This window comes from Chiroxiphia lanceolata, chromosome 3 (assembly GCF_009829145.1).
Source record: "Chiroxiphia lanceolata isolate bChiLan1 chromosome 3, bChiLan1.pri, whole genome shotgun sequence".
In the NCBI taxonomy this organism is placed as follows: Eukaryota; Metazoa; Chordata; class Aves; order Passeriformes; family Pipridae; genus Chiroxiphia; species Chiroxiphia lanceolata.
The window spans coordinates 20,250,009-20,538,366 of record NC_045639.1 but is presented as its reverse complement, the minus strand read 5'-3'; the positions used below and the strand labels follow the sequence as shown (position 1 = coordinate 20,538,366).

At 36.9% G+C, this 288,358-nt stretch overlaps 2 protein-coding genes across 3 annotated transcripts; one reads left to right on the top strand and one right to left on the bottom strand.

Annotated features, from left to right (window-relative positions):
* Window positions 1-64,077: 64,077 nt before the first annotated feature.
* On the bottom strand, window positions 64,078-188,477 carry GPATCH2 (G-patch domain containing 2). Its single transcript, XM_032683511.1, has 10 exons — window positions 188,146-188,477; window positions 178,506-179,219; window positions 173,220-173,281; window positions 165,269-165,451; window positions 164,075-164,154; window positions 101,836-101,900; window positions 99,493-99,532; window positions 96,276-96,346; window positions 79,911-79,993; window positions 64,078-67,729 (listed from the first exon to the last, which is right to left on the bottom strand). Exons 1-10 carry the CDS (start codon window positions 188,199-188,201, stop codon window positions 67,560-67,562), a joined length of 1,524 nt encoding a protein of 507 aa, XP_032539402.1. The 5' UTR covers window positions 188,202-188,477; the 3' UTR covers window positions 64,078-67,559.
* Window positions 188,478-188,564: 87 nt separating this feature from the next.
* Window positions 188,565-276,067, top strand: SPATA17 (spermatogenesis associated 17). Of its 2 annotated transcripts, XM_032683512.1 has the most exons (10): window positions 188,565-188,697; window positions 193,085-193,174; window positions 194,247-194,328; window positions 200,823-200,873; window positions 206,440-206,543; window positions 223,584-223,707; window positions 240,256-240,459; window positions 245,238-245,389; window positions 254,191-254,332; window positions 275,923-276,067. In XM_032683512.1, the coding sequence occupies exons 1-10, from the start codon at window positions 188,591-188,593 to the stop codon at window positions 276,001-276,003; spliced, it is 1,137 nt and encodes a 378-aa protein (XP_032539403.1). In that variant the 5' UTR covers window positions 188,565-188,590; the 3' UTR covers window positions 276,004-276,067. The 2 variants fall into 2 exon arrangements, with proteins under 2 accessions (XP_032539403.1, XP_032539404.1); XM_032683513.1 differs by lacking the exon at window positions 200,823-200,873.
* Window positions 276,068-288,358: the final 12,291 nt, after the last annotated feature.

Here is a 288,358-nt window from a genome sequence, read left to right as displayed (position 1 = left end):
AATGGGCTGTTTAGGAATGCACCACCACAAACCACAGAAATGACCACGCTAGGCACAAAGTATAAATATATCTTGATTGGAGGCATAGTGGAGTCACAATATTAGGGCAAAGGGAGAGAGAAGTTAATGAATCCTCAGAAATTTGAAAAAAAACCCAAACCCCAAAAATAAATAATAAAAATAAAAGCAAAACTTCTGTATAAACTAACAATGTGCTGTAAAAAGCTAAGAAAAAGAAAAAAAAGCAACCACCAAACCATGCTGCTTACAAATGCCTCTATGAATGTAAACTCATTACTCATTTATTTATGAAGTGAAAAATATTAAGATAAATGATGCTATTTACTGGCATGATGCACCTAACATCAAAACAGATGTGTATTTTCAATGTTGGGAGCATTAAACACATTATCCAACTTTCAAAACACAATAAGTGATTTATGTTAGAGGTTGAATATGACCAAGCAGCAACTAAAAATATAATAGGGAAAAAAAAAATCAAACAGCACAGAGCAGATCAACACAAGTAAGACACAAAGCCAGTCAGAAAGCTCAGAATTAACCAGAAAACTAGAAACTAAAAATTAAATAAATCATTGGTTTCGGGTATCTTAGGCAAAATATTTTTTTTTCAGCAATTATTTGCAATGTTTCCCATGATTTAATATGTGGTCCTGCTACTCAGAGATGCAAACATATTTGCCAACCAAGAAAAAAAACATTTACAGTGTATGTATTTTTTCAGAGGATCCAGCACAAAAGTATATTTTCTGAAAAATGCATAAGCCAAGATTTCTGAAGTTGAACAGAGTGTTTTCCAGCCTTGGATTTTCCATATTAAAACCAAAACAAAATATCAATCTCCTCACAACATCCAAAAGGGGGCACACATAAATATGGAGAACAAAGAAGACAAAGTTTTTTAAATAGGTTTCCTCAAATTTGACTACAAGATAAAGAGAAAAAATCTCCAGCCATTCAGCTTACCTTAATAACCTTGTTGAAATAAAAGCTTGTCCCAACTCAGTTAAGACAGCCTAGGCACAAGTGGTTGGCCTTGGTGCAATGGCTCACTCCGAGGAGACTGGAAGAGTGACTTCATCAGAAACTTTACCTGCTGGCAGCAGGGCAGTTCCACCCTGGATTGCTCAGTTTGATCAGCAGGGCTTTGCTTCCTCGTTAAACAGTCATTTTAGTCCTGATTTACAGCCACCTGTCAGCCAGAGCAGTTAGCTGGTGCTCACACCATATGATAAAAAATACAGATGGCCAGAGCTTGCATTTAATGTATGGGCAGTGAGTAACCTTAAGGGTGAGCTCCCTTATGAGGAGCAGGCTGGGAGCAGGACTCTGCCATGGGGTTACTACTGCTTGATGTGGGGATAATGGCTGCAGGGTGGGAGGTCTCCACGCCTGCCTTCTGAAAACTGGGTAGGGAAAGGAATTAGCTCAGAAAGGCTTAGTCACTGTTTATATACTCTGTTAAGGGCATTGAGAAAAAAAGAAGGAGTTTTAAAACAAACTCAGAACTCAGTATATTGTGGGGATTTAGGGAAAACTCACTGTGGAATACAGTGGTAGTACTATCATCTTTGACATGCAGGAGTTTTCCTGAGTTTACAAACTCTGTGCTCAGTGATATTAAAAGTCTGGGTTTGTTTTTAAGATGTGAAGGAATAAGGTTGCCAATATTCAGGAAATAGTTCCAAGAAAAATTTGCTTCATTAGCCATGGGTCTGAGGCCCCTTCTTAGAACATATCGTCACCTCGGGGGTAAGGAGAGGCAGATCAAGTGAAAGCCTAGGAATGTTCACCAGCTGGACCACCAAAACAGGCAGCAGGTGGTTGGGAAGCAGCTTGCTGAAGGTGCAGCTGCTTGGCTCTGCCAAATGGGAAGAGCTGTCCCAGGAAGGCATGCTGGAAAAGAGCTCCTGCAGGAGGACAATGCTGTGTGAGAGAGAGCTTATAAGAGCTCGACAGGCCTGGGCGGTGAGGACAGGCTGTCCAACTCTTCCCAGAGCCACTGAGGGGCTGTGCAGTAACCCAGGAGGTGCAGTAACCTGGCAGGTGTTCTCTGAAAATGCCTCCTTGTCTTGCTTCTGGTGGGGCGTAAACAAATTACTTCATTTCCGTATGGTGCAATATCCTTCCCACTAAGTGTTCGATCACTGGCACCCTGTTGGAGGCAGGGTGTGAGCTCTCTCCCCTCACACTCTTGCTCTGCCTTGGTGGCAGGACAGTGCCTGCCAGTGAAGCTGTGCTTTGTCCAGCACTGCCTAGCACTGCAGGAGCACTACCCTTGTGCAGCTGAAGCAGCTCTTAAAAAGTTGCAGTGGTGCATTACATTGCTGCACTCTCTGGTGCCAGAGGCTGTCGGACACTTGAGACTTTGGAAAACCTGAAAATGCAAGTGATGTCTCTCTAACCTGGATCAGATACAGACATTCGCCACACTGCTCCTTCAGAGCAGAAATTCCTCTTCTCCTCATGTTATGCCTAATGCTGGAGCACACAGAACATTTTTGTCTCATAGATTGAGAAACAAATTCAGTTTTATTTGTTCTTTTGGGAAACATGGAAGCAACCGTAAATTGGAGAGGTCTGCTGTTCCTGAGGCTGCTCTTGGCTGAAAGAAAGCGTCTCAGCCATTGCTTTCACAAACCTAATTCCAGGACCCAGAATTAGAGCTGGACTGATGAAAGACTGCTCAATAAGTTTGAGCACAACTTTTGTACAATTTCAAAAAAAAGAGATTGCTTCCTCATGACCATGTTTATGCATGTTCCCAGCTGCCCCCTGCAGCTCATTTCTCACACAAAAGCATGAGGGAAAAAACCAAACCAAAATTATTCTAGCTACTCTCCTTTTAAATTCTGAAAGGAGGATTTATGAATGTCCTTTCTAATTGTAAACACCTCGAGGGCAATCAGATGGTGGAGTGTTGCAGACCACATTAAATATTTGATGGCTATATAGGATTAAGGAAGTCTGAGATAAATGTACAAGAGACAAGACTAGCTAGAGATAAGACTAGCTAGTGTTATTTTTGGGTAGAGTTAGTTGAATAGAATCACAGAATAATGTAGGTTGGAAAAGACAATTAAGAGCATCGTGTTCAACTGTTAACTCAGCATGGCCAAGCCCACCAATAAACCATGTCCCTAAATACCACATCTACACATCTTTCAAATACCTCTAGCATTGGTGACCTAACCACTTCCCTGGGCAGTCTGTTGTAGTGCTTGAGAACCCTTTCCATGAAGAAACTTTTCTGATAGCTGTAGAAAAACATACCCCATCTCTATGGCCAGCTTTTAACAGCTGTTGTTCACTCTGCTGGGCAGCTGAAGCCCTGAAGTATTCACTTTCCATTCAGGAAGATTTGTCGGACTTCTGAGCCAAATCCTTTACACTGAGAAGCACAGTGAGCCAGGTCATGCAGAAACCTGTAGTGGATGAGCTAAATGTAACACATGTTTTACAAAATTTTGTGGTACAACTGGCTTTTGACTCGTTCTGTGCTAGGAAATTTCATTCTCCTGCAATTTTACAACTGGTAGGAATAATATTTTAAAACTTATTCACTCTCCCATTTTTCCCCATAATGTTCACAAACAAGTTTTCCTCATTTCAGATTTCGCATTTTATTTCACCCTCAATCCCACAAACAAGACTATAGACACTAGACTAATGGAATAAAACCCAGCTCTATCCTTACCAACATTTAAACAGCATTAGCTGAGTGTGCAAGTTCACACCTCAGTGAGGAATAGGGTGAAACATGGAAAATTGCCATATTTGCAGCTGCTACTAGCTGACAAGGCAATAAAGCAGATTGCTGTGAGGACAGTGGTACATCTGCTGCCCTGCTTATGGCAACGAACCAGGGTCTCTCCATAGTTCCAGCTTCCTTGTGCTGCTCATGTAATGCAAAGGGATGCCAATAAGGCCACAAATACCTCATAAAGAATTAACATTTTGAAGGAAAAAAGAAATGGCACTCACCTAAGCCTGCCAGACTTGAGTTTTTTTCATGTGGGTCCTTATCTTGTTCCTATTACATGATGAAGGGTAAAATTTGGGAGTAGTAGTGTAGTGTTACAGCCATCCACTAATGGTCTATTCTGACATTACAGTTTTACACAACTTGGTAATTACTGTTGTCCACAGGGAGGGAGTGAAATGCCTTTAAAACAGCTCCTAAGAACATATTGAAGGGAATCCTCACACAGGAAAGAATTTAACCCCAAAGCTTTGAAAAGAAAAAAGACAAAACCTTTGATCTTGATCATTTGCTATGGCCTGAGTGCACAGCTCAGGGCAGAAACATTGGCCTCTGCTATCTTCAGAGCCTGGGATGGCTGCATGCCAAGCAAGACCTCTGGATCCAAGCATAAGGGCAGCTCTAAATAACACCGGCTACCAACAGCCCAGAGGGCAGGAGTGCAAGAGCTGAGGGTGAAGTGGGGCAAGCAGTACCATTGCCATGCATCCTATTTTGGCAGCAAAGTGAGGTGTTGATTTTGAGAATGCCATCTCTAAGTTGTCTCTCGAAATAATATAATCCTCTTATTTCCTGCTTCACCAGTTTTAAGGTCGCTTTGGTCTTCTGGGGCAGTGTAAAGCTGCTGTAGCTGCACAGGGGAAAATCTTGGCTATTTCTCTCAGAGCAAAGCTTGACTGTCTGAGATGTTGTGGAAAGGAACGTGAACCTCAGTAACCCTCTGAAAGTGCAGTATACACAAATAATCTTTCTGCCTGCAATTCTCTCCTGGCCTGGATGCTAAGGCAGTTTTTAATGAGGATTTGGCTCTGAGGGTATGTTTCCATGAAATGCTTACAATCTTATTTTCCACCCCCCACAATAATACCTATGTGCACAAAAATAATAAAGTCCCGTGTACAAACATGCAGAACCACGTGTCAGTTCTTCAGCTTTCCAGCCCTTTCAAGAGCTTCAACAGGGTGGCATTAGAGAGGGGGCAGGAGTAGAGCTAAGATGTTGACACCCAGAACAAGGAGCAAAACACATATTGCACCAGTTTTGTCAGGTCATATCCTTAATCTGTCATGGAAGACACAGCTATAGACTGACAGAAAGTGTTTATTATCCAGGCAGCAAGAAGACAACAGTGAAAGGATCAAGGCCTGTTAAACCGGGATACAGCTGTCCTCAGAGAACCTGGTCCTGGCCAATGGGCTTTGGCAAGGAACATTTCACATGCAATAGCTGTGTTTTGCTGTGGATGATTGCCTAAATGCCAGCTTAAAGTAGTTAAGTGCTCTACTCCCCTTCACATGAAATCTCAGTCTGATAAGTCTAGGAGAGAAGGATGCAAAAATAAGCAAAAATTAGGTTTTATCTGTTTTTTTAAATATCTATTCTATTCTGTTTTCATTATGAAAAGAAATATATAGGGAAGGGATGAACATCACCTTGTTGCTTCCTTAAAGTTAAACAAAGTTATGGGAGATGGTGGGAAGAGAAGGCTGCATACTGGAATGAGAAGAAGAGGAAAACTGCAAAATCTGGATCATTCATCGTAAAATTAAGAAGTCCAATGATAATCAGAGAATACCAGGAGATCACACAACACAGAATCATAAAATCTTCTGAGTTGGAAGGGACTCATCAGGATAATCAGGTCCAACTCCTGGTCCTGCACAGGACATCCCAAGAATTACATCATATGCCTGAGAGTGTTGTCCAAATGCTTCTCGAATTCAGACGGACTTTGAGCTGTGACCACTTCTGTGGGGATCCTGTTCCTGTGCCCAACCTTCCTCTGAGTGAAAACTCTTTTCCTGATATCTGACCTAAACCTCCCCTGACACAGCTTCATGCTGTTAAGAAATAAATAACTGCCATTCACTGACTTCTCAAATATTGGCATTATCCTTAAGAAGAAATGGGTAGTAACAAACCATTAAGGTAATGCTACAAGGTTTTTCTGTACTTACAAAAAAATAAAATAATTGAATGTTTCTATGCAGGAAAATACAACCTTGAAAAATGAGCATTTGTATTTTAAGGAGACGCAAAACATGAATAAACAGGATCAGGAAGTGAAAATCTCCACATCAACAGAATGGACCATCACAGGGATAAAGCTACCTGGAAGAGTCCAAAAGGTGGCTGTCTGTGCAGCTCAGTAACTTATTGGTGCAAAGTCTATGACCAGAAAGCCCTTTGACATTAACAGTTCTACTGGGCAGTGACAGTGACATCAAGTGGATATATTAGTGAATTAAACAACTAAGTTACTCTGATACAGGAGACACTGTATTTTAATAATGATTCATCTGAAAAGTGCTTCTATCATAAGACAGGTTAAAAAGTGACTTGCCCTTTGAGAGACTTTGTGGTCATCTGTACACCATCCCCTCCCTGCATCTTCATATCTCAGGGGGTAACTTCCACTTTATTTATTTGAACAGGGAAAATGGGGACATTTTCCAAAGAGGCTGAGAAAAGAGTAAAAAATTAGGAGCTTCATGCTTCCAGATAATAATGGCAATTGTTCATGAATGCAGAATTAGTCTGGGAAAACTCAGACGCATAAAATAGGGCTGCCCCAGGCTGTTTTAACTTCTTCACAACAATGCTGTAGTAGCTGTTTAGTTATCCAGTAATGCCAAGCAACCACTGATGACTTCATTAGCCACAAAGTATGCATGCATGCACCCCAAACGAGTTCACTGCAAATGTACTCGCACCATTAAATTTAGAGTAAGGTACCAAAGCATTTTTAAAACACTTTGGGACTCTTTAATGAAAAGACTTTTTCTTCTCTATGTGGGTAAAAATATTCAAATATAAAACCTTTGACATAGCTTTATTCTAAGATAAAACCCACACCATTTTCACCATGAAAGTGGTGGCAGTGCCTCTTTTATCTTCATCTACCAGCATCCCTGTTTCAACCATATACTCCCATGTGACCAATACTCCCATTTCAGCCTAAGTGCCTGCCACTCACTGGAACTTTTCTTTATTAGAACGTTTTATTAGAGGGTTTGTACTGCTTACTCAGCACTGCTGGAGTAGCATCTTGCAAATGAAATCAACAATGATGGTCAAGTGTGCAGTGGACTTTGTGGAACACCCACACTCTCTTTTGGTAGTTAAAAACAGGCTTGCATTTTGTCTTGATTTTTGTCAGTGTCAGCCTGCTCACTAGAAGGAAAGACTAAGTATTTTAAACCTAAATTAGCTGCTGACACAACCTTTGATGGCATGGCCCAATAAAAGGCAGTACAGGTGTCAGCAAAATTTCTTTCAGACCACCTCTGCTGCCTACAGCTTACCGTCACATGGACTGTGCGCAACCGTGTGCAAATATCACTTTGATCTGTGGATCAAAGTCTACAGAAAAGCGAAGTCTTGCATTAGAGCAAGGCATCCTCATGTTTCCCCCAGGGAAGGTCTGGCAGTCAGGAGCTGCACTGCTGGGCACCAGCATCCTCCACCGTTAAGCATATATCTCCAGAGGCTCTTGCCTTGCCCAGTTTTACAGATGTACCAGGGTGATTTCCGCTGTCTCCATCTAATACCTACTAGAGTCATTACCAGGACAAGGTTAGTTTTTTGGCCCATGTGAAGTTTAGGGCTTACCATTATGATGAATCTATTCTCCCTGGTCTTCTCCAAGGTACAAATCAAGGTTCCCTGGGAGACTCACTGAAGAAGAGGTTTTCTCCACTTGTTCAGGTTGCCCTGTGCAGCCACGGTGGCTCCCAACTTTGATCCCTTTTTGGATGCAGGTACATGAAAAAGTAGATGAGAATACCGACAAAGAGAGGCTTTTTTTGTTTTGACTAGAGCCACGATGGTCCTTTCATTCAGCTTTCATCCTTAGAAACAGCATTCCCTTAGACTGTACATCTGCTGTAAAAGGACAAATGTCTTTGTCCACTTCTGTATGTACATCTCTTTTCTCCTCAGAGGCCTGTATTGCTCTCCACAGAGGTGCCCAGCCTTTACTGGAGCAAAGTGACTATACTGAAAATCAATAGTACAGCTAAGCATAGTAATACTCTCTGTGTGCTTCAGCTTCCAAGACCAATTATCTTCTACTCCCAAAGAAATGTCGAGAGGAAATTAGAAATATTTTTAACCCCCCCACACCCTTATAACTTATTGTAACTTTGTCTTTGCTGCAGATGCATAAGTGAAAGTGGGAGTCAATATTGTCTTCAGAAAAAACTTTAGAGAAGTGTACAGTAGCTCTTATCTTACTGTTCATGAGTACCTTGCAAAGGTACTTCACTATTTTTGAAAGGGTATGGAGGAAAATAGAATGCAAATACTGCTGTAAGTAAACCTGAGATTACTTCCTGTAGGAACACTTTAGGCTTCTGGGGGAAAAAAAAAAGAAAGAGGAGAAACTATTCTCTATTGTAGAACTGCAAACAATTTCTTTGAATGCTTTAAAGATCACTGCTAATGTTTCCCTATTCAAATCTAGATGAACAAGATTTTTTCCCTATAAAACCATTGTAATGTCCTTAGGCCATGAAAACATTGAAAAACCAAGACATTTGTACAACTTCAGCATTAGTACGTAGGTAAATAATAATTCTAAAGAGTGTGCTAATGCAATGGAAACCTGCATGATATCTGTGTTTTGTAGTACAGATTTCATGTCAATGTCAAAGAAAGAATAATGCCTAACAATTAGAGTTTGTGATGCTGTCACTGGAGGAAAGGATTTCATTGCATGTCTATAGGGATTGTCTTATCAGGCCATTTGGATGCAAGATTGTGATGGTAAAACTATTCCACTGTATGCCTAGACCCTATGACTATTGCATTGCAATGCTGTTAAGGTGCTGGAGCATAAAGATTTTACTACAATCATTCTGAAGCTAATATGTCCAAATATGACATTCTCAGCGTAGCTTGTTTTCCCAATAATTTTTTTAAAAATGGATAAAACCCCTGAAAATCCAAGAACAATACTGAAGGTTGTTAAGGTTTGTGAAGAGCACTCCAATTAAGTAAGGCACATAAGCTCAGACACTTCCATGTTATTATAGCACCAGTTGGTTCATGAAACCGTGGGATTTGATGCATACGGTTGGAATAGAGGACCCTAATTTGCAAGATATTCTACAGTTTCTAGTTTTGAGATATTTTGGCATTTGAACATAGGCAGCTCTAGTATTCCTAGAGCTGCTGAAGGGACACCAGACGTAGTCTTGAAATCCTTCTCAGATGTAAAATGTTTAATTGTTTCTATTAGCCACTTTAATGCTCTGTTCCTACAGGGTTAAAATCAACGGATGGAGTTGCAGACCCTTTCAGAATATCCAATACCTCTGTATTTACACTTTTAAAGATAAAAAATGTGAAGTGAAAGTATGTATCCTCCCTACCTTAAAGCCTTGACTCTGCCCGCAGACTTAAGAGCAGCAGGGCTAATGGGAATGTGTATGCACGCTGCAGCCACGGCACGTGTCTGACATACCATCCCCCTGGCAACCCCTTGTCTCATTTATCTTCTTGAATGCTCGGCTAACCTTCTCTATCTTATAGGCAGCTGCTCTGATTGGCACAGATGTTAATTAAACTAGGTAGTAACAGTGCACACACTGGAAAGGCGGCCCTCAGAGCTAAAAGAGATCCTAGTCCGCACTACCACCCCACTGCCATGCTCAGTTATGTGCTTTGTGGAAGGAGTGAAACAAAATAACCTTATCCATGTTCCTGAGATTTGTAATAGTCTATAAGGTGCCTGGTGTTGGCAGAAGTAGGGACAGGGCAAGCACCAACTGGTAGCAACAGGTAGCACATGGAGGGTTCTGGTGAGCTGGAGATGTGGACGAAACACTGTTAAATCACTAACACTGACCTAAATTACATTTCTGTTTTCTGTGCCCATGGGGAGCAATTTTATTTTTCCTCATTTGAGCACTTCAATGGAACTGCGATGTTCCATGTTGCCAAGTTGGTTGAGTATTCTCTTAGGGTGAAATATGGCATGAGGATATAAAAGAGAATTAAAATTACAAGAAACAGGCTAAGGTATCCTTCAGCTCTATTCGCTTTTCTTAAATTGTTCATCTAGTATTCTGGAAATTTCTCTCCTAGAAATTTTCACAGTGACTTTCCTTGTTATTAAAGAAAATCAGATCTATAAGGTGGTCTTAACTGTGAGACAAATCAGGAAGTTTTCCCCAAAAATCCCATTGCCTCTATACTGTAGCACTAATTCACAGAATACTGAAAAGGGCAGGATGAACTCCCAAGACATGCTGATACATGAACCTCGTTGGACATAGAACATTTTAAGGCCATATGCTTACTTCAACCTTAATAAATCCCTACCCAATTCTCTGATCTGTGGCAGAGCACTGTCTTCCTGCACCTGTTTACCTTGCATCAAGCTGTGATGCAGATAAAACCTGAACCCTAAATTTGGAAAGTTCAGCTGCCCCAAAAATGATGAAAATTATGTACAGGATAGGAGCGATTGAAAACAGGTGAATTACTCTTGGATTGGATCCATCACCGAACTTTTGTGCAAAGTGAAAAAAAAAAAAATTCTTGAGTGTCACCTATGTCTTTGAAGATGCCATGAGAATTCCTTCCTCAAATGGATCTGGAGCAAAAAGATTTTTGAGAGCTGAGAAAAAAATGTGGATTGTGCATTTCAATAAAAATGATTTGCTATGAGAGTGGGAATATATTTGATATCATTTTTACTAACTACACGTAAGATTAAACTTAAGATCAGAAACTAGCCTATTGTTGGTGTTTAAACAGATACTCCAAGATTGAGAGTGTCTGTACCAGACCACTCTGCAGTCAGAGCTGTGAGCAATGAGCAAAGATTCTCTGTACTCTTAGGTAAGAAATTACCTGCTGACAACTGCAGCCGCCGGTCAGTCTTCCCTCTCATCAGTTCTCTCGCTCCGTTCTGTGGGGCACCGCAGCTCCAAAAGTGTTCTTTTTCCCATGGTGTTCAGCCTGAATAGTTAAGGCTCTTAAAGGTCTCAGAGGATGTTACCAGGCTCAAGTCATTACCCCTCTCCCCAGCCAACATGCTGCTTAAGAACTTTATGCTCTGTTTGCCTTAATCCTCCTTGCTGGTGCACTTAGATGTGTTGTGCTTCCCCTTGCCTTCTCCTACCAGTCATGATATAAAATACATCAGAATATGATGCAGTTTTATTGTAATGGTGGATTCTTTACTGCACACAGAGGAGGTAGGAAGCTTCTCTAAGCTCCCCTTCTTTTCGAATCAAAAAATCTTACAGTTAGTCTCACACATCCTGTGCCAAGCTCATACAAACTAAACTTCTGTCAAAGTAGAGAAACATTGCTGCCCTTACAGTGTTAAAAGTACAATTCTTGGCTTTGTGTGCCCATCAGAGAACCTGCTCTTGAAGAGCAGACATTATATATCACTGAATATCAGTTGCTTTTTTGTCCAAAAATTAATTAATTAATAATAAAAAAAATCCTTTTATCCACCTAAAACTGCTTCTTTTCCAAGACATTTCTGATCAATAACCATACTTCTATACTATTACTCTCTTTAGTGCTATAACCATACAGTTTCTGTAGCTTGTTAAACTGTTCAGTTTAATTTTGTGCTTTCACATGTTTCAAACAGAATGCAAAAGAAAAAAGGAAGACACAGTCTAGGAGCTGAAATAAACTCCAAAGCCCCATCAGTATGTATCAGAACTTTGTAATTAATAGGTTTCAGCTCCCCTGTAAAGGGTTTAAATCACTTATCCCTATTTCATTGCCAGAAAAATCTCAATGTTCTTGTATTAAATATAATATATTGTCATATATATTTTTTTCCTGAGTGTGTTCCAAAAACAGGCCATCAGCTTAAGAAGTACTTGTTAATACCTCCATCATATGACAGCATTTGTTTGAAATATTTGCATGCCATATAGTTTAGAGTACCTTCTTTTTTTTCCGGGCAACAGCTAAAAATTTTACTACAGTATTAAGAAATTTTAATGACTGTTAAAAGGTTCTCTAATGACTATAATAAAGGACAATATTTTATTGGTGTCAGCAACTAGCAGTTGACTTACGCAGTACTACTTTTTAATCTTCTGGTTTGCTATGTTCTTATATACCTTTGCTTCAATTCTTAGAGCAAAACCTTCTGATGCATCTCAGCTGTTACTTAATAGGTTTACTAACAGTGCTAAAGAAGTCAATATTGAAGTTACTTAATGAATTAGGTGCTGTCTCTCCAGTGCATATTCAATTTTTCATGCTCTTTTCGTGCTCATCTTCATTTACATTTGGACAGCTGTCTATGAATCTGTCCAGTGGCTCCTCTAGGCTTGAAATCCAAAGCCTCATTGTTTATGCCACACTTAGTCTTCCAAGACATCAGCAGAAGGTCCAGAACATGATTCTCAGGTAAAAAAGACATTCCAGGTTTGGATGCCCAGTCCCTTTGATGGCCATCTACTTTGATGACAGAAATTTAAGCATCGCTTTGTTAACCACCTGGTGCTCTTTCCTTAGTGTCTATAGAAGTGCCTGTGATGATCTATCAGGACATCCTGGAAGCCTACAAAGAGAAAGGCAGAAAGACTTTGACAAACTGCAAAAGGATCATAGAATCAAGTAAGCTATTTTTCCTGAATGTACCCACACCATGCAGAAATGAAATGTGACTGGGGTCCTGCTATATTTACACTTCTGATTTACCATATGACCTTGGGCAAGTCACTCCTCCTTTTTGTGCCTTTGTTTTTGTATCTAAAATAATAATTACATTTTCTGCTTCACACAGTTCTTCTGAGGCTTATTTAGTGTTATCAATACACAATGTTTCACAAAATAGTGGAATTATTATAACAAATATGTCGATCTAGAATGACCATTGAGAACAGCAAATTCAGAACCACTTCTTATAGGAGCACTAATTCTGCCCCCACGATCCCGGCCATCTATCTGAGGAAAAAAAGCACTTAAAGAGTTGCATTATCTGTGAAAGGTAGTAGTATCAAAGTCCCAGGGCTGCTCTGGCCTCTAAATGCTAGTGTAGGAATATAAAGGTGAAGCAGATGCATGGCTGGAGCAACCCCCGTTAACCATGTGAGAGGGAATTAACAGGGAGAAAGTCTACCGCACTGACCTGGCTGAGCTGGTGGTTGCACAGCAGAGCACAGCCCATTTAAATCACACTGCCCTCTCATGTTAATCCTTGCAGAATGCTGGAATCATGTTACTTTTGATCACTTCATTCGATTACTTCAACTGGTCAAAACCAGGTTTGGAGCCCTACCTTGCACATGGAAGATGAAAGACGGAAAGAATGTAGGCACAAAGGTTTCCTGCACAGAAGTCTGGCAGTTACTTGCGACTCATTAGTGGACCTCCCTGGTCCTTGCAGAGACTAGGAGACCACAAATTAACAGAAGCAATTAATTAATCATACGTAAGCTGCTGGACTCAATCCGGGGGAATGGAGAGGACGAGCATCCATGAGGTCAGAACGGAGCCTTAATGAGCCCTTCTGGCCTCAGACCCTGTGACTATTCAATTAGGCACGAGACCTTGCTGTGTGCCAAAAGGCCTTTCGCCTCAGCCTCTGGTGCTGCAGCTCGGCGTTGCTCCGTGCAGCACCTTGTGCCAAGCCACAGACCTTGCCCTGGAAGTCTGGGCCGTTGTTAAATGCCGGGTAGTCGGACTGCTCTGGATCTCAGCCCTGAAATGAGGGCAAGCGAGTGACAGCCCAGCACAACTGCAGCAGTTCTTCACTTCAGTCTTGCCTTTAAGGGCATTTTGTTTTGTCGTCTTAAATTACAGTAAAATTGCAGTCAGCTGGGTAAACCCAAAGGCCCACGTTGTTCTTTGCTGGTTTCCGCCATTCACAGAATTTTCACTCATTGAATCTCGTGCACACCTATAGTTATTCAAAAATGCTTAAACACTATAATGTTCAACTGAAGGTGGGGAATTTTGTGTTTAAAAAAAACCCCAACAAACAGCAGACAACTGATTTTTTTTTACATCTATTTGCTCTTTAACCCACCTCACAAATCTCCTTCAAAATGATCCCTTTCTAAGTGATTAATTTTCCATGAGAAGATGCTAGCACCAGGACAGTGCAAAAATAAATATCAGAAAAGAGCAAGCAAAAGGGAATGTGTCACATACTGACTACAGGGAAACAGTGCAAAACATCTAATCACGGCAGTGCCAGGAAACTTGAACCTGTCCAAAAGGATCCAGTACTCTCAATGTTTAATTGCTGTTGATGGCTGCTGGTCAGTCATGCATGACAATGTGTGTGTCACGCTGCTTCCTGCCTATGTTCATTCCTGTCAGCCTTCACTCCAGGTGATGAGTACAGCTTCTCTGACCAGGGGAGAGAGAGAAAGAGGGGGTGTAAAAAAAAGAGCCCTCACAGACACAAAGCAACGTGTACCCAAATAACCCAAGCCACGGGAGCAGAGCACCAAAAATGGACAGCAAAGGCCAGCTTTTATCAACCTCTCTACCCCTCCTTATTTATGCTTAAAAAAAAAAAAAAGTGTGGCATCTGCGACTGACAGTATTCCAACTGGCAAGACTCCTGTTTGCTTGATTATATGTTTGAACACATGCTTGGGGCTGCACGGAACAATTTGAATTACAGTCCGGTAGCAACGAACATTATGATTTTTGGGGAACTGGAGCTTTAAAAACCTCCTCGTTGAGCTAATAAGAAAGAGATGGGGGGAAATGTAGGAGAAGTAACTTAAAAGATCTAGAAATTGTATAACAGCTTTCCATCGCTTTCTTAAAGTGACTGTTTAATGGTTTATGTATCTGGGCCCAGATTCAGCAAAGCACTTAAGCATACATTTAACTTTAAGTATGTGAATGATCTCATCCTTATTCAGCAAAACCCTTAAATAAATGCTTAATTTTAAGCCTATGCTTAGCTGCATTGCTGTAGCAGTGCCTCATCACACACTTCTACATCCTGTTATGCCTGTCACATAATTAGAAAGAATGCTCCTCTTTTACCCATTGGTATCTTTTCAAAACAACAATCATTATTCCACCATTGTTTAACTTCATTTTGCTTTGTGCAAAACCAATGCCTCAGAGTCAATACATTTCTTAAACATCCAGGACATATCTGCTCATTCACATTCCACTTTAGATCCACCTCCAGTTGAAGGCAGGGGGTGCCCTGCCATGGTCTCCAGTGGGAGCCAGGTTGGGCTATCTGTTGCAGTAATACATGAACTGAGTTGTGTAAGAATGGGAAAGGCAGTGCAATGGGGAGGTTTTTCTGCAACAAAAGCACAGGAACAAGGTTTTTGCTGATTCAAAATTGATCTGACTTTAGCTGCACTCAGGATACTCTGAGGAAGGAACTAAAGCATCATTTCTGGACCACCACATTTCAAGCAATTAGGACATAGAATATGACGTTAGTTTTGATGATGTAATTGTTTTATGATCATTTTGTTATTCTGTCTGTGTACTGCCTTCATTCATCTCTCCAATAAGTGGGAGATGAAGATAGAATACAAAGCAGGGAAAAGAACTTGTTTCCCACAACATTTCTGGCTCATTTGAAGATGTTCCTATTGCAATTGCCATCCTTTCCCCTCTCCATATCCACCAGTGAGAATTGGGAAGGCAGTTCAATTTCACTGATGTTAAGGATGATGATGAGAATCATGTTTAAGTGGTAACACACAGATACTAATGGACAAATACTGTCTGGGGAGGTCAGTCCACTTTATCTTTCCTGAATCGGCTTTTGTTAGCTTTAATATTTGGAACAACTTGACTTCTACTTACATCACTGAGGAGAGTCTATGGGTTTTTAAATTATTATTACTACCACTACTACTACGAAAGAGGTGATATGGACTAGGAGAGTAATAGGTGCACAAGGAAGAATAACTCTATTTCATTTATGTTATTTAACATATGTTCTCATTCTTTCTTACGACAGATTGAAAAAAGGTAGCAAACTAACTCTATAAAGACGTGTCACATTTTCTATGTTCAGAAGTGCCATGGAAGGAAAATAAAAACATAAATAAGTAGTTTTGCAAGAACAGAACTAATGAAGCTCTGTTTCCTACTGCTTTGTGCCTCATAATTAATTGTGAGCTACAGTTGAAGCTTTTCCCATGGGTGGGGCACATATGGTCCATCTCTCACACTCTCTGAGAAATATATAGATAGATATACTGTGTGGACTCTTTATGGTTAATAATGCATGAACTCACTCTGCAGTCTTGTTGTTAGGCAGGGTTCTTATTGGGTGTCTTTTCTTCACCATCCTCCTCCTTCCATCCTTTCACAATTCATCTAAAATCACCAAATAGATTAAAACCTGAATAGGTTAAAATACACACATGCATATACCTGAACACGCCAACTATGTGATTGAATAAGCCTTACATCTTTATGAAAGGTGGCTCCGAATTGTATATGGCACCAGTAGGCATTTATTTTCATAATATTTAAAAGCAAAGGGAAAATACTATTATTTAATCCTTGCCCTTTTTAGGCATCCTCTGTGATAACAGAGAAGTCACCAACACTCAAGAGAACTGCAATATAGACAAGCCAAATGGGCTCAATGAGGTCTGACAGACTCACTGCCAGTGTGGGAACATGCCATGAACTTCAGTCTGTGAGGTTCAGGTTTTGAATGCATTATGGATTCTGAGGAAAAGCTCACACTACAGTGATGTACATGCTGGGACTGAAGAACTTTGTTGCACATGGCCCTTTCTATTCTGCAGGTATATTAGTGATTTGAAGCATTAAAAGGCATTGTTCCTAGTTATGGTGATTTTTAGAAAATGGGGACTGTGAAAACAGGATTATCATACCATTGGAAACTTAGAACCAGTTTTGAAGTTCAGGCCATGTAATGACTGTGTACAGAGATGGATGCAGCAAATCGCTTGGAGCTTGGCCCCGAATAAGATAGCCAAAAAAGCTCATGTAAAATTAATAAGCAGCCTTCCTTTTAATTTTAAATGCAACCAAAGCCCAAATGCTGGAATAAATACATTCAGTATACAGACAGAATTTTCATAAATCAACCATGCTTATCTATATCCTTTGTGCTTTGTAACCATTAGCCATACATTCTATTGAACATAATGTTTCCTAAGATCCCTGGTGGCTTCCGTATTAATCTGAATTCTGTGATTCTACTGTCAAGTTTAAATTACAGATCTGACCACAAACTCATTAGAAAATGTACTTTTCTATTCTGTGCTTGGTCTTTCCTGATTTCATATTTTTACAAAAAAAATTGCTGTTTGCTCCTGCAAAAGACTGATCTCTATGATGTGGCAATGTGCCAAATTTATTTTAGGAAGTGTTGAAAAAGCAAAGATATATCTTCATCTAGTCCATAACTCTAACATAAATTGGATCTTTGATGTTATATATTTATAACAATTACATACCACATTTATTTATTTATACTTTATGTAAAGAATGAAAGCTTAATTCTCTTAACTACCAGGGGGCAAGTATAATCTGTCCAGAGGAAAGCATAGTATGGCCAGACAAAATGATAGCTCTCTCACACTGCTCTGTCATTGCAACTAAGCCCTGACATGAAAGCCTTAAGGGTGTGGTAAAAAGGACTGCCCTCCAGTGTGCTGAAAGGAAACTTCAGCATCCTTGCTCATTCGTTTTTTGTATAAAAACTGACAGATGTGTCAAAGGTGTGATAGTTTTGTGAATAAGTAATAAGTCCTGACAAGTTGGACCTTATCATTCCCTTCAGCCTAAGGTGAGGAAGGAGCCTGGGGTAATAGTGAGGGCAACTGAAAAGCCCTGGATGGGACTTGCGGGATGGCTCGCCTCATTCATCTGTGCTCCTGCTGGTACAAAATGGATTTGATGACAAATCTGATCAAATTCATGCCTGGTGTAATTTCAGAGGGGTCAGTGGTGTTACACCAGGGAAAGCATCAGTCCTTAGTGTTTATTTAGGGAAGATGGCAGAGGCTTTGGATAAGAGCAGTGCACTGAGCCATAAGCTTCCTTCCCCTCAGCAGAACGGTGCAGATACTTTACGTGAAGGGCAGTGGTTATCAGAATAATGTACAAATATTTCGTCAAAACCTGTGTTTCAGCATGGCTCACAGAGGCAGGAAGATGCAATCAGTGCACTCAGCCAGTGTGACCTTAAGATGCTTTACCCAACACTGTCAGATCCACCCGAAATCTCTTTCCAAACAAAACCAAACCACGACTCTTCTCTTTGCAATATCTAGGTTGTATTACAGGAGATTTACATTCAAGTGGAGGAAAAAAAAGATTGTGATATATTTATTTGTGAAGTAAAAGGTTTGCCTTTCTACAAGGATAGCAAAGCTCATGCTTAAAATGCATAGACTTGCAAAGATCACTAGTGCAATGAGAAACATGCATGAGATATTTTGGAAAGCAGGAATTCCAGATTGAAGAGAGCATATCCGAATGGGAACGCAAAAATATTTTTACCAGTAAATACTCATGGTCTAAGTATACGATTTTCATAAAAAGCTTTCATCAGAAGGAAATAAACCAATATGGAAATGTCAGCAGCTGAGATACTTAAGGACATGATTATCTCTCAAACTTGAAAAAAAAAGTGTTTTGGAAATTATAATGCTACTTGATAAATTCACTCATCTATATATTTTTCCACTCAGGTGTGCAATAAATCAGGAAAATCGAATATAACATTCCAGATAATAGGAAAAGGAAAAAAATCAGATCAGGTTAACCTATTGTTATTATACATGCAACCTATATAGGCCAAATAGACAAAGGATGAGAGAATAGGATACAGTGTAAGTGTGCTGTGCAATGGCATTGACTTTGCAGGTGATGGATAGAAGTAAGACACGCAACTTCAGGGACAGAGGGAAACTGGAACATCTGCAAAACAAAATTGCAGAAGCATGAGAGAGGACTGCAGGAATGGCATGGCATTGAAGAACATTTCTGGAGGAAGTCGGTAGAAGGTCAGAGGCACATGCCAGACATCATAGGGAAAAACAGAGCCCATTTTCCTGAATGCAGTGCAACTGGAAATGGGGCCTAAAAAGGGTGAGTGGTATCAAATAGATGCAGCGGGACAGAGAGATCCAAAATACTGCTCAGTGAGACCAGACAAGTGCTGGCACACAGGTTTGGACTAGGGGTAACAATCTGTTCCACATTTCACAGACTTGTTCTAACTGCTGCCCACCCCTCCCCTTCTTTATTTTTAAAATTGCTTCAGTGCTGTCTTTCCTCATTTTTTTTTTTCTCCTAAGGCCTGAAATGCGATGCCTGCAATGAAGACTGTCTTCTTTTGACATTTTCACTCCCTGATAATGCTGCAAGCTAGCCTTGAATTTTAAAGAGTGGCACGCATGCACACACTCAAGCACTCCCACTCTGAGGCTGTCATTCTCATCAAACATCTGGAAGTCTGTTTGCCAGAGTGCTGCCGCCAAATGCTCCTGCCTCATCCAGGCAGAATTGTGCTTCCCCTACAGGGTAAGCAAGAAGAGCTTGAGAGCAGATTTACAGCTGTTGATGTGGCAGCACTGAAGTCTTGTGCGGCAGCTCAGAGCTCCTTATTTATGGTTTTAACACTCAGAGGATTTTGGTTAGAGAACGGATTGGATGAGGAAGTCCAAAGCCTTCTTACAGCCTGAAGAACCCTTCCTTTTCCTTTCATTTCTAACATCTTTACTGTCCAGCGCTTCATAACTATGGCCAAACACAGATGGCTGTAATTCCCTCAGACTCTGAAGACAGCATCAGCCTTGGTACTAAAACCTCGCTATACGAAGTGCCACAAGATTTCATCTTTTCAGCCCAGGGGAAGAAGAAATGGAGGATCAGATTTCAAGGCATCTAAGTGCCTAAATCACACCCCCTCTCTAAAGCACTCCCTGACCTGAAGAAAATTCTATTTCAGGCAGGATACATGAAACTGATAATAAATATTGTCTTATCTTAGTTCAGGTTGTAAGAATAAGTCCTGTTGCCCTGCCCTTCTGCACTGCCAAAAAATTCACCAGGAAAATGGAAGGGGGGGGGAAGGAGAGAAAGAGGTACAGGGAGGGAGTGTTTAAGTCTCTGAGGTAAAAGAGTTGGAAAGATATGTATGGAAAAATGAGAGAAATGGACTTTATTCAGTTCAAAAAGATGTTTTTATTTGGTTCTAGATGGTGAGTGGAAAAACACAGGAAGAACAATGGGAAATGAACAGAACCAAGGCAAGATAACAACAAGCCACATGCAGAGGCATAGTAGAAAAGCAAGCAAAAATAAAAAAGCCTTTCTTGAACCTCTCATAACATTAGGGTTAGCATTCAGGCTTCCCAGTGCAACCCTACACACAGCTGTTTCCTTCCTAGCTTAAATAACTTAATAGAAAATGTACATCCTGGCTAGAACATTCAGCATGCTGGTGTGCACACCAGAAATACTTGATTTCTAAAGGATTTTCCTCAAAAGGAGCAAAGCTTGCACACCAGGACATGGTGAGGCATTTGATAGCACAGCACGGAAGAGGGAACTGACTATTCTGTCCCTATTAGGACAGCTGGAAGTTACGGTAAATGGGCTATTGAGAACAATGGGTTGGAGCCAATGGAAAGGCAACTTCCAAACATTTCAATTTAAAGCTCTCTCAGCTATGGAAAATGATTGCCATGGGGCTTTGTTTCAGGTCGAGGCACCAGGGAAAGTGCATTTAGAAAGCATGACAGTCCATTTAGCAAGCATCCCTCAGCCATTGGCACAGATTCCCTCAACAAACGTTTGGTTGTGTGTGCGCGTAATCTTCATCCAGCTTGCAGGAAAAACACTACTAAAAGGCAAGGAGTTTTTAGTGAAGTTTCAATGGAAAAGGTCCACACAGGTATCTTCTTGTATGAAAAAAAATTCTGAATAAGGAGGAGCTATTAGTTACTGCTGTGCTGTTTAATGGCAGTCCAACCATTCTGAAACACGATGGAGAGCTACAGTGCCTTCAGTCTTGCTGATGGAAAGAATGAAACACAGTACATACTAACAGTATTATCTTAACTGCTGAACAGCTAGAATAAAATGAAGGCATTTAGACCCTTTTTTCCTCCAAGAATTTATAAACTGCTTTAGTGCTCCAGTTATGCTTTTATCTTTCAGAAAAAGCATGAACAAAAACAGCCACCCAAATAACCCTATAGATGTTGAAAAAGCGTAGAATACATCAATATGTTGTTTGAATTTGGACAGTCCCCTGGTCTGACATAGGAATCAACATCTAAACAAAAGGAGGCTAAAGCTATGATTTCTGTTAGGCCCAAGGAAAGATGTAGCCCTGACGACTGTTCACTGTGGTTCATTTGAACGGAGACACTGTGTCAAGGCATTGTCTCATTGCAGGCACAGAGAACCACTGGCATAGAGAAAGGGCACCCATGTGCTCATGACATACTTCATGTATTTGAAAGGGTCCAAAGTAAAACTCAAGAAAAAGAGACAAAGGGAAATGTTGCCACATTTTGATTTTTCAACCTTACCTATCCCTGCTTATTTGAGCCCTTGCAAAGAGGATGAGTAAAGCTGAGAAATAGTGAGTTAAGAGTTAATGGGCAGATTTAGCACTCATTGAGTTTACATTTGTTGTCCAGCATGATCCAGCCTTTTATGTCTTACTTTCTATGATCACACGTATCCTGTCATGTATGTCCTGCCTCAAGTTTCACACATGTGTGTCTTTGTATCTGGAGATTCAGGGTAGCAGCCCAGGTGACAAAATGCCCTCTCCTTTTAAGCTCTATAATGAATCACTTTGGATACTTGACTACCCAAGAGCAGAGAGACTTATATGGGAATTAGTTGCCGTCAGCAGACGATCGGCTTATTCTATGAGTCTTATAATTTTATCTTGCTTGGGAAGAATAGGATTTAGGGGAAGTCTGAGTCATTCTAATAGAACAGACAATTGTGCCTGTTTTATAATTGTGAGAGTAGGCTTGTTCCATTCATTAGTTATCTCAGTTGGCAGGAGCACTGTTTATAAAGAACTTTGAAGACTACCTGAGGCAGATTAAGCTTCTGAACACAAAAGAACGGCAGTTTTGAGGTACAGAATTAGTGGTTTATTTCTCAGTCTTCTTTCCATGTATCAAATGTATCCTATTGTAATGTGTGAATGTAGCATGTATGAAGTATAGCACTCCTGGGAAGAGAGGTGATGAAGACTTACCAGCATACTGGTTCAGAGGTACAGCAGTCAGGGATGTAGAAGAAAGTTTGGTCGAGTGTAATAAATCAAATCTGCAAATATATGAAAGAGTCAACAGAGGTTTTAAGCAAAAAAATACCACTTATGTCCCCAAATTAGTCTTTGCAGAGTAAATAAAATAGGATGATGAATGGCTTCTTTCCTAAATTGAAGCGAATATGCATTAACCCATCTTTTAGACACTCTTTTTGGGCAAAGATCTACTACAAATACATGAGTAGTAGATGAGAAAGATTTTTATTGCATCTTTCAGTGCTTCTATTGCAAACTATTCCGTTTTTTCTGTGTAATCTGGGGTACATAAAAGTCTCATTCATTCCTTATGAAAAAGATTTCACATAGTCTTCAGACAGATTTGGGTCTCTTGCTTCTTACATGGACAGATATCTCCTGCCTTTTGTTTGGGAATCCTCCAACGTAATCATAAAATGATTTGTGTGCCAAAACTTGCATCAGCACAAGAGTAGAGATTCACATCTTACGTGTTCAAATCCTCTGTCCCTCTTCTCTTTTGCCAACTTTTTTTCCCCCTAGAACGACATTTTAAGAGCATTCAACCATTTGTTACCTCTATTTTTTCCCTATCTATTCAGTTTCATTATTTTTATGTGCTTGTGTGCGCAGGTGGTGACAGCTGATCTGGTTTTTATTATATTTGTTTTTCTTGTGTTACATGTCCTTAACCTACTTTGACAGAAATAAGACACCCACGAAAAAAATTATCTAAAGAGTAACAAAAAGAAGGAAAAGTTTGAATGCAAGAAATTTTTACTTTTAATCAGCTTTGTTCTAATTTCAGCTTGCCTAAAAGTTTTTGATATGCAAAAGAAGTGTTCTTCATATTGATTTAATGAAAATGGTCATTTTGCTGAGGGTGTGCTGTGTATCATCCAGTCAAGATGTGAATATGCTCAACTGAGTTGTTTTTTTTGAGCTCAGTATGCCCTCTGGTTTGTTTCCCACTTTTTAAAAGATTATAGCAACAAAATCTGCTGCTTTTCCCAATTCAAACATTATTAATTTTTTTCTCATAACCACGTAATTTGTTTCAGCTCTAAGTTACTTCTCTGCAAGCATTTGTCTGAAGTTACTTCTTTTTCTCTCTCTTCAGCCTGTACCCACACCTATTCTTCCAATATATCATACAAACTAGTCTGCTTCGAACTGCCCCTTTCATCAGCCACAATACTGTGGAAGGGGGTGATTTGTGGGCTTGGAGCAGCGAAGACAATATATGCCTGAGTCACTAGTAATTAAGGAATGTCAGTGGTCAAGAAGGAGAAAATTCAACTCAAGCCAAACTGAAGCATTTAGATATTTTACTGCTGCATTCTTTTAGGCCTCTCTCAGCTTATAAATATTAATTTAAAGACTACCAACAAGGACAGTAAACGGATTTAGGCATAAAACTTCCTGTCTGCAGTGATTTGTGCCCAATAAAAGAAGAGCTGGATAGAGAAAGCCTGCTTCACTAAGTTTATGATAGACAGTGAAAGGCTGCCATCAAAATAAAAAGGCTTTCACTATGTCATCTGTTGTATTGCCACCTTCTATCCTGAGGAGGATCACGCTGGCGCTGCCTTGTTTCCTTTCACATGCACATTTAACTCAAGAAGGGAAAGGTCTGGGGCAGGACCAATGCTGGCAGTGGGCTCTGCACAATCAACAGAATGGAAAGGGAACTTTTACATCAGTGGTACCTCGTAGTGAACTCTGAGATGGAAAAAGTTGACAAAACGCCATTTCTTTCCCTCCTAATGACCAACCTGAAAGCAGAAAAGAAGTCAGCAGGCCCTGCATAGTCTGTGAGAGTGTGCCTTTAAAATATGACTATATTAATTATCTTCCCCTGATCTAATTTCTGTAACAGCACAGGATATACTCACTCTAAACTATAATCTCGTTCATTTTTTTGGATAGAAAATAGCATACATTTTATTTCTTTTCTCTGTTTCTCTGAACTGCCTGGTTTCTTTTTCTTTGGCTGGTAAGCCATGCTGTTGCTGAGCAGCATGATCACAAGAAGCTGAATACCAGCTAAATATCAACTAAACATAACACTTTAATTAATCTTAACACTTTATCCATACTTAAGTGATTAAGCCCAGATACAGCAGTTCACGCTTTCCATATGTTTAGGCTTGGTCTCTGCAATACACACTTGGCTCATGCTCTGTCTCTGTAGCTAGATCTACAAGCAAACATGCACCTTGTATTTGACAACTGTATATAATGTTTGGCTGGTTTATTTATCCCCACACTGTTTACTGCTAGAACTGCACTGGATGTTGTTATATGGTACCGCATCCTTTTTAGTTTGCCTTGCTCAGGCTTGCAGCTTTATTGTTTTAGGGAGGCCAATTAAAAGATACCAACTTCTCCATGAATTTTTAAATCTCTAGGGGTTTCAGTAAGTCACAATGATTATTTCCTTGCCTGGAGACTGTGGGCAGAAGTCATGTACAAGATGGATGGCCCCATTTTGGATTAATGGTCATTCGCTGTGGGACCTTCCTCTTACAGAAGCTGCTATCCATGGCTCTTCAGTTTGTTGTCAAGGCTCGACCCATGGAAGATCATTGGGGAGAAAGAGCTGCTTGTGAAAACCTTCTCAGTGGAGGGCAGTGGGAGGAGGAAAAGGGAACATACATGTGGGGAAATACCCTTATGAAAAAAGCTGAAAGACAGAGCTACACTTTGTCGATGGAATTAACATGAAGCAGAGGCCCTTAGAGAAGATCATTCTGAAAAGAAATGAAAAATACATAAAACTTTGTTTAATTTATGGAATTTATAGGCTGCTGACCAGTAAGTATAAAGTTCTGTTCCCATGGTCCTCACTATCACTCATGTATTACTTGTCAGTAAATGTGGTGCACTCAGAACATAACAGCTACGGTAATATTTCTGTTCCCACTGCAGCTTTACTACACCCATGAAACTCTGTAATCTTTAAATTCCCTCACTGTTAACATCTGCTGAAACATTATTGGTCCCAGCATAGCCAAGCTGCTCTGAAATTACATTTAGCAGAGTAGTTAATGCTAACAGTATAATTCTAGAAGCAACCATGTTTTAAAAAGGCTTTAACTGGTGCAATGACTGTGCTTCCCTTTGCTTTCTCTCCTTTCCCACTTCCCTTCTTTTTTTTTGCCATTATCTCACCTGCAGGCCAGAATTCATGTTTAAACAGCATTTTGATTTTTGCTTTGAATAACATTGTCATTTTGTTTCTCAGCCTTAGACTGCCAAAACAAACTTCTGAAAACACCTTTTTCTGTCCTAGTTACAGCATCAAATTTTAAGAGTCTGAAGGGCTGATGTCAGAAATTTCTAAAGCTTTAATAAAATTAATATCTTCTGTCATCCATATAAGACGTTTTAATGACCTAACATATAAGCACAATAAACTGGTTGCCATTATTAATGATGATACCTCAATATATTAATTTGCAGCTCATGAAGAACTTTGCTTTTATAAGGAAACTGAATCACTGAATCCTGTAAATATGTAATCATTCCTAAAAAAAGTAAAATGCAACCATATTAGAGTATTTGAAATTATGTGACGGATTTTTTTAGTGCTACATAATGTAATATATTTTATAATCATATGTATGGTTACATAATGCCATATATAAAGCTTTATTCACAGATACTTGGAAAAATCACCACATTTCATAGAAAAAAATATTTTACATATTTTTCTAAAAAATTAAGCTGAGAAGTTTTACCTTTAATACAGCTCAATCAAAACTCCCACCATTCAACAGTTACACCTTCAGCCAGCAATCCTGACAGCTCTCTTTCAAAAAGCAGCCTAGAGCTGGAAGATTGTTACTCTTAAATGTTTATGGTGCTATTAGATTTTGTATGTTGTGCATTTAGAATATTACTCTAAATCTAAAAACTATGCTAATTAAAAAAATTCTCACAAAATAATGAACTGTATAGTTTGCAAGTTCAAAGAATAATTATTGTATTACCTGGCATTGCATAAGGATAGATAGACTGCTAAATCGGTTAAATTTAACTGGTCTTTGATTCATGAACAGCAGTAAATGACATCTGTGCCAGATGGCAGTCAGCATTTGTGCATCGATACTCTGATTTTCTCTTCTCATGACCCATCTAGTCCCAGTTAGAATTTGCTGTTTAAGTGGTAGTGTCCATCATGAGATCATTTAATGTAGGTTAAAGCCATGACAGTGAAGGAACTTCCCAGGAACACCTTGCAGGCTTTTAATGCTATTCCAATAACAGTGTTACATTCAAGGCAATTTATTAAATACTCTGCAGTCTAGTTTTATACTTCTCCCCCACATCTCTCTTCTAGAGGTCCATTTTTTAAGAACAATAACTTTTGTTTCTGTCTTTTTGTTTAAAATGTGATAGCATGTGTTTTCAGCAAATGAGTAAACTAATTTCTTCATGACTATGTAAGCAAGTATATCACAGTAGGATGCTATTTCAAGCAATGTGATATGATTTCTTTTGGAACTTTGCATCAGAGTGATATTCAGGGCAATCTTGTTTGAGGTGTGGATCCCTTCCTTTCAGCTTGTCTTGTCCATGTCTGAAGTAGCTGCTACTACTTCTTGCCAGGAGAGACTCCAAACTCTATCAATGACATAGTTTTCCCAGTAAGAGGCAATCACAGCGCCTGTGAAAGAAAAAGTTAGGAGCTGTTTTATGCATCATTATCGTTGTACATCAATCTCAGAGAAGATCACAGGGCTTTATTTTAGAAAAATTGTAAAAAATACATTATTTGAATACTTGCTTCAGTCTCAAAACTGAGTTGCAATTAGTCTGGGACCATTTTAGAGGAAGCCATATGGCTTGTGTGTCAAATACCAGCTGAATGAATAGCACAGTATCTATAAGGGCAGAGGTCTCTTCTGTATCATACTATATAATAGGTCTCTCTTTCCTGATGGGCCTAAAAAACCCTACAAAAGTAATTCTGAAACAACTGTAGAGATAATTGGCACTTGCTAAGGGATGTCATATCTGCATCATTTATCATAATACTAAACCTAGTACTTAGCTGTACAGAGCACTTTCATGCTTCTTGATTTTTTTTAAACTGCTGTACAAATATTTGTTAATTCCATTACGTACTGATTATAATAATTATGATCTGACTTTAACGATCAATAAATGCACAATATTCTCATCTGTTTTATCTATAACTCCCAATATCTTAAAAGCTGACACTCGCATGAGCTACCTTTCAGGAAGGGAGATAGCAGTCTCCTTAAAGTAACTCAGCCTTTGGCCACTTTTCCCACTAGACAGACCCCTTCAGATTTGTTTTCTCTCTGGTTGTGTTACTCCACCACAGCACGGCCTTCACGGGGGACAGGCAGCTCCCCAGCTCATAATTATCTAGACCACATAGTGCCTGAGATAAATCAAATTAACTTTTATATATTTATCTATATCTATCTATCTATCTCTATCTCTATATCTCTATCTATATCTATATCTCTATCTATATCTATCTATATCTATATCATCCATATCTATATCTATATATCAAGGAGCATTACAGTGCTAGCTATAGTGAAATCACATTGTATCCACTTTTCTGCCTGTAAGGAGTAAATTAAGGTTGTATAAGCAGTAAATCACAGATGGATCTTGGAGTCCTGACCATAAATAGTAATGTCACTCTTTTAAGTAACGCATGAGATTAAAATAATAATCGAATATAAAATGGTACAATAAATACACAATTCAATAAATATACAATTAAATATATAACTATGTAAGATGTAAAACAAATAAAAATATAAAATAGAAGTTAAAAATCCAGGCCCTTGTGGGCAGAGGAGGAAAGCAGAGGAGGAAAGATCCATGCTTCTGCATGTTTGCCCCAACCTTGACAATCTCAGCCTCTTCTCCTACTGACTGTTGTTTTCCCTATCCTCCTCCTCTCTGTTTATATTCCTTCTCTCAGTCCCATTCTCCTCACATCATCAGGTCCAGTATTACATCCTAGTCCTTCCTTCACACCCCTGAAGAGCCCTGAAGCAAATGTGTCATGAATTCAGAGACAGATCTTTGCTTACTGATTAGATCTACGGGATTTCCCACTCCAGGTTCTCACTTTTACGGTAACAGTTTAAGTATGATCTAAAATATCAAGGAAAATGAGGTGTTTAACTGCTGAATTAGATTAAATTCTGGCAGTCATAGGCTTCAAAGCTAAACACTGCAGTGCCTAACTAGCACGGTATCTATCTCCTGGTCCAAACCATATATTTTCCTCTAATTGGATTAAGTAATTTGAAGACATTTGGAGATTATATAATGTCCTGGTTAGAACAGCTGGGACCGATTCATCACTGAATGGGTATAGCCCAAACTGTGTATTCTATAGCCCTCCATGCCATTTCCCAGAAACTGTTGTCAGTAGAGGCCTGCGAGGTGTGTGGGGGGGGATGTTCCTGAGCACCCTCATATCCTTTTATGGAATGAGCACCCTCATACCCTTTTATGGAACTCCCCGCTCTGAGGGAAGGACTAAACACCCTTTTATGGAATTCCCCGCTCTGAGGGGAGGACTGAACATTCCCACCTGAACTGGAGAGTATATAAACCTGGAGTTTCGGAACCTTTTTACCACTCGTGGGATCCAGAGGAGGACCGCAGCTCATCCCTCTCAACCAGGCATCAGCTCATCGCTCTCAACCAGGCATCAGCTCATCGCTCTCAACCAGGCATCAGCTCATCGCTCTCAACCAGACTGCAGTTCACCACCACCCTCGGACGGACTACAATTACCACTTTTGGCTGGACTGCAGCAGCTCTCCCACCCGCAGGTTTTTCCCCTCTCCCTTTGCTTTGGACTCAAGGGGGGACCCAGGTAGCATCGCTTCGTTTGTGCCCCGGGGTGCTGGGTTGTACATTTGGGCTTTGTGGGTTAGTGCCTGTTGCTTGTCTGTGTGGTCGTACTTATTGTATTATTTTATTAAATTGTTATTCTGACTTGTAATCTCTCTTTGAGTTGACTCGGTTTCCTCTGCTGGTTAACTTTCAAACCAGCACAATTTTGGCGCCCAACGTGGGGCAGAGGGAGAGAAGTCAGAATCACAATTTCATTTTAAGCATTTGTCTATTTGGATATAGAAACTCCCTGATCACCATGTTGTTTGATGCATTCACGTGGATGTTGTATCTGAGCATGTTCATATTTCCACATATGGGGAACTATTTGCCTGTTTTGATGCTTTTTTTAAAACCAGGCAGAGGGATCCAAATTGCTTTATTAGTTTACTATATTTATGTGATCATAACATCAGAAGCAATGAGTTTCATTGTAAATGTGTATTCAGTCCTGTTTGCCTGTCCTGGTTTGGGTTGTTACCTCTGGGACCTCATTAAAAATCGCACCCAGCCCTTTGGGGAAACAGGGGGGAATGGTTGTTTCCAGCCTCTCACCTCTTTCTTCCCCTTCAGACCTGCTACAACAGTTTTTGAAAATATTGAGTTCCCTTTTGATGTTAAGGACAGCATAATGTTATTGTTAGTGTTGCTTTGTCTGCTCTGTACTGTCTACACCATGTTTAGGGTCAGAACAGGGCCTTCTAGGGAGGTTGTTTGGACGCCTGCCCTGGGAGCAGATAATGCTGAGTGGCATGGGAAGTGGGAGGACATTGGCCAGTATTTGGAGAAGTTTTCTCCTCCAATGATCTGGAAATTCACCCCTGAACAACTGCAGGATCCTGTTAGCATGATAAGACTGGTGAAGGGAAAATGCTCTGGCAGCTCCAGAGATGGCCAGCTCACAGCAACCTACTGGGCCCTGGCCACTGCCTACCGGACACTACTTGACATGGTACAGTGCTGTCAGGGGGAGGAGAGAAGGAGCAGATCCACAGGTACCACGTCCACCCAAACCACAGCTGAGTCAGAGGGAGAAAGAAATGAATCAACCGGCACCGTGTCCACACAAACCATCGAGGAGCCAGAAGAACAACCCAAACCAATAGCAGTCGCCCCTGTCCAGAAAAGGAAATCAAAGACTAAATCAGTCCGTATAGCAAATGATGATGAAGAGGCAGGACCTTCACATCCACCGGAGGAGACAGAGCCAGAAATAATCACTCGGTCCCTATCCCTGGGTGAGCTACGTGAGCTCCGGAGAGAGTTCACACGACAGGCGAATGAGTCCATTCTGACCTGGCTGCTCCGAATCTGGGATGCCGCAGCTAACGATACAATCCTAGATGGGAGTGAAGCCAGACAGCTGGGATCCCTGTCTCGAGATGTAGTCATTGACCAGGGGATTGGAAGGAGGCAGGAAACTCTCAGCCTCTGGCGGCGACTGTTGTCCAGTGTGAGGGAGAGATACCTTTGTAAGGAGGACCTCCACGTACAGCAAGGACAGTGGAACACAATGGAACAAGGTATCCGGTGTTTAAGAGAATTAGCTGTACTGGAGATAATCTTTTCAGAGGATGAAAGATTCCCTAAAAGTCCAGATGCTGTACAGTGCACATCCCAGATGTGGTTAAAGTTTGCACGACTCGGGCCAGAAATGTATTCCCGCTACTTAGCAACGCTGCAATGGAGGGAAGGAGAGGACAAGGTGGGCGCGTTGGTCAGTAAACTCAGGATTTATGAAGACACTGTCACCGCCCCACTACGAGCCCATGTCTCATCTGTGGAAACCAAACTGGCCGAACATGTCCGAAGCCTGGAAGAGAAGATTGAAGAGGGACACCAGAAGCTAAGAGAAGAAATTAAGGAAGGGATCTTCCATATCGCGCCAGGACAAACAAGAGTCTCTGCTATTAGGAGCCAGCGTCCCCCAGCTAAGGAGAGAGAGCACACTCCACGTGGCAATCTATGGTTTTACCTCCGTGAGCACGGAGAAGATATGAGGAAGTGGGATGGGAAACCCACCTCTTCCTTAGCAGCCCGGGTACGTGAACTGAAAAGAGGAACAAGTACCACAAGGAACTCTTCAAGGGTAAATGTTGCTCCAGTCTCTCGTGGGCAAGACTCCAGACGGTACAGGAATGATGATACGTCTGATCCTCTTGAAGGGACCTCCAGGTCATACTCACAAGAAGAGCACAACGAGTACCATGACCGGGATTAGGGGTGCCCTGCCTCTAGCCAGGTAGAGGAGAGGGACAATCGAGTCTATTGGACAGTGTGGATTCGGTGGCCTGGCACACCAGAGCCACAAAGATATAAGGCCTTAGTGGACACCGGCGCACAATGCACTTTAATGCCATCAAGATACGTAGGGGCAGAATCCATCTCTATTTCTGGGGTAACAGGGGGATCCCAACAGCTGACTGTACTGGAAGCTGAAGTGAGCCTGACTGGGAAGGAATGGCACAGACACCCCATCGTGACTGGCCCAGAGGCCCCGTGCATCCTTGGCATAGATTACCTGAGGAGTGGGTATTTCAAAGACCCAAAAGGACTTCGCTGGGCTTTTGGCATAGCTACTGTGGAGACAGAGGAAATTAGACAGTTGAACACCTTGCCTGGTCTCTCAGAGGACCCCTCTGCTGTGGGACTGCTGAAGGTTGAAGAACAGTTGGTACCGATAGCCACAGCAACAGTGCACCGTCGGCAATACCGCACCGACCGAGACTCTGTGACCCCTATACATAAGATGATCCGTGACCTGGAGACCCAGGGGGTGGTCAGCAAGACTCGCTCACCCTTTAATAGCCCTATATGGCCAGTGCGTAAATCCAGCGGAGAGTGGAGGCTGACAGTGGATTACCGTGGACTCAATGAAGTCACACCGCCCCTGAGTGCTGCTGTGCCGGACATGCTGGAGCTCCAGTACGAGCTGGAGTCCAAGGCAGCCAAGTGGTACGCCACCATTGACATTGCCAATGCCTTTTTCTCCATTCCTTTGGCAGCGGAGTGCAGACCACAATTTGCTTTCACTTGGAGAGGTGTGCAGTACACTTGGAATCGACTGCCTCAGGGGTGGAAACACAGTCCCAGCATTTGCCATGGACTGATCCAGACTGCACTGGAAAAGGGTGAGGCTCCAGAACATCTACAGTACATTGATGACATCATTGTATGGGGGAACACAGCGGGCGAAGTCTTCGAGAAAGGAGAGAAGATAATCCAGATCCTCCTAAGAGCTGGTTTTGCCATTAAACAGAGTAAGGTCAAGGGACCTGCTCAGGAAATTCAGTTCCTAGGAGTGAAGTGGCAAGATGGACGCCGCCTAATTCCAATGGAGGTGATTAACAAAATAGCAGCCATGTCCCCACCAACCAGCAAGAAGGAAACACAGGCTTTCCTAGGCGCTGTGGGCTTTTGGAGGATGCATATCCCCGAGTACAGCCAGATTGTAAGCCCTCTCTACCTTGTGACACGGAAGAAAAATGATTTCCAGTGGGGCCCTGAACAACAACAAGCCTTTGAACAAATTAAACAGGAGATTGCCCATGCGGTAGCCCTTGGGCCAGTAAGGACAGGACAGGATGTGAAGAACGTGCTCTACACTGCAGCCGGGAAGAATGGCCCTTCCTGGAGCCTCTGGCAGAAGGTGCCTGGGGAGACCCGCGGACGACCGCTGGGATTCTGGAGTCGGGGATACAAAGGATCTGAAACCAGCTATACACCAACTGAGAAAGAGATCCTGGCTGCTTATGAAGGAGTTCGAGCTGCCTCAGAAGTGATCGGCACCGAAGTGCAGCTCCTCCTGGCACCCCGACTACCAGTGCTGGGCTGGATGTTCAAGGGAAGAGTTCCTTCGACACATCACGCCACCGATGCCACATGGAGTAAATGGATCGCTCTGATCACGCAGCGAACCCGGATAGGGAATCCTAATCGCCCTGGGATTCTGGAAATTATCACCAATTGGCCCGAAGGTGAGAGTTTTGGACTATCCTCTGAAGAAGAAGAGGAGCAGGTGACACGGGCTGAGGAGGCCCCACCATATGACAAGCTACCAGCAGATGAAAGGCGATATGCACTCTTCACGGATGGCTCCTGTCGCATGGTAGGGACAAACCGAAAATGGAAGGCAGCCGTGTGGAGTCCCACACGGCGAGTTGCAGAAGCGACTGAAGGACAAGGTGGGTCAAGTCAGTTTGCAGAGCTTAGAGCCGTTCAGTTGGCTTTGGATATAGCTGAACGAGAGAAGTGGCCAAGACTCTATCTCTACACTGACTCATGGATGGTGGCCAATGCTCTGTGGGGATGGCTGGAGCGATGGAAAAAGGCCAACTGGCAGCGCCAAGGGAAACCCATCTGGGCGGCAGAGATGTGGCAGGACATCGCTGGCCGGGTAGAGAAGCTGAGTGTGAAGGTCGGTCACGTAGACGCTCATGTAGGCAAGAAACGGGCTACTGAGGAGCATCGTAACAACGAGCAGGCGGACCGAGCTGCCAGGATTAAAGTCTCTCAGGTAGATCTGGATTGGCAGCACAAAGGAGAATTATTTCTGGCTCGATGGGCCCATGATGCCTCCGGTCACCAGGGGAGAGATGCAACATACAGATGGGCTCGTGACCGAGGGGTGGACTTAACCAAGGACATTGTCTCACAGGTCATCCATGACTGTGAGACATGTGCTGCCATCAAGCAGGCCAAGCGGGTGAAACCTCTATGGTATGGTGGACGGTGGTCGAAGTACAGGTATGGGGAAGCCTGGCAAGTTGACTACATCACGCTCCCCAAAACCCGCCAAGGCAAGCACTATGTACTGACCATGGTAGAAGGAAGTACTGGATGGCTGGAGACATACCCTGTGCCTCATGCCACTGCCCGGAATACCATCCTGGGCCTTGAAAAACAAGTCCTGTGGCGACATGGCACCCCGGAGAGAATTGAGTCTGATAATGGGACCCATTTCAAGAATGGCCTCGTAGACACCTGGGCCAAAGAGCACGGCATTGAGTGGGTGTATCATATCCCCTACCATGCACCAGCGGCTGGAAAAGTTGAGCGGTGCAACGGACTGCTGAAAACCACCCTGAAGGCACTGTGTGGGAAGACTTTCAAACACTGGGAGCTGCATTTAGCAAAGGCCACCTGGTTGGTCAACACCCGAGGCTCCATCAATCGAGCTGGCCCTGCTCAATCAGAACTTTTGCATACTGTAGATGGAGATAAAGTCCCTGTGGTGCATATGAGAGGAATGTTAGGGAAGACTGTTTGGATTAGTCCCACCTCAAGCAAAGGCAAACCCATTCGAGGGATTGTTTTTGCTCAAGGACCTGGTTCCACCTGGTGGGTAATGCAAAAAGATGGGGAGACACGTTGTGTACCACAAGGGGACCTAATTTTGAGTGAGAATGGTCTGTAATGTTTCATTGTGTATATATATATATATATGTAAGTGTATATAGTTTTAAGGAGACATAGTTTTTAAGGGGGTTAATTTGGGCATGACATGGACGGCATAGAATAAGGGGTGGATAATGTCCTGGTTAGAACAGCTGGGACCGATTCATCACTGAATGGGTATAGCCCAAACTGTGTATTCTATAGCCCTCCATGCCATTTCCCAGAAACTGTTGTCAGTAGAGGCCTGCGAGGTGTGTGGGGGGGGATGTTCCTGAGCACCCTCATATCCTTTTATGGAATGAGCACCCTCATACCCTTTTATGGAACTCCCCGCTCTGAGGGAAGGACTAAACACCCTTTTATGGAATTCCCCGCTCTGAGGGGAGGACTGAACATTCCCACCTGAACTGGAGAGTATATAAACCTGGAGTTTCGGAACCTTTTTACCACTCGTGGGATCCAGAGGAGGACCGCAGCTCATCCCTCTCAACCAGGCATCAGCTCATCGCTCTCAACCAGGCATCAGCTCATCGCTCTCAACCAGGCATCAGCTCATCGCTCTCAACCAGACTGCAGTTCACCACCACCCTCGGACGGACTACAATTACCACTTTTGGCTGGACTGCAGCAGCTCTCCCACCCGCAGGTTTTTCCCCTCTCCCTTTGCTTTGGACTCAAGGGGGGACCCAGGTAGCACCGCTTTGTTTGTACCCCGGGGTGCTGGGTTGTACATTTGGGCTTTGTGGGTTAGTGCCTGTTGCTTGTCTGTGTGGTCGTACTTATTGTATTATTTTATTAAATTGTTATTCTGACTTGTAATCTCTCTTTGAGTTGACTCGGTTTCCTCTGCTGGTTAACTTTCAAACCAGCACATATGTATATATAATTTCAACCTTAAAGGAGATATGTGACATAATTCATTTCAGTACACATGTAATTTTGAGGGATTTCTTTACAAGTGGAAAATCTAATTACAAGGAAGGCTCCAAGTTCATCCTGGAAAGCAACAGTCAACAACACTGCCATAGCTACTGAACACGACTACAAGACAGCATTGACACTATCAACTTTGGTAAGGCCTAAATCATTATCACTGGTTTATGAATTTACAGTCTATGTTCATGAGTAGGGATATCAATAATAGCTTCCTTTCTTTGTGTTTGCAGATATGGGAACTCAGCTCTGCTTCCAGTCAAATCCCTCCAGTCCCCCAAAATCCAAACCCAAGTGCTCCCAAATCACTTTCTTCCTCCTTTCAAAAAAGCTTCTTAAAAAAAGCTTTTTCTTCCCCACAGTTGAAATCAGTGTGGGGAAAGAAGAACAGAGAAAAAGCTCTCAAATCCAAGCAGTTGTTATAATGCCCTAAATTATCATAGTATTCATATCAGACAGATCTTTCTACTCCGAGGCTGACAGGTACCATAGTTCTTACATGAAGACAGTGGGAAAGAAAGAGTCCCAGATCCAGCTATGTCCCACCAGCAATCCAGCCATGTATCCTTCTGGACCTTTTGCCTGTGCACTGATCATCAACACGGATTTATGGCTGAGGATCTGATGCTCTGAGGTGGTGATGCAGCAGATAAACCTGGCATTATTCTGTTGTTCCTCCTGTAGCACTGTGAATGAGAAGTGCAGCTCAAGCAGCACTGGTATTTACAAATTACAGCTCACTGTACCTTATAGACTTCAGAGGAGGAGTAATATGTAATAACAGTGTAATGCTATTATTATGATAATGATGATTAATACACAGCCCTAAGCGATGCTAGTCTAAATGTTGAGCTCCATTGCAATGTTTTCTATCAGAAAACTAATTCAGAAAGAGGTAAAGAATTTCCTTAAATAGTTTTTAGAAAGAAACACTAAAAAAAATAATGCTTTGATACCTAATTACAATATCTTTTGAACAATGTTCCATTTCAAAATGACTGCTGCCTTCAGCTACATGTAAGGGCACAGAGGAATCAATAGATAAATAAATAGAGGCAAAATGCAATTTTTTAATTAACCTGAGAAGTATTTAATTTTGAGGCGGATAGTAAATTTTTTGAAGGGTGGTCTATGGCCTTCTTTTAAAGCACTATAATTAAAGACATCTTCTCTGGTCAGGCTCAAGTACCTCCAAGATCTTTATGCTGCTCCTGACTTTTAAATAAGAGGGAGACAAAAAAGAATAAGTTTTCTTCCACAGCTTGCAGCATGTGCTCACACAAGATTTAGTATGAAATCATGGATGACTGTTCACTGTACTAGCATAGCAAAAATAATAATTTCTGTATTAATGGTATACATAAGTAATAAAATTACAGTACTGAATACTAACATTATTTTATAGAGTTAATTAAATTAAAATTTAGCTGTGAAACCGATGTGCTCAGTGACAACATTTTACTGAGGGTATAAGCAGCATGACCACCTGTGACAGATTTAATTTTTCCTTCCCTAGTTTTAGCTTTCTAACACAAAACTTCTTTGGTAAACTGCCTACATTTCTAGTTTTGCTTCTTCAACAAAAGTCTAAAGCTGCTTAAAAGTCTTACTCACCTAGAAACCTAGAAATGTCTGTGGAAATTAGCAACCAAGCTAAGTAGTCTGGGGGTGTGATTTACATTTATGGCACTTTAAGACTCCTTTACCCCTCCTGAGCAGTGGAAAGGTAGGTCAGCAAAAAAAGAGAATCGGGCCTTAGGACTATGCTATTTATAAAACAATATAAAACCAAAAGAGAATGTATTAAAATGGCAGAAAACAGTGGTATTTAAATCCACGTCTTGTTGTCTTCTTATTCTTATGTTACAAAAGCCCTTTCTTTTCTGAATAAGAAAGATTTTACATAGTAAAAATCATATTTTTGAAGAGAATTGTTTTATACAAAAATTGAATTTAAATTTGCAGAGCCATACTGTAATAGCATTAAGACACTCCTGGGCATGTTTTAATGGTCCATTAATACATACCTCCGGTGACTGAATGCACGAGGCTGCACATCTACAGTACGTATTAGTGGACCTCTGAAACATGTCCTGTCACCTGTTAATGTTACATTACAATGGTGTACTACCTGGAAGCCTCAGAAATAACTTCCATAAACCCAGGAGAATGTTTTTGAGCTTTGGAAAATTGCCTGTGTCTATTTTATTGTTCAGATATTCCATAAATAACAAAATGATATTAAAGCAAATAAACTCCATAAAATCCATCGAAAGCAATTTGGTTTTAAATATTAAATTGCACCCTGAACAACATTAGGCCTCTTGCACACAGGCAGAATGATGACTCCTCGCCTTAATGAGCTTACAGGTAAATACAGTATAGCTTAAGAAAGGTTACAAAGGAAGAAGTTCCCTAAGAGATGCCTACACATTTCTTGCTCTACTGTTTTCTTCCTCCATTTTTATCTTTCACTCTCACCTGTGCTTATTTTATCTCCTGTAACTCTTTTTTATTCTTTCATAATAAGGACTTTAAAATACAAGATGTTGTGAGCTGTGATTACCCTGAGCAGAATGCTATAGATCCTTATTAGAAAGCACTTCAGGTATTTTTAACTCAGAAGGGCCTTTCAAGAAGTCTTATGCATAGATAAGCCTCTTGAGAAAAATACTTGAGCATACACTAAAATGCACTCCCACTCAGCAAAGCATTACAGTTTCTCCATGTGCTTAAATTCCATTGAGCTCCAGTAGAACTTACATGTTCCTAAAGATAAGCACACGTGAGCTTCTTGCTGTAAGAAAATGTACTGGCACTGCAAAGCCAGAGTTGTCTGTAAGGCTGCCTTTTACATGATGCCACGTAATGCTACATGTTAAAGTGTGGGAAAAACAAGTTGGTGACAAGTAAAGAAGGAAGGTATTTTTAAAATACAGTTCACTTACCTTAATAGGAGCAAAAGATAGGAATGCTTCATATGCTTAAAATTTGTTTCTTTATTTGGTATCTCATTGTTTTACAACTAAAAATGTAATTGAGGAGAAAATGAACAATTACTGCACAGATTTATGTTCCCCCTCTCCCACCTTTTGTGACTATGGTATTTTATTTCACTAAGAGGCCTTTTAAATAACATATATTAAACAGTTGGATCAAAGTAATTGCTTATTAAAAGTAAATAAAATTCATCTTGTAAGAGATATGAGTAACCAATTACTAGGCAGATTTCTTTTTTAGTCTTTTACTGGCTGATCATACAATTCAAGCATCACAGCGAATTAGCATCAAATGGGGGTCTACATGTTTCTTCTGGATTTGTCATACTCTAGTTCTGCATGTTTGGCTGAAAAGTACACAATAGGTTTCAATATTAAAGAAAATGAGACAAAGCAAGGCCGGGTAACTTTGGGAAGTTGTGCTTTGCTCAAGTGGAACTCACCAGAAGAAGTGCAGGGGCAATTTAAAGTTGCATGTTCCACAGGTCTCACGCAGTCTCCTGGTAGAGAGTCAACTTCCTGGTTAGTAAGCAATATTTTTTCTTTCAATTCAGCAAAGGCAGGAGCTGTGGTGCTTTGCTACTAAGTATTCTCATGCTATTTGGTGGATGTCTGCCCACCACCTTTTCTAGCATTTGAATTGCCCAGCAGGTGAGAAGGAGCCTGGTTTGTCCATATTCATCTGAAGCTGTCTGGGCCCTGAAACATTTTGTGTCCAGCCTCTACAGTGAACATATCTCTTCTCAGTGCTACCTGGAATATCACTATGTCCGTCTGGGTTTCGGATGCTCTGGGAGAGATGATTTTCCAAACACGATTGCCTGCAAAATATGCATTTCATCTAGACTCCAAATGTTAAGAAAAAATGGACAGACAAAATTTCCAGGATCCATGTTCTGGCATTTATCTCACAGTTAATTAGACAAACAGAAATCCAGGTAGAGTTTTAATTTTTCAAGCGCTCTGATATGTCACAATCTGGACTGCATTTCCCCTTTTGCCATATTTGGAAGATGCAGGTCTATATTCACAAGGACTGTGGCAAAAAGCCTCTTACCTTTCCTGCCAGTGGTTTAATGGAAAGGCTCCAACTCTTGAGGAAATTAGCCCCACGAAATGGCCCTCAGCTATTTGTTGTGATCCCAGTTTATGAGACAGTGTACATCCAAACATCTACTAGTTGAAGAGCAGGAGGGCTGGTAGCCTCTCTGATTTCCTCAGTTGGTGGATGCACACTAGGTGTGATATAACGCTTTCAGAATGGGTCCACATATTTTTGCTGATGATTCAGGCAAATTTCCTTTTCTCCTTGACTATAAAATCCTCACAATCTTGAGGTAAATTGCTCATTTCTTTATCAGAGACCTTTGCTCATCTGATTTCTTCTGAAAAAACTTCTCCCTTTTGTCTTTAACCTCTTTTACTTTTTAGACAGTTTTACTCTCCACTATTTTTTTTCTCTGTATACTTGCAATTTTTCTCTTTGGAAGCCCTTTCCTGATTCTGAAACTAGTGCTGGCCCCATACCAAAAATAGCAGATGTCAGGGGCTTGTAATTTGGTTACCTGTTAAACTAAAAGAGCAGTGATATTGAGTCTGGCAATATGATAAGCTCTCTTGCTATATAATGGGATACAAACATTAAGAAAATTTTACCAATATGTTAAACTGTAAGCCAAGAATGAAAACAAAATGTGTAGCTGTAGTTTTTGTTGCAGGGTTATGAAATGGCAATGCAGAAAACTCCAAAACAGGACCAACCAGAACATTCAAAGGAATATAAGTAATTATAGGGATATCCCAAGACCAATAGGAAAAAATACAGATAGAAAAAATTAAAGTTGTCAAGAAAAACTTCCTGACATTGAAATGCACTAAGCTTTTAGCTCATTTCTCAGGGGAACAGAAAGGCTCATCACTTGAAATGTTTAACACTAGACTGGAGGAATCACTAGAAGAATATACTACAGGGAACAACTTGTTATTGGCAGAAAGATGGACTGAATGCTGTAAAAGGGATTTTCTATCTCTAATGTTTACTTTTTATGATAGTCATTTATGTTTTTCCTTCATCACAGATTGAGGAAAATCTATACAAGTTATTGGCTCTTGCACAGCATAGTTAATTTCTGCAGAGTCACGTATTTGGTGCACTCCAGCAAGCTTAATTTTACTTCTTGCTTTTCCTCGTGCATTTTTTCACATGTATTGTGAAGTTCTTTTGAGCAAAAAGGTAAAATCTTCACAGCATATTCCCAATACCAATGAAAAACGAAGTTAAACACTCCAGGTTTGGATTTAATCCAGGTGAGGGAGAAAATAATGTCAGATGTTTAAAGGAAAATAAACCGATGGAAGCAGAAATTAAACCTGCAGAACATGAGAAAGGAAAAGAGGAAGACACGGAAGGAGAAGGATTTTGAAAAGTGGGAATTGTGCACATCCATGGCCGGAGATGGCTTGCAGGTCTTTGGAAATCATGTAGAGCCATGAGGGCAGGAAGTGTTGCTGAGTGGCATTGGGTAAGGTGATTCTCTTCAGCAATTCCAACTCTTAAAGGACATAATTTCCCATATCCCTAAGTGATTGAGCTGCATTCAAGATGCCAACATCATCATTATGAGTACAGGAAATATCAAAGAGGGAAAAAGTAAGGGTTAAACTATATCTGATGATGGCTTCTTTTTGCCCAAGCATAGTGTAGCTGGTCAGGGTTAAAATGATTGGTGTTAAATGAAAGCAAACAAATAAAAATCCTTCTATTTTTGGATGCAAACCCCAGGTTCATTCATTAAACCTGAATTCTTTTCCTCAGAGCAGCAAAGTTAAAATAAAATACCAACTTCAAATTTTAAATAATATAATAACATTGAGTATGCTAAAGGTTATTTCTCCCCATCCCTCCCTGTCCCCTCACAATCCTCATTTTGAGGAGCACCAGGAACCTGGAGTGGCTTTAGTGCAGCAGTGCTACCTGAGGGATGGGAGGAGGACAGAGGTGATGCTGTGTCACCCCTCTGGGGACACTGCCACAACCCAGCCAAAAGGTATCTATTTTACCATGGAGAGAAGTGGGACAAGGAATGGTTTCCAAAGACACAGGTCTCTCATTTTTGCCAAGCAGCTTGAATCTCCCTGCCTGGCTGCTGAGCAAAGGGTATGACTAATGAAAAGATGTCAGGATGATAATCCTTACTATCAGGAAAGAGTGGACAGGATTTTTTTTCCCTTAGCAAATTAGGGGGTGGTGGGAAGAGTGAGAACAGAGTAAGAAAGCAAAAAGGGAAACAAGGAAAAGGGAGGGGGTGGTGGGAAGAGTGAGAACAGAGTAAGAAAGCAAAAAGGGAAACAAGGAAAAGGGAGGGGTTTTGAAGAGAGAAAACAGTAATACTACATATATATATATGTATATAAAATACAACCTCCCCTCTGCCCACCCCTTTTAATGTTTCTCTGGTGGAGTAATAAGATACCTTCAGAGTTATAAATAGCAGCACAGATGTTGACAGAAAAATGCTCCCTTAATTACCATACAAACTGCTTTACTTGAGTGAACCGTTTAAAGCGGCCTCCAAAGGAAGTTCACTCAAGCAATTCCACAGATTACAGCTAATGAACAATATTTCCTCGCTCCTATTTAGTGCTCATTAAAATGTAAAAGCCTTTCATTTTCAACAGGCACACAATAAATAATTCCTCTCTCCCTCTGCCTGGGAGCAGGCAGGATGGGAGCAGGGAGAGGAGGAGACCGGCAGAGGGAGAGGGGTGGGGGGGCTACAGGAGGGAAATAAGTGGATTGGAGAAAAGCGGCCAATTCATTAAAATCCCTGGAAGTGGCGGTGACTGCTGCTCTTTGGGAAAGGTGATGTCTATGTTTGGAGCTCGGCAGGCAGGTTTGGAGCCAAGCAGACAGCTCCCACCCATCCTGAATGAACAACACACCACCCTGCTCCCAGGAAGCAGCCCCTGACAGCCAGGGCAAGTGGGTGCTCAAAGTACCCCTGGGCTTCCATGAAAACAATGTGGATAATTGGGAAAGGATAAAAGATGAAAATGCTCTGATGAAAACTGACAGTCCAGCTCAGGCTGAGGTTTGTTTGGATCCAGTTTAAAATTTCTCCCTGGCTTCAAGCTTGTTACTACCCACTGCACACTATTCCACTTGTGCTCATTTGAAGTCCTACCAAAGTTGAACTGAATATTTGCAGTGCTGGAAGTTGGCTTCATTCCTTAGCTACTGAGATGGAGCAGGTAGAGGGCCAACTGCACAAACTGCACCTTGCCAAACACACAAGGTACTGGGAGGCTGAAGACTAGAGTGGTCTCTGTACCTTCAGGTATCATGAGATGAAGAAGCCCATAGGAGACTTTATAGCACCTTCCAGGACCTGAAAAGGGCTAGAGGAACACTGGAGAGGGACTTTTTACACAGGCATGTAATGACAGGACAAGGGAGAATTATTTTAAAGATGATGGGTTTAGATGAGATATTAGGAAGAAAGTCTTTACTGTGAGGGCGTAAAGTACCGGAACAGGTTGCCCAGAGAAGCTGTGGATGGTCCACCCCTGGAAGTGTTCAAGGCCAGGCTGGATGGGGTTCTGAGCAACCTGGTATCAGTCTAGTAGAAGGTGTCCCTGCCCACAGCAGGGGGGTTGGAACAAGATGGTCTTTAACATCCCCTGCAATCCAAACCATTCTAGGACTCTATGATTCTATGATTATCCATTTCCCTACCCCAACCTGTCTGCACAGAGAGATGGCACATAGAAACAATCTCCACTGGTTTACATAAGAATTGTTGAAGAAGCAAAAGATAAGAAACAAAAAATTAGCAAGCCATTGAGATGCTCTGCAGACACTGGTTTGAAAACTGCAGGAAAGAAAGCCTATTTCACCCTCTCTTAAGATGAATGGGTAAACCAGCACACTAATGCAACACATCACTGATGTTAAGCTGGGATACAGGCTGTAATTATAGATGAAAACATGAAAAAAACATGAATCCTGCTTCTCCCATCTGCCAAAAAACCCACAACACCCTTTCCACTGTTTTGGTTCATAGCTGCCATGTTTTTTAATTTACTTTTGATTTATTTTTTTTTAATTATTTTTACTCTGTTCTTCCATACTTCTAAGTGGCAGAGGGGCTTCACAATCCCTTCCTGCAACCCATCTTCTTTCTACCCCTACAGTTGGCACTGTGGTCCCCTCTGCCCCCGTGAGCCAAGCCACCCCTCTGCAGCCCTGCACAGGAAAGTGAATTAGCAGCAGAGGTAGCTGTTCTGTCAAAGGCAATGTATTCCTGGGGGGGTTGTGTATCTCAACCTTGGCAGGGACTGCCAGAACAAAATCCCTGATATTAGCCTCCCTGAACGGAGGGAACAATCTGAGTAGGATAAAAACCATCAGAGCTTTCTCCTGTCTTTAATTTCAAGGCTTAAAAAATTGACAAGTGTATTTCCTGCGGTGATGCTGGTATACCCTATACCTGAGCCATAAATAAGACTGTGGTGGTATTCAATCATCAGAAAAGAAAAAAGAAAGCAGAGAACTAAGATCTTATATTGACCTAAGCCTCAGACTTAGATAAACTTGTCAGCAGTATCACTTTGTGGTGACTTTATCTTTGCTAAACTTGTGCCTGGGGAAGAGGCATTCTCCCAGCTTGCAGGGGCCGCTGTGCCAGAGGAAACCCACTTGCTGCATTGCCAGCATGCCATCCTCTTGCAGTAAAATAAAGCCTTGGGTCAAGGATGCAATGAAATTTCCACATCAGGATAACTACTATAACAACGAGTTTTCTTTGAGAATGTATGTTTGCAAATAATAATAGCAAATGGAGTGCAGGAGAACTAGAAACCAGGTCCCCATCCTGCCCATGTCCCGTGTGCTGCCAGCAGAGGTGATGCTGCACTTACTGTGGTCCTGATGACCAAAAGGTGTTTGGGTTTGTGCAGTTGTGAACAGTGCAACTTAATATCTCACCCTGACATGCTTCCTGTAAGCAGGTAGCTCTGCTAAAGAAGGAAGTTTACCAGCAGTGCAGGATTATTGATGCTTTCAACGCTCTGTACTTGGTTTTTAACTAATGTCATTTGAAATCGGTCTTTAACACCCATCTCATTTGCTTTTTTATACTTGCCAATTTAGTGTTGTATTCATAGTAATTAATTAGTTTGTGGTGAAGGTTTATTAGGTAATCTTTCTGTCAATCAAAAATCACAGAGGTTTCTGAGCAAAGAACACCTTTATAAAGACAAGGAACGGATATTGTTACCTTTGTTGAAAAGCAGGAGCTTTGCCTCGACATGTGGCCATGTATGAAAGACTTCAAAACATGCTTTTTATTCGTGTTGAACCACAAAAGCAACTTAATTCCCTCAGATTTTATATATATTTTAAAAGAGAATCTAGAAATACCTTTACTTCCCCTGCCATGTTTACTGCCTGATGAACTTGTAGGGCTGTTTTAGAAGACCAAGCAGTAACTTCAACAAATTAAAAAATGTTGTAGCTCATCATTTGGGAAATCTGCTATGTAGTTCACTCATCCAAATATGACTGAATGTGAGATCATATTTAATGAATTTAAAAGCATCTTCACCTGGAAATTCTTTCCAATGTTCATATTTGAGAACGAAATTTGTATTACCAAAAAAAAGAACAGTTAAAAGATTTCTGATTTTACACATTTCTTTATGTGTGGAACAATAACTGAGATTCTTTTTAGGGATGGATGGAAGATTACATAAAATTAACTATTTCTAAAAATTAAGAATCAACAGCATACTGTGTAATAAATACAGACAGATTATTGTCTGCCTGCCTTCTTTATGCATGTTTTTACTGACCTTTTATATTGTTCCCTGCATTGTGTGAAAATTTACTGCAATCTATACTGCACTACTTTCTATTTACAAGATTTCTTGGTGATGGACATACCTAAAAAACAAAACAAAATAAAAGAGGCAGAAAATTGCAAGATTCTTCTTCTTCTTTTAGATAGGTCACTTTACTAATCTACACGAACTTGGTGTTTTCCAGAACTTGAACCTTACTGTGAAAAATACAGTGAAGGTAAATGGCTTTCCTGACCAGAAAAGGTATTATATTGAAGAGGCTGGGAGAGTGCTTGGAGATATTAGCTGATTAAATTACACACTACGTAAATGTATGTCACATTATGATTTTTACAGCATTAGGGTAACATGTAAAAAGATATAGATTAATACTAAGAATCTGACTAGCTTACCACTTTTCAGAGCCATTACTGTTTTAAATTACACCGGTGTCTATCTAAAAATGTAAAATGGTGTATACCACTGTGAGAATAAGTAGCAAGTTAACTGGACTCCTTCCTCTGTCACCTCCTTGAGAAAGCTGTGGGTTATTTCTATCACTCAGAGGTGATGAACAGGCAGCAGGAAAATCAGATTCTGATGAATTCAGATGAAACTATACAGATGTAGCAGTTTTCCCCCCCTAGCTAAATTCAGGAGCTCTTTTTGTGGGCTTTGGGATTACGGATCTGGAGCTGGAACAGGAGAAGGGCACACAGGGCCACAAATTGGGTAACTTTGACATAAGGACAGATAATACAAAACTATAATCTGTTGAATATATAATCAGCATATTTAAAAGCAGTTTTTCCAAATTAAAAAAGAAAAAGGCAAGCATAGGTCTGTGATAAAATTGTTACAGTACATGTTCTACAGCTGTGATAGGCACCCCTTCCCCACACCCCCTCTTATGCACAAACCCGATATAGATTGACTCCAACTGACTAATGTGAATATAGACAAACAGGTTTTAGCCCAGAGTTCACCCACAGACTATGCCTTACTATGAGAATGAAATAGTTCTGCAGTGTATTATTTAATGTTAAAAATCTAGTAGCTGTATGAAAATATGTTAAAAATTAGTCTGGAAACCAGAACAATGTAATTTCAGTGTATCTTTATTAATCACTATTTTTGGTTTTATTATTTCTGGTTTAGTTAGACTGCATTTTATTGAATTGGCTTTTGGAAAAGCTTTCATGGCTTTATCAAAAGTGGTAAGACCCCGTTCAGAGGTTTCCTTTCATGCCTGAGACATGAAATTGGAGCAACCAACAATTTGCACACATAATTCCAGCATACCAAATGAGGGAACAAAGAGAGAGGCAAAAATTTAATCCACTGCCTTCCCAGACTTATTGTAGGAGACCACTGCAAGAAAGAGAGAGAGAAAAAAGCAAATTAGCTGTTTTCTTGAGGTTCCCCCAGAAAGCTGTATCACCAGCATTTCGTCTGTGGGTATGCAGGAGACGCCAGCGCGCCTCACACGCCTGTGGTAGATGGATGATACTGATGGCAATCTAACTGGAACATCCTGCCTGAATATGAACAACAGATTTGTCAGTGTGTGACAGGCTGACAGCCCAGCTCCCAGCTGCTTGTCCACTGTTGTTAAATCAGTACCTTGTCTAAGTGTTCAGCAAAGAGGCAATCTGCTTCCTCCATTCGTACAGGCAGGTTGCCAGTTAAAAAACAAGCATTGGCTTTAGGCTGCAGTGCCATAATGCATTGAAAAGATGCAATCTAAACCTTTGTATACTCCTAAGGCAACAAAGAGCAGGACTTGGAAGTGCAGGCTCAGACTTGAGACTATCCTTTTCAAAACAACAAGGATAACTCCACAGGGGAATGGTGAAAGAAATGCATGAGGATTTGAAAATTGTGGATGACTTAATAGAACTCATTTAAGGAAGAAAATATGGTTTATTTTGGTACCAGGGAAGGAAGCTCATACTACTGTACTCAAGAATGTGCCAGAATTTCCTTTATAACCCTATTTTCAAGCAGTTTATAGTCTATCAACAGTAACAATTAGCTCTAGGCTGAAATTTCATATGCAAAGATGCAATGCTGAAACACTTAGGGGGAAAAATAGAAAAAAAAAAGAAGAAAAAACAGAAAAGAAAAAAAAACTGCTAGTGTACACAGCAATATTAAGTTACAGAACACAAAGAAACAGCTTACTAGTTTCAGAAGCTTTTTTCTTTCTGTGACAAAAAGCGTCCATTTTGTTTCAGTTCTTTCATTTGGTAGCTGTTGGTTGACCATATGAAAGAGAGGTTTAAAAAGTGTGATGACAGTGAAATTATCTAAGGAAATCACAAGTCTTAGCATTAATACTAATGTTTTCAGGTCTTGGGTGTGGTGTGCATGTGAGGCAGTCTCTGAGGTGATGCTCAGCTACTGGAGAAGAATTTACACCAACAACTGCAGCATCCCTTTTGAAGCAGTTTCAGTTTGTCAGGTGATTCACAAAGTTTATCTAAGAGTTTCTATTTCAAGATCTATACATCAGAGCTCTACCGGCTCAGAGTGAGCCATTATAGTCTATTAGATCAATAATGATCATAGCCTCATTCATGTCCCCCATGTAAGTGAGGCTTCCCAGTAGTGTCACTGGACACCCTCTTGTCCCTAGGCCAGCATCAAGGAGGTCTCATTCTAGGCTGGGAGCCTTGCCCAGCCCTTCCAACCACTGCTCCTACCTCGGGCAGAAATTGCACCGGTTGTTTCCTGCCCCACAGGGAGCCAGCTGCACCTTCCCGCCACAGCGTGCTCAGATGCCACTTACCTTGGGCCAAGGAGTCATATTCAAGTCCAAATACATATAATATTATTTATCCACCTGTATCTTCTTAAGCATCTTTTCCACATGGTCCTGGGTCCGATAAGTATTCCTGTTCAGAACAATGTTAATGAGCACACATTTTATCTGAAGTCACTGAGATTTAAACAAGCACTCGTTACCGTCTTTCCCAATGACAGCCCATCCCGTTTAAAAATTTCTCTAGAAATAAGGATAAGAAGAATTATATTCATGTACACATTTACATATACTCTTGAAAATTACCCATTCCAAAGTAATCATAGAGACTTCTAAAATACATTAGTTATCAATTTATCTTCTTCAAAACCCATAATATGGCCTTTAGAAAATAAGGCAAACTGGAGTATGAAGAGATGTAAAAAAAAAGCCAATGAAACAGAATAATTTGCTTGCAGAATAATATTTTGCAACCTGTGTGGTCCATGCGGAATACATAATGGTTCAGAAAAAAAGACATAGGTGGCAGGTTTAAGTCTGAATTCTTCTCTTGGTAAGAAAGCCATGTCTAATGAATGCTGAAAGAAACTTTAGGTCACATCACACGATGAAGCATGCTGATAGCTAATAAAACAACTACATCTTATGAATAAAATGAGAAAAAATTAAGCTAATATTCTATTATTGTGCCCTTCTCGATTCCCTTATAATTACCAAGTATCAAATCAATTTGTATGATGATGTTTTCCCCTTCTGTAGCAGATTTAGCAGAAGGGCAAGGTACTCAAACTACAAGGTTTAAAGTGAGAGCACAATCTGTTTGTGGCTTCCAAGTATGCTGTAGCTAGAGTTATTTTTACTGTTTGTCACAATCTAAAGGGAAAGGGGGAAAATATTTATGTAAGAAACGCCTGCTCTGCATCTCATGTCACTGTTATTAGAGTGTGTCATAAAATTCAAACATAATTCTGTGGCAATTAGCTTCATAATAATATATTCAGAAATACAATGCTGCATCCTATGCCAGAAACTATTTTCTGCTTCAGTGTCTTACTATGGCTGTATGTTTTAAAGGAGCCAACTATTTTAATTCAAAGTTGCTTTATTTTTTTCTTTCCCCATGGAAAAGTAGGACATCAATGCACTCAGTTGCTATCCACAACTATCTTCTCATTTGTGGAAAAATAGTTGAATCCCAAACAAGAATCATCAAAGCACTGCTAAAAAGTTCAGTCTCTTCATACATTTCATGTTGGGACATTTATAAAATAATTTACTTGTTTGTTTTACTGGTCTTCTTAATGATTAGTTTTAATTAAATCTGTAATTTAATTTTTTTTTTTTTGCATTTTGTCCAGTTTTCTAACCTGGCTAGTACTGGTGAACATCTAAACTGCACCTTTATTTACAGTTTCTTTCATGTTTGCTTCTCAAGCATAAGGAAATGAAGTGCCTTCAGCAGCTCGGCTTGCACAAGAGTTTTTGAAGACACTATAAAAATTATAATTAATATGATAATTAATATGGAGGCACTATCTTACTTCTTTATCATGATGCTGATGCTAATGAAAAATTCACTGAGATGTTACTCTCTTGGCCAAAAAATAACAATGGCAAAAATTTTTTCGGTGAATAATAACCTGATTCAACATTTAGGCAAATCAGTGGAAAACATCTTCTGAATCCAATGGGCTTTAGCTGTATTTTTAGGTAGCATGTAAGTAAAGAGCACAAAAAATACTTGCATTATTTTATGATATTTTTTCCCCCAATTGCTAATCAAAGTATTAATTTCAACAGCCTGGGATCTGGGGAAAGGGAGAGGAAGCCAGTGGGTCAGATCTGCGTATCCAGTAAACCTGTGGCTTTGACCCTGGAGTTTCCTCTCTCTTCACCACATCCATAATCAGGAATGGCAATGTAAACCCAGAGCAAACATTATGGCCTTCTCTCTTTTTTTTTAAATTCAGAGGGAAGAGGAGCTTTGTATGCAGGTAACTTTTTACATTCTTATTCCCCATTTCAAGATGATTTTCAGTCAGTATGATATTATGAATCCTGTTTAACTATGCTTAAGATCTCTCATTTAGAGTTAAGTGGAAGAAGAAAAGGCAAAATTGTCTTTGCAGATGTTAAGAAGAAATTCATTGCAAGCAATCACCATTTAATATCCAGTGCTGACTTTTTGAACAAGTGCTTGCTCTAAATAATAAATCAAATGAGTTGGCACTAACAATAATACCCTCGAATATGAATGAGGAAAACAAGAATATTAAAACAATAGAAACATTAACATACAAACCCCTGCTATTTACAGGAGGGAATGGCAGAGGACAGTGTGAAAAATAGCTGTTGCTTATACTCAGTTTTGTGATCTGTCACCAGCAGTGATGACTGCTGTTATGGAAAAAGAGCCCACTCCTTCCAGCTGCCAGGTCCCTTAAATCTGAGCCTGCAGCATTTATTCTTTAAATAGTAAGTGGTGATGCTGAACTGTCTCCATCCTGTCTCCATCAGCAAGTGCTCACCCATGTGGCAGGTGGGCTGACAGCACGGCCCCCACTACCAGCACCTTCTTCTCCTCTTGCCACAGGAGTCTCACCGAGCTGTGCCAGAGGTTCTCATGAGGATATCCCTCCAGCTGCACAGCAGTGCAGATAAAAATCTGAAACCTGCAACAGCTCCATGAGTGCATATGGACCCCAGGAGTGTTGCATGTTATTTTGTCACTAACACACGTCAGTGAGATCACCTGGCAAGTACTGGGACCTCGGAAGGTTTATTTTATCTTTGCCTTCTGTTGCTGAAGAGTATTAGGTCTCATACTTAACAGTAGGTTACACTATTAACCAAAAGGTGCCACATAAGGAAAAAGAGTAGCAGGCAGGTTAAGCAAACTAACCCAGGTTATGCATGCAAAGTCCTCAGCTTGGAGAAAAAAAGCTGTCTTCGTTCATAGCTGATGACAGTAGTTTTCAGGTGCCTGCATGTTTGTACAAGGCACGAAGGGCTTGGGAAGCAGGCAGCACATTGACCCACTGTATTTTAACAGTACTGCTATTTCTTTGACCTGTTTTGTATTTTACATGTATATTTTATATATTATGCTGGATTAACCATATAATTTATGAAAATGGATTTGCCTTAAAAGCTCTGCCATATTGCCTAGTCACATAAGTAAAATATCAGAGGAAACGATGAGTGAATTGGCAGGTCGAGGACATGTGTTCCAAAAAAAAAAATAATCGAGCAGTGACTTCAAGACTAGCCATTAACTCCTTGACTGATTGAAGTATCTGCTATGAACAATGTAGCCAATTACTTTAGATCACCATGCTCTCATATGCCTTGACTTTCACCACGATACCTGTTACATCTTCTCCTAAGCATCTGGATGTTGACAGATATAAAGGAAAATATTAAGGGGAGAATGGAAATCAGGATTGACCTAAAACCACTGACTGCTCTTGTGCTTGGGCTGGATTAAGGTTATACCTTAAAGCTGTCACAGAAAATGAGATACAAATGGATATGCAAACAAATAATGAAGAGGACTAACCTGGGTTTTCTCTGGAAGAACAGAACAGAGAGACTAAATGACTTCATTGAGGTGCCAGGGAAAGCCTGGTGTCACCTCTAATTAAATCTCCAAAACGATCCCTTAAACACAATGCTACTCATGCAAAAATGTGGTGGTTTTGAGAACAGGAATGCAAATCCTTATATGCCGTAAACTTGGCTACTTCTTGAGCACCATGAAGTGAGAAACTATACTGCAGACAAGTGCCTTTTAGCTGTACATATCCCTGACCTGCTCCAAGCATGTTGCTGCACGAAAAGGGCCGGAGGGCATAGCAGCATCCCTGCCCTGCTGCAGAGGTTGAGGAATGGCAGCAGCATCAGTGCTTGCCAGCTTTGGGACCTCTCTCTGCTGGAACTGGGACAGATGGGAAAGCTGCCTACTACCTAGTTTTAACTCCTGCTGTTGAACTGTATTTAAGTGGCCTTATACCAGTTCCCAGTAAAAGAGCTATTTTTTTTTTTTAAACAAGTGGTTTTAAGAAGCCTTGAGATAACTGCACTTCCTCTTAATTATATATGAAGTACATCCACACCCTTACTGTGCCTTCAGCTTTACTGGAATTTGGTACGACTTTCTCCCTGCTTTCTTGGGGTGTCACCTACACAATCCCACCTATTATGAATATGTCTAAGATATAAAAAAACCAGGGCTTTTGAATATACTGCAATGTCCTATATTTATTTCACATCAGACAACAAGGGAAGATGCTTTAGTAGCATATTCCTATGGACTGCTATTCCAGACACTACAATCAATGAAAGGCTGTGTTTGGAAGCAATTGTTCCAGATGGCTGCATATTATGGAAGGTTCAGGGCCACTAGAAAATCAGGATGATAATAATAATAATAAAACAGGGATTTCTTCATAATTTTGCTCATGGAAAAACTATTGTCTTTTTAAAGGTGATGACCAACTATTCAGGTTTTCAACAGCCACTTTGGATGCTTGTTTAAAGTCAGGATACAGCAGCATGCAGGTATATCCAACACTCTGCTTAGTGTGTAAAGTGGCAGGAAATCTTCAGTCTGAATGGAAGAGGGGAAAAACAAGGCAGGGATTCACCAAAGCTGAAATCTTCACTTTGTTTTATATTATTGTTCTGGGTGTGATATATCATCATACTGAGTAACTGCTGACGGCTCGAATGAAAAACTTTTCTAGATGGCATTCAGGTTAAAAGGCTGCTTTTCCCATATTTGCACACACACACAGAGGGAGAAAATATAGCAAGTCTATTTTTGGAACATCCCGTACATAATTTCAAGACAGCAGGGACAACAACAATTTTGTTGGTGAGTCACATTAGTTTGCTAAGGAGGGACACAGCAGCCCTGTCACAACGAACAGTGAGAGGAGGGGTCACTTGCCATTGGGCAGATGTTGCTGTAGTCACAGATGCGGACATGAGCGAGTGTGCAGAGGAGAGGGTGGTGGTGGAAGAATATGTTGTCACATAGGCTGTGGACACACTTTTCACTCTGTGAAATAGCAGGCACCAGCACTGGGATTTTCAAATCCTACTGTGTCCCTATGAGGGCAAATACATTTTGTTGAAGACTTCAAATACTGGCACAGGGGATGGATTTCAGGCTATCTTCCTTCAGTGGCAGAGGAATGAGTATTTCTATCTGTTGCTGTTCACAAGCAGTTTGTCACAATATTCAGAAAGGATTTAGAAGGTAAATTAACAAAAAAATTGCACATGCTTAATCCGAGATTGAATCTGAGCACTCAACACTATAGCAAAAGTACTTAGTGTACCTGAACCCCTTCAGCCAACTGCAGCAATTTATCTTACAGATGTGTCTCCCAAGATACATTTCTTGTAGCCATTTTGCATATTTACCACTACTCTACCCAGAAGCACATGACTCTTTTCCAACACTCCTGCTGTAAAGCCACAGAAGAATATAATTCAGATCCAGTTTCCTCTAAAATCTTGAACAATAGCTCTTCCGCTCATCACTCCACTTGAACTCATCACTCAACCCAGTGGCCACCTCCATACAGGGATTCCTAACAAAATTTTAACGTTCCCTTCAAACATCTGAAGTAACAGAGCATCTATTGCTGTGTCCCAGAGATTAGCCCTTTTATATATCCCCTCTCCCACCACCAGAAAGTCTGACCCACAATGAAGTTGCCTTTTGAAATATTTCATTGGTACTGGTCTTGTCAATAGCTGTATATAGTTTAAGGACTTGCCAAGAGGAAGGAAGAGAAAAGGCTGAGGAAGAGAACAATACTAGTAATTTAAGTAATACTTACCTGTGATAATATCAGGTTTATTTCAGTCATAAACTTAACTGTAACAACTGATCCCAAACTATAAACTTTTGAATGATTACATCGTGAAAAAATTCAGGCAGATAAAATTTAATCAGTTGAGACCAGATCCAAATGAGATCTGTTTCCTCAGATTGCTGGTACCTACTTGCACCTATATTTGAATAAAAACAGCTGAAAAAAATCAGGCTAGACTTTGCTACATGTAAACATTTAGCAGGAGCCTAATTACCTTCCTTTTGATTAACCATCTTCATTAACTCTCTGCTCCAGAACCTAAGTTTCTAACATGAAGAATGGCCTAGCATCACGTAGCACCGTACTTGGACATACCCAAACCTGAAGCTTTCCAATCTTTCTTCCCTTGGAAGCACATTCAGTCTGTAGTTAGCCATTTCTGCAAGTGAGCTATTCTTCTTGAAGCATTGGCAAACCCTCCCTGAAGTTGAGAAGACAGAATCTTATGAAGACAATTTGGAGACTAACAATTTATGAAGCAGGGAGCTTTACAGAGCAGTTTCTTTTCACTTCTTTAATGATTAGGAATCAACTGCAGAGATTTCTGCTAATCTATGCATGCATTTTCACAACATTTCTTTCCTCATGCCTTCTCACTGAGGAAAATTGAGCTTCCTATATTTTAGACAACAATTGATGTGGGAAAGCTACTGCTAAAACTGCAGCTACCTGGTGTTTTGTCAGAAGTTGCTTCTTAAATTCATCACTTGCCCTGAAACGTTGTTTAAAATGGTTAAGAAGGTCTAACAGTTGCAATTCCCTGTAAATATGCAATACTGAGCACTTCTGCTTTGTTGCACCAGATACCTGAGAAGCAAAGCTTCTTCCATTTGTCATAAATATGCAGCTTGCAACAGGGTACAGCTGTGAGATATCTTTTTCAGCAATACAGATGGGTTGATGCATTTTTACAAACAAGTACTTCAGAAAAGACTTAGCTGAATAGTGCCAAATTATTATATTTAAAATACAGGAATTATTGAACTATTTACTTCATATATTTTTATGAAAAGCCTGCTTATTTAAATACCCTGCACACACTGAATTTTCTGGTTATGAAAAACTGAAGAAAAATACTATTTGCTTTTAGGTAATCAGATTCTGTGGGATCTAATCCTATATCCTATTTATGGCTGTGCTAGCTATTCAAAATTAAAATGAACCTTTCATCCGTGTGTATCATAAATGGGCATTTATCAGGATTATATGATTTTGCAATCCATCTGAATATGTAACCAGAATTTGTTTTCTTTCCGTTTCACTATGTAATTACCATGCAACAATAACAAAAGTGACATGTTTGAAGAACAGATAAAATGCTGTAAATTGGCCAGTAATGGTGATATTTCCTCATCTTCTGAAAAACCCATTTATTCTCTCTCTCAACAAATCAAGGCATTGTCAGCCCATACTCATCTTGTGGCCAGAGGGGCCCTACCAATTTCTAGATGTAAGTGAATACTGGAATGCAGATGAGGGCTACTAACTAAGGCTTTCAACCCAGGCAGCTGGTCTTAGCTTGCCTCAATTTCTAAATCATCTATAATGGGGCCAAGACCTCCGAAGCACTAAAAAGAGCGAGCTGACATGCTGGACAAACTGTTAATTTTTTCCTGAAGAAGCTGCTATATTGCACATCTGTCACTGCTGTGCAGACAATTACTTGCGGAGTGGAAAAAAAATCTGCTGCTTGTTTCTCGTGTAGTTGTTAAAGGGTGTAATGGAGAAACACAAGAGCGTGAGAGCAGCAACAGGAAAGCTTCTCAGCCTTCTCCCCCCTTTTGTATAGATATATTTGGAAATTAAAACATTTGAAAATATCCATGGTCTGTGGTGTGCAGTCTGAACTGTGACAATTAAGCCCATATCTTAAGACATTCTATAGCTACACTACAGGTGCAAGTTGCAAAATTTGTGTATTTTAACTACTAACTGAAAATCTGTCTCTCTAAATTGCTCCATTGCTCTGTAACACACAGGGGTAAGGTTATCAGACACCATCATTGCAAGATGATAAACACAACATGCAAGACTGGTGAGAATAGAACTGCTGAAAGCATTACTTTTCATGCTACATTTCTCAAATATCTCTTAAAATGAATATGAAAAAATGTTTAATTGTAAAATATTCATAAATTTTAGACAGAGAGGTGATGCAACTATCATTAATAACTGTTCTGAGCCAAGCAGGTAAAATGATTGCCAGAGGTCCAAAGCAGAGGTGGCCAGCAAGTCTGCACTTGGTTCTGGAGGGAATGAGAAACAGGACATGGGACCACTTAATAGAAATATTAAAACTACCCAGGCAAGGCCTCATAATAAGACTAATCAAAGATGACAAAGCAATCCCTAAAGTCACGACCTTCAACCACACCCATTATTAAACATTTAAAGTAAGTTCATTGTATAAAGTAGTGACCAAACATAAGTTTACCTATGGAATGGGTTTAATATTTTAATCATTAAATCAGCACACAGAATGGTGAAAACATCAGCAAGTGCTGTTCCAAACATTTCTGTTGGCAGGAAAATCCTGGCACACTAATCTGCTGCTGGTTTACAAGCTTTTTCCCTGTGGTTTAGGACGTTACGTGACTCATGTGCCAACCAAAGGATGCAACCAAAGGCTCAATTCTGTAAAGCCTAAACTTTCAGAAGTCTTGACTCAAAACTTACGTTTCATCAATTAATAATTTCAATTTAAAGTAATTAAGTGAATTAATACAATAAAACATTACCTCCACTGTTCTTTTTCCTCTGGCACAGGAACACCAGACACAAACGGGTGATGTCTTCCAGGTAAAAACTTTGCAAAATAATACACAAACAGAAGCAGTGGCTTTCAGCAAAACATGTATTATACTCAAAGAAGATTATACAGGACATGATCACAAGGCCTTATCTGCGGTCTAAACCAACACAAAAATTTAAATCCATTTCTAAGGAAGATGTGTTGATACCAGTTTGCAGAATGTCAACTCAACAGTGAAAAAGCAGCGGTGGGCAGTCCTGGAGGAAAGGTCCATAGTGGGGAAGAACAGGTATCTGAGAGCAGGATGACAAAAAAATATCTCATGTTCTGCAGGAAAATTTAAGAATCATCAAGGAACACTCTTCTGCGGCACTGTGGGCAGTGCCTGGATGATTTATGCTATCTGACAACTCAAAGGCAGAAGACAACTCTAATTTGCTGACAAAAAGGTAAAAAAGTGGCAAGAGTAGACCACACTCTTGGCAGCTAGTGGCACTCTCTTGCTGGAGAAACTGCGATATACTTAAAAATGTCAGGTGTGTAATGTGTCTGTACTTAGTGAGACATCAGCAGGAACTTCTGTGATTCACTTGCCAGCTGATTACATTATGGGCTAAATAAAATAGCATTTAATGCCAGTTGGTTGAAAAATCACTATCGAACCTGAACACTTTCAGGAAAACTTCTGGTAAAAATAAAGATTTTGTCACTTTAAACTGACATCTTAAACACAAAAAAGGTTACAAAGTTGGGATAAATCAAGACACAGTAAGAACATATTCTATTTATCAAAATTAACAGTGACAAGAAAGTGACCACTTGCATCACTGCAGAACAGATTTTAATACTGACTTGGACTGGTTGTGAAAAATGGGTGAAAAATGCTGCAGAATGAAACAAAACCTCATCCACACAAGCAGCTCCTCCTACCTGATCACCAGGCAATGCCTGTGGCACCAGGCTGGCCACTTAAAAGGACACTGCCAATTCAATGCTACCTTTGAAAACTCCTGTTTCAGGTAACATCCCAATTGATAAAATCTGGAAGGAAGAATATCTTGATTTCTGGGGGACTGTGACCTCACACGCTGCATGCTGCCACACAGTGTCAGACTTTCAGTTTTCCTTTTTGTTTCTGCATTCCTTTACCACATATATGACCTAAAGACAGTTGTGAATTTTGTGCTCACTTGTAAGCATCTTCTCTCACAAAGGATCCAAATAATCTGAGCCCACCACAGGCTCAGGACCACATTGTATCTCCAGCAGCCAAAGAGAAGAATGGCTGACTAGGAGCAGCCAGGAAATTTTCACCAAGATCTTACATAATTTCCTCTTCCACCTGCCTTTGTGACCCTAAATTTCTCTTTCACTTCATCAGTATTTACAGGGAGAAACAGCTGCTGAATGCGGCCCCACACGAACAAAAGGAGAGCTTTCATTCATTGTGCACTTCAGAAAATGCCTTTTACCCAGGGAAATTTCTTCAGACTATTTATCTCTACAGGTATTTTTCAGAAACAATTAGGATCACAAAGGTAGTATATAAAATGTCACAGAATTTTTCTCTGGCTTGAAAAATAATTATCAGCTTATTTGCATTGTTAAACGTTAATTAGCTATGAATGGTAATTTTTTTTTAACACTGCAATACTTCAATTTCTCATTACAAAATAATTTCAGCTCTATTAATTAGTTCTAACAGTAACTCATAGTAATGGATGACACCTTAAGTGAGCTATTAAATGCACTTTACCACTGATTAGGAAGAAGACAACTAAAAAACCTGGTTGGGTTTACATAAAGACAGAAAATGAAACAATACATTGCAGATTTATCGACTTTCATGGAAGCAACACACCCCCTTTAAGTAAGGCAGGTTCAGTAGAACCAGAGGTTTGGTCACACTTCTATGAGGTTTATGAGGTGACCATTTAACAAATGGCCTAGTATTTAACTTTTGTTTTCATGATTTTATGTATGACCTTGTATAGATCTACATCCCTATGCATGCACATGTGTTTGTGTAGACACAACAGGCAAATAACTGAATTTCTCAACTGCACAGTAAACCTCATTTTTTTCTTTTCATCTCTTTTCTTTTTTTTTCTTTTCCTTTTTTTCATTTTTGTTTTAGGTTAGCCTTTTTGATTCACCAGGTCCAAAGACAGCACAGGGATGTGGTTGTGGTCAAAAATATCCAAAGATCACTATCCTGGATGGCGACAAAAATCACTACAGGATACTTCCCTTGCTATGACATTGTAACCTTTTTGTTGTGGTCCAGTACAATTAGTCTTGTTGTGATCTCTGTCTCAAACCACTGCCTAAAAATATGCATTTGTAACTTATCCTGCATGCCAAGTGTATGAACCTCACAGGTGAACCAGATGCTGTGTTCCAGAGTAAAATGGCAGCCTGTGTCAGGATCAAAACCCCATGGCACTGGGTACAAACTCCATGATCAGCATGTATGACCCTTCTGGGAAGTCCAAACCTGCACTTACCGGGACATTACTAATAAAGTTTCAGAAACTAAGATGTGTTGACCCTTCTTTAAACCTGAAGTGATGATCCCATGGGAGCCAATGTGCCACTGGTCTGCAGGGTGAGAGGTCACAGACTTCTCTGCAAAACAGCAGCTCGTGGGGCTGCAGCAGGTCAAGAACCATCACAACCCAAATGTCTCACGGCAAGGACAACCGATGCTTTTAACTTGCAGTGACAAGTAACACAGTTACTGTTGGGAGCAGAGAAAGTTGCTGCGGATGCTGTCCTTCATGGGACATTCCAACAGTTCCAAAAGGAGTTGAGGAGCAAGAATGTGTTGTTAAAAACCTTCTTTGTTGAGCTGGTGCTCCTTGCTGCATACCTGGAGTCTCTGGACCTGTCCAGCTTGCAGCTTGCAAGAAGCCTGGGCAGTCCTGCCTTCCCAGCCTCCCTCCTCCTGAACTGGAAGCATGGAAACTGCTGCTGCCAGGGCAGCCTCCAATGATTGACCTATACTAGAACTACAAAAGCCACAAAGTGATTTCAAGTTTTCTACTTGTTTGCTCTGCAATGGGGAACATGGAAGTTTGGAGAGACTTTGGGAGACCTTCTCTGCAGGGTCTGAAGCCAGAAGGTTTCAGGGGCCTCAAATTGCCAAGGCTTCCAGGTTCTTCAATTTTCCATGAAGGAGACTGACTGTGAGTAGTTGGCCTATGGAGGGGGACTGGTAAAGCCAGAACTGAAGACTGAGGTAATCTGGTCTCTCAATAACATGTGGAATGCACTCACTGTGTTTTGGCCACAGTTTATCAGAAAAGGCACAATTCCACAAACCACAAATTTTGCTGAATAAACATTATCTGACACAATTTTTTTTTACTTTTTGGATGAATATAGAGTCTAGATCTCATATGAGAATACCTTGATTCTAAGGAGTGGGTCTTTTCCCTTTGAAGTCATGAGTTTGGTTGACCGTAGTGCAAATTTGGAATTTATTCTATTAAAGGCAAGACAGACAGGGAGTCATCATCAGAGGCAGCCTATCCAGTGCAAAGTGCCTCTACCACCAGCTCTCCAGAAGTCCTGAGTAGCATTCATTCATGGCCCTGGATGTTTAAAAGGGAACCCAGCTGTGGGAGGAATACTTCTAATGTTACCAATAATCAAGTGTAACAGGTAAGCATCAGATCCTTAGACTACAGTTTGCAAGTCTGATCCCCTACACCGTTTCTCCTTGAACCTTTACTATGGAAGACTCTATGCCTACTGAGAAAACTGCAGGTAGGTACAATGTAGAGGTTGAAAGGTCATTTTCTCTATTCCAACACTTTTGCAAATGGCATCACTCCTGTCCAGATTTCTTGTTCTACTGAATTGCTGGCCAAGAGCTACTGTTTAGCAGCTGACCTATCTTTATGGGCAATGGGTAGAAATTGCCTAAATTTAGTTAGTAAGAACTGTAATTCACATGCTTACTGACAAAAGAAGATAAAAAATAAATCAACTTACACACTACAGTGAGTGTAAAGGCAACCAGGTCATTGTGTTACTTATTATTTACATCACATTAGGAAAACTCTTAAAATCATTACTGATTCACTCTCAAAATCTCTTATTTCAGTAATAAGGCATACCAGGGTACATAAAAAAGAAATCTGTAACAGATATTGTTCTTTCAGATAGTGAAAACTACTTGAGTTTAATCTAAATTAACAAAGTATCACTAGTATTCTTGTTCAACAACTTTTTACATCTTGTATTTAGATATGTATGATTTATGTTGTAGATTATATCTGTTACTACCAGAAATGTGAGTGCCAGCACCACATGTACTGAGAGTTTGGCATCTAGAAAATTTTAGATAAATACTGCACTTCCTTCACAAATGGCAGAACATCTAGATGCTTGAGGTAACCTGGAACCTTTTGAAAAAAATAAAACAACACGTGGAATTCAAACTCCATTCTTAGGACTTGAAAATAAAGGCACAAAACTGAAAATTTGCACAGCTGCAAAAGCAACTGGAAAAATTCTTGTGCCTTCTACCATAGTATTCTGTAAGAAAATGGCCAAGTTTGTTCAAGAGAGGAAGCAATGAGACTATGGTGAACAGCAGTAAGGGTCTTCAGAGAAATCAAGGAGATAAATGCAGAAACTTTTTATGGGAGGAAAACCTAGCACCTGTTTTTGTCCTGATTCTTCAAAGAAGAATTTGTCTCAATTCTTCAAAGAACCTCCTTGCACCACTTAAATTGACCTTACAGGATAATAAGTTGAAACAATATTATAGGTAATTTCCTAGAAAGGGAACGAAAAAAATCCCAACTCATTACAACAGAAAACAAAACTCATGGGAATGGAGAAGGAGGGAGCAATCTGAGGTCCAGCACCAACAATATAAGATGCTTGAGAAGAAGATGGAGAAAATCTGAGAGTGGCCAAGTGTAGAATAAGCTGACTCATGGAGAAAGTTTGAAGGATTCAAAGTGGCAGATGCATGGTAGATACTTACCTCAGGTATTAAAACTCCCAGTATTCTTCAAAGGTGGGTTGCCAAACACTGACACCTTTTTTGTAAATTAGAGACAATATTACTTGGAACATTTACATTTTCCACCTGTGCAATTCTGATGCATGCTTTGCCTTACCTCCAAATTTAAGATTTCAAATTTCTCATTATATCACAGCCTCAGAAGTTCCCTTCCATTATCTACAATCCTTACTATTCTGCTATATCCTTACTATTCTGCTATATCCTTTTTGATTTGGAAAGAGGTTAGTTTTCTCTTCTCTTTTTTCTTGTTACTTTGTGGGAATGAAAGACTACACAACACCTACAGAATCAACTACCCGATACTAAACTGAACCTGGTATAAATGGTGCCTTGTTTTGAACTGTGCAAAATCAAGACATTCCAGGCTGAAATGGCACCCTGACTCCCCCCACTGCTGGGATGCATCACGTTGGGTACTGGAAGGATAGACAGACTGACATTAACCTTGAGCTAACCTGTACATTACAGCAGCCAAAGAGGTGTTCTAAAAGCGTCAATGCTAAAGATGGGCCAGCACGATCCCGCAAAGGGGCAGCAGAAAGGACAAAGAAATTTCAGGTTTTCAGTGTCAAAATTTCTTACAATAACTGAGGAAGCCAACACTAGGCCATTCAGGAAACTGGTCTAGGAAGGTCCTGGAAAAGCAACTTCCATAGACTAGTAGAAATGACAGAAAATCTTGAGTGGCATCACTTAGCATCTAAGAGAGATTACACTTTAAGAGAGAAAACACTGGGTATTATCACTTAAAAACATATAGAGGGTTGGAGCTTTTCAGAAAAATGGACAAGTATTAAGGATGAAAGACAACACTATGGACAAGGCACAATTAAATTGAACATATCTATGATCAAATATTCTGAAAGATATTTTAATAAGCTCACATATTTAATCAGGGTAAATATATTACAATAACACATACATCCCTCAGAGACTAATGTCTTATATTCATAGTTTTAGAAGTTGAACTCCTCAATACTTAAATCACAGCAATGTTATAAACAGTCAGGCCAAAATCACAACTTTCTATAGATGCAATATCTCCTATTAATTTAAACCATTTTTCATAACTGGTAATAATAAACACAGTTCTCATTGGTGCAGGAGGTCAAGTTTACAGAATCTCAGTGATTTTCAGCCTTTTACTTAAAGAGTGAATATTCAAATACAAGCAACACAGCACCAAGGTCAAAATACCTCCAATATCTGTTTTATTGTAGGACAGAAGAGAATTGTAAGAAGCCCAAACATTTCCACTAGAGTTACCTACTACCAGTCAATCAGGAAACTTCCATTGCTTTTTTAAAGTTTTCCACAATAACTAAAAGCACACTTAAAATGTTTGTTGATAGTTCTACTCAACAAACTCTCTTACAGCTTAATAGATACATCTTTTATCAATTTATGCCGGTAAAGTTTCTACATAGGTTTTTTTTAAGCAAAAACCCCAAGAAGCAGAACATCCATGCTGAAATTGCTGCAACTCCTCCAAGACTTTTTGCAGTACAGAGAGGTCACTGAAGTAAAAAATAAACCCCCTCTCTCAAATACTGTAACTGCAAAAAACCCCACTTCACCACAACAAAACCTTTTCTAGGGAGAATTCAAAGCAAAAGCACATGACAATCTTTAAAAATGCCATTTTCTCATTTAACATTTCACATTAACTTTATAACTGGACAACTGGTTGATAAAGAAGTAATTCAGACTGTGTTTTTTTCAGAATGAACGCACAGGCTGCCCTTAGGAATGGGACTCTATGGTGGGCAACGTGGTTATGCAACTGCTGTGTGCTAAATACTACCCCACTGCTCCTAAAAACACTGCTAGGGATGGAAGTCTAATTAAAAGGTTTCTTGACTTTAAAGTTAGAGGGGAGGAATTCCCATTTCTGATAGGGTAAGGGAAAGTAAAACAAAGGATGTGTGAGTTTTCCTTGGAGGAACATTTTTTGAGAATTGTTCGAAGAGAAAGCACAAGGCCTTGTCACAGTTATCAAAGTATATACATACTTAAGGAGTGAGGAGAACTTCTGTTCAAATGTCTTAGAATACCATAAGAAAGATACTGCAAACATCTTAAATGAGGCATTTCCTGACATCGTGGTGTCACCTCTTCAGCTGGATAATAATAACCTAGAAAAGAAGTACTAGTGAAAAGGTATCTATAAGGTAGTGTAATAGCTTTAGCATAATATGCATCTGCTTGGTACATGATACTACCCACCTTAATTATATTTTCAGAAACAGCATGTTTTTGTACTCACCTGTGCAGTAACAACACAGTTTAAAGAAAAGAACATACAAAACTCATGAAGAATGGAGTCTATTTATTTTATTTCATCTTGCATTTGTGTTGTCAAAGCAAAGCATTCTATACATATTATTTAGCTATTTACTGCCACTCTACACCCATTATTGACCTAATTGCAGAAAGACAAATGCAGGGACAAACTTGTTAAAATGGGCATATTGATAATGCTTCTCTGATTTCAACGAATATTTATTTAGAAATAAGATACTGCTCATGGGTTTCTTTTATTAACAGTTAATGGTTCAATTCACAGAACTTTTGAGACACCATGGAACATGTAGCAAAATACAATGCAATAATAGGCAATGTCTCTTCTCTTCACTAAACATTCTTCAGAGGAAGAATATTATGGTAACAGCTGAGCTACTGATTCAAATACCTAAATGGAAAGAATCTGGCAAGTGATGGATGGTAACTTTTAGATACAAGATGATCCCATATTTATTTATGTAGGCAAAACCCCTTCAGTGTCACAGACATAAAAGAATTACTATCTGGAAGTACCTGTATGTATTTTAAAATAATGTGAGCCAGCTTTATAGCAGGTATCATAGTATGATTGCAAGTTAGACATAGGAAAGATCTGAAGAAAAAACCAGTAAATCCAAGTACTTTGACCTGTTTCAAAGCCAGCTAACATTGCAATGGCCATAAAAAAGGAAAAAAACCCCTACAATTAACTTTTGTTTTGTTTCTTAACACTAGTTTTAACTGTGCGAAATCACACTACTGGAGTATCTTTAAAACCACTCCTGTGAGATGTGGAAAAGTGAAAATGAAATGATAGTTTGAGTCAGAATGGAAATTTTACTGCAGAAAAAATATCTCAAAACACTACAATAAAATATTTTAATCACTTAGTTCTACAGCTTCTCACAGATAAAGTGTACTGTCAGCTGTGGCATCTATTGATAATACCTGAGGAAAACAAAGTGTATCTATCTCTATATCAAAACCAGTTTGACTAATCTTAATGTCTAATAGCTTCTCACTAATAGAGTGATTTAAAACAAAAAGTTGTAAGATTCAATCTGACTAAATAGTTCTTCCATTATGACTGTTTACTAGACTGGCTATATCTGTATGAACAGATGAAAAAAGAGTTGAATAGGCTCAACATATATCTATTATTTCCCTCTTATCTTTTAAAAACAGGAAACATTTACAAGTACTTTTGGAGCTGCAGACTTATTTCTTGAGGAACTACTGCTATGATAAATTGCACAGAAATACTTCGAAGTGTTATATGTGCCATACTCAGAACTTCCAGCCCAAGATATCCAGGTGTTGTAACCAAAGCAAAATAACTGAATTTTAACACGGAATGAGTATTTCTTTACAGTTTTGCAAACAGAACTACAACAAACAGATCTTAAAAGATTCACTTTCCCAATTCAAACGTTGAAAATTATTTTAATGGATTTTTGATTGTGGTGTACAATACAAAGAGGTCGTTAGAATTTGCTTGCTCTCGGTAGCACATGGCACTGACAGAACAGGTGCAGGCCACATAAATGCATTATTGGAAATAATACTTATACAAGTGGGCACTTCTGCCAGCTGCAGAATTCCAGACTGTCGGCCCTTTGTGGCCTTGAAATTCTTTGAATATGGAATGTATTTAACCCAGTTCAGTTGTGCAAGAAATATTTGAAGTGGTAAACTCACATAATATTGTGCCCCAAAGCCTTCCATTAAAAAGTGTATGTGTTGTTGTATAAATCCCAAATCTGTTTAAAATTTCTTTAAAAAGCCAAACCGCACAATCACAAAAAGTATTTAAACAGCAAAAAAGTCTTTCTAAAACTTAGAGAACATGTGTATTGTGCATTTAACTATCATAAAAACAATATCAGACACTAATCTTTCATTCTACACTATGGTGCATGGTAAAACAGTGTTCCCAAATTGACAGTTATCACAGTGGAAAGTATGAACATTTCTTTTAAGGAAATTAATTTCTATAATGCTGCTATTCGTAATTTTCTTGCTGCTATTTCCTGGAAAAATGGGCAAAGCTGAGAGAAAAAAAAAGTAATAAAAACATGTCTTAAAGTTAATCACTGTATTTCAGAGTCACATGACTGAAGTAGTGCTCTTTTTATCCTAAAGAAATATCTTTGCAAGCATCCAGAACTAACTATTTTTCTCTGCAGTTTGGGAGCTGAGGAAGGGAGAGATCCTCCTCTTGGAGCAAAAAAACAACTGGAGAATCAAATCCTGTTTCCTCCGCTGTCAGGGTAAATATTCCCAGCTACTACAGGCATGGGTGCTAAGAGGAGCAGGATTTTCTTCTTAGTCCATCACAACAAAAGTTTCCTTCAACCCTATCATTTAATTTTAAAGTGGAATTTGTTTTATCCTGCAGACTAATAAGTACCCTAGGAGCTTGATTGGTTGGTGCTTAATGAAATTGCTTCTGCTGACATTAGATACATTAGGATACTGATTAAAACACTTAATGATCCCTCTTGATTTTAAATTGCTAGCTTAGATTTGTGAGATGCCATCAAAGTATCTTTTTCCTTCCTTTCCTCCATCCTAATCCTGCTTCTCCTTGCCCTTTTTCTGTTCATGATCCTTAAAGGTTGTGGCTCATTGGCAACAGCATGGTCACAAACCAAACCATGTTGAACAATGCATTGTTTAAAATATGCCAAACCCCACAATACAGACACTGAAATACAATTGCTCAGACTATTCCTAAATGTGGTAACACTGAGAATTATTAATATAAAGGGAAATCCAAAGTCAGAGTAAACTTTTACTTTTCAAAATATTTTCCGAGAAAAGATAACCCTGTAAATGTAAAAACAAGTATAAAAGCATTACTTTTGAGCTTGAATGTGGAAGACAGTAATACATTGGCGGAAAATGATGCTGGAATGGTATTTCTTTGACAACAAAGCTGTTTTTCATGCTCTTATACAAAATTGCATACCATATCACCTTCCAGTGGGAAAAGTGTATATCTTACGGGCATAATGACAGCTTATCCTCAAATATTGTTAAACACTACAAATACCAGGTTTGGAAACTTTGCCTGAATAGGGGAAAACCACAATAGCTGTAAAAAGTTCCACTTCCCTTGACAAATGTTATCAAGGCTCTTGAGATGAAACTGTACTTACAAAACAAAACTAAAACCTGCTGTGTCAGAAGCTTCTAGGAAAAAAAGTGAATAAACTGAATTTTATGCTTAATATAAACCTTAAGACCACAGAAAATAAAAAAGTAGAAGTTTTTGTACATTTTAGCACCATTGTAAAGTTAGATTCGAATGCCGGTTCTGCCACTGTGGCTGTACCTTGCAGCTGGTGTAGCCAGTGTGAAGCTCATTGACTTCAGCGGTCTTTGAGAGAAAAATCACTGGATTTGCCCATCACAACAAATAATATATTTGCCATTTTTTTCCTTTTTCTTTTTTTTTTGTATTTTTAAAATAATTTTGAGCTTTATTTTTCTTGGGCAGCCAGAGTGTATTTCTGTCAGCTAAATCCAAGTCCGAGTCCTTTTGGTCTCTGGATGGCTCTTATGGGCTCTGCTATCCCTTTGCCGTCTGGTCCAAGGCCCGTGCCTGGGGTCCAGCCCATACTCTGAAGCATTCTGTTTCCAATGTTGTTTTCTGGGATTGGTTGGGTGTTTTCTCCTACAAACCCTGAGATTAAAGAAACACACAGCATTAATCAGCACTGCCTGCCATGAGGAGAAGAGCAGGATAATCTCCCATAAAGCTTTAAACCTTCTTATTCTCCTAATTCATCTAACAGGTTGCTAGAACAGGCTGTCTTTGCACATGTTGACCTCTTGACTGCATATGATTCTAAATAATAAAGTCTTATGCTTTATTTTTAATTTATGGAAGACTCATTCAGTTTTTAAGTATGACAAGTTTTGTCACAGATCTTTTATATTCCACTACGGTGGATGTTACATCAGCCTCAAAGAACGTAAATCACCTGCACAAGTCTACCAATACACTGGTAAAATTACCTGAATTTCTAGTCCTATACAGCTATTAAGGAGAAACACATCATACTAACACGACTATCATTCCATTCTTAGCAATATTTATTGATGCTTAAGATCTCCTTCAAGAAAACCCAATAAAGAAGTTCTGATTAAACCATTACAGCTGTTACAGAAACAGTACAGACAAGTGGTCACCTACTCTGAAATTCAGCTATATTTTTACTCAGTTTCTCTTTTAGTGAACATTGTGAGATTTGATACATCCAAGTCTACTTTTGGTATTTTCAATGTTTTTAAGTGCTGTTTACACACACTGCTCTCCACAGCATCGAGATATTTGAGAAAAGCTGCACACATACTGCAGAAAAGAGTGTCAGCAAGTGTTAGTGTAACTGATTTAATTTTTTAATAACAGGTTCTTTTTTTCTCCATAAAAAAAAAGTGAGGTGAACACAACAAAGCTGTTTCTTCCCCTTCATCCAAATCCTCAAACCAGGGTTTGGAGATGATGCGTGGAAAAGCCTTCCCATCTAAAACTATTTTGCAGGAGGGATACAAATGATACTTATTTCAAGAATCTGCATTAAAACTTATCAAGTTCCACCATGCAAACAGTTTTAAAAAGGGATGATGTTGTTGAGCTAACACAAACAGTTGCATGTAGGCAGCTGGATTTTGTTTTCAGCATTATTCAACATCTCCCTTCCTCTGACAACAGAACAAAAAACCCCTTCCGTGTCCTCAGCTTCCAAAACTACCTGTTTATTTATCTACCTATTTATTCTGGCCTGCTAATTTTTGAAAAATACTGTAGACTATGGTTTTGGGTTTTTGAAGACTATAATGTCTTCAGTCAAGAATTTACCATTGACAAGCACCTGGCTTTTCATTATATTAACTTACTAAACAAGAACACAAGAAAAGTTGAACATGAGCTTCTGAAAAGCCTAATTTATCAAACACTCACAGACAAAAAGTAAAGTCCCCCAGTGGAAACCGCATACACAGACAGAAATTAAAAACAAGAGGTGCACATTAAAAACCTCATGATGATTGTGATGATGAACTTTCAGTCCAGCATTATCCACTATCGATTTGTTCATATTCAGTAAAACACTGGCTACATAAAAGGCAGAGAGCTTTCCACTATCTCAGTTCCTGAGTCAAAGAAAAAAGGGAGTGCATTGAGGGAAGGTATCCTTTAATACTGGTTTGAAGCTATGCTTAATGCTAGGCTTAAAATAAAGGCTTTTAAGTCAGCAGCCTCAAGTCCCCGAGAGGGTTCCTCTTGAACTGACCAGCACAAAATTCAATGTCCAAGACTTCCTTTCTTTTCAGGCCCCCACAGGCAGAGACAATTTTTATACAGACGAGTCCCTGGCACTGCCTGGCATACACAACACAGGCTTTGCAACCTTCCTAGTTCCTTTGCAATTTTCCAACTCAGAGAAAAGGGAAAGAAAAAAGGGTACTGTTCAACAAAAGTTCTGGTAAGCCTCACAGGTAAAATCCTGGAAGTTTTGGTCCGGTTTTAGTGAGAAGGGATGATAGGAAATGAAGCATCATTCCAGTAAATGTCTGTGGAACAATTAAGGGGGAAACTTAAAGGGGAAGAAAGATCCAACAGATCCGCTAAGCAGGAAAGAGTGTATTTCATGACATCTAAAAATTGGAAACATTAAACCACTCATAATGCTGCCTAGGCAAAGGCAGCAATGCTGCTGGAACGGTATGCAAGGCATAGACTGACACAATGTAAACAGCTTTTTTGTTAGTCTATTAGGGGAAAAAACCTACAGACCTTTTCCTGTAACAGATGTACCTTTCTGTATGAATTTCAATTCACAAGACAGCCAGAGAGGAACCTCACAAAGAAGATATATGAAAGAACAATCTGTACCCTGACATGTTATTTAGTAAACTGCTGTTTCTATTTTTGATACCTTTTGAAGTAGTTCAATTTTTTTTTTTTGTGACAGGATAATTGGAATAATTTGTTTTTGAAGACATTTAAGTACTTCTAAAATGTACACTGTAACTATTTTCCCCTCCACTGTACATACTTTTCTATCTCCTGTTAAAAAGAGTTCTGTTTTACTCTTGTATGGCATCATATTAAAAAAAAAAAAAAAGAAAAAGAAAGAGAAGAGAAAAGAGAAGAGAAACCACAATAAACTTGGCTTCACAATCCCCTTTTGAGCAAACAGTCAAACAACATACACTGTCCAAAGAATAATGTGTTTGAAGGCTTTGTACTGTGGCAAGAATAAGGCAAAACCATACCCCCAACCATTTTGCCTATATTACTAATTGACTAATTACTCCTTCTTGTAAATGAGGTGAATATGGATAGCTCTTATTTGAATTGTGAAAAATATTTAATATATGCAGACCATTCTTTTGCAGTATAGTCAGCTGCTATACAGGTACTATCTATATCTGTCTTTGATATTCCTCCAATTTTCACACATCATTTGAAAAATTTATCTGTAATGCAACATATTTTACTTAAATCCAAAGAATATGGACAGTGGTATTGCCCCTTTCCTCCATTTCACGAGCAATCAGCAACTGGGGAAAAAAAAAACATTTGCATTGCTGATTGACTGCATGACGGGAGAGAGCTCTTAAAAATCATGCTACACTGTGTGCTATTCCCCTGACCCCCATTCCTGTGCTTTGGGCTTTTATTTTCTAATTAAAAGCAGTAATTGTCCTTGTAATATTCATCTTCAAGTTCAGTTTTTAATTCATGCCTATGGCACTTCTTGGACTAGCCAGTAGGGCCTGTTAGAGAGAACGGTCCAAGCACAGTGGCCTTGAAAACGGTTGTGCTACCTCTGGGACGTGTTCAGTCTTGACCCACCCAGGAGCAAGAGCAAAATCAACCCGCTGTGTCGTCCCACAAAAAATAACTATGCAAAATCAGATTAAAAAAAAAAACTTGGAGGGGCATTTTTCTAAGGTTATTGCTGTACGAGGTTTTCTGGGGTTCCAGGAGTTACAAGGAAGTCTCTGCACTAGTAATTTGCAGAAATCTGCTGTGCAGAGCCTTTTCTTTCTGTAGACTGAAAATGTTTTTAGCAACCGTAACAACTGGCTCCTGATCTATTAGATGAATGTTCTGCATGTAGAAGTGGTTGCCATTACACAAGCAAGGAGGAACAGTAACTTCTTTGAAAAGACAACACTGTGAAATACCCTCACTTATGCTCCTTCTTTTTGTAATACTGCCAATTGAAAGAAAAAAAGGCCATCCTCAAACCTTTGTGTATATGAATAGATACACTTCAAGGTCTACATGTATGATGCATATGACCTTACATACATGGGATATGAAACCTATGAGGAGTAAGTGACAAAACTGGGAAGGGGAAACCAAAAAACTCATCACATTTGTTTAATTTTGGTATGATATTTATGATGGCATTAAAGGCAGGTTTCAATGAAAAATAAAGGTATGTAATTTTTTCTTAACAGCTGTTGAGACAGGTATGTCCTGGTTAAACAGTACACTAGCATTCAGTGCCATACCCTTGATTTTACAGTGATTGCCATGAATTAATTTAATTCCATCTGTAAGCTAAAATCAGATCAGAGGTCTAATGCTGCTGCAGGCTTCACATCTGTTTAATCATTTTTGGATACAGCAGCTTGCAAAAGTTCAGCTTTTAAATTTGCTTCATGTTTAAGAAACAATGTTACACCAGTGTACAACATTCTCATCAGGAAACAAATGAGCCTATGAACAGTTTTCCTCTGACAGATCCATTTTATTTGCAAAATGCTTCTACAAATTAAAAGCTCAACATTTAAGTTATCGTGTATTATAGAACAATAAAGGAACTGTGACCCCATAAACCACTATTGTGACAATATTTATTTGTATGGTCCAATTGCTGGATAAGACAAACATCAAGCATGTTTGGTTTATATTGGTCTGAATAAAATCAGAATACAGATAGGTTCAATCTTCAGATAACCCTTTTAAGAAAATGTGGTTTGGTTCCTCCCTCCCCAGCTGGAAGAAACAAATGAAGGCATAGTGAAGGAATTTTGTCTCTGGCACTGAACTATTTTTGATGTTAAGAAAACGGGTTTTTAAACAGCTCTGAGAAAATGACACTGTACATAAATATAGTCTTGCCCTTTCATCTTTCTTTTATATGATTAAGACTTGTGAGCAGAACAGCAATGCCTTCGCAGAGCATACCACAACTATTATTTCCTCTTCTATCGCTCCCAGCAGCCTTAAATCCTTTAAATCCTTTCCTAGAAGGATCTCTTTTTTGCTTGGGTAATTTTTGCAATACATGGCCTGCTAACCCTTACCCCCTACCCTGGATCTCACTTATGTCTATCACAGCAGAGTCAGTCTTTCTACCTCAAATCTTCCAAGGAGCATTGTGGATGGTAATTCACTTGCGTAATTGGCTCAAGAGATGAAAATCTTGTATCTGCCTCTCTTAGCCACTAATCTATCCAGCTGACTGCAAGCCTAATTGGCAGCTTGTTTAGTAATTTGGCTCCTAAAGTGTTGTATTGATGTTGGATAAACAGCCAATGGAAGGCGAAACGATACATGCTGCTTCTCTTTAAAAGCCAGTGCACTTTCTCCCTCATTTTCTGAAAGCATTTAATATTTCATCTATTCTTTTTCTTTTCTGACTCCTATCAGACAGATGAGCTCAGAACAGTAGGGATTGATCCTGATACACAAGACAATTTTACAAGGAATGCAATCAGAATAATATATTGCTGTAGTTTATCTTTTTATGCCAGCTCTAACTAGCAAAATGGGAATCAGACTGCCTAGATGTTTATGTTTTTAAAATAGTTTTGGATAATTGTGCAGACAGCATCAGAAGCACAGCCAACACCCATACGGTAATTTTAAAAATCAGTACCTGGAGTGGTTTTCAAAATTCAGTATACTATGGCTGTATACGTAAAAAAGAACCCCCCCCCAAACTAAAACAACTCAGCTATGAAAATTTTTAGCTAATATTTGAGACTGCATTATTATACCAGACTTTTACACATCACTCACACTCAGCTATCTAAGACCGTCTGAAGAATAAGCCTAGAATGATTATAGTTCAGGTGAATCTGCTTGCATTGAATTTTATTCTAACAGAGAGATAAGAATAGCAGAGAGGACATAGCTATGATTTCACCAGGTGCTGGAAACCTCCACATTTACCCTGCATCCATTCATTAATATCTGCACTGCCACAGTTTCATTCCTACTGCCCCGTCACAAGGGGTATTAAAGGAACAGTCACATAATTGTGGCCTGGGTGAATGCACTCTTTCTTGCAGCATAGACTCCAGATTTAAACCCATTTTCAACGCTCCTGAATATATAAACATGAATTCACACACCCATGAAAACTGAGACAGTGAATTTTAGGTACAACTGGTTATCCAGTAACACAGATCACTTGGAATTGGAGTTGCAGGTGCTCTTCTCTTTCCATTCTTTATTGGACTACACTTTGTGTGGAGTTAAAACATCATGCCCATTCAGTCTTTACGACTACTAAAACTGGTTGGAAGAGTTGGTATCATTAGATTCCCATTTACCCCTCTGTAAGGGGAATCTCTTGAATACCCAATATTGACTTTTCACTTGGGTCCAAAGGAGGTCAGTTATCTATGATGACAAAAACACTGTCACTGGATGGCACTTTGAGAGAAGCATTCTCACTGAGGAACATTTCAAAGTTCTGTTCAAACCCCTCAAAATTCAGCAAAATTGATCCCGTCTCATGTGCATTCCATGACTTTTAGCGAAAGACTTGCAGCCTTACACTGAAACCCACAGGGAAAGGATTTAAATCACATTAATATTGTGGAGTAAGCTGGAGAGCACAGTTATTGTTAATTTCAGCAGAATGATGGAGGATTAAGCTGATTATTAGGACTATGCACATCACTGTAGCTCTATCTGACCCTAACTCAACTTGGGATGGATTGGCAGGATACTGGAGGTGAAGTTTCACTTCTATTTCCTGTTCTGTGTTTATGTGGTTGGAGCATTATCTTCAGTCAAATTATCTTAATTTAAAAATGAATATTGATTAATTAATCCTAGACAAATATATCTGCATATTTTTTACTATGGGCTAGGTAACCATTTGCCTATTTATTTATGCAAACAATGCTCACTGAGATCCCTCTGTCAGTAATGAAGGCATCAGAACATGAATCTTAGTTATTACATCAGCATTGGCAAGTGTCAATATATAAGCTGAAAGGTAAACTCTTATAATCAATAAATCCAAATTTCCTCTCATTTTAGTGGAAATCCAAAGCAAAAATTTTCTTTGTGAAATCCAAAGTATGACAAGTATGTACAACAGGTTTTATCTAAAACTTTTACACCAATTGCAAAGCTTTTACAGTATAGACGGAAAACAGAAATCCAAAACTTACCTGCACTGGAGACCTGATCAATGAATTTCATTTTCTGACATCCTAAACAGGTATTTTTATTTCTCTGAAGTGCCAGAAACCTTCTGCATAAAGCTTTGTTATTCAAAAAGTAAATTCTATGCTGAAAAACCTTCAAGAAAAGTGATTTTTGCACAAGCTATACCAGGGACTATCTGCAGGAGTGCTCCCTATTCTCTCAGGAGGAAGAAAAACTACTCACCATCGACTGAGAGGTTGTTGTGGAGAGCTAGGATAGGTAATTATGTTGACTGAGGAAAAACTACACATATTTCCCCCTTGCACATTTTAACTCCCAAACCACCTGTGGTTAGCAAAAGTCCTTTGGTATTACCAACCTAAAACAGACTGACAGAAATATCAGGTACTTCTTCCATTGGCTGAGTTCTAGGAAAACTGCATCAGCCCATCTAAAAGAAGTGATGGTTCTAAGAAACTGCAAATGAAACGGAGGTGGTTTGTCTCTGTGGGGAACCACTTTATGACGACACCTGGCAGAGAATGTGCAGAACTTGCAGAGCACATAAGTGCCCTTGAGAATGAGTCTCCCTACTGGCACCTCTCAGTTTCATTCAAAGCTATTCTCAAGGGTACAACTGTTTAATGAAACATACCTTTGGAAAGTGCAAAAAAATGCCTGGTTTAGCCTTTTTTTGCAGAAATTTCCTCTGCATTAAGGATGCTCTCATTGGTGATATTCTCTGTTAAGCTAGTTTATGATTCTTGAAAGTGAAGTAAAAAAAAATAAAAATCCATAAAATCATAGAATATCTCAAGTTGGAAGGGACCCAAGAGGATCATCAAGTTTAGCTCCCAGTGGAGGCAATTTGAACGCTTTCCACAACCAGAAACAGCTACCTTAGGAAAGACACCCAGAGTAATTTGGGGAATTATTTTTTAAGCTTTCACTTTTCAGAAGACAACAGCACTTAGAAAAGGCAGGTACAGTCATCTTCTATCAACCTGAACGTTTCTTCTTGACTTTATATGGCTGTGCGTACAGCCTGCAGAATACTGTCTTATCTCTAGATCACAAGAAAAACATCAGGAATTTTCCAGTATAAACTTGGTTCTTGTTGCATTGTGGGTCTTCTAAGGCTTATTACTGAACTTTCTTCATTATTCTGGTGTTGGTATGTAAGAGTCCCTGCCTGAACCAGTCACCTCAAGCTCAACACGAAAAGACGTTTGCTTTGAAGGGACGGCAGTTTCCAATACTGCATGGCATTCTGCGATCTTTTAATTTTGTAACTACTTTAGTCAGACAATATGGTAGAAGAAACAAACAGAGAGAAGTCCCTAAAGTTTAATCTCTTGCAGAAACCAACCAAAGAAAAATGAGTGTCCATAGGCTGGATAACCAAGCAGGCATGATGTGTATGCCAGAAAGGACTTCGGCAGTAAGGATAAGAAATGTCAAAATGCAATAAGGGAAAGTGTTCACAACATGTGCCAATGTTGTATTGACCTGTGACAAGGGATTTCTGCATATGGAGCTGTACATTTAGCAGACAGCAAAGCACTGAATCAAGCCAAAAAGAAAGTAGGCACATAATAGTTTATCTAGAGTTTCGGAAATTTACAGTCAGTTCATCCAAGTACCCAAAAATCTACCTTTCCTCTGCAACTATTTCGCTAAATTGACCTTCACCACAAACTTAGCCTCAGCCACCTCTGTTATCACACCGTAATCACAATCTTTTTCAAATCATCATTTTGGTACTGCAGATATTCAGGTCTGATTTTTAATCACTGACATATTAAGCATCAGCAAAATAGTTTGCTTAGCTGTTCCGCTGGCAATTTTTAAAAAGGAATGAAAACATGTACCCTTTTGATTACCTTGTTAAAGTGAGTCATGATGGCATTATAGCAGTGCTCAGTATTTCTGCTGTAATTAAGAATCTGTCATATTTTTCATTAAAACACATTCTTTAAAATGAGACTTTTAACTTGGTCATTTCAATCAGTACCAGCCTGAAGTGTAGCATGTGCATGCAACATGCCAACTAGATAAAGAAAATGACATCTGAAATTTGCTTTTGCAAAATGTAAATATTAAAGTGCCCATAACATTCACAGTAATTTATCTATTTTATATACACATTTTCTATATTTAAAGTACAAAATAGCTTTCTCTTTTTATAATTGGTTTTTGCAGGTTTTCAACACTGCTCCAAACTGTAAAGCACACAATGTGACATCAGAGTAAAAAGAATGTTTTGAAATAAAAATAAATGGTTATTGACAAGGCATACAAGTGAAACTTGACTTTTTTTGTTCTGAATCACACTTTCTACAAACTGTAAATTAAGTTACTAGCATCCCACAGATATAAAGCAGAATTTGATGATTTTTTCCAAAATTTAAGACTTAGAGGTTAGTTACTAAAAAAAAATAAATATCTAAAAGATATCAAAGATTTAACATGAGATGATAAAAAGAAAAGCTTGTACAGAAGAAGATAGTCAATTGGAAAGGAACTGGGGTAAATGCATATTCAGTGTATGGCATCTAAAATTCTGTAGCACCTACTGGTTTGATATGAGACTTAAACTAAATAATCTAAGACTGAAATTACTGTAAATTTTCCCAATAAATGTGTTTCAAGTAGTAACAATACTTTGCAAAGAATGTCCTTTGTCTTGCATAAAAATTTTGTTGTTGTTGTTGTTGCTGTTTTGTTATTACTGACATTAAACTGGACCCAGTTCTGGTAGGGCTATTTCTATGACAATGGATTAGTTTGTCTAAGAGGTTTTTATAAAAACTTGAGAGCGCTGTGTTGCTGCAGTGGAATACATCAGGGTGTCACATGAAACAGTTCTACCTCTGGGGTAGTTTGGAGGGTGCATAAGGTCATTGGGAATGACCTGGTCCCAGATGTGAACAGAATCACTGAAATAATATCTGTTTCATGGAAGAAGTTGTGCAAAAAAGTATTTAAGATGTCCAACACCTAATTCTTGAATTGCAGGAAGTAAACAATTTTTACTAGTATTGGGTTTTAGTTAATTAACTATGTAGGTTCAATAATACACAGATGGGATATATCAAACATCCACAAACCAGAAAATTTATCTTAGTTAAAAAAGACAGAATATGACACTACTGTCAGCTCCTAACCATCCATGCCTATATTGTCTCCCATTTTATTCAATGCTTTTAACATATATTTTTTTCACCTTTACAGATGACATTTTTGAAACTATAAAATGCTCTGTGCTGCTCAAACTTTCTTGCTTCAATAGTTTCTCAATGCTGTACAAGTAAAGTTACATCCTTTGTTACTAATATATAAAAACCTATTGGTATGTGACTTTGACTGCAGGCTGAGAACAGGCTATAAATTTAGAAATCAATATCTAACTCTATCAATATTCATTTTATTTTTTCAATACAAAATACAAAGGTGAAAGAGCAGTAAATAAGCTGGAGTACTGAAATAAATTGGGTGTTCTTGTCACAATTAATAAATGTTTAACCAATCACACTGCTTGCTACAAAAGTCTCTGGCTTTGTAAGGTGTCTGAAAGTAGCAGGTGCTACCCTTGTGAGACTCAAAACCAGGGAACGTTTCGATACCTCGTTAGGATCGCCAGTCATTCCCATCAGTACTACTGAAGCTAAATATATAAATGACCATTTTCAACACTGTGCATATCGCTACAACAATTAATTTACCAAAGTAATTTTTTTCAAATGCAGATGACAATTTCAAAAATACTGTTATCAACACATTGGCTTGTATTAGGGAAAACTTTGCTGATTTGCCACTCATATAGCTGAAGAAAACACTTGCAGTTAATGATTCATTTACAGATAGCCTTTCAGGTTTCACTACGGTGTTAAATATGGACAATTATTAGGAGAATGCTTTTTTCATTTCCAACTTCTGTTCATGTAAACAACTTTTGTTCTTTCTTTAAAAAAGTTAGTTCACAAATTCTTCTACATAAAATCTAGTCCTCCCATTCCTATACCTTAGCTAACTAAAACTACTGAAAGAAGAACAATCTCAATCCTTCTGCCCAGAACAAAATTGAAAAGATTACCTTGAACTTGAAAAAAAAAAACCACATTAGTTAAAAGTTACCTCATATGATACCTTTATCCACCATTATTCTCGGTTGCTCTTCACATAAAGGCAAACTTTGGGGCAAAACAATCTCTAAAATTGTGAATATATGGATTCACAACATTGAATGACCACATATTTGCCTTAGTATCAAAATATTGGCTTTGCAAAGTTACGCAGAGGAGCCAACTTGTAAAATAAAATCCTGAACGCTGAAAGCCCAAGGTAAAATGAATAATAAAATTAATTTCATGATACTTGATACCCTCTCAGTACAAAATGACATCCTCTAGTACTTGAAAGTTGTGAAGTGAAAATCACCTTGTAGAAATAATTATATTATTCTCTCTTCAGCCATTAAGTATTTTTCTTTCTCACTTCACATATGTTCAGAGTCTTAGAAGCTGACCCACAGATTCTCTTTTTTTCATACTGCTGCCACTAAGGTGCCTTTATAACATTTTTAATATTATTCCTGGTCTGTTTCTGCCACTGAGGTTTGAAGCGAAGAAGTTTCAGGAGAGAGAATTCAGTTGGAATACAAATATTAGGCTTCTCTAAAGACATCTACTTAAAATATATTTGAAGAATTCTATGTGTTGCAAATGTTGCTATAGTAATTTATACATGACTAGGACATGCAAACCAGATTTCCATACTAGAAATATATAAAAAATCTCACATGGGCAGACACACAAGCTAATCTTTCCAGTATGCACATACATAATTAACATAACAAACTGATGAGAGTCCTATAAATCACTGCTAAGTATTGAAAAAGTCATTTCGCAGCTGTGACATCAGCAAAATGCATCCAATGGTTGTGACCTTGCATCTGTAAAAATCTTTCACAAATGTGCTTGCAAGTGCTTCCTGTTTAATCTACAGCACTAATTTGAAAGCTGTGTTTCACAGACTTATGACCACATTTTCAATTGTTTGCCCAAGAATTCACATCCTATCTTTACTGTGCAGGGTATTTAGAGCATTCATATGCATTCCACACAGAAAAAAAATACCTTATGTCTCCTTCCTTGTAATGCTTGAAGAGACATAAGCAGTAATCTTTGCTGTCTCAGTACATGAAGAAAGACTTATTCTCTTTAAAGAAGTGCTGTGCTACAAAGGACTGGAAATTGGAAATGTTTGAGGGAGAATGAGGAGAGCCTATTTTTTTCTTAATCTCTATTAATAAATAAAGATAGAACATTTCTGAAGTTATACGGGAAGTTACTGAATTTATCAAGCATTTCCTCAGGTCACTGACCTGCTGCTTTGTATTTAGAGATTTAACATCTTGTGGTTTGTGCTCTGTCCCAGGGAAATTGGTTACCTGTGGGTCCTGGCAGGGGAGCAGCTTTCCTTCTCCGCTTGATGTCTCCCATGCACAATGATCCCAAATGTACACTGGTTTGCCTGGAAGTAATTATAGGAGAAAACTATTAACAAAGGAAGAAAACTGCCACATAAATACACAGCTTGTATAATCTGAACCTATATCAAAACATTCTCAACCAAGATGTAGCTGCACAGTCAAGCCACCAATCTTGTTTATATAGAAATATAATTATGTTTGTTGACAAGCACTCAGTATCTAAATGCAACATCATAAATTGTTACCGGAATGAATAAATATAAATATAAAGGGAATGCTTTTTAATTTTCAAAACTGGCAATCTTTCTAGCTCAACATAAAACAAAAACACTGTTGCTCCTGACAGGAAAATAGCTAAGATTAATTATCTAAAGAGATCACAATACTGTTTGTAGGTTATCAATTGGCTAGTAATGCTTGGCTGTCAGAGCAGCATTTATTACATGGAAAATATTATCAATTTTTTTTAAAGGTAAGATGAAGAATGAATGAGAAAACATGAAACAGTAAAGTCTTCAAATGTGCATGAAATAAACTTGTAGCACAGCAATTTATCCTATTCTAATCCACTGCCAAGTTGTGAGAATACTGTGGAAGCACTATCTGGAAGACTCCTTAAAAAATTATGAGCTTACACTTGGAGACTGGAAAATTGGTGGAGCTGCAGAGGATGGTAAACAAGCAAATCCTACACATTAAAGACAGCTGTTAGAAGTCAGGTACCACAGAAAAGGGCAAATGTGGAATTCTCAAATGATGAATTTTGGAACAGAATCTTGAAGGACAATTATAGTTAGTATTTTTCTTAAATAATGTACAGTGCCTGCAGAATTGAATATATGCAGCTGACATTTTTTTTTTGGTAAGAACTAGAACAGAGGGGGGGGAGATGTAGTGATTTCTGAACTGCACAATTTTAATATGTTTTCATAAATATTACTGAGAACGGTGTTTCTTACCACAGAAGTGTAGTGAATTTTGATAAAATTACACGGTGAAAATTGCATCTGACAATTTGCTGTAGCATAGTAACAATCTGTCACTCATGGGATCTGTTTTCAGTGTGGATATATGACGTACCCTTTACTGCATTTATAAACTTTTTAAAGCTGTGCTGCTTCTAAATGAATAACAAATGGTCATATAATGTTGAGAGACCTCAGATCTGCTCAATAATGTAAAAGAGTGACAACAATGCCTTGATGAATAAGATGACAACGTACAATCCTCTGCATATTTTTTCTAAAAAGTTACAATAAATTAACAAGTACCACAGTGCTAGTATTTAAGTAATAAAATATTCCAAGAAACTCAAGTTTCACAGAGAAGTGCACTCTAGCTTCACCTAGAGTGAACCCCTATTTCAACACTTATTTCTCACTGTTTTTAAGACAGATGTTTTCCTTGTAATTCTAAGCTGAAATTGTATCCTATTTTAACATTTGGAAACTGAACACAGTTGAAATAAGAAATCAATAAGTGTAACCCTTTCATAACTGCTTGTATGATAAAGAAAATTAATACTTAAATTCAAAATGGGGAAAAATTATTAGACAAAAAAACATTTCAGATGTCTGATTATCAATAAATCAGTATTTAACATTGGAATCAAACATGTAGGATAAGTTGTGTGATCAATTATATGTTCTACAGTGCGCAATTCTTGTTTTCTGAATGAAAAAGGGGGAAAGTCTTCAGAAATACAAGTAGGATGAAAGATAAAAATTAATAAAGTCAGGCAGTTGAACCTGAAGACCTGAGCCACAGCAGTAACAGTGAGCAGCGTTTGAGTTATTTTACCAGAATTGATTATCTGTTACACTACATTGAGATATCTAGATTATTGATCTGTAAGATTATGGTACTGGGGTCTCCCCACTTTTCCTCCAGGCACAGGGAATGGAGTTGCAACAAATAACACTAAGTAAGGACTACTTTGTTATTGTTGTCACCCTTCATGTAGAACATAGCAGTTACTTTTTAATTTAAAATCAATGAATGTCTGAAAGGCAGCCTTGTTCCTTCAGCATAAATGAATCATTCGCCTTTGCCGAGCACAACAACCCAATCACCAGCCAAGGTGAGAGTGGGTATTTCTTTGTTGTCGTTGAAAATTCTGTACACTAAAAATAAATAACAAAATGCTAGAGTATCAATTAAGCTTTGTCAGACCCAGTTTTATGGTCACTACCACCAAACGTTCAGCTAACTTGCAACTCTAAAGCGCCATTTGCCTTTGCCAGGGCTTAACATTTGATATGCTCTGCCAATGTAGATCACAGCAAAACAAAAAGCTCTTATTCATTCATTTATTTATTTATTTAAGAGGATCAGACAAGAACTATTACTGCTCTGGAACTGGCAGGTTAGACAAAAAGAAGCAGTATTCTGAAGCTGCACAGTACGTTTTGAAATGCCTGTAATGGGGGTATTATAAAGGAAGGAGAACTCTGACCCTCAATCAGGTTAAGTTCAGCATTATGTTTCTTAGCATTAAATCAGAAGAGCATGGATTACAGAAAGGAAGGAAGCTATTTGCCTGACTTCTCTCTACTTACCCCTAGCTTGCTTCCAGCTATCATTTATAAATAGTGCTCCGGAGGGAAGCTAGGCATTTTATTAGGGAAAAAATAAAACTTGTTAAGACCACCTTGCCTGAAAACCTGGCTTTTGACGTGCTGGTGACAGGGACTGGAGCAAGCAGTGTCAAATGGAATAATTTTTAAGGAAAGACAACAGGAACTTGTCGCCTCATTGTATGCATTTACAAATAGAGGCTTTTCAGAGTATTAGGCCTAGTTAAAGCTGCCCTCTGGATAAAAAGTGTTCCCAAGCAGCCTCAGACAAGCTTGGGAGACAAACAGATGTGACTATGGTCCCTGGCGTTTGGCAAGAACACTCACTGTCAATAAGAAAAATATGAGCATGGACAGGGCATCAGCTGCACCACGGCCGAGCAGGCCTGCAAGTGTCATAGCAGCGGCAAAGTTGTGGCAGAGGGAAAAAAGAGGGCTGCAAAAGCCAGGCTGGTGTGAACTTACACTAGCATGCCAAGAATTTTTGTTGTTGTTGTTGTTGTTGTTGTGTCATGCCTCAACGTATTAAACAAAACACTGGAAAAGCCGCTGTCAATTTTTATTCATTTTTCATCTTGCACACAGTGTTTAGAGTCTCCTTTCTACGTGGTAAATAAGAGCCTCAAAAATGAAGACAGACTGGGAAGGCAGCAATAACAACAAAGCTATTGAAATAATAAATAAACCCCACAAAATCAGATTTGAGACCGCAAACACTTTTATAGAAGCAATGACATGTAAAGCAATTCACAAGCATTTTCACTATGCATTTTTGTGAAACATTCACTCTGACAGAAATTTTGTTATTCCCTTCTTAAATAGTTGCAGTTTATCAGTTTTTTTCAAGGTAATTGCCCTTATTATGGTAACGTGCCTGGAATTGTCTCTTTAAGGTCCCCAACCATTTATATCTGCGTTTACACAACACAATCTCTTTTTCTGTAATTTTCATAGCTCATTAAGCAAATATTTTTGATGAGTACCTTTTCAGCAGTTACACATATTCACCTCTCCAAGACATTTGTAAGAGGCCACAGGTCAGATTTTTATCTACTCTGACCTTTGCAGTCCATGGACCATTTGGTTAAATTCTCCAAATAAACATCTTGTTCTGTGGGGGAACCTACAGCTGTGCTGATTTAAATGCAATCCACCTTCTGAGCTGAGAACCCAAAGTTGTTCTTCACCCTTTCACGAGTAGTTATCACCTTTGCCAGTTCAAAGTTCACCAGTCCAGTCATTGAGAAGAACAATACAGTAAAATGGCTGTAGGACAGTAGAAAGTCCTGAACATGTGCTCTAGCTCTCTGGTTTATTACGTGCTTCTGCAGTCACTATCATCCAGGTGTAAAAAACCAAAACAAAACCCCAACCCACCACCAAACCCAAAAAACCTCAATCCCTCTCCACCAAGATTAAAAGACCCTACTTAAATGCAGTAACTGTTCTACAGTCTCTTCAGAAAGGTGCAATGAAGACAACTTTAAACAGTGAGTACAGGCTTCATAGGCACTAACACAGTGGCCAAAACTAGCAAGACTGTCATCTCCTAGGGTGAATTCTGTGTGCTTGTGTATTAAACACAAAACATTTGCGCGCTTGTTTTCTATGTCTCATTGTAAAAACAAGTCTGTCGACCACTTTACTTTTTCTGTCTGCTGTTAGCAGCTGTCACTTGCCCTGCAAACTGCATTTCTTTATTTGATACCAATGCAGTTGCTATCATTGGTGCACTATAATTGTGCTGATGGTTACAACACTGAAGGCAACTTAATTTTGATTTTGTCCCTTAGTATATTTACTGTGAAACTGCTTACCAGATGACACTACAACATTGCTAAGATTAGTTGTAAGTGATGGAGGTGATGGTTTTACACTCTGTGTCTAAGATGCACGCAAGTATTGATTAATAACAAAGACCGGTGGGGAAGAGTGTGTTTTTTGTTTAATAGTATTTATCAAGTTTCTGTACTCCAACTTCGAAAATCCTATGTAGCATATTATTATGATGCAATGTTTTCAAGAACACTGATTTCTATTCCATAATTTGATGAATTGGTAATGATCAATACTTGCCTATCCATTATATTCCACTTAGCATCTCTCTCACCTGAGGAACAAACATTCAGCAAACAGTTACACCCCGTTCTGCCACAGTATCAATGCATTCCTGCAGATGGCTGTAGAACTCTGCAAGTTTATCACTGCTGAATGCTTCAGCTAATAGAGAGGCTTGATAAAAGTTTATATGTGAACTTCTTTCACAAGACATCACAATAATGCAAAAGTTGACTAGTTTGCATTTTAGAAGGGACTTGAGAGAATTATTTTGAAGGGGAAATCTAACTGAAACTGTCAGTTCTCAGTCTTAAAATATGGATAGAAAATAGATATTCATATGGATATGACTGAAGACAGAATGCAGTGAGGACCACGACTCCCCTTAAGCTTGAAATTACTGGACAATTTCTTATAAACTGAAATGGAAGTGATGTTCACAGCAGCAGTTAAAAATGAAAAAACAGAACTCAATTGTGGAGCAGAGAAGAAAGCCAATAAAATGATTACAAAAATCAGCATGTGTGGAACAGCTTAACTCTATAAAAATCAAAGAATAATCTGAGCAAATTTCCCACTATTTAAATACCTTTTACACAAAAATATCAGATAAATGATTCTCATGTCCATACACAGAATAGACCTGTAGCACAGTCTATCTCATTTTCTATGTGGCTTAAAATGCAACTTTGCTGTTATCTGGTCGCCAATGGAACTGCATCCATGAGCACTGCTTAAATAAGAGAGTTTATGTGAACTTTAGATGAACTTTAACTCTCACTGTATGTATCTAAATTACCACAAGTAGCAGACAATGGCTTCAAGAGCACTGGAATACATGGAAAAGTTTATGATAAGTTTAGAGGTAAACACCATTAAAGCCCTACTATATATGTCTTTCTAAACATCCTATAACACTTTTCGCTAATTAAATAAGATGAACATAAAATTCTGCACTTCCACTTGACTGAGTCTCCAGAAGTATGGACTTAATCAAAAGGTATCATGCCAAATACAAGTACTAGGCAAATGGTGCTGTAAATTTGGGAAGACTATTCTGTATTATCTAGGTATAACAAATACTAAATCTTTGTCTCTAGCATGTATATCAATATAACCAGAGAAAAGATGCATGGTAGTTTCATAATATTACACAGAAATATGCAAGGCATGTTTCTTTTTGAGGAAAAATATATGAAAAATAATGGCTAAGGAATTTTATAAGGAAAGATATTCTCTTTCCTTTGCGGTACAGAGCTTGGCCAGAACATGAATGCAGCCCCTGGTCTCTATTTGAATGCCCTGAGTAGGGCAACAGGCAGTAATGCATGTGCCCCATGGACAATCAGAGAGGGATGGTTCCTTGTCCATTCAAATGCAGAAGGCATTCTTTCACTCTCTTGCTTTCCTCTTTGTGTCACTTTTCTCAGACACCACTCAGGTGAAATCAGTTCCACGCTTGATTCCTCCTCATCCTTTACAAACAGTAAAGCTTTTCTTCAAACTTGTCTAAAGAATGACATCATCTATATAACAAATTGCTTCATCTACCTCTGCAAGTGCAAAAACCATTACATTAACCAGAAGAGCTATGCACTTTATTTTCCTTTTATTACATCTTAAACAGATGTGATAAACCCATGCAACTCTATCAAACTCCTTTCATACAATGCCAATCTGTTCACAACATAACTTCAAGCATAAGGGTGACATACCTGTATTACTGAAAGTCCCAGTGCAATTCTATTATGACTAGAATACAACCTTCCCCTGGCCCCACCAGATTACCTCATCACTTAATACTATATCCTAACACATTCCTTTCCGTTATGTTTCTCAGCACTTTTGTCATTCAGACACAGTAGTTGTTCCAAAATTTATCTGAACTCTACAAATCGACACATTCAACTCCACACTGGCATAATTTTAGCACACATGATGGAAAATAAAAACTTGTATCACTACCTATGTTTTGACACCCAATCTCAAGTCACTTATGCACTTTACTTGCAAAATGAGTTCCTAAAAAAACCAGTTCAGTAGTAGAGGCCTACTGCCCTCAGAAAGGATAATGCATTGTTTTTTCTTGGTTCTAATTAGTAATTTAAGCATATGTTCAGCATTTAACTCTAAATGTTTGCCTTTTCCCCAAGCTCTAAGACAGCTGTCCAAGATGTGAATGCCAGAAAACATTTAAATATCAACATCTGTTGAATTATGTTAATTTAGTGTAATATAATTGGGCATGAGTTGGAATTGATCAAAAGTATATGAATTACACAAAGGCAAATCCAAACCAATATCTTGGTGTACAAACAAGTCACCAAGGAAAACTGAGGAAATATACCCCAAAAATCCAATTCTGTCAAAAATTAAATAGCTAAAACCTTCAGTTTTCTTCAATGAATGACATGATTTCACATTTTCAAAAGAGGAAATTAATATTTATACTCATTAAGAATATAAATTTCATTTTCATTCAGAATATTTCTAAATATTTTTGGCAGTAAGTTCCACTACTGTTTAGTGTCAAGCAACACCTGATAAAAATAATGCTCATGTTCATGCAATGGTGAAATGTAGTTTGAAAATAGGTTGCACTAATAAAATACCATCCTGTTAGAGGACAATATTGTTTCACAAATTCTAAAGCAAATATTCTTTGGCTTCTTCTTCATCTTGCAACAACATTGTTGATATTGCAGAGATATGGGCTCCGATACAGCTCTGAAGTGACTTGGAAAATATCTTTATGACTTAAGCAGTAAACATGAACTTGAGCAGATACTTTAATGGAAGGACTCAATAGTTTATTCAGCTACACTATTTCTTCCAGATATTTCTGGATACATATTTGTTTACCAAGTGTGATACTCACTAAATAAACTCAGTATGGGATAAATGTATTTTGTTGAAAAGACTTTAAAAACCACATCTTAAAATTCTGGATTGCAGTCATATAGAGTTAGGTTAAATTATTGCAAACATTAGTGTTGTGTTCAAATTCCTTTACTTTTAAAACAGGTACGGGACAAGAAGCAACACTAAAACTCCAAATATGCAATACAGTAGCTCAAAAACGGAAGAAAGAAAATGCTTTATCAGTTTGGAAGCACTCAACACAACCTGGAAGCCAATTTCTTTATTCAGCTCTGTGCTGGGAAGGTGAGCAAGCACGGCCAACTGGGATTAATTTGGTCCACTATAAGAAACCGATACTTCAAGTAACATAGGTAAACAGTCAGCACAATGTAATGATTTTTAATAAGCCATTCAGACCTTGATCTAGACTAGTGATTCAGAAGCTTTTTGTCATATTACAACCATTGGTCAGTCCTTAACCTATTGCCTTCCAATTGGTTCCAAGAAAATAACAGCTCTGCAGCTGGACTCCAGCATCATTCTCCTCGTTAGTCCCTCTCACTTCTCTATTTTTAATACCGGGCTTAAGAAACAATTCGTCCAACAATCTCATTGTCTGGCCAAGACAGTACACTTATAATTCAGTCAATAATCTGATAAACAAATATGTAATTGTATGCAAGTCGGGATGAGACCCTAAAGCTAAGACAGAAAGTTAAGCAAATTATGCTTCCTAACACTCTGCACCCATTCACTTCAGTTACTGTCAAGCAACTCCATTGAGTACAAGAGATCTAAATGTGCAGGAGTGAATGAAAAATTTGACTTTCTAATAGCAAAGGAGAGCAGCTAATAGAAAGTTAAAAAACCACTGACTTTTTTTTTTGGTCCTTTTTAGTTTCTAAATTCTTTCACAGTAAAAGCTTCACTTCTGTCCGTCTGCTTTGTCTTAGTAGTTAGTAATATCAACACTTATAAAAATACATATATAAAGGAGCTGCAGAAAGGCAAAAATAAATCCGAAATTCAAAAATCAGTGTCCTTTGCTTCCTTTTGTCTATGACAGTTAGTGAGTGTTAGTTTCTAGACAGGCTAAAACGTATTGTTATAATAAATGATCACAATTTCAAAATATCAACAAAGAAAAACATTAAAATTTTACCTAATTTGAAACAAATTTTCTTCTCTTTCTATCCAAATTTTCTTCTAAACTCTTTGTTTACTTACAGAAAACCAGTCTGAATAGAACTCAGTGTGCCTACACCTCAGAATTTTAGTGCACCGGGGGATACTGGTTTGCATATATGAGATTCAGGGATCCTTTTGAGATTGGTAGGAACTCGACGTAAAAATTGCACGAACAGTTTAACGCACAATAAAACCAGAAAGAGGTAAACCCATCCTTCCTTCATGCATGGCTATTCATCCTTATGATAACCAGCTTTCACGTGCCTGTGTGGTGAAACACAGAGACAAACCCAAATTTCTCATGGTGGGGGAGATGATAGGATAAATGAGTCTGGAAAACCAGATTCCGTAACAACCTCCTTGGACTTCAGTGTTGCTTAACCACAGGTGAAACAGTCTGTGGAACTACAATGCTAGTCACTGTGCACAGCTCCTGCTCACACCTTACACAGCAGGAAGGGTCTTCAACTTAACTTTATCCTTATGCTGTTAGTATTTTGACAGGTAAGCTGAGATAAACAAAGTTTGAGCTGTGAAGCAAAAACAAAGCAAGAGAGAGGATCTAATGCAGATAAGTGTGAGAAACAAGCATAGCATGTGCTAAAATTTTGGTACTTGAAAGTGAGAAATTTGCTATCAGTTCATTCAGGGGAAAAAATCAATTCAGGTAGTACACTGGGATGATCCAGAGGTATATAATTTCTAGTAGTTATCTGATTTTTTATTATACATATTTTTTAAAATCAGGAAAAATTAACTTCCTCTGAGTTAACATATTCATGTGTACCTGGAATTGAATTTTGAATTACAAATTTTCATTATTTAGCAGCTTATTTATGTACATTATTATAAAGTATATTAGATTTTAGTGCAAGAACAACAAAATTCAGCTTGTGGTTTTGTACTTAATCAGTTTTGCATTAAAGATGCAAAGAAAATGCTCAGATCACATGGAAAAATGTATTTTCAAAACAGAGCACAGTTCCAAACTTCTGCTACTTTTGCAAAGGTCTCATTATGGAAGTTGAGTTAAAAAGTGATACTTTAAAAACATCTAGTAACTAGACTAAACTAGGTCACTTAGTCAATAGATACTTTAAATCTACTCATGAACCACTACTGAGGCTTTAAGATTTCCATTAAATCAAAGCATCAAATACTGGCTACATTTTGAAAAAACAATCAAACTATCATTGCCCTGTCCTCTCCCAAGTGCAAATCTTTTCAGGACCCTAAAAATAAGGCTACAGTATAGAAAACTCAATCAGGAATTGCCCTCTCCCAAAATGGCATCATCTTTTATCCTTCCCAGTGAAGAATAATACCAAACTGATGGAATAATGTTGTCCCTGAGGGTGACAGCAAGGGAGGAAAGCAATGTGTCCTCAAACATTCACATAATTTAATCTGGAACTGCAAATATTATTAAGCACCAATCATAACAGTACAGTTACTGCTTCACGGCACTCCAAAGAGGAGATAAAACTGCTTAGTTGTTAATTTCTAATGATGTAAACACATTTGGATTTTAATGTTATATCTGAATCTCCTGTATTATTAGCTCTGGGGTTACGAGACATTAACTTACTACCTTTAGTAATTTTACACTTGAATTAAAAAGCATGTTTAATTATTACTTTCTTTTAAAGTATTTTTTGTTGAGAACATGTGTTCATGTGATGGCAGAAGTGAATCACCTGGTAAAACAGCCATGCATTCCTCTGCTTTACTGCAGTGTGAGTGCACGTCTTCATGTATAATTTTCAAAAACTGTCTGAATTTACCTCCTCTGGTACTGTAATTTCATTCCGCAAAAGCCACATTAAACAATTACAGTTCTTGTAATTAACCAGTAGTCTAATGTACAGTTTTCTTATCCCAATCCATTAACAGCTGCTCAAAAAATGTAGTAATTAATGGTTTCATTTATTTTTGGCAAACCTGCAACTCGACAAATAGTTTTGTATCTGCTGCAAATTAGGACTCTTTCCCAAACAACAGATGACACGGTGGGAAAGAGGGAGCAGGCAGAATCCTTGCACATCTTTGTCTGTTTAGAAGATCAAATAAGGAGCAGCTGTAATGTTATTTGTTACATCTGTGTAAAAAAGTACCATGTTCCGTATCATCAGATGAAAATGAACAAGCGCAGCACAAATGTACAAATAGGGATTTTCCTTTGAAACTGGGAAAGACAGAAAATTTTAATTTTAACCAAAGCAATACTACACCTCTGAAAAGCTCTCATTAGGTTGGGCATCATTTTTCTCTTACAAGCTTTCTTTAAATACTAATTCACATAGAACACTTAGTTAGAAGTGAAAATATTTGAGTCATCCTCTTGTATTAGCACAAAGAATCTATTTAAACTGGATTGAGAACAACTAGGGAAAGGAGGGAAAGAGACAGTTGCAGAAATCATGGGGAAGTTATAACTAATGTTCTGGGGTTTTACTGACACATCATCATTTAGTAGCATTTACGTACTTCCTTTATGTAATCCTTCTTGTACTACTTCCAGAGTCTGCTTTCCTGAATGCCTCCTCCACACATGCAAAGACCTGTATTTCAGTCTGTGCTGTTCACCACAGCAGGAAGAGACTTCAAAGGTTTCTTGCCAGCTCAGAATAGAGCAGCAACAGGTGATCATTGGACGACAGGCACACAGTCCTCCTGTCACATTGTAGTAATGGCCAAGTAGGTAGCTCCTCCTGATTTTTAAAGAAATATCAAGCTATGGTCTACTTTGCAGCCACAAGAACTGGCTAACTAGTTCCTGCTAAGCTGCTGGTACATTGATTAAAGTGTTAACACAACATCAGTTACCTGTTTGAAACCTGACTTGTATAATTCTACTCCACCTTGAAATCACTTCCATGAGTATGACCTAGCCTTCTTTCAAGCCAGGAATGAACTGAATAGGAATAATAGCTTTATTTTTTAAATTCTTTTAGAGGTCTCTTGGGGAACATTTGCAAGTGGAAAGCCAATACAGAATAAGCAAGATTCGACAAAAAAAAAATCAGTAAGCGGTAAAAATTTGGGCACTATTTTCTTTTCAGTTTCTTAATTTATGCTTGTGTCAAATTACTTACCATACAGTAAGAAAAAATAAATATGTAGATGAAATAACTCATGATACTTAACAGGAACACACTAAAAAAGAAATATGACACGAGACCACTATGTAAAGAAAATAATTACACAAGTTCAATTTATTCAAAGTCTACTGTTTTCCAACCTGCAATTCTGTTGCTTCCAGATTACAGTACAAACTACCTAGTTATGGCATCAACTGTTATCACTGAAGGCAAAATATTAAGTTGTTTAAGTATTCTGGTTATTCTGTCAAATGAGGATAAAAGTACTGCCTTCATAAGGGTATTGTGAGGATAAGTTCATTATGTATTAAGAGGCAGGCAGACAGCTGTGTGATGGAGGTCCCCCATATATTTAACAATGCAATTACATGTTCAAAATCATGTTATAGCAGGTCAGCAAAATACTCTTCAATGCTGTCCCCAGTGCTCATCAAAGGAATGTCTTAGCCATAGGAAATCTCCTTTAGGTACAACTCCTTTGTAAAATTTTACAAAAGTGACTTAAGAAAACGTATTTTACCTCATGACGGGAGCCAGAAAATGGGCACATGATCAGCCGAGGCAGTTCGGCTGCCAAGCAGCAACTTGTTAACTCACCGTAACTCAATCATGTTCAATTGTTTGCCCACTGCCTCGGGCTACAGACAGACATTTGGTCTGCTAACAACTGCGCCAGATGAAGACATTACTATCCCAAGCTATTTGTTATCACACATCTGCTGGAGATTATCATCTCCACAGCTCTGCTGGAGGAAGAAATCATGTGAGCACACCCTAATATGGTTTGTACAAAACTAGCCAATTTAATTTAAATAGGTGAGTTGAGCTAACCAGGCTGACTTTGCCTGAAGCACATTAAAAATTCAGACAAAACCCTTCTTTACTGGCAAAAGAATAGAGGATGAAAACAAGCTGCTGGAAGAATTATCTATCACCTTTAAGTAGATTGGGGAGGAGACTGTTCTCATCCTAATGCAGAGAGATAATGTAAACAGAGAACTTTTTCAAGGCTCTAGAGGAGGAATAAATGCAGCTTCTAAAAGAGTATTTTTTAGTACCGTTAAAAATTTAAATAATGAATGAGAAAACTATATATTTGTAGATTAAATCTTATCTGTGAAGGTAGCATAAATAGGTATATTTAAATGTCTTGAATACAGAAGATCACATGTTGAACTGTATCACTGTTAATATAATCTATCCAGGTTCTACATGTTGTGGCTCAGGACAGTCCCCTTCCTTAACATCTTGTCCATCAGTAGCCATATCAACAGTTCCCTACAATCTGATTATCCTGCCACTAGAAAAAGTTCATGTTAGTTATATAGGATTAGATCACTTTTATTAATTTTGACAGAAGAAACCCACTACATAGCTCATCCCAGACAGTATTATTCCACCACAAAGAGACAGCTGCAGACCACTGCCATGCTTAGAGCTCCACACCTTTCTGATGTATTTACAGAGGAAATTATTCCACAAGTCACTGATCTAATGTAACATAGGTATTTACATATTGTCTACATGCTGACACAAGAACTGTGTTCAGTCATCCAAAAGGGGTAAGAAAAGTCAAGGTTAGCATAGAAAAATGTGTGTGTGCACGCATCTCATACACATATGAAAAACAGAAAAAATGTCTTCCAGAACAGCAAACAAACAAGAAATACAGTTACGTGAAAACTACACACTATACCTACAGAAATTCAGTCTTGCAATAGAAGCAGTTTAGACTGTATGCTGGACAAGTAAAATAATTTTATGGGATGTCCAACACTCATCCACTGCTGCTGTTTGCTCTCCACATTTAGTAACAAAGAGTAAGACAATAAAAAGGTCACAGCCACTACTTGCTAAGTGGGTTACTCATCTGAATTACCTTGAAGTGTCCTCTGTAATAGTTTAACATATGCAAGAACTACTTTAATGTCCATTAGGAAAACTTCAGACTTTGGTTTGTGAGTAAACACCTCTATTCAACAGAAGATTTAACTGCATATGCATGTAGTACACTGAAATAATCAAAGATTGACTACAATTTTACTTAATTCTGTAACTCAACCTTGTGATATTTGATTGGTATCATTGTACTTCAGTGGTTTTTCAAAGTACTTGGACACATGTAAAAAAATTAAACGACAGATTTCCACTTAAAGCTTTTACATGCAGTGTTGAAGATGCACATTTCCAGCTGAGGTGATGTTCACCATTTTATTAACTCTGTGAACATTATTTGTTACTAAACCAGTAATTTCTATAGGTACCTTAATGTTAAGTAGAAACATTTTTACTTCTCTACATTGGTTGGTGAAACTAAGATTAACCCTTTTGATAGAACTAACAATTTAAAACTAGGTCATAACAAAATCAGTCTTCAATATTAATGACTGACAAATCTGACATAAGTCACCAGGTAACAGGAATTTCATTAGTAAGGAACAGAATACCAGAGGAATTGTCTCAACTCAACTAAGGATCAGTACTCAACATGTGAGGAGATGAACCATGTATGTTGTGTTGTTTCTATATAACTGAAATTCAATCTCTATTTTGGTTGGAACAACTTCTGGTAAAAAGCAAAATATTACGTTACAGAACATTTGAACTACAGAAATAACGTAGTCCACAAGGTATGCTATTGGCCTGAGACGAAAGATGTTTGCACATTGTGCAAATTAAATTATTATTTTCAGCAGCTAAACCATAGAAAGAATGTTAAAATTTGTTTAATATACATCTTGTAAATAAGACTTATGCCTTGATATTCTAAGACAGGAGATGGCCTACTAAAAACATGATTTTCATAGCAGTTTGAATTTTTCAAGTCACTTCAAGTTTCTATGGTAGGATTTTCTGAAAAAGCAAAAATAATTATTTTGAAAAAACCTGATTTACCTGGAGGAAAAACGCCTTTGAAAACAGAGATGATGGTACCAAGAGATGTGAACAGGAGACCCTGCTGGTTTTAAGGGTAGTAAAGTATGCATCTGAACTGTGGCTTTACCTATGTTGTAATAATAGTTTATGGAAGCCTTACTTTAATATTACAGATATTTTTCAGAAAGTGCAAATCTTCAGTCTTGAGTTTGCCACCTATTATTTCTACACAACCCTGCCAGATGTTTATTGGGATAACAGTCTATTAAGGTACTGTTGACTGGACATGAAGAGAGGTTGAAGATCACTTCAGGTACTTAAGGCCATTTTAAAAATCTCTGTTCTAACTGCTTGTGCAGGCAGCAATCACCTCCCAAGAGCTTCACTTGTCAGGACAACAAACACCTAAGTTATGATTCTGAATTTCTTAAACTGTTTTATATTGCTACAGCATAAAAAAAGATCCTAAAATGACTTTGAATATTATCTGTTTCTTAGTTCTCACTTTATACACACTTTATACTCTCATGTAAGTAGTCTGATAGCCCATTTATGATGAAAATTCATATCTAATTTCAACTAATTCTAAAATTATGAGCCAAAATATCATTTAACAAGTGCACTTGCCAGAAAAGTTATGCAGAAGTTTTAAAAATTTTGTTTAATATAAAAGGTTTAATAGACAAAGATAACCACAATTTCTAAAGATGAATTACCAACACAGCATAACCAGTGTCTTAGAATATGTGACCAGAACTTGCATATGATGAAACGGATTCATATTTAATGTGCACATTTTTGAAAGATGTACTGGTCTCCCTTTCCAGGTATTCAGCAAGGGAAGTATTCAGCAATATTAAAAACTTAGGGTGATCACATATATACTAAAAGTCAACTGCCTGAAAGGAAACTGTCTCAAGCGGTACCACAGAATTACATGATGATATAAACTCATTACAACTTTTTCAAAAAAGTAACTCCATAGCACATTGTCATCTTTACAGAACAACATAAAAATAGTGTAAGGTGTTGTGCATAGCAAGGGAAGCACTGCTGTAGTTTCTCATTTGAAAAAATGATAGAATTAAAATAATTATTTGCTAGAATAGATTTAGCAGGTAGCCTGTACACAAAAAAAAAAATCCCTCCAGGAACAGGCTCCTAGATCAGTGTCTGCAAGTTCAGTGTTGACGTTTTGTCTTTTGAGAGAGAGGAAAGAAGCTGGAGGATAGAATTAGATTTGCTTTTATTAAGTCTTCACAATGAAATTTTTATAGTCAAAATACAGGAACAATTTAAGTGCTACAGTATTTATTTTCTTGATTTCACATATGCATAATAGTAATTTTATACATTTCCAGCATTTAACTTACATGCCAGAAGCACAGACCATACTTTGGCATACATTTAATTCTGATGTTCTAAAGAGATGAAGTTTAGTAAGTGTAGTTGGATATAGTCACCACAAAACTCTAATACTCACAGTTAAGGCAAAGATTATGCCAAACAAAAGAAATTCTTGAAAATAAAGCATGAAAGAACCCCAGAAGACCCAGTACAATACGCCAATGGATTGGTGCCACTTCTTATATAAAGATTTGAGAGTTGAGAAATCAACAACTTCCTGAACTGTATTAATGACAGCTGCCACATTAACTTACCTACTAGCTGTTTTTACAGAGCTGTTCTTCTTGTGTCCTCTCTCCGATCGGTTGTCTCGCAAGAGTTGAAGCTATCAAAAAAACCCAAACATGTTCAGAACAATCTCACAAGCAATGCTTTTATTTGCTTTTTAGAATAGTTATCCTGACAGTGCAACTCTTTCCTCTCTTGAGCAATCTCTCAATAGCTTTCACCCATGACTTTGAAATTAATGGAATTTTACAATGATAGCTAGTATGTAAATATATATCTACCAATTTAAAATGCCTAAATAATTGACAAAGTGAAATTAAAGCATTTTCAAAGCACATTAGAAAGCCATGCAATTCAAAATTTCACAATTAATTTATCTGTAAAATTTCACAATTTCAATTTAAATTTTCAAAGCTGTATAACTAAAAGTGTTGGAGGACATTTAATTTACAAAAAACTATTCAGGTTGGAACTTGCATCTAAGCAGTTATGAAACAGTTATAAACTCTTCTACTAAGCCCCAGGAGCTGTAGTAATTTGAAAGTTGCACAATCAACAAAAAGACAGTATTAAAGCTTCCCGTAATAGTGAGGAAGCAGGAATAATGAAGGATTTGTTTAACTGAAATGGTGACTCAGCTTCTGAAACAAGCTGTGATTTACTTTATTTATTTTTAGACAAATAAAGGAAGACTTTTCAGTCAGACTCTCTCCAGCGCCCAAAGAGTCTATTTCCAGCATCATGTTTGTCAGATGAGTCAAGTGGTAATAACAATAAAAAACAACTGTCAAAACGTTACACTAAAGAAATTAAAACTGGACAGTATAAAACCCCCACAAATGTTTCTTGAAACTTATCATATATTAAGGAAAGAATAGAATGAAAGACTGTTTACAAACAAAGTAGGGGCAAATGGACCTAATATTCACAGCAAATACACTTAAAAATCCTATGGAAATTACGAAATGATCAATTTTATGACTTGGCCAACCACACTTTAATATTGTACATGAGAAATGCCACCAGTCTATAAAATTGATTGATCAATTTTTCCCCAACTCTCTAACGCTTCCCTCTTGTATAAGGAATGAATGTTCTTCTTCATTTCAGCTATTTAGTTCTCAAATGCAGTGTGCTTTTAAAAGATAGGGGTATCTGAAAGGATACATAAGGTATATATTCTGATACATTTTTGCAAATCAATTTTTTTATTTTCTTAACATCAAAGAATTAGAGCACTTACAATTCATATTCAAATGTAGCCACAATGTTTATGAGTATAACAATAAGACAGTGTGCATCTATTTCATGGTCAAGACAAGGAGAATAGTTTTATTGTTATCAACATTCTCTGGTTGATAAATAAATTGTAGTTATAGCATATACAAATGAAGATCAACTGCCGAACTTCAAATGTGGTTAGTTGATTACTCATGTTCTAACATAATAATTTCAACTCCAAAAATTAATTAAAACAGAAAGCAGTAAACACATGCAAAGAACAGTTATACACTATGGATCTTCAGAATCTAGTGAGAATTTTAGTGGTTGTCAAAACTGTCATAATTACATTGCAATGTCATTCCCATTTCTTTTATTCTCCTGTCTTAAAAAAAAAAGCATCAATCATACATCTATAATTGATTACATTAGCTTTACTTCACAATTCCTTAATAATCTGTAAATTAAAAATTCAGTTGACTTCAGACAAGCTCTGGAAACACAGCTCTTAGGAAGGATGAAAAAAACATGTAAAATATAAAATTAATTCAAACCTACTATTATCTGAGAAAAATGGATTAATTTGTCACTATATACCAGTTAAGCAGACATTTCTCACCCTCTGTGCTGACTGGATAGTGCTGGTATGTATGGTGTGCATTAATGTATTTCTCATCATGGAAATTTCCATATTTTTCAGCTTAGAATCTTTTAAAGAAGTAAACAGTACAACTTCAGTTAACTAATCTGTTGAGACAATCAATATTTTAGAAACCCACATGAAAAAAAATTACTCAAACTCACAGTAACCTAGTTCTTTTTTATATGTTTGTTTCACTAGGAAATGTATTTCAAAATAATGAGAGTTAAATGTGAATTATGTAAACCTGTCAGTCAGCTGACATATTGCAACATGCTAGAAGTTCACAACCTACAGCTAAAACTAACATGTTTTATTGACTCTGGCACTTTTGGGTAAGTAATATGGCTTGCTCTGGAGTTCAGAAGAAGAGGGGGGAACAGGAAAGATTTAAACTATGACTTATTGGAACTACAAGTGTTCATGATGGATCATCCTAAGATGAACCTTCCAAAGACTGTTTAGATTTTATTTCCTTTTAAAATTTCAAATCTATTCACATTTGTAAATACAATAGCAAACTGGCACAGATCTTTTCCAACTTAGTTGATTCTGTGAAATCAACTGCGTGATATCAATTTTTTCCAAGTTAAAAAAATAGAACTTTTGTCTTAAATTTCAATGCATTAATGACATATTCAACTACTTTTACTGAATGGTTGAAGTTAACTACACATTTATGAAATGAAATCAGATTTATTTTCATATTTTATAGTCCTGGACAGTATGTTCTGTTTAGACCTTACTACCATCCATAAAGACAGGTATTCCTCCATGGCTGAAAACAAGCTGAAGTGTCATGTTGCTAATCAAATATTAAACATATCTTCACATTCCCTCAACCACATCTCTAGGCTTGGATCTCCTAAGTCTTACATTCTAGGGCCTCAGCAGATGAAGTAATTTTCACCAATATCTGCACCATGATGGAGATTTAACAGCTCCTTTTTTACTGCTGTGGTCATTGTAACCAATGAAATGCAGAAAAATGGAACTGAAGATCTTCCTGTAGAAGCCTGCCTATTCTTGTCAAAGTATTTCTTGATTTTGGGAGTGAAATGTTTTGCTTTCCAGCATTTTGAGAAATGCAATATTTGGAGATACTACGATTTGACAAAATAATTAAAAAAAATTCAGGATTTTCATTTAAACTTTAAAACCTCGAAGATACTTCACTGAAATTAAGTGACTAATTAAAGATTTTTAATTAAGAGAATTTTGGAAATGCACCGCTGTTAATATGTTTGCTTACAAGAAAATATGAAATTATACCTGCTTTGTTTATAATTTCTTAAAATATTAGCCCACTACCTCTGGAGTAGAGGTAGTTAAAGTTCTTTATACATCCCTAGTAAACTGTTCTTGATCAAAGCAGTTCTTACCTGGCTATGTTCCTTCCTAGCCCCAGGGCTAAACCAGTGACTGTGGGAGAAAAAGAAAAGACAGTTTAACAATATAACTAACAAAGCACATGCTGTCATATGACCAGTCTGTGCGTGCTTTTGGGTATTTTATTGCCTGCCAGGAAAATATAGCCTTTGGCTATGCTTTATTTTAATGGGATATTTTTATTGAACTCTCTAAGTCTGTTACAGTTCTGAAAGAATGCATCACAGATTTCACTTCTGAGAAGTTACTGGCTTTATAGGTAATTATATTTTGTCAAACAAGCTAAAATAATACATAAATGATGGTATTTTAATACTACTATGCACGTGCTATAAATAAAAGTAATTTATTATTTAGTACTGAAGTGGTAGTTATTAATGATTATAGCTGAAAAGACTTCAACATACTTTGGACTACCTGATAGTTGTTAACGTAGTATTTCACAAACTGAGGTCTGAGTTAGAATCTAAAGAGAAATTCCAAGTTTGTAAATTCAGTGGCTTCATATCTCCATACAACTACAGAATTTTGACTATCAGCAGCCTTATTTCAGAGATATAAAAATTTGGACTGAGATGTTGACATGCAGGGATGAGAACGTGCCTCTTCCCTCAACAGCAGTAAAAGCACAATAATACTGGTTCGCATACACACAGTGATCACACAGAACCGAATAACCATCTGAAGGGAGCTGTAGCAAGAATTATACAAACCTCCACACTTGCAAAATGAAAATGAAAAAACCCAAGGGGGATCTCAAGTTACATATAGTATCTACATATTATTCATGTAAGCAAGCAATAGGTTTTGGTTAAAGGATAAAATAATTTCATCCATTACAATATGCACAAAAAAGAATATCTGCTATTATACTTGTAACTTCCTCTAGAAGTACAACCAAAGATTATAAACTTAACCTAGTCATGCTTTTTTTGAAGTAGTGACATTCAATACAGTTTCATCCTATTCCCCCCCACCAGCAGCCACATAATGATGTTTAAACTTTAATTAGCATACTGAGAAGATGCAAATTCCATGGAACTGTTCTGTCTAAATCACTTTTATTTTTAAGTCACAAATCTGAAAGTCTTGTGGCTTTTTGTCACTCAGTTTTTCTGAGTTTGCTGATAAGCAGTCAACCTTCTCATTCTTGTATAAAAGACCAGCTGTCACCAAAACCTTCATACTGCTTACTCCTTTTTCTACTTTTAAGGTGATTAAGGAAAGGGAGTTGGAAATGAAAAAGGACTGGCAGCAATGAAGTTAAAAGTATACCTGAGATAAGGTAGACATCTATATATTTTGGACATGAAACATTCATCAACTGCACTGAATAGTTCAAAATCTGGCGAAAACAGGGAGATTTCATATACACACAACTTTGATGTTGGCAGGGGAATGAAAAGTACAAATTTGCAGATAATTCAAAACACAAGGTCACAAACATCCAGAAGCTGATGAAGATAAGAAATATAATGGCTTAGATCTAAATTCCACATAGATGAGTGTCTTGTCTCTGATCAGTGTCAACAGCAAACACTCAAGGAGGAGTGGCAAACTGGGGTATCCTCATCCACATAAACTCTTGTGGATTGTGGCAAATCAGTTGATTACAGACTAAATAATTAGTAACACATATCTCTACTGAAAAAGTACATCAAAGTAATTTGAATGCATCTCATATTTAGATATTAAAAATCTTTCATAAAGAATAAGACCTCTTGTAATGGGAAAGTAATATTCACGTCACACTGACTTTTACAATTTTGCCCATTCACTTAATCACAGTATTATTTATTTGCTTGTTTGTTTTATTAAAATAAACAAAAGTAAACCCCATAAAATATCAGTTGAATTACTTAAGGGTAGAAATAACTTATGAAATCAAAACGTCTTGAATTCACACAAACATTATCAAGTTATGGGGTGAAACAGAAGTGGATTAGTATCATAGAACAGTTGGTACTAAGGATCTGATGTTTGCAGTATCCTTGCCTTGGCAAGTTCTGTTTTAAACTCTGGATGCTTGGTCTAGTAGCGGTTAGAACATACAAACGCATCCCCAAATATACCATTTCCTCATCATGTATGTCTGTATTTTAAATTTCTGATTTGAAAAATAAAAGAAAATTTAATATTCTTATTCTAGTATTTGAAAGAGATAACAAATAAATAATGCTCTTAAATGTTGCCACCTGAAGAGAACAAGAGCATACAGTAATTACATACTAGAATAACTAAATAAACGGAATTACATTCCCTAGTTACTTATATTTAAACAATTAATTCAGTATCTTTTTTTTGAAATTATTGTAACTCCCATCACTGATACTCACTCATGGTGAAGAGAATCCTGGGCCAAATGAACCGTTTTCCTGCTACCGCCTGGTCCTGGTGTTATCTAATGGAAAAAACATAGGAAAAAAGAAGTCTTTGAATAATGGGGCAGCATATACACAAAATGATTGTTTATTAGGAATATATCACAAATATTAAATACAAAATAGAGACAGCATATAGATGCAGTAAATGCAATTAGCAAAATCTGCAATTTTTAAGTAAATTCTGAGTGCAGGAAGTGTTATACAAGATTTGGCAAAATCCTTTATGTGCAATTCTGATTGGATGTCAGGTATAAAAGACATTTACAAATGTCAAGGCCCTAACTTACTTTTTTTAAAAGTTCATGAATGCTTTATCTCCTAAAAATGAAAGTTAGATGTTTTGAAAATCATAGTCAATATACTGTCCTTATTTATGGCTAATACAGAAATAAATTTAGTAAAAAAACCACCTCCCAACCTTTGTATCCCAACACAAACCTTTTGAAATTCAAGTTGATGTGGGATAGAAAGCAAAGGTAAAATAATTTTTACCACACTTTACTGTAGTCAGATGTTCTGCCAGGCTCGAAAGGAGACCACAAAAACTCAATGATAATACATTTATATGGCTCAGGTTTGCCAACAGTACATAAGGAGGAGATTCACAGATAAAAGCGGTCTACTTGTTACTACAAGAACAGTGAGCTCAACTTTTAAAGAAAAATATCCCTATTAATCTGGCGTTGTAATGGAGAAAAGTCAGGATAGTTGAAGCTCCAAGTCTGGAAAACTTTCGAAGAATGCTCACTGGATAATTTGAAAGCTCCACGCGATTAAAGTATTTGAGTAAAATGTACTTCTTTGACCTGAAGAATGATGTCACTTGGGGCTGAACTGAGAAAAAAATGAAGTGCTGTCACTTTTCTGATGTGGATTAAAAAGAATTGGTAATATCTTAAATCTGAAATATCTATGCAAACATACAAATCTCTAGTAGAGGAAATCATGGCAGCTACATGGGAGAACAGCACCTACTGATTTACCCTCATTTTGTTGTTTTACTAGACTGATTGAGGCCTTACACAGCCATGTGATAATAATAAAACACCGACCAAACGTTACTTTTTAAATGTCATAGTTCATCTAATAATAAAAGTGAGATAGGGCCATTCACAAAGACAGGTCTGTAAATATGAGAAGGTATTTTAATATGAAATTTCTAAATTTTAAGATTAATAACTAAACTGTTACCTTAACACTATAGGTAAACATGCAGCTCAGCTCTTGAGAGTTATATCCTGCATTAATCTCAAAATGAGGTTTTCATGCTATTCCAGTGGGTATCCCTGGAATATAGTAATCCATTTTCTACACTGTGGCTATAAGAAAAGCCGACTGTGCCTATGTCATGCTTTGTTAGAGGTTCATGATCACATTATCTCATGGTGGACCTGACACTTTTATTCAGTTTACAGTATGTTCTGTGTACAGGCAACTTATTTCCTTTGCCAGGGCTGCTGACAACCTTTTCCACACTATATTAATCTTGTTTACAGACTTTATCTTGGTACAAATATCAGAAAACCGAACTTTTTATCTCAGGGAGAAAATAAACAACATGTTGACAGAAGCAAAAGCTATTTTCTGGACTAAAATTGGTTGTTTACCTACAGCCATACTTATGGAAACAAGTTTAAGTTTCCAGCTTACTCAAAATACATAATCTGAAATTTAATAAGCATGGAAATTTCAAGAAAATTCTCCTGATAAATTGCCAGTTTTAAAATAATACAGAAACCACAGAAGTATGTTTTTCCACTAATTTATATGAGAATATGAACTTGTTTGGAATTCAGTTACAACCGATGACAAAGTGCACTGCTCAGGTTTCTCCTGCACACCCCAGATAGCTTCAGTTACCAAGCAGACACAGAATATTTATAAAACTAAGCTCATAATGCATACATATACAGGCCTTTGCATAAAACTGACTGCTGATTATTGTAAGATTCACAATATGTTAGTCCAAATTAATTCCTATTTGCAAAACTTACCTAGGGTGTAAAAAGCTAAACCAAAGCCCATTGAGCCCACCTTCATCTGCTAACTCACTCTTACAAAAATCTCCAAAGATCTGCTGAATCTCCACAGAAGTAAGGGCCAAGTGCTCCAGAAAACGACAGTAAGTTGCAGGACACTACAATCAAAACCAATACCCTCTCAACTGTTGAGATTCTTTATCTATGCAAAACCCCAGTTGCTATCTATCTGTTCAATTGTTAAGCAACAAAATCCCAGTGCACAAGAAGAAACCGGGGGTAAAGCAGGTACTGTCTTTCCCTTGGGTTCTTACAAACAGCACTGAAAGCTTGCAAAACTAAGATTTTTTTTTTTTTCAATTGAATGTATGCTAGTGTGCACATATGTGTATGAGGGAACCAGAGCTGCTGTGATGAGAGTGTTAAGAACACTGACAGACTGGGCCTGCTTTAAATTTTAAACTCAGTTCATTAATTAACATTACTTCTTGGCAATGGGTCACTTCTCACACAGTAGTAAACATCCTCTGATACACAAGTGTTTTACTTTTTAACACTTGCATGCTAAATTAGCCATAAGTACACAATATCCTAGAACTGATACTGCAGAGTCAGCACAGGCAGGGATGGTCCCTGATGGTTTTGCCACGGGGGTCAAGGTGACCAGGACCGAGCCATCTGAGAAAAGACATTGGAATTTAAGTGGGTTTTTCCTTCTCATTGTTTTCTCCTAGCCTGTGTCTGATGTCTTTATGTTCTGAAGGAGTGGATACCTTCTCATTTTTCTGAGAAGGGGCAAGTTAAGGGCAAACCGAAAAAGCACAGTTTGATAATTTCCAACAAATGCTACAGGCTCCTTTTGCCACATATTTCATAGGAAAAAATGCAATAGATTTTAATTTCTCTAATAATATAAGTACAGTAAATTTTTTTTTTAAATCTTTTGATGGATCAACTTTTCGGAAAAAAGCCATTGCACACTTAAAAGTGTGCACACACAACAGGAACAGAATTCTGACTTCAAAAGTTCCTTTCTATAAGACATTAAAATCCCTACAAAATGCCCAATAATAGCTTTCAAGCTTTTTAGTAGATTTAACACTGTTTCTAGAAGTTGCAGTACCCCACAACCAAACATAATCACACCCATACTGGAACTCATATAACCATAACTAATATAAAAACTGAAAGTATTTCTAACTATTTTTTCTAATTAAGATTAGCAGCTTTTAAAAAACATACTAAATGTAGCAAACCACTAGGAATTATGTCCTAGGAGATAAGGAGCAATACTGACCTCCAAAAAGTACAAAAGTAGTACTGTAGGTCTTCACACAGACCAATTGTGTTGTATCTCTACTGTGGACTAGTTGCATAAAGCAGTAAAGTAAGTAGGACTATAAATGGAAACTAGGGAAACCTTTGAGTCTCCTTACTCATCATCTTCCTCCTAGGTAAAGTCTCTCCAGGAACATATTTCACAAGAGATACTTACAGTTAATATAACTATTTAATATGAATAAAGTTTAGGGCTAAGCTTAGCTTAGCCATCACAGTGTGTCACATCCACTGTATGAAAGCCCAGCAAAATTTTGCTGGACACAAAGTAAAGGTACAGAAATGACCTAACTGCTTTCCTAAATGAAAGAACACGTTCCTTTTGCTACTCATATAAATTAACTGCTATGATCAACTACAGATTAACATATCTAAAAACCAAGTAGATTAACCAAATCTTTTAAATTCCAGGAGAAGAAAAGTCACTTGTATCTGCATTCACATATTTATAGTATCTTTCCCTAAAAACACTCTATTCACAAAATTTGAAAAGTTCTGTAGTAAATTCCATTTTCTCAGGCAGGATTTACTACAAAAGAAGTCATTTTCCAAAATGAAATGCAACTAAAATCAAATCCTGGAGAAAGGATTTTGCACTGGAAATTACAGCATGACATTGTCACTTCCATAATTTACAGATCTGTAATTGTCAATTTATAGGAAATTAAATCAAACTATGACAAGGGAAGAAATAGAAAAAAATTGATTCTCTATATTTTATTGCACTGATTAAGTGCAATTTCTTATTATTTTCAGCATCAATTTATTATTACACATTTTATAACCCTTCCCCTCCACTAGAAGCACTGGAAAGCACATACACTAAGCAAAGTTCTGGATTTAAAATACATCTTTAAAGAAATATAGATACACATTTGACTTGGAGCAATATAGAAAACTATGAAAACAAAAATAGCTTTCACAGTATACATTACTGAAACATTGCCATAACCCTAGCTTGACATTACCATTACATTTTTATTCCCTCTGAAAGCACACTCTTGCTGAAGGGCCCAAACTGACCGTTCCAGAGAAGCATCTCTGTAATGTACAGATTACCTTTAAGTGATGCTCAGCCAAACTCTACAAAGTCTTCGTGAAGACATGGTTCACTGGCAGAATAGTTCTACGCCAGTTTCTTGCTACTCTAGTTACATTTCTTTAAAATTAACCTCCTTACTAACACAGTGTTGCAAAAAATCAATGATGATTGCCATTCTGCTTGCAAAGTACATGTAAGTGATATGGAAAGAGAAAAACTTTGAGAAAAATAGGTCAAAAGACATGGACTTTAATCCTAAAGCAAATACACATCTCCCTGTATATGTTTTATTATTTTTTCTTAATGTAGTAAAAAACAAAAGAGAGAAAATAAGAATCAGTAAGTTTCTTGGCATGAAAGAATACGTTTTAGCTCCCCAATCTCTCTAGTGATCTCAAACACTGTTAAGAGTTTTCTCTACATTTCTTTTCACACAACTGATCAAACTACCTCTATCTCTTTATATACAGTTTTCAATTGAATGATTAACAGATGAAAAAGAAAATCAAGATATCAGAAACTAAAAGAAGAAAAGTTCACTACTGAACATAGTTACTTCGGGGAAAGATGGAAAATTTAAATCCCACGTATAAAAGCAAAGCAAGGATTTTCTTAGTAAACTTTTGCCATTTCACAGTTTTTCTCAGCTACTTTTAAGATAAAACCTGAATTTGAAATTAAATAAATATAAATTTAAAACTAAAAAGGACTTTTTGAAAAGAAACTGGCTTGGGTGTAAGGTTTTTTTGTTTGTTTGTTTTAAATGGTAACATTAATAGAAAATAGAAAAACACCATGTTTTGTCCTAAGTTTCTGTCAAGGGGACAAGTTTTTGCAGATTATAGAACAGGTACAGTAAATCTATGATGCATTGTAATTATATATATTAGTGCATTTCTGCTGCCTTTAGCTCTGTAATACAATAACACTGGAGGAGCTGTTAGAGAAAATAAGTACTAGTGTATGATGTAATAAAAAAATAATTGGTCTATGGAGAAAGCATTAGGTAAACTAAAAATTGTAAGTGTCCCATCTGGAAGGAAGTCAGGGATTCTTCTGAGATTCCTAACATTTCATATGAGATAGTACTATGTGGCAACTATTTCTCCAACAGCAACTCACAGCACTGCAAAAAAATGTACTGATTTGTAAGTCTTAAGAAGAAAATATAAACCAGAAACTTTTACTTTTTATTTTTAAATTAAACTCACTCATTGTTAAAAGGCAAACATAAGATTTTCTGCACTGCAAAAACACACCAGACAGCACTACTATTTCAATTTTTTATACTAGGAAAGGGGAAATCTTCAGGGTAGCTGTCTGAAATATATTAGATATGGCAACAGAACAATGGTCAAAAGTTTGCTACACCATTATTCTCTAAATATTATAAATATTCTCTAAACAATATAAATATTATTTAACAAATTTTATTTATATAAAATCAAATTTCCCTCATTTGGGAAATAGAGCTACTAAATAAATGCTGCAATAATATGCTGCATGTATAAATAAAATCTTTATTAGCATATTTTAGCTGTCTGTTTAGATATAAAACTTATCCTAGGGTGAAATCTTCACTAAATCCCGGATTTTGATTCCATTAGTGCTGAGACTGTACCCTTATTAGTTAAGAATAATCTAAAATTCTGAAATAATGTTTTAACTTGTAAAACTATCATCAATAAGTAAAGTAACCCACACAGTAATACAGGCAGAAGGAAGGAGTAGAGCAGTGATTAGGCTACTAGCCTTGACCTGAGAGATGCAGGTTCAATTCCTTGCTCTGTCACAGGCTTGCTGTTTTGACCTCTGGTAAGTTGCTTTCTGCAGCTTAGTTCCATTTGGGGAAAACACATAAACAGGACTCTCCTTTCCCCTCCTCAAAGCAAACTGTAATAGTATTTCTTCAGTTCGTTAAAGTAATGTAATACAGTGACAGCAAAGAGTGTGCCAGCAACAAAGGATGTCACCCAAGCATTTGCTTAAACTCTGCTTGAAGTACTGAAGGTGATTTTTATTCCTGCTGCCATGGGACTTATCACAGGAAACAGAAAAACACCGATATTAAATGCATTTACATATAGAAGCAGAATTACTCAGAACTCTTTGCAGGTACGAGTCGCACAATGACAGCTCACGGCAGCGCAGCTCGGAGGGGACTGAAAAGCCAAGCACACAACAAAACCCCCAGTTCCAAATCGCTGCCCAGCTTCAGTCGCAAGCTGTGAGTGGCCTCTACTGGCTGACCAAAGGCTACAGGAGTCACTAAGCTTTTGCTATGAGTTACAACCGAGGTTATTAAGTGTGGGAAGAAATGAAACAGAAAGAATATGCTAGCCAGTGCTGAATAATTCACTTGTGCTATGACTAAAAATAAAAGGCAAACACAAGATGAGTGATACAACAGATAGCAGTAAAAATACCTTTAATACCAGTGCTTTTAGACTTGGCCAAATGCCTACTGTGAAAGTATACATGCATAAGTCCATTTTCCAAAATGACAATAGAATTCAGCAGGATATACTGTGTTAGCTCTGAAGGTGAAAACAAACCTGAAATTCAAGTAGTGCATAATCTGTTTATATAAGTTATGTATTTTGTATGAAGAGTGAATACTTCAATTGTGCTATCAATAGTTTGATTTAGATGCACAATTAGGAAGCTTGTTACACCATCTGAGAAGGTATGAAACCAGAGACTACATAACTATTCTTTTCATAGATGTGCAACAAATTCGGCCTTTTCCTTATTTACAAAATTAAAATCAGTAAAATACAGAGTAATAAAAAAACAGTGAAAAACCCTGAAATATGAAAGTGCATCTATTGCCACAAAGATGATATACAATTTCCTCCAAGTACATGAAAATAACATTTTATTAAGAAAAAAAGGAGAATAAACAATAAATATTAAAAAACCCCCACAATAATTGTAGACAGGACAGCATGGAGAAAAGTTGTCCAAAACATGAAAAAAATACTTATTATTGTGCAATGTCTGTATTAAAATTAAAAAAAAAAAATAATTAAAAACAATAGGGCCAGTAGCAAGAAAGTGATTTTTTTACTTCAATTTTCTTTTCTATAGGAAAAGAAAATTTCTTTTCTAGGAATATGTACCCGATTTGCCATTCTCTCACATTTTAATTGCACCTTATCAAGAAGGATTATTGTCAAACATAAGTGACTACTGATGGCAAAAGTCGATTGCCTTCATGAGCGGCTGTACAGTGCTCACACACAACACCGTACGCTGTGGTATTTCCAGCTCTCGTTCTGAATTCTGCCCCATTTCAGAGTTCTACCTCATTTCAGAATTCAGTCCCATTATCTCCACTGCTCAAAATTGTTCACAGGGTTATCTAGCTGACATAGAAGATAACCCTCCATCTCACTAGACACCACTGGGATATGACATGCTGACCCACAGTAAGCCCTGATTATTAGCTTGAAACATACACCATATAAATGGAGCTTTGAGCCAAATAATTTGTTTTAAAGTATTTTCATTTTACTTATACATTAAAACTCATTTTAAACATGCTGACACGAGTTCCATTAATCTATACAGTCATGAACATATTTAGACATGTTAATGTTAGAATCTGACTATTATCAGAAAACAGATAAAAAATACTGACTAAAATACAGCAAGTAATGTCTTTTTCTTTACAAAAAAAGACCAGAGATTTTAGTTTAATAAATTATAATTTAATGAAAAACAAATGACCATCCACTGTAATTAAATAGAATCCCAATTGTCTGCATTGCACTGAAGCCCACAGTCTTTTAGTTTCATCGAAAAAAGGCTCGTAGCAAACAGAAGAACAGTGAGATCTCATTCTTTCCCTCCCATCTTTTCCATACTACCAACTTTCAGTGACTGTGAAAGTGGTTAGGATTAGCAACCCCACACAGATCTGCTAGGATAACTCTCATCTAAGCCACTGAATGGTTTCCTATCGTAGCACCTACAGTTCTGTGTGATTTTACAGTCTTGAGCCAGTTAAGTTTCATTCGCATGAGAACCTCTTTGAAAACCCTTTGTTTTTTCAAAGGGGCACCCAATGAGCGATATCACAGCCTGGACAAGAAAAAACACACACAGTACCTAAACTATTTTCAGGAGAAGGAGATGGTAGGAAGACTGAGCACAAGAGAATGCTGATAGCGTTGTACCAAAAAATTTTCCATGTGAAGAAAATAGTTCAGGTATCAGAACATTGTGGTTTAAAAGGTTACACTTTGGTAAAATTTGGAATAAAACACCTTTCAAAATCCATACAGTTTGATCAATAGCAGACACTATGAAATTTACACATTTCTGCTAAAATAAAAGCATGACCTTTTGCCCTTTGGGTTCAATAACTAGTACCCACAAAACAATTTTTCTTCATTTCAACTGAAATTTGCACCAGAAGGGCTCACAACAGTGGTGAAACAGTGGGAAAAAGGCTATAGGGGAGTTTCATGCACAAACTTAACCAGTTTCACTACTGACAGTATTACATGTGGATGACACTTTCCATTATTTTGAACTTGCCTGTACATAAATATTTTACACAGCAAGCTTACATGACTAGTAGATTTTAGAAATCCTGTATTTGCCACTTTCTCTACCATCTGAACTTACTATACAACCATAAGCATTGTTTCAAATTGTAAATGCCAGTAGAGATGAAAAGGAGAAGCAAGCAGAAGCTCAGAAATCAACTTTTCACTGGGCATTTTTAAGGTCAAGCTAAATTCAGGCTTAAGATATATTTTCTACTTTTCTCCCTAAGCAAAATGATGTAGAAATAAAATGCATTTTGAAACACGTTACAATAAATATAATTTTTCTTAGTGAGACATTCTCAAGCTTTTCTATCACCTTCAAATATAAATAATTCATGACTTCTACTATAGAAGAAATGGAAACAAGTAGGTTCTAATAGAAAAAAAAATCAAAAGTGGGAATTCCACTCATACATTTTAAAAGAAACTGTCAAGCTTGTTAGGCTTAATAGCAGTGCCACACTGGGATATCACCTGGGTATGGCTGCATTGCATTTTGTAATTTCTAACATAATGCAGATACCAAAGATGTATCCTACTGAATGTTAAGCTCATGAATGGATTGTGCAAAGTCATCAGCAACTTTGATTTGAAGACTAAACTGTATTATCTAACTCTCAAATCCCTACTTATCAGTAAATGTGCTCCCAAGTTCTCTTTGTATGATATCAAGACCTACATGATGGAAAACATCACAGTATGCTCCTAAGAGAGCCTAGAGTTCCTTAAGGTAATTTAAACTTGTAATGCATTATAACGATATCTATTCCAAAACATTAATTCATAAAGAAAGGGACACCTGTGTTCCAGGAGCAGAATGCTGCTTCTATCTGTTACCCTCTCCTCCAGCAGGATGAAATAGCATTGCTTGTTTTGTACTGTCAAGTAAACTTAATTTTACAAACAATGCTTCTGTCAGAAAGCTGTGTTCAGTATGAGAAAAAATTTTGCTCTTAGAAAACTTAAAACAATGCACAGAAAACAGAGTTTAAGGTGTGTGTCTGTGTGACTGAGGGCAGGAAAACGTGTCCAACTCAGTGGCTTTCTCTATTGCAAGATGCACTGTACTCATTTACAGGCTCTTCTGTTCCTGGAAATTACATGGAGGAAGGACTATTCACTTTGCCCTGATGTCTCTGGTAGCACCAATTTTACTTTGCTGGCCAGATCTATGAGAATAGGTTTTGGTCACTATGGAACACATTAGTTGCCTTAGGCTTCTAAAATTCCTGATAAAACTATGCACAAGAAACTTTTGGCTACCAAAAGCATACCCTCTACTTAAAAAGCATCACTGTAGAAACAAGGACAAGAGGAGTAACTCGTTTTTTGGGTCCTGACCATACAGAGGGTCAAGTAAAGAATATTTTTTCTCTCTGCTGCAAGTGTTTAACATGTTGCAGGGCACAGAACAGACACAAAGTACTAAAGCACATTTGCTGGGTCCTGGAGAAGACTGACTTTCCACCCATCTCAGGGTAGACATCATACTTCACAGAATTCTGGCCTGTGGCTATCAGCACGCCTTGCAAAATGCCAAGTTGCCCTTGGGGAGTTAGAGCATTATTTTACCTATTATTACAGGATGAAAAAGAAAAGAAGCCAAAGAGAGGGTCTTTGACACAGAGAAGATCTTGAATCAATTACCAACATTCTACATTTATATGAGTATGCTATCTGAAAATACTTATAGCCAACTTAGACCCTAATAAAGACAAACTGCCCTTAAAACTTACACCTTGCGTAACAGTATGACATGACTCACCAAAACAATGTCCAAGACAGGGAGATGGAAGGAGGAGAATTCTGACGTGGAAATACAGCTATTTATGTATGTGTTCAGCTATTTATGAGTGACAGCCTTGGTGCTAAAAATTTATACATGCCCAGAAGCTTCCATAGACTATTTGGGTACATTCTGACAATCTCCACGATGCAAACTTCACTTTCAGTCAAGGGAAATATTTTTACTACCAGTACGAAAAATAAGCATTCTTCTGTGGGATGCTGGAATACATATTTGATTTTAGTTTGGGAAGGAAGGAATAGGAAAATGAGCCAGAATGAAAGCAGAAGGTACTGTGTGCAAATATTACCACAAAAAAATGAAAGTATTTGGAAAAGCACACCTTCACAGAAATCTACAGTAAGATAAAAACTAAGAGATGGTTGAAAGATAATAATAACTATCTCCTTAAAAAAATGGTGCTTGTGGAATTCTTTGAATCTCTCTGCTTTGTTCAAGGCTCAAAGATATCAGGTCAATATAACCAAATTTATGTTCTCTACCATCCCAAAGATGGTGGAGTAAATACCATCAACACAAAATCTTGCTGAACCCACTACTTGCCTTTCAATTTGGTTGTGGTACAATCTTAGCCAAAGTTTTTAAAGTGAGTTATTAAGTTTTCATTTCACTTGCTGCCAAAGCATATCTGTGATGTTTGCTTACTAAATGTAGCCTTCAGGATCAGTACCTTCTATTTAGCTACTCGAGCAATACTATGCTGATAAACTATTTCCTACCAAATATCTAAAAGTTTACACAGTACCAGAATGGAGACTAAATTGAGGGAACTCAGAACATTATTAAGGCTGATTTAGTGTGCAGGCAGGTTTAACACTAGAAAACATGGTAGGCTCCAAACTGTTGATAAGATGCTGGTCAAGATAAAGCTCATCTATTTACCTGTTAACTGGACACCAATAGCATAAATACAGCATTCCACAAAGTTAACTGGAAACTGTTACAGTTAAAGAGAGTTACAGAAACTATGAGTTTAAGAAGAATTGTAGAAAATAAACAGTTCAATTAATGGGGAAAAAAAAAAACAGTCACATGGGTAACTTTGGCTGAATCTCTTAAAAAATTGCATTTGATGGCAGCATGCAAGAAATTGTATATATTGGTAGAAAACAGTTTTGTATGTATCATACCCTCGATAGTGTTAAATTGTGAGAGTGGCCAAGAAGAAAAATTGAGGGAAACAGCCATTTTAATTTGGCATTACGACACACAAATATTTAAGTGGGAAAAACCAAAATAAATGTTGAGTTTTTATAAACTACTTTAAAAATAATAAGCATATAGTGATGTATTAATTAGATGGAATGCTGTTGGCAAGAAATAATGTTCACTGAAAAGGTGCCATAAGTGCCATGAAATATTTGGGAACATTTTCAAGTTCTTCCAGCATATAGCCATGTATTGAGGAAAATATTGAATGGAAAAAAGAAAACTTCCAGAAAATTCTGGAAAGTTTTCAAAGCAGTTCCTATTAATAAGGACTGATTCATCCTACTTTTAAATGAGAGGTCATCTACCCATCAAAGGCAGCGCCTACTGAGGGAATGTCCATTCCCTGGAGTGGGGGAAAATATGGCATTAGTTACGTGGCTCAAGACACCTTCTTGGAAAAGTAACAGACACCTATAATAATCTTTAGGAAAAAAAAATAAATCTTTCCAACTCTCAAACTAAGGGATGTGGACATACACCCTCTGCCTAGCTCATCATCCATAACAGCAAACAAACGAGGTTCAAACACAATCAATTGTCCTGAACACTGAAAATTTCATATTCATCTAACTTGATACACAAAGAAATGCTCTATTGTTTTTTTTTAAAGACACCGTTAAAAGTATGTGCCTCATCTCCTTCCACAGCTAAACAGTTTATCTCTGGTGCCAGGGTAAAAGCAGTGGGTAAACTCCTATTCCCATGAAACCCTTTCAGAAATATATTTGACTTCAGTCAACTACAGGAATTCACATTTATTTCCTCTTTATACTTGGAGATCTGTGAGATCAACTTTGGAAGTTTCTGCTTTAACCAAATTCCTACTTATTTCTATCATAAGGTATGGGGAAGGTACTACTGCTTTCATTGATTCAAAGTGAAAGCCCATCAGCTACAGAAGCTTTTATATCAAAATACTCAAGAGAGATTTTGTGGCTAAAATTAACAAGAGTATATTTTCCATTTGTACTTTAGCTCAAAGTCTCCAAAGTTATTTCCTATAATTTTGTATGATCCACCATTAGAGCACCATTTCACTGTGATAAACAATTCCTCTTTCCTATTGTGGGATTTTTCCAAATCCCTGGAATTCTCTGAATGGACTTCATTCGTCTTTAGATATCATTGTTTACTATGTGCAAAAACATTTCTAGTGAAAGGCAAAATAAGAAAACAACACAGTGCTCTGGATTGATTAAAGAATTAAGTAACATTATAGTTTGTTAATCTAAATATTTGTGCTATTTCTGCCATTTAAAAATATTTAAGAAGAATACTATCTCCAAGATTTAATTTTGGAAGTCAAATGATAAACATAAGAACAGAGAACAGCAGGGGAAAAAAACCTTGATACATGAAAACAGAGATGTGACATAGTTCCAGAATATCTTTAGGCAATTGGAGCATGTTTTCTTCATTATGCCAATAGGCTTAACATTTTAAAATTTACAAAACTTAGGATCAGGAGCAAGTGATAGGAGGACCAAGGGATGCTGTTTTGACTCTGTAGGTATATCTGTATTAATTTTTCAAAACATATTATGTTTAGAAATTACTGCAGTTTAAATAAGGGAGCTACTTTTAAAATCCAAATATTTCAGTGTCTGTTCTCTTTCCACCTGACATCAGAGTCAGTCTTCGTGCAAAAGAATAGACACTATTCTTCGTAGGAATAATAATTTTGTCCCAAAAGGGCTTCAGGATTCTGATCTACACAGAAGTGTTCACCCATTTTTGCATCCTCACAAAAGGCTATTTATGCTTTGGTTTCTATTAAAAGATACTTATGTTTTTTAAACCAGGTAAAATACTGCGATAGATCCATGGCAGAGTTACAGAATCACTACTGATGAAATTAAGTAAAACATTACAAATATGGGACCTCAGTAAGGAAACTGGAGACATAGGATGAGGTTTAGCTTCCCATTGCCCCTCTAGTTTAATACAATTCTGGAAAAGAAGTCCCTTAAAGTTTAAGTTTGCACAGTTTCTCAGGAATCTTCACTATGTACATGACTAACAACTTTTGAACGGAAAAAAGTTTTACGCCCAGTATATCAAGCTCTTTCCTTCCATCTTTGGATTACATTCCCTCACATAGCAAAAACATAAACCTGCAGACAATGGTGCAGATAACAAGCAGTGTGGTAGACTAAAAAGACCTAGTAAAAACCAAACAAAAACCCACTAATTCCCCCAAAGCTGAGCCGCTCATTTTAATGGAGCACTTAGGTTTTCACTAGGTGTCTAAAAAGGGAATAAACACCGGAGATGAGACAATATCCCTCACAATTGTTTTTAAAGTTTGCTGACTTCAGAACTCATAAAACTCTGGGCTGATTAGGACAGGATGTACTTACAACCCTTTGCATGCATTAAAACAGTCCTCATCTATTATTGAATCATCACTCAAATTCAGCTCATGGAAGTGAAAATCGTAGAGTTCAAAACATGAAGTTTTAAGGATGCCACGCAGTAACAGAATAATAGTGTGGGTAATCTTTAAAATACTTGAAAATGGAAAGCCCTAGGAACCCTAAAGGCAGCAGTGTCACTTTTACTTAATGTATGATATACATATCTTAAAAGCTGGATTTTTCCTAATACATAAAAAATGCATTTCAACTAAGAGTATTTCTCAGCCATATGACTCAGATCCATAAATAAAAATGTCTCGATTGAACTGTAATTTCCAAAAGCAGACTTTGTTAGGTGTCTCAAATAGATCTGTATGCACCATTTTAGGGGTGGAACAAATATCAACTTTATTTTCTAAAACCCACCCTTCCTGCTGGCTTTCTGGAGTGACTTTAGTCAAAGTGTTGCAACCCACATGTCAAGACAAGCCTTTTATCGTACCAGAAATGGTATTTCATCTCCACTTGTCTCTTCTTTATTTGAATTACTTGGGGATATAGTTGCAACATCAACACGTTCCCAACATACTGAAGTTTTAAGCAAAGCGTTTTCTGATGAAATAATTTGGTATAATACGTATTTTCCCTAACAGGAAATTAAAAAAGATCAAGTAAAACAGCAACAAACGTGCTGGGTGCATCGTCACTGTAGTGTTTGTGCATTTACCAGCCCTAGAGTAAAAACGCAAGCATGCAAACAACAAATGTCTTGTTTTTCATACAGCCTTATGAATCATGGCAGCCTATTTGTAGACCTGCTGTCACTACCTGACAAACAGATAAGGACTTACATTCTATCTGAATTTATTTACTTTAAGTTTACATTAAATATAACAAGTTTATTCCAAACCAGAGGAGAAATATCTTTAAGTAGTAAATTATGTGCCTCACACGTTGACACCTCAGAGTAAGCCCACAAAACTGCCAACTCCAACATTTTAAAGTGTAAGTTGCACTTATTTGACAAAATCCCCACCTTTAGCATTTCACAAGAAAGTGAACACTACCACAAAGATTCTGTATGGATACATTACTTCCAGTTCTGTTAGTTTCCATTTCTTTTACTCTTATTTACTTTCCTGAAGGGACTAGTCTTTCAGGTGGTATAAATATGCACATTAAATGTGATATTAATTGATAAATTAATTGATAAAGCTACCATCCTTCTACTAGCTGAGGAATCAGTTCTAAAATGTACACTCATAAATATTTATATTTTCAGGACAGTAAACTTCAGATAGACTTGAAAAGGGGAATGTTAAGATCCAGAATACCCCATGTCTTCTTCCACAATGCTAGATTACAATATTTGTATTTAGCAGTTCATTATTTCACCATGAGAAAACGCTCACTGGCTTCCATTTTTGAAGTAGTTAAATGTATTTAAACTATAAATATGTTTTGGCTCTTCAGCAAAAACAAACTGCTAGATATTTGAAAAGGGCAGCTGCCACATTGTTCCCTGGGTGCAACACAATGGCAGGTCAAACTTTTGTTCCTCTTGTCCTACAAACAATTTTCAAGCCCGTGCTCAATAAATAAATTTGGTCTCAGCACTCCCAATCAGGGCTGCACAATCCCCTCAGTAGCAGACCTATGATAAATGGACTTATTTTCCCAAATCAAACACTTGAATTTAAATTCAGATGAGTTAATGCAAAGGTCAACATTGTAATCAGTTCTTTTGATCTTTATAGAATTTCTAGAGTAATACATAATAAATCTGAAACAAGGCAATTTGCAGCTCTGTATGTGTGGCTGGTAATAAAAATCTTAACGATTAGAGCCTTTATGTACTTAGGGAACGTTTTATAGTAATAGCTATAGTGAGAGCCTCAATGCATGGGGAATGATGGCAATAGATAACACTGAAAGACATGATTGCTTGATTCTTTATATAGTTTATACAGTATGTATAGATTATACATTATAAATTAAAGCACAATGTATCTGAAGAGTCTCCCAATGTTTTTCTAACATTCTATTTCCGATTTGCCTCCTCCACAAAATATGGCCTCGATAAAAACTTGTGAATTTAACAACAATCTCATATATAGAGATTTTTATTGTTTCATATACTAGTACGTTACCTCAAAGAAAATAAGAAATTAAAATGTTTGTGCACAGTGTGTACATGTCTTGTTCTCTTTTTTTAAAAAAGGAAGATTGACTTTTTTGGAAGTATGTAATTAGATGTATAGTATGTCAAATTTCTTATGAACCAAAAATGATTATTAGACAAAAGGTATTTGAGTTGAAAACTGGACATGAAATCTTAGAAACAGACTGAAATGTCAGCAGTCAAATGAGGAAATACTTAAAAATAAAAGGGTAATTTGTTTTTTTAATAGTCCCTTTAAGGTTTCTTGATAATAATTAGATAACTACCTAACCATTAAAAACTGTAAAAACATCTTCCTTTCCAATATTCACAAAACAAGACATTTAAGAACTGGTGTCAGAGAACACCTTCCATAAACACACAATTATGTACTGTAGAGGCCATACTGATGAGAACACAGCTGCGATGGGCAGGGCACGTCTCAAGGATGAAGGACCACCGCCTCCCTAAGATCTTACTCTATGGTGAACTTGCCACTGGCTGTCGCAAGAGAGGAGCCCCGAAGAAAAGATTCAAGGACTCCCTGAAACAACATCTCAGCCTTGGCCATATTGATCACCATAATTGGTCTACTCTGGCCTCAAATCGGGAGGCCTGGAGACACAGCATCTATAACGCTGCGGATGCCTTTGAGAACACACGCAGGATCACTCTCGAGGAGAAAAGGCATCGCAGGAAGAACCGTGTCGTGCGGAATACACCATCTAAGGAGTCTTTTGTGCCTTTTGCAATCGGATATGTCTGTCACGTATTGGCCTCATAAGTCACCAACGTGCCTGTAACAAATGTGGATAAAGCCTTCCCAAATCTTCGTTCGCGAAGCTCAGCCATGATGTACTAGAGTAAAACCAGCCCATAGTTTAGGAACTGAAGAAAGAATATTTTTTCAGGAAAACGAAGACTAAGCAGCTGTTGGTGATGACTGCACTGTAAGGACCAAGAATTCATCCACGGGAACTGTGATTGAGATTCTCACTATCAGGACATATCAGTTGTCTACATCTATTCAGTCAAGTTGAGAGATAAATAAAATTGATCATTTGTTTACTTCCCCTATTCAGAAATCTCCTATTCTCACAGAAAACATACACATCTCTCTGGCAAAAATAAAACTCTTCTTTATCCGACTCCAAATTCTTTTAGGTGGTAATTACACAAATTAAGTATATACACCATCAGACAGACCATTACTGATATTGAATAGTGCTTGTGGGGGAAAAAACCATGAGGCTTATTGTTTGGTTTTGGTGCAAGACATCATTTCTTTCGCAACAAACAGAGCTGTGAGAGTGATCCACTTGACATGCTTGGAAGAATGTCTTAAGTCTCATCAATCGAGATAACGCAACTGTTTTAAGGTGACTACACTTGCTGCATCATATAGGGGTTATGAAGTACATCTAAGCCTAAAGAATTCTCTAAAGAATCTGACTTGATACTGCATGACAGGTCTATTAAAAGTTATCATTAGTCAAAAATCAATACACCACCTAGTATATATATAATGGATTAAAATCACAGCTGATCATCTTCAGAAATAATTACAGATGCGGAATCTTCCAATAGACATATTCCTAGCAGCACTCCAAAGAGGATGATTAAGATACTTAACCGCAAAAAGCTAAGAACACAAAACTGGGAAAAAATCCCAATATGTCAGAGTGACTTGCATGCAGGCAACCTAACTGTGGCAATTACAGACAAATCAAGCTTTCACAGCTCTAAAGCTGTCCTTTTGAAAGAGGTTGCTGGGTTTTGCTGACTGAATTATTTTGTTAAGACTCCCATCACCCCTCCTGGGAAAATATTGGTTTATCGAAACTCTGTTCAAAGGGATGGACTGACATTTGTAAAACTATCCCAGTGAGGACTTTCTCCAAGCCTTTCACTTTCTTATAAAACGCAGCAGAAGCTGCGTGCTACCAAACAACCGATAAACTCCTGAAGTGGACATCATTCCAGGATGACCCTGTTTGAGCAGGGAGGTTGGACCAGATGACCCACTGTGGTCCCTTCCAACCTGACCCATTCTGTGATCCTGTGATCTTGTGGGAACACACTGACTGAACAGTGGTGACAGGACTCTGGTTCCTCGTATCATAACTCACACACACACCATATTACTGTCTTAGCGTGAAGAGAATGGAGGGAAAGCATGACGTACAGGGCTTCAAAGATAGTAAGCTGCTACAAAGAAAAGCATGTAAATTTTAACCTCTGATTGTTAATGTAATAAATTCAAGATTGCAAGAAGGTAGATTTAGATTAGCAAAAAACAACTTTCCTAGGATAAGATCATGGATCATGAGGCAAAATGCATAGAGAGACTGCAACGATGGAGATTTTTCAGCTTTATAGAAAAATACCCAAGAACTGACTTTTTTGTTTTGAAACAGAAGGTAAGTGACAATACAAGAAAGTATGACTGATATATCATCACACTGGAGGAACTGTTTTTGCTTTTCGTGTTGTGTCAGTTTGACTACATTCATATTAGGGCTACCTGAAGAAAAAAAATGCAGCAAGATTATTATAATACATTATATTACATTATATTAGTACCTTATACACAGAGCTACATAGCACAACTAAAACCATCACCACCAAAAAAACCAAACCCACATATTAATGGCTCAAAAGCAATGTGTGAATCTCAAACTACATTTTAAACTTAGATACCTTGATGTAATGGATTGTTGCCTACAAAAAAAACAACTTGGAAGGATCTTATGAGAAAGAAAAGCACCTTAAATTTGGAAGAAAAGTTGGGAAAGGTAAGGCAGTGAAAGGATAATCCTGCTAAGACATTCAGCTCAAAAAACCATCTTTGTCACCACATTCTAAATGTGTATAAACAGGCAAGAATGATTTTGTCAAGGCTAGACAAGAAACTGTAACTGAAAATACAGAAAGATGGGAGCCTGAGCAAAAGATTAAAATTGTGTAGAAAGACAGAAAAAGAAAGGTTGTTTCTTAGCAAGAAAGCCAAATAACACGATTTAGAAAGAAAGCTAAGTCAAAGCTGACACACACTATTGACTGATATGACAAAGGCTGGGAACATTCTCCACAGAGATTAAAATGAGTGCCATATATATTAAAAAAAACGAAATAAAATAATGATAAGCCAAATGGGATACTGAAATATTAGAGGTGAGAGTGAAGAACTGTGTCAAGTGGGTACAAACAGTAGTTATGGACAATGGTTTCTTGTAAAAACTGGTTTTATTTTTCCTTCGCTAATAACAGAGCTGCATACTGAATTCTTTCTACTATTCCATCTGCTGTGTTGCCGTGGGATTTAGGTGCTGAAAAAATTAGGGGTGAGATAAGAAAGGGTTTATTTGCCAAGGCTAAGATGTTACAAGACGCGCGCCGGCCGTGCTTGAGAGGTTACATTTTATAATACCATCCATCCAATCCCAGATGTGTCCACCCTGTGGCCTTTACTCTGGTCCGCCCCGGGTCCACCCCCTTAAAATGGGTCTGGGGTGCATTTCGGGACCCCCCATTCATCCCATCTTCATCATCATCAGAGCACAAAGGGTACATAGTTACCTAATTCTTGACCGTATTCTGTGGTTTAGGTCTTGATATGCTGTTCTGCCAACAATCCAGGCCTTGCCTTGACAAGAGACTAAACATTTCTGCTGTATTCAGAAGTAGGATTGATATGGGGAGCACAGAATGGGGTAAGAGGGTTAAGGAATGTGTAAACAAGGGTGCTAGAGGGAAAAGGATAAGGGACAAGGGACAAAGGAGGGAGGTTGCTGCTTTTAAAACTTACTTAAACTTATAAGGCTTACCAATATTAGAAAAATAAAAAAACCATTAGGGGCTTAAGGCATCAGCTGGTATATCCCTATCCCGTCTTCAGCCATATAGTATATGGTATATATATAACCACAATAGTATACAATCATTTTAATGTTAAATATATTTATTTTTAAGAAAACTATGCTTGCAGAATACTAGCTACAAACTTGTTTTCAGTTGGCAGATTAGAGTCCCCCCATATGCAACTATAATTTAGTAATTAAACATTTTGGTAGTATAATTAGAGCAAATATATATAACTTGCTAAGCAAGAAATAAAATAATTAAGATGTGCAATTATACAATTACCCTGTAATTACACAGGCTTTCTAAAAACTTAGCTTGAAATGATGAACAACCATTTTAAGAGATTCCAGAATCTTTCAGAATTTATCTTGTGGAGTACATCCAAATAATCAGCTCATATCACAGATTTAAATGTTGGAATATTTTTCCTCTAGAATAAACTGTCTGCAAATGCAAACAGTAGAAATGACAGATCAGTCGTGTAATTAAAAATATCAGCAGTGATATCCATGCAAAGAGCCTGAGTTTTATAATGAAACTAATTTAGATTTTCAAGGCAGTTCCTGATGTAGAGATGCTCATATTATATAAGGTCCTTTTGCTCTACCATATTAAAGAAAAACTGAGTTGAGCCACAATACAACTGTAAAGAATGGGCCAAATGAGGCACTCCTATAACTGTTTCTATATATTCTTGGGTTAGAAACATTAGCTTTTTAAAGATGAACATTACCATAACAAAACAAACAAACAAGGCAGGATTACATCTGTTTGAAGATTCTTAGACTGGTTTAATGATTATCATGTTTCAAACCCCTGAGTTATTTTTTTCTTACAGTATGAAGATCAAGCAGAGAACAGTTGAAAAAAATGGAAGTAACTGCTACAAGCTTGACAGCATTTAAGTGTGTATCTTGTACTGCTGAAAACAGACTAAAAAGGTTTCTGCTTCCATTGTAGTTTTTGTTACACAACAGGTTTCTGTGAACAAAATTATGACTTCATAAGGTTTCCTTGCACTATTTCTTTACACACTAAAAGATCTGCTGTGAAAAAAGCCAGGAAACTGCAGCTATAGAAGAGAGAAAAACTTCATCATACCTGCTCACTACAACCAATGGTGAGCAGTTACATAAAGAACGGATGATGCTTCTGCCGCTGCCACCACCACCATCACTGCCCAGGACACCTGCGCAGCCTTAAGTACACCTCTCATGAGAAGGCTCTGAAATCTAAATTTTTTGTCAAGAAAGGAACTTGCCTACAGCCCTGCCTCAAATGTCTAAGTTCTGTAGGAAAGACTGGGTATCAGCCATACCTGTACATTTCCTATTTCTGTACATTCCTGCGTGTGACTTCTTTTTGGTCTCACGTTGAAATGCCCAATGCTCTACACATGCACTGAATATGACAGTAGGGAACAATAAAAATTGTTTTTTAAAAAGTACTATATCTATTTTTCTGTGGCCAGCAGAAGCCAGTAAAGTATTCACTAAAGTGTAGTTCATAGGGGTTTACATTTTGCCTCGATATTCTCTTAGTAAATGAGCCTGTCATTAGTCAACAGGAAAATAAATCCACCTTTTTGAGACACACTGCTGATAAAAAACCCCCCCATACTTCAACTTCTAATTAGTGCAATTAATATTTATTAGGTATAGAAAATGAAGACACTGATTAAAAAAATTAGGGAATTGAGAGGATTACCCTTCTGCAAAAGTAAGCTATTTTTAATCTCTCTCAGTCCTTCCATCTGGTTGGACACAGACTTTAAGAAGCACAGGTATATGGAGAAAGATTTTTTAACAATTTTTAATAAGTCAATATTAGACAACAATAATAAATATTACTTTACTATTAGTACTAATATAACTTCACAGTTCCCAGTTACTGTTGCAAAAGTCTTAATATCAGCTGCATATACCCTTTGTTATATCAGTTCTTACAGGAAAGAAAAACAAAAGTACTAAAAACTTCTCTTCTGTCTTTCCATTTATTTATATTATGTGACTTGTCTCCAAATTCTTCCCATTCTATTTTACTGTTCTTCCTTTTATTTTTCCTATACCAGTCTCTTGCTGTCTTCTCCTCCCTCAATTGATGCTCTCACGTCCAAAAGGCAATAGAAATAAAACACACCCATTACAAACACAACATTGTTTCAGTCACAAGGTATTGGCACTTATGAGATAATATTTTTGCTTCCTGCCTCTACTGCTCTACATATTTAAAACTGTAAAGCTCCCTAGGTCTAGGAATATTTTTGCTTTCTATTTCTGTATTGCCCAGCTCAATCAGAACCTGAAGCTTTGGGGGTCTCACGATGCTCGTGCTCATCAGGAGTTAGTTTATTTGCTAAAAATTTCCAAATTTAATTGACAATTTGCAGATAGAGTACACATAAGAAATATCTTACTACTGTTATAAAGAAAAAGCACAGAACAACCCTGACACTATGCTAGACACAGTGATGAATTCAGCTTACACAAAACTAAGTAGTACTCTAAAATACCTGCCTTGGGAGTTTGCGTATGAGGTTGCATCTATGTCCAACAGAGGATTTCAGCTGGACAATGATGAAAAGTCCATATGTTACAGTGCCACCATAAATTATGTTAGAACGTATGGTCAGGCCACAGAGGGGCTCCAAAAATAGGTTAGAAACAGCTCTCTGACTGAAAACAAATTGCCTAAATTCCAATATGAGAAAACAGTGTTCTTGACATATATTTTCATGTGGCTACCGCTGTTTCGAGCTAAGTCTACAGAGATGGAATACAATATGCCGCAACTACAAATTTGGAAGTTGTTATTCCATTAAGACACTAAAATGCAGAGAAATCTGCATGGTTCTAATGCCTTCAGGCTTCAAGATTTATTATGAAATAAAGAAAAAAATGAATGATGGTATGTCAGTTGGCCTGGACATCAGTTACTGAACCTGCATTATAGACTTTTAATCATCACAGACATTAAAATGCTTATAAAACAACTATTATCACACAGCTGAGGCTGTATAAAATGTAACACTTCTGAAATATAAACAAAAAACATACAAGCTCGAATAATACTTTCCCATTGCACTTAATACTTTTAAAATTAAAAGAACACCTGACTCCACATATCTATAATGCATCACTTCACAACTCTGAATCTTTTAAAGCCAGGATTAAGCTTTGTAAGAACTACCCTGAATGCAAAATAAGACAGCTTTACAGAACAAACTGCTGTTAAGCAGCTTGCAATCTAGATACTATAAAATTCTAACCTCTAGTAAAATCACCTTCATTTTAAAATTATGACATCTGATGGGATGTTTTTTCTTGCAACTAAGTATCTTAAAACAGAAGAACAAAACAAATTTACAAAGTGCAATTATATTAACTTCCTAAATTAATATTCAATAAACTGAATTGTCTGCTCTTGAAGATGTGCTGGACCTCTAAGGCAGGAGAAATCAATCTGGGATTCACTGATTAACACCTTATGTTGATTAATCCTATGATCTGATTGAAAAGTCTAAAGATCAAACGAATATTAAATAAGCTGCCACGTTAAAGTAAGCAGTATTCAGTTTTCACATTTTATTTCTTGTGTACAATATTTTTGGGAATAATCCTTCACGCTTGTCTGATAAAAACATTTGAAAGCTACACATGAGATGTAAACCCAGCAGAGTTGTACTCAGCAGAGAAAAGTATCAAGTTAAGATGCATTAAGACAATTAGGATTTATAGTAATTACAAGAAACTTGCCAGGGGCTAAGCAACCCTGCTACTTCAGTACAAGCACTTAAGACAATTTTGCATTTTCACCAGTTTCTGTGTTCTATTTTGATATTTTCAGGTGGTCTAAAGCATGCTACTGTGAAAACACAGACAAAAAAGTCCATTGTGCATGTATTTCTAAATCTTTTCGCTTACCACCTTAAAGTTTTTAGTAACTTGGCATTGACTAGTCTCACTTGACTTCCTGACTCTAAGAAATAAAAAGCTTTGCTAATGCAAAGATCACTTCTTAGGATCACCTTTGGGTAAGGTAAAACAGAAGCTTGAAATAAATGAAAAATTTAGTTATTTTAATTGCCATTACTGTACCAAACAGCACAAAGCCATATTGTCCCACAGCATGAAGTGATCAGATATCTGCCCAAAATGATGGACAGCTCTGGCCCAGTGAACAGGCAAAAAAATCCCATTTACTCTCTGCCAGATGGGACCTACTGGACGCTTCAGCGCAAACAACTCATCCTTCTTCAGACCTTCTTGTCCGACTCTTGAGCTAGCTCCAGCTGATAATGATGGATATCAAGGCTACAGTAAAGTGGGTGACAACAGCAGCCTTGTTATAACTGCCAGTCTTTCAGTCTTGTCATTATTACACATTGAAGATTTATTTGAGTTTATTGTTGTGCACTGGGTCTAGCCATTTACAATTCATCACCTACTACAGAAGGTTCAAGATAGTGGCCATAGCTATAATTGCCACCTCCACCTGCTTCTGGAAATTATGAGGTCACAGGCGAGGGCAGCCTAACATCCTCAGAGCTCTGCAAGTCCCCACGAGCACCTGCAGTGAATACCACCAATGTTACTCATGGCATATTTGGAACCATTATCTTGAATATTTTGGAATGTCAGACTTAGTCTGTAGTTACGGAATACACATGCTTCAGAGCATCCCTGAAGTTCTAATTCTTTAACAGCATATTAAAACTTTATGCCTGCTTCAGGATCCAGTGAGTCAGCGTTGTAACTTCTGTATTTGTAAACTAATATTTACTTTATGTATCTGTAAAGAAATAATTTTATCTTAAGTACAATGGAAGTGTACTTTTCTGAAAGGCTACAAAAGAATACAATCAACAATGTGCTAATGTTAAGCAAATAAGAAATAAGCAAGCTGAAGAAAATAATGCCATGCAAAGAATCATGTACTTTTACCACAGGCTTCTTATTGCAAAACATTTTAAAAGTGGAAACTGGTTACTCACTGCTGATGTTTTCCTCAGTATCGGTAAATATTCAAGTAGACAAATGCTGTCTAAATATTTCCTGGTTTTATTAGAATACTCTCAATACTCGCTTCTTTTTCCATTATTAAAACAATTACCTTTATCTAAAGTGAAAATCTTGTGAAGCATGGATTTATTTTCTATTAGCAGTCACAGATATATTATTAAGAAAACCTGACAATTTCTCTAATGTCCACAATATTTTAAAACCCCTAGAACTCAATATATGGAAACCAAGACTAATGCTTCTGCTGTTCATTACAGGCAGTCATTTAAGGCAGCAGGGAAAAAGTCAAGGCTTTAGTCAAGTCGCTTAATGAAGGAAAAAAAAATAAAAATTCTTTTCAGGCTTAAACTAGGCTGAAGGTCATCAGTAAAGAGAGTTAACTAGGGCCTCACAGTAAGTAGTACATAAATACAGCAGAAATGTTTCTACCTGGAAGTCATTCAAAAGGCACAACTTTCAAAAAAATAAAATGTAGGTCTGACCTGGTTAATGGTTACATATGCTGCTTAAACCCAATAAAACCCAAACTTTTGTGGTATTGTTAGATCAGCAGTATCCTTCAGTTTCTATGTTAGCTGTACTACATGAGAGAGAACTGTGTTATATTTATGAAGAATTTAATAAGTATAAACTTACTATACACTCTCAGATTTATAAAACTATCACATGAACATTGAGGTTATTAAAAAAATAGTTCAGGATTCAAGTCAGTCATTAAAAAGGTATTTTCCAACAAAGTCTCATACAGAAGTGCAAACATACATCAAATGATTAAATTATTCAGAACTCAACATGACCCAGCATTATTAAAATATCACTGATGGATTTGCACATTTCACTTTCAAGTAACTCCTTTCATCCAGGAGAAGCTCTCTGATTTTTTTTCCCCCCTTCCCCTGATGTCAGACAAGCAAGAGACAGAATTGTCTTGGAGTAATTTCCTTTTTTAAGCAGCATCATTTAATTTCCAAATGCAGAACGATCTAATAAAATAAAATGATTTAAGGTCTCAGTCATGAGGTTTCCAATAAAGAAGAGTATTTTTCCTGCACTACAAGATACAAATAGTCTGGAAAAGAGTATCAGTATAAGAAAATACTAAGGCACCTTTCAGGTTTTCATCTCAAAGCATAGTTTTATTATCTTACTGCCTAGTATAAAGTAAAATAGAAGACTGTATATTTAGACAATTTTGCATAATTATGTCACTTGTTTAAAAGCCAAGTCAGGGCTGAACTTCATCATGTCCAGTGAAGAAGTGTGTCTACTTATATGAAATATAAACCCACATATTTAAGTTTAATAAAAGATCTGAGAATGAAAGTGTATATTTGTTTTGAATCCTGCGTAAGTATAGGGGCTCAGCAAAGACGGTCTCACATTATTAAACTTCAATCAGTTAGAAGTTATGATGCTCTATTTTTGAGATGTATTTAATGAAACACAAACTGTCACAGCCTATTTTTACTTTTACAAATTAAGATATTTTTCTAATTTAAATTTGTTATAAAATACCATTTAGACTAGAATCACCTCCTGGTGGGAGTCTGACTGCTTGGAAGCACAAGACAGTCATTACAAGGGTATCAAACTTTCCAAGTTCCACTTCACTAAAAGTTGTATGTCCAAGGGGGAAGTGGAGCCAATATACTATGATTTCAGACTAGACTATTTGTCAAATGTATACTTTATAAACAGTATTCCTAAATAATGCAAGAAATTTATGAAGAGTTGTGAAAATTGTTTTTTTTTTTTTTTCCCCAGGAGTAGTGCCAGATTTTGATAGTTCTCCTTTTCCAAGCATGCTCTTAATGCTTGTATCACACATTGTTTCCATAGTTCAGCACTGTTGGGGAAGAACATGGAAATCCAGGTTGGCTCCTCGGGATGAGTGGAATGCAAAACAAACTGTTTCTATTTTAGTTCTCGAGAATGTAGCTAGAGTCAAAAAGCTTTAAGATCTTGGAAAGAGACTAAACAGACCAAGAAAAAGCATGAGGGCAAATTATGTTAGCCTTTAGTTTTGCACTGACAAAGTGAAGTGGCCCCTTGGTCATGGTGAAGCTTGACCACCTGATTGCCTTGTACGATAACACAGCTACTTGGATGGATGAGAAGAGAACAGTGGGCACTGTCTACCTCAACTTCAAAGCTTTTGACATTATCTCTCACATCATCCTCACTGGCAAACCCAGAAAGTGTTGACTGGATGAGCAGTAAGGTGGATTGAGAACTGGCTGAATGGCAGATCCCAGAGGGTGGCAATCAGTGGCACAGGGAGGTCTGTCACTAGTGATGCTCCCCAAGGTTCAGTACTTGGGCCAGTATTGTTTAACTAATCCACCAATGACTTGGATGAAGGGACAGATGCCTCCCCACAGGTTTGCTGATAACATAAAGCTGGGAGGAGTGGCTGATACCCCAGAGGGCTGTGCAGCCCTTCAGAGGGACCTCAACAGGTTAGAGAGATGGGCAGAGAGGAGCCTTCTGAAATTCAATAAAGGCAAATGAAGGGTCTTGCACCTGGGGGAGAAAAACCCCAGGCACCAGTATAGGCTGGGGCCGACCTGCTGGAAAGCAGCTTTGGGGAGAAGGAAGGACCTGGGGGATCTTGATGGACAGCAAGCTGTCTGTGAGCCAGCAGTGTGCTCTTGTGGACAAGAAGGCCAATGGTGTCCTGGGGTGCATTAGGACGAGCATTGCCTGCAGGTTGAGGGAGGTGATCCTGTCCCTCTACTCAGCCTAGTGAGGCACATCTGGAGTGCTGTGTCCAGTTCTGGGCTCCTCAGGACAAGAGAGACATGGAGCTCCTGGAGTGGGTCCAGAGGAGGGCAGTGATGATTAAGGGATTGAAACATCTCTCTTATGAGGAAAGGCTGATGGAGCTGGGCCTGTTCAGCCTTGAGAAGAGATGACTGAGAGGGGACCTCATCAATGTCTGTAAGTATCTGAAGGGAGGGTGCCAAGAGGATGGAGCCAGGCTCTTCTTGGTTGTGCCAAGCAACAGGACAAGAGGCAATGGGCAGAAACTGATGCACGGGAAGTTCCACCTGAATATGAGGAAGAACTTCTTTACTGTGGGAGTGACCATGCACTGGAACAGGTTGCCCAGAGAGGCTGTGGAGTCTCCCCCACTGGAGATATTAAAGAACCCTCTGGATGTAATTCTGTGCCATGTGCTCTAGAATGACCCTGCTTGAGCAGGGAGTTTGGACCAGATGACCCACTGTGGTCCCTTCCAACCTGACCCATTCTGTGATTTTGTAAATCACAGGTAAAGCTGTTATTATTTGACACAGTCTCATTGGGCTTCTTTGGGCATAAGGAAAAGGTTTAAATCCAGGTATTTGTTAAATCTGAAATTTATTAACAGAAATTATTCAGCAGCATTTCCAATAAACAAAAAACCCAACAGAAAAGTTAAAGAAAACTTAATACATTTGGGATTATGAAATGTCCTCTCATTCATAATGATCAAGAGGCATGAAAAAATTACTAGTACATAGGTCTCTGCGCTTTAAATATAGGGATGGTAAGTAAATGGACGTCAGGAATCTTTGAGGAAGAATTAATTAATACTGAAAAATAAAATGGTGACAGAAATGCAATGCTACAAATTACTAAAATAGCTTTAAAAAGTTTTTTTTAATGCCTTAATTTGACATGTGATAAAAATCGTCACTTAAAAAAGATAACATTATTTGCAAATTGAGCAAGAGGACCTGATGATAGCTATATATAATCAGTTGTCACCTTGCAGCTCAATTAGCCCTCATGTAAAAATGAGGCATGTAAGGAGAAATGAGGTTTTGACATTATCTCTGCCAGCAAGATAATTACACAGCCTTCATTTAACAGTAGGGCAACACTACTGTAGCAACAAATTAACTCAGCTCCATTTGCAATTCATGGTGTGTTTTCTCATTTAATACCATTTGTCTTACCCCAAGTGAATGTTTCCATTAGTTTTCTCCAGCATAGCAAAACACTCTTTGACTTCATACATTACATCACCAACTACTTTAGTTCCAGTAACTTTCAAAAAGCTGTATAAATTTGATTAAGTGATTTAGCCCCCCTCCCCAGCTTTAACTAAACCATTCTTTCTTTTGGTTTACAGCCAAATAATAATATAGCAGGTGCTTTTGAATTTAATGAGAAAGGACCTGATTCCATTCCATGTTCATTTCATTCCTGCAGCTGACACCAAGAGCCCCAATTTACTTTACTTTATGAAAAATATATGAATACACATATTTCTGTTAAGTCCAAGTGAAACTTCAACAGTGCTGGTAACTAAAATGTTACATACTGCTTATTGGAAGTGTTATTAAATATAACCAGTTTGTGCATAAACTGAGACCAAAACACTCCAACCCAGATTGTCATGTCTGTCTTTGGTTAATGTTCAGAAAACACTTACAAACAGGATTTTTTTACATGCAACTTCTTAAACGATATTTAACACTGGACTATGGGCCAGAACTAACTTCTCACAAACTTGGATGTATGCTAACTTAGAACTTCTAGTCTTACCTTAATTCTTGACAGCCTGTAGGAATAATTAGTGTTTAAATACAGCTCTGAAAAGCTCCTTAGTGCACCTACTAAACATTCATGCACAAAACCTACGAACACCCTTCCTGGCAGCAATCACTTAGCTCTACATGTGGTTTTTGTAAGTCTGGAGAACAACCAACAGTCACCTGCTGGTGGCTTTACTGCCAACTAAGCAGAAGGTAGCATAAATGTCTGAAAATTGCCATACTTTTTGGCCTAGGAAAGTGTTACATACTATTACATACTGTTTTGTAAATACTTAAATTCCTAGTCATCTTTATAATGGAGACAATTGCTAAACCCTTTTGTGAAAGCAACACGAATAGTTTAAAGTCTTCTGTAAATTTTTGAAAATCCCTATCTTCTAAAGAAAGGTCCAATCTGCATCGGAATGTCAATTACACTGGAACTAGAAAATGCACAAAGGACTGTCTGTCCTGTTACTCAGAAGGAAATGAAGAAGTTAATTACTGATTTCCAAAGCCGATTTCTCAGCATTTTCATTTTCTTCCTCATAACCATTCCTTCACTCTAATAGAAGAAGCTTTTTCATTAGTTATGCAAAAATCTAAGATGATTTATAACTTCTTGATCTTCTCAAGAATTCTTACTATAAAAGCCTAAAACCTAAAACCTACAACTACAATTGTACTGACAAATACATAGAGGAGGTAGTAGAGGATCGTCCATCACAGTGACAATCCATCACAAAAATAACCCACCCAGAACATATAGGCCTAAAAACTTGAAATGGTCACTGCAGCTAGTACAAATTGTGGCAGCTTGGAATGGCCAGGTTTCTCAAAAGTAAGGTCCTTCTTTGTCTAGTATTCCCCTCTGCATCAATAAACAAATTTTGAGAAGAAGATATGCACTGGTTTTAATCACATACTGTAAAAGATTAGATGTTTTTTGCACCAGTCATAGGTCTGTTATCATTCCCATCATTATTGAAAGCTTATCCAATAGATGCCCTCCTCTTACCCTCCAGTGGTTCTTTGTGCACTCAAGATTAACACACTAACACAATGTTTTTCTGTATTAACCAGCATGAGATATCTGGAGGAGTCTTTGTTGCCATAAAATAAGCAAAGTTGCATTAAAGGCATCCAAATTATGTTCACTTGCAGGGAACAAGAGCAAAATACGATGCCAGCACTTTGTGCAAAGTATTCCATGTAAAAACTAATTAAAGGGGTTGAAAAACGGTATTATAGGTAGTCTTTTGAAACTTCATTTAAAACTGGCAACCAATGATATGCTGAATGTCACCTTTTTCTAGTAAGAATGAACAACCTCTCTGATAATAATCTAAACCACTTCAAAAAGCATAACCACTTTTTTAAGTATTTAACAAACATGAACTCTCTGCTTGTCACAGGAAAGCAACAACTATTTTCCAAATTAATTAAATAGAATAACAGATAGAACTGACACACAGATGATTTATCTAACTAAAGTTCACAAGATATATTTAGCCTATAGTAAAAGAAAGGGTGTCACTTTTTGTTACATGATTCCAAGGTGACTGCTTATATTTTGAACTGCTAGGCTAATGCTAGCCTGAGCACAAATCTGTCTTTTATTTCATAATTAATTCTCAGTGTCAAAACCAGTAGATGTCTTTTTTTGTATCAACGTATTCTGTCTGTTAATTATACCACCACAAAAATCAGGCTTGAAATCAGAATAATGTTGTGACAGTATGAAAACACATACAAAATTTCTGAAGGAAATACCAAATTCAGGCTCAAGCAAGCAAATAAGTGAGTTCCTAAACTCACTTGATTAAAAGACCCAGCTTCACAGAAACTTAAGTTTCTTTTAATACAATAACTGAAAAAAAAAGTACATTCAAAGGGAAACTGGTCATGCTGGTATCCTAACATGCAAACGAAGCAGAATTGCTTTAAATATACAAAGGTTGTATTTTATATCATTACTAACTACTTGTAGACAGAATGTAGAACCTCTACCCACTGAGATAAGTTTGTCTGGAGCAAAATGGTGACGCAGAAACGAAATTGCTAAAACATTCAGTGCTGTGGGTCACTCGAGTCCCGCTGTCTACCAAGTGCTTAAGAGTTCAGGTTCAAAAGTTAAATTCTTAAGAGTTAGACTCTATGAAACAACTTTCCCAGAACCAGCTCCTTCACTGCTGTTAGTTACCATCTCCAATGCAGTTAATAAAGCATTGCTGAGCACATCATACAAGAACCTGGACTTCACTACGACATAGAGCTCTAAACACCCATTGTCCTTGAACTTTACTGAATGTAGAAATCCTTGGAGAAACTCTGTCTTCTTGTGTGTTCAGCAGGCTGGCCCTCTGCTTTGCCTGATTGAAATGGGAATTAATTTCAATGACATTGTCAAAATTCTCTCTGAACAGGGCAACTTTCTGTTGCAGCATAATCAAATGGAGGGGATCCTCCTTTGGCAAGTACTCAGATCACCCTAGAGGATATTTAGCTCTGCAACCTGAAAAACAGAGCTACCTGAAGTTCTGCAGCACAGAACATCCATCTTGATGGTTTTAAAATGTGCCTATCTTCCAGGTATTAGCTTCTATTTAACACAGATCCCAACTCCTTTCCTGAAACCTCACCCTGATATCTCAGGGTCAGTTTAACACTAATACAGTTCTAAAAGAACAAAACAAAACCCAAATGACCTGTTTCTTGTTCCTATTTGCAAAAGCTCTTAATAACCCTACAAAACTGAGACCAGCAGTGATTTTGGTGACCCGGTCTTTCTGCTTGCTTGCTACCCTCATCTTAGACAAAACTTCAGGTTTCAGATTCAAAGATTGCAGTATTATTTGAATTCTACCACTAGTATCAAGAAATCTAATTCAAGCTTTCAATCATTTTTCATGCCCCACACATATTTTACTGTTTTATTTCATGCCACCTCCTTCTCCCTCATTAGAGAACATATTCTGCATTTTTTTAATCTTTTTTTTTAATGCTCCTAGCATTCACAGTTCTCTGACTTATTCCTGTCTCTTGTGCACAGAACGTTTTTCACGAACTCATCTGTACAGCTTTCACCCTTCCTCCAGTTAATTCCCTTTGGAAGACCCTCATCTGCCATGCTGCCCATGGGAAATCCAGCTGATTTATACTGACAAGTTAATTAAAACCCCCAACAGAACAGCTTATTCTTATTTACCAGCCAACAGTCACATACCCTGCTATACTATTTCCCTCAATCTCCTCTGCATGTATGTTTTTATCTCCTTGTGGCAGGAACAGTGTTTTTTACTTTTGAAAATTACCTATAACTTTGTGAGAATAACAGGAAAAAAGTACATGACACTCAAGTCCACAAGGAACAAAAATCTCAAGTTGTAAACATGTTAAAGTGACTGCAATTAAAATAGTAAAAGTTAAATCTCCAATGTTTTTGCTTTCTTTCTTTCAATAGTTATCTTTTCTAGATTACGCTAGGTCTAGCTTTGCTCTGAAAATTTTAATTTTTTTATTTTAGTGAGCTGATTCAACCCACCCAAACGTTGAGAAGTGGGATGGTGCAAACAAGTGGAAAAATTCAAGTTGAGAAATTTCAGTGAAATACTGAACTACTTCACTAGGTGGGAAAGAGCAGGATCAACCAAGAATGTGCATCCTCTTACCCTCTCCTCCTTTAGGGACCACGAGCTGCTTTAAGCCAGTTCAGCTGTTCTATTTAACTTCTCCTTAAGTTACTGAATAAATTGTTAATCTTCAGGATGCTGGTAGGAGAAGATTACAACAGAAGATAGTTTCAAGTTCTTTATTGAAACAAAGACTATACTGCTGACTTTTAACCTATTCTACCTTGAACAAGAAAGATGGAAATAAAATCTAAAAGCCAACAAGCTTAACCACAAGAAAATCTAATAAATATTAGGGAAAAAAACCCCAAGAAAACGTTTCTCTTAAGAATAACATTACTAAATAAGTTCAGATGAATTACTATAGTGAAAGGTTTTGATTCTTTTACACTATTGGCATTACTAATTTGAAACTGTCTTTCACAATAATTTTTTAAAAACCTCTGCTTATTAAATAATTCATAGAATACACTGAGAGGAAGATGTGAATTTTATAAGAAAACAAAACCTAACCTTAAAAATATTAATTTCTTGACTTGCTTGTAATGAGGAAATAGAAATATATGTATATATATTATATATAATAGAAACATCTGTGGCCACTTTATTGAAACCCTAGTTACATTCTCTTGTCCATCTCACAACTGGTTGGATGAAATTAATTTAACAAGAGAACCAAATGTGTATTAAAAAGAAAACAGCTGTGATGTGGTACTTCCCAATAGTTCCAGAAAATTTTGAAGTTCCACTTGCTTATACATTAAGAATTAAGTGTTATAACACATACAACATTATCAAATGAAAATATTTCAATACAAGAATTTAGCATAACACAGTACCATATTACTATGAGTTTAGATATTTAGGTAGTTCACGTTTCTAAAACTACAGATTAACATCCTAAACTATTGGTTTTTGCTTCAGTTACAGATCAGGGGAAAACTTAAAATGTGTAGGTAAGTGCAGTGCTTTCTGGGCTTCTTTTACCAGAACTAGCAAATCAATATAATCAAATAATATGTATTTTTACCCACAGCAAAGCAGTTTCTGTTGTTTTTTAGACTAAAAGAATATTTCCATAAGCACATTTTATATATTAGACTCTTAGAAAGCATAGTAATTTTGGAACCTACCGTTACTTTAAACTGGAAGTCAAAGACCTGTGTGGCTTGGCAACAAGAAGATAACTTATTGAAGATAACTTCCCTGCTAAACAGGAAATGCTCCGGGTTTGGGGTTTTTCTTCTCTGCTCCTTTCTACTTTCTACCTGTCACTCACACATTAAGAGACCAAGCTAATACATTATACAGAGAAGGGTTAATGGCTGACTTCACTAAAATTGGTCAACAGCTTTACAAAGTGAAGGCTTTGGACAGAGGATAAAGAGAGAGAGCACTTTGATAAGGCAGTCAGCCAGGCTGTGGACTCTGTCTGGTTAATATTCCTTTCTGATTTAACAGTGGTAATTCCCAAGATAGGCATTGCTTCTGATGTAGGACTACCAAAGCACTTGAATTTAAATGTTTCCCTGTAAAATTTAAGCACTTGGTCAAGTGCATAAATCTCTATCAAGAGACTGCATGCACCCTTTCAATATTGAGTACTATTCAGTTAGCCAAAAGACTAAGTGAGATTAAGTCTCTGCCAAAACTGGTTCTTAACCACTCAATTAAGTCTGACATGCCTTAAGAGACAAAAGGTGTTTAATCAGTTGTTACAGGTTTTTCTGACAGCTTGAGCATATGCACTGTACTCTATTCTTACTCAAGTAAATCCCCAAAACTTCTGCAATGTTACTTCAAGCTCATGAAAGGCAACACAGCATACTTCCCATTTCCAGACTGGATACGCACTGGTACCAAAAATACATATGAAGCTTCAGATAATAGAAAAGGCAAAGCAAGTTGCATGGTGATGTGAAAGACTGTCATTAGTCCATGAAACTTAGACAGGTTTTCAAACAACTGATAGAGTCTTATTACTCAATTTTAATGTGCATAATCAAAAACTAAAGGTAAAATCCCACCAGGAAACAGTTTGTCCTAAATGACTCATTACTGCTAAAAGGATCTGTCCTGCATACCCTCCTTGCATCTTGCTGCCAGTTTCCCATTGATGTGTCAGAGGTGATGTTTCTCACCTTCTCCACATCACTTCCAGTTCACTAAGAAGATTGGAAAGCTAACCTCAAAAGGAAAATCTGTGGTTTTTTCCTCCTGTTTTGGTGGATTGAGACAGCTCAGAAATCAGTCTTAAAGTTCAGAGCTCTGTCAAACTGTAGGAGAGGAACCACATGGCCTTGAGGAGGTAGGTTAAGAACCAGGATAGAATTAAGGAAAGTAAGAAACAAGGAGGTAAGTCTTTCCTTTCCACTGGCAGGAAATCACTGGATCAACTCAGCTGTCCCAAGGACTTTACATTTCAAAATTTTCAGACATGTTTTCCTCAAATATTAGAAACCCACAATATCCATTGCAATTCTCATTAACCAAAAGACTGAAATAACTTTGAAAACCTCAGCAAACAAGCAATATTTTGTTTGCTTCGAGCTTCCAACATAATTCAGATAATGCATCACACCTGGAAAGAGGCTTACTGAGCTTGTGTGTGACCCACTACCATTCAGTAAACAATTCACATGCCTCCCTTTGCATCAAACAAATTGCGTTATAATGGAATGAGTGTGATACTTGAAAGAATTGCTTGCAATTGCACATACAAGAGAAAAAGATAGCTAAGTCTAAATTAAGATGTTGGCTATGAAGTTTCCAATAGGACCTTGACATGACTGTTGACCTACTCATGACATGATCACACCAGTAAGGATTTGGAATTCTATTAGTATTACCAGAGGAAAAAAGTCAAGGAGTCATCAGGAAAATAAATCTATATCTGCTACTCCATCAGCCAATTACTGTTGTTAAAGTGGAATTAGATGAGTATTGACAATGCGAAGGGGATAAGGATTAAGCAGATGACAGAGCATACAGCTAGCATTGCTGTTCTGGTTTTGTTTTTTTTTTTTCCTACAGAAAGCTTTAAAAAAACTCAGATGGGAAAGGAATATATGATACAGACTACAGTGTTATAACTCTGATCATGTCCTGAAGTAGCAGTTATATACATTAGCCTTCCAGCCAATCACAAAACCAGGCCAAATACTAAATACAGTTCGGAGTCCACTAAGGCAAGACTTTGACGTGAAATTAACTTGACAACTCACTTCAACCTCAATTATCTGAATGCCATGAAGTAATGCAATTAAATTATGTTAGAGGTATTTTTCTTAGTTCTTAAGAACTGTTTTAATGTAATAAATGAAACCATAAAAATTTCTCCGTTAAATGAAGCAGTCTTCACAAAGTCAGTGGACTTTTGACATTTAAGAAGTTAACTTCACAGCTCTTTTGTAAATCTTTTTAAGTATCCCAGGTAATGGGAAAAAGGGTAGACCTGAAATTCTTACTGATTATTTATTTTGGCTGATACACCTATTAGGCTGCAATCCGGCTTTATCATTGGCTACAATCACCATTAATTTCTTTTTAAACACAGACTCAACATGTAAAGAGTATATTTCTACCTGGAAAAATAATACACGAAAACTTAGCAGAAAATTTTCTCCTATGATCTAGATTCCCAGACATTCAGCTTCCTTAGTGTAATGTAAGAGACACAAGTCAATCAGTGTAAATGAGTGATACTGAAGTTGTGCTAAAGTAATATCAATTTTAATTGTTTTTAATTCTCACTGAAGATGCCAATAATACTGAAAAATATAGGAAAAAACTCTGGACAGATTTTGCCAAGTTCTATTTTGAATCAAACACTTATTATTTTTGAATAATGAAAACCATTTGTTTCCAGCAAAATTATTAAATTCCTGCAAAATTACACAGCTATAGCATGGGGTTTTCCTCCAGCATCAGAAATACTGACATGAACTCTGTCTGTGCAAATCCAAGGAAGAAACTTACCATATTCAAGCAACTTAGTAGCTTGTATTGATCAGTTTGCTTATGTGGTCCAAATAAACATCAAGAACAGAAGGTGACATAATACAATGTAAGAGGAAATTGGACAGAATGAAAATCACTGAACTTCTAGAAATTAAAATTCCAAGTGATGGATAAAAAAAGATAGCAGGAAGATGTATGTACAAAAATGATTACATTTTATTTAATACTTATTAGTGCTGATAGATGTAAATGTGCTTCATACACAGTTCAAAATCAAATAATTAGTATGCTGTCTTTTCTGTTCCATGCTTCACTTGACCAAACCTAGCAGAGATCCAATTCTTATTCTGGGCTACCAGAAAGCACATGTCTGCTTCCTCCTTGACCCATCATTCTTGGAACTCAAGGGACCTGCCCTTCTTGAACATTTGCCAAGAATTTTCTTGGTATTATCTTTTATCAGTACCCTAGGGAAATTTAACCTTAGACACTACTAAAAGAGGAAAACATGACATTTTTTGAATATTCAGACAAAACTCCAAAGACTTAGTGGTCACTAAAGGCACAGATCTAAACACATTAAAAAAAAAATCAGTATGGCTTCTGTTGGTAAAAAAGCTTCAGGTATAAATAACTGAAATATAAATAACATTGTCTAAAATAATTAACTATAACAAAGGATGCTAATTACTAAACATAAGTGAACTGGCCAGCAAATCAATACAATCAGTGCTTCTGAAGTTTCTACTCTAACTATATCTACCTGTTCATGATGCATTCTCAAGGGAGATTAAAGGAAGCTGGAAACAAAACAAGCAATTCTACCTGGTTTCATATAGCTCTACACCTGACATTTAACTGACTTTGAGGTCTAACAAAGGCACAAACACTGATCAAATGTTGAAGCATTTATAAGGTTACTCCCACATGGGTTTCTCTCATGCTAATAACTAAGTTTATGCCATAAGCCTCTCCTCAGGGGAGTTAATAAATTTGAGTTTGTCACTTCAGCTGGCTACTTCTTTTCACAAAACTTAAGGTATTTAATAATAATTTACATCTGAATGACTGTCAAATTTAAGTGGATTGTCAAATTAACTTGGAATTTCCTGAAGATACTGGAACAAGGCAAGAAGGAAGAACGAAAAGTGGTGACAGCTTACTTCACTTCCATAGAAAACCCAGGTATAAAAGGCAATAAAAAATTGGCTTTCCACTAGAGAGTGACAATGGATAACACACCCTTCTCCTTCTTCTTGACAAAACAGATTTATTACACTGGAAAAAATAGAGGTACAACCTCCATAGAATATATTGCCAACAAAAGAGGTTATACAAAGCTAGTTGTGCATTTCAATTATAGAAAATCTAAGATAAGATGCCTAGAAGTTCAAATTAATGTGATTTGGAGAGACAAAGAAAGTTCTTAAATTTATTTTTTTTCCTAAGCTATATTAACTCTACAGATACAAAGCAGCTCTGGATAAACATTTTTTCTTGCCTGTGTATAGAACAAGCACCACAGACTTCACATCATGCTTACACACTCCACTGTTATGAGGCTCTGGCAATCACTATCAGCTTATCCCCAAACACAGAAACTATATACCCAATTTCTAGAAGTTTCTCTATAACTTGGCTGTCAAACATCCCTTAAACAAAGATTTTTTTTTTAACAGCTCATGAAAATGTTTCTACAATTTTTTTTTCCCCTTAATCTACTATTTCCATTTACAAAAAGCACCTGCTACCATCATCCATTCTTACTGCTGTAAGTATTCAGATTACAAATTAGTAATGTATTAAAAGAGATATTTGCTTTTAGAATTAAGTAACATACATGTTTAATACCAATAGATACACACTAGCCAGACCACACAGGGAGAGAATTTTGATGTTTTAAAGTGAAAAGAAAATGACGATCAATTTCTTTTTCAACATCCATCAGTGCGAAAAAGAATCTATCAGTGACTTTCTAGAGTTTAAGCAATTGGAATGAAAGTGTTTGAAAACAAAAAACACCATAACAGTTTTGAGGGAACTGGTCAGCCCCCAGGTGGATCTACCTGGCATTTGGAAAGATTGTTATGAACTTAGTGTGACCTCAGTCTACAGATCAATAAAAAGGTTCAAATTCACCATATTTTCTTGATCTGCACCAGATTGATGATCTTCTAGCAATGTTATGCCCACTTAATGTTATGCCCAGTTTTAACTCTCAGCTGCTCTTCAAATCAGCAATCAGCAGAATAGGCTAAGCAGACAGAGATATGGGCAAAGCAGTTTTAATAAAGTGAGAGGATACCCCTGTAATCCATCAGCTATTACACACTTGGTTCATTTGCTTACTTAGGACAAACGAAGTAGTTGCAAGAGAACTGAAACAAGAGAGAAGCAGTAAGATTGTTTGCACTGGTAACTCTTGTACACATATTCTAAAAACAAATAGCTATTGCACTAGCAGCTGGCTCATGACAAGTGGACAAAAGAGATGATTATATTGCCATCTCAAAAAAGATACAGCTGTAACATTTCATTCAAGAGCACTTACAGTAAAAACAGTCATTTTGACAATTCACTACTATTACACCGCCATTAAGCTTAAGAGCTCTGAAGCCCATGTTAAGATCTAGTTATTAAAACAACCCTCTAGCCTTAGGCTTTGTATTTAAGCACTTGTTAGGAGTTGAAAACTCAGAACGAAAACCTAAGAAGGGTCACATTTGAATGACTGCAACTTTGTAAGAATTCACAGTGCATCTTTTCTCAGTGAAAGGGACATTACAAATACCTGTAACAGTGATTGAGAATAAAGGGCAAAAGAGCAAGAACACACAAACAAGTAACATGCAGAAATATAAACTTCAACCAATCCACTAAATGTAACCTGCCTTGCCAGATCTTTTTTAACTTATTGGAAAAGTTGCTCTACTTAAATATTGACAAAGAGATGTGTAAATCAATACATTTGGAACAAGCAATATATTTTAATTTAAAAATGTTCAAACTGCAGCAGTAAATCTATGCACTTAGCACACAAAAATCAGAGAGGTTTGCTTGTTGGATACTTTTGACAAGATAAGACAAGTCAGTATGCAAAGCTCAGATGGAAGTAACACACAAAAAATAAACTTTTCGAAAAATATATTAGCTAAAAATAGGAACATGCTGAAATGAACACGGCTTGAATTTACGTAATCTAGACAAGGAAAAGACACCATGGAAAACCTCCCAGTTTTCTGTTTTGCAATCTGCTCTAACTACTTGTTACTGTCATGAGGTTCATATTCAGGCAGCTCTCAGGAAAATGAATGTTAGGAGGAGAAAAGAAAAAGGAGGATTAAAAGAAAAAAAAGCTCTAAAAGTCTCAAGTGTAAGTAGACTCCTTATTTCTTTCTTGTGGTATAATACTGCCCCCACACATCCTCCCCATGCTACTTCAAAATTAACTTGCCACCTTCGTTATATAGTCTCTTGGATGTAATAAGTTTAAAAAAGTTTGAATAAAAATATACAGATCTCAAATCCATTCCCTCAATTTCACATACGGACTTTGGTACACCATACAGAGAAAAACACAACACCTTTTATTATAATTAAATAAAATAGGAGTAAAATAGGAGTCTCTTGTTAAGTCTGCAAAATATACTCTTAGCAAATTCCAAAAGAAAAGCCTGGTAGGAAATCATTGCTAAAAGGGGATGAGGGAGGATTCTATGAACTATGTATCAAAAGAGTAATTATTTGAGAAGTAGCAGGCAAGCTGGGACGACTCAAGTATCTCAAGTTAAAGAAATGTTAATGTATTCCATAACAGTTATTTGTAACTCTCATTTTGTGTTCATCACCACAGAAGGGTAATTGTGATAAAGGCAGATAAACCATTCTCAACAAAAGAAAAAACCTGTAGAGATTATTTCAGAAATTAAGTTATTAGTCCTAAATTCATAAAGTTCTAATTGCATACTTTAGAAACAATGATGTCACCGTCTTTGCAAACCACTTGTATAGACCAAATGTTATCTTGGCAGCGCTACTGCTCTTCTTTGTGTTTGCCCTACTTGCTATAGCCTAGAACATAATCAAAGTTTCTGCTGTTTCTGCAAATGAATTCATCAAGTTCATAGTAATTTGAAATTGGACTACAACTTTGATCATAACAAATTAGTGCTAATAAGGCCAACTGTTCATTCACCATGATGCTATGCTAGATTTATGAAGAATGGTAAAAAACTAATTATTATTTTACAGAGAACATTAGAAGCAAGAGCCAGTACAAAACTGGATTTCATCAATTCATCATTCAAACTGCATTTCAACAATTGGGTTCTTATAAAGACTGAGAAAATATTTCTCATTTTGCTTCTCCCCCATTTCCTATAAACACTGACCAGTAATATGTTCATGTCTAATAGCTAACCCCTGTCCAACACTGAAATCTAAATTCATAAATGGCTCCAGGGAAATGGTTATGGATAATAAAATGAAAAATTAAGAATGCCTCTAAGCTCCACTGGAATATGCAAACTCCAAAATATACTCATGGAATCATAGCATTTCAGATTGCTGTAACTGCCCAGCAAGCCAACCTGGTTTCCCTTAACAAGATAGTGGAAAGTGTATTTAATATATCATGATTGTTCTTTAGAAAGGTTTCTTGTGACATTCTAGGTTGAACAGAGGATTAAGTAATTAAGAAAAAACATTTATCATATTCTTGCCACTAAAAGTGAGAAAGGCAAAATATCAAAAGTATGTTAAAAACAACTGCACTGTCTTCCTGATTATTGGGATTCTGCCTTTAAAATCAGCTCGCTCTCTCTCAAGTTTACACACCCATCCCATAAAAAAGTTTTTGCTGTAATTTGAGTAGTAGAAAAAAATCTGACCTTTCCTGGTAAACTGCCAAGGATTTTTATCAAAGTCTTAAGAATTTTCCACTTTGAATGAAAGAGAGTTGCTGGTTACAATATTCCATCCCTTGCAATCCAACTAAATCCCTTCTGCTGGGATGACTGTCTTGAACCCCTCTCTGGAAGCCCAGAGCTCATAATGCTCCTAAGCAGCTGTGGTGTTGTTTTCTGCATCGATGCATTGCTAAGCAAGGCCTGGTGTCGCTTTTCAGTCTCTGCTGTCACCACTCTTTAATGAAAATGTGTGAGTAAGCATTAGGCTTACTGAGACAAATAAATTTATTGAAATTAGGACAAACAATGCTGGTAAGGAAGGAAATTATGACTGTAAAGAATACTGACAAAAAGACCCAAAGAAAAATCTCAAAGAAAAAAACACAGAAAAAATGCCATGAAACGTTCCTGGGAAATGAGAGTCCAGGGAACAATATATATATATATATGACAATACAGCAGGTGGTCTTCCCTCTGTGTCCTCTTCCAGACCTGTCTCTCCAGTAACACTAAGAGGTAGACAAGGCAGGACTGATGCAAGAGAGGAGGGACGTTCTGATTCATTTTTTGTCTTAAATAAGACAATTAAGCAAGAAATTTTTAGCTCCTACTTGGACAACACAGAACCCTTAACATTCTTATTAAACATATGAAGCTTAATATAAGGTCTGGGGTCACGTAATGCGTGCTGCTTGCAATGGGTTACAGGACAGGAGGAGGCTGCTGCCAGCAACCTGGTAGGTAGTTCATGGAGTGCCTCTCTGAACACTCACTTCTACTAACATGCATGGGTCCACTGAGTCCACAGGAATACTACACAGGTTTTCTATGGTATCTGGAACTCATATATCTAAATCAGATAGAGAGAGGCCTAACTGGCCAAGTCTGACAATTCAGACAGAATGCCAGGGATGGGAAGAAAGCACAGCACCTTGCCAGAAACACAGGTGATACTGATACCACAGCACAAGGAATCAGACTCCTAGAAGTGAAAGCCTCAAGCACTAAGATTTGACAAGGCTGCTCTCCTCATTGTTTTACAAGATAAATATTTTATTATTTTAATTTTTTTTAGTAAATCCAAATGATATTCCTTTAATACAATACTTAAGCACAGAGAAATACTTTGAATTTCTTTTTGACAACATTGACTATAATCTAAACACATCAGCAAGAACAACCTTTTCTTTTACCATATCCTCTTTTAAAAATTCCTTTATTTAATAAATATGCATCTTTCTGCTACATGCTCTATATCAAAGATCTTTCCTTGCTCTTCCTAAAGACCATGCACTATAAACCCTATTCTGCGCCACCGATTTTAAATTTCATCTATAAAAGTCATTTTACATATACTACAAATAACAATACATGCCCCAGTTTGAATATTAAAGCTGTAATTCAATTTCAAGGTTCTTCTGACAGTATTCCAGTATCACACTTTTTTTTCCAAGATGCTACTTGAATCCTTTTCAGTAAATTCAAAAACTATCACAAATCAATAGCTTAAAAAGCAGATATACTGCATCAAGAACTTCACTAGTGCTTGTTGCTACCCATGCAAATAACTAAGAAGTCGGTCCTTTAGTGTAATAATAGAAATCAACAGAAATAGTTAAAATTAACAAAAAATTACATTATTCCACGTTTATAATCCATACCATAATACACATTCTTTTCAACTTGCTATGTATTTTCTTCTTACATTTCTATCAAAAGGAACGGAGGGTATTATTAGCTACTAGGCAGAGATATGAAACTCCACATAGATATAAATCCAGATTTACAGAGTGTAAACTCACCCAAGTCTCTGTTCCTTAGATTTTATTAGCTTTAATCACTCAGAGATGCCTAACTAATAGGCAATACTAGGCATGGACTGGATAAAATACATGAAATTTAGCTTCTATGAATCTGGATAACAGTCTCAATAGAGACTTACTCTTTCCTCTGTAAAGCATAAGATTGTAACAATACAGTCACTGCTGGAAAATTACATAACATATAATCGCATGAGGTATAGTGAAAAGAAACCATACCTGTTTGAATAGCTAAACATTGTAATTGGAAATTTATTTACTTTATCCTTGTTAGGAAGCAAATTGGTACAATAGAAGTAATTTGCACTGCTTTATTAAAGTATGATCAGTATTAGTAAGCTACGTACATTACATATAGGTGCTATCCAGGTAAACAAGAGTTTTTGTACTGTTTATGTACTCAGTTTTCACTTCTAATTTCAACTTCTCCAAGGCAATTTATTGAAGAAAATAATTTCTGTAAATAACATTAGCAATAGACAACTGAAAAAAACCCCCAACAGAACCACTTTTGAACATAACTCTTCCCCCCCATTTTCTCAAGTTCCTCTTTGTACTGCTTGTAAGCATCTACATAAATAAAACCAGACCAAGTCTATCTACCCTGTCTTGAGCATAAATGGCAGGGTTTTTACAGCTGGAGGTGGGAAGCTGCAGGGGTGACCTGTGCAGGAGGTTGTCAGGGACTGCTCTGTGCCAGTCACGTTTGGTACCAGTTGGCTCTGTGATGGACAAAATCAACTCACCGTACACCAAAATGGAACTAGAGGAGTCCCTGGTGCTTCTATGAAAGAGTATTTAGAAATAGGAGACAAAAGTCAAAGGCAGACACACACAGGAGGATGCTGAAAGGAGATGCCAGAAGAGGACAAATGCTAAACAGAGGAGACGCAAGAGCCAATGTTGGGACTGGAGAGATGCATGAATGGGCACAAGTGAGAAACAAGACAGGCAGGGCAGACAGTACAGCAGCAGAAGTGCTGAATCAAACAAGCCACCTGAGCTATGGCTGGAGACAAGACTGAGGAGTAGGCACAACCCCAAAGGCACTACAGCTGGTGGGGCAATCTATGGTAGAGCAATCTGGTAAGAAACAAGCAGCAGCAAGAGAAAAAGAACTGCAATGCATTGACTCCCATCACTTGCTCCACCCATCATCCCACTGAACAGACTGAGTGTTAAGTGCAGCAAATGGACTGGAGAGCAAAAACTGGGGAGGAGAGGTGTCTGAAGAGAAGGTGAGGTGGGATTTTTTAAGTGTTTGATTGCTTTTATCGTTCAACACCAGGATCAGTAATTAAAAGGTTGTTCAATGGCAATAAATTAAAATGATTGGTATTCATAGAACCATAGAAGATTGGGGTTGGAAGGGACCTTAAAGATCAACTAGTTCCAACTTCCACGCCATGGGGAGGGATTCCATTCACTTGATCAAGTTGCTCAGGGCATCATTGAACCTGGCCTTGAACAATTCCAGGGATGGGCCATCCACAACATCTTTGGGCAACCTGTGCCAGTGCCTCACCACACTGAGTAAAGAGCTTCTGCTCACTATATAAAAAAGTCCCTTTCCCTCCTTTTTATAAGTCTCCTTAAGGTACTGGAAGGCAGCAGTTAGGTAACTCCAAAGCCTTCTCTTCTCCAGGCTGAACAACACCAGCTCTCTCAGCCTGTCTTCATAGAAGAGGTGCTCCAGCCTTCTGAGTACCTTTGTGGCCCCCTCTGGACCTGCTCCAACAGGTTCACATCTTTCGTGTGCTGAGGACCCCCAAGCTGGATGCAATACTCCAGGTGGGTTCTCATGAGGGCAGAGAAGAAAGGGATAATCACCGTCCTTGACCGGCTGGCCACAATTCTTTTGATGCAGTCCAGGATGTGGTTGGCCTTCCGAGCTGCAAGCACACAGTTGCTTTATGTCCAACTTTTTATCCTCCAAAACCCCTCAAGTCCTTCTCCACAAGGCTGTTCTTAGTGAGTTCTTCTCTTCCCTTCCTTGTGTTGTGTCAACTGCACCACTCTGCTTCTTGTCATCTGCAAACTTGCTGAGAATGCACTCGATCCCACACTCTCTATGTCACTGACGAAGATACTGAAGAGTGCTAGTGCCAAGACAGAGCCCTGAGGGACACCACTTGTCACTGGCCTCCACATAGACATCCAGCCAATTCCTTATCCACTGAATAGTCTATCCATCAAATCCCTGTGACCCCAATTTGGAGATTAGGATGTCATGTTGGACCGTATCGAAGGCCTTAAAGAAGTCTAGATAGATGACATCTGTAGGTCTTCCCTTGTTGACTGTTGCTGTTACTCCATCATAGAAGGTCACCAGATTGGTCAGGCACAATTTGCCCCTAGTAAAGCCATGCTGGCTACCTCAGATCACCTCCTTTTCTTTTATGTGCCTTAGCGTATCTTCTAGGAGGATCTTCTCCATGATCCTCCCAGGCACAGAGGTGAACTCACCAGTCTGTAATTCCCCAGATCTTCCTTTCTCCCCTTTTCAATAACAGCAATGATGTTTCCCTTTTTCCAGTCACAGGGGACTTGGCATTATAGCCATGACTTTTCAAATATGATGGAGAGTGGCTTGGCAACAACATCAGTCAGTTCTCTCTGGACCCTGGGATATATGTCATCAGGTCACATAGACTTGTGGCTATTCAGGTTCATCAAGTGATCCTGAACCTGATTGCTTATAGTTAGAGAGACTTCACTCCCCCTTAAATTCCTACAGGGGATCATGGATTTACCAGCTTTCTCCAGTTCTTCGTAGACAAGTTCTAAAGTGTATAAGTGCTACTGTTCAAACAACAAATGACAGTTTTTTGTCAGGTCACATGACATCCTAAACAATGTTGGACAGAAGGATCAAGAAGACTTGTCTTTAAAAAGCACACAGCCATGAAAACTTCAGGAAGAATGATGCACAAAACTAGACAAGCACCACCAGCTTCTTCCGAATGCTCAGTCAGAAGATGTGTGCGCTAAGGAAGTGCACAAAGCATTAAAAAGTCTGCTCTGAGAGAATTTGTGCCAGGCATTTTGCCAAAGGATAGATCATTAATGGTTTTGATGATCTCCCCTTGGAGAGGGGGCTGCCAAGACAAATCCTCTTAGTTATACTAGAAAGGCTAAGTGAGGTCAAAAAGTCCCACCTCTCCCCAGCTGTGGGTACTTCACCAGTTTGATAATTTTGATAAAGAAATAAATGAATGCTTTAGGTGTTTACATTTAATTAGTCTGATGCCAGCAGAGTTTCTAATAACCAGTATTATACTTGGGCTTGTGTCTGCTTTGATTAGCTCTCTTAACGGCCAACCAGCTCTGTCACCCTACTGGAATAATCTATTTTGCGCAAGTCAAGGCCATTTGCGACCTCTGGGCTACGTGTGGGCTGACAGCACGGCTGGCCACTTTCAGCTCCTCCAGCAAGACAGCAAAAATAAAGGGGACACCAGACGTACCTGAATCTCCAGGCAGTTTTCTGCCTCCCTTTAGGTTAGGGTAAACACAAGAGCCTGTTTATTTTCCTCTAAAGGCATAAGAAATAGTTGTGCTTGGTAACACACTTTGAAAGCCATAGACAGCGGACAATACCTCAAGGATACCATCTACCTTCCAAAGTAAGAGTGTCTAAACATTCACCTGTTCCCTAAACACTGCTATGTACAGGAGGCAAGAATTAATCTCCTTTCAAGAATAATACTCCTACAGTTGATCTTCATGGCGACAAAGGCAAAACAGAAAAGCAAATGGTATAAAAGCATTTAGTATAAATATAAATAGTTTGCTATGAGTACTGAGAGCTATTCATTCAAACACATTCTTCACATTGCAATGTTCCCATTTCAATTATTTCGAGATTAAGTTTCTTTGCTTTACTAATTTAATGGAAAAACTGTAGAAGAAACACACCCAAAAGAAATCCAAAGTTTCTCAACAGAAAACCCCACATAATAACATTAGCTGAAAGGTCAACAATTTCTCTCAAAGAACCAGTAACAGAGTTTTCAATAATCCTGGATAATTTTGCAATCCTGGATAATTCAGCATTTTACTGAAGGCTATCTTTAAAAATAGTTGCTACTGTAATCACCACTACATGGTAAACTAGCAGACTACAGACATAATGGATGCAATATAACACAATACAGCCGTTCCATATCTATTAACCTAACATTAAAAGATCACTAAGTAATTAAGGACCTATTTCTCCAAGGTCCCACAAGCTCTCAATATATCATCATAACTAAAAAGCAGGTAGTCATACTGATGTTTTCCATGTTCCTGAGGGATTTTGGGTCTGTTGCACTCTAAGATTGTTCAAGAACTCTGATCATACCGCCTGAAGTAGTATCTCCCTTGGAATAAGCATATGAGGTACAAACCTCCCTCCACAAAAAAAATCCCAAAATAATTCCCCTGACCAAAACCCTGAAAAAACACCCAAGCAGACTGCTTTTTAGAAAGTACAAGACTGTAAAGGAACATCTGAACAACACTGAAGTTTGTTACTAATGGGGTATATTGATTCTGCTTGTTTTGTCATTTTGTCTTGCTTTACAGTACACACTTTTTTTTTTTTTAGAAGTTGTCCTCACTGTTCTAATTTTGAAGAAAACACATTTCCACTGAACAGACATTTGTTCATGCAACAAATGCACTTCCTGAAAGAAATAAAGCATCCTGGCAACAGTAAAGTCTCAGAAAGCACAGTACAATGAAGTACTGAGAAAATTATGTTTTGAAGTTACAAAGAATTTATTTACACAAAGTTAAAATTATTACATTTTTCTAATATGACAATTGTTACATTTCTGAGTTAATTTACAGCCTTGCATCAGTTTACTCCATTAAATATTCATTACACACCAGCTACACTTACTGATGCTTTCTTTGCTACCTCCTTTCCTCATGCCCATCTTCCAAGCACAGAAGAATGTGGGAAAAACAGTTACTCTTTCTATGGATCATGCATCTTCAGGCTGTTGGTTGTAAATGCTCCTTCCAAAGGTAATGTCTTTCTGGATATTGTCAATTATTAGTACTAGTTAGGTCATCTCCACTGCCCCGTGACAGTGACAAATACATATTTAAAGCAATTAAAACAGACAACATTTACAGTGATTTGCTAAAAAGCACAAAACAAGCACACACAATACCTGTTAGGATGGTCCTCTAATACTATGGCAGCTTACTCTGCCTTTCTCATGAAGGCTGCAGTCCCACTGGCTATATATCTCAGAATAAGAGTCCTAAGGGGAGGCTACCCAGATTTATATCATTGCTGGAAACTCAGCTTCGTTGCAAATGGTTTTGACTATTTTTGCTATACATTATTACAACTAGAAATAGAGTAGCACTGGGTAGTACTGATTTTGACATTTTAAAGAGGTGATTTTTACCCAACTTACTCTTGAAAAATTTTCTAAATACATGCATTACGACTCCACAGTACTCATTAAGTGCTCTGAGTATCAGATTTGTATTTGTACATTATTAGAGTAAGGCTTAAAATGTGTAACAGAATTACACTTCCATACAAAAATTAGAAATTAACTTTGAGAGACATGAACATATTGACACTATTTTTAGATGAGCAGGTAAGACCTGTAATTAAAGCCTGATCTTTGACTAAGAAAACATCTGTTTTCTTCACTGTGTAATTAGTAAAATTAATGAATTCCGATCCATCCACACAAATGATTTTTTTAACTCTGAAATCAATCACTTTAAAGCCCAAGATGCTTTCAGCTACACAAATTTGCCAATATGTGATACTGTAGATCAAGTTCAAATTAAGAATGCAATTTTCTTTGTGGTTATGTTTGAAACATTTTCTAGCCCTCTTCCTCTATTCTGCCAATGTTGACATTTATATTATAAACAAAACACATTTTTGTCTTAAGAAGTTTGAAACCGCTGCAGACCAGATTAACCTTCTCATACATAATTCTTGTTGGGAAACTGACTAAGATCATATTTTTTAACTGGATCAGAACAGGAAATACCCTCAGTGGGAGATTTTTAAAAAAATAAGACTATCCCTCTCTGACATCTTTTATTATATACAGAACAGGAAACTGCTGAACAGTGAACACAATTTCACAACACAGATTAGAAGATCAATCATTAGAGAAAGTGATGAAAAATTTCTTCTAAAATATTTTCCTCTTAAAAAAGTGCTACTTCAAAGAATGTTACATGGCAGATGAGCCCACTTGAAGAGGTTAGCATTGGATAATTAGAGAAGCCACAAATAATGTGACATAGTATGCTTTGGTGATCATCAGTACTATCATTGTCTTGCTGCTAACAAAGGGACAACAAAAGGAGGCTTCTGTCATACTCCCTTTGGTCACCGTGGGGTTTTAATTCACAAGGGCAATCTTGACTGCCCATACTAAAAATCTTTGACCAAAACCTATGTATCTGTTCATCTGCTATAATTGTTTCAATCTTCCTCTTTGATTCAGGGAGATGTGCAGGAGAAAACCAGTTAACAATCTCATAAGTACTTGTTTCATGAATCTGGCCCTCAGTCAAGAAGTTGCAGTGAAAAGTCTTTTAATCACCTTCTGATCAGAATTTACTGGATTGTATCTAAGTTCAAGGGTATTAAAATGTGCAAAGGAGACTATGAAAAAATGGCTAGGTTATAGATTTTAACTTCTTAACTAGAAAATTGACTCAAAATAGATTTTCTAATTTACAATGAATCAAAAGAAAAAACATTAGACCATAGCAAAAGTGGCACAAATGTATCAAAAAGCAAATGAATAAACATTTGAAAAGATTTATTATTAGAAATTGTAATAAATTTTGGAAAGATGAATCGATTTTAGTTAAAAGGTATAACTGACAATTTATTGGGCGGGAAGATGCATTATTTTCCAATTGTTATCCACCTACAGTAAAACTGATTTGTGTCCTATTGTATTTTATGGAAAAGGAGAGAGCAACTTTCAGTGATTTAGATTAAATGTATTAATCATAACCAGACACTGTGAACTATATATCTACTATTAAAGAAGATTTTTGACATTTAATTCTGTAGCAATATTTTGGCTCTGTACCACTCTTCCTAAATCCAATTCCTGCTACAGTTGGCAGATTTCTCCCTTTTAATTTTATGGGGCCTAAAGTAGCATTTAACCACCCATGCGGTAAATAATGCAGGATTAGAAATATTTAGTGTTTTGTTTCCCTTTGAAGAGTACCAATCCATCAACCCCCAAATATTTTAAAAACATTTTCCACATTCTAGTAATATTTAATATAAGATTCACTAAAACATCCTATGTAAATGAAGTTGTTTTTGTGAAAGAAAAACCCCCCAAGTTAAACCTGAAAGAAAACATGCATATGCATCACTGATATAGGGAAAATAATTTTATAAAGATATCGCTTTGTGTTCAAAGAAAACCTCAATAAATGCTTCAGAGTTTTTAAACTTTGTAATAGTCAAATTATATGTAATATTTATTATTAATAACCCGACAAAATATAGTTAAATGTTCTGTCTGTTCTCCTGAACAAGGCAAAACAATGTATGTTATAATATTTATGCCTCCTCCCTCATTTTTATGCAGTAATTTCCTATCTTTTGCTTAAATGCTATATTTTACTGCATGGGGAAAGCGAGCTTAGGGTAACTTCTAACAGGCAATTTTCTTAAAGTTCTTTTAGGTACTGCAAATAGTCTTAAATTGCCTTAGACCTACACCAACAATTAGACTTCCAATTTTTACGAAACACAAACAAAAGAGAAAAGCAGTATGGCAACAAAACCTCAATGCTATACACATGCTTTCTTTTTCATAGCATAACAGTGTGACAGAAAACTGGAAAAAGTTTTTTTTCCTAGTTTGACCCTACTTTACAGAAAATATAAATGTGACCTATTGTAAACCTACTGTATCTGCTTAGGTCTCTGTAAAATTAGGCTTTAAACCTGAGCAATCCAATGGAAAGGGGTCAGGAAGAAAGGGAAACAGGATGCATTTTATGTAATGCTCTTTAAAGTGAAATTTCACAAGTGTCTGTAGCTGGAGAATTACAACAGAGTATTCCCATCAGGTGGCAGTAAGGAAAAATTACTGCCTAAATAAACAATTTTCACTTCTCTGAACTGAGGACAAGCTTCTTCCTGGACCTTTAAAATCAGTCTCATACTTGTGAATGCAGGTTTTAAAATCAGCTGTCAAACAAGGGGCTATCTAAAGTTAGTAGCAGGAAAAGGAAAAACTATCCACAGCAAAAATCTGGTCAGAAGCAAGTAAGAGTTTGGTGAGTCACATTGCAAGGGGCAGAGTGGAACAGATTTTGAGCAGCTATCAAAACTGTTGGAATTGAAGGGTTCACTTGATTAGTTACAATGGTTACACTCTGCTTTGAAAAGAAGCTAAAAAAGCAGCTGCCATGTCCCAGCTGAAGGGACAGTAACTAATAGGCAAGGACCAATACACTCCTGAACCACTCCACCTGGAAGTGCTGATGTTAATAAATCTTTTCTTGTAGTCCTCCTTATCCCTATATATGATGTGTAATATGGTAACTGCACAAATGGTTTAAGAACACGCAAAAGAAAGATCATTATGCTTTTGAAAACATCATACCAACATTTTATGTAGGGTTTTCCCAAAACATCAGGAGACCACTAAAGAGAGGAGCTTTAAGTTTTCCTCTGACTCACCTCATAACTCACAGCCTTATTAATTTTCTCTGATTATCTTCAGGGAATGACTTTTCCATTCTAGGATTGATTATTTCCATTTATTTAAAGTAAGCACTGCTGCCTCTGATACTGCATAAACATAATCAAGAAAGCATTCACTTCTAAGAGATCTTCAAAATGAATGACTTGCAGAAACACATTAAACAAAACTTACATTTCTGTAAAGAAAAGCTTCTGCATTCAGTTACGTGCTTCCTTGCTGTAAATACCACTATAAGAACTATCAGACAACTATCAGAAGAGGCAGTCCCTGAGAAGTTTTGAGTACCTTTTTTTCTTCTTTAAAGTACACTGTCAACACATGTTTGATTTTCTTATTTCAAGAAGCAAAATAGTAGCAAACAAGTAATTTTCCCGCTAAGTCACAAGTAGGTTAGACTACAAATGTGGTTTGCTCCACTCCTTTATGACTATATATTTAACAGCCTAAAGAACACTGTCTTTACATCTGACTTACTGAAGTCACAGCAATCAGAGAGAATGGCAAAGGAGGACCTCTCCATTCCCATATTCTTTCTCACTTTGGAAAAGAAGTAGAACAACTTCAACACAATGCGTCATGTATGTTTCCTACTTTATTTTCTGTCCTCTGTTTTGAAGTAATTTGATATATGTATTTCCATGATGAATTGCTGGAGAGAACAAAAAAGATCCAGTTTAATTCACTATTTTTACAGCTACCTCTAACTCTTGGATATGAGCCATATGAACTCGGATTGTATTTATAAAAAACTCACAACATATTAAATAGGAGTTTGCATTTTTGCTTTTGTTATAAATCAAACAAGATTAAAATATGTTGATTCCCTATCACTGCCTTACAGTAACGATTTGAAAAATAAGATGCTAAATTATATTGATCACTTTTCACTGATGCCTCAGAGCTTTTTGGATTTTTAGCTTTTGTAGTTTTCAGAAGTAGTCGGGTAGTGAATGTAGATTTTAACATAGTTGTATTATAACCCTTACCCTGTAGCATGTTTACACATACCCAACCTTATTATTCCATTCCATATCAATCCCTCTAAATTCCGTTAGTGTGTTTAGTCTTCTTTTCAAGGCAGAATTGTAGAAAAGCCCAGACCAGAAGATATCACACAGACAACAGTGACCTTCAAGCCCAGAACATTGGAGAAGCTCCAAGGACTGTGTGTGCTGTGAAGAAGATGAAGATGAGGAAGAACGGGTCCCAAAGACCTCCAAATCCAGTTCCCGAAAGGGCATGTCAGGGGGCAGAACTGGGGGTGGACAAATCTGGGATTGGATGGACCTTATTATAAAAATCATAAAACCATTGTCATGTGTATTCCTCTGGCCTCAGGCCTAATTAAAGGACCTGCTCTCTTTATCTTCTTATACACTAAATTGGCTTGGAGTCTTTCTCTCCGCACTCTCTTAAGGTAATATCACACAAGAATTTTTTCAATATGTATTACATAAAGTAATGCTACAACAGAACTAGTGAACAAAACAAAGAGCACATCTGACTATGAACAGTGATTCTATCTTCCAACAAATCTAGAAGGTCACTTAATAGATCAGTCTAGAGATAAGAGTACTCCTATTAGAATCTAAAGTGCCAGTTTTCCCTATACATGGTCACCATATGAAATGCAGCTGAAAAAAACAGAGAGACTATTTTCAAGTTGTTCTGTCTATCTGTAGCCCTCATTCTCCCATACCACCTATTAAAGGCAGAAAGACAGAAGTTTTCTATGGAGTGGAAAACCTATGTATGTGAATGAGTTACTATGCTTTGAATTAGCAAGAAACTTTCAACTGTTTAGGAGCTGTATCTGATCTTGTACTTGCTTTCAGTTAAAAAATGCTAAACAATGTGCCAGCTGAAATCACTGTCATGATTTACTTGACATTTATGATGTTGTTACAGCATAAATGAGATGTTGCTCATAAGGCAAGCCACAGTATCTCTGCAAGTGTTCCTTCCCTACTGCACGTGTTTTTCTGTCTGTTCTCAGCATTAAACGATCAACTCCCCCTTGTATTTCCTCAATACAAGGAAATACAACCCCTAACTTGACTCTGGATACAAGATGCTGTTCTTGTATTGCTCTTCATCAATTCTTCGAAACACTGCCATTGAGGCATTAAGAAATTTATAAAAGAGACATAACTGAGTGAAATTTTTGCAGAAAAGGTACTAAGAAAAGGTACATTTAAAGACAAATTCTGTTAGAATTGCACTGAAACATAAAACATCAAAGAACCAATAGGGACTTGGGAAGTCAAAAAAAGCAAATCCAAAATGTCAGTAGAAGAAACATTTCATTCAGTCACGCACTAGAAAGTGGGATTTTTTTTTGATAAGCAGCAGAACACAAGAGGAATAATTATGCTGCCTCATATTTTGAGGTCAGAGGTTTTAAAAATCATTATTATCTGTAAAGACTGCTATGAAACTGTATTAAATATGTTTTCAAGGCAGACACTAACTGAAAAATGAGAGATATCATAACATTATTTGTCCTCATTTAAAATCAACTTAAGTGAAATTGTAGATGACTATCACTTGAGCGGTTGGGTTGAGGTGAATTACAAGGAATACTGCTTAGACTAACAGTTCACAGCACTTGTCACCATGAATAAACCACAAGATGCATTTAAAAAACTAAGCAGCACATTTGGCATTTCTAAGACTAGTGCTGGAGGGAAACTATTTCGCTGAAGTGGGATGCTGGTTTTGACACTATACTTGAAAGCCCAAGAAGAGGCTAAGTCACCACATTCACTTTAGCTAGACAGAAGTTAATCTGCTATATTTTAAGGGTATGTTTTGATCGTCACAGCAGGCAAACTATCTCAAGAAAAACCACTGCAAGTTTTGTGGCACAGGGCCTCTCTTAGTCATTACACCTACAAGATATCTTCATTTTGCTGATAAAGTACAATTGTTATCTCTAAGAGATGTTAATCTCCTGATACATTCAAACTATTTTTTTCTTGATAGTCACAGATTTTGTAAGAATGAAACCAGGATTCTACACTCTAATTTACAAGATAGGTAGTACAGAAGAAAGAATAAAAACCACATATGCTCACCTTCACCAGTAAGTGCCTTTACAACTATTACAAACCAGTTGAAGATCTCTCTATTTTAATTACGGCAGAGGGTTTTTACACTTATGTAATGGAACCAATAACAAAACTGAGCAAACTTAGATTTCATGTAATCTAAACATCTATTATTCGAGTTACTTGTAACTCCTACTTGGCTAATGAACTGCAGCTTCAAATGAGACAGAAATGTTGTGGTATTATTTGTGCCTGTTTACTGGTTTGATGACCAAAGACTTTCATTAGACAATTTCAGGTGACACAAAAATCACTGCCAGTCAAAGCAAACACAGGTTGTAAGGCAGACTTTATTAAACCATTCGCATCTCATAAATGATGGGTAGAAATCAAACCCCTTCATAACAAAATGACATCTATACTGACAAATCTAATCTATTAATTCTAGTGCCCTGCCTTTAACAATCGCAATACAAACCAACTGTGCCTTATGTAGAGGTACCACCGTTGGTACTACTAGTGATGAGAACCCCTTTGAGAAATACTGACCTACCATGAAACGTGACACAGGTAAAATTATGATTTTTTTGATAAGTATGCTAAGTTATTTCAAAAGTCACTAAGCAGCTTCACTCTTCCATCAAGTGCTTGCCATTGCAGGTGGAAGTTATGTTAGGCTTGCATCAGTATAAGGGAAAGACTTACCAAAAATGCACTTGAAAATACTTTGTGGAAGAAAGAAGCTCTTACTATGCAGAATACATAGTGATGATTAAAAAGGTGTAAGAACAGTGAGTAGTTCCTCAAAAAGTACATGAAGTTAAGAACATCACAGATACTTCAACATCATCGCCAATATTTATATTTCATTTTTGAAACCTACATTGTTTATAATGGGGTTTTGAAATCCAACTGAAGCTTCTTTTTCCCCTTTTGTTCATAGAATGGTTTGGATTTGAAGGAACCTTAAAGTTTGTTAGTTCCCAGTCCCCTGCCACAGGAAGGGATACCTTCCACTAGTTGTGGAACCACTGTTTTCTCATAAAATATAATTATTTCTATGTACCCAAGTTTTGAAATCTAGAAGTGTGCCATTTGACTCATTCCTCAGGAAAATTGTAGCATTTCTGTCAATAGTAAATGAACACTGGAAGAATCAAAGGTGGGGCTTAAACTGCCATAGCAGGAGCATCTCCTCTGCTAACAACCTGAATTCTTCTGCCTGAAAAAACATATCTGCAGGAAGTACATGAGTGCAGAAAAACACCCACTCTCAAGGAATTTTTCTCTCTTCATGATGTAAAACTAAGGTACTGAGTTAACTAAGAAGACGATTAAAAGAGCACGACTTATTCACCACATTTTATATAAGCAGATATCAATTTAAAACAATTACAAACAAGAAAAAAAAGGAAAAGAACACTGAGAAATACTTTTAATAGTTGAAAATATTTCTGATGACAGGAAATCTTAAAAAAAACCCCATTACAAAAAAAAATTCCCCTACTTTTCTACTGCCTTAAAGGAAAATTCATCTGCAGGTTTAGCAGCATAAGGTTTCAAAATGTCACCACAGAAAAGTTCTTTCAGGCACTTTAGTGATACTGAATTGTTTTATCTGACTGTATATCACTCATCCAATGTAAAAAAATTCTTCACAACACCAAATACACTTTAACTTAAGAAGCAGTGTTTTTCTAAAAGTTGTAGAGCATCTATGAAGAGGCTTCTGACCAAAATTGTAAAAACAATGCCCAAAATACTCTTTAAGGAAACATTCCTTGGATCAATATTTTTTACATATTAACAGTTCACTCAATCTCCAAAATATTTTGACAAGAAAAAAGCTCCTGAACGTACCTGGCTCTTGGAAAGAACCTAGAAGCAGAAATGTTTGATTTGCTTTTACATTTTGGAAACAGTTTTAAAAAGCAAGAGTGTTTAATGCATCTTTTCTCCTCATGTCAATAGAGTAGTAATCTGTCAACAATTTTTTTTTTTGAGAAAAGCTCTTTTAACTTCGAACTTTTGAAAAGAGTCACAAGATTTGACAGAAATATCTAGATACCTTCAGATAACAGGTCTTGGAAATGCAGCTTTCTTTCTTTAAGCCCGTTTTGAATAATTATGACTATGTAGAGTTGAGTTCAATAGTACAACTGTGAAAAAAATAAATCAATCTAGGAGTGCAAGACTTACTACAGGCTGTCTTTAATATCATGAAACCAAGCCCCATGACAAAGGTGACGGATGGAAAAATTGACAGTCAAAAAGAAGTATCTTTTTTACTGGTCATGTTTTTTGCACTTTAGTCCAGTGAAATCTCTTACCAGCTGCCAGCCCAGACAAGGAACCAAGGCAGCAAGAGAGGACACATAAGAGTTCTCAAACAAAATGCTACAATATCTCTCCCTGTCTCAGGGAAAAGACTGTATCTAGAACCACGGAAGGAACAGCTGAGACAGCAGCACTGATTTTTAAAACTTTCACTTCTTTGTACGGAGGAGTCGTGAACAAAAGTGAAATTTTTCAGTCATTGAGTACTAAGTTGGGCAAACATTTTGAAGGAAAAAACAGTCATGTTCTATTTTCACTAACTATAATTATTAACTCTTATTTTCTTTCATTAAGGCTTTGTGCTCTCCCCAGGAATCCATCTGAGAAAAGCATGAAAACCTTAATCGTTTAAGGTAAAGAGTTCACTTAGTATTCTACATCATAGAAATGAACCTTCACAGTTCCAATGCATCCAAAATGTTATATTTCAGATTTTATTCTATGAAATATTGAAGTTTCACAAGCAATTGGCTGGAGAGAATAGAGATACAGTACTAGATAAGTGATATGCAAGTATATAAACATGCATAGAAAAAGACTGAAAAAAGCATTCCTTCTAAGAAATCAGTGTTTTACTCATAGAACATTACTTTTAAATTGTAGAACTTTTGCCTATGCCTAACATAAAACAATGTGGGGGTTGAGACTATTGATCAGGTCATATATAACTACAGAATTCAACCACGCAAAGTAAGATTTTATGCAATATACCCTATTAAAAGAGTATGTTAAATACTGGTATGGTATGAAAGCACATATATCATGTTCCTCATTTTAACTACAAAGCTACTACTATCAACGTGGCATGGTATTAGAAAAACCTCATTTTTCCACTTCTTTTCAAATAAAATTTAGTTACAAATGCTGCCACAAAACAAAGCAATGAAGACATGAAAAGCCAGCACTATAATTGCAACCCAAAACCTGACAAACCATTTAATTATGGATTCCGTAACAAACGTGCCTATCTTACATGAACTGGACAACCAAAAGGATATAAGCCAGTTGGGATGAATGTTTTCTTTTTTTTTTTTCATTTTCTTGCTCAGTTTTTTCAGTTGTCATCTGCTGTATGACAACTCACTCAACCTGCACATTGGATTAGGCAAGGATTTCCAAAGCATTTGCATGCTAGGTCGTATTTACTTCTCTCTTTCTTGTCCAGTGTTGTATGATCATTGAAAAAGTGTTTTGACTCAAGGGCAGTAATGCTTGATAAAAGAAAGACCCATGAGTTTACTCAAATTAAGCAACTCATCCATGAAACACAGGAAGAGCATCTGGACAGAATCTAAGCACCAGCCGTGGCTACTTGAAGTCCACTAACTGGTCCATAAAGAGCAGACTTCTTCCTCAGATCCTCAGCTCCCACTGTGGTGTGAAAATGACACACGCTGGCTGTTTCCCTGGTCTGTAACAAGTAATATTTACACTCTTAGCCTGACATTTCTCTTACAAGAACACACAGAGTCAGGCATTAAACACTTTTTGAAAGAGGAGGATGATATATCAAGGTATTGTCACAGCTATTCATTCTCCCTTCCCTAAACCTGCAATCTCTCTGAGGCTTCGCTAGCTGCTATAATTGTGAACATTCAACCAAACTTTTCAAAAATATTTAAGCACACACTGACTGTATGCAAAGAGCTAACTATATGCTCACATTCCCCAGACACAAACTAGGCATCCTTAGACTTAACACAAGATACAATGTGTGTCTTCCAGGCAGTGTATCCTAATAGGAAACTTCCTTTTTTTTACTTTGTCTCCCTTTCAAGCCTGTGAAAAGCAGCGATACAGACATCAGACTCCTCGCTGTTAGAATTAATTCACACCACAATTCTGTTCAATAAGTCGAGTCTGCAGTGTTCTTTCCGCAGGATATTAATCTTTCTAAAAGCATTCTTGCTCTTCCTCACTGTTACCATCTAATAGCAGTAATTACTTCTTGTTCTGTGTTATCAGATGTCACAGGTATTAAATGACTTTTTTTTTTTATCATTGGATTGAAGTATCTAAAGAAGATTTTCTTTAAGAAGCAATCACTGACAAAAGGAAGCACAAGAGCTCTGGTTTATATGGCTACATTTGCAAAGACGGATGCAGCAGATGTGCCCACAAACATAAATAGTCATTAAGGAGGTCAGAAAACTGCATCTGCAGAGCTAACTACACATCCATTCTTTATATGCACTCCTGCCTAAACATAGTGACTTAGAAGCTACATTCACATGCCAACCTTTTTCTACAATATTATGTAAATGATATATTTAATAATCAGTAATTTAGTAGATCAGCTTGGATTTTTGGTACATAGGGAACTACAATACCATCTTTATATATGGGAGATCATGACTGGAAGACAAAATGGGTTCCTAAGGACAATCTAGAAAGCATAGCAGAAAATAAACATTAGGATTTTTTATTATATATATGCATTCACAGTATATCTTCATCAATTGAAATTTAATCACCTTTTTACAATTTAGAGGAAAAGGCAGGTTTTGGGGTAGTTAAGCCATGTATCATCAATACCATGAAGCTAACCTATCAGTTATAATAGCTCCTATAAAATACCAGAGTGAAATTGCAATAAGCCTAGAAAATGGGCTACAAATCCCAGATATGCTCAAGCAAGCACTGAACCAAAAATAAAAATAGGTAGATAGGAAATCAAGAACTAGAGAGCATTCATCTAATTCACGACCACTAACACAGAGATCACAGGCCAAGGTTTTAAAGCATCTTATTCAGCTCCAAATGGCAATTACTGGACAGAGACTTCAATTATAAAAACCTTCCCTCTGCAAATTGAGTTAAATTTCAATAAGTTCCTTTCTATTCTCTCCACATATAATAACTCTTATATTTCTCAGAAGTACCTTATGCTGTTTAGGCAAACTAAAATTTGAAAACATGTAACATTCTCAAATAATAAAGAACATTCATGTTGTAGTATTTATTGTACTGGCCATGTTTATCACACCTGATAAAGAAACTCCCACATTCTTTCTTGTCCAAACACTATCCTGATAAGAAAGGAATAAACTGTGCTACAATTAATACATTTTAACATTTTAATTTAAAAAGTCAAATCTCGTTTCTCATGCCTTCCTCTAAAGGAAAAAACTGTAAAAATTCACTAGAAACTTATTTTAGAAAAAAAGCTATGGGAAAATACAATTACTGGATCGTACAAAAATGCAAGGAGAGCTGTAATTTTTTACTTCACTTATTGCTCCTAGAGTTGAAGGCAGTAAAAACCCCAAACATCTCATTTGTAGTTATAGCCTTAGAAGAGGCTCAGTCCAAAGAAATGTGTGAGGCCTATGACAGGTGCATCGCAAACTTGCTTTAAATTTTTTGAATAAACTCCCTTCCCTTGACCACACAGATGTCAACCAAACAAAAGAGAACAAGGACACATTTTTCAAAGCAGGTTTTAGGGAGAAAAAATGTAAAACAAATCTGATTTGTACCACAAAGCATCCTAGAAATTTTTTATTACCGGAAAATCTTTGGTTTGATTTTCATCGTAAGAGAAGAGAAACTTGTTTTCCTATAGACATAAAGTACATAATGAAACTGTTAAACACACACACATCTGCCTGAAAATCTTTTCCTTCACTCAGTTCAAAAGATGTACTGACAAACAGTATCCGACTCTTTCTGCCATTTGAGTACAGACAAATATTTTATTACAGAGAATTGCAGTGAAAAGAGTCAGGGTCTTTTTAAAAAGAGCAAACACACACTATCAGGCAGCAGTGGTACTGTAGTCTTACTGTTCCACTACCTATCTACAGTACTGGGGAACAAACATGAGAGGAACGTGTTTTTTTTAAAAAAACCTCTCAGAACAGTGCATGTTAGCTAACAATAATGAAAACACCTACCAGTGCATTCTGGTTTCCTGAAGCCTTTTTTATGTTTCTTGCTGGCATTCCATGAAGATGACTACATCTGCTCTGGAAACCTACAGAAAAAAAGTATGAACTGATTTAAGAATACTTCCTATACCACAGAACCAATAAAATTCACCATTACATACCAACCTATAAATATGAATCCAGTTAAATAAAACCAACTTATTATTGTCAAACATTTTACTGGTGGAAACAAGGAGCACAGAATGGGAAAAGCGAGAGAAATGACAAGTTGTAGTGAAAATCAACCTTTCTGCAGTTATTCATACTGCCATCCTGGGTTCCATGCACAGTTAGCTGCATAAGCAGAACATACTGAACTACAGGAGAAAAGTGATTTTTGCATCACTTACAACTTCATTAGTACTATAAAACATTAAATCTGGCAAATCTGCAGAGACCAAGTCCTCAAAAACAATTCCAATCATCTAAAAAGAAGTCTTACAAAAGAATTCAATACATTCAGTGTGCAGAGTAGTTTAAAAGTGATGTGACCACTGCTCACATAGAATTTGAATGTGGAAGGAGATCCTTGTGGCAGAGGGAAGGTATAACAACATTCTTTGGCAGCAAGCTGAGATCTGACAACTTCTTTAGACAAGAGTGGGTTTCTAGCTGTAAATGCAATCTAACGCTGGTAGGACTTACCATTGGTTACACTGGATCCACAGTTGTCTGAAGTGTTTTAAAGAAATAAAGAAAAAGGGTATTTTCTAAGTTAAAATCTCAATTCTTGCTCTAAAGGAATCCTTGCCTCTCTTCTACACACAATAAAGCAAGGTAAAGCAGATGGTCATAGTAGTCTTTCCAGCCTTTGAATTAATGAACTTCTATAGAATTCTATACATTATCACCGAAGTCAGGAACAAAATTGATTACCTAGATTCACTTTACATAACACTTAATAATTCTCAATGCAAACATCAGGACAACAAATAAAAGAGCAGGCTATCAAAATGAGCTACTTTACATTTTCTGACTTTTCTGATATTTGATGTTTTTTGAATTATTTCTCCCTATACCTTAAAAATTAAATAGTTCAAGGAAACAAATTGGTAACTCCAAGATCTTGTCCACATTTTATATATTTTATATAATCCATGGATATCTTTCTACTGTACCCAAGTGATTCTACAGCTTGCATTTGCTTGATTGGCTACTTACCTCTCCTCCCTGAACGGGACATAAGAGGGAAAGTACCAGTTAAGATACTTTCAAAGACTGGATCAGGCAATTCTCTCTCCAGTTCTGTGGAGTCTTCTTGTTCCCACCATGGAATCACTCCTGTAATTCCACATGCTCCACCAGATTCATTTTCATGAAACCAATCACTTTGCTCATCATCACCTGTGTGAGGGCAGTATCCCCAAGTCCCCCCAAAAAAGAGGGAGAAGCAGAGAAGATAAAAATTAGATGTTACCATCAATAAATACTCTGACAGGATTATTATTTCTTTTGCTTTATAGCTGTATGACAATTACTTCTATATAGCAGTTCTATTTGGCAAATGTTTCTCAACAGCATGACATGCATTGCCATCAATGAAACATCATAAAATGTAATGTTTTAAAACCAATTTACAATAGTGAAAACAATAATAAACTAGTTAATCCCTTTGGCAATAACTGTGGGGAAATCCATTTAAGTTACTGCACTTTACATATTAACAAAAAACAAGCCCTAATCTCCTGCAGGGAATTAAAAGGTATAAAACTGAAACTAGTTCTTTGCAGCTGATAATGGTATATAATTAGCTTAATTTCATGATTTGTATGGCTAGTAAAAAGGGAAAACAATCATGAACAGATGTGACTAAATGAAGTTAATCTGATTAAGTTCATTTAGAAATAAGTTTTGAAAAAGTTGATTTTAAATGAAAACTGACAGTATCATATGATTGAGAATTATCCTGCATTATACTACAAAGCTGGTCATTTTTACTGACAGTATTTGTAGATGTAGTATTTAAATACTTGGATTTAAAGAAAAAATTAAGACAAGACTGAAATCTGATCTTTAAATTAGCTCATAAACACACTGGGAACTAAAAATAAATTGTTACATTTATTTTAAAACATGTTCTTTCATACAAAAAGTTTCAGTAGTTTCAGAAGATCAGAAAATATCTTCAAAAGACATGGTAAATTTCCTTTCCTATGCCCAAAAATTAAATTTTAAGTATGTGATGTATATTTTAATTCTACTTCGAACTATCCAAACCATGCCTCAATATTTCCGCATATAAATTATTTGTCATTTAGATTTTTATTTGGGGAGGAACTAAACAACACACAAATGCAAGAATAATTAGAGCCAATTTTCCAGAATAAGAAAGCATCTGGGTGTAAAATTTCATTCCCACTCAACCCCAAATGGGAAAATACAAATAATGAAAACCCAAGCTAAAATTTGGGAAAAATAAAATTCAAAACAATTTCTCCAAATAAATTGTTGCAACATAAAGAATATTTGAGATCAAGCACAAGTGAAAAGTTCTGCGAACACTCAATCAGGACAAGTACTTCAAGAAAATATAAAATAATTAAGACCCTTTACTAGTCACTTGCAGGTGAAATGGGATCTTTATGTCTTTAATGATCACTACTAAAAGCAAAATTAGCAGAGGCTAAACAACAGGACCTTTTAGATGGAGGAAGGAAGAAACAGAGGTGAAGAGATATATAGGTCAAAATAAGATTTAAATTTCTTTGCATTCCTGGAGCATTTCAGATTACTCTCCCTATTCATTCTAATCCTCATTTATAGTTATGACAGTCACAAAGGTGTTCACCATTAATTTTATCCTCATTTTTTTACCAGTATGGGCTCTTTGGAGGACATCTGAGAATACTGAACAGGGACAGTGGTGGTGGTGATATAAAGAGAATTACACCTTTTCACTAGATTGATCTGTGGTTCAGAATTAAGCTTGAAATCCTTTGTTTTGATTTTCCAAACTTTTATGTAGATAAACTTTGTCTGAACATTTTGTCATGAGAGCTGTAGACACGTTGACTAATAAGAAATACTGTTAGGAACTCAAAAGTATTCTTGTTACACATAATTAATCTACAAAAGTAAGTACAGAATTCTGAAATGGCTCAAGGACAGAAGCCTGTAAGAGGTATGTTATGCAGTCTCAGAAGAAAGCTGGAACTTAAGACCATGTTGGTGGACTGCAGAATAAGACAAAGAGCAGCTATGGAAGAAAAACAGTATCTTCCCTGTTTGCCCAATAACAGTTCTTTGGGAAAAAAAATGATAAAATTACTTTTCCTTTTTTGTGCAATAGGAATATTAGGATATTAAGCAACAATCTTTTAAGATATCTTAATTGTTATGCTACTGTACACTTTCCCAAGCATTTCAGTTCATTACTGCCAAAGGCAGGCTTAAAATCTGAACCTCAGTCTTTTCCCACATGACAGAAGAACCCAGGTCTTTAGCTTCTTGCCTGTGCACTTTAAACAACTCTGAATTCTCTGACTATTTGAAATCATATTATCACCTTGAAGCAAGTACAAACCTATTAGTACTATTCTTATCCCGGTGAAAGCACTCACAGGCATTTTGCTTACCAGTTGTTCTACCTTGAAGGGTGACATTTTCAAAAGGAGTCAGGGAAGACCACTGCATTTAATCATATCCTCACCTCATATATATATATATACACACACATATATATGTATGTATATATATATAGGCAATAAAACACAGGGGGCTTCCAGCCCAAGAGTTTGGTAACCAAATACTTGGATTTTATCCTACTTAATTTGCAGTTCTCAAAAGGCAGCACAGTATCCATAGCAAATGTGATCTTACAAGAAGCAAAAATTCAAAGTAACACTTTTTACTTCAAAATATTCACTATACTGTCTTTTCCTCTCAGAGATGTTGATTTAGCACAGGACTACAATAAGTTATTACATTTTTCCAAGGTACAGGGAAGGTAAAAAGACCTCCAGATCTCCAGAACTTAAGCCCATACATTCTCCTAAACACATACATAAAGTACATCCAACTTGTTTGTTTATAATGCTAACGCTTAAAGGAATTACTTCAAAGTAATTTACATTCAATTATAACTGTACTGATCACAGAATCATACTATCATAGAATGTTAAGGAGTTAGAAAATCAATTTAAGGCTCAGAAATGTCAACTTCAATCCTAAAATTTCAAGGCCAGTTTCTGGTTTAATTTATTTAGTTATTTTTAAGCTTTCCCCTCCACCCAATTATTGTTTCCCTAATTTTCACTCTACATTATCGAGTCTACATATTTATGTAATTACTACTCCATGTTAAATTACTTGCTGCCTTCTTTAAGAAGGTTAGAAAATGATTTATGTGGGCTTCTGATGGTTTCTCTACGGACACAGACACCATTTGCACCACCATCGGTTTCATGTTCAGAAAAGCTTCAGCTCAATCTTATTTTAGCTAAAGCAGTACAGGATTATAACCAACCAACTTCCCACTGCACACAAATAGACAGTTTTATCCCTCTTTCCAGTTTTATTTCAAAATGTCCAGATCAACCTTAATAGCAGAGGCTACATGTGTTTGCCTATAACAACCACAACATACTCAGAGAGGCTACTGTGAAAAGAGTTTGGCATCAGTGTCCTACGAACACCACTTGATACTGTGCTGCTCCGTTATCCATCAACCCTCATACAAGGAGCAGGAGCATGTGGCCTGTGAATACCCTAGGATTCTAGTCTCATTTCCACAGCCAGTGTACCTCTTTCTAGGCAAAAAACCCCCACTGCTAACAGCTGTAATAATCATTTGGAGACTATAACACATATACAGAGAGTTTCAGCAAAGCAGAAGCTTAAGTTACCCGTTCACAGAGGCAAAACGCATCTTGCTCTTCATGTTCTACAGAGCTACCTTGACAAAAGGTATATATATTATATAAATATTTAGGATTTCAGCTATTCAGATCATATACAACACCTTCACATTATTTCCGGTACACTTGCAAAGACTGTAAACTTATTGGCCACAACAGTTCAAAACTGGTGTGATTACACTTCGCATTGCACACTCCATCTCTTTTATATATGGAGAACCACACCCTGTCACCTGCAGCTACTGACAAGCTGTACAAGGTCCAGATTTTTCCCACTAGAGTTCTCACAAGAATTCTTATACTGAACCTTTATAAAGGACACAGTAATAAATATTTGTTTAATCATAAAATAATCAAATGCTATCTTTAACTGCTTAGCCACATCCACAGCGGAACTCTGACATTCCCTGACCTTCTCCAATTTTAACTGTTTAACACTTTATTAACATAATATTCCTTCCTACTTGCTTAGATTTTAAAGGACATTTCAAATGCTTCATGCTGTGATTTAACAGGTCTTAAGTCAACTTTGAATTTCCCCAAGTGTACTGATAAGCGCAGATGAACGAGGAATGCAGACTGTTTTATTTGCTATACCCACACTGTAAAATTCATTGAAGAACATACTTGCAATTTGACTTTTTTCCCCCCCAAAACAGGGTATCATCCACTAGTGTCTGAATAATGATAAAGTTTTGTTAACGTTGTGTTGAAAGCCTAATTTGTAAAGTGCCTTTGTAAAGCAGACCTGTAAAATGCCTCAAAACTGCAAGTAATCCTACCAGTTGGGCCTATCATAGACTTGTATTTTATGTTGCAATGCAAGACTAGACCTTTTAGTTCAGAACTTTTCTTTTAAATTTTTTCTTCACCAGTTTTTAATAATTGCAAAACAGACAATAATGAAAATTCCTTTAGGAAAAAAAGGAGAGAAGAGGACAAAAAAGGAAAGTCATAAGGACTTTTCATACATAAGCTTCAGCTGTTGTTCAGGTCCTTCAATTACTCTGCTGTCAGGCTCTCCCATCTCCATAGTATTTTGAATTTTTTCCTAACTATATTAAATCTTACCCCAAAACTGCTGAATTTGAAAACCTCTGAAAAAAGATACAACCCATAAAAAGTCACTTGAGGTTTGTTAATAGTTCAGCAGCTATCTTCTTCACTGACTGTACCTGCACTAAGCATTTTCCATGATCTTTAAGCTTCTGCTGACTAACTGTTCAGGGTATGCAGTGTTTCACAGAATAAAAACATTTGCCACACTGACCCTGCAAATACTGAGTACCAATTACTTCTGCCAGAAGGTGATAGTGGGACAGGGCACAGCAAGAGAGCTGCTTTTGCCCTCTCACATGTAAGCACTTGGATAACTCAGAAAAGGAGGACAAACATGGCTAGGCTGAGATGAGGACTTGATGGGAATAAAACAAATGAAACAAAAAGCTGTGAGTACAGGAGCTTCTAAAAATGTTAGATGGCACACCACATATTAGAAGTCGAACAGAGAATTTTCAAGTCTCAGGATTTTCTGATCACAATTAAAATGGATGTAGCACTGCCCCCAATTACAGCTACACCTGTTTTTTTTTGAATCAAACTATAAAAGTTGAAATTCTTTCTCGAGTCTGTCCACAGAAGAGTACAGTTACTGTGGCGGAATTTATTTCCATATTATTTCTGAGAAAAATCAGAAAATATTAAAGGTTGCAAGGTCAGGCACTCCAGAGTTCAGAACTAAATACTCAACTATTTAATTGACTGGTCAAATGCTCCAAGAAACTGCTGCTTTAGTCACTTTCTTGCCTAGAATGTCTGTCCCACAGGAATAATATCCTTTGGAAATTAATTAGGGCTTTATAAGGAGTATTTGTCTGCAATAAATGAGATGTGGTTCCTGATCTCAGAGACACAAAATGAACAAATGTTGCCCTGGAGAACAGGAACCTCTTGTCCTCTGCTACCCAAACTTCCAAGTTATGGCAGGCACATCATTTAAACCAAGTATTTCACCAGGTGACATTAATCAATCTCTGGTTCTCCACTTGACTTAGCAGAAACCTGAAGTCAGAAGTGCAGAAAATTTGAACTACAAATGAGGTCAAGATGCTGATGTTCTGAACATATATCCTGGAAGAGGCAGACTGGGAACACAGGAATAAGAGTGTTGCTTTAAAAACAGAAATCAGAATCAGCCAGTTCTTCTCTTAATACATTTTCATCCTGTCCTCTTCCAGCTTTGTTTATCTCACCTAGGCTTTTTCTTTGCTTTTATCAGATTTGCTTTCTCCTTCTTTCATTCTTGTCAATTTTGTATGTGTCTCAGTTCAGCTATATATAAATTTACAGAAATAAAATAACCTCATCTTACTTAATAATGGGAGTACAAATTACTAGCATTTACTATGAGGGGGGAATAAGCATTATTTGAAAATAAACAGTTTTGGTTTTGCAGTAGGATCTCTGATAGTACCTTCATGGAAAAGTCTCACAAAACCAAAGCTATAATGCAGATCTAAAACTGTCTGAGCTTTAGTGTGAAGCTAATGGTCTTCTGATCATACAAAAAAAAAATAATTAGTTCAAAGTAGAGATTAAAAAAATAATGTTTTATCAGGGTAATATCCTTTTCAGGTTTAATTACTATTGTTATTTTTATTTATATTTCAGAATACTATTTCAGATCTGATGCTTTCTGCTTGAAAATTGCAATCAAACTGAATCAAGATTCAAAAACCATACAGATAAAATATAAGAACTACAGCTTTACAATAAAGAGCCCAACACTAAAAAAGGTAACATCACACCAGTGAAAAAACACTATTGGTCACTGATTCCTCCCATTTTATCTTCCCACAAAATACATAAGAAAACCACAAAGCAACTGAGATGTTTTCAACCATATTACTCAAAGATTCAAATAATTTAATTCTGGAAATATGATAGGTCATGTCACACACACAAATACAGATGCCAAACATTTTAAAAATGGCAAGTCAAAAGAGAAATTCCAACAGGGAAGCAAAAGCACATCTTTTTGACTTGTCTCATACCTAAAGACTTAAAGAATTGAAATACTGAAGTTACGAGATGGATTTAAACTTTCAAACAGAGCCTAAACTCTTAAAATTATGAGTTAGCACAATTGAAACCAGATACTCAGACTGGGAGGTACAGTTTGTGTAGCACAAGCTACGACTGAGCGAGGAAGGTAACACCCCTGTTTTAAGTCATCTCCTTACTGTAATGTTAAAATATAAGATTAAAAAAACTCAAAAAACAGAAGAGACTGAATTAGACATTAGAGAAAGAAAACAAACAAACAAACAAAAACCCCCAAACATTCCTTCAACCTACATTTGTGGAATGGGTCAGGATTTGTTTTCTTGCACCCATTCAAGTAGCCTTTGGCAAACCACATACGAAAATAACCTCCATCACCATTAACTTAAAATTTCCAACAGAAAAGCAAGTCTTAATAACTTGAGAGGTTATTTTTGTCTCATTTTTGTATACTGTCAAAGACAGTGAGTTGCTAGTCCATGAGCTGGGCACTAAGATGCATAATGCAGGTAAATGTGTTGTACCTAAAGATGGCAATAAAGGGTAAAGCTGATAAAAACACCCACCTTATACCTCCATCCTCAATTGTTTTATCATATAAAAATATGTGAGAACATTATGCATACTAAAGGAAAATTTTGAATCTTTACTGAATCTTAGATGAAAGAAAATTTTTTCAGATGGGAGATGTTACACAGCATCCGTCTTCTAGTCTAAATCTTAGACTGCTGAAAAAGTAGTTTGCTTGAAACTATTTTTCAAGCAAACTACTGAATGAAAAAGAAGTATAAAATCCTGCAATTCTGCCATATCAATTTGGAGGAAAAGAAAGAAAAAAAGCCACCTCAGAAATAGTATGATAAGCAGTACTACAGAGTCCTGTCAGATTATTGGAGGAACTGAGGAATTAAAACTTAGCATAGATGGATTTTTAGGGAGATGTTTAAGTTTTAAGTAAGTATATCATATTACAGAGACTACTGCTCAAGACAGCTTTTGACTGAGTCAGGCATTCAGGTCACCCTTTGATAACACGAAAAAAAAGCAAAACAGAAAACAAGCTATACTTCAACTCATTAAAACAGTAATAGCAACTGAAATATAGTAATTAACCTATGAAATAACTTGTAACGCTTACAGAATTTCAACTGATGTGGTTTGAGGGGTGGAGAAGGGAAAGATTGTTTCAATACCTTGTCTTCCCTCATCATTGGTAAACAAACCAGCATCACTGCTGCTCAGACTGCTGGATTCACTGCAATAAGAGAGAGAAAGAAACAGATCAAAAGAACAATTGATCTTTCAGTCGTAAAATTTTAAGGAGACAAGGCTGTGCTCAGATTGAACTTAAGCCCAGCAGAGATCGGAGAGAAAATAGGATGATTTTTTTTAATCAAACTGCAAATATCCTGGTTCCATTAACTACAAAGCGTATTATTTTTGGCACATAAAACCATGGGAATCTAATGGTACCCTGACAGTAAGCCAGATGTGACTGCAACGAGGTGCTGACACAATTGATGCATTTTATTATCTGCTTCCATCAAATGCTCACTGCTCCCTTCTTATGCTGTGCAATTCAGCTTGATCCTGGAACACCACTGCTCAATAAAATAGGAAAAGTCTCAATCAAAGGCAGACTAACCCTTCCTTCAGCACATGAAATATAAGAGTCTGAAAATGGAATTACCTTTCTGAACATCATTTGCAAATATTCTGGAAAAGACACTGCTTAAGGTTTCATGACATACTACTCTGACAAAATGAAAAAAGTTTATAACAAAGGTAGCCAATTAAATCAAAATAAAGGTCACCCTGAAGAAAATAAGTATGAGCCATGATCATAATATTAACAAAACAAAGCAAGGTGTAGTCTACTTTTCCATGACTTCCAGCATGGTCTTAAAATTAGAATATGTGTTTACAACATCAGGTATGCACATACATCTCTAAATTCAAAGACATGTATTTAGTTCTTTGCTGTATACACATTGTTACAAACAATATTCCACATCTCTAAACAGTAAAACAGACTGGACTTTTAATAACACAGATCACAGTTTGTTGAGTTTCACATGAAAAGATTTTTATGTAAACCTTTTATTTTGTTTTTTATCAAGAGAGTAGCTCTTTTAAACAAATAATATTCTTATCAAAATTTAATCACATTTTACTCACATTGAGATCTAGAAGAATTTGAAAAAAAACCCCAAATACTTCTGTTCAGCACACAAATTCAAGTACATGCTATAAGTGGTATGGCTAACCTTGATGTTTCATACAAGCTACTCACAAGAACTTTAGGTCTGTTTACCTTCCTACACTTAACTCATATTACAATATGCATGCAGTCCTACACTTGAAAGTCAACTGGTTCCAATTATTTTTAGCTACTTTCTAATGGTAAATTATTTTTATTTCTAAACAACTAGAACACCTCAGAAAATTATTGCCTTTTAAATTCTAATGTCTCAAAAGATAAGCCTCCTTTTTTTAAAGCTTGTAATATGAATTATATAAAATTAGTCTCATTTGTGTTTAATTATAAGCATATATTTGGTCTTTTCCTCTCTCTCTGGGAGGCATCCCAACAGGATTTGAAACACAATATGGTAGCAGGAGACACAAAGCAGTGATTATTTTTTAAAACACATATATATTATATAGACATAGTTCTGTGTTTGAAGATTAAGTTGTCCTAATCTTGGCTATACCTTAGGTTTACCCATATTGCATAAGCAATACTTATACTCTTTTTTAAACAAAATATAATCAGAACAGACTTAAGCACTTGCACAATTGCCCTATGCAGAGGAAAGATGACACACATGCAATGAGAATGGAACCACCTTTCATGAGGGAGACCCAAACTTGAACTTTCTAATGTTGTGAATCCTTGTAACTCCCTTCAAGCAAGCATCCCATCCTCACTTTAATTATAACAGATGGCTTTACTATCCTTAGATTTCATTGTGCACAATTTTACATCATACATCTACAAGAAAAAACATTCCTTTTTCACAGATTTTTCTTGTCCACTTACTGTTTAATTGTACTTTTTAAAATGAAAGTTCATAAATCCTTTCAACCCTGATATTTCAGCCATTTTCCTACCAAAACTTCCAATTTTGAGAACAGTCTCCTTCCTTTTTTTAAATAAGATATTTTAATTGTGCAATAGTTCTTACTGAAGGACTAATCAGTGCATGAAAACATAACCACTTGAAAATAAATTAAAAAGAAAGAATTAAAAAAAAAGGTTCAGAAAAAAAAACCCTCAAACTAACACTGTCATATCCATGGCAGCTACAGCTTTCACCCTCCTCAGGCCACAGTCACACAGGGCAAGGATTACAGTCAAGATAATTGCTACATGGCAGTCATTTCACTAAATAAATTCAAAACCTCTGGAATTAATACATTAATATCTAAGTAACATGAAAGCTGTTATGATGGAATTTATTTTCAGTTTTAATATCATTTTGCACTTTACACTGCTAATTCCTTTGCTTTGTAATGAGAATTCCGCTCCCAGCATGACTTCCATGGAAAAAAAAAAGCCACAGACTCCTTTTAGTCCTATAAAATAGTCTATGCAAGCAAAAACTTGGAAGGAACAGCTATGCTATCCAAAAAGCTTTCACAGCTTTATTTCTACACTTGTGGAAACAAAGAGGAAATGACTGTCATTTGCAGTTACTATTTACAAACAAGTTGTCTGGTACCTTGGCTTTATAGCAGACGTGGGCTTTGTCCTGTTCCCAGGAACTGCCCAGCTGCTGTGCTCCCACTGACCCCAGGCTGGTGGGTGGCTGTCTCTGAGTTTCACTGCTGCCTCTTTTCCAAAAGGGGCAATTGAGATTTCTCCTCTCTTTAGTCGCTCTAAACACAAACAAGTGCCAAAGCTTGCAGGGATTAAATATCACCCGGAACACCACACACTGCTGAATTTGGCTGAAACTGGCCAAAAGCTAAGCACCCAGGATATGTGAGGATGAGCAAAGGACAGGCTCTGATCACAAAAATCTAATTCTCAGTGCTTAAAAAAAATATCACAGGAATTCATCTCTAGGATCATTTAGATGCTGACATTTTAAGAGTTCGAAGATTCCTACTACTGCTCCTGAATCCTGCACTTAAAACCTTGTTATTGCTGTGTTTGGCTTTTGAACACTCACACAGACATAAAAGACTGCAAAAGAAGTGTCACTTAGCATTTTTAATGTGCACTTCAAATACGTATGTTATGTTATTTTCAAGTAATGTCATGTGTACACGTGTATACACTGAAAATTTCTCATCAATTTTAGAACCAAGCAATTTAAATTCATCTGGTTTTTTTAAAAACAAAAAAAAATTCTAAAAAAAATTTACCTTTTTTAAAAAAAAAAATTATTGAACTATATTATTGCACACATTATTGAGAACAAAACTAGAGCAGCTTTGTGTACTTTTTATTCTTCCTCTTCTAGCAAGCGTTGCTGAAGTGCAAATCTTATCCAAGATCCTTTGTTAGCTCTCTGTATCTTGTGCAATCCCATGCTCCCTTTTAAAACTTCAGCTTGCACTTTCAGAACATAGTCTTCTTAAGAGAGTTTGCTGGTTCTTTCCAGTTCTTCTGTCTAAATGATCTCAGACAATAAAGGCACTACTGTATTTAAGTAAAGTTAGATTAAAACGAGTTAAAATTATGCACATACAAAATATTCGGATACAGTATCACCTGAGAGGCTTAGATATGGTGGATTTCTAATCACATTACGAAATGTAACTTTTTTAATTCAGTAATTTCCAAACTTACTGGTCCAGATGACCACTGGAAGAAATTCCATCAAACAACAGACCATCACTCAACCACGTGCACAAGCAGAAAACAGTAGGAGGACGAGAATGGTTTTAAAGACCATTTACTGGGGCCATATACATGCATTTGAAGTATGATTTGAGAAACTGCATCATTCAGGGTAACAAAACATAAAGCATTTCGAAGAGGAAGATCAACTTTAAAAACAATAACATCTCTTTTGTGAAAAAAGATATTCAGTCTGACCTGAGAGCTGCTCAGTTTTTGAGATCCTTATTGATCACTCTCCTCTCCACCCAAAAATTAGCTTACAGAATTTGTGATCTGAATAACTGTTATCCTTGTAGCATAACAGAAGATCTATAAATAAAAAAGTGACAAGACTATGGACACATGATAAATTATGCAGTGGTTCCAAGCTTGAAGAAAATTTTTAAACACCTGTCTTTAGGTACCAAACTTGGAGTAACAGAATGCCAGTATCATCAAAGAAGAGAGTTTGCTAAAGGTTTCCTGACAACACACACTTCTGTGTTGCACGGATGAGTTCTGCTCCAGTCATTAAGATGCTGGGAACAATGTTTAAGGCTTGGGATTAATTCAGCTTTTTCAGCTGCTTATTGTTCACAGGTGAGGGACAAAGCTACTATGTAATAAAAAGACTTGGGACTTTTCTGTCAATAACTGGAGTTAGTCACTTATCAACACTGTTTTTATTACAGCAACCAATCTGTCTGCTCTGGTCAAAACCCCTGGATACTCTCTGTATCTCAGTTCTACCTGTCCAGTAAGGAAAAGTCTTAACAGTTCAGAGATAAAATGTCTACCAAAAAGAATAGGAACACTAGTGCTGTCAAGCAATTGATTAAAATTATATCTTCTAATGTGTGTCTTTCTTGTTGACACTTCTGCATTCAGAACCAGGCACATGGAATAAACATAATCAAGCTTACCAAGCCCTGCAGTTAACATCCCTTGTGTATGGTGGAAAAATGACTTACACCTTACTGTGTTGTCAAAATAGTACTTTGGAAACAATTACCATTGTAGTATGACTGCTGTCTGGAATGGATGGATGAGGTGTACTGCCAAAGGGTCATCGTTCCTCCATTTTTCTAATGGTAAGCTCAGGTGTTTCTGAACTGTAAATTGGTTTTTGCATTTCGTAAATGATGTATATCCTTGGCAACCTGCAGACTTTTTATGCCCATACCACATAAGAACATACTGTCTAAATGGTGACTCTAAACACTGACAACCTTTCTGACAAATAGAGATAACAATCAGAGCACCAATGTCTAGAAATTGGAAAATCACTTAATTCTTGTCTGAGAACTGTCGAACAGTTGAAATATCCAGAAAAGAACACATTAATCATATGTATACTTTGTCATTCTTAATCTTGAAGCAATTAGAATGTATTATTTCAAGAAACTATTTTCTTGGTTATTTCTCTGCCCCATGACTATTTTATGCTGAATTCCTTAACTTGAGCAACTCATATATATTAAAAATAGTACGTAAAAAATTAAGAATAATTTATTAAAACAGATACTATTGATGCTAGAATTTTAACTCTGGAATTAAGAAAAAATCCAAAGACTCCCAATACAAGCAACTGTAATAAAAGCAAATATTATCCAAAGTTTCTTTAAAAAGAAAAAGAAAGAATAACCTGTCACTCATGTTCTCATCTGAGCCTTTTTGTTCCTCATATTCCATTTTGTCCTTATTTGCTTGGTTCACTTCTTCATTTTCTATAACAACTCCTTCATCCAAGATTTCTGGTCCTTGACGAGCTGCAGATACTTTTCTTTTTTTCACTTTGCTCTTGGAAAACTCTTGGTGCTGGTATGATTTATTGTTATTGTCCATTTCTTGATCTCTGCTGTTATCCTGCTGCTGAGTTATTGTCAGTGCATTAGAGACTTCTGATGGTAGATCTATTGCCATCCGTTTTACCTTTCTTCTCCTGCGCAAAGTTCTGTTTCCCAAACTGTCAACAGCCAAATCTGGTTCATGCCACAGAGGTCTTTTGCCTCTAATGTTATTTAAGTTTGAGGAAGGCCTACGTTTAGCAACCAACAACTGGTCATCAGAGTCACTGTGGTCTTTCTTATTAGCATGATTCTCCCTGTAGTCTTTGTTTGATTCCTCTAAACTGGAATCGGAACCTTCACTTAAGCAGTGACCAGTCTCCCAGGGATGATGGGTGGTAAATGAACGTCTTTTCCGTCCCCTCCTTTTCCTTGCCTGTCGCTTTAGAAGACAAGACACACTTCTAGAATGATCTCCAGTATCAGCAAAACCTCCTCTGGCTTGCTCTGAACTTTCTTCCAGTGCTGAGACCAGATCATGAACCAGCTCCTCCATAGTCCTACTGAAATGCCTAAATATTTCAGGGAAAAGAAAATACACAAGAAAACAACAAATTAATCTGAAGTGTTAAGCATAAACTATAACAATTTTATTTGGCAAAATCATTTGGGTACTTTAGGTAAGGTAGTAAATGTCCATCCTATAAAGATTATTCCATTTCTTCCAGGAGACAAAAACTCACCAACCAGTTCTCTGCAATTTGCAACACATCAGCATACAGTCCTTTTAAAAGGTATCTTCTCAAACTTGGAAAGAAGAGGCAGGCAAGGTGTTTCCCCACTTGTTTCTGGCCTCACTATTATTGTTTGGTTTTAATTCACCTCATCACACTTTCATGATTTTCAGCGATTCCATGCGACAAGAGCATCAACAAAGACCATTCGCTCTAACTGCAGGTAAGGAGCATATTTTAAATTCATGAATGGGAAATGGAATATATCATATTCTTTCTTGATAGTACATTAAGGAGTCCTGTTTAAGAGTTGTCATTATTATAAAATATTTTTAAGGATAATTATCTCCTGATGCTGCCTAAATGCCAAAATGAAGTTAAGACAGCAACTCTGACAATATGACTTTGTTCTTAATTCTGTCTTTCCAAATGGCTGACTTCTGTTTGATTTAAAAAAAATACTGATTCAGTGAAGTTACATTAAATTGAGAGAATACTAGCTACAAATAATTCTAGAGTATTAAATGCAAAGTCTCCTACCACATGTAGGCACTTACATCCATAGAATCACGTGCTTGCATGAGGAAAAAAAATCCCTAAACACACACATTGTCTGATTAAGGCCTTATCCCTTTTGAATATTTTGCTCCTTCCACCTCAAATTTCACTAGCATTTAGCATGTGTTTAACTTCAGTAAGTTCACCCATGCATTACATGAACATAATCATGAAAAAAAAAACCATTAAATGATTGCTGCTGAACTCTAATCCTTCTCTGAAGGCTGTGAACCTTCTCTATAAACACACGACCAGACTCTCACATCGAAACATCAGAAGACCCCTTTTGCTGAGGTAAAGCAGAGAACATTGTTGATGCTCTCTACTACATTACACTGATATATATGGAAGATACTCAGAAAATTATGTAGAGGACATTTAAAAGCAAGACTTTTCACTTATTTTAAAGTGATGGTGGAATTAAAGTTTTCTCCCCATACCCAGTGGTGCTGTAGATTTGGAGAAAACCTTGACACATGGCTTCCCCCTGTCACTTACCACAAACTCCAATGTTAAAGGTACTTAATGGTGATGGTTGACTGGACAGTCATGACCACATGGTACAAAAATTTTAAATATTAATGGGAAAACCAAAGAACACGTTTACGAAGAAATCCAAGCTGCTCATGAAATATCTTACCTAAAGAAATCATATATTCTTCTTTTAAACGATTTTCAGACTTATTTTTAAACATTTCAATTGCAAGATCAATAAAAGCACAGAAAGTGGTAAAAGCACAAGCTTATTTTGAATTCTTGAAACTACTGTGTCACTTATTTCCCTCTTTTTCTGTCCTGCTGTAATCTCTAGTCATATTACTCCCTCCTTATTTTATGTTTTCTTTGGCTCTCAGTACAGCAGAGTTATCATATTGTCTTGTAAGTGGTGAGACAGCTCTGGAAGAATGCTACGCTTCTCCTTAATCTATTTGGTTCACAAGAATGAAAACATTCATAATCACACAAAATTACTTCTCAGAAGCAAAAGAAGCAACATAGGAGGAAAAGCATTCCAAACGAAGCAACAATTTTCTGAAAATTCAGAAAGAGAAAAGTGGAAAAGTGGAAGCCAATTAGTCTAGAAATTACTTTTAAATGTGTCAGCACAATGATGTAAAACTAATTCTTTCTTTGATTTTTCAAAGATTCAGCTACTGCAGAGGGTTTGGGGGGGGGGTGAGAGAGGTGTCTGGTTTTTGCTTAGGTTTTCTTGCTTGTGTGGTAGGAATACACACAGGATGCCTGAACATATCAGTCCTTGTTTCTCAGTAGCTATAACTGCAAAATGGGGAAGGCACTGGCCCCTTTAGCCTTACTATTAAACCCACAGGAAGAGATATATCCTCACCGGTGCTCATATCAGAAATGAGATACCATTAAGATTTAAGGGTCTTCCTAAGACTTTTGTACTAATACAACAGGAGCTGTAACACTCAAACAGACAAACTCCAGCACATTTGGGTTGAGACACTAATTCCCCTGCCTGCCCAGCCCTTCTGGCACAGACTTTTGCATTCACAGCTAACCGACAGAACTGGAGGTGCACCAAAAACTGAACCAGTAGGCTTAAACCTACATTTAGCTCCCAAAACGAACAGGTTTCTGCTAACCTGCCAGAATATGAACTAGCTTGCATGTTTCTTCCAGCCCATTCTGCCAGTGCCCCTGCAGCACAAAGCAAAAGGGAAAGACAGGGACACTAATGTCTTACACCATAGTTTATGATTAATTCCTTCAATTCAGCATCCCTAATCTGTATGGATAACTATATCACTAAAATCAATGTAGCTCCTAGTGCGGACATACCAATTTACTCCAGATAAGTAAGGTGGTAAAGTTGTCTTATTCCAAAAATACTTCAAGATCAAATACAATACATCCAGCTCTGATTTTTATACCTGAATTCTTGCCTTGAATTCTTGCCAAAATACTGTCAACACAGATTGTGCCAGATCAAAAGATGAAAGTCCAGAAGAGTGAACACCCTTAAGTGTTTTTGAAGTAAAGGGTTAACAAGATTCTTAAAAGGCCCTGAGCGGTAAAAGGACTTAATTTCCAGCAGCCTATGACTTTGAATATTATGCACTCCTGCAATTAATCTTTTCTACTGAATATCAAGTCTCTTCATTGCAACTCCTGAATTAAGATTTGTACAGGGCAGTGATCTTATTTACCCTAAAAATTGCAGTCATGGTTCAATGTATAATATAACTGTATCATGGCTGCATTACGTCTTAGGCAGATTGGACAAATCAATATTGTAATTATTTCAACATGTTTCCTTAGAAAGATTATGAAAATTACTTGATCAATTTGGGACAGCTCAAGCTCCTTTGCAACAGATTGAGAATACAATCACAAATCACTTCAGCTTTTTATTCACATCGCATTTTCAATATGCCAGTGGTCCATATTAAAATTCCTTCTCCTGAAAACTCAAAACATCTCTTTTGCTTCATTTTATTGTTGCTCTCATTTCTCCTGCTATAATTGAAGAATTAAAAAAAGGCAGCAGCAATCAGATAGAACAATTAATCTCAAACCTATCTTCAAAATTCAAGAGCATATTTCTATTATAGCATTATTTATCACACAAACTCAGTTTTGAAACTTTCTCCATAGTTCACAACCAGCTGTCAAGCTTGTATTCCAAACCTATGAAGCAATTTTAATCATCACTGCAGATGGTACTGTAACAAAAATATTTGCATTTGAAACAAGTTGAAAAATAACTATAAGAAGTATTAAAGACATTACCAGTGAGTATCAACCATATTCAGTAAGATAAGAAATTTCAAAGGTTGTAACAATGAATGTAGAACAACATAGTGAGGTACATAAAATATTAAGATGAGCCACAGTTTAGTATGACTCACATAAGGCTATAAAAATGCACTTACAGCAACAGCCCACAGCTAGCAATAAACTGTAATGTCCTCACTAGGAGAAGATTCTACTTTACTACAAGAAAATCTAGTTTGCCTACACTGACCTTTACATTTATCTGAAGCAATTTTAATGTAGTTCACCAAAGGCTGACTCTTTTCCTCTCAAACCCTTACCAAAACCGACCATATAAGTACTGTTTGCAGGAAACAGTGTTAACTGCTTTCACCTGCTCCAAAACAGACCACACAGCTTCTGTTCACTATTAATATTCAAACTGAAAATCCTCGGGGAAATAATGGGCACTTGCTTTTTCAGTGAAAATTAAGTATCATTTGTCTTCACCTCCCACCTAAAGCATGTAACAATGTAGAGCTTTGGCTGCTCGCAAAATATTTAACAAACAAACACTGATGGGAAAGTTAATTTAGTTGCACAGCTCTTAAGGAGAAGCATTATCTCTTACCAAACCAACAGCTGCATTTATATTTACTTTCTAGTTCTGTACCTTTTCCTGTTAAATAGATAAGGGGTTTCTTGCAGCTAAATTTATGCTGCATCCGTGCCTCATCAATTCCAAAAAAAACCATGAGTTTTGCTGTCTTCACAATCCAGCTTGATCACAAGCTAAAAGCACAAGAAAAATCAAAGAGTTCCTTGAACATCGGGATTATAAAACTCAAATTCTTATGATCTTTTCCCATATGGATTCTCTGATGTCTTGTAACACAGGTGTACTCACAATGTACCTTCATCTTCAGACAGCTACTAGTTTGAATCCCATTTCTCCACCTCAGAAACTATTTTCACAAAGCCTTAGACACATTAGTTTCGAGATCCCTGCTTTATTAATGAGTCTGACAGAAATTTGGATTGAACAGGTGCAAGTATTTGGGAGGTAGCAGAAAACGATAAATCTCACTGCCTTGCCTGAAGAATTTATGGATTCAAAAAAAAAGAACTATCATGCTCTTGGGACATATGAAGGGGGAAGCAAAATGAAGCAACACAGCTGAGTTAAAAAGCTAGCAAGAGACTATGGTAGATTAGGAAATAACTGATAAACCTATGTTCCGTAGAAGGCTCTTCTCTCAGGTAACAAATATCAGGACAAGAGGAAATGGCCTCAAGTTGCACCAGGGGAGGTTTAGATTAGATATTAAGGAAAAATTTCTTAACTGAAAGGATGATCAGGCATTGCCCAGGGAAGTGGTGGAACTGCCATACCTGAAAGTCTTCCAAAAAATGTGTGGATGTGGCACTTGGTATCATGGTTTAGTGGTGAACACGGCAGTGCTGAGTTAACAGTGGGACTTTATCTCAGAGGTCTTTTCCAAATTTAATGATTCTATGATCAGAAACTGAAGTTGTACCTAGACTATTTAAACTCACCTGTCATTAAAAAGTCATCTTTATGAGGAGGACAAAGCATCTGGTTCCACATCCACATCTATTTATGTCCTTAGGCACTGTCTGCTGGACAATCAGGTATGAAAAGCTCCACCCCTTCCACCCAGTATCAACCATTGCTACGGGGCACAGCAGCTTGTTACCAAGACTCCCTGCACTCTCCCACTTCTGAGGATCTGGCTTCCCCTAAAGTCTAAGAGCCAATGCACCGGCAACACATTCAAAGTAAATCTGACATGCAGACCAAAGAAACTTAATACAAATGTCATTTTCATACTATAAAATTTAAAAATGTGACTGTATCAGAACAGACACTTATAGAAATTAAACGGTTTTGAATTTTATATAAGATAATGTGAAGAGTTGTAAAAGCTGAGGACTCTCAAGACAAACCAGGATCATATACTGGAGCATATCTATATCTCAAAAGGGAAAACCAAACCCAAAATCCCAGGCTACTTTTCACCTTCGAGGTATGCCAACACTCCTTTGTTGCAGTCCATTATGTGTGTATATAAATCAGTTCCAGAAAATAACAAAGCATAGGAGGATTTTGAAAAAATTAAGATTTATGAAAGTCATTGTTCCTCAATTAAGACATAGTTAATACACTTGCTGGAAGTGTCTATGAACTTTTTCTCTATCATATATACAGCTCCCAGTAACTGCATACAATTACTACCGACATTTTATTCTCCAATCACACACTACACATGAATTCTTGGTACCAACTCTGCATTTGAGAAACTGCTTTAGACAATTGGAGTTTCCTTACATTTGTGCACCAGTACAGACTGGGGGTCGACCTGCTGGAAAACTGCTCCACAGAGTAGGATATAGGGGTCCTGGTAGATAACAAGCTGTCTGTGAGACAGCAGTGTGTCCTTGTGGACAAGGAGGCCAATGGTATCCTGGGGTGCATTAGGAAGAGCATTGCCAGCAGGTTGAGGGAAATGATCCCACCCCTCTACTCAGCCCTGCTGAGGCCACATCTGAGTGCTGTGTCCAGTTCTGGGCTCCTCAGGCAAGAGACAGAGATCCTGGAGAGGGTCCAGAGGAGGGCTACACAGATAATCAAGGGACTGGAACATACCTTATGAGGAAAGGCTGATGGAGCTGGGCCTGTTCAGCCTCGAGAAGAGACGGCTGAGAGGGAATCTCATCAATGTCTATAAGTATCTGAAGGAAGGGTGTCAAGAGGATGGAGCCAGGCTCTGCTCAGTGGTGCCAAGCAACAGGACAAGAGGTAAGGGGCAGAAACTGATGCACAGGAAGTTCCACCTGAACATGAGGAAGAACTTCTTTACTGTGGGAGTGACAGCACACTGGAACAGATTACCCAGGGACGTTGTGGAGTCTCCCTCATTGGGATATTCCAGAACTGCCTGGATGCAATCCTGTGCTGTGTGCTCTAGGATGACCCTACTCAAGTAGGGAGGTTGGACTGGATGACCCACTGTAGTCCCTTACAACCTGACCCATTCTGTGATTATGTGATTCTATTCCATACAATAAAAAGTATTTGAGCAATGATGGTATTTTATAACTGAGTATGCTGCTGATCCTCCTAAAAATTAGGGCCAGGCTAACTTGCAATAAGTATATCTGACTTTTCTACAACTGCTGCTTATCTAAGAAGACACAACAATAAATACTATCAGTCTACTTATATTTAACAGTGAAAAAGTGTTTAGTACAGAGCAGTGGCATACAGTCAGAAAGATGCTGACATGAACTACATTTAACAAGGCTCTAACACAAATGAATTGGTCAGCCAGAAATGAGATTTGGAGCAATTTATCATAAGAGGGAGCAATTCTTACAATCCCATTGCTGTCATTTACTGATATGCTTGCCCTTTTCAGAAGTATGAGTTCACTAATTAATTGTCAAGGTGCAGAATTACATGAACTGTCACATGGTGGTAATACACTACAGCACCATAGTCATTATCAGAGTGCCCAATAAGTATCCGAAATACAAACTATTCCTAAATTGCTACATGTGTTCACAATTTAAATGAAAAACATTCAGCTTCGGAGCAGCTTTACCATCCAAAGTGAACAGTTTTACCTTGTGGTTGTTCTGAATCTACTTAGCTCTTTAGGATCTCAATGCTGTTAAAAAAGTACAAGTTCTTAATTTTCTACATCAAGTATTAGACACTGAAAAAAGTATTTTCCTGCATCCCACTCAAATGGACTTCCTTTAATAGACAACTTCTGAAATAACTTATACATAGGAGAGCAGCTCTGAGGAGTAGACAGATTTTCAACAGACCTTCCTTAAGAACTGCTAAACTAAGAGTGCTATAGATAACATTTCGATATTTTTCTCTGTATTGAATTCCTCTGGGCAGTGTATTTGCACAAGCAAAATCACTACTGTCTGATGACAATTACAGAAGACTTCATGTTGCTGAAGACTATTACTTTATGTGGACACAAACCAGTAAAATTTAAAGATGAATGACAGGTATATTTAATGAAAAATTTCTCAGAGTACAGACACATGTTTGGAATGTTGTAGGCAATGTTTCTATTGTATGCAGCATTTCTACTCAAGTAAAAATACTTGTGCCACTGGAGTATACCTCGTTCTCTGAAACGTTCTGAATTACACCAACAGAAGTTATATTTACATCAGGCAAATTTGGATGCCTAGCAATACTGACAAGCTTCTTCTACCCAATACATTTATCAGAGCAAGTAAAATCCCTCTTTGAAAGTTTTCTCATTTAGAAAATTGTAAAGAAGCCATGACAATACCCACAGGAAAAAAACCAGATGGTATCGGCAAAAGTGGAGGACAAATGGAGTTTTCTATGCAAGAAAACACAGTGCAAAGCCTTTCCTTTCCTCTTCTTCCTCACCCCCAGAAAAGAAACAAAAAAAAAAAAAAAGATTAAAGAAAAACTATTTTAGATCTGAGAAATCTACCAGAAGCTATCTGTATATGTAATATAGCCTCTAAAAAAGCCTCAAGGACTCAAATTATTAAGAAAAAACCACAAAAAAATCCCACCACAATCCTCCTTGCTGACATTAATAAAAGTTAAACGAATGACAAGCTATATACACCAGTTGTTACTTAACATATCACAAGATATGTAACATTTCAGGAAGAAAACTAAAGGCTTCCCAGCTGTTTTTTTGGGACATCCTGTGTCTATCAAATCTCTCCACTACCAGTTTTTACACCTCCATGGTCTATTAACAATAGTGACTTTTTCTATTCTGTTACTTGGCTTCCCCTATTCACAGTGCTACAGTAAAAACAACATGGCCTTTTGCGGTCACTATGCTGGCACAAGGAATTACATAAAACAGTAAATCTGTGAACTTTATTGCAGGAGAACCGCCCACGCTTTCCCTGCTCGATGGCTACAGCAGCACTTGTTGATTCTTGGTTTGCAATAAAAAACCTCCAGAGCAGCAAACCTAAGTCCCTGGATGCTCAGCTGCACACGCTGCAAGGGCTTTAGGCCTTAGAGAGCCTACCGCTGTTAGAAAAACCCAAACACGCAGGGAAACCTAACTGAGCTCGGGACAAAAGTTTTGATTCATCGTTTGCCTGCCGTCCCTTTTCAGCAAGTCGTTGAAATTCCTCCCTTCGCCTATTGCTCGCTCATAAAGGCGTCGCGCCGCCGGGACGCGCCAGTGGCACCTCTCAGACCTCCGGCCGCGCATCCCCCGGGCCTGGCCGGGCACCATCACCACCATCACCACCATCCCCTCCTTCTTGTGCCAGCCGCAGCCCCGGGGAGGCCCGGCCAGGGCACCACCCGCCCCCACGTTTCCAAGCCCCACCTGTAGCGCGGAGACGCTGTTCCCGACCCGCTCCCGCCTCCAGCGGCCCCGCGGGCGGGCAGGGGGCGGCGGACACGTGTCCCCCCCGGGCCCGGGCTTACCAGCTCTTCCTCGCCGCCTGAGCTCGGGTCGGGGTAGGTTCAGCCACCCGGAACATGAACCCGGCACCTCGCCCGGCCGCTCCCCGGGGAGGCTGGCGCCGCTTCGCAGAGACTGTGCCGAGGGGAGGCGGGCGGGGGCCGGGGCCGGGCGGGCTCGGGCCGGGCGGGCGGGCGCGGGCGGCCGGCGCTGCTCCTCAGTCCCCCATGATGCGGGCCCGGAAGCGGCCGCGGCACCGGAGGAAGCCGGGCGCGACCACCTCGCCTCTTCCCAGCCCTCTCCCGGCCGCTACCCAGGGGCTCCGCGTTCCCTCCAGCACCCCCGTCTCAGCTCCGGTGCAGCCCCGCGCAACCCCCGCTGCCCCCGGAGCGGTGCCGGTCCCTGCCTGCGCGGCCGCCGGGGCAGCGCCACCCCCGCGCCCCAGCGCAGTGGGACGGTCCCGTTGCCATGGCGGCGGCGTCGGGAGGGCGGGAGGAGGGAGGGAGCATGGCCGCCCTGGCCCGGCTGCAGGAGAGGCTGTCGGAACTGCGAGAGGAGTATTTCCTTGCGAACAGGTACCCGGGCCGTGCCGGTGGTGGGGCGGGTCACACCTCCTCATGCTGGGCTGGGGCGGGCGGGCGACCCCCGCCTCTCCCCCGGCAACGCGATGGCGGCAGTCCCTCTGGAAATGGTCCAGTTCTGGGCTCCTCAGTACAAGAGAGACTTGGAGCTCCTGGAGAGGGTCCAGCGGAGGGCTACGAAGATCAAGGGACTGGAACATCTCTTACGAGGAAAGGCTGGAGGAGCTGGGCCTGTTCAGCCACGAGGAGACGAGTGAGAGGGGACCTCATCAATGTCTATAAGTATGTGAAGGGAGACTGTCGAGAATGGATCTAGGCTCTTCTTGGTGGTGCCAAGCAATAGGACAAGAAGCAACGAGCAGAAACCAATGCACAGGAAGTTCCACCTGAATATGAGGAAGAACTTCTTTACTATGGGAGTGGCAGCACGCTGGAACAGATTGATCAGAGAAGGTGCAGAGTCTCCCTGAATGAAGATATTCAAGAACCTTCTGGTCGCAATCCTGTGCCATGCGCTCTAGGATGAGCTTGCTTCAGCAGAGAGGTTGGACCAGATGACCCACTGCAGTCCCTTTCCAACCTTAACCATTCTGTGACTCTGTTTCACTTTAAAATCCCTCCCGAGAGCACCAGCTCACCTCCTTGGTCTCAAATACTACCAGTGCGATGTGAGGAGACCTGATGGCAGCAGCACAGCGTCTTTAAGGGGTCCATTTATACAATAAAAATACTTAATGTACCTCTCTTCCTCCGCCCACCCCCCCAACACCTCGCTAATTTTGAGGGGAAAGGAGCCTCTGGAGACTCCTAAAAGGCGTTGAGCCTGGCAATTTCAGCCCTCTCTCCCTGAGCCGACCCCTTTTCCCCAGTCACGCGCCAGGAGTCCCTAAATTAGATTGTGCAACTTTCTAAGTACCTGGGACGTGCTTTGTCTTTTTTTTACCAAGTTAAGGAGATGTTTATTCTACTTAAAGATCTAACATATCCCACATAGTGAGCAACAGGCTGACAGATCAGATCACGTGTTACCCTTCTCCTCACCAAGTGGGACAGTTTGCACTGCTGAGTTTTCTGGCTGCTAACATGGTGATGGTCAGCTTTTCCCAGATCAGATTTTAGGAAATAAAATGTTTTAAGACCAACTTTAATATTGCGTAGAGCTGTCCTGTAAACCCTTTTATTCAACTGCACTATTGCTGTTGCTGTATGTGCAATGCAAATACACACACACACAAAAAAAAAGCGTGTTTAGCATAGCTGTAGTTTAATTTTTCTTCACTAATTAATGAATAATTTATTTTTGAATCTAATTACAACATCATTAGCATGAATAACAAAGCTCCTGAACATTCCAAAAAGTTACACAGACATCAAGTCCTGCCTGCATGTAAAGTGTTGTGTTTTCTTGTTCTTCCCCTGAACTTTTGTTCATACTCCTGTGGCTGTACACACAGCAGTTCACTAAACAAACATCAGTTACAGGAAACTATGCTTGTATTTCACATATTTCAGGTTAGAAAGAGCAGTCTGAGCCAGACTTGGGAATCCATTGGAGGGCAGCATGCTTGATGTTTGGGGATTTGTTTTTTGGCATAGCTTTCCAAACATGAATTGTTTCCCTTTTAAGAATAGGCTATGATTCATCAGCTTCTGAAAATTCAGATTTGCAGCTGAGTATTTAAATGAGAAGATTCAAACAGTCCAGCTCAGCAACTAATCTTAATAATATTTTTCTGATCTTCATAACATTCCTGTCATGCTTTATGCAGAACTCTGTTTATGTGAGAGGTATGAGGTGTCTTAAGCCAGCTTTTTAGGGAAAACACCTTTCTAGGGAAGGACTTTTTTGTTTCAAGGCAAATACCTGCCTGAGAAACTTTCGCCTCAAACCACTTCTGCTGGCAAGGGCAGTTGAAAGGGTTTGTGGAACTATCTTGTTGCTGGTCTGCTTCAATAAACTTTACAAGGACTTGTAAACTGCCTTGGCCAGACAAGACAGAATGCCAGCTAAAAAAATCTAACAGGGAGTAAGAGAGGAGAAGGCTTCTGCTCTTCCAGAAACAGACTGTTGTCATTGCCAAGTGGGTAGGAATGGTTACCTCTGACATGGCCAGTCCCACATCTCCTTGATTTCCAGACTGTAATTGTGGCTGCCTGTCCAGGTCCAAATTGCTCAGTCAAAATTCTTTTAATCAAAATCATTTACCTCTAGGTAAAAGTATTGTGAAGGTATCTGCTTCCTATGAAAACTCAGAATCTACACAAGAAGGGAATAAGTAAGCTCCCTAGACAGCTTTGAAAAATTTTTATTCTGTGGTCTTAGATTAAAAAAGTCTGTTTCCCACAGTTTTCAGATATTGAGAAGGTCTGGTGATTGTCAGATGACAATGAAAATTTGTGCCTGTTTAACGTGATTTGAGAGCACATGCTGCACTAGATGATATAAAATGAGTGGAGCTAATGTTTCTTGATCTCTGATAGTAAATCTACATTTCATTTCACAAGAAATATGGTAAGGATAATCCTAACTTATCAGATAAAAAGTAGTCTTGTTGGTGTTTACTGATGCAATTAATGTTGACACAAAATTTTGTTAATCGAGCTCACTAATATCAGCTAATTTAGGAAACTAATAGTAACCTAATTGTTATTTTGTGTCAGGTGTAACAAATTAAAGTATTTGGTAAATATGTTCCTAATAAAAATGGGATAACAAAAAAAAAATCCATGAAAATTAAAATATAATTTTCAGTTCAAAGACTTGACAGTTACTGACGCTTTGAAACAAATAAAAAATAAATAAAAGCCAGAATTGATCTCATAGCTGAGTTTTACTTCTCAGCATTGAAACTCATAATGGTAATGATTTCTTCCTAAATTCTCTTAAAAGCCTCTTCCAGGTTAATATATTTCTTTAATCTCTTTTAGATTCATAGTTTTCCTTACATGACTTTTAGCTTTGTCACAAACACTATTCTCCTAGCAGACAGAGTCACAGAGAGAATGCAAGCAAGGGATATTTCTTGGAATTATTTTCTGATGAGGTCCTTTTACTTGTGCTTCTTGTGTTTCTTTCCCACTTGTGCACGTCTTTTCCTTGTACTGTGTCATTTGACACAAAGCTTTGACATCTAATAGTTCTTGAAAATCTTCTTGAAGTCATCAATTCTCCCCTATATCTACCTTGCATCTTCTGCTGCCTCACCAGTATCTCTTTCTAGATAACCTTTCTTCTTGTGTAACTTAAAGCCAAATCCTTCATCCTTCTCTGTATCCTCCCTTTTTCATTATTTCCTCTAGGATCTGTATTAATCAATGCTGCAACCCTAGCATATTTTGTAATTCTGTTTTTTCCTTTTATTCCCTCTTTTCCTATCTGTAACACATGTCAATATGCTGCCAGTTTCATATCTACATCATCTCCAAAATCCGTGTCTTTGAATTCCCATTTTGAAAAGTTCTGTCAGGACTCAATAAGCTGCTGCATTGACTACTGTATTTCCATGTAAAAGATTCCTATGGTCATCCCTTTGGTATCTGTTTAAATTACTAAGTTTCCAAGTTCTGACTTCCTTTTAAGCCACACTAAGTTTCCTGATGTTCCAGGCCATCTAAAGTTTGGAAATTCCCACACCTAGTTTCTTTCCTGTGCTTTCATGGTCGTAACAGTATAAACTTACATTTGTATCTCACTTCCCTTTGATCACCTCTTCTTTTTCATATTTCTCCTCTTGAAATTCCTTCCTAGGAAACTAGATAGAATGTCTAAATCCTCTGTTTCCATCCTGCTAAGGTCAACTCATATTCATTAAAAAAATCCTACAGACAAGGAGTGTATCTGTCACCATTATTGATGCTATCAATGTTCAAGTAATACATGACTAAAATATTTTTTAACAATCAAAAGATAGTGTCTTTAAACTAGATCTTACATTTAATATATGCTTCAGATTATAATATTGACCGCAGTGAATTTATTTAATATTCACATAGTATACAATATTATGCACAGTTACCTGATTTTTCTTATAATTCAGTCAGTCCTAATTTTAGTTAAAGCATTATCCACATATTTCACCTGCAATGGAAGAATTCCACGTGACATGCTGACATGTATATTCAGTATTGTGTGAGAATAAGAAATACACTCTCCCAAAAATTACATTCCCTATGAGTTGCAATACTCTTTATCCTTGTTACCTTCATACTATGCAACTAAAGTAAATTACGTTTTTCTACACTACCATTGAATTATGTAGAATTAAAAAATGAAAAACCTAGTGAAAAGGATCCCAAACTGCAACAATAAAACATATTTAGAATATTTTTCTTTGGTTCTACATTGCCATGCTGATAATTATTACTGCTTTTATATTTCCAGATCTATAGATGAAGACAGAAAAATAAAATACAGAGCTGCTGTCAAAATCCAGAGCTGGTTTCGAGGATGCAGGGTCCGAGCCTATCTCAGGTAGTATATTAAGCCTATCTAGCCTATCCTAATCTATGTTTCAGCCTTGAATTTTTCCTGAAAATTGCTCATGGTATTACTGGATTTTAATAAAATAGGAGCATTTAGGGAAAAAAAAGAGCGACAACTGTTATTCTGCTTTTCAACAGAAGGAAATATATGCTGTGGCACTGTAAAAAATAATTTTTGATTTTCAGAACTGCATACAGTTAAAAAGGCATGATGCTAATAGGTAGCATGGAAATAATCTATCTTCATAATAGATACACAGTGTTCTAAAGGACATCTTATCACGACTGGAAAAGAAATGAAACAACCAGATGTCCCTCAGATATGCTGATTCAGAGACTTTTCTTATAGAATGATAGAATATCCTGAGTTGGAAGGGATCATCCAAGTCCAACTCCTGGCCCTGCACAGGACACCTCTAGAGTCACACCATGTGCCTGAGAGCGCTGTCCAAACACTTCTTGAACTCTGTCGGGCTCGGTGCTGTGGCCACTTCCCTGGGGAGCCTATTCCAGTGCTCAACCCCTCTCTGGGTGAAAAACTTTTTCCTAATATCCAAGCTAAACCTGGCCTGACACAACTTCAAGCCACTCCCTCAGGTCCTGTCACTGGTCACAACAGAGAAGAGATCAGTGCCTGTCTCTCCTCTTCCCCTCAGGATTAAGCCGTGGACTGGGATGTCTCCCCTCAGTCTCCTCTTCTCCAGGCTGAACAGATCAAGTGACCTCAGCCACTCCTCATAACGGCCCTCCTGGCTGCCAGGGCACTGCTGACTCATATTCAACTTGCTGGCAACCAGGACCCCCAACTCCTTTTCTGTGGTGCTGCTCTCTCTTATTGTTGTTGTTACAGAAAAATTGCCTAGTGAGAGTATGGCAACTGGACTTTTTTTGTGTACATATGTATGTATGCATACAAGTATACATATAAAGTGTGTTTGTAGTGGTCATCTGTTTGGAATAAGTATGGATAATACACTATATGTTATTTTTAATATTGTGAAAAAAAGTTATACTAGGAAGTCTCAAAAAAATCCTTATTTTGTTAATATATTTCATTTTAGACATCTGAATGCAATGGTGATTTTGATACAGAAGTGGTGGAGAGGATATCGATGCAGAAAACACTTCAGAAAAATGCTGGAGGTAGAAAACTACTTTTAAAAGTTTTGTTTGGTTATTTGTAGAATACATAGAAATAATTCATTCTCTCACTGTGAAATTAAAAAGCTGAATCTTGATCCTTTATTCACACAGGCACGTACTTTACTATCATGAAAAGCACCATTAATTTCAGTAAGCCTACTCATAACAGTCCAGTTAAGTCAGTGTTTAAGTGTTTGCAGCTCTGGAATATTAGTCCCCAAAGCAGCAATGAGATCTGCTCATGCAGAAGCCTGCCCACATGATGCTAATTGCAGGATTGGAGCTTTAAAAGATGCTTTTTTTTTTTTTTTTCCTGGCAGAACTTCTAATTTTGAAAATAAAATAAGCCAATGTGTCCACACATTGCTGTTTTATGTTTTAGTGGTTTAAATTTCTTGCTTAATGAACCTTGAAGTATTTGAGGTTTTGCCTTAAGGCACACAGCAGATCACAGTCAATCTAATTCCCTTGACAGACCTCAAGATAGCAAAAGTGTATGATAGCACACAAGCTAAAACCTCTATTAACAGGTTTAGGAGATTAAGAAGAAACTAATTTACCTTTAACATAAAAAAATTAAGGTTTTAATATGTGGTTTACTTCACTGATTTATCAATTTATGTTAATGTTTTACAGTAGTTTTAAACTTGTTAGTCATTTATTCTAGATTAATTTTGTTAAATTGTTGTGTTTTAATCAAAACAGACAACTCGAGGAAAAGTAAAAAAAAGAACTGTAATAACTCATACATTACAGACCAAAGTTCATACCCTCTACTGAACTCTATTTGCAAGTAGCAGGAGTCATGTACCTGAAAGATTGTCTATTTTTCCCCCAAGTTTATCAGCAATCTATTTAAAGATTTTCTCTCTTCCAACTTACTAACTGGCTTAACTGATAAATTATGAGCCATCTTTCAGGCTGTGCTTTTCAGTCCTCTCTAATTCTTGAATATAGAGCAGATAGCTGCATGGTTGATTTGGGTTCTGTTTCAAAAAAAGAGAAGGAACGTCATCTGAATATTTTTCTTGAGCTTAAAGAAGGTTTGTTTAATCTAGAGGAGCTTCTGTAGAATGGAGACATGATAATGTATCTTAAATTTTTTAATGAAGAGAAAGGATCTATGCAGTCACTGGGAAAAGGGAGAGAAGAAATCAAATTCATGTGAAATATTGATGCATACTGCCAAAAGATGTTGTGGAACTCCCTCTAGTGCAGGTTGTTAAGAGGAGAATAGAAAAATTCTTATGGATGGCTTAGATACACTTCAGGCAATGTTTTAGATGAAGTCATCTCATAATGTTCCCTCGAGTTCTACATTTTTTCAGAGTTTAAGCATTGTAGAGGGATGAATTTCATTTCAAAACCAAGGTGATTCATGTGTTTCTGTGTTTTTCAAGAGGAGAATAAGGACCATGTCGGTTTTTGACATCTGATCATTAGGTTTTTAAGAGGGATTAATCAGGACTAAGATCTGATGGCCAATTTTCAATCCCTGCCCGATTGTAAGGAGCTTTCTTTCGGCCATTCATGTTCCAATGCTAGTTTCTTTGTTGACAGTAATCAGTTTCCTATTTTAAGTAGAATTATGTCACTTCAGAGACTTACCTTTATGTGTAGTGGTTGTAAGAACAGTGGTGCCCAGATAAGATACAAAGTGAACACATAACCACCATGCTTATTGTCCATTGCACTGTTCTGAGTGTTGTCCTGTAGGTGAGATGGCAAGATAACTCTTCCCAGAGAGCCAGCCTCAATGGCATTTGGAATTGGTGCCCAGGGACAGGATGAGAGGCAGTGAGCACAAACTGAAGCACAAGAAAGTCCACTTGAAGATAAGAAACAACTTTTTTTTACTGGGAGAATGCTCAGATATTGGAAGGGATTGCCCAGATTGAGCAAGATGTTCTTGTAAAGTTTCCACCCTTGGAGATACTCAAACCCCCATCGCATAAGGCCCTGCACAACTTTCTCTAATTGACCCTGTTTTGAGTAGTGGTTTGGAGCTTCAGAAGTCCTTGCCAACCTCAATTGTTCTGTGCATTCATGAAATCACAGGTCTTTTACCTCACCTCTTTGTTCTGTCTTCTTTTTCCCTGTCTTCTTAAAAAACGCTCTGACAATTACATTTTAAGACAGAGTCTTTCAAATTAGCACAGATTTCCTGTAATAATGAAGCTGAGAGAGCTGACATCATAAAACCCCCTAAGCTCTCCATTCTTGAAATATATTTCTGAAAAGAAAAATAAAAAAGTCTTTAATCAATAAAGCCTAGTTCATATTTAGCTCTTCAAATAGACATAACTGACAAGCTCTTGCCAAATCTGAAGTCTGTGAAATAATGTAGGACCAAAAATTCTTCAAGTCCACACTTAGTACACACATTCTAAATCAGACCATGAATTCATCCAGTTTCTGGATTTCAGTACTTGTCCAGTGCTAGCCAGGGCTCTAGAGAAAGAGAATCTCATCAGAAACCTTACAAATTTTTTACAGCAGTCAGCATAGAGAACCACTTTTTCCCTTCAAATACTTCATTTTGTACTTGCCATCTCTTTGACTGAAGAAGACTAAATAGGACAGCCTGATTGAAAGCCAACCTGAAAGCCATACAAGTAGCAGATACAGAGGCATCTTTTACTCCCTTTAGACTGCTATATTCAATATTGTGTGATTTGGGGTGGACTTAAATATGAAGTTCAAGTTAATGCCTTATGTTTGTTGTTATGCTGTCTTTACTCAATGGCTGAATTTGAAATATGTTAAAAAAAACCAAAATCTGCTCAACAGCTTAGCATAACTTTCAAGTTAAAAGGATCAGTTAATGTTTGCAATGAACTCTTGCTAATAACAGCTGTAATTTTCCTGACTATAAAACACAGTGATACATTTGACATGATAGTTCCTTAAATACACTGGTCACTTTAAAATTTGTCTGCTGATAATGATTGGATTGGTATCTGCTGCCAGCAAACAAGGCAAAGCATATGCACAAAATACCCATGATTGCTTGATAATAAATCATTTTAATGATTATATTCAAAATTGTGAAATGTGAGTGGTACCGATGCGGAAAATAACAAAGGCTGAGGCTCATCAGATTGGTTGTCCATATGTGCATCACTACTAGTATTTCATTTCCTACTCCTCTACTGCCTCTTCTTTTGACTGTTAAAACGCATTAGGTGAAAAAACCCTAACCTATTGATGCCATTCATATGATTAAGATTATGTGCCTTTCTATTCTAAACATAGGTTCTTTGGTATAAGGCTTTGTTTCCTAATTAATCTCAAGCTAAAATTAAGAACTGCTCTCCTACAATTTTCTTAATAACTTAGTTACATTGACTGTGTTGGATTCTGAAGTTTTGTGTGACGTGCAGAAAAGTATGAATTTTAAAACCAGGCAAGCACCAGAACATGAATCAAACTGTACATCACTGTTTCTTTATTATACTATTTCTCAAAGCCAAATAAACACTTGTTTAAGGAAGGGGAATTGTAACATTTAATTGTTATATGAAGTTGGCATGCATGATGGCTGTATTTTTAGCTTACTTTGAAAGGAGATGCAGTTGAGAAAAGTAAATATTTTGTGTGATATAGTTTGACACCACCCTAAATGGTTTAGTTTCAACTCAGCAACCAGTTTTAAATAATTCCAGTCCAACAGGAATTAATCAAATGCCTATTTGCTCTACAAAAACACCCAAACCATCACAAGAACATGCCAGTTTAGACAATGTGTTTCTTCCTTCTCTCAACCTTAATCAGATTTCTGGATCTCATTTGAATTTGTCATTTCATATTAACTGTTTAAAGCAAAAGAAAACACCAGTCAGAATCAGATCACATTTGTAGGTGGTCCCCAAACATGTTTTTACATACAAAAGGAGAAAATAGTACAACAGTTTATAAACAAAAGGCTTCAAATATATTTTGGAAACATACACTTGAAGTAAACTGGTAGGAAGACCTGTAGCATCAGAGAGATACAAAGACTTCATGATTCAGAAATAGAGGTGGTACATGTGAATAAGATGGCAAGATAATTTTCCCTAGAGAGTTAACCTGGCGGTGTCACCTGCAATTGGTACTCAATGAAAAAATGGCAAGCAATCCATTGGACAGAGGCTGAAATGCAGATAATTCGCCTTAAGCATAAGGAAAGAGTCTTCTGGACAAGCAGGCCCCAGTTCACAAGCAAATCTTTTGTTTAGTAGGAGAGCACATAAGTGTAGACTTGGGTTGAAGCACTAAATTATAACTTCTTTTGTGAATAGGGATGAACACATTTTCCATCACTTGTAATGGCAAAACTTTCTGATCAGGATTAGAAAACAGAGGGCAAATCCATTTGCAAAAGAACCTAGATGGTGACACAACCTTCAGCTTTTGGTGAAAGAATAAGGTTGTAAGACAGTTGTGTGAGCAATTCTGCATTTGGATGACTTGTGATTTAGAGCAACGGTTGAGTAAAAGCAGAAATGTGTAACTTCCTTTTTATTGTGAGTGACCATCTGAAGTGGTGGTAAAGGCCTGGATTTTCACACCTTAGTGAGGTGTGCAAATTAGGACCCTAGTTGCCGCTGACTGTCTCTGTAAATAGTAGACAAAGTTCTTCAATACTTTGCCAAGCTCAGAGACAGTGGTCCCTCTGTCTTCAAGTGTTGATGATAACAAGAGCATTAATGATGTTAGGTCTCCGATTTAGGTTCTTCAGTGAAATGGGCTGCATTCAGACCTAAGTGCTCACAGCCTTCAACTCTGAGAAGAATAAACAAAAAGATGTAAGATTTAGTTTAATAATCGATGGACAGAAATCTGATAAACATTTTTAAGCTTAGGAACTTCCATTAAAATGTACTTTATCTATTTGGTGGTGTGGCAACTCTTATGTTCCCTTGCAAAGAAAGAAAAGATGAGCTGCAAAACAAAATTTTATCAATTTAATCGAACAGTTTAGGAATATACTTAAATCTGGCAGACATTATTTCATTCCATTATTAGCTATCTACTATTAGTATCACTCAGTAAACATTTATGGAGATGAAGGGAGAGAGACAGTCCACTGTTTATTCTAATTTGTACCGTTGGGGTAGATTTCCCTCAAATATATATATATATATATATGTGTGTGTATGTATACATCTACACATACACGTGAAACTTTTTTGAAATTGAACAACCCTGCAATTTTCTTTCGCACAAGAAATATTTTTTTGTTCCGTTTCCATTATTAGTAGATTGGTATGATATTAAAGTGAGCATTTAAAATGCACCTTAATTAAACTGCAGGAATTATGCCTTGCTTAATGTAATGAAGAAAGAGAATTTAAAATGAAGTAGCATCATTGTGTTCATTTGTAAATAACATATTGCAGCCAACTGTTTCTTAATTGCCCAGACTGTTGATAAATAATCCAGTCCTGCTGCTCTCCACAGACAATTTGCTTTGGATCAGACTAGGCAATTCAAATAACACTAATTACAGTGAAACCCTTTTATAGTGGATTCCTGTTTGCCATGGGGGAGAAAATCACTATATCAGGGGAAAGCACTTTTGCCTTTGATTTGTGTCTAAAACATGAGAAACACATAAAAGCTGCATGTTGTGCTAAATAAAGGACATACTCTTGCATTCAAAGTACTTATATTTTACTTTTTATGATACAATTGTGAATTATGTTCATTTTGCATTTGTAATTAGAGGGCGGAACAGATGTGAAAGCTTAGTTTAAAGTGATGTATCCATTAAAATAACCTATGCTGCCAAGTGATTGCTTAGTATAATAGGGAATTCGTTCACTATGAGAGGAATTCTACTTTATTGGAAGGAAACCAGGACTTCAGGAAATGTTTTCTATATCAGGGGATTCACTGTAACATGGTATCATTGTATTTATGATTTTATGATGTTAAAATGAATATTAAATGAAACAAAATTCCCAACGATTACTCGGGAGGCAGCTAAGTACATAACATTTAGTACAGATGGTTGGAAGGCACAATTTTGCTCCATCACTGCATCCGTATCCTTGAACGATTTCGACTGAAGACAGCATTTCTTTGAATTTTTCATTAAACCAGACGTCTTGAAATATGAATTCCTTTTATGTTTCTGTGAGTTTTGGCTAAAAGAACCCCAGTGAATAAATCATACAATACTACGTGTCACCAGCACTTGTGAATATTTCTGCTTTGTTATTCTACTCTCAGTAGAGCACCATTGATTATCAAACTCAGCGGAGAGCATTTTATGATCATATATCTCCATTAGCTCCTAGTTTGACTACCATAGATTTTTCTGGTTAAGCCTGCATTATGTATTAGGAAGCCTATCTCTTCAATACAAAGTTTGATTTTATTCTCTGTAAGCCTAGAACTCTTATTATGTATTATGTATAAAGATTCTTATCTTTTATATGTAAAAATAGGAGGACTGTCTTTGTGTAACTGAAATATATGCCATCTTTTTTTTCCTTGGTTCACAGACAGCATATTTTATTATGAAGATGAATTTCTACAATGAAATGGCTGTCAGGGTAAATATTTCTTCCCTTGTTAAACAAATGAAAAGTCAATTGTGCTCCGAATTTGCTTTTAATAAAATGAGCAAACCAGAATAATATACACTTGATTGATATGCTGATGGCAACAGTGGGAAATAGTACATAGTTAAAAATTAAAGTTGCACTCAGTAGTTTGGGTTGTATTTGAAAACTGTAGCTGAATTTAAGGCACCTGCATGTGTCTTGCCCCATTTAAATGTTCATTGTACCTCACCTTATGTGATACTGCTAAAACCCCCAAACATTCTATTTGCCAATGTTCTTACAAATGTAGACATATATTTATAATTCTGACAAACTATAGGGCTTCTATGCTGATTTGCTGATGTAGCTGTGCTTTTTCTTTTGTTGGTACATGACATTTGATGTATTGAATCTCAAGAGTTACTCAGAGAGCACAGGACAATTTCATTGCCTAAACACAGAGGTGGGACTGCACTGATCTCATTGATGATACTATGAGTGAATTTTGCTAAATGAAGAAAAGTATAAACAGTCCATGAACTTTAGTAAATCTACAGTGGATGAAGCTTTTTACGGGGAAAACTGCAAAATATGTTTAACTAGAAATTAGGATTTTTATTCACTGAACTTCGGAACTGCACCTAAACAAATATGTAAAACAAACATGGGAAGGACATGAGATAATTAATTTGATGAAATCTTTTTATCTTACTTATTTTGTGATATAAAACTGTTTTACTTGAGAGGCCTGTATCTTTTTAGACAAGCTTTCTTACCCTTTGAATTCTGCCAAGTGTAGGAATATGGTGAGGATGAAGATTAACCCAAGGAAACTCCTGTAAAGTAGGAAGATTCTCAGAACGGATTTTAATTTTGTGGCCTTTCTGAGTCCAGAATAACTCAGAGTCAAGAGCTGCGTTCCCATCAGGTTTTTTACTTAGTCCTGGTTCTCTCAAAGGCACAAAGTTGAATCTTACATTTGGTGCAGGTTAGAGAACTGAAGGTGTTTAACAGCAGTCTAATTCCTCACAAATGTACTTTCTTGTTATTGTTTTAGTTTATTCCTTAGTTAGCTAGTTGGAAAGTATTCCACAGTGGATAAATGCCATTTACTCCTGCAGCTGAAATCAGTGAGAAAACATAAGATGTAAGCCAGCTCTTAAAAGTTGCCTGTGTACTTTTAGAAGACATTTGAAGACTAAATTTCAGAGGTAATTATGTATTCTAGTCAAATGGAGTTTTGCATTTGGTCTTTCATTTTTAAAAGAAATTGAATGTGTTCCCATTCATTTGTAATGGAAATATAATGTTGAATCATTAGGTGATATAAATCTTCAAAGTACCATTTTTTCAGTCATGTCCTTTTCTTTAATAGAAATTTAAATCAGTAGAAAACAGTAGAACAGATCTTTATTTCGTTGCAAATGTCAGAATCGGTTTCTCCTCTATCTAAATAGTCTTGTGTAGTCGTATCTGCAGAGTAGATTTAAAATGCTACCAATCTGAAACACTGCATGGTTTTAGTTTCTTTCTGTCATCAGTTTTCTGAAGAACTAACCAAGGTCCAGGACAATCGAGAATCAGGCCTGTTGAGCTTCTGCACAGTAGATGCATGCCCAGACTTTACTTTTCCTAAGCCAACAGTGCCTCATATTCATACATTGGGAGTTTGATTCATGACTAATATAGTTCAGTGTTCTAAAAATATAACAATAACTGTGTATGTCATTCTACATCTCTGTCTTTTGTAACCAGACCTATCAGTTTTACCTTCTAAAATTAAATCAGAGATCTTGTGTTGATCAGTTTCAGTAGTAGGTCAAAATATGATTCTCTCCCTTAAAAGATTTAAGGCTACTATAAATTTTCAGCAACAAAAGTAATCCTGTGGCAAAAAAAAAAAATTCCACGAGCAGATGGCTTTTGATATATCAAGGTTTTGCCATTTGTTTTAGTGCTTAAAATAAACATTATTTATAAGACCACTTACATTTTGATGTTACTTAATGAGGAATATGCATCATTGATTTGACTAGCTTAAGAGGTCATTTAGAACTTGCCCGTTAACAAGCTGTAATCTGCTGAGCACACAATGACTTTGTTTAAAATTATCTGTTCAGTGCTGATCAATGACAATAATTGTTTTGTACCAATCACTGTTGAAACTTGCTAATTACTTTGAAGGGCACACACAGTTGTCTCTTTCTTTTCCAAGAATTTTTTAAACATTCACCTTGGAATTAGAAAGAAATTCAGTTGCATCACATTATACTTCCTTATAAAAGGAAACATTTAAAACTTTCACATTGAAAACATGAGCATCCTCAGAAGGTGTGCAAAAAATGGTCTTTTCTAAAAAGACTAATCTTCAGTTTTGAGATCTTTGACATACAGTACTAGGGAAAACGAAATCTAGCATAAAATAATTTGAGACTGCAGTTTTTCTTACTTGTGTTTCGTCCAGTTGAAATCAGTGAGTTCATGCAGAACAGAAAGTGGTGTAAATAAAGATAGAATGCAGCATTTAATTGGTACACTGAGCCCATTGGAGGTAATTATAGCTTTATACAATTTGAGCCCTTTGTCTTTCGGTTTGAGTTTTGATCCTTTAACCCAGAAATATCCAGTTCCGCATTTATAACTGTGAGGTGAAGACTGTCAGAAAGAGTTTCAAAGGGACCATAATCCTGCATTAATGAGCACATGGCTATATGGCAGCCAAGTTGCTCTTGTTGAGAAATTTTTAAGCCAAACAGCAAAACAAAGCTAAGATCCTTATTCACATGCAAAGATTTTGCTTAATCCCAGATCTCTGAAGGCATACTCATTCTTTGCTCTTTCTCCATTCCTTTTTAACCCAATAAGCTTGTCTATGAGAAAGTGGAGTTGCAGAGTATGAAATTTACTATCACCTAGTGCAAAGCAGCATGTCTAGTGCTTAACCTTTCTTGTTCCCATAACAGTGATTTATTAATATTATAACGATATCTACAGGTCCAAACCCTTATTATTAAAAAAAATCCCAAACATACAACACATAGGTAAAAGAAAATACCAGCTTTTTAAATTAGTTTTGGGTCTTATTTGGAAAGAGAGGAAAATACATGCTGATGCACAAAGGGGAAATAGAAGAAAATATTAGCACTGGACGTTGATATCCTCTTATTCCTAATAACTCCAGCGCATAGTTTAGTTTTCTTCATGACACGTGACTCAAAGATTTAGGGAAAGCTTTTCTGTGATACTTTTTCTCTTTTAAATCCCATGTGAAAAGATAATCATAACTGTACCAGAAGGTGTCATTGATTGAGGCAAAATGCTAGTTTTTACTTTGAATAGTAGTGTTTTGGGTTTTGTGATAGAAAAATGGTATCAAAGTATGAAAATATTCAACCCTGCCTTGTTCTTCTTATAGGCAGCTCCAGTGTGTTACTGTTTTCTGCTCAGGAAAAGTTAGGAGATGGAGAAATTGCAGTCAGTAACTTGTGTCAGATACCACAGTGGTACAGAATTGGACTGCAGTGGAACTTGAAGGAGTTGAGAGAATATTACCTGTTACTGGAGAGCAGTTCCATGACTTGATGATGCAGACTCTGAAGTCTTTTGACTTTGAATAACCTTTTGAAGGTTATTGATGCTAGGGGCAATGGGCAAGTTTTTTTTTAATCTTACCTTCTTGCTGAATCAAACACAAAACCCATGACACTCTTTCCCTCCTTTTTTTACATGAGTATTTAGAATGATAAAGGGTACGAAAAAAAACCCTGATACCACAAACAGAGGGATTTCACTCCACTTGTCTAGTCATCCCTTGGTTCTGGAAAGAGAAGGGTTGATGTAAAGGGAAAAAAAAAGAAGAATGTTCCCTGTAGATGCACTGAAGAGTTTAAATTCTTGAAAAGTCTAGTAGCTAGAGGCCCACAGGGGTAGGATAACGCTTAGAAAATTAGAACATTCTTCTCTTCAATGCATTTAGTGAAGGGGAGTAACTTCACACTTGGATTTGCTTCTGGACAGTAAAACCTCAAACTTCTTGCTTTTTAAATGTAGATTCTTCTTTTCAACTGTTATGTCTTTTAAGATTTCAAAGCTGTAAAGCTCAAAGAGAAGGATGTTGGAGTAGTAATGAAGGTACTGCAGACTAGAAAATAGAAATTTGGAGATTAGTTTAGAAAAATATTGAGGAAAAAGGAGACAAATTGCAAAAAAGAAAGTAAAGAATATTTTTCAGGGAATTTAATAAGTTCAAGGACAGAAGAATGTAAAGATAGAGGAACTAGACATAAGGAACAAAGGAAAAGATCATTAATCTATCATCATTAATCTATAACTAATATAAAACTAATCTAAAAGATCATTAATCTATTCTTCAGATGTGTGTATCTAGAATACACTGACCTCTTATGGCAAAGAAAATGAGGAATGAGAGCAACCCTCAGCATGACTGAATAGTTACGTCTTCCTCCTGTACATGTCACAGGGATAACTGTGAAAGTACTGATAACTTTTTACCTAATTACATAATCACAGAATTACAGAATCATTTAGATTGGAAAAGGCTTTTAAGATCATTGAGTCCAACCTTTGTCCGATCACCACTAAGTGCCACATCCAGTCATTTCTTGAACACCTTCAGGGATGGTGACTCCACCTCCTCACTGGGCAGTCCATCCCAATGCTTAATTGTCCGTCCTTAATGCTTACTTTGCCTTCCAACAAAACAGATAGCCAGTAAACAGGTAGTAATTTCAGAAACATCATGATTAGGATTTTTAAGTATCAGAGAAGATTTTAATGTTTTTGTCAAAATCAATTCTTGGGGAAAGTCAGTTAGACTAAGTTTACTCCACCCCCTTTATTTTTTTTCTCCTCATTTTTTTTCAATTGATGCTTTTCAAAATGCACCAAAAAATAAATTCTTTCTGGTGGAGGATGCTACTTAATTTCTATTTGTAATACAGCTTTACAACTAGCTACAGAGAAAGAGGTTTCCTTTTCCAGGTTAGGCTTTCTCTGCTATGCAGGAGAATGGTTTTTTGTGAGAAGATTATTATTTATGTGCAACAAATAGATATGAATCATTTTACACTAGAGATGAAAGAACTGTGGTTTGTAAATTAGGTTTGCAGAAAGGCTGATTCACTGAATTACTGGGAAGGTTTTTATTCAGTCTACAATTTAACTAGAGCACAAAGGTGAAAGTGTAGTGTAAGATGTTGGTGAGGTGGTGACTGGTAGGGAATGCTTGTTGTACCTGGGACACCACTTCTGTTGTCTGCTTTTTTACTGTTCTTACATAGAGCAATGCCACTGATAGTAGCAGGCACTTTTTTTCATTGTCACATCCCAATATAAACAGTGGTTTAAGACTTGATACTATTTTTTTAATGTTTGCATTTAATAGTAAATTCATATTGCCATTTAACTACAATATGTTACATCCTACCCTATTTTTCTTCATTGAAACTTATTAGTGCTTCTACTTCATAACACTTTTAAGGAAACCATATTATTTGGGATAAACTACAGATACTTTTGATTTGAAATATACTAAGCAAATATTTATTTCCTCTAGATCCAGAAAAGGTGGCGAGGCTATTACGTTCGGAAATACATCCATAATTATTATGCCCTGAAGAAATACTTGCAAGCTGTTTCTGTGAATAACGCATTTGTCAGGTAAAAACAAAAGCTCCATGTGGTAAAGCATTCATTTCCTCTTCTTTTATTTGTAAAACGTTTATGGCACTAATTAAACTATTTCTTTGACTGTAGGTTCCCCTCCATTATCAAATATATATATCTATCAGTCATCGTTCTCTTTATCCTATGCCTATTCATGTTGCACCACATTCTGTTCTCATTTACACTGTTATGAAGTCAGAATAATTTCTTTGAATTAATTAGATGCACTCTGGGTTAGTACCATTTTAGTACCAAATGAATTTGGCTCTTCACCTATGCTCAGAGCTCATAGATAATTATGCCCTACATATGGTTTGTTGAACTAGATTATTTTTTCCCCACTATACTCAAGCTAAACAAAAATTTCTTTTTATAATTTGTTTTGAATATTGATTATTGACAATGAATGCAAGTGCAGATTTGGATTTAAGTTACATGTATGAGCCATACTATGAATGCTAGTTGTGGAAAATGCTGGTGTTTATACAGTGAAGCAGATTCTTTTCATAGTTGCAGAATAGAACCAGTAGCCAATCGTTAGATTTCTGGCTGGAACTGTGGTTGCTATATGTTCTTACTCTATTTCTCCTATCCACCCATTGTTTTTCCCTGTACTTAAGTTGAAACCTCTCTAAAACAGAGGTGCTTATTTCCCTCTAGTGCATTTGATGTACTGTTACATGACCATTACTCCATATGACAGTGGAAGCAAACAGACAAAATACTGGGTGACCATGATCATTACTTTCTCATTGTAAATGAAAGCTGTTGGACAAAATCTATCCAGTGTTTGCTGCTCAGAACATGTGAGATAAATCTTTGCTTTCTGAAATATAAGGGAGTCTAGTAAACAAATATTTCTGGAAACCTTGTCTAAATCACATGGCAAAGACTTATATAAAACAGCGTATGCAAGTTATATATGGAAAAAAGAAAATGATCAAATTTCTTTTGATGCTGCTTATTAATTTATATTATTTTTCCACAATATAGCTGATGCTACGTCCTCTGTGTCATAACATTATTATTTATGCATTGCAATGTTACCTATAGTGAAGCATATCAATAACCATCCATCTCTGATCTCTTATTATTATTCATTTAAATGTATTTTATGCATAAAGTTAGATCACAACTCAGCAAAAACAAACTTAAAAATTCTGTTATTTCTTCAACTGTACCTTCTTGATCTAAAATCCTTGAAAAGATATGTTCTTTCCTTGAAAAGTTAGAGTCCTATGACTAGACCAAATCCTGGAAAGTAGATGAAGCCATAACTTCTCTGGTTTAAAATCAATATAACTGCATGAACTTCAGAGACATAACCTGCTTCTCTGTTCATAATCATTCTATCACTTCTCCATTCCCTGCCTAAGCCTGGAACAGGGCTTATAAGTTGTTAGTTAGATTGACCTTTGGTGAGTGTGAACAAAGCAAGATAGCAAGTTCCTGCTCTACTATGAACATGGAATGATTGGAGCTTTGTATTTTATTTCCCACACCCACAATAGATCTCTACTGGGTACACCCAACTTTTGAGGACTACAAAAATATTTGTCTTTCAGTATTTTGACATATTGATCAAATTCCCTAATGTTTATTTCAGGTCATTAAAATCCGTAAAGGTAAGCAATCCATAAAGGTATTTTAACCAAGAAATATTTTTGTGCTCTTTTTCTTTAACAGGTAAGATGAACAGTATGACTTCAGGTATATCAAAATGTGTCGAAGTTGCTCTGTGTGAGCTCTTACCTGGCAACTGATGTATTGGTATTTTGCTAATTTGAGTTCTGCCTTCCAGAGTTCACAGAAGTAGATGTCTTTTGGGAGAAAAAATGCATCTTTTGGGTCAAAAAAAAGTTTAAAAATAAATTTTGAGCGAATTTGATCAAATGGATCTTACTGTTTCAGTTTTAAAAATGCATCAGTTCCCAAGTGCAATCAAGAATCACTGCAGTAATCCCTTTACTGGGGTACGTTTGAAAACTAATATGTATATTATCTTCGACATTCTTCTTATGATATCTAACAGATGTTTAGTGAAGATTAGGTGTAGGCCCTCAGCCAAGCAGATTTTTCCTGTCATTGGACTAAGTTGCTGCCAACTACTTTGGCCCCAAGGTGGCCCACTGTGTTTCTTATGTGAAATATTGCACCAGGTGGAAGAGAGATTCTCTGCATATTTTCATCAGCCATCACATCAGCTGTGGACAAGTATAACCTTGTTGTTTGTAAACATTTTTGCATAGAAAAATTATTGCAACTGTGCATTGCAAAAAACATGAGTAATTATCAGAAATTGAGTTTATGAAATGTGAATTTATGAAATGACTGGGTGTTATTTCAACATTAGCATAGTGGAAATTTACAGAGCCACTGATATACCTGTGCGCTCAGATTAGACTGCCTTTGAGTGTTTCACTTCTCTACAACACCATAAAACAACACAACATGGTATACATGATATAATGCACCTTTTCTTGTTTGTCTTATAGCTATATTCATCAGAATATATGCATATGTGCAGTGTCAGTGCTAGTAAAGAAACAAGTTTCTTCATAAATAATAGTAGAGCAAAAGTAAAACATAGGCTGATTTTAAGAACTCCGGAGTGGTAAAAACTTCTCCCCCCCCCCCAAAAAAAAAGCAAAAGATATTTATAATTTTAAAATTTTTTTTAAACCGTATTCTTTCTAGAATTATGATGTAATTCTAAACTGAACTACATTGTAGGGTTCTCTATCTTATCTCTCCTAGAATAACGCTGACGGAATTTTTAGTAGTCAACAACTTTCTAAAATCATATTACAAGTCCTTATATCTCTTGGACTCCAGAGCCAGGGTTTGTGCCTAGTTTTCTCCTCTTTTACTAAGGAGGAACCTATATCAAATTACCACTCACTCGTTTCTAAGAGAAGCTTCAGAGGAAGTTGCCATGAAACTTTGGACATTCTGTTGAGTTTCTTAAAGAGTATCTTACGAGAGTTATTGATCAAAGTTTGTTTCCTTCTCTATCCTCCACCCTGTTTTGTTTTTCGTTAAATACAAGATACTTGCCTTACTAAGAGGTTTTCTCAACCTGTGGCCACATCTTTACCATCCAGCTTTAATACAAGCCGTCCTTATTTAATAGCTGCCCTCATTTAGTAGCCAGACCTTTATCATTTGTCTTTACTGTGAAAATCCCAGGAGAAAGTAAACTTAATAGAAGCTGCCCCAGTTTAAAGCCATAGAGGGATATAATTAAGTTTAACAGAAATTGATTTAACAGAAATTGACCTAAAATACAATTAAATAATAATAGTCATATTATGTGTGAGTTTCCACTCACTTAACAGACTGCTTATGGCACTGTTGGACTTAACAGACTTAGGCCACTGTTTCTGTACAAACTGAAGGTAACTGTTGGCTTCAGCTCCCACACTGGCTGAAGAGTGCATGCGTTTTCCTCCAGCATTCCTATTACTTCCCACTGCTACAGAACCAATAGGTCTGATGGCTTCTGGTGTCCCCAGCAGAGTCCCTAGTAGTTAGTGATTCAAAGAATCCCTTGACAGATGCAAAAAGAACAAACTTGAACCTAAACTCAGTCTACATAAGGACATACTCATATTTTTCTTAACATTTGTGCAGCCTCAGTATAGTGATGAAATAGATTAATTAGTTAATCAGTTAATTAGTCCCAAATTCTCTTTTTCATACAAGATTTAGGAAGTTCTTAATCAATGTAGTAGGAAACTTGTTCTTAAATATTTATTTTATGAAATTTTATTATTTAGATTTTAGTAATAAGTCTTCATCTATAGCATCTGTTTGTATTTAAATAAGCACCAACACATACTTTATTCTATCTGAATATGGATTAGTTGTGTGGTTACATTAAAATAAATTTCATTACTTCTCAGTGCAGCTAGTGTATTTACTTTTAAGGAAAATACCTTGTTTTGAAACATTCCTAAAGAGGCATTTACCATCTCCAAGAGCTGGGTAAATGGTTACAAGGGGAAATATGCCAAAAGCAATTAGCATAGGCTATAACTCCATATGATGCATTAGAATTTTGTTTTATGTGAAACAGTTTCCAATTCATGATAAGCAAATGGACATCACTTCACATAAATTAGCATGCTGGTGCCATTATATCAGAACAATTTATGGATGATGTCAGTTGTCCAACTGTGTGATTAACTTGCAGTTCTTTGCCTAAGGTTATCTACACACTGGCCTTTAAACTACAGTAAAGCAACTTTGCTACATGTCAGGTGTGCAAGTAGAGATAAGATTTTGGGATGTAGTGCTACATTTACTGATGAATGGCACCATTTAAATTTTTCCCTAGGCACAGAACTCAGTAAAAATAGCAGTATCAGAAAACTACCAAAGCAGTGACCAAGTACTGGCATTGGGGGTCTTGTGTAATCAAGGCAGGTAGTTTAGCTTTCTTGCTACTGAATAAACATTGACTTAAATGTAGCAAACTAAGACATGAGTTTAGCTTCAGTAAGCAGCATAGTGTGAGTAAACACAGTTAAGACCATAAACTGTGAATTTCACACACTTAGAGGATCAACACAAAATGCTTTCACTTGTTGGCTTTAGTAGTGATGAAGTGTTGAGTGGCCCTCGAGAATGTGACTTTCATCCAAGTTTGACTAGCTGTTTTATCAGCAGATTCGGTTTCACAGTCATCATTAAAACTTCTAGGTCTTCGAGAAATGTCAGGGAAATAGATAATGCAAAGTGATAAAAATCACTTCCTCGGGCAATATGTATATTCACAAATCCTTTGTGCAGTTTGATTTTTTATAGTGTTAGTGAAAAGTGAAATAAATTACTGTTACATGCTGTTGGTGATCTAATCCAATGTTTATCTATTCCATAAATATACCTGAGCATGCAGTACCAAAAAACATAAGGATATCTATCTTACTCTTGATTACTTGAGCATTACTGAAGTCTATTTACTTTTAACATGGCAAGTACTTTCCTTCTTAAAACTTCTGAGGTATCACTATTTTCCATGAAGCAGGCTTGAAATAAATAATCTGTTGTCATAGTAATATGAGGAGAACTTACTCAGCCTCCACCTGTCTGTTCCTTTCTGATAAAGATAAGTCCAGTGTCTCAAGTGTCAAAGTGTTTTGAAGAATGTATATATTGTCTTATAATTCAATTAAAATGTTCCTCATCATTGACTGCAGAAGCAATTGATTCTGTAGTCTATTTTCAATTAGTGCCAGAGCCTTTCAGGCAGCTCCTTGGAATTCTTGCAACAATAAAACCCTCATTTTTGTAATTTTATCTTTCACTTGATGTTTAATTAACTACTTTATCATCAACCCATCTTTTTTTACTTGTCTTCAAGGGTATGTAGAGGAAATGCATTATGCTTTTTAACTTACTCACCTGTAATTTGAATTTTCCGGTTGTAAACTTATCCTGTCAACTTTCTTTGAGAGCCATAGAAATAGAGTCAGGTGGCAAGTATGCTTTCTTTTATTTAAATATTAATTTTGAGTGGTAGGGCATGTAATTTGAGATATCTATGCCTTTTCCAGAGGATTTTAGACATAACTGCTAAGCCCTGTAGGAATCTTAGAACTGTAATATACTGAGGATCTCACAGTACTTCCATAGCTACAAACCTGATGCTGTTAGGATAGATAAGATATAAAAAAATGAGATTTTTAGGTTGATCATGAAATTGAAATGAACTGTCTAAAGCTACAGAGCAGGCAATGTAATGCCTGTTTTAACTCCATAGGAAAACACTTTCTGAATGCAGTGAGTTTAAGGTAGGAACCATTATGTTTACATAGTAAGCTGAATTTCCAATGCAGATTGAGCTACACACCCCTCGTGAGCCTTATTCTGTTCATGTCTCTCTTGAGCAAGTGGTGAAAGCAGTGTTACCATGTTTTTAGCTAGTTCTGTGTAAATAGTTCAAGTTTTGCAGATAAACGTGAATAACATAAGTAACATAAGTCACTGGTTAGACTGTAGTCTTTAAAAACTTGAAGACAATATTTTCTCCTGTATTTAGGAGTAACAAATTAAACGTTGTATCCAAAGGAAAATTTTTTATCTGAATGTGTAGAAAAGATTTGAGATCCTTGTATACTCTCATTGGATCAAATAGTCTGGGGTGTAGATTATTAGTTTTGATGAAGGTATTATAAAACACATATGACAACATACTATTGTAGAATAACAATAGTTCTGTACCTGTGAGCTTTGAAGGCGCTGTAGTGTCTGGATAGAATTTTTATTTTGTAATAGGTCTGTTAGAATTAGTGACAGCCCATAAAACATTTTCTGTGGACAAAGACTGATTAATCTTAGCATTTTAAACTGTCTTATATAGGCAGACTTCACAGTCTTCTATTTTGTCTGAAGTAGGATCTTCACTGTAAAATAAGTGGAAAAGGGGAAGAGGTACAGTTTCATTAAGCTCTAACATATCATTGACTGTCAGGTAGGTCTTGTTATGCTGTCCATCCTCATTTAACTATCCCACAAGATCTCTTAATGAAGTTAAGCCCCAAGTTCACTCCAGTAATTCTGTGGCAAGAGTTTGTGCTATGTAACAATTCATCACTTGTCAGGAAGGCACTTTTAGTTTATACATTTAATAAGGGCATCCTCTAGCTTGGTTAATTAGAAGTGAACAGTTTGCATATTTACTAAATGCGGAGTGTCATTGCCACCACGGCCTATTGCCTACATGAATTATTTCTCTATCTGCAATAAACAGCTGGGTAATTATTACTGCCATAATCAGATAAATTCCCTCTGTAAGGCTTTTCTTACATGGCAATTCTTTGAACTCATCCAAAGCTGAACAAAATTTATGAACTCCAGCAGCTAGACCACTTTTTCATAGTGTAGTGTCCCTGTTCCCTATTTCAAGGACATGTAGAGTATCATAAATATTGTGTAAATTAGGAGGATAAATATGATTACCTAAAGATTACATATTAATAAACTTGATTTTCAAAATATAATTTTCAGGTTGTAACTGATTACATTATAGCAGTTCTGGTTTATCTAATTGTAGAGACATGACAGGCCATCTATATACAGGCTGAACTAGGTTATCAGGAAGGGCTCTACCACTTGAAGACTACAGACTCATGAAATAAATATTTTTCATGTGCCATAGTCATTTCAGCTGTTTAAGTCATTAGAAGTATGGCAAATTTTATGTGCCATTTACTGAGCTCACTTAAAGCAGTTCTTTTGTCATTAAAATAAGGTGATGGTTCTTTTTGTTGTGCAATTTTCAGCTTAATAACGTAGCATAAAATTTAGATGCATTCATTTATATGTTACATTAGAAAATTAGATATTTCTTTTATTTGTAGAAGCAGTTTGTATGCAATTATGTAACTAAGTTTCCTCCATGCTATCGAAGTATTCCAGCTTATATGTGGGTGTATCTGCAGATACATCAGTGAGTACTTAATTTGCAGATACGTCTGTTCCAGACTGTGCTAAGGTAGCTAATTTTTGAGAACTCCAAAGAAACAAAAGAAAATCAAAAGACATAAGTGTTATTTTTTAATTGGCATACAATGGTCTACCACCACAAGTTTTTTTTCATAATGTAGGATACTGTGTGAGAGTGCAGCAAAAAGGTTACCATTAACTACTCCCATACTTCCTAACTCCTTATTAAATAAGTAGCATTCCTCACAGTTTAGCAAAATGCACAGAGATAGTAGATGAAGGAAGACCAAACTAAATAAGGTGTTCTTTGGTATTGCCTTACCCAATGAAAGGTTTTTGACACTAGACTCCCTTTATCATTTCCCATGTATGTCATAGAAATAGAGACTGCAGTGGTGAAGACCTTTAAAATGAGCCACATCGTAGTTGTTTCTGTTATTAGAAATGTGGTGTCTACAGATCGCATTTTTGCAAGTGCGTGATTTGATTTTTGTGAAGGCTTAGTGGTCATTTGCTTTATATTGATATATCCTATCATATCATAGAATTGCATGACATGCAAAACAGTATACAGTGTCTCATGAGCAATTTTTTGTTGTTGTTGTTTTAAGATAAAAATGTCCAAAATGAAAAAAAATTTTAAAAAAAGAATTAATTGTCTTGGTAATTGGTTTTTGATTTTCTAGATCATTATAAATACAACCTTCAGTTATCTAAGGCGAGTAAAGCCTCTAAAGTGCTCACTCAGAGAAGAAAACAGAAAAACTTAATTATATTCTGTTTTTACAGTCTAGAACAGTAATGAGAAATTTAAAAAAAGTGTGTGGGTTTTTTTTGCTCTAGTAATACTATAAAATAATGTTATTCAGAATCAGATGGTCTAGTCTGACTTCAGATCTGTCACCAATGTGATGTCTATCAATAACAAATTTATCATAATATCTATTAAAAGGTCATTAAGCTTTGACTGAACAATCTGATCTTGATTTAATAACATTAAAAGATAGAAAATACCCTTTTTATTCTAATCCAGGAGTAAATTACCTTTGATGTTCAAAGTATGTCCCATATTTCCCCACTGAAATAGTTTCATTTTATCTTTGAACCATTGCTTCTTGTTATAATCCGATCTACTAGACTGAAAACTCTGTGTTAAACATAAACAATGTAGATCATTGTAAGATGTTATCTCTGATTAAAATAAGTTTTGTGACCATCAAGCATCCTTTAAAATACTATCAGCATTAGAACTCAACACATTATTATGCCTAGGAAATTAAAAAAGAAAAAATTCCTTCTTTTGTATTGTTAGCTTATGCATTCATTTGTATACCTCTTAATCACAGTATCATAAATTCACATTCTCCATCTCTGTGAATCCTACTTGTAATACCATCTTTAAAAACCATAGTTCTTCATACTGTGACCATGACTTTTTTTAAGCTGTGAGAAACTTTTACTTATTATTATACTCCTCTCAAATTCTTCAGACTCTTCACTTTATAAGGATAATTACAGGAATCCATTAAAAGGTTTATCCTTGACAGTGAAGCTAAATCCTAGTGTTTTACCTTGAACTTCACAGTTTCTGCTACCTTCAAACCAAATCAACACGACATAGTATTTCAAGAAAACAACATTTTTTCACCTCTTTTCACCAAGGAGGTTATTCTTGTCCAATTACCTACGTGATTGCTAAATATTTACAGCCTCATCTAAAAAAAATAAATTTGTTCTTTCAGCTTGCATGTCACCCAAAATGATGCAGCACTCATTTGCCTACTTATACTTGGCAGTGAGAGGCCTCATCACCATCTACCATTGTACTTGGCTACTCAAGAAAGAACCTAGTACTCTGACCAGAAGATTATGTGCTTAGGTATAGACAATAGAATATATTTGTTGGATGAGCTCTTTAGGCATGAATAATTGGATGTCTAAATCTATAATTAAATGTAGTCTGGCTTATATGGTAGAACCAAAATTTTAGAGAAGAAACTATAATTCTGAATGTTATTTCTTGCATGGCATAATAAAAATGCCTGATTTTTTTTGGTGTTGATTAATCCAAAGTTTTCAAGACAATAAGAGAGAAGATTTCCTAGCACTTTTGAAAAGTGGGATCTAGTTGATATTTTTAGTTTGGCAATGAGCCACTGCTGTGAAATCACATACTTACAAGTAGCACTGCAGTATTAAAAAAGTGTCAGATCTCTCCTAAAATAATTGCATTTGCTTTATATATATAAAAAAAATTATTCATTTGCTATATCTCTCATAGTATTTTATGTTTCATTAAAAATGACATCATAGATGCTCAAGCGGTAACACCGTTCCATGAATATGAAATTTGAGAAAACCACCAGGTACCGTGAAAATCAATATAAAGTTGTGATATTTGCCATTGCTGCTCTGCTATACAAAATGGGTCATTACATAAAAGCTCTCACTACCTTGCTGTTGTAAAAGCTGTTTAAAGTGGACAAAGTGTACCATTTTACTTTCAATCATATGCAGAATTTTATGACAAAGTAAGTGAAAGATGTGAGTTAGGGAGTAGACCTCAGTTGAATTGTTTCATCATACCCTGAGAAGGAAAATCAACTTAGCTGATGACCTTTAGAAGCTATAACGTCATGTTTCCTTTCTAAATCACATAATGTTGAATATTGTAAATGTTGCCAAGTACCATATATTAAAGTAAAAGAAATACAGATATGTCTACATTGTACTGCACTGCAGCAGAGAGATAACAGCTTAAATGAGTTCATTCTAGTACTGGGAACAGCTTAACTGTAGCGAAACATAGCAGTGGGCTTTCCTCTAGTTATTACTGTGCAGATGGTAGCATACACAGTCTTCTGGGAATTGTGGTGCCAGAAGATAACAGATACTTTCACATGACATTCACTAGAAAACTTTCAGTGGTATTTGGCTGTGGTTAGACATCCTCTTTCATATGTTGCAGGAAAAATTAAGAACATGACTGGTCTCTTCGCAGCTTAGCACTGACACTGTGCTAAAAATGACCACTGCTGCTAAACTGCTGTCAGAATAAATTGTGTTGCTGGGCCAGGTCAGCTTTGTTACCCCCAAATACTAATTTCACTGTTTAAGCTAATCAATCAGGCTGATTTTTTCGTGAAGGGGTCAATAGCAAACAGACATAGAGTGAAAACATTTTTCCTATTGTGGTTAGCTTTTTTAGTATAGACCAGAGTATAAATAACGTTGAACCATACTTGGATTTGGTTCCTCTGCCAACAGAGGCTTTGGTGTTGCAGTTATTCTTATGCCACATCCATGATGGATGGGTTTTACAGGTTAATTAAATCAAAATAATTAAGCTAAAAAATCATTATTTAGATTGGACATTTACAAAAATTATTTTTAACTTCACAGCATTTTTTGCTGCCAATGAGGTTGAATTTAAATTCACCTTAAGGATATATGCAAACGAGAAAAACATTTGGACCAATAAATTTGCACATTTCAAGAAAATTGAATAATTCTAAAAGATTATATATGACAAAAATTAGGTTTTTCTTGAGACCTTAATTATAAGATTCTGTATAATGGATTAGGAAAATACTCTGGTTTTAGTTGTAAGCTGCCTCTGCAATCAGTAGTTTGAAAAGCTGTTGCACTCTCTTGAGTAACTGTGCAGCAGTGGAAATTGGAAGGATAAGAAGGATACATCAGTCTGTTCTTCCCTATCGTCTGGTACATGCTGTGTCCTGATCTCCTGATCTGCACAAGGTATTCATTCACTGTGTACCCTTCACCACTATATTCATCACATTTCCTACGTAGTGTATTGATCACACTGTGGACCTTGACAATTGAACTGGTGTGTCACTTAATTCCATTGGCAGGGTACACTGTGTGATTAAGGAAAGATGGACAGAGTATGTTCTACTATGCACAAATTGTAATGGGATTCTAATGTGGTATGAATTTCATTCTATAAAATTAATGACAGTAGAAGCTACAGGGTGCTTTTGCTTGCCTACACATTGGCTTTATTTATTTTTTTTCATCCTAAGGAGTCGTATTTCCTGTTCACTGCACTGCACTGACAGAGCAATAACATTCCTCCAGATTTCAAAGAGATTGTCATGATTAATTTGTCAAATGGATTGATGTAAACATTCACATTTAAAATTAGTGAGAATTTTGGACATCTAATTGTGGTAGGTCTCCTAGGCAGTTAGGATACCTTGTACCACTAATAACTGACTGCCTCTTTGAGCATCTGTTTCACTGCAACTTGAGATCAAATATTTTGGTCAAGGAATTCTGTCAGGATACACACAGGACTATACGTCATGGTAGAGAGCTGACCTATTTTGCTTAACAAATCTGAACAGGTTCATTAAAAAAATCAGAACAAGTTTGAGGATAATCAAGCTGTTAGTCATAGCTATGGTGCATAGCTAACATAAGTATATAGTATGTGTGTTCTGTTAAAACTTTGCCTTTTAAGTATAGAGATCTCTAAACTATTTTTACATCCTAGGCTAGTCTATATATATATTTCATTTTTTCCCCAAATTTAATAGATTGAGTCAAATGATGTTATCGTGGCAGGTCATATGCTATCCTCACCCACACCAATATGATGTGAAATCAAGTGGCATGCAGTGGTGTACCAAAATTATTGTCTCGCTAATTTTATTTTGACTTCCATATTCTGTATTTGAGCAGGGAGAATGATATATAGTCAGGAAGATAAAATCAATTTAGATTATCTTCTCTTAGGCTAAGGTTGCCTACTGCCTCAATTGCTGGCATTTTATGATTTGTGGTCTGAACTGTTTAAAATCACAATAACTTAATACTTCTTCTGGGTACTCTAGGCAACTATACTAATTATTGATTTTTATCAAATGCCCTTTAGTTAATACTATAATTTTTAAAATATTATTTGGCCGAAGGACCACAGACTCTCAGTGAAAATGTGAGCAGAATGCAATAGTTTAATAAACTTCAAAAAATGTAGGTCAGTGTGAATTTGTAAAATGATGCAGTTCTATGCAGAATTCCTAAAATTTGTGTATTACTGAAATCATCACTCAAAGACCTTTTTAAAAGTGCCAGAAACAATATTATATGTGTATTTTTAACCTTTATCCAAACAGCAGGAGCACTGTCAACTGAATTTGCATCTCATAGCAGGAACCAACACCACTGCCTACTGCATAATGAAGTATCAGAATAACAATAAGTTACCTTGTCAGATGAAATTTTTAAATTTTTGAACTACATAAAGCAAATAATTTTATTATTAATAATTCAGCCGCTACTTCACAGATTTGTTACACGAGATCATTTTTAATTGTGTGGTTTGAGCACATATATTGGTAATCTTACGCCTATTTTCAATTACACAAAATATTCCCTATGACAAGGAACACACACTTTGTGTTAGCCAGTAGATTCATGTTTTTAATAAAAGAATGCATCCTAAACTTGCACTAATAAACATTGATATTCTTCTGATTTGTTTAGTAATTTTCAGATCGTGATAAGACATTACATTTGTTAAAACATCCACATATTTCCTCTTCAAAGGTATTCCATAAAAACCTGTGTGGGTAGAAAGTCTAATAGGACTAAGCTTATATGGAAGCCAGGTTTGTAGGAAGATGCAGTAGATGCTGTTAATATACTGAGATAAACTTTAAGATAATGAAAAGCTTATGTGCTAAAATAATTACCTGCTTTTTCAGTTATAACAGTTTAATGAGCAGTACTATTCCAGCTATGAGCCATGCAACAGACAGATCATTTATAAAAATAGAACAAGATTATTAATTAACCTAAAACATGTTTTGCATTTACAGAACTCTTTTTCTCCCTCAGAAATTGTTTTGAGCTTTAAAAACGCAGGCCAAACAATTTGCCTGTATTCAACCACCCCACTTCACAATGAACTAGGAAAAGTTTATCCTGAAGCAAATTGATCCAGAATCCACCAAGTATCATGCATCATAGCTAATATTCATGATGTCATATAGATGATACCCCTATATCCCAAGAAAAGATTGCTCAATGAACCCACAATACCTATGAACAAAGAGAAGGCTGGCAGTAAGTGTACAAATTTAATCCACAAATCATTTGATTTCAACCAATTTTCAATTTACTTTAATGGAATTTGGATTTATTTTCTCTGGGAAGGCATACATGTAGCAGGTCACAAGCATGAAACTTCTCAATGAACACATTTCCATGTAAGCTATCTGGACGTCTAACTCCATTTGGAAGATTAAGTTTATGTCTTTATCCCCACTTACACTTATACACATCATTCTGTGTGGGAACAGTGAAACCCCCTGCATAACGTGTGCATAACATGTTAGAATTAATCTGCTAATGTGTAAAATAGTATATTCATATCCAACTGCTTTTAGATTCTTTTGTTACTCCCTTTCAAATTCTTGAAAGTATGGTAAAAGAGATGAAAGCTCCAGGTTCAAATAGCTTTAAAATAAATCTATATTTATGCTAACACATCAGTGCTTTGCCCAAGCAATGTTTGGACTGCTACATACCCCTAATTTTGTACTGTGTCTCGGGATAGAATCATCTTGGGAGCTATTATCCCTGAGACAGAATTGTCTGCATGTTTGGTACAAATGTACAGGGCAATATAATGCCTGATAGAGATATTTTAGCACAACTGACAAAATGTGTAGGCTGCAAAAGTATGTTGAAAATTATTTGTAAATGCTTAAAAAAAAAATCAAACTTTTACATGGATTATGGTATAAATATTAGTGAGGATGTGTGATAATCAGGAATGATCATGATGATTTGGATGATAGCACTTTCTAAAGAGATCATGAATTACATTGAACTTCAACAAGTATTTTAGACTTCATCTAATTTCATCAAGTAAAGATTATTAATCATTCAAAGCAATCTGGTAAATTCAGATTGATGACAATGGGAAACATTTTGCATCCCATTATCATTATTTCTGTAATACAAAACTATATTTTTGACATTATTTGTGGGGTTTTATCACCAGTTCTGTTCTAAATAAAAGCACTTCCATATACACTGTTTGGAAGAAGTACCTGAGTATATAAGAACATGAATAGACTGTAGTGATATGTTGATAGTCATTTCATCCGTTATAGATAGTGGTAGTAAAGCTGAACAGAGGGCTCTGTAATCAAGAAGAAATAGTATTAAATACATAAACCATGGACCATACATTCTGATATTGAAGGTAAAGTGGCATAAAATAAAAGAACAAAGTTGATACTATATGCATTGTCGATTTATTCATTTGTTTATGATTGATGGATATAGAACAAAGAGTTTCCAAGTAAAAATGCTTATGTACCTACATGCAGTGACTCTGAAATCTGTACCTTAAGGACAAAGAAAGGTCGCCAATCTCTCCAACTCCTAGTTCTTTGTCAAAAATGGACACAGTTAATGAGGTTTGTTTGGTACAGCACAAATTCTCAGACACAGATAGAGATCCTTTCAATGGAAACAAATTTGTTTGGCTTTACCAGGTTACTTAGCGATTAATAATAGCCTTGAGATGCAGGTCAGAAAGGTCATCGTCCCCGCTTGCCAACACAATCTAAAATGTGCAGCTAGTCCAGCTCTGCAGGCTTTGAGGCCCCAGAATGCTATGCATAAAGTAAAACAGGCTATTTTCCAACTTCTTTTTTCATATTAATAAGCAATTTTCAAGAGAAGGGTGGCAAAATGGGGGCCATGCCACTCTAAGTAATTCATTTATTTTGCAATTTAATCTTATGTTGGAAAAAAATTACACTGCTGCAAAAGCATAGCATGGTGATTTTTAAACGTCAGTGTGCTTCATAAGTAACCTTGTATGAAATATTGTATTAGCAGCCTTTAACAGTAAACTGCAACAAAAAATATTTTCAGAGATTGAAACATACCTGTACATTTTTTCCAATCTTTATTTCCTTCTCATTCTATTTTTCTTTTACAGTGGAAATAAAATGTGTTTAATTACTTAATATTTTAGTTGTTTTAATTGATAAAAACTTGAAAGATAGCATGAAACAAATAAAAATTCTACACTGCAACTTGTACTTAAGAATGTGAATTCATAGTTTTCATATTTATAAAGCAATTATTATTCTTTCATATATTTTGATAAACTAATTTAATGATAACTAAAATATCAAGAGTAAGTCAGAGCCACAATCTTAAAAACACTTTCACGAGCAATATGGCTTTCCCATGGGATTATTCATATCAGCAAACTTATCCATGTGCATATTTTGACATAATTTGACCCCTGTCCTCACAGTGTCTTATTTGGTACTCATTGAAACAACTGAGGCTATAAATGTGGACCTCTCTAAATGATCTGTTTTGCAGGAATATTTGAATTATCTAGTTATGTGAATAATGTTTTTTCTTTTTATTTTATCGTAAACACACATGCTTAAAAAAATAAAGACTAGAATTTACTCACTTAATTAACATTTAAGCAATCTAAATGCTTGACTGAATATACTTGGTGTCTTTGGCACACAGGTTAATTTGAACTAGCCATTTTGTAATAACAAAAATAACAAATGTTAATCAAACTAACCTTTTTTAACTGGGTCAAAAAAATTCCATAAACGTGCACTGTGCACAATATCATGGAATTTCATTCCTTATAGAACATTAATTCACTCTACTGTTTGCATAATTTATGGCAAGCCTGGCTCTGTAAAAAAAAAAAAAGCCTTTGAGGAGGAAATCTCTACCCATTTTCTGTTAGAATTTTACTCTAAATATTCAGTTAAAATCATGAGTTTTCTCCATTCTTTGAAACCCGGTATTAGGTATAGTTCCTTATTTCTTGTATGATGAAAGAATTTTCTACACAGGCAGTGGTTCATGAGGCAGTTACATTCCTGTTTCTTGTGGTGGCCTGCATGATTCCTATCAAACCAGACCTATGCAAGAAGTCTAATGCCATGGAAACTCCTCTTAAGGACAATGTATGCATAAAAGGTTTGCATCCGGTTTTTCTCCATGCCTACATTCTCAACCTTACAAAAGTCTCAAGGATCTAGGATTGAATCTGATCTTTCATCCCATGTCTACTGTCCTCTCTCATTCCATAAGATCTCCCCTTTCTGCAGATCAGGAGGGGCTGCAAGGCACTAGCTGAGACATAAGTGAACAGCTGTTATTTTAAAACCATTTTCAGGAAAATCACTACATTATAATAGCTCCTGCTTAGAGATAATAAAACTAAAATGACACTCAAAGACAAATAAAAGGACATATATGAATACTATTTTACCAGGCTGTAAAAATACATAGGTTGACATATGCTTCAAAAGGATAAGCAATATGAACACATATACTGTTCATACTTTTGATCACTTTAATCCTATTTCTTCAGAGTTATATTTGTGTAGATCCTGCTGCTGTGGAATTGAATGAACTGTAAGTTTGCATTCCAGTGGTGTCAGTATACTGCTAATACATAATAGCTGTTTAGCTATGAAAGGGTTAAAGTAAAATAGAACATTAGTACATCTTTTATTGTTGTAATATAATAGCAGACTTATTTTATTACAGGACTGAACTTCAAGAGTACGTAGAAATGAAGGAAAATGAAGAGAAAATGAAAGACCTGGAAAAGAAAGAAAAGGAAAAGAAATACCAAGCCCGAAAGATGCATTACCTCCTTAGCACTGAGCAGGTTGGTGTACCTGTCCCTGACAGCTCATGCAAACCACTTGGGCCCCCAGCCTGACAGAGATAAACTAGCAGGCTGAATGGGACATGACTTGTTGAAAAGATATCACAAAGACACTACTTCGAGTTCAATTTAGTGCCTTTCTATAGGCAAGAGCAGGTACCATGACTATTCCGTGACAGTAGCCTCATAGAGGCAGCATCAGCACTGCTGGCAGAAAGAGTCCAAGTCAGCAGTTTGATCTGCCACTGTGATAACACAACATGAAGGGCATAACCTCGCTTTAAAAACTCATTTTGACTGGCTTATTGTTGTGTTGTTGCACTTGTCAAGAACTAACAAGTTATTAAGCTGAGAAGGGATTTCATTTTTTTCCCCTTTTTTAATTGACTTAATGCTTGGGTTGGTGCTGTGTTCTTCTTGTTTTTAGGATAGATTGTAAATGCAGGTTTTCAGCTAAAGCTTTTCCTAGAACTGCCTGAAACAGCTTATTTAGCATGATTGTTTTCATTGAGAAATGCCTCATAAATTTTAAATATTTGCTGATTAATTTGTTTTGTATTGATAAAACTGGTATGTTTTTCCAAGCTTTCTTATGTAAGCTGCTTTACAGACAGGTGAATATGGCAGTAGATATATCATATGCAAAACTGATGTGATTGGTAAAGCTTGTGGGTTTGCCTTTTTTTTAGTCACTTTTTGTGAACTTTAAAAAAAAACCAAACCCAAAAGATTTTGTCTCCATAAATGTTTGGTGACTTGTTGTTCTTCATATGAATATGGAATTAAAATGAAATGTTAGTATGAACTAAATGCTTGCTTTTTATGTGTTGGTAATTATAATCTGTGTCTAAGAACTGTTAATCCTAAAAAATGCAGAAAAATACCATGACAGCTAGTGACAAGATATTTAATCTTCCCCTCTCTTTGGGACATTTGTAATTTTATTTGGAAAAAAAAAAAGTATAGAATAGTATTAGTAAAAAATAGCATAAAATGTTTTCTGAGTGTCTTTTAGACAGAGGAGCTAGTTAATAACTGAAATTAGATCACTATAATGGATTTTTCTAGATGTAGATCTAGGATATTAAGAATAATCTACACAGTACTTTTATATTGGTTTAAACTGTAAAAAATCAGGAATTTTTGTTTTGAACAGAACAAATGATGTAAATAAATGCATAAACATTACTGTGCTTACCTGGAGCACAAAAATTGTCAGGTTAGAGACATTGAGTGACCTGTGGTCCAAGATCTTATTAGTTTACCTAATATCTGATTATACTGGCTTAGCAATCTGTAACATATTTTTAAGGAAAGGCAAGTAGTGCCTTATTTCAGCAATCCACCAGAAGACTGCTGGTAGAGGGCAGCAGTAACTATTGTGTTTTGATGAATTTAGATTTCTAATTTTACAGAATTATAATTTAGTTAGCAGTGTCTTGCAGAACAAAAATATGCTTGGTTTTGCTTGCTGAGATGGTTTGTTAATACTGGGACACAGAGCCCACAGGATTTTTTCTTTATGATGGATCTGTGGTCCGAGAACCGTCTTCTTTTGCAGGGAAATATTTCAAAACATAGATGAGTGTAAATCTGTGCAAAACTTACAGACAACCTGAACAACAGCAAAGATATATTTGAAGTTAACTACTTACTGCAGTCAAATCTATATTCCACACTTGCACGTAGTTGTAGAATTTAATATCTTGCCAAGATACAGGACAAATTATTTCAATGCAGAATTTACTGGTTTGATTCTCTGTTTGACATTTTACTCTCTATATGCCTGGTCTTCTGATCTGACTACAACTGTGTCTTGTTGTCTTCAAAGGATAGTTAATTGGATTAGGACCAATTCATGTCTCAGTAGAAACAGGCAGCAAAAGTTAACACTTTTGAGTGATTAAAGTAAGTTGATAAGCTGGACGAGTCATGTATCAACTAAAGCCCAGTTAAGTTACAGAGACCTGCTAGAGTTTGCTTCTCCTCCCCTTCCTACCATACAGTGGTGGAGCTGAGCCACCCTGTGCATCAAGGCTACAGATGTTCAGGCAGGTTATAGGGACAGCATTGCAAAATCTATATTTGCAATAATTGTTTCAAATATATTCTATAGTTTGGAATCTTTTACTTTAGTACAGGCAAAAAGGGAGAACAGGGTGTTTACGTACTGAAAGAAAATATTTAAGGAGTTGCTGCTCCTCAACTTTTGTAAAGAAAGACATGTCAAATTTCATTCTCCCCTACCTACAAGTTGAAGCTCACAAACCCATCTCAGAAGTGTTTATATATAATGTATATATAATTATATACATACATATATAGGTAGCTACATATATGTAGCACACTACAAGGTGTACTCATTCCTAATTACTAGCATTTTTTAGTTTTACACTTCAAAAAGTAAAACTGAGGAATGCAGTGTCATGAACGTACAGGGATGTCTACTATGTACATAGTAGCACGGGCTAGGACGAAGTCAACGTTTTGTCTTTTTCATGAATTAACTTGCTATTAAAGGATTTATTTCTTTCATAAACTGTTACCTCTATAAAGAAAAGCAGAGATGAAGAAATGGATATCAAACTCTGAATTAGAATGCATTATTTGTCGTTACTGGTACCAGGTATATATACATAGTCTTATACAGACAGCTTGCTTTGATTCCTTTCCAAGCCAATCTGGAGCTATAACATGGGGCTGAACCCAAACTAATTAGCCCTGTTGAGAGCCACAGTATATTAGCTCAAGAATTTATGCAGTTACACAGTTCCTGGTCAGCTAAAAATATGAGAAGAATAAATGTGTGTATGCTTTAAACTCAGGAACAAAGAGTTTGATCTGCATACAAAATATTATATAGACATACGTACAATTAAATTGTTTTCTCTGCAGTTACACACCTTTCTAGGGGGAAGTTGTGTGTCGTGGGTACCACTGCTAGGGAACTAACATTTGGGGAATTGGATGATTAAAAATATGTGCTATTATACTTTCCTATATATTTTGCAAACAGTTGATTGAGTGTATTTTACCATGTAAACTTACATAAATATGACTATTTGCTATTGCTACTTGTAGAAATACATTGCATTTACACAAATATTACAATCCACTGAAGCAGTTCATTTATATAAAAGAATGTTAGTACTTTAGAAGTTTAAATTCATATTAAAGAATATAATTATTGACTGTCTTTCTCTGAAAGTACAATATTATGTATCCCACCAATGCCAACCAAATAATGTCTGGAGAAATAGAGCATGAGCTCTAAAACTTCAGGGTTATTAAATACTAAGCTTTTAATCAACATGCTATATGCCAGTAGTATCCATAACTAGTCAAATAGCATGAGTTTCTTGTGTTTGAAGGAAGCTTTTCCTACATGATTCCTTTAATTTTAAAAACAAACAAAAACCCTTCTTACCACATGATAAGTTATGTTCTCTGCTCCGTTTGCTTATTGCAAGAGATTCCAGTGTAAGACACAGCAAAAAATAAATCTGTGGGGCTTCCAAACTACATTCCATTTTGAAATAAGATCTCTATATTTCAGATTTTAAAATTGTTATATAATGCAATTTTTTCTGCTTTTTACCCTAGCAGTCTGATAAATTTTGACATCATGATGAACGTGATAAAAATTACAGTACATATTTAACAATTCTTTGCCTTTGTTAAGAATATTTCTTATAATTTCTTATTGATAACGCTTTTTTAAGTTGTTTTAATCTGTTTTATCATGAACTGCATTGTGATTTCTTATTGAGACACGAAATTTATAATAATTAAGTTTTTCTTATTAGTCCAGAATCACAGTATGCTATTTCCACTCAGTAGTAACAATCCCTTTTTTTTCAAGAGTTCATTAGTAGGTGAACTACTTATTAAATGTGGTTTTCATTATAAACATGTTTACCCATGCAGATTATCCTTCTATGTCCCTGTAGTTCTCCTTTCTGTACAAACAACATTCACTATAATTGAATAGTTTCTTACTTCTGCTCTTTGTCATATTTTCCAAGCTGACATTTGTAGTAAGGACCATCTCTGCAAAGTGCTGACAAATGACCTTTGAAGTCAGCGACAGACAGAGGCTCTGAACACACTGTTGACACTTTGTAGAAATGGGTACGAAGAGCCCACTTTTGTTGAAATATGTGGTTGCATGATTCCTGAGGTCATTGGTATTTCCAGCTTTTCAAGAAATTTTACAGTTAGTCTTTGTCTTACAATGATGACTAGAATTAGGCATATAACAGCCTAAATCCAAAGATCCAGTATCGAGCAAGAATGCAGACCTTTATTGTTTTAAGTATGTGCTGACAGAGCAAGCAGCAATGCTGAGGTGATTCTGTGAGTGGGAGCGAGTGTGTCAGCTCTGCTAGAACTACTGCTGCTACCCAGGCAGAGCATCTGCAAGTCCATGGTGTGATGGGGAACAGAAGCCAATGGTAACGGAAATAGAGACCAGAAATGGTGGAGGGAGAAATATCGTGCATGTTTCATAAGGTATTGAGATCAGGAGAACAGTCTTATGGAAAGTCTTCAAAATGCCCCAGCTGAAAAAGCCTTTTGCTATTACGGTTTCTCCTGTCACTGAGAAAAGGATTGGAGAATCAGCAGAGCAACAGATCTTTTTCCTTTATGGTTGTTTCCTGTGTAGCAAACAGTACTGGGTGAAGTAAAAGAGAATTTTAATTCTCTTTTCTCCAATTTTCTACTGTTTATAAACAGATAAACCACAATTACCTTTTGTCAGAGAAAGTGAAATGTACAGCTAGTCCAGGAAGCCAAAGTTCTTTCGATCTGCAAAAGCTTGAGAGCTTTGTCTCACAATTACAAAACATATTTTTACATTGTTGATAATGAGATGTTATACATGCATCACTTAAGCTTATCATTGCTGAGGCTGGTGGACTGAATCATGGCCTCATTTCTAAACCTGGAACTCCTACTCTGTGATAAATCATACTGAGAGTAGATGAGCTAATACTGGTCCTCTGTTTTGTGGGAGCTTCTGTTCTATCAGAATTTTTTACCTATTGAGACCTTAGAAAAATTAATCATGCCTGTTGTGTATGTATGCCTACTCTTGATTTTTGTATAGCCAATTCTTTCTGTTGGACCCTGATTAATTAGAAGACCTGACTGAGTCAGATTTCTGACTCCCCTGGCCCAGCATCCTATCTTTGACAGTGGCCAATAGCATGTGCCTAGGAATGAGGCAATGTAATTACTGCCAAGAATATTGTCTCATTTTCCAGCAAACAGTAGTTGAAGGACTTGTAGCCCTGAATTAGGGCTTTTGAGTATAAAGGAAGCAAAAACTTGTCCCACTTTTTCATCTTTTGTTTCTAAGATGAATTAATTTCATTTTGATTTTCTGTAGTTATTTTAAAACTCAAAATATCACTTGTATCAGTTGTATCTGTACCTATTTCATCTTTGTCGATGCCTAGAGTAAAATATTTTAAATTCAAATTCTATTAAATTTTTCCTGTCAACAGAGGTGGCAATTCATAGACATTACACTGGTAGCCCTTGTCCCCTTTTCACATTACTGGAAATCAGGAGTTAATTCTGTTGAAGTTACTGCACTTAGATCAGGTTTAAATGTTTTAAGTGAGAAAGAAAAAAGGCCACAAAGTCCGTCCTGGAGCAGGCTAATGAATATTCAGAAGACACAACTGATTAATATGCTTCTAACCTAATGTGCTGTCCTGTAAGAACTTGAAAAACAATTGGTCCAAAATGACACTGTCTGACATCCACTCTGTCTCTGGACAACTGGCAGTTTTATTCTTATAAAGGTGAGGACTCAGTGGATAAAGCCCTGGCCTTTGATCTTCAGATCCACAGTTTAAGAGACAAGGCAGCAAGTTTGGTCATTTGAGCTTAGTCCCAAGTGAACAGTCCACATCACAGAATGATTATACATAATTTGTTACTATTGGCAGAGTCTGTTCAGGAAAGGCCAAGGACTGAGCTAGCATGAAGAATGAATTAGCTCTTACCTTTTACATTTTATTTCCTCCCTCTTTACTGTTGTAATTTTATCATCCTGTCTCTAAAACATTCAAGGGATGAAATTATCATTCATTATAAGTACTAATACTTCCTGAAGATGAACTAAAATAGTTAATTTTTTTTTTAATCTAGGTGCCCCAATCAATGAACAACCCCACCTCTCCATGGGTGTTTAATATCCACTCATCACTTCTCTGTCAAGAAGTCAGATGTTTCTGAGTACTTTCCAAAGCTTGTACCACAAAAAATCCCATTTAAATTAAAGAGGAGAGAGTGAGATTTCCTAGTTCTCTGGCAGGCTTGCAGCTACATTTAAATAGCATTAGTATGGGAAGCACGTCATGCTGCAGTGTTCTGTTTTTATAAAATATTAATTCCAAAGTTTTTACAATTTCCCTTAGACCCTTCTTACAGTACCTGTGACAGGTGTGTTTGGTCAGCAAGCTTTCTTCGTGTATTCACTTCCACATCAGAAGCCAGATGTGTCAGTCTATTCACAGGTATTCACTATAGGAAAATCATTCAAATCTTGTGCCTCATGGGGTACTATACACACAATCTCAGTTCACTTGGAAGGGATCTCAGTTCATGTTGCTTAATGTTTCTGTCAAAAAGGACAAAGTAAGATAAACTTAGAAAAGAAGCCAGTAGCTGAGCTGTTTGTGATTCTGAAAGAAATGGTACCTGAATAAAGAAAAATGTTTATGTCTACAAGATTAGTTCTGCCAGGTCTAAATTCCAAAAATGACCTTTAAGTGATTTACACACAATCAGAAATCTCTTGTTTTCTTAGAATCTGAGTCCAGCCCTTGCCCTTTGGGATTACTTATCCTGGGGACACTCAGACACTCAGTAATTCTGCTACTCAACACAGTTTCATGGTGATGTAAAAAAAAAGAGGACAAGTGCTGGAAGCCAAAATATCTGGAATCTATCTGGTGCACCATCTGCCAATATAATTTAGTGACAAAGTTTATAACTTCCATAGATTTCCAGTTTTGCTCGTATTCCTTTCAATCAGCCTTTCTTTATCTCTAAGAAATGGTAGTTACCTCCCTAGAGAGGACAAGTACAGTAAAAGCCAAAACTAAGATGATAAGTGTGGTGATCTTCACGCCCAGAAGATGGTAGCTGTATAGGTAAGGAAGCAGTGGGAGGAGGATGGGGAAGTGCTGTCTGCTGACACCATAACCTACCTCCCATGAGAAATCGATGGCTATGCAGCATTTCAGATGTATTTCTTCCCGCTGTCAGTGTACAGAACTTCCTTCTCATTCACTGTTCTCTTAAGTCTCAGCATAGCACAAGTGGTAAGTGGAAGTGTTTCCAACAGAAATCAATAATTTCACCCTTTGTCACACTTCACAGAAAATAAGATATTCACTTCCTGTTTTTTAAAGATAGGGAGTGAATGAACTTTTAAAGTTTATCTGTGACAGTATTGCAAACTCTATTTTTCCTAAAAGCTGCTTGTTATAGAAGCATTTCAGTTTGTTTGATAACTGGTTAACTGTGCAAAGAAATGAGAGTTTACACTGAAAATTCATCTGTCATTAGAAAGAGCTTAACACACAATAGAACATAAAGTTTGAGTGCTGTTTTTTGATTGATCCTTTGCAAGCTCAGTTTTAAAGGCATATTCATGTAGACATGGCAATATTTCTCAGAGCTTCTTCTAAATAGCTTGTTACTAGCCATGTCACTCACACTAAGCATGTTATTATAACATAGTGGCATCTCTGTATCTACCATGTATTATAACATTGAGCATCTCTGCATCTAGCATTAGTAATTTAAAAATCCACTAGGTAGGAGATCCTTGCACTTAAACTGTCTTTTTCAGCATCTGAATTGCATAATCCCTATTTGTGTGGATTTTTTCTAGGCAACAAACTTCTTGCTCAATTCCTGTGGGTAGGATTAATGGCAGAGTTTAAAGGACAAGCTGTGTGATCTATCAAAAAGTGTACATGCTGAGATCTTAGGAAAACATGACCACATTTTGTGTATTACTGTCAATTGGGGTGGCGAAAGGGTTAGATTGCTGCAGGGTCAGAAGTCTGGTAAAAGTGAGTTGTATATTGAATGCTGGCTTTGTGTGTGATATGATAAAAATATTTAAGAAAGAATCTGTATTGCAAGGAAATGACAATGAAGTACAATAGCAGCTAAATAGTTCACAGAGCCACATTCACAGACAGTGGAACTACACTGACGTTCTTGAAATTGTTACATGTATAAATTTGATTGATGCATAGTAGTCCACCTAGTATTTATACAAGTTTGATGTGAGGCATGGTTGGTCCTGCTCAGGTAATTTTTGAAACTATTGTATCAGGAGAAATGCATGCTAAGTAAGAGATAAGTGCATAAGAAGAGGGAGGTTAGGAATGGCATGGGAGAAGTCATGAAGATAAAATACCATACATGTCTCAACAGCAAACCTTCCTGTTGATTAAGAAGTGGCACTGATGGTATCCTAGCTTTAATGAGACTTCAAGATGAGTGATGTACACACCAATTCTTTTGTTTTTCAGCTCTTAGGCTGCTGAACAGTATAATGGTAAAGTTCTTTCATTAACTTGCACAGTTTATTCAATATTCAGTGCTTTTGTTTAGTATCTAATATATACTGTTAATTTGGGCGTTGTGTCTGTCCTGCAAGGGACATGATGAACACTATATCTCCCTCTATCCATTGTTTGCTTTACTTTCAGTTTTTCTATTTCAACAATCTTTTAGTAAAATCTTCGTCTCTGTGGTTTTTTTTTCTTTTTTATGTCACTCTTTTCTACTAATTTCTGACTACCTTTACTAATCTAACATGGTTCTGTTCTCTCATTATTCTTTCCCATATACAATATGATGACCATTCATTAAACCTTCACCTCGTTTATTGGTCTTATTGGAGGGTGTTTTGTTAAACATACTACCACATTCTGAGTTTTTAGTCATTGCCTAATCCTATAGGTTTACTAGAACAAATTGTTTAATAAATCTGTCAGAATATATGTCTGTGAGTGAATATTCACATGTAAGCACAATGAAACAGACATAAGGCATAATGAAAAGGAATGAAATGTTATGTTGTTTAGTTACACATATGTATTTTTGAGGAGTGAATGAATTCTCTATTTAGCCGTTATTTTGTTGACAAAGGAGATTTCCATATGATTTCCATCTTGTTATGAAGAGCTTCTCCTGTCTTCTGATATATTGTTGCAGGTAACTTCTGTTGTTACAAGTTCAAAGATATTAAATGGAATAATTATAAAGATTTTTCTCAATTCAGTGAGAAAAGGAGTGCATCTCAAGTAGATTTTTTTTGTACAAGGCTAATCTTTTCCATTCTGACAATGACAGTGGATGGAATTTTAAAGATGTAAATAATATCACATATTTAAGTGTTTTAAGGCTCTGAAAACTTCTCAAATAAATAATTTTAGCCTCAAAATAGTACTATGAAGGAAGGAAATACTGTCTGTGTTTTCATATGCAGATATTGACATGCGGAAGAGTAAAATTACCTTCAAAGATTATTCTTTAGGTTAAGCTCTTTAATTCCCGTTTATACCAGGTGGTATAGAAACAGGTTGGTTTTTCAGAGATTCCTATAATTTATATATGATCCCATACTCACCCCAGAACTTCTTAAAGAAAAAATTATAGTGGTAATTCCTATTTTTAAAATAAAACCATTAATCAAGTTAAATTTTATTTTTCTAGTTGTTTTGAAATCAGAAGTCAAATGAGGAGACAGTAAGAGAACAATTCACTGTTTCTTTTTCTGTCTTCATCGTAAGAGTATTGTTTCCCATGCCATCACTCACTCATTCAAGTTATTATCCCTGATCTAGTCAAGTCATCAAGAGCCTGCATAAGAATTAGATTTGACAGAGTAAGCCTCTGTCAGAGAGAGAATCAATGAAAGGTGGACACAATTTTGGGATGCCTCTGCATTTGCTGGGCTGATGTGTTTTGGATATTGTGCCACAATGATTCATGCATTAAACTAAGATTATGTTTCTCTTCTGTCTTGTTGCCTAAATACCCAAGCAATTGGTACCTATTCGGAGACTCAATTACGGTTCTGTTTCCTGCAATTGAACTTAGTGCCTGTGCAGGTTTAGAGGTTGGTTTTATGATCTGTGGCCAGGATACTGGACTGGAATGTTCTCCTAACACCTCATTGTATAGGCCATAAAGTTGCAGCCTGGTTTACTTATAAAAGTGCATTTAAAATGTGATTGCACTATTATTTTGATATCAAGCAAACATTTCACAGATGAAAAGGACTGAACCAAGCTTTACAGTCTGAAGGCAGAATAACAATAATTAATGTTTCTATTACTCTGTTTAAACAGAATATATATTAAGCAGAAGACAGGTAATTAATCCCACTTGAAAGAATATACGCTACTCATCACTCATTTATGAATTCTTCAGTCCCTCCATTAAAGCAGTGTCTCAAAGAAAGGTAAAATACCTTAGGTGCAATAACAGGCTAGCTCCTCTAGTTGTTATTTAGATGAAATTCCAGAGAATATATTTTTTTAAGGATTACAGGATCAGGCCAAAGGAGTAGCATTAGTTCAGTGAGAATTGAACCTACATTTTTGAAGGTGGGTGACATTTTTCCTATTGTCAGGTAAGGAAGTTTTATCTCAAATTGGGATGTCAAATATCACTATGGTATTTTTCCAATGTCTGAATAAACTTTACAATGTATTTCTTCATTGATAATAAAGAAATGTGTTCACATTAGCTAAAATATTGTGGATTGTTCCTGGTAGAATACATTCTAATGTGGCTTAAATATTTTGATGTTTCAAAATCCAGTTCATGGACATAGTTTTATTATACTTGTTGCTAGAACAGTATTTACAGATTTTTTATAGATGCTCTTTCCCCAGTAAATCCCATATTAAATATTATCCTTTTATTTTCACTAAATTTGGAATATTCTGACAGCCTGTAAAAACCTAGCTATTTAGAAGTTTAAAATTCCTTTTCTTTTTTAGACATAATTGCAGCATTGTATAAACACTTATTTCCTTGTGAATCATTAATGTTTTAAGGTATTTCTTTTACCTCCTAGGGAAACTATATCTGGGGATTAACAAGATTGTTCACTGGAATTCATGTGGAAGCATAACTGCAGTAGCTGAGAAATGATCATGTTTCCTTTTAGTTCTCAGCAAGAGTAATTGAATGTTGAATATCTTACTAAACGCTGGACTGTGACAGTGTGTTAACACTCCGACTATCTCCTAACAGCAGGGCAATTATTTGCTGAGTGGGATTTTTATAAATCCCCTGGCAGTAGTATGTCCTGATAATTATGATGAAGTGCACTGGTCAGTGTTGATTCAGCAATCCCATCTCTAGCAAATATTTCATTCACAGCTCTCCTTCATGCTTTTACTTTTATGGCTTTTAAAGATCTCTTACCTCTCCTCTCGGCTTGCTTAGGTTTTCTTTTTTTACAAATTACAATGGAGCAAAAAAGAATTTTCAAGTCTAGTCCCTATTTTGTTGAAGTCTTTTCCTTCTCATTTAACTCCTCATTAAAAGACCAGAGTGAGAAACTGGGACTTTATTTAGGTTCTTACTGTGACAATCACTTTCACAGGCTTCCTACCTCAAAGCTGGTTTTTTCGAGACTAAATGACTGTTACATGAAACATTTGTATTCGTGATATATGTTGGTTATTTCCTTCTTTCAGAGTTGATATGAAAAAGTAATTAAAATAGAGCATATCTTTATTATTGTTTAGTTAAATTACAGTAAAATATTTAAACGTATGAGAATACACTTTCTATTGACTTAATGCTTACAATTTATCTTCAGCTCAACTTCATCAATTTTTAATTTTGCATGTGTGTAATTATTTGCAGCATAGTAGCTATGCCGTATCTTAGAACATGTTTTTTTTGTGATTTTTTATGTAGACTTTGAAAGCTCAGTGAAGAAGTAAGAAAGAAGAATAAGAAATAACTAAGTCATAAATAAAATTGCAGAACCTAAACTGTTCAGGTTTTATCATACCATTTGGGGTCACCTACCTTTTCTGAGAAACTGTCCAGAGTAAACAACACATCCTTGTCTTTCCCTTTCTACCTGCACCTTTTTCCTTTCTTCCTTCGTTCTTTCTATTTCTTTTGCTGCTGCCTAACTTTATAGTTTAGCTTTCAAGGCAACTCCACAATAATTTCTTTCTTATATTCTGGAAAATAAAATTAATTTAGACAGAAAGACAGTTAAGTCTTTCTCTCTATATATTGAAATGATAAACATGAAAAGACAAAAGTAGATATTCTGTAGCATGGAGTAAATATAGGATTAGAGGTGGAAGCAATACAGACTATAAAAAACCCTCAAATATTTTCTTTGCTAATGTTCATTAAAATAATATTTGTTTTCTTATGACTTTTTTCTTTCTTTATATGTGACCATTGATTATAAAGATAAGAAAATGATGGGGAGGAAACTAAATGATAGAGTGTTAGAAATGCAAAATGATTCAAAATATTAATGTAATGCTAAGGATGACTGGGTAACAAATGGTACATTTGCCAGTATGCTTGACCTGACACAATTAATATTCCAGGTCATGCTTGGGTTTCCATGATGGAAGGTCTGAGGCAGAGAATTCTAGGGGAAAATATATCTATTGTATAACTCATTTCTCTCTCTCTTTTTTTTATTTTTTTTTTTTATTTTCCCTGACGAGTCAGAACCATAGTCTTAAAAAAAAATATATCTGTGCTTTCACACCTCATTTGCCATATTCACCACTGGGCCACCATTCACCAGAAGGGCCTGATGCAAGGAGATCAGTAAGAAGCTATTAGCAGAGTCCCCTCCTGAGATTTCTTTGGTCTTATTGAGGTGGAAGTTAGCATGACAGTATTGCAAATAGCTCAGTTGTAAGTTTTTTAACAGTTAGCACAGATTTCCCCATAGTGTTTGTCACTTTAGAAAATTATTCCTGGAAATGAAATCCCAAAAGCTGGCTTTGACGGAGTCCTGAATGTTGAAGAGCATAGTACAGAAAAATGTCATTCTCCCTGAGACAAGAGGTACTTTTTGTAATCTATGATAATATTTTGGAGGGTTACATATTTTCTTATGAACTAAAGGTGCGGAAAATATTGAAATCGTAGTTTGATGTAATACTTTTCTACCATTGAAAAAGCAGTATTAAGTGCAATGGCTTTGTAGTTGAGAGAATATTGTATTAAAGTGGGGAAAAAATTAAGTAATGCTTTTCATACATTGCACTTGTTTCAAGAAGATATGCAAATGTATTAAGTAACAAAGGCTTTGATCCTCCAGATTCTTAGATTTCTACAGACTGCCAGCTCCCTGCAGAGGATGTAGTGAATAGGATATTCATCACCACACTGCACATGTGCAAGAAATTCCAAAATTAAGATTAAGATTTGCAGAGATATTTTAGTGGAAGCAATTTTTCCAGAGGTTAATCTGAACTGGAAACTCCTCCTCTTGTCTCTCCTACCAAACTTAGCGAATTTTACATTTAGGCCTACCCTTACCACAAACCTTGGGGAATTTAGAGTAAATTAGTATTCATTTTATCTGTCTAGATACTAATTCTGCTGATTGCTCTGCTGTCTTGTTGAATACTTAAACATATAAAATTGAAATGTAAAATAATTAACAAGGATTGCTTGAAAAATTATTATTTAAAGATGTGCTTCATAATCAATTTTGACCCATATCTTACAGTGCAACTTTAGAAGAAGCAAGAAAGTTTCCAACTGGCCTCACTAAACTCCAAATTCACTTTCATAGTTGATATACTATCTGTATGTGTTTAATCTGAGAGTAGGTAAAAAAAGAGCAACAAAAGATGACTCTTTGTTAAGACACCTTTTCAGCAATAATAAGTCAAAAGACACTGAATGAATGGATTTCCACATCTATTGTAGCTAATTCTGGTTTCATTAAAAGTACTAAAAGCCAATCCTATTAGTGCATCTTGAGATATTCAGTAGCATTTCACAGTGTTTGAACCTTTTATGAACTATAGCTTTTTATTACTGCCAAACATTTAATCAGAGGAACACAAAGTAGAATATACACAGTACCTCAATATAGATTGCAAAATGCAGTTTCAGAAAGCCATTATAATCATGTAGACATATACTAGCTCTCAATGTGACTAAAAGAAGCAACACCATTTCCTGGGACCCAGACAGTGCATCAATTTAAAGTTATTGCATGTAATTCTTCAGAGGAAAAACATTTAAATTATTTAAGATGTTGTATTTTTCCACTTTGGAGAAACAAAACCAAAAATCGAACCTGAGCTATATAGTTTGAAATAGTATAGTATTTTTTTGGTTAAAAAAAATGAAAAGATTTCCTCCCCAATTTGCTCATCAGCTTAAAAAGGCATGTAAATTTTGGACAGATTCAGCCCTGGTCAGGATTTGCTACTGATCAACAAATCCATGCCTGCCAACTCCAGAGAGTTGTTACCATGCCATAGTGGTTTGTTACGGATCAGCCTGATTCTCAGTTATGCACATGAGATGTTTTTCTTCTGAATAATGTTTACATTTTCAGTGACATTATCAGAATGTAGGCAGATCCAATGGCCATGCTGGGACTAATGAGTGAAGGGATATAACGACCATGGCGTAAAGATGGTTTGTGTACCTTCAGCATGGAATCCAGTTTGTATGAATCTAATACATATTCTATTTGTATGGAGGTTGCATTGACTGCGGCATTTTATATTTGAGAGAACTTGTGTAACACGTATATAGTGTAAATGCATTCAATAATTGTAGGAAAGTGCAATAAAGTCAAGACAACATGTGGAACTTGTATTTCTGTAGCACTTACAGATCACTAAGTATTCACGAGCAAAACCCAGTACTGGACTGATAAGAAAATTGCAGTTTGACTGTGTATGAAACACTGAAAAAATACTAACAGCATTATGAGGATCTGTAACTTTATGGGATGTTTATATGAGTAAGAGCCAGACTTGCAGAACCAAAGATTAAGATGCAGCTGGACCTTACAGATCACACAGATGGACCTGCAATTTCACATTCACTCCAGTGATTCTGCTTGCCTGCTGTTTGAAGCATGGATCCCTGCCATTTTAGTCTGGCATCCTGAAGAGCTGAATGAACAACCAGTGGTTGCTTGGCATACATACATATATGTTTCTACCACTTATCTCTATTCATATCCTCTTTCCCATTATACATTTAGACCATCAGTATAATATTTTATAGGGTTTGCACTAAGAGGGGAACATACAACAGAGGACCAAAATAAATCATCATTAGAGCCAGATCACTGACAGAGTTGAAGAATATAGCCCATAAAACTTTGAATAGCCCAACAGTATTTTGGATAAGCTACCATCTCTGAATATTCTAGTGCATTAAACGCTGTGTTTTATATATACTGTATTTAACTGTTTTGACACAAGAAACTGGAACTTCCCAGTAGGATATATTAATGAAAAATGCATTAGAGCTAATTGGGAAGTGTTCAGTCCTCTCAACCTCAAGAGATTAATACTTTATGAGGAGGCTAACGCCCTACATAGTTTTCTCATGGGTCCTCTGTAGCGTTCCAAAGGAGCAATACAAGATTTTAAACATTTACTCTTTTCCTTAACTTTTTCTGCATCATGAAACTGATTTCCCTGTTTTATTCAATATTTCTTAGCAATTAGAATTAGGATAAAAGCAAAGGATAATATATTTTAACTGAGAAAATCTACTTTAAAAGTCTTAAGAATACTCTGAGTATACTGTTGTAGAAAATATAATTATCCTTAAAGCAACTCGTATCTTTAAATTAATTTTTGCCAGGTGGTTTTTAAGCATATGTTATCTGTTTTATAGAAGATTTAGTGGCTTTGTGCAATATGGAATAGGAATTCTCATGTTTAACAGTTCATAATTAATTCAGTAAACTCACATATGTCTGTTTGGGAATTGTTTATATACAACTGATAAAATGCCTACATTTATAGGAATGATTTGGGAACAGTCTGTCACATAATTTTGACTTGCCAGATATTCACAGATTGTTAATTATGTATATTACTAGATCAGAATTTGAAATGTGTGCTTTGTATTAGTCATTGTTATATTAGATCAGAGTAGTGATTCAATTAATGATGTATCCTGAAAAAAATGAAATATCAAATTCAATGAAGAATGAATCTTTCAATTTAATTCACAGTTCAGAAATTCTTGTGCTAAATTTTGGGGTTTTACAAGTTTTATGCTATTAAAACTAAACACATTTGAATAGTTATAGGAATTTATTGTGGACATTTTGTTGGGGAAAAAAGTGAATATTGAGTTTTGGTATTCCATAAATTTTCTTCTATTACTCCTTAACTAATGACTGTTTTGCTTTTAAAAATGCTGCAGGTGCCACTGTCTATTTTTGTTCCTGTTGTGTATTAGAATCTAAATAAGTTGAAGTCAAAGGTAACCCCATCTTCTGCTCAGATTGCAGGCATCTACAATTCACCATTCAGAAAATCCCCAGACCCAATGGAACTGCTGCTACGGAATTCAAAGCCACTGAGCCACAGAAGGAAGCAAGTGAAGAGTCCCTTTGCCTATGAGCTCTATGACTGGCCAACTTGTAAGAAGCCCCCAGCTTTCGTCACAGCACTGCCTCTACCACCTATTGGCAGGCAGAAACCTCAGGTAACATTTTTCAGTGTCTCTGAGGCAGCTTTTGTTCATATCTTTTATCATAGATTATCTCAAGTTAAATCATCAGGTCCAAAAATCCCTTTTGTGGATTTGTTGTTTTTGGGGATTTTTTTTTGTTATATATATCTAGTGCTTGCATTTAGGATAAAAAGTCTTTGAACAGAGATTTGACTTAAAGAAATCTAGGTGATATTTAAAAACAGGGAAATGTGATTCCTTAGGTGTTGCTTTTGTCCTTTGGGGAAAAAAGTGTAATTTCTGATATTTCAAAGGTACGACCTCATATAATTGAGTATCAATTTTATGATTCATTAGAGTTAGAAATCATAATTTCCAATTTTAAATCATTAAAAAATAGGAGAAATGAAAGGTAATAGGACAAATTAACCAGTTGTCATAAATTTTTCCTCAGTTTGCAGTTGTTTCCCATAAGAAGACTAAAAGAGGTGCTCTCAGTTCAAAATAGTTCCTACTCTTTTTGTCCACTGTGTGTGTCAGCTTTAATTACAAAAATTTCTACATTGTTCTCCATCACAGCCAAGTTGCCCAGCTTGCATTCTTAACTGTCATGGTCTCAATTTTAATTTCAGTTGTTGTCAGCATGTGTTGCAGATAGCTTTTTCTCCCTGTTCTATAAAGTAATGGACATCTCTGAGATAATGCATCAAAGTGAACATCTCACAAGTTGGCAAACAGCTTTTGTCACCTTATAATCAAAACCTGCTGGGAATGTGCCCAATATACACAGCAGACAAACTTTTGAAACCTTTATGCTCCTCAGGCAAGTAGCAACAAGACAAGAGGACATAGCCTCAAACGGCACCAGGGGAGGTTCAGGTGGGACATCAGGAAGAATTTTTTCACTGAAGGGGTGGTCAGTCATTGGAATGGGCTGCCCAAGGAGGTGATGGAGTCACCATCCCTGGAAGTGCTCAAGAAATGAGTGGATGTGGCACTTAGTGTTATGGTTAAGTTGCTAAGGTGGTATTCAGTCAAAGGTTGGACTCAATGATCTTGGAGGTCTTTTCCAACCTTTATGATTCTGTGATTCTAAGAAGTTGCAGGCCTGTGAGAATACCTCTGGAGAAGTAGAGGTGAGCTGCACAGAGATCCACACTGCTTATAACAGTAAAAATCGACTTCAGAGCAGTTCTCCACCTTTATCCTTCCCTCCTTATGTTCTCCCTACCTTGACTGCTTGAGCTTCTTCATAGAATGAACTTGTTGACTCATTTCAGAATCGAGACAAAGTGTGAGCCAGTAAGCAGTTTGGGTGATGAAGGAGTTTGGAGCTGAGATAAATATGACACTGTAGCTTTACCTTCTGGGACCAAAGGGGCTGTGACAGTCCTTGAGCAGGACGTGACTGAATGCATTGTCTCTCAGGACAGAGGGAAAGATTTTGCCTAGTGGGCATGGTACAGGAATCATGCTTTTAGATAATTAAGTAACTCGAGAGTTTTCCATTGTTAAGGTGCTCTTGCAAAACCACTTTACTGTGTGCAAAGTATCTTACAAGCTTCTGTTCGGATTTGGAATATTTTACAGACCTTTCTAAGTTCAGACGCACGCACAGCAGTCTTGCACAGATAGCCTTTTAGAACAAACCAGAAGAGTTCTGTTTATTTTCTGCACCTCAAAGAGGGAATTTACTATATAATACTTTAATCCTTTCAGCACCCTGGGATGTACACTGTGGGGTAAATTTTCAAAGCACAGCGCGTGGATTTAGCTGCGCGACTCTTATTGATGTTAATGGGAGTCACACGGCTAAATCCCTGCACAACACTTTGACAATTTAGGGTTGTATGTCTAAGAAAAGGACACTGGTTTGAGCTGATGAAACAGCTGGAAACGAAAACCCATCAGAACACACCATCCTGAAAGTTGTCTGGTGTGACAATAAGAAATTTAATTACTAGATATGCTTGTGTCCTAGTTCTCTGTGGTAACACTTTCTGGCACCAAGCTTCTTTTTCTAATATCGATCTGGCTCACTTTGAGTCACTAGTTGCTTTCTTTCAGGTATCTAAAATTTTTATTGCTTATATGTTTGGATATTTTTTATGAGGATGTCAATTGTATATGTTTAAAAGAAAAAAGCAAGCTATCTTCCAGTTTTCTCTTAGAGAAATGGGTATGTAGCACTTTATAGGTAAGCTCTGTGTGTATAAGATAGTGCATTTAAAAGAAAAGTTTTAATGATGCTTATACATTGGTTAGATGTATCATTTTTATTACTGAGTTCACTAGAATTACAGTTTCATGGAAACACTGATAATGCTAAAATTAGTCATGTATTCATTAAAAAGCATTAATAACAGAAAGCACATTACCATTTTTAGGAGATTTTTTGCATGCTATTAGGTGTTCTGGAATGGAGAACAATGAAGAATGCATAATTTCATGATGATCATATTTTTTATCACGAGTTCCTGATTTTATGGTAAAGTAGTAAGAATGCTGATCTACTAACCTTTATTTGGCAGACCAATTGCTATTAAGAAGATTTATGCTACTCACTACAAATTCAAATAGAGCTGTGTGAGTTGCTTTCAGGGTGCAGACTGTTGGTTGCCTCCTTCCCTTCCTTTCCTAGCCTGACCTTCCCAGGAAAATTTCCATTTTGAAGCAGGATGCCCGAAATGCTTGCAAGCATTGTCAATTTGAAAACATTTTTAAGCACCATTCTACTGCAGTTTCCACAAATCTTGAAGTTAATCTTGTAAAATGAAAATAGATAAATGGATTTTTTAGAGGTCTTGTCATTTAAGATACATTACTTGGGTGCCTATTGCTAGGTAAGTTTCTTCAAAGAGATGAATCAGAGAAATGGATAATTGTGCAGGGAATGTTTAGAATTATGTCAGTATTCTAATATATATACCCTGCTTTCATTAGTGATGGCACAGCTTTATTTGAGAGACCTTTGCTTAGTTGCACCCTTTCCTCCCTCCTTCCATTAGTAGTTTCATTTGAACTATGGACTGATGGTTTTGTTTTTTTTTATTTAACCCCTAATTAGGTCTTAGAAATTAAAGATGGAGAAAAACCCTTGCTCGGATGTCTGATTTGGCCCTTACCCTGGTGGCATATGAGTCAATATTTTGCAGTGAAGAAAAGATGCAATATTCTGAAAGACTACATTTAAAAGCAAACATATTTATCTTAATATTGTTTGATAATAGTACTTTTCTTTCCTTTCTTCTTTCATCCATATATCCACTTACTGCAAACATCTTGCAATAAAGAGCATTCCTTTTTAATAATAAATTTTAAACTTATTTTATAACTTGCTCGTCAGATTATGTATTACTAGGTAATGCCATTACTAGGTTTAGTGACCTGTTCTAGTATTGATTATTCTCACAGGAAGTAACACTTTTCATTCTGTTTTTAAAGACTTACTGTATTCTTTTTAAATGAATGTATCTTTTCACCCAGACTTAGAAAGCAGAAGCAAGAGGATATCTGCAAGAAGTGTAAATATTATGCTTATTTTCTTACTGGGATCTTTTAAAAGATCTCAAAATCTTGGTGCTGTGCCTTTAAAAAGTAAAGTTCCAATAAAAATCCATTAACTACTTTCAAATATAGCAATCCTCCTGTCCAGCTGTGAAAAGTACTAGATGATACTTATTTGCCATTTGTGTTATTTACGGTCCATGACTTTTATGGTAACTGGTTCCTATTATTGGTTTCTATTAATGTAAAACATAAGTGAACATAAATGAGGCGTGAATCATTTCTTTTTATTAGCCCCACAGTCTTCACTCAGTGCTTGCAGTAACTCCAGCTGTGACTTGTTAGTGATAACCTATTTAAAGAAGGATATCTTTAAGAATAAAGGCTGTGATTAGAATTCTTTGTCTGTTCATAGTTTCAGAAGGTTTCACTAGTTCATTGCAAGATCAACAATGATGAAAATAAAAATTAATTAGTAATACTTCTAAATCCAGGGTTGCCACTAAACTGTCCTGAGTGTAACATGGCACTAATTATACTCCAAGTAAGTTCTTACAGGTTAATACTTAAAGCAAGATATATAGGATATGTCACTTCAGCAGCACAGGAGAGGACTTCCTGCTGCTATTTATCTATGTTGTTAAATGCCAGATGCTGATATAACCAGTTATTAAACAATATACTCTGGAGAAAGACATATATGTGTATTTTTTTTAAGAATAATGAAATTAATGTGGAATTAGACAGGAATATCGACCTGTATTACTGAATTCATTAATTTGAATTGTATTAGAAGAATTATATCTTAAGTAATGTATTAAGTTCTCTTACGGATAGCTTTATAGTTAAATTGAAAAGAGCATGTTCTTTAAGGTCAAATATTATTTGTCCTGTGGAAAGAAAAAGACGTAAGCTATCTGCTTAAGCAGAATCTAGATATGGTTAATAATTGTGTATCAGATTTTATTTCACTGATATTTTTTTCTAAGGAAAAACTTAAGTTTTCCTAATCAATTCTAACAATATATTGTTTTAAAATAGTAAGTGTTTGTTAGTAGCTAAGTAAATTTGTGGTGCACGTTTCTCATTCTCTCTTTGGAGCTCCAGAGTATGTTATCAACCTCTGTGTTATCTGTAAGTCTCTATCAAAATGAACTGCTTTAATTATTTTGGAAGAAAAGTCTCACTACACTTCCTAGACATTCTGTGTCCTCTTTCATCAGTGATGTGCCATGAATAAAAGACGGAAAGAAAAGAACTGTAACCCCACAATAAAACACTTTACATTATCCTACACCTTTCAGGGGCCTTTCCGCGATACCGCTGAAGTATTGTGGCAGCGCTACAAGCCTTTGGAACCAACCTTGCGAGTGGCAGAATCAATCAATTCACCACTGGAGAAGGCCAGAGAGGGAATAAAAAGGGAGGAATGGAGAAATCCTATACATGACAATGAGTAAGTTCTTTGTTTTTTTTCTTATATTGTTATGAGAATGTTTTCTTTATTCCCATTGCTTTCAGAAACCTTTCATGCCTGACAAAATGAAATGTCAAACCTGACAGCTTACTAGCAAACATTCTATGTACATACTTCTAAAATTCTCTGTCCTTAGATTATAAACTGCTCAGGGCAGAGACCCTATCTTGTAATTGTGTGACATGTGCCATCCATATCTATGAATCTGTAGAAGAACTTGTAATAATAATATGTGATGCAACAGATGCGTTTAATGGGAAATAAGAAAACAAATGCAAATTCTGTTTTGCCACATACACCTTGCCAAAGAAAAAATACTATTTCAGTCTTCATATTCAGGGACCTTACCGGTTATGGGAGGAAAAAATGGTGTTGCATGCCAATGAGACTTGTTTTCTCTCCCAGTAGAGTACCACAGCTCACTTGGAAGGGGAGGGAACATATGTCGCACATGTTAGAACATGATACAAAAACTGTAATCATCTTTGAAGCAGCTTGATTTCCTAAGCCACAGCATCTGTAATAGTGTCAGACAGGCCAGTTCTCTTCCATAAAATCCCAAATACAGGCATAATCCATCCCAAAAGATTAAAGCTTCTATCCCAAAAGACTTAAGGCTATTGCCAAAATTTTTCCAATTTTTTTTTTTTTAATCATGATGGAACTCTTTTGTCCAATCATAATAAAAGCCTGTTAAATCACCTTCTCTGGCTTTGTAGTTAAAAAATTACATTTTGTCAACTTTTCCCTTGAATTCAGTGCTCTTGGCAATCCCTTGGCCCTTTAATAGCAGAATTCAGGACAGAAAGGAGCCACTTTTCCTCATGAGCAGCCTGTGATCCACTGATTCACTGGAACAAGATGCTTTACTATCTTTGATCTGTTTCATGCTTTTTTGTCAGCTCCATATTGCTAAGTGTCAGCTTCAGGACTGGGACTTAAGAATGCCAGAAACAATTGCGTTTATATGGTTTACCTTCTACGTTTTTATTGGAGCATAATTTTCCCCAATTTAATATTAATAGTGTCTTTAAATGAATATTCTACTCAAAAATAGTTTTGAAAGAAAAGAAATCTCTTGATATGGCTACTTTTTCACTTCCAGGCAATGTTTTTTGCTTGTGGCATTTTGTTTTGTGTTTTTTTTTAATATTTGGTGTCAAAACTTAGCTATAACATTTTTATTCCTTTCATACCAAAACCATAACTGAGTTCACTTACAAGTAAAAGTGTACTTCCTTTTTCTATTCCTCTCTGTATTCTTTCATGTACTGGGGTGAGGAGGAAACAGTTTAACTTTCACATCTCAGCTTAAATCTGTGCTTTTTTTTTTCATTTTTATATCTAGCTTCTGCCAGTGAAATTTAAAAGAACTCCAAGCACTAGGTAGTAATTAATGTTCTCATTTGAAGTGGGGTTTTTTTGCTGAATAAGTTTTGACTTATGCATTCCAAGGGAGGATGGATGATGTCCTCCATTTATTGCCCAGTCTTTATTTGATGAGGTTTACCCCAGACATCACTGTGTCAACAGTTTCAGAAGATCAGATCTTGTAATAAATACTTCACTGACTCTTCAATAAGTGAATTGTGAAGCTTTGGTCTTGTACAGTTTAAATTTGGAGCCTCCAACTTTGACAGATTTTACATGATATGCAGTCTTTATTTACCCTATGGGTAAGGAAGCATTTAATGCCATCCTTAATGCACAGAAGCAATGTCCTAACAATCAATGATTCTCAGCTTCATGCACACTAAATGCATAGTGTATTATACATTTTCAGGCTGCGATCATTCTGTTTGTGCTTCATATTCAATCAACCATACAAGGGTCACATCTGTAACCTTGAAAAGGTGATGACAGAGTTGCAGGTCATCATCAGGACTAATGCTCACTAGTAATGCTGCAGCTGCTGTGTGGGATGTTGGTCTCCAGGGAGGAGTCAGCAAAGGGTTACTCAGATTCTACAGTAGGTTTTTCTCAGCACTGTCTATTATGAATTGACAAATTTCTGTCTTTTTCTATGTAATTGTGTACTTTGGGACTTTATTTCTTCCTGGTAGCGCTTCCTATGCTGATTATTCTTCTATTTTAGAAAATAAGGAGAGAATGAGCAACGAAAGTATGTGGCATTTGTTGAGAAAACTTGTGTTTGCATAAAATGACAAACTAAATCCTCTATATGTATATTTCCAGAGTGAATATTATCAGAAAGATTGTTGCCGTGTACCTGCAATTTTCAACAACATTCAGAATTCCCACACACCTCTGATTATCAGAGTTCTTTAAAGTGGTTGTTTACAGGACAATAGGATGAGCATTGCAAGCTCTGAGAAACTTCTTGCTTCTGATAAAATGCAGAAAAATTTGAAAAAGCTGTGAGAGTTTGAGGTAGGCAGAAGCAGTACAAACGAAACCAAGAGAGAATGCTGTGCTTACATAAAGCAACTGCTGGAATTTGCTATTCTGTAATGAAAGAGCAACTGGGTAATCTAGCCTAATAAGAATGATTCCTTTTTCTCGTGTAATTGAAGCTGCTGCTGCCTTATTGTGCTATTTTTCATACAAATGAAGTGATTTCCCCCTCCGCTTGGATAGGAATGACAATTGTACTCCTTCGGGATGGCCACTTAATAAACTAGTGTCTAGTTTGAGACACCAACTGCTGGATCCAGCAGATTTAGATCACTAAGCATGAAAAGTTCTTTACTCAGTTGCGTGCAGCTGCATGCTGGCCTAATTTTCCAGAGAACAAAAACGTAAATTATTTTCATTAACTTTGCTGAAATCTGTCTCATGTAATATGCCTCATGCTTCAAAGTATACTGTTAAACATCTTTATGAAGTTAACAAACATCAGAATGAGATGCAGTGTGGTGATAGCAATAGTGTAAGGCTTAGGTTTCCTGATTTATTGTAGTCTTCTGGTGTGACATGAGCAACGTCATCTCAGCTTCTGGCCATGTCCGTGCTCAGCGCTGTACTGGAGACACAGAACCTAGTCCTGATCACTGGTTCACTCGTGTGCAGCAGAGTGCAATGTTTGCACACCCTCCCTCTCACATGCTGGGTGAATATTGCAGTACCAAGCTCCTCACGGGCTTGCTCTCAGCAAGACGGTGCTTTCCTTCAGAAGCAGCTTAGGTGCTTCTGTGCTACTCAGTGCTGTGATGAAAGGTATTTACAGGGAAATTTACAGTGACCTAAATAAGCTCTGTACTTGGAGAGCGACAGTGTTATAAGCTGCCTGGTGTTAATGGTAAGAAAATTTAAAAAGCAAGTGACTTTAAGATTTAGGAATTTAAAAAGTCTTTTAATTTCTAGAGTTATAAAATCTTTTACTGTATTTCTGACAGCTGCAGTGAAAATGACTACTACATTTTATGTCATACAAGTACAACACATCTGAAAACTTTTTTCAAATTATACTTAGTTTTTCATATGCTTTGCAACTTCAGCAATTTGCATATTTTCCGGACTGTTATTGTATTATGATAAACAGGGATTATCATATATTTTCAGATAATGTTTTCTTAACAATTCAACTTCTATTTGTAACTCTTCCATTTATTTTAATTACTAGCACAGTGTGCAACATTTATTAATCAGCAGAGTCTTTTTAAGTTAAAATACTAAATTAGCTAACCCCATTAACACAGAATACTCCAAACAAGCAGTAATAGGAGAGGTAGTTACTGTGCAAATCGTATTATACATGCGGGTGCTCTAGGGCACAGTTAAGCATGATTACCCTCTTTTGATCCAGTATTCCTCTGCTTCTTCCAGCTAATTTCCACTGGAAATTTACAAAGTAGCGCCTTCATTTTTCCATCTTAATTTTTCTAATGAAGTTCTGGTACTTTATAACACTGGGGATGCAGATAATAAGTCTGTGTATAATTAAGAAGTTGCAGAATTTGCTGCAGAAGAGATCTCTTTTACTTCCTAAAAGAACTAGACTATGGTTTTATTTTCCACTTTACATTATCAGAAACAGGGGTTAAATAAAAATAGCCAGAGGATTCTTAGATTTACTAATATTATGATAAAAGTGATTGATAGTTTATTGAAAAGGTATGTATTTAGTATATTACCAGAAACAGTATTTGTAATAATGCACCCAAGTAAGTTTCTTATGGCAAAAAGAATGCACTAAAGATAATGTGACTAGATATGTTAAGTAAAATGTTCTGTCTTTATTTTTGTATCTAAGACTTTGATTTTAATATGCACTCATTATAAACTAAATAATGGCTGACTTACTGCAATTGTTTTGCTATGGGAAACCATTATGCTTCTTTCTTTGTACCCTGAGTGAAAAGATAGACACTGTTGGATTTGATGAAAAAATTGTTTCAGGTATAATCCAAATTTGAAAGCTTAAAATTAATTTCATGTTTTATTAAAGAAAAAAAGAAGAATATAAAGTGTTCCCAGATTCCCAGTAGAGAAACATGGTTTGTGTGGAGCTAATTGTTCGTGGAGTTCTTTAAAGGGAGATGAAATTGTTTGATTTGAATTAAATCGAGACAACAAGGAATTGAATTGCTATTGTGTAGAAACACTTTAGGTAAAAATTTAACAACACTGTCACACAGAGAGTTAATATTTTGGTGGTGTTTTTACTACAAGATTATAAAAATGTACAGTACCAACAAATGTGAAAGTTTGAAAGACCACATAAGCAGTATTCAGGGTTTTATATTTCTTACTGTGCCCTGGTAGTGTAGTGTGTCTGGGAGTCTAGCGGTAGATCTGACAGTTCTTTCTCAGCAGCCTGAGTATGTTTTGAAGCATTTCTGGAAACAGGATTACATGCTTGCACTGCTAGACTGCTGGGATCTTGCCTCTCGGGCAAGTTCAGAGAACACGCTGAAGGACCACTCTGTTCTTTTGCTGCCCTTTAAATTCAAGAAAAAGTTACTGCCTCTGTACTGTGTCCCACTGGTAGTTACCATGTAGCGTTGGGACGCTGCTGCCCAGCAGTAAATGATGGACCTGACAAATCCTCCTCCCTGTTTGTGATGCTGTGCTCTCCCCTCACGTTGCTGTAAACTCTGGAAACCGGTACCTGCTGCTACTTCTGTCATCTCCGTCAATCCAGCTGGAAAGCCTTCAGTGTCAAATGGGCCTCTTCCATCTCCTGTCACAATAGTAAGAGAGATTGCAATAAAAGAGACAGAATAGAGGGAAGAAATGGTAGGTGAGGAATGCAGGAAGAGAAATCACGGAAGGGGGCGTGTTAACATGTTGGAGGGAAAAAGGATTAGAAAGATGAAAATAATAGTAGGAGGAAGGTGCAGGATAGGATTAGTGAAGGAAGAGATAAAGTAATTTTGGTTTAGTTAACAACAAATATCAAGGGTGTCTTTGAAATCTAAATACACACCACTAGCAGCTGTCAGGTCCTCCATTGGCTACTAAGAGGGCTTCTAGATCTTTTTACGCTAATTAGGTTCAATATAGTGTGGTCCTGGCAACAGTGCAGCTGGCCTTCATTACCAGTGACTCTGCCAGCCTTGGTCCTGGTCCTCCTCCCTCAGGTTGTGAATGTGTAATACTGCAATTTGTAGAACCTGATATAGTTTCTCACTTTTGGTTCCAACTCTTTCCCTCTGTTCTGAATGTATTCTTTGGCACACATCTCATTCAGGCTGTTGTGATATTTAAAAATAAAATAATTTTTAATTTTTAAATTTATTTCTCCAGGGAAAGTTTACCTCCCGCTGAATCATCAGCTTTTGGGAAGGCTCAGCTTATACTGACTATGTTTTATGGCATGATAAAATATCTGTGTGGTATTTAATTCTTCTTTGATCCTGCTACTTCTGTCTCTGTCATGTGTAATGAAAATCTGTAAGAATTTCTGATTTTTCACCTAAATCACAAGGAAAAGCTGAAACCCAAATGAAGGAATAATGAGTGAACCTTTGTAGGAAAGAAAACTATTGTAATCTAAACTTGTGCAGTTGATAATGATGTCATAACATTGTCTGGATTTAATTTTCTTCTCCTTCCATCACTCTCTTCTGTCACAATCAGACCACATACTGTCATTAATTTTGGGAAAAGCTGTGTCAGGTTTATACTATTACTTTTTACTATTATTATTGGTTGTGGGGGTATAATGACTTCTGTATGACTCCCATTAATTTGGTTACCCTGCTTAACATAAAAAATCGTTTAATTTTTTTTAATTAATTGTTCACATAGAGTAATGAAAAATCTCGCTTACTTTAAACAGACATTGAATTTACAAGCATATGATCCTTTCTTGTAGTTAGAGCATTATTGCTATAAGGATCTTCCCACCTGATTGACAGCAGAATTATAAACACAAGAAAAAGCTTCTACTTGATACCATTACACCCTATTGTATTTTTAATTTTTTTATTTAAATTTTAATATTTTTTATTGTTCAGTGTTCTTCCTTTCATTCCTTTAGTTTTTTTTTTTTACTCAGCCACAGACATACATTCCAGGCTGTGTGGCACATATTCCAGGTAATGATCTTAGAGGAGATATGCAGCAGAATGCAGAAGAGTGCTTTTGTGCTAAAGTGAATGTAGAACATACTGTTACTTGTGTCTCAAAGTGTTAAAATTTATGTATTTTTTTGTTCAGAATCACAGTAGAACATACATTACTCTGAGTATTTGTTTGCCAAAAAGACAAAGATTAACTGATCCACAGTAAAATCAAAACCTCTATGTAGAAAATTTTATAGGGAAAACTATAATAATTTACTTCTACTTTCATCAAATTTTTTTTACCATTTTGTGTGTAAATTTTACAGACATGGTTTTCATATTAAATTATGAATGCTATGGCTCAACTAAATTCTATGCATATATGGGCAAATCCCTAAACTGCAAGCCTTGTCTTCTCAGCTATCCAATCCCCTGAGAAAGCCAATTTTCTTTCATGTCTGAACAAAAGAAAAATGTACTATTAAAATGCAATTCAGAAGTGATAAAAACTGCAAGTGGAGCAGCCGGCTCACAGCACCTTCAATGTATTCTCTGGGACACTGGGGCCACATTAATTTTTGTGTGTGTGTGATGTCCATCCCATGTGCAAATTAGCATTACAAGTACCGTAATCTGTCTTATGTGAGGGTGTCATTTCCCATGGGCATACACATGCTACTGTAGCTTTGTATTATTTAAAAGTCTGCTAACTCAGTGTTTTCCTTTTACTAACTTTACATGATATTTGTTTGTGGCACTTGATAAAATAAATTGATACAGCTGATAAAATTCGAAATAGTTTCTTTTTATGAACTACAAAGAAAGAACTGTAATTTAAGAAAACACTCTAACAGTTGCTGATGAATCAGTTAGTCAAAATAAATAATTTTCTGAATCTGCATCAGCTGAGAGACAAAGAAAGTTATTTTAATCCACATCTTTATCAAGAACTTGGTTGACTCCCTAACTCTTATAGGAACTCTGGATTCTGAAAAACTTTTGGCTGAGGAAACTTTCAGCTGAAAAACTACACCTGTTGTCATGGCAGTTAAAGTGATATTTTAAACTTCTGAAGCATATATTTCTAATTTCACTATACAATATTTTTTCCTGCACTTCTAGAATAAAGAATGCATGTTGTTTTTTCAGAACACCAGCAATGATAAGCTTAATTCACAATGTTTTACTTTATAGTAAAATTTACTTTTTCATTCTTGTGACTCTCTTGGAAACTAAAATAGATGTCACTAAGACATCTTCGGAGGGTGTCTTGCAGATCTTGCATATCCTTTATATATAAGACATTTTTCACTTTCCTTCATGCTGTTTGCTCTGGAACCTACCCAGAAAACTTGTAGTTGTCCATGACACTTAGGGACATCCATCTGAAAACCTCTTCCAGCAGGTAGCTGGAGCTTCACTGTTCACTGTTACTGTATAAGCAGTATGACCAAAGATGAAAGAATCCAACTCTGAATGACTGCTGATTATGACATAACTATGACTTAAGAGTAAAGTACACAATTTGAGAATTCTTGTCTTGGTGGTCTGCCAATATCTGACAGACAATGTGAAAGTTTCTGTTCTGCTAAATGAGAGAATTCTGCTAAATTTTAAATTCTAATTTAGAATTGCTAGATTTTGGTGAATATGGTTTATTTATTTATCTTTGGTTAACAGATGTCAAAAGATGCATACCTGGCTTAAGGTACAGGGAGGATTCTTTATGGTGCAAGTCTGCCTTGGTTTATGCTTATACTGCTGGCATGCTTGAAATATTTATGTCCTGAGGGAATGATCAGGTTTAGGTTGTGTGTTGGGAGCCTACATGACTTGCCATGTGGATGCAAAGTTCTCCAAAAGTGATACCTATCCTTGTGTGTGGTGAGTGCTTGCCACTGACAGCTGGCACAGACTGCACTGCCTGCTAAGGTTTGTGGGATCAAAATGCAGATCCCAGCAAATTGAACCCTGATCGTTCCTCATATCACACCAATTGTTAGTGCAGATACAGACAAAGTAATAATCTAGTAATGCAAGTGAACCAAGTTAGATCTTTGTACAGAAAGTCTTCATTTTATCCTATTGAAACTCTATATCTCTTTGCTCCAAATTGAACTTGAAAGAAGCCGCAGGAGAAATTGCAGTAATCCTCTCACAATACCAAGGGGAAACATTAAGAAGGTAGTGAAAAATAGCAGGAATGTGTCTGCACGTCACCTCTTGCAGTGTTGTTATCCATTATTTACATCCATCCTGTGGCATCTAGAGAAGAGCATAACTGATTTTTAAAATGTTCTTGAATTTCAGATTCCTGCCATTTTCTTCATATCATAAAAATGAGAATGAGAAGTATGAGCCATCACTTTGCAAGTCAGGCAAATATCTCCAAGAAGCTTATGGAACCAAACATTTCAGAGAAGTTTATCCTAATAAGTGGATAGCAGACAAGGTATGTCACTGCAAAAATCAAAGAATTATTTACTTTTTTAGATGGCTATTTTATTAGAACTAAGTGAATTTGAGTCTGATCCAGAGATCACAGAATCCAATGGGATTCTTTCTAGCATGTTATAAAATCACACAGAGCTGATGTGATGTCAGATTTCCTTGACTCTCTGGTAAGTTCAGTTTGAGGAACTTTAACACCTGTTCTACCTACAAGATCAGGATTTAAGTGCCTGATTAAGTACAGCTTCAGTTATGTACGTTTTGCTAAGTTTTGTTCTATTTGTATTGCCTTTTATGATTTAAGAGAGATTGTATATTTACTCTTGGACATCAAGATAAAGCTTCAGGAAATTATGGAAAAACTGAACTAAAACAACAAAGTATTTTACTGCTTACATTCTTTGAAAAAAATCTTGAAACTAGTGAATAGCTGTTTTTCTCTTAATCTTATCTGATTAAGTTGCTTGCTTTGTCAAGAGCATCTCATATATTTCTGGTTTTGTAGTGCTGCAAGAGGTAATTTTTCTCAGAACATGTTCTAACGTGACTTTGTGTAGTGTTTTGCATTGTGCTTATTTGCATTAGGTATCATAATCACATTAAAATTTCCAAGTACAAGAAAGATAATGGACTTTGCGGCTCGGTGCTGCACTCTCTGCCAAGACAGTTAAGGGTACTGCAGCATCTTTTGTAGGAGTAGAGGCTGAGACAGCTGAAACTCTTCAGTCTGGAAAGAGAAGGCTCAGAGGAGATCTTATTAAAATGTATAAACATCTGATAGGAGGGAAAGAAGAAGAGGGAGCCCAGCTTCTTTCAGACTAAGTAGTGTCCAGTGACAGGACAAGAGGCAATGGACGCAAGTGAAGTGCATGAAATTCCAGCTGAACACAAGAAAACACTTCTTAAAAATTTTCTTTATTTTTCTGTGAACGTGACAGAGCACTGGCAGAGGTTGCCCAAAGAGGTTGAAGAATCTCTATTCTTGGACATATTCACAGTCCCAGGCAACCTGCTTTAGCTGACTAGGGGGGCTGTAGGAGAATGATCTCAAGAGGTCTCTTCCAATTCTGGGATTTTGTAAGATATGATTACGTATTTCCCTGGAAGTAGCTTAGCCCCAGCAAATTCCAAGGAATCTTATTTTGAGAAGGAATATTTTTTTATAAAGAATTATTTCTCTAAATTTGAAGCTTTAAAAATGAACTCAGAGTAAAATTTTGGTATTTTAACATGCATTAATTATATCTCATTGCACATAGAGTTCAATGTTCAAGAAAAGATCTGAATTTGTCTTTCAAAAGCAATGAGTGGAAGATATGACTGGCTGAAGTCCTACAGCATAAGTGTGATATATAAAAAGGACCTAAATGTCTTATTGTTGGTACTCTTCTTGTCCTATAAAGACTTCCTTTTCTAGTCCTTAGCAGTTCTTGATCAGGCTCAGATGATGATATAAAAAAAAGTAAAGATATTTATACTGTGTATCATGTGACACATATATAAATTATGGGTTTCACTGAAAGAACTAGACTCACTTTACTTGTGATCTTGGATAGATATCAACCTAAATCTCTGGAGGTGAATAGCTGTATACATTAACCCAACATGACATACAGCCTTCCAACCCCAATTCTAAATCAATATGAAGCTTCCATTAGGAGCCGCTTACCCAAACAGAGAGATAAGAGGAGAAAAGAGCTATTTATGACCTACCTGCTGCTTTAATGGGTCATTATTATCAGGGAAAAAACCAAAAAGAAAACCAAAAATTCCACCTCCTCACTGCAATTTAATGGAAAAAGACCTATAGGCAGGTGTGAGGTCATACTTTCATAACTGTTAAATTTGATAGAACTCTATTGCTTTTTTTATTTTTAAATTATATGAAAACTTTGAATATATCAGTGGTATGAACAAAAGTATCCTGTTCTAATGAATCACAAGGCTAAAGGGCATGTAACAAAATATTAGAAAAAACCAGATTTTTGCTTAACACTATGCTTAACACAAAGGAGAGTTCCATTTGCTGAATGGAACCCTCCTTTGAGTTTCCCATGAGGTGATATTTTGTGGCTGCAACTTCTGTTACAGCGTGTGCAGCTGATAACCCTGCCATGATCTATATTCAGCTTCTGACAGTCTTGTGCTAGACCAGGTTCCCTTATTATTGCTGTTAAGACTGTGTAAGTTCTCCCAAAGAGTCAGTTCAGTGGTAGTGGATCAGTGACCCCTCTGAGCTGCTGAGGTATTGTTTGGTGTTAGCTGATATTAGATGGCTTTTTAAAAAATTACATATAAAAAGGCCCTGTGTATGTTCATGAGCACATCCTAGCTATGTTTTCCTGAGGTTTTCATGTGTTTGAGTATGCATTTTAATTCAAGTCACAAAAAGATTAGTATGTAAATTATATAATTACTTTAGAAGCAAAATGAACAACAATGAAAAATATTGCCTTGTTATATTTCCTCTGGAAAATGAAAGGGTATTAGCATAGACTTTCTCTAAACATAATAATTACCATATCTATGTGAAGAAAAGTTAATAGTTCTTTTTTTCATCTAGTTATAATCTGAAAATTTTTATCTCATTCCGTTTACATTTCAAAGAAGTATGAGTTAAGGGGAAAACTGTTCTATTCTAATTCTTCATTATAAATAAACAAGAAATGGAAATACCTCTAATGAAACTGAATCTAGTTAGTTTACTCAGTAAATCACTGTAAAAAATAAAATTGCTTGCATATTTTAGGTTTTACATTGTATATCTATATACATGGAAATGCCTTTGATAGAATTTATGTGAGATGTTTCAATATAAAAAATTTACCAATCATTATGAATTTAAACTACAGTGATAGGTTCCAATGTAGCTGGGCAGCCAAGGATTGAAATACACTAACTATAATCTTTCGGTTGTCAAAACATGCACATATGTTCATATTTACTGAAGCAGAAATGGTAGCTTACAGTCTTTAATCAGTATTGGAATTAGTTTGCATATGCATTTTAGAAAACTGACTTTAATGACAGCATTTAATGTTTTCTTATTTATAAAGTTCAGGAAGTGATATTTTAAGGTGTTCTATTCTGATAGATTCTTCCCTCTGATGCCTTATTATAGGTGAATTACAGTACAACTGAATCACTGTTTCATTATTTGCACAGGCATTTTGGCCCTAAACAGGATTTTATTATCTACAAAGCATAAAAATACCCAGGACTGCAAAGAATTAATTTAGAGAACCTAAGCATATTGCACAGAACATAAAGTTGACCTTTACCGTCTACAGCTCTTGGAATGGAGTGGGATGTGGAACACATCATAGATTTAATGTGGCACAACGCTGTCTGCAGAAACTTGGGTGGGACTGTGACTGCCTGCCCATTGCACTCGATGATTGAATCTGCTGTCACCAGCATCCTGATAATAATGAACATTCAGCTTAACGACCGTGATTATGATTATCATAATTGATGTGCAAGTGCAGTGTGTGGGGATCATTACAGCTGAACTGTACAGCAGAGAAACATGCCTTAGTTATGGATAATTTTACCTTTATGCATTGATTGGGATAAAATATGCCTTTCAAATTCAACAGGCCAACTTGATAAAATTTTAAGATTTCTACATGTATGAATTGATGTTTACGAGCTTCCTGCAAAACAGCCTCCTGGCTGTTTGTTTTGAATTGTTTCATTCCATTAATAACAGGAAATAGTTAAATAATTAGACATCGTTGAGTGGAAATCACTTACAGAGTACTGCCAGTGTTAATCAAATATCAACTTCAATATTTCTGATTGTCATGGTCTTGCCTAGGCTAGGAAAAATAGCCCTTGTAATTCACCACCAACACAATTCTACTTTAGGTGGAGCAGTCGAAATAGGGCTGTGGTCAACAGTACTGGCATTTTCCCACTGCACTGTGTAGAGCGGGCAATAGTTGTTCCATGTATAAATTATATCGCTTCCATCTTTGTCACCAGAGGCAGAGAATTACAGGCTCAAATTCAGCCAGTGTAGATAAAGGTGCAATCAACAGCTTCAGTCAATTTTGTTGAACAGTGATTACCTTCAACTGCGATTACATGAAGTTGCAGAAGTATTTAATTAAACCATGACATATATAACAGATAAATACAAGTATATTTTAAGCCAGAGTTTATATAAAGAATATTACAACATAAGTATAATGAAAAGTATAGAGTTTCATTGGTTTACACTAGGTGTAAATTTAGCTCTTTGTCCAAGAACTGACAGATTTTAAGTCTGGGATAATAGAGAAAACAGATGATAGCAAAAAAAATCCTTGTAGAGGGGGAAAGTGATTCTTTCTGTTTGAAATTTAGTTTAATCTCTTTTAGGACCACAACATATAACAGTCATGTGTCTAGTGGATGATGTCATTGCGCGAGGGAATTTTTGATACACTATTCATGCTTTGCCATCCCTGACTGTATTGAAATTTATTTAAATTTTGCCGCAACTCAATTTTTTCTAACCCTCCAGTCATTGGACTTGAGAATAAAAATAATGTATGTGTGAAGTTTCAAATTCTTTCTTGCTCAGGCTGTGCTTGTTTTCATTTTAATTACAAAAAAAAGATTATCCAAGAACATTTTCTAAGATGGTGTGATATTGGCTAATGAATGTGCATCTGTACTATCAGCTTTATTACCTTTTAAAACTTTAAAGGCCATATTTACTAATGCTTTGTGACAGAACTAAGTTACTGATGCACAATAGAAGAGCTAGCACGTATTATGAATATCAGAGACTTAGTTCCCCAATCCAACCTCAATGTGTTTTCCTGGGCAATGCAGAGCTTACATAATGTGGCAGCCAGAAGGGAATTATTAGATGAGCTGTATGAGTTTGCTTGTTACAGTACCGGTTTCCTCATGAACCATGTCACAGATAATAAGGATTGTTGCCAAGTGTGTTGCACTCCAGCAATCCCTGGCCAATGACATGGCTCCTGTACGGTTATTACTGCTGGCATGACTTGATGTATCTACTCACATGCTCCAAATGGACCCTTAGTTTGAGTTATCAACTATCTGTTTCCCAGAAGAGGCTTCTTTCTGTCACTTTTCTTCCTGTCCTGAGTCCTGCATCAAACCAAGTTATTTAAATCCAAGGATCTGGTCCTACAGCAGTGCATCCTATTCTATACATGAAGATTCTGTCTATTGTACCCTGTAGCATATATTTTCTGCTCTCAGAACAACCATTGTGAGCCATAACGCTGACGCATTTTCACGTGAAAATCAACTTGAATAATTCCCTGCATCCATATAGGATGATTCCCACAGCAGCATTACTCCTCAGAGCTGGGAGCTCCTTGGAGCTCTGGTGTTTGGCTACCAGGGTAGGTAGTACGAAAAAAGAGCAATGTTGTCCAATTTAATATCACAGTCCAGCTTAATAAGCAGATGGTAACAAAACTGGGGTTTGAAACTGGGTAACATCTTAAAGTCACTTTTGAAACTACTACTTCTGATTTTTTTCTTTTTTTTTATTTTTTTTATTTTTGCAAGTGTACTTTTGAGAAGGAAAGGTATTACAAAAGGCAGGAGTATGTCATGTTCAACAGTGGGAACACCAGATACTACCTCTCATTCATAAGACTAGAATGAAATATCTATTATAAGATTCACCTATTCAGTCTTCTGGGAAAGCAAATGACAATTTCAACTTTTGACAGTTGACATAATGATCTTTCTGGATCCCTTATGACTGTGTCATATTTACAGAAATACACTTTGTTATGATGATCACTTTCAGTGCTCCCACTGGAAAGGTGTAGATTGTTTCCTTTGAGAAAATCCTTAAAGTCAACACTGTTGGGTTGCCTTTAAAAAATGCTATGCTTGATATATGATTATTAATGATTATTAACTATCAGCAAGCTTTCAAATTATTTTCTTATTTGTAGAAAGATGGTAAATGCTGTGGAGGAAATTAAAACATGCAAAATGTATCCTTGGTTAATGTTTAACTAAATGCAGAAAAGAATCTGTGGATCACTGGAAGGCTGAAATCACTTTCTCGTGGAGGTTACTGAGGAGTTACAGGGTCTGATTTTGAAGGAATGCTACAAAGTAGTGACTGAGAAGAGTCAAACAGTTCAGTTATTTGCATAAGAAGAGATACTGTCACCACTCATCTAATCAAATCCATTCTAGTGGTTATTTGTAAGGGTTTGTTGGCAACTAGTTGAATATTTTATAAAACCTGATTTTCAGTTCTGTAATTTCTCAGCGGGAAAATGCAGTCCCTTGATGATGATCCAAGGCTTTGAAGAATAAATTGATTCGTAAGAGAAAATTAGATGGTACTTATTATACTGTCTAACTAGCAATCCTGTGTCATTTGTCTGTTGGATGATAAATGTCTTGCTTCGCCTACCTTCCTCATTTAATAATGTAGCTTGTATGTTAGTGGTATAAAAGAAAATCTTGATTTTTTAGTAAGAGTTAACTTTAAGCAATATTTCTTTGAGGGAGATGTATGTATGTTTAAGCTTTCTAAATAATTCCCATTGTATATATTGCTTAAACATTTTAAATCTTATTTAATCAGAAACACTTTAGAAATAGAGTATCTTGACCAATTCCGTCAGTACGTGCTTAGAGTACATTACAGTAACTTGTGGCAGAGCTTTTATGGAAAAGAAAAAAGGGTTAATCTAAACAGGAAAGATTGAAGTTACACCTAATTGTTTATATTGTGTTTAGCTTTTGACTATTTGGATATGATTTTTTGGAATTCAAAATCCTCACACTAAAATGGGAAATGCTTAGCCTTACCTTTTCATGTCGGTTTTGGATAGGCTGCTCAGTATTCTTGGAATTAAGTAGATTTTTTTATATGTATGTCAAACATAATGTATTTCAACTCAATTCAATTTACCACAATATTGAATTAAAAAGGCTATGTTTTGAAGTCACTTAAAATTTTTTATGAAACTTATCTGCAAAAGCAGGCTACTTATTATTTGATAATACTCACCAAGACCTTGTTTGTGCTTGTTAAATAGAGTTAAAATTAAAGTAACGGAAAGCTTTTCACAATCCTCTAAGAATTACATGGTCCATACAACTGTTGAAAACTGCAGGTATGAGTGCTGATCCTCAGCACTTAGCATAATTGAGATATATCCATGGAGCTAGGCTAATTTGCATCAGGTAAGAATCTGCCTTGTAATGAATATAATCAATATGTAAATACATGCTATTTAGAAAGAATGTTCTGGGAAAAATAGTATTACCTATTTTCACAGAAAAAATAGACTTTTTTAACCTCATCTTTAGATGCACATTGCTGTTGAGTTTACAATATTGAAGTCTAAGATCAGAGACACATATTCTGATGGCTTTCTTGCAACAGATACACTTAGATCTACAGACTGTTACATCTTGAAATGATGTGTGAATTACAGATTTTGTTACACTGACTCATTATGATGTATAATTCAAGTGCTATTAATACCTATAGTTGTTCTGGGTGAATTCTAAGAGATTGTACCAGGTATGTGCCCAAGCTGAAAGAAAGGATGCAAGTTTTTTTTTGTTTTGATGATCTCTCCAGAGAGTAAAAGTAGATTATTCTCAGAGCAGTAGGACTTCAGTGCAGAAAAATGGATTTTAGAGTAATCTACGTTCTTTGAATAGGAAAAATCACAGTAAAAGCTTTGTGCATTCATGCTGGAGTGAATGAGACATTGTAGTATGTAGTACAGACTTCTTGTTGTCTTAATGGTTTGACGTAAGTATCTACTACTTCTTTCTTCAAAATTTGTATTATGAATCAACTCTGAACTTGTTTGCCCCATTTTAAATAGTAGTATGATACTCACTTTGGAACACACTTCTGTGTTTATTCATTTAATGTAATGAAGAGCTGCTTTCAACATGCCCTTTACAAACTCAGGTTAAAAGGATGTTCCATCATGATAAACTATATTATTTCTTCTCTTACAGGTTTTGCTGATCTCAGCATAATACATATAGAGAAACTGAAAGGCATATGCACATAAGGAGTTTTTTTATGAGTAGGTGTGTTACCATGTGTTAATGCTCTAGAATGAAAGTTATGGAATTATTCAGAAATAACCTTTGCACTTCAAATTCAGACTTCACTTCCATATAATAATTTTACAAGCTTTGAGTTAATGTATAGAAGTAATCGCACCTCAAGTAGAGAGGATATGTTATGAAGCCTGTGATACACACAATATCTGTTTAACAACTGTAATGGTTTTGTTTTTCATAATGAGAGTATTTGAGTAGGAATTTATATTTTGACTGTGATAATAGGAACTAATAATATTCCCAGCTAGTAGCTGTGAGACGTTAGGATCTCTCACCTGTAGTTTTTTGAAGGAATGGCAACACTTATGCTTATGGTAAGTGCTCATCATCAGCAACCAAATACTCTGCTCCTTTGAAATATAACTTATTAGGTATGAGAGTCTCAAACTTAGGGGGAAAAAAAGAAAAGGAGAAACAATAAAAACAATGTATATTAACAGACTTTGTACACTAATGCAAAGCTGCTTGATTGAGCAGTGTAGTGTCAACCATGTCTTTCTTCTAATGCTAAAAGTAATGCACATAGACAGAGTGACAATCAGAGTACAGCCTCCCATCAGCTGTAATTAATCTTTTAGTTAACAGAGACTAGAAAAGCTTCTCATCAGCCTCTTCTGAAGTCTGAGGCACCCTGTTTTTTGATGTTTGCATTCTGAGTAAAATTGTCCCCACCAGTTCTAACAAATTGAAACACCAGGCTAATTATGGCAGCTAATGAAGTGTGTGGAATGGTCACAGCTTGTCGTGAAACTGTTCCTTCAGCTCAGATTAGAGTTTCATCAATCACTTTTTTAAACTGATCCAGAATTGCTTCTGCCCAGTGCTTGGCATTTTTAATGCTGTTTCTGTAATTGGTTTTTTCCCCAAAGCTTAGGCTATTTTTTGAAATATTACATTCTCAGGACAGGACTTACAAACTCCAGTTTATAAAAAAACATTTCATTATCGCCTCTATCAGCTGATCAAGTGCTAGAAAGCTAATAAAAGAAGCAGAAATATAAAATTTGATATATTGCTTTTAATCCAGCTAAAGGTAGCAATAAAGCATATACACATATATGTATATGAATCATTATTACTGTGGGCTGGATGTACACTGCAATCTCATGAGACATGGTTTGTGGGCTGGATAGTTCAAATCCCACTGAAGGACCTAAATGAAATGAATGACTTCGTCTTAGCTTATTTCCTAGTGGATTGTGGCCTTCCATATATCACTCAAAGAGTTTGGCATGATTTGTAGTTTTTGCAGATGCCCAAGCCTTTGGCAGAAGGAAGACCAAAATGTCTTGCTGTTTAAAGAATTTCCACACTTCAGTTCAAATCCGAAGTCCTGAAAGAAGTATGGGAAACTTTACAGTATAACTTATATTGCTACTACACTGTCAATGAATAAATTAGCATATAAAACGTTGTAAAAATTCCCAGTTCCTCTTCATTTATAAGATATAATCATATTCAGCTAAACATTGAAAGTTCTGTATAGATATTAAAGGCATAGATGTTAAAGTCTAAGGCTAAATTCTTTCCTCAACATGGACAACGGAGTGTAGAATTTACTTTGGAAGTTATCCAGCTGAAAAATTAAATAAACTTTTGCTTATGCAGTAGTGTAGAATATCTTTGCACAAGGTGTTACAGTTAGTATACATAGCATGTATTCATATCAGAACCAATACAGCATGGGTTTAGTTTTTGAATTGTTCTCCAATCTGTTTTTAAAATTTGTGCTAATACGTGTAATCCATTTCATTTTTCTGGCCACTGTTGAATCTGAAATAATGTTTGGCTTTAAATATAAACTGTTCTTCTTCCTAAAGCTTCTGATCAGCAGCAGTTTGTCAGAACTAGCTTCATGCCAATGCCAAAACAAATCTGTGGCACCTGAGTGAATAATCACTGTAGCTGATGCTATTCCTGAACTGTATCAAAGAACTGGTGGATTTACATGGGAGAAAAAGTGCCATTGAAAACATGTCACACAACAAAGATATGTTATCACGTATGATTAAATACAGACAGAAAAAATAGTCATAAGTATTAACCTATAAGCTTTTTTTCTGGTTTTATTGATTAATGAGAGCATTTGGAAACACTGGATAGGAGTAGTTTCTCTAGTGTTAGCTGACCTGCCAAGTAAGCTGCCTGCAAAATGATAAAATATTCCTGTTTGATTATTTCAATCTCTTCTGAAGGTAGCTTATATTTCTGAAAGAGGAAAGCTGTTTTTCTCTTCAGCTTTCATCAGTGCTAGGGCACATTGCCAACTCATGTTTAGCCAGTTACCCGTCAGGACCACCAGGTCCTCTTTTGCAGAGCTGCAACTCAGCCTGTCAGCCTTCAGCCTGCTTTGTTTCTGGAGTTAGTCTGTGCCAGCTGCATTTGTCCATACTGTATTTTGTAAGGTTCTGTCAGGCCGTTCCTCTAGCCTGTCTACATCACTCTGAATGGTAGCCCTCAAGTGTATTGATGGTACCCGTTATTTGGTGTAATCCATGAACTTGATGAGAGTGCATTCCATCTCCACCTCCAGGTCACTGATGAAGGTATTAAGATAGGTCCCAAGACAGCACCTGAGGAAATACATTTGTACTCAGGTTCCAGTTAAGAGTACAAACCGTTCATTGCTACCCTTTGAACCTGATACTACAGACAATTATTACATCTATTAGTCTGCACATCTAGACTATAATTTACCAACTTGGTTAAAAGGATTCTCTGGGAGATTGAAAACCATGCTAAAGCTCAGCCAGACAGTGTCATCCACTGTTCTCCTTTTATCAGCGTATCTGGTCATTTCATCACAGAAAGCAATCAGGTTTGGAAACGTCATCCAGAACAGTGTGAAAGCAGATGAAATCTAACTGGAATGCTGTTTTTGCTGCATATCAGAAGCCAAATACAGTGCATCAATGTGCCTTTGTTTTGTTAATTAATTTTGTTAATTGTTAATTGATTACAACTTTTTTTTTCCCTTCAAAAAGACATGACTGAAACCCGGTAAGATAAAAAATATTTTCAGTTGAAGATTCCAACTCAGAAGTTTTCCTCCTTAACTCTTGGTGACATTATTTTGGCAAGTTAGAGAGAGTTGCAACTTGATCTTGGCAGGTTAAACATTTTCTGTCTTTAGTCTAGCAGGTTAAAAGTGGTTCTGAATTTGTCTTGGCAGTCAGCGCTTGGCACTGGCTTATTTTCAGCTGGAAAGAGAATGTGGTGGTTGAACAGATTAGACAATGAAAGGAGCAACTTATAAATGGCATAAATCAAGATGCTTATCCCTAAGTGCAGTACTTCTAATACAAGTCTTGTTACTAGCAGAGTGTGTGTGATGGACAGGACAAGAAGTTGGTTTAAAAATGGTAAATGGTAAAGTGGTAAAAATATGTCCATTACTATTTTCATTAGATACTTTTTAAGACTGTATTTTTCTGTACACAGGAATGTAGTGTTAGGCATACCTCCACTTCACATTTAATAACTTCACAAAAGGGTTATATATTTCTCATCAGAGTGTTTTCATTCTTGACAACGTTATTTATACATCTTAAATAAATTAAGGTGAACTTCTACCCCCCTCTTCAAAAACATTTTGTTAAAATACACTGCAAGAAGTAGACATTTGCATGACAATAGCAAATAAACACCTCCTGGGATTCTGAATACTTATTGAACTATTTCAACTGCACATTTGTTTTTTAGCCCAGATTCAGTAAAGTTCAAGGGTATCCAAGTATGAAATAGCTTGTGGAGAAATTCACATTGGTTTCTTAATTTAATTTACTTGTAGAAAAAGGCTACATAGTTGAAAAAATAGAATATTATCTTTGGCAATTTTGATTCAAATACAGACCTTCAGAATAGAATTTGAGTGATGTTGTTCCATAACATTGCTTGAAGTATGGTACAGCACACACTGTAACTTTGTGTGGCAAACTATACTTTTAATATTGATACCGGCTCTGAATAGGTCTAAAAGTACCTGAAAAGTGACTTCATCAAGGTAACTTCTTCTTCAGTAGATTAGCTTTATACACATAAATTAATTATATGAATAGTAATTTATAAGGGTGAATATATTTATAAAGTATTGCAAAGCTAGTCCATGCTTGAGAGGAAGGACCAAACAGTTCCTGACTTGCAGATCATTAATAAATGGAATAAATAAACTTAGAGGGTACAGCTGGGAATTCCAACCTTCCTCCCCCTTGGACAACAACAATGACTGCAGGGTACTAAGTAAATGTAACAAATGCAAATTTGGGCCACAAATCTTCATTGCTGGTTATATTACACATGACAAAAAGGACAGCCTAGTTTCAGATCCCAGGTTAATTTTACAGAGGCAATACTTACAGGAAAAAGTAATTTACTGGACCAAATTCTTCCCCTTTATTCCTTTGTCCTTCCTTACACAAAACTTCCATCAAAGCCAAGAGATAATTTGCCTTCTCTTGTGAGAAAGGACAGCAAGGGCTGACACATTTGTATTCCTTAATGAACACAGCTATCACAGAATATCTTACTCATTTAGGAATAGTTGTGCTTTCCTTGTACAATGGCTCAAACTATTGCATTCTGAAGAGCATCATTATTTTCTGTCATGTCACAGCTTAATTTGTGCAGCTATGAAAGGGTATGGTGGGCTTCTTAGCACACAGGAGCTAAGATAGGTTCTTTTCAGTATTAGAACACATCCTCTACTACCTTGCACAGATGAGGACAAGAAGTTTTAGAGCTTGACTTGTGTTAGCCAGTTGTCTCCAGTTATCTCTAAAGCACAAATTAGCACAGTTTAGCTGCTGAGCTAAGAAAGCAAACTGTAGCAAGCACAGATGAGTAGCAGAACTTCCTTCTCCAAATATTAGAGAAAGGAAGGAATGGAGTTATAATTTCTATATCAGGCTACCACAGTGGAGCACATGGGGCTGTGCTGCTTGTACTGGACACATCATGCAGAAAGAATCTAAACCTGCATGATTATCAGGTCAGTGGTTTTTCAAACTCATGAACCATAATTAGAAATATTTTATGATTTCTAGCAAGCACTGTTTGAGTTTGGCTTTCTCATTTTTAATTGCAAAAGATGAAACGTGTAAGAGTCAGTGATAGTTATAAATCTCCATAAAAAATAGTGTAAAAAATGATGAAATGTTTGTTACATAAATTAAGTAGCAATTAATGCTTTCTGTTTCTGTTTAGAAGATAGGATATTAAAATAGTGTTGTTAAATTTCCCACTGTGAACATAATTCCCTGATTCTCTTCTGCAACACATTATCATAATGTCAATAAAAGACTAAAACTAACAAATAGAAAAAACTTGCCTGATGTAAGCGCAACACAGAAGGTTATAAAGTTGTCTTTCATGATGGCTATACAATATCATTTTATTTTAAGATCTAATAGCAAGTTGATTCAAAGGATAAGACTTACAAAGTCATTAAAGCAAGTAGAAAATTGCCTTCTACCATAGTCACCCAGTCTTTTTAAATCAAAGAGTTTTATTGTTGTTGGTGATGTTTGCATTTGCAGGAGGTAATTAGAGAATGAGTAGACATCACACTCAGAGCCCTCAAGCTTGTCAATAAGAACCATAAAGTTTTCTTGGGAAAAAAAAGTCCGTTTAAAAGGCAAATTGCAGAGAATGGAGGGCAACAGGGTCATAACATTTTGGGTCAGTTTGACCTCTGCTGTGTCTATCCACAATATGGAGAAGCTCATAAAATAACCTATGCTTCCATGAAAACTCTGTTACACTTACCAAATAGAACAAAATTTGGAGGTTTTAGGATTGGTGGTGGTAGTTGACAGTTGAAGAAGGAGGTAGATGATGGCTCCTTGTTCTCTTCCTCTGCATCGTGCTGGCAAGCTGAACAGGGAAACGTGTCATTCTACCCCCTTCATCACAGCAGTGGTCACTTGTCCACTGTGGTGCAGGGAACTCTGATTAGGCACTGCTTTTCCCTGGAAGTCAATACCTCTGCTCTGACACAATGAGATCCAGTCCCGAAGGCACGATCCAGGCTTTTGTTATTATCTCTTATTTGAAGGGGCTAGTTGACCCAATTGGTTAACACATTAGTTTTTCAATTTTATAGCCTTAAGTCATGGAAGACCTATTCCTAGGTTTTGGCTATTTCTCCATGGCAGAAAGTAAAATTCGCAGTCTGTGCCCACCAGCCACAAAAACAGAGTTATGCCAAACAACTGTGTCCTGAACTTTATGGCTAATTAGCTGTTGAAGCTATGCCCAAGAAATAGATTCTGTTGCCCATGGGAAGAAGTGTGTAGCCATTATTAATGTCTCAGCTCATATCTCTCAGTAGGTCTTATGAGCAGTGCTGCTTTAAAGAGACTAAATGTACAACAGGGAATTAAAAATTATAGTACCCCTTTCACTGACTGAAATATTGTAAACTTGTTACACTGAGGCCAGGACTGGTGTCAATGTACTTTGTGTGAAAAGTGCAATAGAAGCATTAGTATTTGACAGCCCTGGTTGAAATAAGTGAAATTAATGGAGCTCTTTTCATATACGACAAGGCCATGGCACCCCTTTCATGCTGCTTACAGACAGAGAAAAGTCAATACTTTTTTATTACTTGATGCTGACCTACATTCTGCACTACAAGTGCCAGGCCCACTAATTGGTTTCAGTTGTGAGAAAAGTTTGCCCCAAAGAAACACTGGAGCAGATAAATCAATCTTTTTTAGGGTAGCTTAGTGGGTTTTGAGCACTTGAAATGACATTTGTGTTGTATTGACAGAATGGGTTGTTACATTCATTTTGTCATGTCAGAAGGCCCTGTACTAGTTGGAAGTATTGTTAACCAGTATTGATAAATTTGTTGAGAATAAAAGTTAGCTGGATCAACATTTTACTTGTCTAACAGCTTACTGCTTCTAGTTTACTTTGATGTTGGGAGAACTCCGTGGCTATTTGTAGGTCAGGAAGCTTACTATGACAGCTCAATTTAAAACTCTAATTTTACTTCTGCAAGCATTAGGATCATAGGGAACACTTAAATATGACCACTTAGTGTTAAACAGATGGGGTTGTGGACAGTGACACTTGGCAGTACTGCCTAGTTTTCAAATGAGGTGTGCACATGAGGTGTCTCCCTTCTTTGTGGGAAAGCAAGATTGCTCACTGGGCTTACCACTGCACTAAGAACGTAATTACTGCATGGATGTTTATGCAGAATTTTCCACTGCTCTGAAGTCTTGATGTTTACCTGTGTATATTGATTTCAAAGTAAAGAAAAGGGACTTGTTTCCTGACTTTACTATTCAGCAGCATGAAGATGGAATTATGATTCCAGCAGCTGTGCTCACATTTCAGTTATTCTTTCTGCCACTGATTCTTAACAGAAGTTACTTAAGGAGTAGGTTTTCTCTGTAGAGAAGAACAGAGGAGACCTGTAGGTCTCTATAGGAGCAACAGATATAATTCCAGCACTACAAAAGAGTTTTTCTGAGATCCAAACTTTTCATGGATTGGTTTACTTTTTACATAGCACATGGTGCCATGGTTGACATAATGCAATTATACAGTGGCTTTAGTATTTTTAGATTGACTCAGAAGAGGACTCGGTGCTCTGAATCTCTGGTATAGAGGGAATACTTTACATTACAGAGAATACTTTTCATTATAAAATTTATCCTTGAAACCTCTGAACATGTTACTTCTCCTAACCTATGAAGGAAATCTACATTTTTACAACCTAATACAACTTTAATCTCCATTTACGCAACCAAATCGCTATTTATGCAGCCAAACCAAATTTTGTCATTACAGAGAAAGACTGTGCTATGCTGTAAATCAGGTATCATGAGTTTATTGTATGCTTATTGTTCCAAGTTTATCACATGCTTAGCAGCTTCATAATTATTATGGACTTGAGAGATTTGCTATACAAAATTACCTGAAGTGTGTACGCAGGAATCTGTGAGTAGATATGCTACTGCTGTTTGTCTATTCTTGCTTTGGTCTGAAGCAGCTGACTTTCTACTTCATTAAATTTCCAAGAAGATATTCAATTGTAATTCCTATCTCATTCCAAACTGCATTTTTATATCACAGGATATTACACAGTACTCTCAAAGTTGTTCTGAAAGAAACACTGTTAGTGCAAATATATCTCTAGAATATCATGGAAGGCATTTTCAAGGGCTTTCAAGCTGATATGTAGGTCTATAAGGTCTTGTTCATTTGCCAGTGTTTGTATGTGGTCTGTATTTATGTATGTCTGCATAGTCAGATGAAAAATGTCTTTAGAATTTGCTTTAATAACATTCCAGAGATAAACTATGTGACCATTTGACAAGTCTAATCTATGGCATCACAGTGTGCTGATTGAGACAAATCTTTGAAGGCTTTATGCCACCTTTTCTGACTGCATTGTTTTGAACTGATCAGCACACGACAGTCAAGTAGTCAAATGTATTAAAAGGGTCCATAGGCCTTGTTAAGCTCTGTCAGTTGAACTTGAGTCACTTACAATTTACTAGAGTGAAAGGAGTCAAAGCTTGACAAGTCTAAAAAGGAAGTGTTATAATAAATTAATTTGAGAATTTAAGAATAGGTCTCAGTCCTGAGAACTACGGGTCTCTGATGCTTAGAATGATCACAGAATACGCCAAGTTGGAAGGGACCCACGAGGATCATTGAGTACAACTCCTGGCCCTGCACAGGACCATCCCCAAGAATCACTCCAAGTGCATGAGAATATTGTCCAAACAACCTTTTTCTAATATCCACCCTAAACCTCCCCTGACACTACTTCAGGCCATTTCCTCAGGTCCTGTCACTGGTCACCACAGAGATCGGTGTCTGCCCCTCCTCTTCCCCTCATCAGGAAGTTGTAACTGCAATGAGGTCTTCCTGCAGTCTCCTCTTCTCCAGGCAGAACAGACCAAGTGACCTCAGCCACTGCTCACACGGCTTCCCCTCAAGGCCCTTCACCATCTTCATTGCCCTCCTTTGGACACTCTTTAAGAGCTTAATATCTTTCTTACATTGTGGTGCCCAAAACTGCACACAATATTCAAGGTGAGGCTGCCCCAGTGCAGAGCAGAGCAGGACAATCCTCTCTCTCAACTGCCAGGCAATGTTTTGCATGATGTCCCCCAGGACAGGGTTGACCCTCCTGGCTGCCAGGGCACTGCTGACTCAGATTCAGCTTGCTCACAACCAGGACCCCCAGGTCCGTTTCCATGGCACTACTTTCCAGCATCTCATTCCCCAGTCTGTCCGTACATCTGGGGTTGCCCCACCCCAGGTGCAGAATCTGGCACTTTCCCTTGTTGAACCTCATATGGTTGGTGATTGCCCAGTCCTCTCATTTGCCAAGGTCTCTCTTCAGAGCCTCCCTGCCTTCAAGGGAGTCAAGAGCTCCTCTGAGTCTTGTGTCATCTGCAAACTTGCTTATTATCCCTTCCAGACCTGCATCCAAGTCATTTGTGAAGATGTCGAAAAGCACAGGGCCTAAGATGGAGCACCACAGAACCCACTAGTGACAGGTTGCATGGTTTAAGAATGCATTGTGGAAAAATTCCATAAAGCTCAGCTCTATGTTTCTGTGATCTGGAGACTCAAAACCAGTGGGGTCAGTCTCATCAATATGTGTGAATTTATATTTGTAAGCTTATTAGTTTTGACTACCAACAATGAGGGACTGATGGTGAAAATAATTTTGAAGAAGCCTGTTTTTCTCCACTCACAACCTTTGTTCTTCAAAAGGATTATCTACATAACTTCGTACCTTCTGTGCTATGTAGCAACCAGATTAAATTCAAGATGATCCTGGCAGCCTGCCAGAATCAATGAGCAGTGCGTTGCGGTGCTTCACTGTACATTTTGAACTGTCATTTCACCATCAAAATAGATAGACGTGAGAACCTGGCTTCCAATTCCTTTCCCTTTATGAAATAGTGTCATAGACTCTCTTCAGTGCTGTGAGGTAGATCTTGCAAGGCCAGGTGGTATTTTCAGACCTTACTTTATCTCGTTGTTGAAACCTAATTAAAATCTGTATCTACAAATACAGAAACATCAGGTTATTTTCCTAAAAAGATATTTATTTTTTATATATATACTGTGCAGCACTTATCTAGTTTATATTCTAAACTTCTTTAATTAATCTAAAGCCAGCAATGCTTTTATTTATCCATCAGATTCTGTAATATTTTCTAAATGTGGTCAAACATAACTGCTGTCGTCATAATAGGAGCCAGTTGTTTAAATGCTCAGTTGTGAGTATCTAGTGAAATAGTTTTAAATAACAAGATAAACAGTACAGCTGCCAAACCAAAGTAATCTTACACTGAGGGGGCGTGTGGCACAGAAAATTTCCTCTTTGTCATTTTGATTTGAGTTTGAAGCTGGACCTGGGCTTAGTTCCAGCTCAAAAACACTATTCACTTCAAAGGCTTCTAAATCGTCCCAAGGAGCTAATTTTGGCAGCCAATTGTTTTTGTTTGGCCAGGCATCCTAATAGCAAAAGCCGTCTGCTCCAGCAAATGAAGATTTCTTCAATGCTCAGGCTTACCATTCCTGATTTTATCCTGATATGGGGGGGTACACACTTTTTGCTGGTTTCCCTATCTCACCCCAAGTTCACCACTGGTTAAACTGTTCACCATTTTTTAAACTGTACCTAACTGTCCGGCATGTAAATTCAAAATATACTTACTATTTTAAAAATAGAGGATAATGGATTCTGCTCTGAATTACTGCTTAATCCTAAATTATTGCTGGATTATCTGCTTGCTTTCTCAGCAACTAGTGAATGGTTTGTTGTTTTTCCATTCTCATGAACAGTATTAATCTGGTTAATTTACTAAATTAAATATAACGAGCTTCACTTTAGAAGAAAACCATCTGCAGTTGTGTAGGAGATACTATCATATTTTTTATAATAATTATGTGGACAGCTTTTCCTTCAGTAAGAAGGTGCTTGTGTTGCCAAAAAGACACTGACAAATAAAATACTGTGCCATTCTTAAAGCTTAATATGAAAATGTGCAAATAGACTGTTTCTGTTGAGGAAGACATTGGTCAGTACAAACCATAGGGAAACATTAAAAAGTAAATCTTGTGAATCATTTAAGAATGGGACAGTACTCACTTTCACACCATACAGGGAGTATTTAATTTTGAATGTATGTGTCTACTTTGCTATTTTTAGATTTCTACTCCAGAATTTTGGAGGAATCATACCAAACAAATTTAAGTATGAGATGTAAGAAATTATATGGTCACAGTTTGGCAACATGCAATGCAGATGAAACTCAGGTGGGCCCTGTCAGTGTTTACATGAAGCTTACCAGAAGTCAGAATTGCTCTGTTTATGGAGATGGAGCTGAACAGTGCTCTGTGAAGTAGCTAAATCCAGATTATCCAGAGAATGATAATTCTGCTTCATGTAATTAAAAAAAAAAAAAAAGAGTTTTCATTCTCTTTTTAAGAAAAAAATAAACCTTTCAAATTGGGAAATGCATTGAAAAGGTAAAAATTTTGGCTTTCATTCACACATGACCTCAGACACATTATCAAGATGGTGCAGTTCCATGCACTTTTGCAGAGCACTATACTGACAATAGAAAACAGTAGGAAGTGCTCTGACCAACTTCTTAAAAATGTATCATCAGATCTTGGAAAGCTGAGAGTTCATCTGTGGCATGTTACTTTCTGAAAGGAAAAACAATTTTAATGCAAACCAAGTATTTTCTATTGTTATATTATTCTCAGTATTTCACAGTCCAAGAAAATAATTTTATTAAGAATGCTTTAAAACCTTGATCTTAAATGGGCATGGACTTGCTAATCATTTACCATGGGCATTTATTAGTAAGTAGCAAAATCAAAATATCAGTTAGAATACTTAGTTTATTTTACTTTCTTGTTTGTTTTCTGAATTGGCATTGTACTCTTAAGGCACAGGGTCACTTGCATTTCTCTTATTCAATTTAGATTTATAAGCATTTGCATTTTAAAAAATTGAATGTAATAGCCATGAACTTTGCCTAGAAAAAAATGGTGTTCAGGAGTCACCCTGCTTGTATTTTTTTCTACCAGGACTCCTGATCAATTTGTTTCCACTAATACAAATTTTATATATATTTATTTTTTACCATTTCATATGGAGCTGGTATAACATCCATATTTTAATGTCAGCCAAGCTAGAAAAGTTAAAATATAGTATGATTTTCTTGCTGTCTTTAACCTGCCTGGTTGCCAGAGAGGATAATGAATACCATGATTTGCAAAAGACTATAAAATTTAATTTCTAGAGAAGGAAATTTTTGCAGTTCTTATAGTTGCTGAGTGTTTGGAATACATATTTGCTTTCAATTAAAGAAATTCTTGTGCTCTTCTTCAAAGTAATATTCATACAACATCTTCACAAATGACTTGGATGCAGGTCTGGAAGGGATAATAAGCAAGTTTGCAGATGACACAAGACTCAGAGGAGCTCTTGACTCCCTTGAAGGCAGGGAGGCTCTGAAGAGAGACCTTGGCAAATGAGAGGACTGGGCAATCACCAACCATATGAGGTTCAACAAGGGAAAGTGCCAGATTCTGCACCTGGGGTGGGGCAACCCCAGATGTACGGACAGACTGGGGAATGAGATGCTGGAAAGTAGTGCCATGGAAACGGACCTGGGGGTCCTGGTTGTGAGCAAGCTGAATCTGAGTCAGCAGTGCCCTGGCAGCCAGGAGGGCCAACCCTGTCCTGGGGGGCATCAGGCAAAACATCTCCAGCTGGTTGAGGGAGAGGATTGTCCAGCTCTGCTCTGCACTGGGGCAGCCTCACCTTGAATATTGTGTGCAGTTTTGGGCACCACAATGTAAGAAAGATATTAAGCTCTTAAAGAGTGTCCAAAGGAGGGCAATGAAGATGGTGAAGGGCCTTGAGGGGAAGCCGTGTGAGCAGTGGCTGAGGTCACTTGGTCTGTTCTGCCTGGAGAAGAGGAGACTGCAGGAAGACCTCATTGCAGTTACAACTTCCTGATGAGGGGAAGAGGAGGGGCAGACACCGATCTCTTCTCTGTGGTGACCAGTGACAGGACCTGAGGAAATGGCCTGAAGTAGTGTCAGGGGAGGTTTAGGGTGGATATTAGAAAAAGGTTGTTCCCCCAGAGGGTGGCTGGGAGCTGGAACAGGGTCCCCAGGGAGGTGGTCCCAGCACAAAGCCTGAGAGAGTTCAAGAAGCGTTTGGACAATATTCTCATGCACTTGGTGTGATTCTTGGGGATGGTCCTGTGCAGGGCCAGGAGTTGTACTCAATGATCCTTGTGGGTCCCTTCCAACTCGGCATATTCTGTGATAATGTAAAAAATATGTATTTCGTATTTGTTATTTTGCATAATTTGAATTCCAACTGATATAATGAAATGTATCTAGAAGACAATATACTCTAAAATACCTTAAAAAAAGTTAAATCCATTTAAGCCAAACTTAACATTTTTTTGTCTCTCATTTCTTTAGGACTTTCGAACAGTGGCACCATCTATTTTTCTCTTCGAAAAGTTTGGAAAAACTTACTCCCGCGCTGGGCAAATAGTGTAGTTGTCCTGGAAACTACACAAGACACCTGAAAACTAATCAATAAATGTATTTCAACAAATGCACAGAAGCATGTTGACTGAATGTCCCATAAAGTAGTCTTCCTGTGATGTATACTATGTCTGAAGTCACGTTGATTGATTTTGCTTGATCTTTAAGCGCTATGGCTTCCAGGATTTATAAAAAAATTTTTTGTGTGTTTTTTTAAAAAAAAAATTAGCTTAAGAAAATGATTTCTGAAAATGATATATTTTATGTAATATAAATAATTTAGGATAGAAAACCAGAGTCATCAAGTAAAATACTTGGGATCACATTTATTTGTTACAGATTTGTAAATGAGTTTAAAAAAAGAAGAAAGTTTAAAATTTACATCTGTTTTTTTCCTCACAACTATAAATGTATCTGCTTCATCACTGTTGTTCATCATTTTCAGTGTTATTAGACATTCTTTTTGGCTACGGATCTGTGTCTTCAGAAGTGCAGGATAGGCATTTACATGGAAGATACTCTTTTAAATCCTTCTATCACTTCTGGGTGATAGAACTTTAGAGTTGAAAAAAAGAAAGTTCTGACAACATCTATGCCTTATTATTAGATCAGTTTTTCTATATCCATTTAATTTTCTTTATCACTACCTGTGTATTTACTCCTAGTCCCGTGTTAAGTGAGGCCATAATCATGTGATGCTTGGCAAGAACACATTTGATGACACAAAACTGATACTAGTTTGCTCTGTTCACTAGCAAGCAATCCTGCAAAATAGTGAGTATCCTCAGAGCCCATCCACTTCAAAAGACTCAAGGAATTCAGCATCATGAGAAGACCTCAGCATATCTAAAGAGCAAATCATAAGCTAATTCTTAAAATTATGTGAGTGAATTTTACAGGAGTTTTATGCTGAATTCTCTATGATAACTTATTTGCTTTTCATATCATTTGACTATATTTGAATCAAATATATCTGTTTATCTGTGGTTCATGGTAGGCTTTTTGTTACTGAATTTTGTTATGTGATTCTTCTGTGCACTACAACTGTGCAGAAAACCTTGAAGAGATGTCTGGTTTTGTGAATACTTTCTGAATTGGGTCTAGTGAAAGGTGTCCGTGCCCCTGGCCAGGCGCTTGGAAACAGACGAACTTAGGCTCCCTTCCAACCCAAACCATTCTATGATTCTATGAAGTAGGAGTTACAAATTTCCCTTCCGTAGGTTTTCAGCTATCAGGCTGTGAAAAAGTTTTCCTGCTATCACACATCACAGTAAAAGCCCTTTCAATTCCGTTCCAGCAGGTTGCGAGTGCAGGCACTGGACTGTACTGGTACTACTTTTTGAAGTTTGTTGTTTTCAAGCTTTAAAAAGTTTATTCTGCATGGCAATGAGAATTAACTCTGGGAAGCAGAAAGCAGCCACCTCAGTGGCTGATAAGATTTAATCTGATCCAATGTATCAGAGTGCTTTCGTTGTTCCTGGAAGGGATTGAACATGAGACACTTGTGCAAAACTGTTGATGAATAAAGATGGCACAGTAATTCTTATATGTGAGAGCTATCTATTTGATTGCTTCAGCTTTAAGGTAGTTCATCACAGTAATTCACCCTGTGTTACCTCTTTAACTTCATACCACAGTTTCCCATCAGTCCGATTAGAAATGGCAATGCCTTTATCAGATTAATCTTTCTTTCTCTTTCTTCCTTTCAGTATCTCTGACCCCAGAACAAAACAAAACCTACCTTGCAGCCTGTACTGCACTGGCAGAAGTGCTCATAGCTGAGGGTCCAGTGCACAGATGGAGGTTAAAACCAACACTTCTAATTGTAATTGTTTGATACATACACACCTTTCCTCCTCTTATGAAAAAAACCCAGACTTTTCTGTTTCTAAGCAGATAGCTGCTTGCCAGAAACCTTCTTACACAAAACCAGGTCTGATTATTTTATTGGATAAATAGATATCCACAAAATTAATAGAGTAACAAATGTATTACCTGTGAAGTTTGGGGTTTGGGCTTCTTTTGCCAATTGTATGTCATAGGGAATCCAATTCTTACCTTTATCTAGAGTTCAAACAGAATTTATGTCATTCATGAGCATGTAGCATCCAAACTATTTTGTGTGGCCACAGTAAAATCCAAGAATTCTTTTATTTCTCATTAAGTGCATGGAGCACTTATTCAGTACATTTACACTAACCATTTAATTATTATTCTAGAGGGACCTTTACCAACTCTTTCATTATGTAGAGACTTTTTATTATTTTTATTGCTCTCATAAATAGCATATAAACACATGAAAAGGGCTGACAGAGAAGTAGCTTGAATATGTTTTTAAATATAAAAGTATATTCATCTCGGAAACTTTAGCTGGATTTTGACTTACTTCTTTAGTTTTAACTCCCAACCAAATGCTGCTAAATCCAGGAACCTTTGTGAGCTTGGACTAGAGAACCTACCTCTACATTTTTTCTGTATATGGTGAGGCTGATGGAGAAAACTCCCAGTATTGAAAGGAACAGCTAGGAATAATTTAAGAACCTAGTCTTGGGAAACCTGCAGCATGTTGGACTCTTTTGATCACAAGAGCAGCTCAGAATTAATTATATTATAGCACGGAACACACCAGTAGTTTTTTGTTAAGCAGAGGACTTGAGCATCATGGACAATTCGAAAAGTAGTTTGAAAGTGAATGTTAGTAACTCTGCAGTGTATAGGAAAGGAAATAAAAGATAGATTTTAGTCCTGGGGTAGACCTAGTTTCTGTGAGCCGGGAATAGACTACCACTTCCATTTGGTAACTTTCTGTGGCAAGCAAGTGTATATGTCTGTCTGGCAAAGAACATTTTGTTTTGCTGCTTTGCTTAAGTCAAAATGTTTGCATGTAGCAAACTTACGGTTTTTATCTAAAACCAGTTAAAGCTAAAATTTTGATATTTTAATTAACTACAATAATATAGTGAACAAGACAGTAAAAATTTTGATGGTGTCATTACATAACCAGCTATCAGTATAAACACTGATTGTGTTCAACTTTCTTATTCATATAGTTTACCATATCAGTTTTAATTATCAAATTGCTTTTTCTAATATTTGACTAATGTGTTTTAATATTTTATTTACTCTAGGTTTTCCTCATCAACAAAATCGTTGTTTTTATAGCATTGTAATACCAAATTATGTGTACTTCAGAGAAGATTTTTCTGTTTTATAGGAGATGTTAAAATCCATTTGCACACTACAAAATCTTAACATGCAGAATGGGTATAGATAGAGGTACCAGGAAATGAGTACTCTGAAAATTTGTGGGGGATTCCTGGATCTTGGTGAGTCTACAAGATATGTAGTCTCTTGGACATTTAGGAAAATTGTCACAGCAGTATCTGAAAATCAAAAAGAATCACTGTGATGGTAGGAAAATAGACAAATGTAAGAAACTCCATATTAGTCTTCAGAAAAAGAAGCATAATTACTCTAATTGTCCCATTGAATGTGTTTCAGTCCTGGTTGCTGCTTTCTGGAATAACAAAATGTGACCTTCAGCATGCAGCAATACAAAGACAAGTGTGTTTCTTGCTTTTCAGCAGCAGAAACAGAAGTAGTTTTTGTAATGTCAACTGATTTAGTACCCGTGTACAGAGGGGAAAAAAATATCATTGGACTTTTTCATACTGCATGGCTGAAGAGGCTTAACAATACCTTTAGGAAGCAGCACATACTGGGAAGAACTCAGCATACTCACTAACAAAGTATCCCTGATATGTCACTTAGATATTTTTGTCTAACATACAAAAAGCCTGGAATGTAATACTTCGATGTCCACTTATGTCTGAGCAATTTGTGTAGATTATGGATCTTGAGAGATAATGTTATCTTTTTCTATATCAGATGCTCTGGCCTACATACCAGGTTCTAAGGGTTCAAAGCCTCTTTGCACCTCTTTGCTAATGACCAACAAGTTTTGGATTTAACCACCAGTGGGGATGGCAGCACTCATAGAAAGATACAGGCAGAGCCATTAAAAGGGAACACCTATGTGCTAAAAGTTCCTCACAACTCACATTATAAGATGTTTCAGGGATATCAGGAAATATCTGGCAACATCTTCTCTTGCCAAACCTACGTGCTGTTACTCAGTGGATTAAGGATCTTTCAGTGTTGCTGCCCAATAGCTTTGTTTGACTGCTACATAGCTGATGTTGTAAACACAGAAAAATCTCTTAATTTAAGTAATTTAAGAACTGCCTTCTGGGTTGATCCAAGATGTTCTCAACGCTTGTCAGAGAAAACATTTAGCTTGCAATGCCCTCTAGAGGCAGATTTGCCTTAGTAGTGGTGACTGCAGATACGCCCTTTACTTTTCTGGTCCAGTGCTGGAGCTTTCAAGAAACAGAGGTTTTTTTAATTATTTTTTTTAAATTTTATTTTTGTTTGTTTGTTTTACTTCTTTTTTTTCCAAATAAACCACACTTCACATTTGTGTAGGAGCAGAGGTCTGGAATTATTAGGGGCTCTGCAACTGACCCAGATGCCTCATTCTGGACTTGCACAGAACGTGCTTCTGGGTGAGATGGGGCCATATTTAAGCTTCAAAGCAAGATGTCGATGCTTGCAAACAATAATGGATTTTTATTTACAAATACTTTACTTTGAATAAGACTCTGAAAACATAAAAATATTTCTAGCAGCTTACTGTTATTCCAAAGGAAGTGTTTGTAACGTGCCTTCTATAAATCTGTAGTCCTCAGTTTAATAAATTCAGAAGTTCTGCACAGTCAAGTTTGTTAGAAAGATGAGGATCTCTGTCTTTTACTGACAGCCATGGGCTGCTATACTTGGAACAGCAGAGACTGAAAAAGAGAGGATGAGCATAATTTCTTAATATCAAAATCTGTGTTATCCCATATTAAACTCTACAACCACAAAGGAATCACCTCCATGTAATCAGAAACAGAATTTGAACCTTGAAGCTTTTATTTGTCTTAACTTAATTCATAAAAGATTTTGGGGGGTGACTTTTGTTTCACTAGTTGACAAAGGTTTCTAGTAGGCCTAGAAAATGTCAGCATAGAAGCTCGGGCAATGCTGGATTGGCTTCATATTCTTCCATCTTTTAATAGTTCAGCTCATTAATGAGGAAATCATCTGGCTGCTGGCACAATCAGATGTAGTCACTTATCAGTACATTGAGTTCAGTTTATAGTACTCCGATTCATATTCATGATCAGAGGATGCAGTGGAGCAATTCATTAGTGCACTGCTGCATTAAGCAATCACTGCCAAAATGTGACATATTGAGAGTTTACATTAAACTGCTTCCTTTGAGAACCTTTGAGTAAAGAAATTCCTAAGTGCAGAAGTCTGTTGAGATAAATCACTCAGCCACTTCAAGAAAAACATTGAGATTCCCTGTATATGACATTTAGTTAAAAAAAAATCCATTCGCTGGTGCTATTGTGTGTGTGACATGATCACATCCTTAAAAACAAATTTAGATTATTGTAACAGCTATAACATGTATAAACTAGGTTAGAATTATGCCAAACTGAACCCTCTTTCTTACTCTTAATTTTTTTATGCTGTCTAATGAAAGTTAACGTTGTTTTTGTTTTATGTCAAGATATTCGACAATGTCAAAAACCCAACCTTCTACATTCTGTATGTCTCCTCATGGTACAAATAGGGGGCCCTTGCAATTGCAGTCTAGACATGCTCATCTCACAATGACTCTGTTTTTAGGAAGGGACAGTGCTTATAAATTTGAGAAAGATGCATCTTGTATGCTATTGTGAGAAGAAGGTGAGGCCAGGGTTAGTTACCTTCTCACTTTTTCTCTTTAAAACATGGTATAGTGGTGATACCTTGTCCATATGTTCATTTGATTATACCAGATAATTTTCTGCTGTCAACCATTCTTCAACTTTATCATCTCTTCTTGAGATTTATAAAAGTCCGAGCTACTCAGTGGTAAGTCTTGTAGAAAGAAAGGAGTAGAACTGTAAATCTGTGATCACTCATACATAAGCAAAATAGGTGCTAGTCTTCCTTTGCGTTGTCCCCTAATGTAGCTTCTCTCCCCTGAGTAGGATTATTCTTGGTTTTTCTCATTGGTATTTTGACCAAAATCTGGGCCAATGAATCGCTGCTAAGAGGAGAAAATATGCATAGTATGTAGAAAAACATGAAACAGGCTGCCTATACTTTATGTTTTTGCAGCAATACTGATCTCACTCATTCCTGGTAGTTTTGAATAAGACTGCTTAGTCAGACACTGACCAAAGAGCTGCCAACATGAGTCTCTCGTTACTTCCGAAGACATTTGTTGGCTTTGTTTTTCCTGTTTTCCAAAGCTGTGTGTCAGATAGGTGAGATTCCTGTATACCTGCTAGGAATCATCCACCCTCTTGGCTTTGTTTCTGTGCTTGATCTTTGCTCTTATCCTCCCACTGGAACCATTTCACCTGCATCTTAGGATACCTCTACTTTATGCTAATAATGGCATAAAAAACCCATGATGGAAATTAGTTAAAGATCAGTTGGGAATAAAAAGCTCAAATCTTTAAGATATTTGTGTCTATAAAATTTCCTTCCCTCTTAAGCTCCTATATGTCCTCTTTCACAAAGTGTTGGCATCTGCAGATGAGGCGAGAATTGGTTTGCTTTTTTGCCCCAGACAACGGAGCAAATGCAGTATTCTAAGGCAGTCCAGGTAGCTCTTAACAACACCTAAACATTTATTTGAAACAGAAAGGTCTTTCTGACTTCTTCACAGTCCCACGAACACACCTTTGACAGTGTCATAAACATGAACATATTGTAGCTGTTGGTCTGACTGAACAGCTTATATCTTAATCCCTTTCAGAATATATCAACATATCTAATAATGATTCTATTTTCTAAAATTTAAATTAATCCCAAATTTTCCGTAGTCCAGATGATTACTTGAATTATCCATATTGCTAGGCTCTGTTTCCAAAGTATTTTACAATCAGTATGATCAGTTACAACTCCCATGAAGTACATAATTGTTCCAGTGTTAAAGTAGATACAGAAGAGCAGTGAAATATATGAAATATATCAAATATATGAAAACTTGTTGAGCTCTCTGCCTATCACATTTTTGGGGGGGCTCTGTTGTGGGAATAGAGTTTGTTATGGTTTCACAAGAGGGTTCATGTGCCCTATTCAGAACAGAGCCCCTTCTCTGCTGCTAAGGCTGCAAAAATTCAAAGGAAAAAGAAATTAATTAATTAAAAAGGGAAAAGTTTGAGAACCCCGGCAAACAAGCAAAGAAAATAGGGACTGGAAGAACTGTAGAAACAATCTTCCTCGTGGAATCAGTCAGTGATGTATATTGCAAATAGTGGGAACGTTATCCAGGCTTTAAGCAGGAAAAAGGAAGAAAAAGAACTATTCTGAGCAAGGGCGTGAGTCACTGCATGCCTTATGCAAGCCAGTAGTGGCAATCGCTCTTAATCTACAGTGTAGTGACTCAAAGCCAAATTTCTGTGGTAAGGAATGAACTGGAAATTCACTGCTGCCCCTGAAAGGGCAGGAATTCTGACTGAGACCACTCCTCATGCAGATACCTGGTACCACAGCTCCTGCAACTTGTTAGTTCGTCACTTGTAGTCTGATGACAGTTGAAGAGGATGACCATGACAGACAGCTGTGTCTGTAAGCATCAAGAGAGAGCTTATGTCTGACCTAGTTCTGGAAATGATTAACACATGATTTAGCTCTCATTCATTTCTATTCATGGTCATATATCTCACAGCTGTTGCTGAACATGAAGAATCGAGAAAGGTTTTTGATGACTCTGTACTTTGCAAATGCGTAATCAAACAGTGAGATATGACCATTTACAATGACAAGATATGTTTCTTGTTAAAAAAATAAGAATACTTGCTCCTTTTGCTCTGAAGTTTTTATTTCTGTTTAAGCACGAGCACATTCTAGAAACATGAAAACAGTGATGATGTATTTAATTTCTCATAAAATCTATCAATCTGCTTATTTAATTTCTCACAACTACTATGTGTTGAGATGAAATCACCCATGTTTTAACAATAATGTGTAATAATCATCTTTCAGATGCTTGAAAGATTTCTGAGTGTACATATCCCTTTTTAACATTACAGTTTTGCAGTGAAGACTGCATGATTGCTCCTCCAGTATAATCATACCTAGAAGGACAAGGTACTTTTGCTGCATCGATATTTAGACCACTTACATCTCTCTCACGATAACAAAGAAAAAAATTATAGATCTATGGCTGACTGGGCCATAGTGCTGCAATAGTTCCACACACATGCATTCAGAGATTCACAGCTTTGTTAGGGATGGCTTGTGGTAGGTGATTTGATGCTCAGTAGCAACCTGGTAGATGACCACATCTGGACTGGGACAGTATCTTCACTGGCTGAAAATGTTTCTGGCAGGTTTGCTTTTCTACCCTGAAGAAGGCAAAGAGGCACATTGTGCAAACATAGCCCTTTTTTGTGGGTGACTTTTAGAAAGGCAGGTATGTGTGAGAGTTTGTACACTAACAATTTGCTTGAGTTCACAGATGTTTGCGACTCTCTCTGACAATATTATCTTCTGGGATCCCCAGCAGTGATGTGTGTAAAATCTGGCTCTTTTGAGTATCTTTGTTTCTGTCTCCTATAATTTTCTTCCACTTGTTTGGCTCTTCTTTGATAATGATTGCTCCAAATATCAGCAGATTTTGACAGTACCTGCTCACCTCTGACTGGTTTTTGCTTCCACTCTGCACATATCTGACTGGTATAATCAAACTTTTACAGGTGATCAGATGCAAAAGATTTTCATAGCTGTTCTAGTTGAAGGTGTTCGGGCTAGAAAAATGTGTTCTTACATCAGAACTTTTTTTTTTTTTTTTAAGAGCAGATAAAAAATTGACAAAGAAAGTACAGGTATTTTTTTACAAAGCTGATTGTCTTAACATGGATGAAAAAAATTGTTCCGATAATTTAAGAATTTAGAAAAAATTGGAACTCATATATCAGCCCTGTAAATGTTTGCTAAGTGTTATAAATTTGTTATCCATAGATTTTTCTCAAAGTCTAGCAGCTACCCAGAACTAAAAATTGTTTTAAAAGCTGGATTTATGTTCATTTGGGAAGAAAACAACAATGTCTGTGCTAATGATTCTCGAGAATTCTTCTTTCTGGGGAATCTCAGATTCTATTATAAATATGAAGAGCTCATATAAACAGCTGAAGTTTGAAAGTCTTGGATTTTCTCCTCATTATGTGTACATAAAGATAGATTGAGAGAAGATTCACCTTGAAAAAGTCACTACTAACCTTCTGCTGAGCTTGAGAACTAGTAGGCTGCCCCAGTTTTTACACTGATAAAAGGAGTCTGGCCATGCTGTTTTCTCAAAATATGTTGGTAAACTGGCTCTTCACAGCAAGAACACATTTAGCTGATACATCTGTTACTCAGATTGTCACAAAGAATTAGCAAATCAATTCAAATATTAAGTATTTTATTGCTATCTAGAAGTAAGCAAGGACTAGAGGGATCGGTCTTGGCACTTTCTATGCAGAAATTTTAAGTTAATAATCTTAGAAACAACTGAGTCTTATTCTCTGACAAGAGAAAACTAATTAGAGAGGACAAAAGGACTTTAGAAGTACTCAAAATTTTATAAATAGAAAGATGGCTTTACAAGAGAAATTTACGATTCACAGAAATGCTCTCCTGATCATGTCCAACAGGTTCCTGAGAAGTCGATGACAGTGGTTTAAGGATATTTGTCCTAATCCAAATCCAAACATGACTGGGGTATAAGAGCACTCTACAAGTAACTGAAAAGCAAAATGGAAAGGAGCAGTTTGAAATAGCATTCAAAGGACAACAGTGCACTGATTATGGTGACCTGTCATGGTTTAACCCCAGCCAGCAAACGAGCATCACATGAGCAAACACAAGCAAACGATCACTCACTCCCTCACCAGCAGGATCAGGGAGAGAATCAGAAGGGTAAAAGCTGGAAAACTCATTGGGAGTGAGACTGTGATGGGGCACCAAGCTGAAGGAGGAAATAAAATGCCAGCTGAGAAGGAAAGTAAGTCAGAAGAGTGATGGGGCTAACCCTGGTCAGGGTCCTGGCTATGGGCTGCCTTGGTTTACTAAGGCTATTCAGAAACTGTTTGCTACCGCTTGCTATGAACCACTCCTAGGACCTCAGAGATCAGAGATGTGTGTTTTACAGCTCTCTATCATAATACTTTGATGAGTTGCTGAAACTGTTTGCCAAATTGGATATTCTTACACTTTGTAATTTTTGACAGAGCTGAATTTAAACAAGCATACCTGAAAAATGACATTATAGAAAGAGAGAAGTTATTTCTATATTATCAACTGTAATCAGAAGCTGAAAATATTTTATTCATCCTTGTGATCATAGTGACACCCCTTCTGATAATGAAACCTCCTTGTATTTGCTACTCAGTGATGGATTCTAAGACTCTCTATACTTTTAAGTGACAAAGAAAATAATCTTATTGATTTTTTTTCCAAAATATAAAATACACTGGTATTATTTGGTGCCCAAATAATCCAAATCTTTACTGAGGGACCTGAAGTGGAACCTATCAGAAAAGAGTTACATGTGGAGTAGGGGAAATTTTTATGCGGATCTCTATTTATTTCATTGAAAAACTATAGCAGGGAGCCTCAAGAAAAGATCTAGTCTTCCCTTGGTCACAATTTATACCTTTTCTCAAAAAAAAAAAGAAAAAAAAAAAGAACAGGCAGGAAAAGTAGTGATGCATGTCTGATATTGATGGAAAGCAAGTATGTACCTCATCCATTGAAAACACTGATCAAGGCCACTTCGCTCTTTTTTAATGATGGCCCCATAAATCTGCCAGTATCAATGAAAGTCACTCTTATCTACTCGAGGTTCTTGGCTACACTAAGGAAGCTAAGTTGTGCTAATGGTTCTTTGCCTCCAGGAGCCAAATTGTCATACTTTTCCCTTTCGAAACTCTTCTGCTTCTCCTTTTGTTTTTTGGGGTGGTTTTTTTGTTGTGGTTTTTTTTTTTTTTTGGCTTGTTTGGTTGTGTTTTTCTGTAAACTGCTCATGAAGAAAACCAGGACACACTAAGAGAAGAAGAAATTCTACATATCCATGGTAATTTTTAATGAAGTGGGTTTAATGTTCCAAACCTTTTCTCTCTTTCAATCAAGAAGGATGAGAATCCAACAGGATGTGGCGTTTTTCTGTGCATACAGTCTATAGATTATGGAAAACTAATTTAAATAAAAAACTTCTGGAAAAGTGATATTCCTGTTACGTATCATGTACATGTCTCTGGTTCAGTATCGGATCAGAAATGGGATTTAAATTCAGCAGCAATGAAGGTTTACAAGTTTTTCTGATCAAAAGGCTGTGGAAAATGTTCTGTTCCTCTTGATCTTCACCCAGTAATGGACAGAAATCTAGGACTGACCCAAAACTTCATAGGGACAGTAAGTCACAGGATCTTTTAAATATCACCCAACCCAAACCAGAACAGAGAAAAGGGAATGAGCCTGAAATATTAAAATAGGCATCTGTTGCCAATTATGTGATTGGGTGTAACTGCCATATAACTACTTTATGTATTCTTTAAGTAATAGGATGAGGACAGAGTCCAGAGGAAGGGTTTGCTATGACTGGAACAGAAGTCAAACTTCAGACTTCAACCACAAGGTCACTCCAAATATAGAGTAAGGGAAGAAAGTTGGGAAATCTAGTCCTATGGATATATGGTCATTTTAAAAAGTCACCTTATAACCACAGCCTGGGGAGCATTGCCACTGCCAGAATTCCACCTTGCAAAACATACTGTACTTTGTTTAGTAAACTAGGGCATTTAACTATTTAATAAGGTCAGGAATGTGCCAGACACAATATGTAGGTGCTAAGGAGATATGAACAAACGAACAAACAGGTGGGATCAGGATCATCCTAGCTCACAAACTGCGTTTAAATATATGGGCTTGTTCTGTGCTGCTGTACTGCCTGCCAGGAGCACAGTTCCATAACTCCCAGTATGTCAGGGACTCCTCGGCAATACCCAGGACAGGCTGAAGAGTCTTTCTTGGGAACCCATGTGATTACTAAACAGGGAGTACCATTTCAATAGTTTATGCTACACATACTCAAGACTGAGGTGTATCCCCAGTGGAGGACTTAACTCATACAATGGGAAGCAATAAATAACCTTTCTCCAAAGAGATGTTGAGTACATTTTTAAAAGGAAATTTACTTATTTTTTTGCCTCAAGAATATCAAAGATTCTTTATACAGATCTGACTGTATGTCAGTAATCTTTGCAATGAAATCCCT

Excerpts from the sequence above, each read along its gene's own strand:
- GPATCH2 (XM_032683511.1), bottom strand. The coding sequence starts at position 188,201 with ATGTTCCGGGTGGCTGAACCTACCCCGACCCGAGCTCAGGCGGCGAGG. Across the intron at positions 101,901-164,074 it reads CAGGAAACCAGAATGCACTG|ATAACACCAGGACCAGGCGG; the intron begins GTAGGTGTTTTC and ends TTTTTCCATTAG. Across the intron at positions 67,730-79,910 it reads TCCCCTGCCAGGACCCACAG|GGTTTGTAGGAGAAAACACC; the intron begins GTAACCAATTTC and ends CTTTAATCTCAG.
- SPATA17 (XM_032683512.1), top strand. The coding sequence starts at position 188,591 with ATGGCGGCGGCGTCGGGAGGGCGGGAGGAGGGAGGGAGCATGGCCGCC. Across the intron at positions 193,175-194,246 it reads AGGGTCCGAGCCTATCTCAG|ACATCTGAATGCAATGGTGA; the intron begins GTAGTATATTAA and ends ATTTCATTTTAG. Across the intron at positions 206,544-223,583 it reads GTGAATAACGCATTTGTCAG|GACTGAACTTCAAGAGTACG; the intron begins GTAAAAACAAAA and ends ATTTTATTACAG.